At 39.2% G+C, this 219,939-nt stretch overlaps 7 protein-coding genes across 11 annotated transcripts; 3 read left to right on the forward strand and 4 right to left on the reverse strand.

Moving 5' to 3' along the window:
• Nucleotides 1-667: 667 nt before the first annotated feature.
• On the reverse strand, nucleotides 668-13,227 carry LOC140751255 (V-type proton ATPase subunit e 2). The gene is made up of 4 exons (XM_073085143.1): nucleotides 13,037-13,227; nucleotides 12,905-12,952; nucleotides 9,725-9,812; nucleotides 668-791 (listed from the first exon to the last, which is right to left on the reverse strand). Exons 1-4 carry the CDS (start codon nucleotides 13,132-13,134, stop codon nucleotides 774-776), a joined length of 252 nt encoding a protein of 83 aa, XP_072941244.1. The 5' UTR covers nucleotides 13,135-13,227; the 3' UTR covers nucleotides 668-773.
• Nucleotides 13,228-17,324: 4,097 nt separating this feature from the next.
• LOC140751252 (uncharacterized) lies at nucleotides 17,325-127,593 on the forward strand. Of its 5 annotated transcripts, XR_012103288.1 has the most exons (9): nucleotides 17,325-17,519; nucleotides 20,802-20,939; nucleotides 22,295-22,616; nucleotides 23,158-27,938; nucleotides 28,407-28,579; nucleotides 28,965-29,182; nucleotides 30,982-31,187; nucleotides 31,942-32,764; nucleotides 127,546-127,593. XR_012103288.1 is itself a non-coding variant. In XM_073085136.1 (8 exons), exons 1-8 carry the CDS (start codon nucleotides 17,410-17,412, stop codon nucleotides 32,003-32,005), a joined length of 6,012 nt encoding a protein of 2,003 aa, XP_072941237.1. In that variant the 5' UTR covers nucleotides 17,325-17,409; the 3' UTR covers nucleotides 32,006-33,463. The 5 variants fall into 5 exon arrangements, 4 of the variants coding, with proteins under 4 accessions (XP_072941237.1, XP_072941238.1, XP_072941240.1 ...); XM_073085136.1 differs by lacking the exon at nucleotides 127,546-127,593 and having other exon boundaries at nucleotides 31,942-33,463; XM_073085137.1 differs by lacking the exon at nucleotides 127,546-127,593 and having other exon boundaries at nucleotides 28,410-28,579; nucleotides 31,942-33,463.
• On the reverse strand, nucleotides 33,712-42,113 carry Kpc2 (Kip1 ubiquitination-promoting complex subunit 2). The gene is made up of 9 exons (XM_073085145.1): nucleotides 41,891-42,113; nucleotides 41,038-41,187; nucleotides 40,427-40,552; nucleotides 39,414-39,577; nucleotides 38,698-38,853; nucleotides 36,427-37,197; nucleotides 35,516-35,631; nucleotides 34,945-35,051; nucleotides 33,712-34,374 (listed from the first exon to the last, which is right to left on the reverse strand). The coding sequence occupies exons 1-9, from the start codon at nucleotides 42,014-42,016 to the stop codon at nucleotides 34,198-34,200; spliced, it is 1,893 nt and encodes a 630-aa protein (XP_072941246.1). The 5' UTR covers nucleotides 42,017-42,113; the 3' UTR covers nucleotides 33,712-34,197.
• On the reverse strand, nucleotides 45,962-72,433 carry Klp64D (kinesin-like protein 64D). Its single transcript, XM_073085248.1, has 13 exons — nucleotides 72,273-72,433; nucleotides 71,648-71,860; nucleotides 52,812-53,017; nucleotides 52,133-52,263; nucleotides 51,500-51,699; nucleotides 50,825-51,022; nucleotides 50,028-50,158; nucleotides 49,892-49,944; nucleotides 49,445-49,578; nucleotides 49,027-49,103; nucleotides 48,478-48,658; nucleotides 47,506-47,742; nucleotides 45,962-47,059 (listed from the first exon to the last, which is right to left on the reverse strand). Exons 1-13 carry the CDS (start codon nucleotides 72,276-72,278, stop codon nucleotides 46,907-46,909), a joined length of 1,920 nt encoding a protein of 639 aa, XP_072941349.1. The 5' UTR covers nucleotides 72,279-72,433; the 3' UTR covers nucleotides 45,962-46,906.
• Golgin104 (coiled-coil domain-containing protein 186) lies at nucleotides 72,845-92,293 on the forward strand. Its single transcript, XM_073085220.1, has 14 exons — nucleotides 72,845-74,657; nucleotides 75,203-75,415; nucleotides 75,681-75,800; nucleotides 76,437-76,545; nucleotides 77,097-77,251; nucleotides 78,016-78,125; nucleotides 78,553-78,712; nucleotides 80,361-80,498; nucleotides 81,102-81,203; nucleotides 81,674-81,770; nucleotides 83,328-83,413; nucleotides 88,400-88,612; nucleotides 90,000-90,146; nucleotides 91,206-92,293. The coding sequence occupies exons 1-14, from the start codon at nucleotides 72,999-73,001 to the stop codon at nucleotides 91,278-91,280; spliced, it is 3,384 nt and encodes a 1,127-aa protein (XP_072941321.1). The 5' UTR covers nucleotides 72,845-72,998; the 3' UTR covers nucleotides 91,281-92,293.
• mahj (LisH and WD40 domain-containing protein mahjong) lies at nucleotides 97,003-139,214 on the forward strand. The gene is made up of 34 exons (XM_073085144.1): nucleotides 97,003-97,488; nucleotides 100,096-100,246; nucleotides 101,234-101,371; nucleotides 102,162-102,286; nucleotides 102,946-103,021; nucleotides 103,865-103,979; nucleotides 104,824-104,925; nucleotides 105,507-105,626; nucleotides 106,609-106,694; nucleotides 108,489-108,656; nucleotides 109,476-109,609; nucleotides 110,377-110,488; nucleotides 111,156-111,292; nucleotides 111,896-111,980; nucleotides 112,673-112,833; nucleotides 113,500-113,630; nucleotides 114,464-114,555; nucleotides 115,661-115,783; nucleotides 116,875-117,028; nucleotides 117,809-117,954; nucleotides 118,313-118,507; nucleotides 119,456-119,571; nucleotides 120,030-120,239; nucleotides 120,664-120,865; nucleotides 125,231-125,350; nucleotides 126,879-126,970; nucleotides 127,745-127,941; nucleotides 128,540-128,637; nucleotides 128,914-128,991; nucleotides 131,072-131,192; nucleotides 134,532-134,689; nucleotides 135,898-135,979; nucleotides 137,821-137,945; nucleotides 139,095-139,214. The coding sequence occupies exons 1-34, from the start codon at nucleotides 97,391-97,393 to the stop codon at nucleotides 139,185-139,187; spliced, it is 4,341 nt and encodes a 1,446-aa protein (XP_072941245.1). The 5' UTR covers nucleotides 97,003-97,390; the 3' UTR covers nucleotides 139,188-139,214.
• Nucleotides 139,215-146,508: 7,294 nt separating this feature from the next.
• On the reverse strand, nucleotides 146,509-209,577 carry sim (bHLH transcription factor single-minded). The gene is made up of 9 exons (XM_073085140.1): nucleotides 209,071-209,577; nucleotides 161,120-161,344; nucleotides 159,952-160,127; nucleotides 159,353-159,465; nucleotides 158,501-158,621; nucleotides 157,239-157,417; nucleotides 149,593-149,699; nucleotides 148,985-149,132; nucleotides 146,509-147,521 (listed from the first exon to the last, which is right to left on the reverse strand). Exons 2-9 carry the CDS (start codon nucleotides 161,292-161,294, stop codon nucleotides 146,915-146,917), a joined length of 1,626 nt encoding a protein of 541 aa, XP_072941241.1. The 5' UTR covers nucleotides 161,295-161,344; nucleotides 209,071-209,577; the 3' UTR covers nucleotides 146,509-146,914.
• Between the last annotated feature and the right edge of the window lie 10,362 nt (nucleotides 209,578-219,939).

Below are 219,939 nucleotides of genomic sequence, written 5' to 3' on the forward strand. Positions count from 1 at the left end.
TTCATACATTTGACATCGCCCAAAATGGAATGATATTTGCGCACAGATAATAAAACTTGATTCGAATTTCGAACTGTCAGAAAAAAAATCAATTTAAAATAATCTCCTTTAACAATCACCTTCCATTTTCAAAAACAGTTTTAATTATTTTATCTCGTTTTAAATAAACAAAAAGTTTAGAAAATCCAAAAGTACACGACTCATAATGCTCATTTAATTATGAAATATAAAAAAAAAAACTTAAGTCGTTCAAAATTAATTGCCGAAAAAACAGCAAAAAAAATTAACTCAAATGATGGTTTTTTCCACAAGTTACAGTGTTTTCAGGTTTCACACATGACGGACAGGAAAGTTTTTTGACCTATTTTGGTGTTTTTTTCCAATTCTATTGCAGTAAATCAATTTTTAAAAAGTATGGAATTAATCTCCATTAAATTATCTCGACAATAGTATGCAAAATATCTTGATTCCGTGAACTATCAAGGCTATAATAATAAAAATAGCCGCCAAAATGAAGCGAAAAAAATTTTTCGATCGTAAAGCACTCTGATGCTTCGCATCATGAGTCGTGCAAATTCTTTTTTTGTTTCAACATTATATTACATTTTATTTATAACAGATTTTATTATAATACAGTAAATTAATATTTTATAGGAGAAATATTAGCTATTTTTTGCATTCGTAAATAAAACAATTTTATTGTTTTTATATCTTAAAAGCAGAAGAAATTACATTTGTTTTTATATTACAATCAGCGACTTCTCAGCTATTATTTATGTCATCTTGTTGCCCTGGAACAAAGAAAAAATATTATTATCTATACAAAGAAATATTTAAGTATCTGTGAAAAAAAACCCGCCAAATCATAATGTCATATATGTTTAATCTGTAAAAAAAATCCCGCCAAATCATAATGTCATATATGTTTAATCTGTAAAAAAATACCAACAAATCATAATGTCATATATTTTTAAGTATCTGTGAAAAAATCCCGCCAAAGCATTATGTCCTAACCTCCTAACTTTTTATAGCATAGAAATAGTGAACGAGCATGTAGTTTGACTAATGGTAATTATATTTTGTCATCTTCCTTACCACACCCTTCAAATACAGCGGTGTTTTACACTGTTGTTAATTTGTTATACAAGACGTCCCCATTTAGTCTTCTGAAGTCATTCTGTAGTATAGTCCGCGTAAAACTGCTAGTCCGCCCTGAATATAGAAATGAATCGCGTCGCCATAGCAAATTGTATGACTACACCTGCTCGCAACAACTTCAGAGCGGACTAGTAGTTTGGCGCGGACTATAACATCAGATGGACTGCATGCTTGTGTGCTACTTCATACATTATAAACAATTGGACATAAATAAAATATACGCCATTTTTATCAATTGTTATCTTAATTAATTGTAATCGGTCCTTGATTCCCGTACTGTTCAAAAATATAATAAATATGACCGTTCTAAGACGGTAAAAAGAGTTCGTTTCCGTTACATATCCAGATACATACATACATACCTACAGGTGAAGCCATATATTAGTAAAGATTACTCACTCCTAACAAGAAAATGTGACCAGTTTTGATAATTGAAATTGTCACTGTCATTTTCGTGTTTGAAAAATATAAAAAAAAATGTAGTTTTTAGATCATTTACAAATGAAACGATATGTCTCCGCACTTTTTCTTCGATTTCGTGTCTTAACTGCGCATGTCGGCATTGTTCTGCGTAAATTACACCATGACAGCCATTAAATGGCTGATAAAACTGTCAGCCGTTTAAGCCATTTAATGGCTTCCTTCAATTACAAGGCGGTGAGATATCTACACTTATCTATGAGTACTGCAAAGTAGGTAAAAATCGAGTTCAAAGATTCTGTAACATACATACATACATGTGGGAGAATGCTTCATTTCATATATATAAATATTCCGTTTTTAAAATCACATGATATTAATTTCGAACTACCGCTCCGTATTAACAATTGGCTACCTGTATCATGGTATAAAAAAGGGGCGCGCAACTGTCAACAGATCAGAAGTTGTCCAATAGTGGGCACGGCACGGTGGTGCTCTGAACTGTTTGGTGTTTTGCTTGGGTGTTATTGTTACTATGGTGGCATTAACGCTTATTCATTTGATTATTTTAACTATATTTTTTATAAATATTGGTTAAATTAGTTGAATCGAAATACCATTGTAGATCTACCTACCGGCGCGCCCACATACATACATACATACATACATACATACATACATACATACAGGTGAAGCTAATACACAACTTATACTATTAACTTATAAAACGCACAATAAATTAAACAAATTTCATTGAGTAGTGTTCAAATGGTTATTTTAAACTCCCGCCGGCACACGCCGAGGCGTACAGCGTATTCGCTTCTCTATAAATAGACCGCTTATGTAAAACGGTGGATAGGATCAAGGTGACTGTGCCAAGGACTCGACAAACGTAACCCACTGTGGTACGACTCCGGCGGTACCACCGCCACACCTCTGCCTAATAACAGCAGTGTTGAGCGCTGCTGTGTTCTGATTTAATGGGTGTGGTAAGGGAACACTTTTCTAAGATGTTCCTGCTTGGTCCTCAAGGTTGCGTCTGTGGCTGATTTTAGGTTGGGATCTTATCTTATTTGACGTTGATTAAATATTTCTATGGAAAGCAGCATAGATTAGTAAAGATACTTCGCCGCCTTGAAATTGAATGAAGCCGTAAATGGCTTATTATAATAAGTTCTTTTTTTGAATTCTTGACAAAAAAAAACATTTTTAGAGAAAATTTACGAATAAATAACTAATACTGCGTAATTTACATGATAATTAAATAATTTATAATAATAATTTCAAATATTTTAGGGACATTTTAGCACGGAGACGTGGCAAAACTTTTTACGCAACTATTTCAATTCTCAAAACTGGGTACATTTTCTTGTTAGGAGTGAGTAATCTTTACTAATCTATGGACAGCAGAGATAAAATTCCATCAAGTGGAGTTGGTTTCTTTTCTTATAATATAGGAGTAGCAGACGAGCATGCAGTCCACCTGATGGTAAGTAGCTACTGCTGCCCATGGACATCTGTGATTAACCCCAGATAGGATGAAATGATTCCTACCTGAGGTAAATATTACTACTCCAATCTTATAAAATAAATCAGGCAACTGATACACCAACTATTTCTGCCTTATAACAGCAGTGTAGTTCTGCTATCTTCTGCTTTTTTATATTGTACTGAACTAGCAAACGAATTATGCAGTCCACCTGATGATAAGTGGCTACTGTCGTCCATGGGTATCTGTTTATAAATTTATAAATAATTTATTTCGATTCAATATTGAAACAAAACTTTCCTGAACTATGATGATTTTTAAAAGATGGTGGTAGGCCCCAAGGACATACTTTTCCGAGGCGTTCCAGCTTACTCCTCACGACCTCAAGTAGAAATATCTTATCCTATCTGGGGTTGATTACAGTTGTCCATGGGCGGCAGTAGCCACTTACCATCAGGTGGACTGCATGCTCGTCTGCTACTCCTATTATATAAAAAAAGGAACACAGGAATGCGTAACATAAAAATAAACACTATATAGGGCGACAAACTTTTGTTATGAACTCTTCCTTATATATAAATATAATTAATTATCATTTTGCACATGTCTTATATTGAAATGATCGCCTTAATTACTCTCATATGGGTGAACCACTGAGATAAACTCATAACGTGATATGTGACACATATTTGTTATTTATATGCACGTTACAAACAAAACAATGATAAATATATACAGATAATATTATAAATATTACTAATAATAGTAATTAATAAAATTAATAATTAAAAAAGACAACTGCTTGAAAATAATAAATTGTAAGAGGGAGGAAATGCACTAGAGCAGGGCTTCCCAATCTTTTGTAACCCGCGGCGCAGTTACAAGTTTAATATTCTTTTACGGCGCCCTGTCCTAGCTAACTATTTGAAGAAGACAGTCGAAAGAAATAGGTAACTACAATAATAGTAGTTACCTTAGGTTGATCGAAACGAAATTTAAAACACCACAATATGAAATTGTACAATACGTTATTATAAAATAATTTAAACGGAAAACAAGAAGAAAGACTTGAGGATAACAAAAATAAAATACGATATGTATTCAGTCAAATCAATGTGAAGGGTGAGCTAAGTGATCTCCGCGCAGTTTTTCCAAGCGGGGAATATCACTTGGCACTGCTATTCTCATTTCTTGCTCCACATTGATCCTTAGCGATATTTGTTCTTTATCACAGCTACATCTGAAAAACCCAGCTTCACATAGATATGATGTTGCAAATGGAATGAAATTTTTTAAAGCTTTGTATGTTAAATTTGGATATTCATTTTGAATCGATAACCAAAACGCCAATATTTGTGGTGTCCAATGATTAGAGGATCGACTCACGGCGCCCCTCTTTACTTTCTACGGCGCACCAGGGCGCCGCGGCGCACACTTTGGGAACCCCTGCACTAGAGGGAGACTATTGCACTCCCACAATTTAGACGAATCCAACGACACCTCATATGTTAAAATCCGCAGAGTTATTGCGTAAGACATACGAGTACTACACGAGTACTACACTAGGTACATATATACATACAGTCGAAAAACATTACGAGCGTAAAACTGCGGAGGCGCAGTCGGGTATAAATTAGCAAAAAAAAATTATTGATTGGTATACATCACATTGTATTATTAGGTATTTATATCGTTGTCCCTGTAGTTCCGGGACTAGAATAGGGCTACGGTAACTCCTGCCTGTCGTAAGAGGCGACTAAAAGGGGGCTTCCGGGGTTGCGGGCGGCAAGAGTGGGAGCTCTAGCCGTCCAGTAAGCGATCCCGGGAAGGACGGCGGTATGTGTGGTCGCATAGCCTCGTGTACACCAAATGGTGCGGGAGGGAGCGAAAACTGCTGCTCCAGGGCAGAGCCCGATCGGGGCATCGCGTTTGGAGGACTCCGGTTGCGTTCCGTCGGAGATCCCGGAGTTCTCCAACAAGCGTTGAGGACGGCCACCGGGGGGGTTTTAGTGCGGTAAGAATTCCACATAACCCGGCGTCGCTCCCACGTCGTCGGGTACCTTTTGAAGGTTTCCCCTTGTTAAGAAAAAAAAAAAATATATCGTAAAATGTCTCTCAATCCGTAAAACTATAATATGATAGTTAGCGTTAGGGTTGTTGCGAATATCAGCATCAGCATCAGCATCCGCTGATTATCAGCTTTCTTTTAAATATCAGCATCAGCATCCGCATCCGCAACAAAAGATGCTGATATTTAATGCTGATATTGAAATTGTAACGTGTTCGTTGAAGGCGGGACCGAGCTTAAATCACGTGGAGTTTAAGCCAATCACAGAAGTTTATAAACACAAGTTGTCATCAAACAATCATTCGATTGTATTGACAACGTAATTTGGTCAGACATGAATAACTTTCGATCATAGTTCAATCAATCAATAACAGAATTATGTACTCAATTCATAATGCCACATCCAGTGAAAAGTGCAATATGACCAAATATTTCGTTATTGAACAAAGATAGACACAGTGTAGTATTTGTAAATAAAATAACAAATAAATGCCGACTTCTGTGTCACTGCAGAGTGGAGGGTAGCTGAAGTGGGTGTTGGTTTGGTACATGGTTCTGAAGTTGGTGCTAAATATATTTCGTTGGATAACGGCGTAAACAGCGTGTTCAATATGAGCGCCGGCTTCGGAGATATGTGCTGAGCCAAAATTTTGTTTCAGTTGATTTTTGCTTTGTAGTGACATGGAAGTCGATTGTATTTTTTAATTAATTTTTTTTCACCTTTTTTAGTGATGACATACTAAAAATCTTACAAATGCACTAGTCGCCCTTACGATTTTTGAAAGTTCCCCTCGATTTCTCTGGTCTGCCATCATCAGCCATCATCTGCCATCATCATCATTTTCTTATATTGGAACTACTTTGGAAATATCTTTTTCTCCAACAAAATAAAAATCATCCAGTTCGGTTCATAAACGACGAAGTTATCCGCGAACAAACATAAAAAAGACATATGGTAGAATTGAGAAACCTCCTCATTTTGTGAAGATGGTTAAAAAAGACTATTCTCGTAAGGGACGTACAAATACCTCAGTATAAAATATATTTATTATTTAGTATTTTTAAATATCAGCATCAGCATCAGCATCAGCTGATATTAATCTGAAAAAATCAGCATCAGCATCAGCATCAGCTGATCTAGTAAAAACCTGCATCAGCAACAACCCTGGTTAGCGTAACGTAAATCGCAACCATTTCCGTTACATTATCGTTTCACCAATCACCAAATCTCACGGCGCTTCTAAAGAAGTAAAATGACAATAAAATACGTACTATAAAATAGTATTTACCGCATCACGAGTAATAAGTATTTCGTTCCGTCGACGAGAGAGACCGATTTACTCATTTTGTAGTTGGCGTCATTAGCACGTGACGACACTATGTGTATGTAGGTATGTTTATGTGTGCATAAGACATGGATGTCATACTTGAAATTTTGTTGATAAAATTTAAAAGGGAGTTAAAAAAGCGTTCAACGGGAAAGGTAAACACCTTTTTTGTTTTTTTCGTGGGGAAAGCCTGCATGGGTTCCTCTCAGGTGGTCCGTGGTCCCGACAAAGGGTGTCAGAGGAACACCGTGGGGTTTTAGCTCGTAGGAGTCCGGCGTATCCTCTCCGCTGCCCCCGGGGCTAAGAACCCATACTAGGTTTCTCCGCGAAGAAAGGGGGTAATACCACTAATACCGCTACAATCACTTCTAGCGTAAAGCAGTGTAAGTTTCGAAGGAACAGTGTGGGTGCCGGCTTACTTACATATGATACGACTATCTCAGGAGTGGAAGCGCACTGTGTACGGTTTCAGGTAAAACCCCTCTTCTATCATAGATTAGTAAAGATTACTCACTCCTAACAAGAAAATGTACCCAGTTTTGAGAATTGAAATAGATGCGTAAAAAAGATTTACCACGTCGCCGTGCTAAAATGCCCCTAAAATATTTGAAAGAATTATTTATTTATTATGTTAATTACGCAGTATTAGTTATTTATTCGTAAATTTTCTCTAAAAATGTTTTTATTTGTCAAGCATTCAAAAAAAGAACTTACTAATAAGCCGTTTGTGGCTTCATTCAATTTCAAGGCGGCGAAGTATCTTTACTAATCTATGTCTTCTATATAGAGTTGCTTACAGTTGTCTATGGGTGGTAGCAGCAACTTACATCAGGTGCACTGCATTCTCATTTGCTACTTGTAAACTTTACAAAAAATATGACAAGACCAGACGTTATTCGTTAAAAGGATCATGACTTTTTCGAAAGCAATATTCAAAATTTCAAATCGACAACCCTAAAGCACGTGCTCAGTCAAATTATACACAGTAGGTACACGTGTTAAAAATAATGCGTTGTATACTACAAATTAACTACACTACAATGTAAACTATATTTTCAAATCTTCATTGATCTATATTAAAATAAACTACCGAAACCCGACAATACTGATTGCGTCTTTGTCCGAATTAGAGAGTTGTATGAGCCCTCTCCCAATTTCTTTGGGAATTTCGCAATAAAACAATGTAGGTACATATAAAAATATTATAGTTTAAAAAACTAAAAACCACGCTAATATCGCACAAGGGAAATTGTTAATCCTCACGATCCTGATGAAGAGAATGGGATAAAATTATTAAAATCGTGTATTGTCATTGGTTCTTGATAATTGTTGAAAATTTCAAGTTAATCTGACTGTTCAAGTGGGTAAAAGTGGGTTCAAGATTCCGCTTCATAATTTTTTTATAATAGGAGTAGCAGACGAGCCGTCCACCTGATGGTAAGTGGTTATTGCCGCATAGGGATATCTGTAATCAACCCCAGATAGGATTAGATTCCTACCTGAGGTCGGCCCTGAGGACTAAGTTGGAACGCCTCGGAAAAGTATGTCTCCTTACCACACCCTTCAAACCGGAACACAGTAGCGCTAACACTGCTGTTATTAGGCAGAAGGAGGTGTGTCGGTGTTGCCGCCGGAGTCGAACCACAGAGGGTTCTACCACCTCCAAAATTACGTAATAACTCCACAAGAACGCAGTTATTCTATAACACTAACAAACTATAACTATTTTAAATCTTTGAAAAGATAATATTATTATACAACAGTTATATAAACCAACACGTAGCGACATCTGGTATGAAAATCGAGAACTCAAACAAGTTGTATTGAGATGATGACTTCTAGCGCCCTCTATGATTTATATGGAAACTAAAATCAACTGAAACATCGTTCATCGTAGTTCATAAACATTCTTATAGATGGCGTTAGAATCGGTTGCTATAAGTATTTCATGTTATTGGTATTTAAACAACTTCAAAAAAATATATTCGGTATTTGAAATGAAATGAAATAAAATGAAATATATTTATTTTGTATAGGCCAACGACGGCACTTACAAATTGTCAGTTACAATATTTTTCCTAAACTACTACCGGATCGGAATGCGACCTCTACTGAGAAGATCCGGTAAGAAACTCAGTGGGTTTGTCTTTTTTTTAATAATAATAATTATTCTCTTTTTTTTTAATGCCATCATTTTTACATATAATTAATAAAACATTATTTGACCGCTACGTCTGTATGTATATTCGTATGTCCACTTATTTCTCTAAAAAACTCGTATGGGACTCAAATACTAGGACCACTAGTATGGGACAGTCATTACGGTCCTGTACTAGTTTTTCAGCTAAACTATAAGCCATTGTGCAACTGCTATCTTAGTTTCTGCCAAAACTTTTTACCACGCTTTTATTAGCTTGGGTTGTATGTATGTATGTAACGGAATCTTTGAACTAGATTTTTACCCACTTTGAACGGTCTGATTAATTTAAAATTTTGAACAATTATCAAGAATTGATGACAATACACGATTTTAATAATTTTATCCCATTCCCCTCATCAGGATCGTCAGGAATCAGGATTAACGCTGTTCCTTGTGCGATTTTAGTGTGGTTTCTAGTTTTTAAACTATAATTTATTTATACTCATAAAAAGATAAATAAAGAGCTGGAATAGATTAAAAAACTTATTGGCGCAGTCTGATAAGTTACACTTAATTTTTTTACATTTATTTTATTCAATACATGAAATGAAAATACTTAATAAAAGAAGTGTAAAATCTGACGCAGTCAAAGGAGCTCATAAGAATATTAATGGTCAAGTTTATCAGATATGTTTCAGTTGGACAAAAATGTGCCACCAATTTTTGGCTAAAATTGAAACTTGAAAAGTTTGGGTTGAAATTGAAAATAAAAAATTAGGTCAAAACTCAATCAGTGGTCAGTCACATCTATTATGGCCCTGTAGTTCCAGGGCCAGAATAGGGTAACAGTATCAGGCCTTGTAAGAGACGACTAAAAGGGGGCTTCCGGAGTTGCAGGTGGCAAGAGTGGAAGCTCTAACTACCCGGCCAGTGACGCCAGGCAAGCAACGCCAAGGATAGCCACGAGGGGGTATCAGTGCGGTAAAAGTCCCACATAACCCGGCATTACTCCCACAGCATCAGGTACCTTTAGATTTCCCCCTCATCAAAAAGACTTTTTAATTATTAAGTATTTCCCCCTCTTAAAAAAATTATTATAGGCTATAGATTTTTATTCTTACCCAAGTGCGAGAGATCCAGATGAGGGTCTCATTGCTAAGTCTGGGCCCGATGAGGGGGTTCATTTGCGCCATGTACGCACACAGCCAGCTGGAAAATAGATACATATGTATATTAATTGATGGTGCATTAGTATTGTATTATATAAAACTGCAGTGATAGCCTAGTGGTTAAGAAACGCGGCCTCTCAATCGAGGGGTCCGAGGTTCAAATCCCAGGCACGCACCTCTGATTTTCAAATTTATGTGCGTATTAGAAATTAATTATCACTTGCTTAAAAAACGGTGAAGGAAAACATCGTGAGGAAACCTGCATACCTGAGAGATTTATAAAAAAATCTTAAAGGTATGTGAAGACTATGGCCTAATCCTTCTCATTCTGAGAGGAGACCCGTGCCCAGCAGTGGGACAGTAATGGGTTGATGATGATGATGATGATGATATAAAACTAGCTGACCCGGCAAACTTTGTACCGCCTCAAAATCTATTTATCAAATATATTTCATATAAAAAATAGCCTATGTTACTCGTGGATAATGTCTCATACATTGATCTATAACTAAAGATCCGCCACAAGCGGGCAAAACTTGAAACATACAAAATACGGCAAGTGGTGTAAAACGACTCCAGCCAAGTCCAGTCGCTCTCGCGCGGCGTAGTAATACACACGAATGTCACTGAACACGTTAAACGTCATTATTTTGAATTTAAAGCCTCAAAATGCCTTCTTGTGCAATGCATAAATGCAAAAATTATGTTCGAAAAAGAAACAAACTTCATGGAATCACCTATCACACGTAAATGAAGAGAAATTATTAAATTTTGTTTATTTTTCGTGTTCGATCCGCCATGATTACGTGAGTAACCAGAAAGAGACAAAGTATGTTTTTGTCAATGAAAGTGATAAAGACGCAAAATGCATGGTCATAGATCAACAGAACAGAAGTGACATTTTATTAAATCTGACGATGTTCATATGTCGTATGTTATAGTTTAAGATCCCACTGCTTAATTTTTATATTAGTGTGTTTTTAGTCAAAATATAACATTTTATGGTTTATTTTAATAAAATAAAATCGATATATGGGAAATTCTGTATCCTAATCTTTAAATTTCCTTCGATACCTGTGGTAAATAATAAAAAATATTACCATAAAATTTATATAGGATAGTATACGGTATTTTAAAATTTCTTTAATTTAATAAATATTTCAATCATTAAGGTCGTATTTCTTCCTTAACCTAAACATAATTTAATAAACAATCTTTGTATAGCCAGAAATTAATCCTCAAAAAAACCACGGTAAAATTAGAATCTTATATATAAAATTCTCATGTCACAATGTTAGTTACTGTACCTACTCCTGCGAAACGGCTTTACTGATTTTCACCAAAATTTATATGCATATTCAGTAAGTCTGAGAATTGGCTACTATCTATTTTTCATATCTCTTAAGTGATAAGGGTTGTTCACCCTTAACATTTTTTTTATTTATATGGCAACACAATGTTTGCTGGGTCAGCTAGTACATTTATAAAATTTACACAACTTTGCAATTATTGGTCGTGTGTAAAATAAAACTGATAATAATAAACATAGATTAGTAAAGATACTTCGCCGCCTTGAAATTGAAATAAGCCAGAAACGGCTTAATAGTAAGTTCTTTTTTGAATTCTTGTCAAATAAAAACATTTTTAGAGAAAATTTACGAATAAATAACTAATACTGCGTAATTTACATAATAAATAAATAATTATTTCAAATATTTTAGAGACATTTTAGCACGGAGACGTGGCAAAACTTTTTTACGCAACTATTTCAATTCTCAAAACTGGGTACATTTTCTTGTTAGGAGTGAGTAATATTTACTAATCTATGATAATAAATATAAACAATTTTTAAATCGTATATTTGAAACCAGTCGATACATCTGTATAGATACATTCTTTCAAATTATATTTTTATATAATAATAATTTATTTAGTTAAACTGTACTATAACATTTCTACGTAAACGACATACTAAAACTATTATCGACAGTTTTGGACATTTTTTACCTTCTGTTCCATTATTTCTTTGTCTTTGACAAGCATGCGGATCAATGGGAAAGCCACCATACGTCCCGTTTTTACGGGACAGTCCCTTTTTTCGATGCTTCGTGCCGTTGTCTCCGAAATGAACCGTTGCCATTGTCAATTAAGTAACAGTAAATAGTATAATTGTGAAAAAAAAACATGGGGTGCTCCATTTATCAGTTTTCATAAAGCGCCCCACATTTTTTGCACAATTATACTATTTACTGTTCCTTAAATGATACTTATATTGAAAATTATTTTCTACTTTTTAGTTAATTTGATCATAAAAGCGTGTTTTTTATTATTTTTAACTATATTTTTTCAAGTAAAAAGTATTTGACATAAAAAAAAACGATGTCCCGTTTTGACTGAAGTAATCATTGGTCACTATATTCCATGGTCAATATTTACGTTTGCGTACACTTGAAACGCAAGGTCAAACACTAGTTGTCTTTTTTTATCACATTGTTCTAATAGCTCTGTCCCTTATAGAACATTTGTCTATGTAGTTAAAGGTAAGTAAATTAAAAAACGTGCATGTGTGCTATCAAAGCAGTTTCGCTCAAGTTTTCTCTTAAGTTAGTGGGCGTATAACGTGTCTAGTATAAAATGTCATTGGTCTCATATAAGCATCTCCCAGTACCAAATCTTGGTAATATGAACATAGGAAAGTTTCACACTGCTGTTATAGGGCAGAAATAGGTGTGGCAGAGGTGTTTTTTGGGGAAGAACTTGGAAATGTTTTGCAACCTTCAACTTCAACCAACTTCATATTATTTGCTATTATTATTATTCTCATAATAATCATGACATTCAGCGTGCTATCTTACTAAATTAAGCATTAAGTTCTTCTTAAACACAGTTTTATTATGTTTATTCAACAAATTTTATGCCTTAGTATGGCCATTTTTACCATATTTGGAAGTACAGACTTGTAGTGTACATATGACGCCTAGTACTACAAGCTAGGTTAAGTTAAGTCAGTTAAGTAGTAATTATAATAAAGTATTAGTTGAGACACCTCTTGCAATATACAAGACCCTGAGGCCTTACACAAGGCTACTTCTATTACTTCTACTAGGAAAACAACATTGAAAATATACTTACAACAACCAGCACGTCGCAGCTGTTAGCATCAACACCACTTGGATGATTCTAGAATTAGAAAAGAAGATAACATTTAACAAAAATATACGGGAACTCTAAAAAGGTTGAAGTTGAATCATCCACAATACTTACCCTCTGTTGGGTCCCTTAGGGGCGAAGAAGGGGCATACGATACCAATAATGCCCCAGAAGACGGTGAAAACGGTGATAGGCACGAAAGAGGCACCCATTTTGGGCTAAAATTCGATTTATTTCACGAATTTATTTTCTCAAACAAATATCAGCTGCCCCAAAATGGTGGACTATGCTGAAAAGTTGGTAGCATTGACCGTCTAAAGTCATATGACAATTATGATCGGATACTCGTATTAATTTCTGTACCTATAAAATTCAAGGACCTACTCAAAATATTGTTGAAAAACGGGGATTTTATGTCTTTTACTACTATTTCAATTTTCGGATGTCTAAATAAATATTTTTTTATTATGCAGGTACAATAAATTTCATCTAAGTATTGGAATAACATAAAATAAATATAAGGCTGGATAACATCTAACAGGGATGATAAAAATATAGAAATAATGGTTATGTTTTATACGAGGTTTATTTTATAAAGTTATGTAGTTTTGCAGAGTTGGTTTATTTTTATTTTATAAAGATCTTAGGGTTATTATTATTTATTCTACAATTATTATTGTCAAATTCTAGGTGTCATCAAATGCCAATTGATTAAAATATAAATTCAGGATGTTTTAATAAATAACAATTTATATTGAAATACTTCATAGGAAATGTTCAATTTAATGTAACTATAGGAATTATTCGTAATTTTAGTAACTTGTTCTATTTTATAATATAAAAAATGTCAAACTGTTCGCGCAGTAGAAAATATAAGTCGCGCTTAAGAGATAACTGTACTAATACAAAATTAAATATTCTAAATGAGATATTTAATTTACAAGTGAGTAGATTGTATATATGATGATTATAGTCAGAATAACTTAGATTTATTAAAACTTATTAGAAAAATATTATTAATATAAGCTATTGTTTGGCTTTATATTTTTCTAACGACAATTTCTTCGCCTATATGCAATCAGTAAAGGTGGAAACACATTTACAACTCTCCTGCATTATTCCGTTTGACAACAATTTACATACATCTATACTAATATTATAAAGAGGAAAACTTTGTTTGTTTGTTTGATTGTAATGAATAGGCTCAAAAACTGCTGGACCGATTTCAAAAATTCTTTCACCATTCGAAAGCTACATTATCCACGAATAACATAGTCTATATTTTATATGAAATATTTTTGATAAATAGATTTTGAGGCGGTACAAAGTTTGCCGGGTCAGCTAGTAATTAAAATAAACCTTTCTATTCAAGTTAAGTTTATCGTAGCATTAATATAATTGATAATATCATTTGTAAATAATAAATGAATCCTTACTAGAAATCCAGACTTATGAAAAGTAGAGGTACATGGAGGATAGTTCCCAAGGATTCCATCGAAGTACACAAAGATAGACAACGCGAGGAAGACTCCGAACGGAAGAGGAAAGAAAGAAATAATGAAGATAGTAAGAGTAGAAATCGAAGAAATCGCAATTCCAAAAATAATAATTCGAGAAATAGAAAAGTAACTGGAAGGCACAGAAAGTATAATCTAAGGTATTTTATATTACTAAACCATTAAGTAATTTGGTTCCGCCTGCGTCATACCTATGTTTGCTTTAGGGCTCCTATACACAAGGGTTATTACAGCTTATACAGAATGCCCCGTAAGTACCACGACAAACTTGGGGAGAACATAGATTAGAGCAGTGTTCCGCAAAGTGTGTACCGCGGTACACTGGTGTACCATTATCATGAGTTGGTGTGCCGCGGAAAAATAAGGTTATCTTATAAAATTATTTTAATAAGTAAGTAAGAGCTCGTACACAAAACTGCGATGCGACGTCGCATCGCGGTCGCGTCGATTGAGGAGCGCCCTATGGGAAACTAAATATAAAATAAATGATATATGATAAATGGATGAACCCAAAATTTTCTTTGTTACTCTTTCCTGTATCTCTTAAGCAATAACAAAAGTGCACACTTCTTTTTACGATCCATGTCACTATCTAATTTTCAAAATACGTTCCGTACGGTTGACGGTTGTCGAAAGAATGGTCACCCTGGGAGACGCTATGCCGCACGATATCGCATCGCAGCAATTCGTGTCGCAATTTTCTGCGTTGCGAATTCGCATCGCGTCGCATCGCAGTTTTGTGTACGAGCCCTAAGGGTAAGTAAAATACCTATACAAATTACACGAGCGCACGAGCGAGGCGTTTTGTTTCGTTTATCTAATTCTTTGGTTTCAATAAATGTTGATTAATATTACTTAAAAAATAATTTTTAATTTGTGGTATTGCTCCAAAAATTTTAGTTTATCTAAATGTACCTTGAAAACAAAAAGTTTGCGGAACACTGGGTTAGAGTCTGACCTCTCAGAGGAAAAAAAAACCTAAATAAAAGTGTCACCGGTTTTGCACTATCGATTGTTTTAAATATTTTTTTTAAATTTAGCTCTGTTTATCTTATTTCGTTAACTGCGTGTACAAATTTGATGATACAGTTTTTGTTTTTACTGTTAAATACTATCAAATTATAGGTCTATCAATCTTCAGCGACTAAGGGTAAAAACTGGTAGGAGATGTACCATCCATCTCCTGCTCCGAGAATCCGTCATAAAATTGGGTACTTGACAGTTATAACAATAAAATATGAAATATGTTGGATATGATAGCTTATAAGTAAACATAAATTATGCAGTATTTCGTTTATTTTTTAATATGTTCTAAGTATTTTAATTTTTAAAAAGAAATTTTCGATTTTTTATCTGTGGATTTTAAATCCCAAAACGGCGACAGTGCTGCCTCAAATGTCATGTGACGTCACTACATCGAAACCTGTCGATCACATCGAAACCTGAAGTATGTGTAACGTCGAAGTTTATTTCTATATTTTCAATGTGTTGACGTCACGCTACGAAATGACACTTGACCGCCTGTTTTGGCGTAACGTTCCGTTTACCGTAATAAAAATATGTTTTTTATTAATAAATAGCCCTTTTTCGAAAAAATGATCAATGAAAGGCATATATAATACGTATATGAATTCATTAAAACAGTTTCCCAAAAAGTGTCAAGTAGCCAATTACCTATTAAGAGCCCTTAGGGTTAGTGTAAGGGCGTATTTGGGATTATTAACAAAGGCCCATTGCCTACTGGTATATATTGGCCAAATACTATTGAACTATTAGTCAGTTTGTTAAAAACCTAGATATGATTAAAAAATGAAAGTATAATATTTATACAGTTATTTATTCCCAGGAAATCTGACGCGGAGTCCTCCTTATCTTCATTTACATCTGTCACGAGTGCTACAACAATATCTTCAACGATTTCGAGTTGCAGCTGCGTGGATTGTTTTTGATTTTTTTTTATATTTACATAAATAAAGTGCTTTTCTTGTGTTAAATCTATTTATGTATTAACTATCCTATATGAAAGTTTTTTTTACCTTTTAGGAATGTTATACTTTTCATTGGGTCATTACTCATTACTAATCATATTTTCTTCACTATTATAAACAAGTGATAATTTAACTTTAATATGTACATAACTTCGAAAATTAAGAGGTGCTTGGGATTAGGGACATACAACTTCAATTCAAACGTATGTGATTTAAACAGTAATACATAAGTTAAGAGCTCGTACACAAAACTGCGATGCGACGCGATGCGAATTCGCAACGCAGAAAATTGCGACACGAATTGCTGCGATGCGATATCGTGCGGCATAGCGTCTCCCAGGGTGACCATTCTTTCGACAACAGTGAACCGCACGGAACGTATTTTGAAAATTAGGTCGTAAAAAGAAGTGTGCACTTTTGTTATTGCTTAAGAGATACAAGAAAGAGTAACAAAGAAAATTTTGGGTTCATCTATTTATCATACATCATTTATTTTATATTTAGTTTCCCAAAGAACAGGGCGCTCCTCAATCAGTAATATAAAAAAGTCAAAGACGTACTTTGTCTTTTTTTTACATTAAAGTATACATCTTCCCACCCAATAAAAACAGGTCTGTACGTCTTCCCCACACGCTGTCTCAGAACGAACTAAAAATGGCGTCAACAAGTGTGACGAAACATCGCAGGAAGGTGCGAAGTGAATTAATTCGCAAGTTCTTGCGATGCGTCGAGGGAGCTCACAGATTTTTACGATGCGACGTCGCATCGCAGTTTTGTGTACGAGCCCTAAATTTGTCGCTTATATACGTCCATGAAAACTTCTTTAATGTCACAAAAATCAGGCCACACAACATCTACCAGAAAAAGAAAAGCCGTGTAGTTGTAGATGTCATTTGGGTACGCCAAAATGACTACATGGTCACAAAATTAAATGTAAAAAATCAAAATTCTCGTGATAAAATATGTGCAATGTGGTCATCCGATGTCTGAGCTGGGTATAGAAGACTATGCCGCTGTTCTCATCTGGTTAGGGATTGTGTCGTTATATACTACTCTCCTGACTGTTACTGCTCTTGGGGTTGTTTTTGTTCTGTAAGTATTCATTAGATCCAATTTTACTATATAATGTTCTTTAAATATATTCCGTTTTCCTAGACGTCTCAAGAATTGGCTTCTAGTTCGCAATGAATTGGTTATTATAAGAGGTAATTCATACACACTTCCCACTTTCCTCTTTTATCCTTCTTATCTTTTCCATGCATAAGTTGTCTGAAAGAGATCGCTGCTTAGCGATAAGATCGCCTATTGCATACAATTAACCTATTTAATTGTGTATTATTGTCATGATCTACTGAAGTGTGCAATAAAGAATTTTGTATCTATCTATCTAATGCTAATGCATTTTGTGAATAGCCATTTATTTACCAACTTGGAGATAAAACTTTGTATAAGAAACGACGATATTCTTAAGTTAGTTTCATAACTATTGATTTAAATCCATGATGTAAGTACTGTAAGTAGGTACCGAATGTACTTGTGGTCACCTTCATTCAAATGCAATTCTTATTTATTAAGAGTAGGTCAAATAGAACTCTTTTTAAACAACTTTAAGAATCTACCACTGCTTTAGCAGGCGCTACTTTATAACTGTTTGAAAGTAACATTTCTTTTCACACCATTAATACAATTTTACTTTTGGCATCACATGAAGATATGTAGACACAAGGTTTTAAGCCACCATACTGTGATATCGGTTTTTTATCGACGTCTGTTAGCAGCTTTATTTAAATACGAATGATATATGAAATCAAAGTCATCTTGAAGGTCTTGAAGTCATGTAATAATATAGTCACATAAACGGTACAGAGTAACGATATAACAATTATACGTAAGTAAGTTCACACTAGTGATTAGAAGTATTATAACTACACAAGTATCTCCGTTATTCGACTGCTCTTGCTGAAGTCTCCGACCAGAATGTCGCTCTCTGTTAATTCGAGCGCCGCCAAGGTGTCGTCCCCACTTCACCTACCCGCATCTGTTTTTAAACTGTAGTATCAAATGAGTCACTTATTACTATAATGTAACGTTATAAAAATGTGATATCGTTAATATCCAAGCTTCTTATTAACGACGATAACATATAGTAACATTAATAATACCATTGTCATTTCTGTGGCAAAAAAGTCGTAATCCAAGGCTCAGAAAAACTTGTCATATTTGTCTTTGGTTTATCAGATTGTCAAACTATTGTCAAATTTGAATTTTACCGTTTGCCTATGCTTGTTTTGTTTTCAAATATTAAACTTAAATATTACAGAAAATAGTGTAATTATTTTAAATAATAGAATTAGTGTTAAATGATGGTTTTATTGTGTTAATTTATGTTAATAGTGATTTGACTTTTTGTTATTTTTCAAAATGGATGAGACACAGAGTAGTAGAGTATCAGACGCTGCGGCGACGTAAGTTTTATTCGTAAATACTTTCGAACTATTATAAAAGTCATGTTTTCTAGAATAATAACACTATTATTGGAACACTCAGTAGGGATTTCAGGATACCAATATATTCTTCTATAATCAGCAACATTATTATTATTATTTTTTAGTATAGTTGTACCGCCTTTAATTTTTCTGTACATCCCTAAGGTTGACTGGGAGAAAATGCTATTTAGCATTAAGTCCGCCTTTTGCACCACATTGTTTTTAACATGGTCAATAAAGAGTAAATAAATAAAATAAATAAACACATTACAATAATACATCTTTATCCACTAATTTATCAGTTATGACACTTCCATTACGAAAGACTGCAAAAATCGGATGATAATTCATAACTCAAAGCAAGACTGAATATTCCAAAAATATAAAAATAGAAGTATTAAAATATCTATAAATGGAGTTTCTTGCGCTACTTTTTCTCCATAGCGAAATACCTTCCGAAACGGTGGTAGTTTGTTGACTTTCAAAAAGTATTCTATATGAATCAATTTTGAATAAATGAGATTTGAATTTGAATTTGAAGATGTGACGTAATTTATCAACAACCAGCAATTATGTGGTCGAACATGGAAATGCCGGCAGCGTTTTGGGAACCATGCCTTGCACAACAATTTTAGATGGTTTATTTTATTTATGATTTTATCTTTATTACTCTTGATCATATGTATTGTTAATTAGAAATAATTTGTATATATTTTACTAATTCGCACTTGGCCAGCGCGGTGGACTATGGCCTAATCCTTCTCATTACGAGAGGAGACCCGTGCCCAGCAGTGGGACAGTAATGGGTTGATGATGATGTATATATTTTAGCTTTAATAATTTCTTGTTATTTAGTTTTAAATATATTATCCTTGTTTCAATATTATAAAGTCTGCCAAGAACAGTGAAACAGTGATGTGACTGTAACACTATTTAATAACTCACATGGTAGAGTGGTAACCAGGTTGAAGGTGGTAGTATCGGTGTTTGATCCCCGGCCAGACATATATCCATATGAATTTAAGTTTCTGATCCGGGTCTGGGTGTTTGTGTATTCATCCTTGTGTGTGTAAGGCACCAAGGTCACAAAAATAATCCTAGTGTGATACTATGAGTGTCGGGAGCGTTATTATATTTTATTATATTGAAACAGTAAGGCAGACCAGATTTCGCTAGTAGCCAGTTTTTTAAAAGTGCTTTTCTTTTATAAAAGATTACTTGTAACTTAATATTTAGTTATCTTTGCTTAAAATAGATACTTTCTGTTACTCCAATACTTATGTGTATACTAACTAGTAATAATTCATTCTTATATTATTTCCCAAAAGCGCCAAAACAATTATAACTTGAAGGTGGTAGAATCCTCCTAGAGTGGTTGGACTCCGGCGGCACCACCGCCACACCTATTTCTGCCTCATAACAACAGTGTTAAGCACTGTTGTGTTCTGGTTTGAAGGGTGTGGTAAGGGACACAGACTTTTCAGAGGCATTCCAGCTTAGTCCTCAGGGGTAGCAGCGCATCTGTGGCCGACCTCAGGTAGGAATATCTAATCCTATCTGGGGTTGATTACAAATGTCCATGGGCGGCAGTAGCCACTTACCATCAGGTGGACTGCATGCTCGTCTGCTACTCTTATATTATAAAAAAAATATATATGAACAACAATTGTATATCGAACACACAGAAATAATTGTATATATATCAGTGTATATAATATAAACTAATTGTGTATGTGCATATATATGTGTGCTATACTCATAGCTCTATAACTATATCTGGTATATCTATATATACCATAAAAAATTACCATGTTGTTGATGCCAACTATGATATATGATTTTCTCCTATAAAAATTTCTCATTTCAAAAAATAATTATTTGTTTTCAGAAGGAAACGCCGTTCGTCGATACTGAAGAGCCAGCGGGCGCCGCGCACTCCGCTCTCGGAGCTGGAGTTCAACGTGGCGACGCCCACGGACACGGCCAAGAGCCGCCGCGTCAGCTTCTCCAAGCGGATGGGCGTTGCGTTAGTCACTTGTTTTATATTGATCCCCGTCCCTACTGTGTAACAAGAGCCGCCGCGTCAGCTTCTCCAAGCGGATGGGCGTTGCGTTAGTCACTTGTTCTATATTGATCCCTGTCCCTACTGTGTAACAAGAGCCGCCGCGTCAGCTTCTCCAAGCGGATGGGCGTTGCGTTAGTCACTTGTTTTATATTGATCCCCGTCCCTACTGTGTAACAAGAGCCGCCGCGTCAGCTTCTCCAAGCGGATGGGCGTTCGTTAGTCACTTGTTTTATATTGATCCCCGTCCCTACTGTGTAACACGAGCCGCCGCGTCAGCATCTCCAAGCGGATGGGCTTTGCGTTAGTCACTTGTTTTATATTGATCCCCGTCCCTACTGTGTAACAAGAACCGCCGCGTCAGCTTCTCCAAGCGGATGGGCGTTCGTTAGTCACTTGTTTTATATTGATCCCCATCCCTACTGTGTAACTCGAGCCGCCGCGTCAGTTTCTCCAAGCGGATGGGCGTTACGTTAGTCACTTTGTTTTATACTGGGCGAAACTTATTATGAGATCTTACTTTATTGTTTGGTTGCAAATATTTGTAGGGGGCATCCATTAATTACGTGAGATGTATAGAGGAGGAGGGGGTCGAGCCAAATCCCTTCTAATCTTACTTTGGGGAGACTATCAGGGAGAGAATATCAGAGAGCCAATGCGATCGAACACTACCACAAACACATACTCCGTAGCAACAGTAGCACACTAACGCAGCTATGTACACGTGGGCAAGAGTGGGTAGCGGACAGTAGCGGGGCGCCTCCCGCGTTGTCCCGCTAATATCTGCAATTTGCTGTTGCGACGCGGTTTGTTTCTATATTTGGAACAGACTAGAAGTTTGACGCGGACTCAACGCGGGCGCGTCTATGTTTTTTTTTTATCTTACTATAGGCTTGCGTTTGGCTGCAATGTTACCTGATGATAAGTGAGATGCAGCCTTGGATAAAACACGCTTGCTTAGAAGTAGCCTATTCACCCTTGACTTGAACAATCCCAGGTCGTATGTATCGGGAAACAACGAAGACGGGAGTGTGTTCCATTCTTTGGCGGTTCGCAGCAGGAATGAGTTGCTAAAATGCTTAGTCCGCAGAAGAGGAATATCAACCAAATATTGATGGTATCCCGCGGTTCGTCTAGATGTCCGATGATGAAAAGCGGCGGCAGGAATTAAGTTGTGAAGTTCAGGTTCACACTCTCCAAAATGTATTCGATAGAAAACAGCTGCTACGTTCACACTATTATTCAATACAAACACGCGAGCGTGGTACTGCGTCATCTTTAGTGGATGCTTTATAATAAACTTTATTTATATTTCACAGAGAGTTCGCAACGAACGAAGCGACGACAACATGGAAGAATTTCTACGAGGCGCACAACAAGTCACTGGAGTCCTCGAACAACGACGAAGCCCGACCGTCCATAAGTCACATCGGCAAGCGAATATTCGACCAGCAGTTTGAAGAGGTGGAAGCTATAGACTTTGGTGGTTCGGTAATGCAAGGGAACAGAGCCGATTTTAATATATCTATGAATAATGTTAACTTGACACAGCAGCTGGCAGCCCTAGAGTGCAGCGTAGATAAGCCAACAGCCCCACAACAGCACTTTGAATTAAGCGCCTTGACCGATCACCAAAGTAAGGTATGTAAATTATTCCTGAAAGACTATTTTATATAATAACGAGCTGACCCGGCAAACTTTGTACCGCCTCAAAATCTATTTATCAAATATATTTCATATAAAATATAGCCTATGTTACTCGTAGATAATGTAGCTTTCGAATGGTGAAAGAATTTTTAAAATCGGTCCAGTAGTTTTTGAGCCTATTCATTACAACCAAAGAAACAAAAAAGTTTTCCTCTTTATAATATTAGTGTAGATATAATAAACATAAAAATGTTTTATTGATTGAAGTACAATTGTAAATAAAACAAGACACAAGGCCCTGTACTGGGTTGGTAGCCCGTATTAATATTAATAAAAGTGAATCTTCTATATTAACAGCTCCATTCTTTATTTTCTCTGACAATCCATTCTATGACATCTTATTCTTTTAACAATAAAATATCCTTCTTTTTTTATATAGTTTCCCACTAAAATGCTACTTACCAGCAATTAAATGAACTCTTATTAAAATAAAATAATTTAAAAAAATTGTAATGAAAATATACCCTCCTCACAGGTATTCGTCGATGATCTCACAATACCAGCGATTAATGAAATGTCTAACCAAATAAACGTTAACTTCTCAATAGTGAATCCTATTGAGAATAATAAGTGTGATGATCTGGATGAAATAGAACGGGATTTGGAGAGGTCCCACAATGTTGTATGCTCGGGACCGTTCAGAGCGGAGATGTCTGAATACACAGAAGTGGATTTGAATATGATGAATATGACTCATGTGGCGGCTAGGAACGATGAGTCCGATATGTCTATAACAGACACGATACATATGCCAAAAGTGCAAGAGGTGTCTAAAAGTAATGTGTCGTTAAGTAAGCAAGGAAAGCCAGGGGATAAAGATTGGGTGGTGGATAAAGAGAATATAGCTGTTATTAATCCGTATGTAACGCCGCGAGAGTCGGATAATTTCGCAATTAATGAAGTACCCAATCAAGTACTCGTTTTTGATGGGAAAAGACTAACAATTCAATCAGAAAAGGCAGAGATACCGGTTAAAGCTACAGAGGGTTTGGATAAAGAGAATTACCGTCAATCCGAAGCGCCTGTAAAGAATACAAGGAAGAATATAGTGCTTAATGTTAATGATGATCTTCCTAACTTCGTGGATGAGCCGATGTTACCCCAACACTGTTTCGTAGGCGCCAGCGCGCAAGAGTTGAAACAAACTATGATATTCAATGAATATATATCAATCACTGATGGTGTAACGAAATTTAATGTTGTGAATGAATGTGAGAATACAGTAGGTAACATATCATTAACGCAAGCAGTTTCTTCTAATGTTATTTTGGAGCGAAAAGAGTCTGAGAGGAGACGAACGATTCTTTACGAAGTGGATAATGGAAATATGTCTGTTACTCAAGTGGTACCACCCAATATAATAATGGATGATAAGCCTGATATTCCAAGTAAGAGAAGAACTACTGTATATGATGGGAACATATCCTTCACTCAAGTCGTCCCTGCGAATTTAATTATCCCAGAAGACAACCAAAAGTCGAATAAAACAATTGTATACCAGGATAATATGGATATCACACAAGCATTACCAAATAATATACAATTAAAAAAGTCGGTAAGCAATAATAAAACAGTGGTATTTGATCAAAGTATTGCTAACATTTCAATGACTCAAGTTCTACCTTCGAATATAATTTCTGAAAAAGATGTAATTGTACCGAATAAGAGAAAAACTATTGTGTTTAATAACGACGATGGTAATATTTCGATGACTCAAGCAATACCTAAGAATTTGATCTTAACGGAGTCGAAAGAAGGCGTGAATAAAAGGAAGACAATTGTATTTGATAATGATAATGATGATGGTAATATTTCTATGACTCAAGCGCTTCCAGCTAATATCATACAAGAAGCCATTAAAGTAGATATTACTAATGAACCACATAAGCCTATTGGTGTAGAGCCAGAAAACCTAAAAGAAAGTGTAGTAACTGAAGTAGAAACAATGAATAAACGTGAAGTTTCCCCAAAGAAAAGACTGACGATTATGTACGATGATGATGCAGATATCTCCATGACTCAAGCTTTACCGGCAAATATTCTATCAACAAGTCAGTTATCAAAATTAAGTAAAAAGTTCGATGTTGAACATGAAAATATCTTCATAACACAAGCATTGCCAAGTAATATATTAATACAAGAAGACGTTAAGGAAAACGTAGTAGAAGATACACTGTCACCCCAAAATCTAGATACTTCAATGGCTGAAGTAATACCTCATAAGAGTATCCTCGAATTGAAAGACATTGATAATAATAGTAAAATTAATGAATTAGGTATTGAAGTGAAACAAAATCTTTCAGTTTCTTTTAAAAATATAGAAAGCAAAAAGGAAATTGGTAACCTGTCTATGATTAAACCAATACCGGACATGTTTGAAATTGAAAACGATATGTTAAAAGCTGATATGGATAAGTTTGCAAATCTAACGCAGTACGGAGAGAAGACGCTACTACAAGAAACAATACACGATGTGTCAAAACCCGATGTGTTAGTCTACCAAGCAGCTCACGATGTTAAAGTAGAAAAGTTAGATGATTTAAAAGAGGAAGAATCAAATAAGTCTATTAGCATACAAAAGATGGAGAGTTCTCCAGCCAAATCTACAAAAGGTAGCCTAAGTCCAGTCAGTGATGAAATCCAGATGGATGAGAATGATATAGAAGTACAGACGAATGCGCAAAATGAAAATATCACACCGAAAGAGTCGAATCTCATATGTCATGACACAGTTAATAAAATATCACAAGAAAGGAAGGATACCAAAAAATCTATACTTCATGAATTGCTAAATATGTCAAGTACTTCTATTAACGATGAAGATAAAATCACAGCCGCTGTAGTTGAAACCAATTTTGAAAATAAGCCGCAATCGGAGAATAATTCAAATGACGGAATTTTTGTTATTACTAAAGAAAGTAATGAAAATCTTCTGAATACTGAACCTACTGAATCAGTAGTAAAAATACTTCAAGACAAAGAGAATACAGTTGTTGTGGATAAAATGAATGAAATAGAAAACAAACCTCTTCCAGCAATCGAAATGAAGACTGATTTCGAAGATAACTTAGAAAGCAATTTAGTTGAGTTGCGCCGCAGTGCGATACATGAAAAGAAGAAATCTCCCCAGAACAGATATTACGAAAAGGTAGTAAGCTCTGATTTGCAAACAAGTTTAAAGGAAGACGTAATGGATAGGTCAAATGTGAAAGATTTCGCAAATTTGACTAAAACGAGAAAATCGTTCAAGGAAGCTGATGACACTAAGGAATTATTGGATATGCTGTCGGACTTTACTGATAGGAAATCTTGTGCTCCGATACAGGAAGAGGATGACAAACCAAAACTGAGGAGCAGTATGGCCTTGGAGCATAAGGATATACCAGAACCGAGACGTTTAAGCTTTGCCCCAAAGAGACAGTCAATAGTTCTGAGTAGGGAGGACTTACTCAACAATCTCTCAATGGCACAAGCTGCCTTACAGCAATCGAGATTCGAAATCGACGACAGCGGAAGCATAGAGGACACTGCGACAGAATCACCACCAGAACTGAACGAAAGCGTCGCCTCCCCGAAGAAGTCTGTTAGGATGAGCACTGAAGTTGTAAAGACGTTGCACTTCGAAGACGAGTCCTGTAGTGATGCGAGCCTAAAATCCGATGTTAAAGTCTCCCCGCTCAAGAAAACGGCGTTCGGTGAGACGTCGTACATGAAGGAGAATCGGGCGAACGTCATCCCGACGTATTTGAAAGACGTCTCGGATAATATAAAGGCGTTGATGACCGATTTAGTGAAACCCAGACCAGATCAATTGCCGTTCGAACTAATGACGAACAGAGCTAAGAAGGAACCGTCCACCTGCAGTACGCAAATACAAGCAAATTTGATTACGTCGAGCCAAATTGATTTAGAAGTTGAGCTGCATTCGAATATGAACTCAGTTTATGATCTTAATAAAGAATCTCTAATTGTAATGGATAAGTCTGGCGAGGCGTTGAGCCCCGTCTCCACATTTGATGTTTCAGAGTCCAACGCGACTGAATCTAATGAGAAACATTTGAAAAAATCTCCATTGAAGAAGATGATGAATCAAACGCCAGTACTAGTGTTTGATCACAGTAACCCCCTTAATAATGTGTTGCTAGCGCCACCAGATTGCGTGGACGTTCACAAGTATAATCCTGTGAGTTCTGAGTCTGAAGGCGTGGATAAACCCAAAGATGGTAAAGAACACGAGGTGGGAAGAGTAATAACACAGTACAATGTTGAGAGCCGTGTAGGCTTACCATCAGGCGATGCTTGTTCAGACAAGAAGGGAGATTCGCACAGTTTATACTCGGATCCTAGCAAGCCGCTATCCATTAACAGATCAACAGATGGCATCGCAATGGAAGTTAGAGACACTGAAGTGAATACCTTAATAGTTATGAAAGGCAACAAAGAACTGCTTGAAGCTAGTTCATCGTTGACGTTAGTGGACGACGCTTTGACACAAAGCGTGTTCGATATTAAAGTTAAAATGCAGGAAAAAGACGATGATTCGCCTGTGAAAGTTATTTATAAGCTTGATAATCAAGAAGCACCGTTAGATAACATCGATTCAGACTTAGTCTCGAACGACGATGAGCCAATGGAGTATACTAAAGCGAAGAAGCGTAGCTACAGCCCCACGCGGCATAAACCCTCGACGCTCTCTACTCCTGACGTCACACCGAAACCTCTAAGCAAAATGCAGAAAATATCAAACAGTCCAAACGTTTGTATGAATATAGTGCAAGTAAGACATTTGTCGCCGGAAAAATCGCAGACTGATAGTAATTCTGATGACAGGGAAGAGGTTAGACATAAGAAGCGATCGCCAAGGAAGTCCAAAGGCAGCCCGAAGCATAAGAAACCGGGTACGGATATAACAGTTCAACAGCTAATAACAGAGTATAAGATAACCCAAATGGAGCAGGATATGATCGAAGAGCAGATCATGGAAGCTATATACGACAGGATGTCCTCAAGTGGAGCTGTGCCTGAGACTGAGAACACAGCGGGTGACGCAACCCCTGATGTGGTTAGCTCTTGTACGAGCAATAATCAGAGCGGGATGCGAGATGGTGTAAAAGAGACAGTGTCGTATGTAGGTAGCCAGCCGTCTAGAGTGGATTGGCACCCCGATCTGAAGGGGTTGAGCTCGAAGAATGTGGTGACGGAGTGCGATTCAGGCGTGAATGTCGTCGCCAAGATTGATATGCTGCCGTTTATGGGGTGAGTTTCTTTGATTATTTATGTATTTCTTCTCCATGGCAAAATATTCCTTAAAAGTGGTGTTTGGGATATGTTGGTACTTTTGGAATCACGTTGGCGTAGTGCTTCACACACCAGGAAACTAGAAAATATTTTAATATTGACTGATTCATTTGATAGTAGGTAAATGGCAACCCATGGATTTATAATAATCAACCCCATATAGAATCCGAGTCTTAAAGTCGACTACAAAAGTGATGTTACCCTTGAGGGCTAAGTTTGAACGCCACGTTCATGTATACCTGCCTTACAGTACTCTTCAAGTCAGAAAATGGTAGCGCATAACACTGTTGTCGTTCAATAGAAATACATACAACGCAACGACAACGATATTCGATATTTCACAATAGCTGCAAATGTATGGCGGTTCATACATTTATCACGCTTTTTAATAAATTTCTGAAGCAACACCAACCGATTTGTACCCAGAAGCCGCGAGTGCGAATGGGAGACATCCGGCGGCGACACGTGGATGTTCCGCTTGCTGCGCTCGCGTCTCCGCCTGCGCGTCCGCCTCGCGCACAGACACCACAACGCGCTGCGCTCCCGCGTGCGCGCGGACACGCCCGTCACCGAGATGTGTGTGGACACCGTGCTCGCGGGTGAGTGTGGTGCGACGGGACACGTGTCCGCACGTGGGTGCTCTAATCGTCGACGTCTCGGGTCTAATTTTAACAGTCGGTTTCGTCTGTATATGGTTTAATACTACTAAAAATCTATACTGTCTTTAACATAAATGCGCGGCGGGTGGGACCAGGGATCCCATAAGGTCGGGGGCCATTCGTCTTAAAATAAAGTAAGTATGTAGGGTTGTAAGTTCTCGTGTGGTTAAGAGCTCTGACAATACAATAAGCTTTTTGTTACTTTATAGCTGTTTTGTTTTGTTTGAAGTTGTAGTGAAGGGTGCTCAAGTCCACTCTCTTCTTTCTTTTTTCCGATTATAGCTCTTACATATTATAACGTATTTCGTTTCCTTTCGTTCCACAGACGACAAGGACCCACTCGCGGAGCTGTGCATCCGTTTCGCGGCGGAGGCGATGCGCTACGAGTGCGGTCGCGGCTGCTCGCGCGCGGGCGACGTGCCGCTCGCGCTGCGGCGCTGCGCCGGCGTCGCGCGCGTGGCGCTGCGCTGGGCGCGGGCCATGCGCGACGCGCGCGCTCGCCTCGCGTACACGCTCGGGAAGGATCAAGTGCTGGCGCTCAAGGTGAGTGCTCAAGAGTTCGTCGAGTAAGTCGCCGAACAATGACGATTATAGAACAACAGACGCACAAACAACAGATCATACACGGAGAACACACCAGACTTAGTGACTTACATACTCGCCGAATAATTTGCCGAACAATGACGAATATAAAAAGAAACCCGTATACAAACAGACGAGCATTGTAACAAATATCAAACAAACTCAAATAAATTACTAACATACTCGCCGAATATTTTGCCGAACAATGACGAGCATATAAAGACCGCGGACGAATACTCGTACCCCGAAGTAAGATATTCATTCATTTACCCATTGTCGAATATAGGCGAATAATGGCGAATATAGTTTATTACACACTCGCGCTCTCACCTAATCGTCTGTATTGAATGACATTAAAATATTCGTCGAACAAACGCAAATATACACCAATCAGAGTGTGTAACCAAATTAGTCCCGTGTATTGAGTATATTTGGCCACGCCTAGCGCCGCCTAGCGTGTATATGACGTGATGCGCTACGAGTGCGGCCGCGGCTGCTCGCGCGCGGGCGACGTGCCGCTCGCGCTGCGGCGCTGCGCCGGCGTCGCGCGCGTGGCGCTGCGCTGGGCGCGCGCCATGCGCGACGCGCGCGCTCGCCTCGCGTACACGCTCGGGAAGGATCAAGTGTTGGCGCTCAAGGTGAGTACCGTGCTGTGTTTAGACACGAGTCAAGAGTTCGCCGAACAATGACGAGTATACAACAACAGACGTACAAACAACAGATGCTACACGGAGCGGAGAACACACCACAGTAAGTTACTTAAATATTCGCCGAACAATGACGAACATAAAAAGAGATCAGTACACGATCAGACGAGCATTGTGACAAAACTAGAACAGCGGAGAAATTTATATACTCGCCGAATAATTCGCCGAACAATGACGAGTATATAAATGTCACGAACTAATACAGACCAATAATCCTACGAATTGCGTTAAAAAGTCAAATTTGGGTCGAACATGGACGAACATCGTGTCAAATATCGAACACACCCGAGTAATTTATTTACATATTCGTACTAGTTCCATTTTTTCTGTTCTGCACGTCATTTACATATAGTCGTAAAAATTACTCGCGTGAAATCGGTATATTTGACGAGTAGCGCTACCTAGCATGCGCGTGAAGCGATGCGCTACGACACTCGCGGCAAGAGAATGGTGTGAAAATTACTTGCGTGTATTGGGTATATTTCGCGACTGATAGCGCCACCTAGCGTGCATATAACGCGATGCGCTACGAGTGCGGACGCGCGCGCCCGCCTCGCATACACGCTCGGCAAGGACCGGGTGTTGGCGCTTAAAGTGAGTGCCGTACTGTGTTTAGACACTAATCAAGACTCCGCCGAGTAAATCGTCAAACCGAAAAGTATATTACAAACGCCAAAGTGAAATACAGACGCAATAATAATCTATCACGTTTGGAGCACGGACGAGCAACGTGAGAAGTATAGAATGCGTCCAAGGTTTTTGCACACTCGCGAACAATTCGCCAAATACCACGCCAAAAACTGATAAGTATATGAACGCCCCCAGCGCATGTAGACTCATTATCTTTAGTAGTAGTACTAAAAAACCTTACTTAAGTAGAATATGGATGAGCATCGCAACAAGTGTCGAATAGAGTCGAGTATTTTATTTATACACTCACGAATAATCAACTGATTTCCGCTAAATAACCGAATTCGCGCAGAGATTACACGAGCATCGTGGTACCACGACTTACAATTATCGGTTATATTGACCTGTCATATTATGTCGCAGGTGGCGAACATCCCCCTCCGATCTGTCTGGGAGGTCACCATGCGGCTAGAGTTGGTTGTGGAGGACGCCCGCGAGGCTGCCTGGCCGCGCGCCACCGACGTGAGAGTGTCTACTGTGGTCGCTGACAGGAAGGTGGGCGCTGCGGAGGTGCAGAGGGCGTTGTCGTCGCTCTCGCATGACTGGGGACACGCGCCGAGGGCTATATGGTGAGTGGGGGGCGGGAGAAGCTCGATATATACGTATGTCGACTATGGTTGTCGCGGGTGCAGGGAAAGAATGGGGGTAGTAGTGACATGCGAGTCTGCTGTGGTTGCTGATAGGAAGGTGGGCGCTGCTGTGGTGCAGAGGGCGCTGTCTACACTCTCGCATGATTGGGGGCTCGCGTCGAGGACAATATGGTGAGTGGGGGGCGGTCGGTAGTGACGTATATGTGTCGCTGATAGGAAGGTGGGCGCTGCGGAGGTGCAGTGGGCTCTGTCGGTGCTCTCGCATCACTGGGGGCACGCACCGAGGGCTATATGGTGAGTGGGGGTCGGGGGAAGAGAGTGGGGAGGGTGGGTAGTGACGTATGTGCGTCTGCTGTGGTCGCTGATGGGAAAGTGGGCGCCGCGGAGGTGCAGAGGGCGCTGTCGGCGCTCTCGCATGACTGGGGGCACGCGCCAAGGAATATATGGTGAGTACACAGCAGCGCTTAACACTGCTGTTATAAGGCAGAAATAGGTGTGGCAGTGGTGCCGCCGAAGTCGAACCACAGAGGGTTTTACCACCTTCATTATCACTTTGGACTTCTCCCTTTTGATGGAGTCCCGGCCTTAAGCGCTGCTGTGTTCAGGTTTGAGTCAGATAGATAGAAATACAGCCGAATATAAAGGCAACAAATCACATAGTGGAAATGTTGGATTGACTGTTTTTATTTATATTTCTTTGCAAAAAAAGTTAATTATTTTTTTTTAATTGCAGGAAAATCTTCAGGTACCTGAAAAATAAGACGCAGGATGACGACTTCCTAGGACTGCCGATGTAGTTTAGTTCCAAAATAGATTTAAGATCTCAAAATGTCGAAAATACATTCAAATACACATATCATTAAGTAGTTTTTGAAAAATTTAAGAATCAATAATTGATCCAGTATTTGAAATAAATATTACCTCATTTATATAATAGTAAATTGAACTGAAGTTTTCAAACTGTTGTAAGCATTTATAATTCATTTATCTGTTATTTATAAATAATAATTCAATATTTTATCTACCAAAGATCGGAAAATAATCAGCAATACATCGATCGATTATGTGAGTACACGTCACATATTTAAATTATTAATCTGTGCCCATATTTTCAAAAATTTAATGATTTTTTTTTGTAAACTCGAATAACTGATTCAAACTTTGTATTAAATTTGAACGTGTTGTGTAACAATTTCTTTTGTTATATTTGACGGGTTACATATTAAAATTATATATTTTAATAAGCGGTGAAATTTTACTAAAATTCCATAACTTACAAACTTTGTATAACAACTGACCATTGTGTCGATTTCTCATGAGAATGTTATACAATAGTATATTTTCCATGTTAAAATTATTCCGCGATGTTATTATTATAAAGTTTAGTAACTGTTTCAAACTTTGTATAACATTCGAACGTGTTGTATAACACTGTATAATATAACATATCGCTGCTTTACATGGATAAATCAAATCAAGTCAATTTTTTTTTATTAAAAATAGGTTCTGTGCAGAGCACTTTTTGAATGTCAATACAACTACCATCACTTCACAAGGTGTTTCGCTATGGGGAAGAAGCGAAAGAAACTCCATAACACACATTTTTTAATAAAATATTAATTATTGTTTAGAATGGCAAACTTAACCTAATGGTACATGTGGAGCTGGAGTTACTTCAGACCACACCGTTTTATGAGTCAAATAAATAATAGCCGCATAATTCAAAATTCATTTTTCTATTAAGGTTACAATTCAATACCAAATACTTCCTATTTAAATGTGTTTAATTATAGTGTTGTTACGTATATAACTACTTATAACTGTATTTTTCATGATTGTCACTTCATTTATTTAGATATCTCGATTGTTCAATTTTCAATTAACAAAAAGATTGTTCAATTTTAAACCGACTCTCCTGGAAAATTAATTTTGTGTTGTGCGATTATTGCAAAGCAGCGAAATTGTATAACAAATAATAAATAAATGGGTTGTATAAGAGGCTTCCTTGTTAAATAATGATTTTCATACGTGGTATAACAATTATGTTTTTTGTATAATTCATTAGATTGTTGCCGGCAACACTTAGCAATACTTTGGCTTAAATTTTAAAAATTCCTAATTGAATTTTCGAAAATCCAAAATATAATGATATGAAGCTCATTTAGATGTTAATTTTGAATATAACTGTGTTATTGTTATGTTTAATATTTTTACAAAACACGAGATTTTTGATAAAATAAAATATATGGTGTGAATTTTGTTTTATTTATATTTTTCATTATAAGAAAATAGACTGAAGCAACATAAACACAATTACGCCTATCTAGAATGGACTCTATTTAAAACCAGAAGACTCATACAATGTCTATAAATAAAGAAACAGTGTGGTAAGGCTCAATTTACATTGCCGCGGAATGGAATGGAAGCGAATTTTTGCAAACAAATTCTGCATAGCATAATGAACTTTATGTCAATTGTGGAACGTACAAACTAAATACGTGCCAAAAAAAAGGTTGCGCGTCTTCCGGGGACTCCTCGCGCATTCTCAAGAATTCCCTAAACAACTGTCGGCGCCGTCTGTGGATTTTGTCACAATTGACATAAAGTTCATTTTGCTATGCAGAATTTGTTTGCAAAAATTCGCTTCCATTCCATTCCGCGGCAATGTAAATTGAGCCTAAGGGAGACATACTTTTCCGAGGCGTTCCAGCTTAGTGCTCAGGGGTAACGGCGCATCTGCGGCCGACCTCAAGTAGAAATCTAAGCCTATCTGGGGTTGATTACAGATGTCCATGGGCAACAACCACTTACGATCAGGTGGACTGCATGCTCGTCTGCTACTCTTTATTATAAAAGGAAAAAAACCGACAAGTGGAAATGGCGGGAAAAAATAGGCGGGAACATTGACAACAGTATCCGTAGCTCTATACATTTGATTCAAATTTTAATACCATGTTTATTTTGTTGTTCTTGCTTGTTGTAGACTGGTCTATAAGCAATTCGTAATAATTCTTCTATTTACATCGATAATTCTGGTGTTAGGAATGCCGTGTACCCAGTATCCGTTCTTGTTTCGTCGGGTCGCTGTTATCTCGATCACAGGATGTGTGCCGAGAGGCGTTCCGATTGAGGAGATGCTGTTGAATGTGGCACATGGACGTATTACCTGAAATATAGTTGGTATATAGTTTGTATTTAAAGAAAGATACAGTTTGACCGGGTATGTACACTTTCCACATGTATTTCTAGCTTGAAGAAATGATTGCGTTTCGGCGAAAGCATTCGCAAATCGGTTTCAGGTAGAACCGCTGCTCTATACAGACTTGGTTACAGGTGTCTCTGGCCAGCAGTAACCATATACCATCAAGTGAACTGCAGACTCGTTAGCGATTCGCTATTATTCTAAAAAAACTGGCTAACGATGTAGTACAGTAAAGATATAGTGACAAGCGTACGTATTACATAATGTTGAATAATAACATAGGCTTTTTTATTTATATCTAGGTAAATAGTATGATTCATGCAAGTGTTCACTATGATAAAATTTCGTTTTAATTGCTTTTGTAAAGTTAGAAATAAGCATGACATTGACTCCGGCGCAGTATCAGTAGGTTTTTCAACTTTTAAGCAGGAACGCTTTCTACACTATTCTAGGGTAGGGGAACTGGATATTTTTGTATTTGGAAAGACTATCCAAAATGATAGTCTTAATTTTTGTAAAATTGGAGAAACTTACTCTGCCAAATACTTCGTTCCTGAGGTCAAACTGTGGCAGCGGTTTGAAGGTGATATTGAATATACCACACATCTCGTCGTCTTTTGTTACTCGCATTGAAAGTAGACCTAGAATGTAGAACTAATATTGTTAATATTTTTGAAATATGTTAATGGTACTTCTGGTTATTTTTCGTTGTGAACCCATTATTGTTTTACTGCTGGGCACATGTCCCTTATAAGAATGAGAGGATGTAGGTAGGGTAGGGGAAATGGTAGAATTCACACATATTTGAGAACTTTCATTGAAAAGCCGCATGTGTACATTTCCTCACGATGTTTTCCTTTTCTATTATAACAAGCGTTTCATCCAACAAGCTGTTATTTAGTCAGTATGCAATAATAAAGAAATTCGGTTACGCTGAACAAAATAGGGCTGCAAGTCAAGTACCTGATCCATTATCCATATTTTCAACTACTTACAAACTGTCGTAAAACTAAATTAAAATCTGTTGAGTAACTATAATAATATAAAAACCATTTTAGAAATTTCGATTTGATTTATATATTTCACAGTTAATATAAATAATAACCTGGCATTGAATGTGAAAAATGATAGTTTTCAGCGCCAACAGGAAATGCCCGACCTCGCTGGGCGTAGCATCCGAAACCATTGTCGTAGATCACATCCCCACCGCTCCAGAACAAACCGGGGACTTTTCTAAAATATTGGAACAACATACTAATAAATAATCATTACTTATTGTAAACACGGCTCAAAATATTTTTTCGTAACGCTAATAAAAAGTAAACAGATAAATCATTAGATTTTCAAGTAGGTAAACGGCGAATTTTCTAAAAGATAAAAAAAACAAATATATAATTAACTACGTAATATGGAAACGAAAACGGCTTAACCAAATCACTAGGTTTTTTTCGTAACGCTCATTAAAAGTAACCAGATAAATCATTGGTTTTTCGTGTTAAAATTATTTTCTATGTCATAGAGGTAACAAGGATTTTTTTAGGATATTCTTGTAATAGTCAGTACCTATTCAACTTTGTATATTTGGTAAATTCCATTGTCATAGCCAGGTGGAGGATTTTGAAGTTCAAACCTTCCTCTCTTCACTAAATTTTAATCATAATCATAATCTTTTATTTAAGGAAATCGACCGTAATTATAATAGCCGCAGTCAGGAATGGAGGTTTTATGTGTGTTCAAACCCCTTTCAAGATCAGTTGATGTGCAGTGCCGTAAGTAGTAGGAATTATTGATTTCAATAGGGATTTGTTGGCAAAAACGTAATTTGTCAATAAGTCGGCAAAGTATGTAATTTGTTATTAAAAACAAAGATTGCTAGCTCAATTATTAATTAAAAAGTGGTAGGTATGTAATGCAGGTATATAATAAATATGCAGAGACAAACAAATAAATTGATTAAACAAACATGATGTAAATTTAATACAATCAACAATTGTTAAGCTAAATCTATCTTTCTAATTCCTCTGTCTGGATGTAGAAGGCGTAGACGAACTCTGATTTTCGTAGGAAAACTGGTTGACAGCAAGACAGTACTTCTCTGAGTGGTAAGTTCTGGATATTTGCGACAACAACGGACTGCCGTGAGGAGAATTAAGCCAGAGAGAAGCGCTGCCTGTTTGACCAACCATAGCTATGAAGGCTATTAGCATACGAGTGTTCAAAAGTCCGCGTTGAATCTGTGGTTGTTTCAGTAAAGTTTGCAGTATCAACCCATCTGGTAATCCGTTAACGAGCTCGAATACACTAGAGCCTCTTTCGCCGATAAGCCAGGACGCAGCCGCTGGTATGTTACAACCAGTACTCCGCAACGCTCTATCCGCGTCTTCGATAGAAAACCCTAAGTCTTTCAGAGCAGCGACAGCCTCCGGATTTGGCGCCTCCGCAATCTTGACTCGCCAAGCGCGGAACTTTTCCAAAAACCTTTGCAAGTGCGCCGCGCGCTTAAACAACTCATCACCGTCGGATGACGTCGCGTCTGTCACGATTTGGGGTTCGCGCTGGTTGAAACGAGCTGCGATTTCCTCTGGCGTTATCACTTGGACGACGATTTGCTGGGTGCGTTGGGGCTCGTCTAACGCAGCCGATAATTGAGCCAGCGTCATTTCGTAGTTGCGACCTGAAGCGGCTAACCGTGCTCCGGCTTCGATGAGCGAGATCAGAATCTTCCGCAGCTCGAAGGAAAGTTCATTCGTCGATAGTAACGATTGGAGGTTTGGTTGTCTGACTGTGTTCTGTGGGGTGGGTAAGGACGCAGTAGCAGCTGCTATAGCGGCAGCTTGTGGCGCGCGGACAGCGCCAAGATCCCATAGCGTACCAGCTTCGGGAGTACGGCGTTCGATCAACAGCAACTCATCTTGCATAGCAACTTGTTCTTGTCCTAGAGTGAGGAAGTCATGTAACGTGGCAGTATCGCAAACTCTCACGATCTTAAACCTACTGGAACCAGTCTCCCCATTCGGATAGAAGTAATCTATAGCCCGATTCTTCACTTCTTCTATCAACGTATCTTCGGGAAAGTATGCCGTGAATGTCTGCCCCTCAGGACTAACGACTTTCAGAAATATCTCGTTATTTCCATTTAAGCCTGAGTCCGAAACTAACATCTTCCCCGATCTTGTGTATATCAATAATTCCGAGGTACATCAAAAGGAGGAATAGGTACATACTAGTGAAAAAAGCAATAAGGAACAAAATGAGTTTGAGCATAGTCACGTCATTTTTGGCAGTTGACGGTTTTAATTTTCCTTTTTGATACGATTTCAATGCTAATATTTCAAAAGAGTTTGAATTTATTTTAATTACAACTATTGAAGCCGCCTCTGTCTCAAATAGAGTAGGGATCTTTTCAGGTCAACTTATGTTTGCAAAGGACGTAAAGATAAGGAAAGGTTTTGACGTACTAAGCTATAATAATAACGTACTCTAAAGGTGGTAGAACCGCCATAGTTCAACCAGTGAGTTATTATACCACCTTTACAATTGTTCTTGTTGTAAAGCAGTTCTGTGTTTCGCTGGAAAGTTGACTTATATATGGGGGGATTATCTTAGTCCTCAGAATTAGCAATGCAGCTGTCATTGGCTTAAACATGAACCCCTTTTACAAATTCTCTAATCTTGAAGGTGGTAGAACCCTTTTGATGGTTCGACTCCGGCGGCATCACCGCCACACCTATTTCTGCCTAATAACACCAGTGTTAAGCGCTGCTGTGTTCCGTTTTGAAAGGTGTGGTAAGGAAGACATACTTTTCCGAGGCGTTCCAGCTTAGTCCTCAGGGGTAGCGGCGCATCTGTGGCCGATCTCAGGTAGGAATATCTAACCCTATTTGGGGTTGATCACAGATGTCCATGGGCGGCAGTAGCCACTTACCATCAGGTGGACTGCATGCTCGTTTGTTACTCCTATATTATATAAAAAAAAAATCCTTGGGCCGCAGCGACTATGCACTTACCATCCATTGCAACCTTATCTATATTAACGTCCTGCTGCTACTGTCTGTCCAAAGATGTCTGTGATTAGTCACCTGTCTGTTAGTTAGTCAACTGAGAGGAACAACGTATTTTATATTCCTACGATAATCGTATCTTCGAGACGAGAAACTCTCTCCATCTAAATGGGGCTTTAGACGAACAAAATATTTTATATTCCTTCGATAGTCCTATCTTCGAGACAAGAAACTCTCTCCATCTGAATGGGCCATTAGTCACTGTATGTGGTTAGTTATCAGTTACCTAAAGAATTTAGTGCCAACATAGCCATAACCGAGTCCATCGCCGTCCACTAACTCCATGAAGAGTCGGCAGGTATCCGGGCACACGTCAGTGAACAGCTCCACCACCAGCTCTCCCATTACCGCACAACCGCGAACTCGAAGAGTTAAATGCACTCTGAGGGAATATTTGATTTAAAATTATTCTAGAAGACAAAAATATTACGAGATACTGTCGAAAAATACCGGTTTCTTGTTTTTTTATACAGGAGTAGCAGACGAGCATGCAGTCCACCTGATGGTTAGTGATTATTGCCGCCCATGGACATCCGTAATCAACTACAAAAAGGATTAGAGTTCTACCTGAAGACGGCCACAGATGCGCCGCTACCTCTAAGGACGAAGCTGGAACGCCTCGGAAAAGCATGTCTCCCTTACCACACCCTTCAAATCAGAACACAGCAGCGCTTAACACTGCTGTTATTAGATAGAAATAGGTGTTTGGAGACCCCTTTTTTAGAGTATTTATTCGTCATAGAAGCAATAGCAATAAGTACCTAGAACAAGTGTTTATAACGGTTTAAGCATAGAAAAGAAAAGCAAGGGTTTAAGAGATAGAACCCTGTGTTAGACAGACAGACAGACACCGGAAGCTTAGTAATTAGGTTACAGAGCCCTAAAAATATGTAATGGTAAACTTAGTAAAGGCTTTTGATTACGTGCAATTTTACATTGTACCTTGGCCGTTTAATTCCTGGTGGTGCTAAGAAGGCCAAGTCTTCCATATCTTCGGTGACGACGGGTGAAAACAAAACGAACTTGGCTTCCGCTTTACGGATCATCTCGTTTCGGTTGTACGACCAATCGCGACGTAAACATGCAGTTGGTACCACTCTTGGACCCTAGTTTTTATTTTGAAAATTAACCGACTTCAAAAATAGGAAGAGGTTTTCAATTCCCCTTTTTTTGTCAAATACAGAAAAACAATAGTGTTGACAAAGTGCACTTTTTTAAATATCGCATTTGAAGAAAACAAATAAAAATACGTGTAATCCGCGCCAAACTGCTAGTCCGCTCTGAAGTTGTTGCGAGCAAATGTAGTCATACAATTTGCTATGGCGACGCGATTCATTTCTATATTCAGAGCGGACTAGCAGTTTGGCGGGGACTATAAATACATACTTAGATTCTTATTTTTTTAGTCGCCATGTTATTCGGCGAATAATAAACTAAATAAACGTTAGTCGTAATAATTATAGATTTAGTGCATTACAGGTGGAATAGATAGTACAATGCTTCTTTTCTTTTGCAGTGTACATACCTCAATACATAGATTAGTAAAGATACTTCGCCGCCTTGAAATTGAATGAAGCCACAAACGGCTTATTATCGTAAGTTCTTTTTTTGAATTTTTGACAAATAAACACATTTTTAGAGACAATTTACGAATAAATAACTAATACTGCGTAATTTACATGAATTTACGTAATAAATAAATAATTATTTCACATATTTTAGGGATATTTTAGCACGGAGACGTGGCAAAACTTTTTTACGCAAGTATTTCAATTCTCAAAACTGGGTACATTTTCGTGTTAGGAGTGAGTAATCTTTGCTAATCTATGCCTAAATATGAGTAATTTTACATTTATTTCCACAAAAATAACCTTAAACTTTGTATTAGACGAAAGTAGTTTATTCAGTAAGTACTTATTTAGTTAACTAAGTACTAAAAATAATTGCAATCTTACGGTTGTAACAATACGCTTGTACATCTGTCGATTATCCACTTGCATTCTCTTGAGGAAGTTCGCTCGGTTCTCAAAATACTGTTTGTTGCTTGGCGGCAACTTGTTCCATCTGTCATCTACTTTTCCCTGCAAAAAAAAGTTTGGAATAAATAATATGTAGAATGCGCTTAAATAATCTTGAAACAATGTTAAAAAAGTTTGAAACACTTGACTACACCTAAATTATTGCCAAACCGTTTGTTTTGGATTTTGGTCTTAGTTTTTATGTGTGTCTGAGCCACATGAGATTCAGCTTAACGGAAGGGTTACAAGCTCTGGTATGGAGCTATTTACTCTAGTACCGACCTCAGTGCAAGGGATTCTAGCCATTTTGTGGGTCTACTAAATACTAAATAAATAGTTGGTGATGAGGCGATCTAGCTATGTGACCATTAGCAAATGTGGCTTAACTATAACTACAACCGATTACTACTTATACTTTTTGCCGTAGCAAACTCTAGTAATAGACTCTTTCGATAAATTAGACAATTTTAGAATGTCAAAAGAAATTTTAATTACTTACTTATAATTTTTCGCTACGCTATCTAAGGTCAAAAGTATAAAATACTAACCATGAAGTGTGCCTTCTTAATAGCGACCACCAAGCGCATGTTATCCGCATACAAATCATGCAAGCGGTTTCGGTGCATGAAGAGCATGCGATGCATCGCTGGCGTGTAGTGCGGGGCGCTCGCGTCCACTGATTTGTGGATGTGGGCGTACTTCGGAGATATTAAGTGGTAAGGAAAAAAGAAATATTATTTTATCGTATATATAAAATTCTCGTGTCACAATGTTAGTTACCATACTCCTATGTGATGTGTCAATACGGAGGAGTACTCTATATTGACACATCACATAGGACCTGTTCTATATAGAGTTTGTTACAGATGTCCATGGCTTGCAGTGACCACATATCAGTAAGTGGCCTTTGTTTTTAAGGGGGGCACCTTCGAAAGGTACCCGGTACCGTGGGAGCGACACAGAGATATGTGAGATTCTTACCGCACTAAACCCCCCCCCCTGTGGCCGTTCTCGGCGCTGCGTAAAGGACTCCGGGGTCTCCAGAGGAACGCAAGCGGAGTCCTCTTAGCGCGTTGCCCCGTCGGGCTCCGCCCAGGTGAGCTTGGCGCTCGCCACAACGTCTGGTAGGACTGACGGTATGCGACCACACATACCGCCGTCCATCCCGGGATTGCTGGCCGGGCGGTTCGAGCTCCCACTCTCGCCGCCCGCAATCCCGGAAGCCCCTTATAGTCGCCTCTTACGACAGGCAGGGGATACCGTAGTCCTATTCTGGTCCCGGAACTACAGAGACAATCAGTAAGTGGCCTATATGCTTGTTTGGTACTATAATCTTATAAAAAAGACTCATGCACAGCAGTAACACTACAATAGGTAATAAGCGATAATTTTATTTGTAACCTTATCAATTATTTTCTTTTTCTTTGGCGCGACAATTTCCTCAATTTCTGGTGGCGGCGATACATATTTACTGGAAACGGATTCTGTTGATCTCACTTTCTTCAAAATCGCCCCAATTAAAGTCATTATTATACTAAAAAAATGTGGATAGATAACTTGAAATTTATAAATTCACTAAATAATTTTATTTTAGTTACTTTGTAAAATCTACGTGGTTGTTGACCTTCACTAGATATTGACAGAGGTTCTGCTTTACAATTGATATCTTTTAAACATTGTGCAAGACAACATAATATGTGGTATCTCGTTAATACGAAGCTTGAATATTAACGGTATCGCATTTTATAATAGTACTTTAAAATAATAAGTCACTCATTTGATTACTACAATTCAAACACAGATGCAGCGGGGATGTCAAGTGGGGATGATATCATGGCGACGCTCAAGTTAACAGAAAGCGGCATTCTGAATCTGATCGGAGACTTCAGCAAGAACAGTTTAATAACGGGGACATAGTTATAATACCTCTAATCACTACTGTGTAATTGTAATTTCGTTACTCCGTACCGTATATGTGACTATATTTATACATGGCTGATCATATATGGCGTCATATAATTTATTTTGTGGCCACTTCCCGCTACTCATCAAGAGATAGCGCCACGAGTATTCTGAATCACGCTATCGAAGTTTTCTCAACGTCTCTTATATATGCAAACTCTGAACTGATCTGTCGGAGCACGGCCGTTTTCCGGGCGTGATCATCTAGCCCACAGGGAGATCTCCCTTCGCTAAAATTTCTATAAAATAAATTAGTTGATTCGGTAATTTAAAATTAACTGCGTCATTTTGGGTAATAAAGAATAATGAAATAACCTAAGTGGGTTAAATTATATCATATTTAAATACATCGTTGATAACTTAAATATTCACTCAAGTATTATGTAAGTAGAATTTTAGTAATGTTCAACCCCCTTATCCCATCCTAATGATTTCATCTAAATTTCTAAGGTAAAATCGTATACCATTTCTTTAGATGTTTTTAAAATAAACATAGATTAATGTATTTTATTAATCTATGAAAATGACATAAAACTTCAGTATAGTTACAAATATTTTTTATTTCAAACCACTACTAATTTATCACAATACAAAAATACTTCGTGTGCATAACGTATAACACAGATTATAAAAATAGGCAGATAGTATATGAAGTGCCATAAAACTTAATATTTTCTTTGTGTTTGAAAACACTAATGATAAAATGAAATAATTATTAAAGATTCTTAATCAATGAATATTTAATAATCATTACATAATATTTTGAAAGTGATAGAACCCTCTGTGGTTCCACTCCGGCGGCACCACCGCCACACCTATTTCTGTTATAACAGCAGTGTTAAGCTGCTGTGTTCTGGTTTGAAGGGTGTGGTAAGAGACATACTTATCCGCTTCTCAGCTCTATCTACGTATTTATAATAATCTGTGCAGAAGCTTAACCCTACAAGCATCTAGTGCATAGATTATATTCTATAGAAATACAGAGAATACAAATCTCAAGCTATAATGATGTGCAAAGACTATGTTTAAGGAATTATATTGAAGTACAAAATCTATTGTAAGATACATAATACATTTCTTTTTCACTGAAATACTACCCAAAATTAAATCGATAGGGAAGCCGACATGGTATCTAAAAATAGCGACATACGAGTAACGGCTATATAACGGCTTCTAATATTTTTTTATTCTAAGTTGTAGATACATTTTTTTCTTTAATATTTTTTTTTAATTTTTACCCGACTGTGGAGCTAGTAATTGCTCTAGTAAAGTAATATTAAATAATTTCTAATACTTTTTAAATACAAAAACCTTAAGAATAACATACATAAAAATACCCTTGAAAAAGCAATACCACATAATTTTAATACTATAATGGATTTAAAATAAATAAAAATAAAAATTTAAACTATTAATAATACTGAGTTATATAAAAGCTTTTGAAATAATCTTAAATATAAAAACAGTGTGAAGTTTGTTCTAAGCCCACGATTCGTTGCCCACTGCTAGGCGTTTTAGAGACTGAATCCCAGCAGTGGGTTACGAGTTGTTATAAAACAATAATCAAAAATGTATTTTGGTTTATAACAACATTTTTTTCAATCCATTGGAATGTGACTAGCTTAAATAGAAAACATAATTATTATTGTAAAGAAAACTAATTTTATTTTTAAACATTGAAAATTTAAATTTGTTTCAATTAGAAAAGCGAATATGATAGCGTCTTCAGTATATTGAAATGCCGTCATTATGATGTACAATATTTATTGAAACAAATTATAATTAATGTCTAATAATATTTAAATACTGATAAACAAAGCAATATTGTCTGTTTGTGGCGAAATTTTTTTTCAATATTAATTTTATTAAGAAAATTAGCTGTATGTACCTAATATGAACAAATCTAAGTATGTTTTTTATCAACGAATTCTATAATTTTTTTGAATATTTATATTCATTTGGTATAAATTAAAATCCAATTGAATGTTTATATATTTTTTCTATCGTATATTCAAATGACAGTAACATAAAACTCAGTCGATTTACAGAGATCATAATTACGTTGTATCAACTTTATATTAATATAAAAAAAAACACAAAGTAATATCTTCGTCAAACATCAATGCGTGATGAGTGATACATAATGTGTGATGAGTGATACATAATGTGTGATGAGTGTTACATTATGTGTGATGAGTGACATGAGGCCCGGGCGGAATGTTGAATGGAGGGCCCCAGTGTAAAAGTTCGCCTGTGATTCTGTGACTTTTTGTCGCTGGCGGATACCCATTTCATAGATTGTTCGGTTCTGACGTCCTCCCAAGATCGGAGGCCAGGGGCACCCCCCCCCCCCCTTAAGCGCGTGATGAATGCTGAATAGTGAGTAACTAATTGTGAATAAATTATGTTGAATATAGAGAGGCATGTGAAATGTGTATGACATGTGATGAGATATGAATGTCACGTGTTGAGTGTCTAGTGTCGTGTGTAGTGTGGAGTGTCGCATGTTATTTTGAGTGTCATATGTGAAGTGTTGAGTGCCTAGTATGAGTGTCGGATGTCTAGTGTTGAGTATCTAATTTGTAGATCGAGAGTTCAGTATGAATGTCAAGTGTCTAGTGTCGAAAGTATACTGTAGAGTGTCGTGAGTTTAAAGTGTCACGCATAAAGCATCGCGTGTCTAGTGCATGTTTAGTGTCGTGTGTGTAGCATGGAGTGTCGCGTGTAATATTGAGTGTTGTGTTTTGAGTGTCTCGAGTGTAATGTCTGTGTGTGTGTGTGTGTGTGTGTGTATGTGTGTGTGTGTCTGTGTGCGTGTATGTATGCCTAGTGTCTCGAGTGTAATGTCTATCTATGTATGTGTGTGTTTGTGTTTGTGTATGTGTCTAGTCTCGAGTGTCTAGTGTACAGTGTCATGTGTCAAGTATCTAGTGTCGAGTGTCTCGCGCATATTGAGTGTATTGGGTATTGGGTATCTAGAGACGCTAGCGTCTTGAGTGTAGTATGTGTGTTTCTGCGCGTGCATGTGTGTGTGTGTGTGTTCGTATGTGTGTGTCCAGTGTCCTACTGTCGCTGTCTGTGTGCGGCGGAGTGCGCGCGCGGCACGGCGGAGGGCGGGCGCGCGAGGCGGCTGGCGGCGCGACACCCGCCCGATGAGTATGAGAGATAGCGGTCGGACAGGTCGGGCGGCTCCATCTGTAACATACGTTATAGTCCGCGTAAAACCGCTAGTCCGCTCTGAATATAGAAATGAATCCCCGTGAATTGACTACCCGCATGGCGGAGTGGTCACCATGCCGGTTTGACGCGCAGAGTCCCGAGTTCGATCGCCAGCCAGAAAAAATTCTCAATGATAAATTTAGATTCCTGTTTCTGGGTCTATGTGTTTTTGTATCTGTCTCTGTGAGTCTCAGTCTCAAGGAATCCTAGTCTGGGGCTGTGAGTGTAGAAAGCGATTATAATCACGTCGCCATAGCAAATTGTATAACTACACGTATCACAGCGCACCTGCCACTCGCCCAGCGCCTGGTGGCCGGTCAGTCAGTCAGTGCCCGGTCAGTCAGTCAGTGCCCGGTCGGTACTCACGTGCGCGGGCTTGCTCCTCGCGGGCAGCGCGGGCGCGCTCATGTTGTTGCCGGTGTAGGCCACGCAGCGCACCTGCCACTCGCCCAGCGCCTGGTGCCCGGTCAGTCAGTCAGTGCCCGGTCAGTCAGTCAGTGCCCGGTCGGTACTCACGTGCGCGGGCTTGCTCCTCGCGGGCAGCGCGGGCGCGCTCATGTTGTTGCCGGTGTAGGCCACGCAGCGCACCTGCCACTCGCCCAGCGCCTGGTGCCCGGTCAGTCAGTCAGTGCCCGGTCAGTCAGTCAGTGCCCGGTCGGTACTCACGTGCGCGGGCTTGCTCCTCGCGGGCAGCGCGGGCGCGCTCATGTTGTTGCCGGTGTAGGCCACGCAGCGCACCTGCCACTCGCCCAGCGCCTGGTGCCCGGTCAGTCAGTCAGTGCCCGGTCAGTCAGTCAGTGCCCGGTCGGTACTCACGTGCGCGGGCTTGCTCCTCGCGGGCAGCGCGGGCGCGCTCATGTTGTTGCCGGTGTAGGCCACGCAGCGCACCTGCCACTCGCCCAGCGCCTGGTGCCCGGTCAGTCAGTCAGTGCCCGGTCAGTCAGTCAGTGCCCGGTCGGTACTCACGTGCGCGGGCTTGCTCCTCGCGGGCAGCGCGGGCGCGCTCATGTTGTTGCCGGTGTAGGCCACGCAGCGCACCTGCCACTCGCCCAGCGCCTGGTGCCCGGTCAGTCAGTCAGTGCCCGGTCAGTCAGTCAGTGCCCGGTCGGTACTCACGTGCGCGGGCTTGCTCCTCGCGGGCAGCGCGGGCGCGCTCATGTTGTTGCCGGTGTAGGCCACGCAGCGCACCTGCCACTCGCCCAGCGCCTGGTGCCCGGTCAGTCAGTCAGTGCCCGGTCAGTCAGTCAGTGCCCGGTCGGTACTCACGTGCGCGGGCTTGCTCCTCGCGGGCAGCGCGGGCGCGCTCATGTTGTTGCCGGTGTAGGCCACGCAGCGCACCTGCCACTCGCCCAGCGCCTCGTGCCAGTGTACGTATTGCTCGATCAACGCCTGGAACACACGGAACACATGTAACACATATTTATAACACTCGTAACACATGTTGATTATAGTGGTGTTGGGTAAAATGAATAAATGTTTATGAGTATAATAACCTGTAACACATATTTATGACACATGTAACATGTCATGTGTTAGTGTAAAATAAATAAATGTTTTTGTCAATAAAAACATGTAACACATATTAATAATAATGTTAAAAATCGACTGTAACACATATTCAAATTAATAATGATTATTACTAATATGTAACACATATTCATGACACATGTAACACATATTCGTAATTTATAATGTTTTGAAAGAAAAAAACAAAAAAACGAATTCCTAATCGTATCACTAACGTGTCTGTCCATCCAGTCAATTTACTACTAGACAAACAAGTTGATCCAGGGTGCCCACGGCGTCCAAGATGCCCTCCATCTCCTGCTGCTCACCTGGTACTCCTTGGGGATGTAGGCGTCCAGCACCAGGTCGGCCAGCTGCAACTCCCTGCGCAGTGCTCGCACGGCGTCCAGGATACCCTCCATCTCCCTCTGCTGCTCTCGTTGCTGGTCTGCCAGCTCGGCCTTGGCGCAGCTCAGCAGCTGGACAGCTCGCTTCAGCTTGCGGGTCTTCGCGGCGTTTTCTTCTTGCAGGCTGGAGTAGCGCTCTTCCAGGTCCAGACGCTCCGCCTGCGGACGATAAAGAAATTAAAATTAAATCTGGTTCAAGGACGAAGTAGAATATATCATTGTATATCTGACAGAGCACAAAATAGACTATAATTATATGTTACCTGACAGACATGGAATTTATTAAGTTTTGATACTTCTAAATAAAGTGGTCAAAGTTGTAGTAGATATTATAAAATTGTCTCATTTAAATCTCTCTATTAATTAATTTGTGTCATTCATTCTTCTATAAAGTCCAAGTAGAACAGGAAATCCGCCTGAAGAAGATCACAGATGCGGTGCCACTGTTGAGGACTAATAGTCATTAGTATCCATACCAGTTAGCCGGTATACCCTATCACGGAAACGCAGAACTGCTTCACGCTAGAAATGGGTGTGACGGTGGTACCACCAGGTCGATCTATACTCGTTCTACCACCTTTCATCAGGTCACTCCTTAGGTACAATCCAACCTGTATTTTCCAAGCTCCTACACTTGTCACCAGCATCCTGGCCCCGTTACCCACCACCTTCTTCTGCAGGTCCTCCTGCAGCCGCAGCTCGTTGAGGGTCCGCAGCTCCAGCTCCCTGGCCGCTACTCCAGCAGGGGCTCACCACCGGCACCCTGGTCAGACACTCACCTCCTTCTTCTGCAGGTCCTCCTGCAGCCGCAGCCCGTTGAGGGTCCGCAGCTCCAGCTCCCTGGCCGCCTGCTCCAGCAGGTGCTCACAAACAGCACCCTGGTCAGTCACCCACCTCCTTCTTCTGCAGGTCCTCCTGCAGCCGCAGCTCGTTGAGGGTCCGCAGCTCTAGCTCCTTAGCCGCCTGCTCCAGCAGCCGGCGCTGGGCGTCCGCCTTGTCCAGCAGGTTCTCTCCACCGACCAACACCTTGGACTCCAGGCGGGACAGCTTCTCCTTGAGTTCCTCTTGCTGTTTCCTGGATAAGTAAAAAAAGAACAAGTTGATTGAGGAACTTTTTGAAGGTACACTGTTTTAGGGGCGTTTGGGAAAAATGATGAGAGTGAATTTTATAAAACAACAAATAAAAATGACACCGTAAATGTGCACTGAACGTTAAATGCACCAGGGTAATATGGAGGATTCTTTCAAAGAGATCTCTAAAGTCCAACTGGAACATGGCCGTAGCATGGAATTCAAGGATTCGAGATCAGAAACTCATGGGAAGAAGTTGACGACGATTTCTAGACTATTTATTTTTATAAAACCACGCTATACTGGAAGTCTCAAAACGGTAAAGAGAAGGGGAGAGGGGATTTTGGTAATACCATAATATAATATTCTTACTTGGTTCTTTGCAATTCCGCCTTCTTTTCTTCCAAAACTTTGCGTGCCTGGTGAGCCTTCTCACGGTTCAACTTCTCCTGTGAAACAACATATAAAATATTTGTTTTATACACATAAGATTGGAGTAGCAACCGAGCTTACTGCTGCATGGACATCAGTAATCAACCCTAGATAGAGAGTAGATGTTCCTGTCTGAGGAAGGCCACAAAAGCGCTGCTGCCTCTGAGAACTAAGTTAGAATGCCTCGGAAGAGTGTCTCCTTTACCACACCCTTCAAATCAGCACACAGCAGCGCCTAACACTGCTGTTATAACAGAGATAGGTGTGGCGGTGGTGCCGCCGGAGTCGAACCACCTTTGACTAAAATCATGTGGCGCCATCTCTTGCCGAGCTGCGGGAAGTCACAATAACAACTTACCTTCTCTTCCCTTCTCATCTTGCGCCTGATCTTCTTTTCCTCGGGGTCCAGCGAGTCCAGCTCGGGGTCGGTCAGCGTGTCGTCTGTCAACTCTTCCTCTGTTGGATCTTCTTCGTCACCTTCTTCTTCCAGTTCTAGAATTTTTTTTTATAATATAGTAGCAGACGATTATGCAATCCACCTGATGATAAGTGGCTACGGCCGTATGGACATTTGTAATCAACTCCAGATAAAATTAGATATTACTATCTGAGGTCGGCCACAGATGCTACCCCTGAGGACAAAGCTAGAACGCCTCAGAAAAGTATGTCTCCCTTACTACATCCTATCAACCTTTCAAACCAGAACACAACATCGCGTAACACTGCTGTTATGAGGTAGAAATAGTTGTGGCGGTGGTGCCACCGGTGTCGTACCACAGAAGGTTTTATCACTTTCAAAACTTACCATTAGTTGATTCCTCCAGTTGCTTTTTAAGTTGATCGATCTCCTGTTGAAACCTGAAAAAATAATCAACATTTTATCCAAAACCATTGACTTTTATGTCGTTCATTACTCATTCAAGTTCATTATTGTATGATACCGGGTGAGCAGAGCGTCGCCGGGCTCGCTGTTGACGTGCGTCTTGTTCTCGATGTTCTTCGCGCGGTTCGCGTATCGGAGAGTGCTGATCGTTTCTACGTAGTTCGTGTCAGCTGGGCCGACTGTCGCTATCTGAAAATAATAAAGATTTTAAGGTCCTAAGATCAAAGTCACTTCGTTAAAACCATATAACAACCATATGACATACATGATAGGCAGAGAATGAACTGTAAGAGAGTGAGAACGGAGACCGAAACGCTGAAACCGAGAGAAACAGAACACGCCGACGTGAGAGGGGCGGAAAGGGGCACACGACAGGATGTACAGAACATAAAGAACACCTTAAGTGGAGTGGAGTAAGAGAGAAAGCTACATATAGAGAAAAAGTGTGTGAAGATCAAATGATGGGACGCGATTTTTTTTTCAAAAGTTCAAGCAGACCACTTACCTAGGTAGATGTAGTAGACTCGCTTGCCATGAGAAAAAGGGAAGGATGGATGGTGAAAGGGTGGTGAGAGAGTGAGAGAGAAATAGTGTGTATGCGAAGACGAGGAAGAAAGAGCAAAGACGTAGCGAGAGGTCCGAAACAGAGCAAATAAATTGGAAAATGAGCAAATGAAGCAAATGAATTCGATAAATAAACAGCTTGAGAGGAAGACGGCACATAGAGATATATTTGAGTGGGAAAGAGCACAACGACACAAGATAAAGTGTAAGGATGACTTTGTTCTTTGTGTATTTGGTAAGACATTTGTCAATGATGGTCTAAAGTGGAAGAATGTTGGTGACGTGACTCACCATGACGGTCTTGGAGTTGCCGCCGAGCGAGTCCTGCAGCAGGCGCGTGAGCTTGGAGTTCCTGTACGGGATGTGCGTGGACTTGCCGTCCACCAGCGCGGAGATCACGTTGCCCAGCACCGACAGAGACTGGTTGATCTTGGTCGCTTCCTTCAACCGGGTGCCGGTCGCTTGGGTCTTGCTTTGACGTTCTGAACCCTGGAGAAAAAACCATATTTTGTTATGTATTTGGAAGCTGCAAATTTTGCGAATAGATATGGTATCATATGATTTTAGACTAAATTTATCGCGGAATTGAGACGTTTTGCTATGTACAGGGTCCTCATGATATGCAGGTTTTTAATTTCTTTCATAGGAATGGTATTGCCAGATCGAAAATTGGTAGCTTTAATTATTGATATGATTATATTTTCAAAAATAAATATTTTGAGCGAACAATTTTTATTTAACATTGCATAGCATGAATTCGTCGCCCCTATAAAGAGTTAATCGGTGAAAAAGGTACAATTTGTTCATATCGTATGGTTTCTTCTGAAATTTGTCGGAGAGAAAAGGACTCCCATGTAAATCTTCTGCCTAAATATGCCACTCTGAAATTTCTCCCGTCTACTTTGCCATTTCCCTGTAATGAAAAATATCACGTAAGAGTATAAATTGCATTGCATTGAGCCTTACAGCCAAATCAACAAGGTGCAGCTTCCCCATCTTAACATGCATCTTCCCGTCCTCCCCGCGCTTGCTGCTCTCGACCGTGATCGAGAATATCGCGTGGGATCGAGAACTCTCGATGTTCATGGCTGTTGCTCCAATGTGCCTATTCTTGTTGCCTACTGCCATTATCTTCTCCAGCTCATCAGCGTTGTGGACTACGTAACCTGGAATAAGATGTTAGGATTAGGATGTTAGGATTAGGAGGTTGAAGGACTTGTTAGATATGTTTAGTAAATCAATATATGAAGAGGTAGCGATGCAAGAATAGTGGTAGTAATATTACTACTTCAATCATCGTCGAATTCTGAATTTGAAGGTTGTAGAATCCTCTCTGATTCTACCCCGGCGGTAGCACCGCCACACTTATTTCTGCGTAATAACTGCAACTGTGTTATGGTTTGAAGGTGTGGTAAGAGAGACATACTTGTTTGAGACATTCTAGTTTACCCTCAGGGGCAGCGGCGCATCTGTGGCCGACCTCAGGTCTATCCTAACCTAACCTATCTGGGGTTGATAACATATGTCCTTGGACAGTAGCCACTTACCATCAGGTGCACTGCATGCTCGTCTGCTACTCCTATATTATAAAGTCCTTACCAGTAAGGTCCTTGACAAAGACGCCGATGTCAGGCCTCTCCTTCACCTCCAGGCTCTGGTGCGGGTTGTTCCCAAGCAGGTCGCGGACTTCTTCGTTGTAAATCTCCAGGTACGTCACGCATACGAGGAATCTAGAAATACAAACCGCACTCTAAGCTTTTAAATTCAAATAACTAACACTGTATCTAACGTGTGTAACCTTTCGCTAATTCATCGACCATTTTATGAAACGTTTCAAAAATTCAATCAGCTTTAGAAACCAATCTAACTAAAACAACAGTGATAGATTTTATGTTGATTAGTTGACGTAAACAACGTAACGTAACAACGTAAACAACAGTGGTTTGAAATTTGGTCTCTCAGTCGAGGAGTCCGAGATTCGAATCAGATAATATCCCACCTATTTAGAGGCTGAATTTCATACCACTTTTTGAGTTTTACCTAGGAAGCTCATCAACAACTTTAGCAAAATGGCTCGAAAAATTAATCAACTTTAAATACCATCTCGATAGAGATCTCCCTGTGGGCTAAGTGATGCAGCCCAGACAGCGGCCGTGCTCCGACAGTCTTTGTTTAGAGCTTGTATATATGCAAGATGTTAGCAAAATGTCGATAGCGTGATTCAGAAACATATGGCGCCACCTCGCATTGCCATGAAGATTACTACACCAATACTAACTTTTCATCGTCCTTAGCCTTGGCGATATGACTGAAGATATGCGCGAAGGAGTTCGGTATGATGCCTCTCAGCTCCGGAGCGGAGTTGCTCCCCGCCATGGTGTAGGTCTTGCCGGTGCCGGTCTGCCCGTACGCGAAGATGGTACCATTGTAACCCTTGAGGACCTCCTCCACGATAGGGCTCGCCGTTTGCACGTAGATGTCCATCTGGGAACAATGGAATATTTTTTGATGTAGTTTTGGAAAATAGTTCAATAATGAGGCATTTTTTATTGATATAATGTTTTGAGAAATATTTCAATATTTATGGTCATTCTTTTTATATTTATTTTTTATCTTTTTCTAAAGTTTCGATTGAAACATTTTAATCGTTTTTACTTCACATAATATTAATGTAAGTAGTTTTTCAATGAAAAAAGGTTATTCGGCCATTTTGTGGTGACGGCCATCTTGGATTTACAATCATACCAAACACAATGAAGTGACAAAAGTGGTTAATGTAAAGATAACAGAAATAAAGTTTTTATTACTAGCTACATTTGTTTTGAACCACATAAAGTACAAATAACAAGCGAAATAAAACATTTTAAATGTGTTATATTAAAGACAGTAAATATATTGGTTTCCAGTTAAATGTGTAAAGACCTTAAGATTGTATAATAACTAAGTAAAAATAGAGTCTGTCTGTTTTATTTGTTGAAACAATAGTCTTTATTTCAAAAAACATAAACAAACCCAAAATATAAATACTGTCGATATACTGTGTATTGTAAAATGCGGCAACCCCTGTTTTTTTTTATAAAAAATACATTGCTAAAATTTACATTCAGTGAGTTTCAGTTATTTTTCTGTAGGGGCGAGTTGATTTCGAAAATTTTTGGGGTTTGCTTCACAACTGCGTCGTAGAATAGCGGAAAACGAAAAACATGAGGTGCATTCAACAAATAATTAACTTAATTTAGTACCTATTATTCTTAGTTCATCTAAAAATATAAAAAATATTTTACACTGTAAATGATATGACCTGATGTACGAGTCATCATTCTGAGTCTCTTTAATATTTTTTTCTATCTTAAACCTTAATCATTTCCTTAACAACATTATTTAAAAGCCTTATGATATTTACTTATATGTCTAGTATAAAAGCGAAGTTATTCATTTGTCAGTACATCTTATTTGAACCTTCCGGCCGCATTGCAGAAGTTGTAACCGCGCGGCCGCTAGAGGCCCCAGCCCTGCACCGCCCCGCTACCCCATATACTCGTAGGCCTGACCCAATTTATCAGGTCACTACAGCGCTGCGAATCAAAACTGAATTTACACAGCCTACGAGTTATACTGAACTATGTAGTAGGAAAAAATAACATGACATACATATAACTGATAAAAAATAATAATTAAAATCGGTCCACTAACGGCGGAGTAATTCGTGTAAAAAAAATACACTGGCCGAATTGAGAACCACCTCCTTTTTGAAGTCGGTTAATTTGTACTTTATTCGAATGACAGTGGCGCTATCTGTGGTAAATTTGTCGTACCAACTCAAAAACCTTTGTAGGCGCATGCACAACAACTTTGCTAAAGATCATCACATAATCAAATTCATAGTTTACGATTCTTTAAAGGACATACAGACAAACATTCATATTTATGTATATAGTTTAAGAGCGAAGATATTATTCAGTACATCTTATTTAAAGCTTCCGGTCGCATTGCAGAAGTTGTAACCGCGCGGCCGCTAGAGGCCCAACCCTGCACCGCCCTACCCCATATAGGCCTGACCCAATTTACCGGGTCACTACAGCGCTGCGAATCAAAACTGAATTTACACAGCCTACGAGTTATATTGATGTCGGTAGATTTTGATGGAATTATATTGAATGATACTAGGTTAATATTTTTATGGACTTTTTATTCTGTTATTTGTTCGCTCGTTGGTTATAAGTAACAAACCTGGTTAGGATTGACGAAAATATGTTGATTTTTGACTACCAAAGATCGAATTGTACAATTTTTGAGTAATAGAAATTGACATTTTGATCTTTATAGGGCCAGAATAGGGCTACGGTATCCCCTGCCTGTCGTAAGAGACGACTAAAACGGAGCTTCCCTTGTTGCGGACGGTACACCGTCGTGCACACCAGACGGTGTGGTGAGCGTCAACCTCACCTCGGCGAAGCCTGAGGGGGCAACGCGCTAAGAGGACTTCGATTGGGTTCCGTTGGGGATCGCGGAGACCTCAACGCAGCGCCGAGGACGGCCACCGGGGGGATGTTAGTGCGGTAAGAGTCCCATATAACCCTGTGTCGCTTACACGGCACCGGGTACCTTTTGAAGGTTCCCCCTCGTTAAAAAAATAATAATAAAGGAAAAATTAGATGATAGACACAATAATTTTCATGATGATCCTACTCGTATGTCTAGGTAGAAAAGCGATGTCGTGACAGACTTTTAAATATTATTCGAAACATTTTTTCACGTGCGAGCCAACTAGCCAACCGTCGAGAATTTTTTTATAAAAATGTTTCCTAGTAAGTTAATACGTACATACATGGAATGAATTATAGATAAACTAAACAGTAATCGCTTGCACATAGCACTGCATCGTAGTCCACGCCCCGCTCTGTAACCCATATAGCGTCCTACTTTACCGGGTCACTTCTCACCGCGACTTCTTACGACGGTACGAGTACAAAGAGGAGATTGATTGAATTTAAAAAAATGAAGTAGTAAACGGATTTTGCCACAGCCACCCATGGACATATGTAATCAATCCCAAGTAAGATTAAACTCCTGAGGTCGCCCACAGATGCGCCTCTACCCCTGAGGACAAAGCTGAAACGTCGGAAAAGTATGTCTCCCTTACCACACCCTTCAACCAATAACTGTATTCGCTTATACAAAGCACTGCATAGCCTACAGCCCGCCCAATAACCCACATAGAGCGCGACCCAGTTTACCGGGTCACTTCTCCCCTCGGCTTATTTATTTATTTATTTATTATACTTTATTGAACCAAAACATAATTATGGAACAAAAGTCGGGCTTAATGCTAAAAGCATTATCTCCCAGCCAACGTTTTGGCTGTGCAGAAAATAATAAAAGCGGTACAAACAAAAGAAAAGAAAAAAAAATACGTTATAAAATAATAGCATAAGAAACAATACGTAAGAGAAAGAAGAAATACTTATTGCGTCGAAACAAAGAGAAGATTGATTGAATTTAATATATTGAAGTAGAAAACCCTAAATACCCTTGAACCAAAACGCAAGAACTATGGTAATAGAAAAAGGCGATGAAGAAAAATAGGTAATAGAAAATTAGAAACGCTCATCTAGTGTTTGGACTTTTAGCATTACTCAGTAGTAAAGCTAAAAGTAATAATACAGCTTACGCTGTTTGTCCACCAACCACCGATACCGATATTTAATGACGGCGCCGAAGTAGAGCACATACATTTACTATAGCAGCTTGTCCACCGAACGTCCGTCACCCGAGCACCATCATCCCGGCCGCCGATATACCGAGTAGATCGGCACCGAGTTTTTGACAGGCCGATGTGCCGGCAATGTAAAACACATTGGAACTTGTCCATACACAGCCGTCACAAGAGTGACAGCTGGAACAAAATAAACCGCCGATATCGGTCGCAATGGACAAACTATCGCCGTCACGACATAATTAAAATCGCCCGAAATAATCTTGTTCTCGGTATCGGCTAGGTGACGGTGCAGTGGACAAACAGCCCTAGTAGCTGTCAGTGTTTTATAAAATTAGGTAGGTAGGTACATGAATTTAATAGTAAAAATAAGGGCGTCTGCACAGACTACTGCATCGTAGCACACGCCCCGCCCTGTAACCCACATAGAGCGTGACCCAGTTTACCGGGTCACTTCTCCCCGCGACTTATTGCGACGAATCAAAGAGAAGATTGATTGAATTTAAAAGATTCACATTTTTTAAATATAATATAGGAGTAGCAGACGAGCATTCAGTCCACCTGATGGTAGTGGCTAGTACCGCCCATGGATATATGTAATCAACCCAGATAGTATTAGATATTCCTATCGGAGGTCGACCACAGATGCGCCGCCACCCCTGAGGACTAAGCTGGAACGCAGCGGAAAAGTATGTTTACCTTACCTCACCCTTTAAACCAAAACACAGCAGCAATTAACACTGCTGTTATTAGGCAGAAATAATGTACCCGCATTGTAACCCACATAGAAGCGTGACCTACTTTACCGGGTCACGGGGAGCCGTAGCTTATTGCGACGAAACAAAGAGAAGATTGATTGAATTTAATAGATTGAAGTAGCAGACGGACCTTCAGTTTCCCTGATGGTAAGTGGCTACTGCCGCCTTTTCGTATCTGTGACCACCTCCATATAAAACAACATTATCCCTTGAAGTAGATCACAGCCTAAGTTTAATCTGCCTAAGTCGGTTTTGTAAGTGAGCTGCCATTTACACCCTTGAACCGAAAGGTAAGAACTGCGACAATAGAAATAAGCTTGTCGGTGGTGCATCTTCAAGTAGAATCATTCTAATTTTACTACTTTTGTTAAACACGCACGTCTCGGATCGACTTTTGGCAGTAGAGATAGAATTTCAAACAACTAAGCTATCATTGCTTCATTAAATATAAAAGAGGTATATGAAATTAAGGGAAAATACAAGGTAAGTACAACTAAAGCGGACGCTTGCACAGAACACTGCATCGTAGTCCACGCCCCGCAGTAACCCACATAGAGCGTGACAAAGTTTACCGGGTCACTTCTCCCCGTGACTTATTGTGACGAAACAAAGAGAAGATTGATTGAATTTAAAAGATTCACATTTTTTAAATATAATATAGGAGTAGCAGACGAGCATTCAGTCCACCTGATGGTAGTGGCTAGTACCGCCCATAGATATATGTAATCAACCCAGATAGTATTAGATATTCCTACCCGAGGTCGACTACAGATGCGCCGCCACCCCTGAGGACTAAGCTGGAACGCCTTGAAAATGTATGCCTCCCTTAAAACCAAAACACAGCAGCAATTAACACTGCTGTTATTAGGCAGAAAATGTGTACGCTTATACAGGGAACTTATACATGACCCAGTTTACCGGGTCACTTCACCCGCAACTTATTGTGACGAAACAAAGAGAAGATTGATTGAATTTACAAGATTGAAATAGCAAACGGGCTTGCAGTCGATCTTATATGCTGCCTAAGGATATCTGTAACAAACTCTATTTGAACAAAGGCAACATGAAATGTTTATTACGTCTAATCTGCCTACACCTCTGTAAGTCTACCGGCATTTACACCCTTTTTACTGAACTGTGATAATAGAAAAAGCTACTTTTGACGTGTAAGTGTTCATTTAATTATGATGCTACGGGTATTCAGCTATTTATGATCTTTTGAGTGTACAGGTAGTTTTAACCTGCTCATATACTTTTGAAGCTGGCTGTACATGAAATTAATAGGAAAACATAAGGGCGTTTGCATTGAGTACTGCATCGTAGTCCACGCCCCGCTGTAACCCACATAGAGCGTGACCCAGTTTACCGGGTCACTTCTCCCCGCGACTTAATGCGACGGTAGATAAAATCTCAACATAAAATAAAAAAAAACGGAGCAGCCTTTGGGGACTGCCGATAGAAGTGAACTAAGTATCTAACTTGTGAATTGTATCGTCGAGCTAATAGATTATTTTTGGTTTGTAAAGAAGTGTTTAATGACGAAAATGAATGCGTATTAGAAATTAATTATCATTTGCTCCACGGTGAAGAAAAACATCGTGAGGAAACCTGCATACCTGAGAGATTTATATCAAAAAAATCTCAAATGTATGTGAAGTCTTGGCAATACGCATTTGGCCAGCGCGGTGGACTATGGCCTGATCTTTCTCATTATGAGGGGAGACCCGTGCCCAGCGGGACAGTAATGGGTTGACGAATTGATGAATCTTCAAGTTGGGGGTCGCCATAAACGAAATCGCTATTTCTATTGAACGGTAATAGGTAGACAGTTTAAATTTTCACAATGCATTCAAGGGCGGCTATAATAACAAATAATAAATGAAACTTTAGTGGTGCAGAAGCATTATACTCTTCTATAGCTGTTATGATAACAAATTTGAAGGTGGTAGAACCCTTTGTGGTTCGACTCCGGCGGCACCACCGCCACACCTATTTCTACCTAATAACTGCAGTGTTAGGTGCTGCTGTGTTCCGGTTTGAAGGGTGTGGTAAGGGAGAAAGACTTTTCCGAGGCATTCCAGCTTAGTCCTCAGGGGTAGCGGCGCATCTGAGGCCGACCTCAGGTAGGAATATCTAATCCTATCTGGGGTTTATTACAGATGTCCATGGGCGGCAGTAGCCACTTACCATCAGGTGGACTGCATGCTCGTCTGCTACTCTTATATTATAAAAAAAAAATACTGAAAAAGAATCGGTAGTCTGTAAAGTCGGTTTACTGACGATAGTTGAACGTGATAACGTCATAAGAAAATACTGATGGAATGGTTGCATTTTTGAAAAGAAAATTTTAATTTTTTTTGTTTGATAGATATTGTATGGATATAGAAAAGGAGGTAAATACGCGGAGACCGATTGTGCCTCTTTGTCGCTCGTTCCGCTCTCGCTTGCACTTCAAGCCTTAAATGGAACGCCTCAGAGCGGGGTAACGTGCAGCCGGCTCCATCGAATTATAAGACGTTGTCACGTCAAAAAAAATGAATTTTCGGTGGTTGAGAAGCATCGTCGATCGCACTTGGCATTTTTTACAATTTCCACGTCATAAAAAGAACTAAGATCTCTTTGTCCCCGGACTGAAAATAAAGAAAAAACAGAGGTAGTGATGTAGTGGTGAGAGGGTGGAACTCACCCCATAACTCAAATCCACTTCATCACACCATATCCATGTCAAGGTAGAAAAGAACTGCAACCCCTGCACCCTTTCAAATGAAAACAAGAAAATTGAAATTGGTTAAGAAATACTATTCGAAAGAAATACTCGAGTTTTTAAGTTTATGATATCAGGATTTTCCGATTTTCCGGGGAAACTAGCGAAAATTTCCACGTAATGGGAGCCCCTGTGAAACTAGCCGCATACAATGGTGTTTGAATCAAGTCGATTGGTTGCGGCATCGTGAAAAAATCGCTGGATATACATAAAAAATATGTGTCGAAAACATAACCTCCCTTCTTTGGGATGTTAGTAAAAACAAATTAAATGTTGGTGGACCTTTAGTATGAGTTTTTACGTTTATATAAAAAGCAGCGCCCCTAGCGGTCTATATCAGAACTGAATAGAAATGTATGAGCAATACGTACAAATACAAAAACAGTCATTTTTGGTTCAACATAAAACCTCATACTACGGGTACAGAAGCATCGTCGACGCACTTGTCAATTTTAACAATATCCACGTCATAAACCAAACTAAGATCTCTTTGTCCCCGGTGGGTAGGTCCAAGTGGGTCAGTGGAGCAGGGACGGCGCGCGGCCTCGGCGCGTTGCAACTATTGATTGCGAGCCTATCTCGCGTTACGTAATAGGAACTTGGCTTTGAGTGATCGTAGTGTGATAATGAAAGGTGGAACGAATATGGTTCCACAAGGCTCAACTACCATACATACTATGATAGCTAAGATGGGATGTCTTACTCCCTGGGCGCACATATATTGGCATTGTCAACATAAGGGCGGTGGGCAGGAAAATCGGGTCTCGAGGATACCCTCTTTGCCCGGGCAGATTCTCAGGTGGTCGAATGCCCCCTGGATATATGGATTATAATAATTATTCATAATCTTATATATAAAATTTGCTTGACTTGTATGTATGTATGTAGCGGAATCATTGAACTCGATTTTTACCCACTTTGAACGGTCCGATGAATTAAAAATTTATCCCATTCTCCTGATCAGGATCGTCAGGAATCAGGATTGACGATTTTCCTTGTGCGATTTAGCGTGGTTTTTAGTTTTTAAACTATAATTATTTTTCTGGTTTCAAATGTCCAGAGCTTCCATTCCGTTTAATAGCAAACGAAAAGTATACCGGAAGCTCGTTTGTTACTTCCATATCATTTAAAAAATGTCTTGTTCTGATCTATTGTATACTGCAGTACATATTTACAGCACAGTAAATGTATTTGAAGAGAAGTAGATGAGTATGGAAGTAGGAATTTAAGGCACAAATAATGGCTTGGCTTAGATTTTCAAAAAATGAAATTGGAATATACAGTGAAAACGGGCATTAAATAAAAAATCATATTTGTTTACTTTCGAAAAAATATTAATAGAGCCAACTATAAATTGCACACAAAAGTAAAATAGACCAATCGCGGATCTAGCCAACCGTGAATTGGATTAAACGCAAATTGGACCCGGTTGGTCTAATTTGCGTGTATTGGACAAAAAACATATTGGAATAACCATGAATTGGTTCAAACATGAATTGAGAACACATAAAGAACTGCAGATTGAACCAACCTTGAATTAGTTTAAATGCAAATTGGACCAACCGTAAATTGGACAAAAATTGAATAGATATACATACCCACGAAATAGGCATACCATGAATTGAATTAAACGCATGTAGAACCAACTGCGAATTTAACCAACCCTGAATTGGTGTAAACGCAAATTGAAAATTCAAATAGAACCAACAACGAATCCCGATTCGATTACCCCGGTAAATACACATTTGACGAACCGCGAATTGGACCATATAGAAATTGGACCAACCGTGAATTGGTTTTAGCCTCAAATGGACTACACTATTTAGATCAATTGGAAAAACCCAGAATTGACTTAAACTACACGCAAATTGGAACAATCGCGATTTGGACCAAACGTGAATCAAACTGGACTCTACACAAATTGGACCAATCGCGACTTGGACCAAACCACAATGAAATTGGACTACACAAATTGGAACAATCGCGAATTAGGCCAATACCAACTGAATTGACATAAATATTTATAATTGACATAACATTGACATAATATTGTATTCCATTTTCTAACATGAATTATTTGTTAAATTAGTGTAACGTGTTTAAGGTAATGTAGATTAATACTTAGTATGTAAAACTTCAAATTAAAACTTAAAATTGCATACCTTACCCGGTGAAATATGTTTGAACTTTATAAATTGTACAACATCCTATGTAATACCATATTTATGCAATAAAGAATTATGATTATGATTATGAAAGGTTCCCAAGGGAAGGTAACAATAATTAATAGGTAATTTTCCGCCTCAGTAGTTTTCTATTCCACGAGGTGAATTTTCCGAACCAATGACAAATTAATTATAACACCTTAGAACATGAAATATATAGAATCCGCGGTAGTTGATTGTTATTTCACTAGACTGGAGGGATTCGTAACTTGATTGAAGGTTGCAGTTCAGAGTAGACGATGGTTATGTGAAAAGCCAAAAATAGCAAACGAGTATGCAGTCTACAGCCATCCGCCTCATATATAAGCTTTTTTATATAGTCCATTTTTACCCGACTGCCAAGGAAGGGTTATGTTTTTCGCGCGTATCTTGTATGTTTGTCTTTCTTTATTTGATCCGATCTAACAAACGGCTGGATGAATTTCAACAGTTAAGGTGTCATTATATTTGTCTCAATGACCCGAGTGTCCTTAGATAGGTGTTAGTAAAAAAAACAAAATGGCGGATTTTTGGCGCGAAATAGTAACACATGTAAAAAAAAAAGTTAACCGAACCTATCAAGTAGGGTATCAAATGGAAGGAAATTAAACGGAGATTATAAAAACATATTTGTATATATATAAAACAGATAGGTGACTGACTGACTGACTAACTAAATGACTTTTTATTTTTTCAGAAATTAACGTACGCCCTAAACTAAGGACCTTACAGTTCTGAAATTTTTCACATAGGTTCTCTATATAGCTTGTATAAGTACTAAGAAAGGCCTTTTGGAAATTCTACCCTTCAGAGGGTAAAATAGGGAAAAACAGTTTTTTTTAAATCCTTTAATTGTGAAGCAACTACTATAAAATTTTGTATTTGGCTTTCTGGATAGGAACAAGGACGCTCATATTTATCCCCATCCGAAAAATCAACCCCGTAGAGGGTAAAATAAGGGTTAAAAGTACATTGGAACAACCGTCAATTTTGAAGCAAACACTATAAAATTTTGTATCAGGCTTGTTGGATAAAAATAATGAAATTCTACCTCTAACGAGGTAAAATAATGACCGAAACTTTGAATTACTGGATTTATATATTTTATAGACCGGAAATGGTGAATCTTTTCACGGGATAGTAACACGTTTTAAAAAAAGTTCATCAAACCTATCGAGTACGATGTAAAAATAAAGGAAATTAAGAGAAGATTACACATACATTATATATTCAGCCTTTTTGGGGCAGTTGGGTTTTTTGATTTTTTAAATTAATTACTTGTTATAATATAGGAGTAGCAGACGAGCATGCAGTCCACCTGGTATTAAGTGGCTACTGTCGCCCATGGACACCTGTGATCAACCCCGGATAGATTAAATTTCTACCCGAGGTCAGCCACGGGGCTGTAATGCCATCTGTATGCGCAGCTACCCCTGAGGATTAAGCTGGAATATCCCAGAAAAGTTCGTCCCCCTTACCACGCCCTTCAAACCAGAACACAGCAGCGGTTAACACTGCTGTTATTAGGCAGAAATAGGTGTAGCGGTGGTGCCGCCGGAGTCGAACAGACCGACCACTTTTAAACCATGTAGTTTTACTTATCTGTAATTATGTCCCGCAAAGCTTGGTCTTTGGACTCTAGGTATACATACAATATGTATTATGTACTATATATACAATTATGATCTCACTGTCTACGTTAGTCATATTGCTTATAATATATACGAGTAATGACGTGGCCAATGCAGATGCATTTTGTTTCCTTAGATTTATTTATAGAACTGACTAGTTTTTGCAATAAAAACCGCGTCGGTGTAGCAGTTTGAGTTAAGTAAGCGTCAGTTAAATGGCCAGTAAATAGATTTCATAAATTTATATATTCTCCAATAACAGAACTTAGGTAGGTATGCTGTTTTATATTATCCCCTGCCTGTCGTAAGAGGCGACTAAAAGGGGCTTCCGGGGTTGCGGGCGGCAAGAGTGCGAGCTCAAACCGTCCAGCAAGCGACCCCGGGAAGGACAGCGGTTTGTGTGGTCGCATATCGCTGTAATCGCCAGGGGATGTGAGAGGAGTGTAAATTGCTCCCCCAGGGCAGAGCCCGATAGAAGGGCATCGCGTTAGGAGTTGAAGGTTTAGGTTGAAGGTTTCCCCCTCGTCAAACAAAAAAAAAGGTATGCTGTTTTTAAAATTATACGTAACGATAAGGTTACCTGATGGAAAGTAGTCACCATCGACTATGGACATTGGTAACACTGAAGTGGCGCATTACTGGTTTTGAAGAAGAGGTCATTTTGAATCTTTTTTTAAGAGTCAAAGATCCTAATGTTACTTTAATGCTACATAATTTCAGGCACGCATCGATACGCACTTCTGACGATATGATACGGATATATTTAGAAAAAAGTATCGACAATATTGATACCGATGCGCATAAAACAGGCTTTAGGGTACCTTTTTTTATTTTTTTTTTTTATTTTTATAATATACGCGTAGCAGACGAGCATGCAGTGCACCCGATGGTAAGTGGCTACTGCCGCCCATGGACATCTGTAATCAACCCCAGATAGGATTAGATCCTACGTGAGGTCGGCCACAGATGCGCCGCTACCCCTGAGGACTAAGCTGGAACGCCTCGGTAAAGTATGTCTCCCTTACCACACCCTTCAAAACGGAACACAGCAGCGCCTAACACTGCTGTTATTAGGCAGAAATATGTGTGGCGGTGGCGCCGCCGGAGTCGAACCACAAAGGGTTCTACCACCTACAAAAAGTAACCTCAAATTTCCCCCTGTCTTTCATACTTTATGATTTATCATTGTACTAAAGTACAGAAGTAGTTATTTTTTTGACAAATTCGCAAAATGAATAGGAACTGTTTTCAGCTGTATGTATTTTTTTAACTTGTTCTGAAATATTGTTAAAAATTATTAATTGATTAAATGTTGAAAAAGTGAAATATTTCGTTCGTATTATGCATATTCTGTTCTTTTTTAATTCTCAGTATAAATCGTCACTATAACGACTGAACTATGGTTCTTAGTCCCTTGTAAGCGAATGAATTACATTTTAAACCCGTGAAACTTTTTGGAATATTCACATTTTCATAGAAAAGTAACAAACTGGAGAGCACTTCTGATGGTCAATGGCTACAGCCGCCCATGAACATCTGTAATCAACTCCAGATAAAACCAGATTCACACCCGAACGTGGCCACAGATGCGTTCTACCACTGAGAACTAAGTCAGAACGCCTTGGAAAATTTTGTCTCCCTTATCACACCCTAACTGAAAAACAGAAGCGCTTAATACTATATTAGGCGCAAATAGGTGTGGCGGTGGTATCTCCGGATTTATCACAAAGGATTCAACCATCATTTATTCCAATTAATCTAAATAATACAACCGAAGAATGATAATCTTTCCTATCCAAAGTCACACAACGAAACAGCAAGCGAACGTACCTATTCTGTACATTTCATACAATCTAAGTCTACATTTAACCTATTTGCGTCGGGTACCTAATACTGGCGGGGAGAGGGGCGACGCTCAATCGATAGCGACGTCTAGAGGCAAAAAGACCTAACTACACATTGTATACACCCCTCAATCGCAGTGTATTCTGAACCTTATATCTTTACCACAACATTCAATTTAGTCCGCCGTGGCGAAGAACCTAACAGCACAAACGCGCTATGTCCCAGTCGCACAGTGTATTTTAAGCCTTATATCTCCAACATAACATCGATTTTACTCTCTATAATGTAGAATCGTAATACGTAGGGGAGATACGTTATGCGTGCGAAATACTACGCCATTTTGCGTCGAGTATTTTAAATTTAATATGCGATCTCCGTTTACGTATTTCTGATTATGCAGCGCTGTTGGTTAGGCATTTTATAGCCTCAAGTTCATGTTTATAAAGGTATGGCATAACTAAAATATAATCACAAAAGTACCATCTTTCTTTCAATTCTTTAGTCTTTTTCATAATGTTAATTTGGTGGCAAAAACCTTTCTTGTTCGACTTCGGTGTCCGCAGGCAACAACGCCACATCTATTTCTGTGAAATAACAGCAGTGCTGCTGTGTTCCGCTTTGAAGGGTGTCGTATCATCATCATCAACCCATTACTGTCCCACTGCTGGGCACGGGTCTCCTCTCAGATTAGGCCATAGTCCACCGCGCTGGCCAAGTGCATATACCAATACGCACTTCAAAAATCTCTCATGTAAGGTTTCCTCACGATGTTTTCCTTCACCGTTTAGCAAGTGATAATTAATTTCTAATATGCACATAACTTTGAAAAAGCAGAGGTGTTGAAGGGTGTGGTAAGGGATACGTATTAACCAGAGGCGTTCATAGTCGTCAGGGGGTAACATCCGTGGCCGACGTGAAGTAGGATTCTTGTCAGATCAATCAATGTTTGTTTTCTACCGACAAATTTCAGAACCTATTTATTTCGAAACCGAAATTTTCTATTTTAAAATGAATTACAATTTAAACGGGTAACTTCATAACATTTAATATTGGTAGAACTCTTATAGGAAACCGAAGGCATTCCCTATTTCTGACATATAACATTAGAGTCAAGCTGCTATGTTCTGGTTTGAAGGATGTACTTAAAAAAGTTGGTAATTAGTTTTAATCGTCCTCCGGAATAAAACTTTTGGTAGCAACCTTATTAAGACAGTAGTATCATTTTTAGACGTTTATTGAGTAACTAGCTGACCCGGCAAACTTTGTACCGCCTCAAAATCTATTTGTCAAATATATTTCATATAAAATATAGCCTATGTTACTCGTGGATAATGTAGCTTTCGAATGGTGAAGGAATTTTTAAAATCGGTCCCGTAGTTTTTGAGCATATTCATTACAATCAAACAAACAAACAAAGTTTTACTCTTTATAATATTATTAGATAGACACCAATGATTATTATGTCAATGAGTAATACAAAATTCAAAGACAATGCTCCTTGTTTTTACGTAATTAAAAGTGGTTAATGCCGCTATAATTTTATTTAATAACTCCTTTCAGAACAATGTGTTCTGTTTCGGTGGTAAGGGAGATATACTTTTCCTATGTATTCCAGCTTAGTCCTCTGGGGCAGTGGCGCTACTTCAGGAAGGAATATAATTTTATTTGCGGTTGATTACAGATGTCCATGTCTAGCAGTAGCCACTTACCAACAAGCGGACTGCATGTCTTTCATAGTCTGCTACTCCTATATTATAAAAAAATGTTGATCATAAATGCGTAGCTTTTCATAAGTTGTATAAGAACTTAGTATATTAAAGTAATTATACTTTGAAAGGTAGCATTTTGTCATTAGTAGACAAACTAAAGTAATCAATATAATGCCGTGTTCGCATGCTTCCCAAACCGTCTCAAATCCAAATGTGTGGATAGACCATTTAATGTTTTGTGTAAGTTTGCAAGCTTGTATGTAACATAACTTTTGATCAAGCTAAACTTTTGTTGCAGTTTGAAGTTTGGAGCAAACGCCACGTGCGGACTCAGCGTAAGGTTCTGAACTGTGACGAGAGCCCTTTATACTATCCGACACGACACCGACGCCGACATTTCAGTACTACATCCGCTCTATACATTCGGTACATATAATGAAGGATACGTGATGTAATTAAATTCCGATTTAATATATGCGTACAAGATGCGCGTAATTAAGAAACCTACATCTCTGATCGCACGCCTCCATGTCATTCTATGACGTCACTGCAAATTGATTCGTAATGAGAAATTCCTGTTCAATGAACAGATAAGCGATATCGGTATAGTACCGTGCGTAAAATTTTCAAGATAATGTTGGTGACGTATGTGTCGGCGACGACATATCGGTATCGTATCAGTTAGAGATGTGCCGAGTCAGGTGGACTCGAGTCAGTACTCGAGTACTTACATAAACTCGCATACTCGAGTACCAATAGTGATACTAGAGTTTACTGGTACTCGAGTATCACTATTGGTACTCGAATACTGACGATACTCGTACACTACAACTACTACTCGTACAAGTAAAAACTTGATTAATTTTGTGTAGTGAGTGGCGTTTTTCCGTGCTATTGGACTGTATGTTGTGTAAAGTACTCGAGTACTTTGTGAATACTTTGGACTCGAGTACTGACTCGATTCTTTTTTATATGAGTACTAAAGTACTCGAATACCAAAAATGGCCGACTCGGCACATCATTAGTATCACTCCATGAGAAATACTATAATTCAGAGGTGAGCAACGCATGGTCCGCGGACCGCACGTGTCCCATGGATCTAAGAAATCCTCATTGCGGCCCACGGCCCTATTTCGGGCAAATTGCAGTTGATGGTTACTTTTTGATGTTCATCATCAAAATTTCAGACTACTTTCACATGATGCTGTATTGATGTAAAAGGTTGCTGACCGTTGCTTTAATATGTGTAACATCTAACGAGGCGGTAAGTCCGGCGCCATTGCTCGAAAGTGACTTTATTGATTTAATAGCAGTACCTGCGGATTCGCCCGCTTTTTATATAATCATAATAAAATATAGGCCATAGAACTCCTGAATAGTGTAGCTTTTGTCATTGTCATTGACGTGAATGGGTCATTGACGACCCGCGTGGCGGAGCGGTCACCATACCGGTCTGATGCGCAAAGGGTCCCGGGTTCGATCCCCGGCCAGACAGATATCTAAATGATGAATTTAGATTTCTGTTTCTGGGTCTGGGTGTTTGTGTATTTGTCTATGTATGTGTCCATGGCAGACACGACACAGGGAATCCTAGTGTGGGGCTGTGAGTGTAGAAAGCGTTTATTATTTATTTTTTGTAAAAGAATTTTCATGATCGTTGAGTATTTCCGAAGACAAAACTTACAAACATACAAACAGACAACCAAAGTTACAAACTTTACCTTTTTATAATATTAGTATAGAAGTATAGCTATCGATAATATGACCAACCGCTACTTTCACAAGGTCGGATATAATAAACGACATAATTATACCGTGTCGTATCGTATAATTTCGTACCATTTTTATTATAAGATTTTGTTTCTAAAAGATTATTATTTTTAAAAACGGTAAATAAGTGAAACTACTTACGCGAGTACTTACGTACACAATAACGTATAAGGAGTCCCTAGAGGCCATGTGAAAATATTTATTTTGTTATCCTCGCGCGCTCAATAATCACAATGTAGACTTTGTAAATACAGTAAATGTTTCTTATATTACAGTACTTTTATATAATTGTATGTTTCTTACTAATTTCGTTTATTCTGTTTGTACAAATTATTTCATATTCGCAAGCAGATAGCAGAGCCAAACAGAAGGCATTATTAGTTCATCAATTTTTCTTACGTATCATACTATGTACAAATAACTGGAAAAAATGTGGATTGTGGAATATGTGTAATGTATATGTGACAAATAATTTTGCAACTACTTGCAATTTCAGTTTGCTTATATATGTCCAGGAAAAATAAATGACCCATTACTCTAATTCTTGTTGTGTCTAGCGATGCAAAGATAAAGGAATCGATTAAAATATCGATTTCGAACCGTTGCATATACTTGAAATATCGATGTCGATAAAACATTGAACCTTAACAAACCAGTACAAATTGAAACGTGTGGATGTTTGACTTGGTTCGTGTAGCTTTGCAAGCACTTGTAGCCGATTCGATGGAGTGTCGATTATTTATTTTTGGCACAAATCTTTTGAACCAAATTAAGACGCAAGCGCATGCGACGTACCCACACGTTTGTCTTTGTGCGTTTGTAGAGGTTTGCGGCAAGCGCCAAGTGTGGATGTAGCATAAAATATTCACTTCAATCCATAGACTACTTTACTTCTTTTAGGAACATGAGACAAAACTGGTGTTTTATACACATATAAAGTCCATATCTACACGTTTGCCTTTGTGCGTTTGGAGAGGTTTAGAGTTTGGGGCATACGCCAAGTGTGGTCACAGCATAAAAAAATCAAGTGAATTCAAAGACAACTTTTAGACTTAAAAACAAGAGATAAATTGTTCTTTCATACACATACAAAGTCGTAACGTCGAAAAATCCTCCAAAGGAACACATACAAATATAAATCTTCTGTTCTGTTCTCTGTTCTTCTCCAGACGATAATAAGCGTGACATTCTTCATGCACTGAGCACCTGAGTGTCTAGGCCTTGCACCGCGAGAGTCGCCTGTTGGCTACGTCCCGACGGGTGCAAGATGCATTTAGAATGTCATACTAGTGTTCTTCTGTTTTCTTCTCTTCTTTAATGGGGATGTAAGGGTGGAAAGACGAGGAAGCGTAGTAAAAATATGACGTCACAGTTTCGCAAAATTTGTGAGATGTGGCTGGAGGGGGAGAGGGCGTATGCTTTATTTATATGGCAATGACGTCACAACAACCTTAAATATTGACGGAATGACCATTGTTCTTTCTTAATTGTTACATTCGCCAATCACTTAATAGGGCGTGCATAATTATTTAATGTAATTTGTATATCAAACACTTTTCATATATGTTGTATAAAACATTTGATCAAATATTGGAAATTTGGACAAAATCAATTTGTATGAAATAATTTTCAAAATTCACTTTAAATTCATTGTGAAAGTCAAAAACTAAAATTAGGTTACCAAAATTATTTTATCATTTATTATCATAAAAAAATTAATTGGGCAATAGCAATTAGTGTGTATTTTTTTTAACACATTCCCACTTTGAATATTTTGTGTGATAATTCCATTCTAAAAAGAAATTTTATGGGATATTAAAAAACATTGAACATTTCAGTTGACATGCATTGATATATCTTTTTGTGGGCTAGTACTCATAATAATGCCCACTGCTGGGGGGCAGTTCTTCAATTTGAACTCCATACTTTAAGAATTGTTTTAAAATGGAATTTGATATTAAAATGTTCGCTCGATTCAGAATTCGATGAAGGACATTATTGACATACTCTTTTAATTACCAATGTTGATGGAACAAAGGAATGATGTGAGCGTAACTTTTCCTTCTTCAATCTTCTTTCTTCTGTGTTGGTTTCCATACAACTCACCCACCATTCGACAAGACTGAGGTGGCAAATCCACAGTCAAGAGGAATGACGGGAGAGGCATAGGGTTATCTTCTGTTTACTTCTTTCTTCTTCTAACTTCTTACAGACTCCGGTTGTGTGTTTAATCACAATTATGACCTTACCATACTTTACCATTATTTTTATAATACAAAGGGGTTAATGAACATGCATCCCACCTGGTAAGCGGCTACTGCCGAATATGGACAACTATAATCAAACCCAGATACAACCATGTTCTATCAGAGGTTGGTTACACATGTGCTGCTACCACTGAGGACTAAGTTGGAACGTTCCAGTGTTGCTTCAGATCTAATAAGTCATATTTGAAACAATAGAAAAATATACATAGTTTGGAAAGGTGTGGTTTCAAATTTTTTATTAGAATTAGAGGAAAATCTAACTTTTGTTACTTTATAATAGTTTCTATACTAATATTCTAAAGAAGAATTATGTAGTGAATAGATATAGGTATAGTAGAGAACAAAGGAAATCATCGCTAAAAGGCGCAAATTATTTCCAATAAGAATAAAATGAACCCACAAGAACAGAATGATTGCTATAAATGTTTTAGGAGGAAAAAGCTGTAATACCTGTGACGTATTGCTATCGAATACTGCATCGTAAGCGTAGACGCGCGGCGGCTCGGGCGGCGTCACGTTGCTCCTCGTCACCGCGATGGAGTTGTTAATAGAATCCACCGACACGCAGCTATATGCCCCGTCGAGCTTCTCCCGCTGGTCCATCGGACGTACTCGCACCACCACGCGAACATTCTCGACCGTCGCCGCGCCCAACTCCGCATCCTTTACCGCCAAAATTAAAATAATTAAAAAAAAAACTCATACAGCCAACTCATTCTGCCAACAGCACTAACTGAAGCAAATTAAAAAAAGAACGTCCGCCCAAAACACCGCGGAGTCGCCTACTAAATCAAATGCGTAGTTGCAGACCGCCGCACTGGATATGACCCTGACACGAATATTCCATGACTCATACTTATTAGAATTAACAGATCGAAATAGAACCAGTAACCATATTTCACGCTATTCACCAAAATGGACGGGCGCACCAGACGCAAAACGGTTTTAGCAACGTTGGCAAATTCGCAATAATTCTAATCGGAACGCAATGAACACCTACAGAAAGGAAATGATGAGTTATGAAATAGTACACGGTTTCCGGAAATCACATGATAAGAGAAGTGAATTCACTTACAGGCATTTTGCACGTTCTCCTCCGACGAGATCACGCAAACATATATTTTATTACCGCACAAAGCGGAGTTACGTCTTTGTTTGTCGAATATTGGGTAAAAATCAATACGGGCGACCTACTTTTCCCTGGGCCTCGAATTCCCTCTTCTTCGCACGAACGAAATGAAATGACAGATTGAGATTTGCAGTGTTGTCTACACGATACCAAGAAACCTACCATTGCGAATTCTTGAAATTTTCCATTATTTTTTAAATACCATTAATTTACCATGGTAGTTTAAGTATACAAGTTGTTTATTTAATTTCATATCATAAATAAATATAAAACATTTTTGTACAGCTGTAATAAGGAAAAATATTTTCTACCAAATATTCATTTTAAAGCTACCATGTAACTTTTATTGTATATATATTTTTTTATTACTCTTGTTATTAAAACTATCTCGAGATAGACATAAAATTGCAATGTTTATTAACAAATTATCAAAGTTATTGTTAATAGAATGTGTGAAAAATAAAATAATAATATATTATGACAAGGTCATTATAACATAAGTGTTGCCAGCTGTAATATGCAAAAATTGTAAGTGCATCAAACGTCAGAGTCAGACGTTAAATGTTTATTTTTGTTGCTAAAAATATTAAATTCTGTTTCCTGATGGCTTTTCCTTCCCCCGACGGGGAATCGGAATTTTTGAACCGTGAAAAACTGGTGTAGAAAGTTATAATGTCGCTGGACGCGGGCGTTACTAGCGTTCGTACGGAAGTTAACGTCGACATATCAATGAAAGAGAATGTGTTACACGGCGGTATATCACCTGATTCTGGGGCTGAGACGCTAGATACAGCCTCTGTGTCGTGTCCTACGCTCTCCGACTCCGAGGTATCCCCCACAAAACACTCGGAAAGCCCTATTTCGAACGACAGAGCGAGCTCCGTAGATCTTGGTTTGAATGATGATAGTCTATCAAAGTCCCTATCGGAGTCGCTTTCCTCTAAAAATTCCGGAAGTCCACTTCCTGCAGACAGTTCTCCGATTAAAAATGACATTATAGATAATATTGCCGATAAATATAAGGACAATTTACACAGTGAAGAATTATTAGGAAATAGTGAAACTGAATTAATAAGTATCAATGAGACAAATGAGGCTAATATTATACAAAGTATAGAAAACAACCAAATATTAGATACTGATAATGATTTAGTACCAGAAATTGAACTTCAGCCAGATAAATTGGAACATATAGAGAAATCTGAAACACCCGTGGAAAATTTAAATTTAAAACTTGATTCCCAACACAATGAAAACAACCAAATTTTATCGCCAAATAACGATTTAGCAACGGAAAATGTATCTCAATCAGGCATATTGGAAAATATTGAAGAATCAGAATCACCAGTTGAAAATTCAAATTTAGAACTTGATTTCCAAAAGATACAAACTCAAAATGAAAACATAATTCTAGTTACTAATAATAATCTAGCGCTAGAAAATGTACCACAACCACATAATCTGGAAAATGTAGAGAAATCAAAAACACCAGTTGAAAATTCAAATTTGGAACTTGGTTCTCAACGGACCGAGTCTCAAAATGTTCTAAATTTGAAAACAGAAAATTTAAGTACCAGTGATGATATTATTAGTAATGAGGGGCAAAATTTAAAAATGGAAGCTAAAAGTGCCCTTACAATGTCAACTATGAGCTTGACTGACCACATTCAAACTAATACTATAAATGAAACCAAATCTCCATATAGTCGTAGTGCCGAAAACATTTCTATTATGGATAAAAATGTTACTATACCATCCAGCTCTACTTCCAGTACAAAAGACTTGAATACCGAACAAATTCTATCCGAATTTACGAACCAGAAGAACAAAGTTAAAGCGACACAGAAGATCGTTAATGAGACACCACAATCATTAACCAATCCTGCGAATTACGCACGGATTCCTAAAGAACTTCTATCGCAAGACTTAGGGAGCATTGCGAAGAGTGTCCATGGTATATTCTCGTCAGTAAGTGGCAGCTTAAAGAATGCGTACAATAGCCAACGAGTTTCCGTTAAAATGCCCGTGAAAAGTATTAAACCGGTTAACGGAAAAGTTATGAACGATATCTTCGAAGACAATGTACCTGAACCCACACACACAGAGCCAAGTCCTGAGAATAAAACAAATACAGAAGACTCCGTTACCCAAAGTGTTACAGATGAAGAGACAGATAAGGACTTAACGAAGCTGCAAATAGAGTCATTGGAACGAGTGCTGGCGGAGCAACGGAAAGAGAATGCGGCTTTACGTGATCGTGTCAAACAGCAGATGGATGAGTTACAGGCCAAAGATCAGACCTTTAAGGAGTTGGAGGCTAAAGTTGATTTGGTAAATTTAATTCTATTTTTTTATCGCCTGTGGCGGGTAATGTTTTTTGAGCATATGTACATGTATGTCTCATTCTTTGGCACGCCCAGCAGCAGGGCTGAATGGATTTAAATACATTAAAATGACACAAACATGTTAATATGTAAAAAAACCCTTGCTACATTTTATTTGCTATTATTAGCTAAGTTTATGGTGTCGAATTTTATCTGTCAATTTTTGAAATAAATCAATGGATTATTTTTGCCAAAACACCAAAAAAATGTATTCATTTTATGTTGAAATAACACAATAATTGTATACAGTTTTTTATGAGTTGAATGTTATAGTATTGCTTTATCTGCTTTATTTAAACCCCTTGTAGATGCAACATGTTAGAACAATATTTCTGAATATACATTTATCTGACTGTGGATGGTGATGTTTGTTTCATTCGTTTTGTCAAGTTTTGAGAGTAACATAGGCTATATTTTCGAGCAGTCGCAGTGAGGGTGTAGAGTTTTTGTTTTTATTCCCCAGTTAATTAGACATTTTTTGTATGATTCCAGATGTGCAAACGCGCTGAACAAGCCCACAAAGAGAAGGACATAGCGGTGATGCGCTACGCGAGCGTGGAGTGTGCCGCTATCGAAGCGAAGCGGGTGGCGGAGGCGGCGGCCAAGGGTGAGCGGGCTGCGGTCGCGGAGCGGGAGCTGCTCAACGGCAAGCTGCGCTCCGCTAGAGACGAGCGCGAGAGGATCTGTCAGCTGTATGATGATAAGGTATTGATGTTAACATGTTACCTCAAACGTCAATTATCTATAGAAGTAGTCAAGGGTGAGTGGGAGGAGAAAGAGCGGCTATGGTCATCCCGGGACAAATGACGCCACTGTCATTCCAATGTATATACAAATTTTCAGTTATAAATATGTCATGTTACTTTTTTAAAACGTGGGCGAAGCCGCGAACACTACTAGTATCTTATAAAAAAGTATCACTGCCTTCTCCCTTAGGACTGTACTCACGGATATGGTTTATATGTTCCAGTGCCATGAGCTGAAGACCAGTGAGATGGAGACAGCGAAACTTCGCGAGGAGTTACGAGAACTGGACGGCCGGCTGAAGTGGACGCAGAGTAAGCTACGGGTTGAGATGGATGCTTATAAGGTGAGGATGGAGAGTTCACAGGTTTTTTACAGTATAGGAGTAGCAGACGAGTATGCTACTGATGGTAAGGCTACTGCCGCCCATGGACATCTGTAATCTACCGCGGATAGTATTTTATTTTTACCTGAGGTCGGGCACACGGGCGCCGCTACTCTTCCGGACTAAGCTGGAACGCCTCGGACAAGTATGTCTCCCTTACCACACCCTTCAAAGCAGAACACAGCAGCGCTTAACACTGCTGTTATGAGGCAGAAATAGGTGTGACGGTGGTGTTGGCAGAGTTAAACCTAAAAGTTCATTTATATAGTATCTAGTATTTAATAATAAATGAATAAATAAACGCTTTCTACACTCACAGCCCCACACTAGGATTCCCTGTGTCGTGGGTGCCATGGACACACATAGACAGATACACAAACACCCAGACCCAGAAACATAAATCTAAATTCATCATTTAGATATCTGTCTGGCCGGGGATCGAACAAGGGACCCTTTGCGCGTCAGACCGGCATGGTGACCGCTCCGCCACGCGGGTCGTCAATCTAGTATCTAAGCTAGTCTGAGCTTACAGCTGTTATAATGCCGAACTAAGTGTTACAGAAAAACCTGAAAGTGGTCTGTATTATATGTTTTCAGGAGAGTTCAGAACGTGCTGAGAAGTTATCCCAGCAGGTCGCGGAGTTAGAAGCAGCGCGGGAGACCGCTGCGGTCAACGCCACCGACTCTGCTAAGGCGAAACAATTCGGTAATAAAACTCTTAACACTGCTGTTATGCAGAAATAGAGGTGACGGTGGTGCCGCCGGAGTATAATTTGTATCGTGTGCCAACTCCATACATCTCCTCCATCATCATCATCATCAACCCATTACAGTCCCACTGCTGCACGGGTCTCCTCTCAGAATGAGAAGGATTAGGGCATAGTCCACCGCGCTGGCCAAGTGCGTATTGATCGACTTCACATACCTTTGTGATATTTTTTTATAAATCTCTCAGGTATGCAGGTTTCCTCAAAATGTTTTCTTTCACCGTTTAAACAAGTGATAATTAATTTCTAATCTCGTCCACACTCCAACATAAATATTTATTCTATGTACCACTTTTTTAAATGTATATAATGTAATGTATGTCTCTGTTTAAATAAATAAATAAATAAATAAAATATATAATATTTACTTTTTAAAAGATGTAAATATGCACACATATGGAGTTGGAGAACTGCACTAGGTTCTATCTTCAAATTTGGCACCATGACAAACTGACAATTCAATTTTTATTTATGTGTCTTTTATTTACAGAAGCGGAGTTGAAAGAGAGTCAAGCGGCATTGATCCTCTGTCGTCACGAGAAGGAAGAGCTAGAGAAACGCTGGAGTAGCAGCACTCAGCAGCTGGACACCTGCAGGAAAGAGCGGGACGACGCTAGGGAGGCTCTCGCTCGCACCTCCGCACAGGTATAGTCCGCGTTGTCCCTGTAGTCCCGGGACTAGAATAGAGCTACGGTATCCCCTGCCTGTCGTAAGAGGCGACTAATAGGGGGCTTCCGGGGTTGCGGGCGGCAAGAGTGGGAGCTCGCACCGCCCGGACAGCGACCTCGGGAAGGACGGCGGTATGTGTGGTCGCATAGCGTCGTAAACACTACAGGGTGTGGGAGGAGCGAAAACTGCTCCCCCAGGGTAGAGCCCGATCTGGGCATCGCGCTTGGAGGACTCCGGTTGTGTTCCGTTGGAGATCCCGGAGTTCTCCAACAAGCGCCGAGGACGGCCACCGGGGGGTTTTAGTGCGGTAAAAATCCCACATAACCCGGCGTCGCTCCCACGTCGTTGGGAACCTTTTAAGGTTTCCCCCTCGAGAAAAAAAAAAGTATAGTCCGCGTATAATTGTTAGTCCGCTCTGAATATAGAAATGAATCGCGTCGCCATAGCAAATTGTATGACTACACCTGCTCGCAACAACTTCAGAGTGGACTAGCAGTTTGGCACGGAGTATACTACCGGTAGAATCCACCGACTTTAGGCACAACCACCACACTGATTTTTGCCTCATAACAGCAGTGTAGCACAGCTGCTTTCTGGTTTGCGTGTGGAAAAAGAAAGACAAACGTTGTAGTTGTAATATAGTCCTCTAAGTTGCTATATAAAATATTATAGTCAAAAATGATGTTTTTGGTGACATTTCTATTTCTGATTTCTATACATTTTGTTTATTTTGATGTCAGGTGGAGGAGTTGAAGGAGAGTAACCTGAGGTTAGAGGAGGAGGCGGCTGAGCTGGCGGCGTTAAGAGCGCGGGCGGCACTTGCTGACACGCTCAGTACGCAGTTGCAGAGGTACTGCTGTTGTTATATTGATCTTAAAAAGAAGTATGGGGGTGGATTGAAAAGTTCGCGGCCTAGCCAAGAAAAACAAAAAAAAAAATCGCCCAAAAAAGTTTATATTTTTCGACGTAATTTCCATTAAGGTCTATGCAGTTCTTCCATCTGCTTCGATGCCTTCTTTCTTCGAGAGATTCTTCGAGTCCTACAAAATAGTGTTTTACTGCAGCTTCGACCTATACTTTATGTCCTTATTTTGTCCGCCTGTTTTTTGTCCACCTAGAATCCATTTGTTCTCTTTTTCGGGGATATACGAAAGTTTATAGAGATATTTGTGGCAAGTACCAAATACAATGGAGTATTTCATTTACATACATATATTCGCGCGTATTCGTCTTCACTCGTCGAATACCAAAACATTTCTACTCAATACGTTCCGCAGGGAGACGGAGCGCGCACGTGTGGCCGAGGAGGCGTTGGGCGGCGAACGAGCACGCGCGGAGACATGCGCGCGACGTGAGGCCGCCGCGCTCGAGCACGCCGCGCACCTCACCGCGCAGCACGTCGCGCAGCGCGCCGCCGCCGCGCACTGCGCCGCACAGGTACCGCAGCGACACTGCGCCGCACAGGTACCGCAGCGACACTGCGCCGCACAGGTACCGCAGCGACACTGCGCCGCACAGGTACCGCAGCGACACTGCGCCGCACAGGTACCGCAGCGACACTGCGCCGCACAGGTACCGCAGCGACACTGCGCCGCACAGGTACCGCAGCGACACTGCGCCGCACAGGTACCGCAGCGACACTGCGCCGCACAGGTACCGCAGCGACACTGCGCCGCACAGGTACCGCAGCGACACTGCGCCGCACAGGTACCGCAGCGACACTGCGCCGCACAGGTACCGCAGCGACACTGCGCCGCACAGGTACCGCAGCGACACTGCGCCGCACAGGTACCGCAGCGACACTGCGCCGCACAGGTACCGCAGCGACACTGCGCCGCACAGGTACCGCAGCGACACTGCGCCGCACAGGTACCGCAGCGACACTGCGCCGCACAGGTACCGCAGCGACACTGCGCCGCACAGGTACCGCAGCGACACTGCGCCGCACAGGTACCGCAGCGACACTGCGCCGCACAGGTACCGCAGCGACACTGCGCCGCACAGGTACCGCAGCGACACTGCGCCGCACAGGTACCGCAGCGACACTGCGCCGCACAGGTACCGCAGCGACACTGCGCCGCACAGGTACCGCAGCGACACTGCGCCGCACAGGTACCGCAGCGACACTGCGCCGCACAGGTACCGCAGCGACACTGCGCCGCACAGGTACCGCAGCGACACTGCGCCGCACAGGTACCGCAGCGACACTGCGCCGCACAGGTACCGCAGCGACACTGCGCCGCACAGGTACCGCAGCGACACTGCGCCGCACAGGTACCGCAGCGACACTGCGCCGCACAGGTACCGCAGCGACACTGCGCCGCACAGGTACCGCAGCGACACTGCGCCGCACAGGTACCGCAGCGACACTGCGCCGCACAGGTACCGCAGCGACACTGCGCCGCACAGGTACCGCAGCGACACTGCGCCGCACAGGTACCGCAGCGACACTGCGCCGCACAGGTACCGCAGCGACACTGCGCCGCACAGGTACCGCAGCGACACTGCGCCGCACAGGTACCGCAGCGACACTGCGCCGCACAGGTACCGCAGCGACACTGCGCCGCACAGGTACCGCAGCGACACTGCGCCGCACAGGTACCGCAGCGACACTGCGCCGCACAGGTACCGCAGCGACACTGCGCCGCACAGGTACCGCAGCGACACTGCGCCGCACAGGTACCGCAGCGACACTGCGCCGCACAGGTACCGCAGCGACACTGCGCCGCACAGGTACCGCAGCGACACTGCGCCGCACAGGTACCGCAGCGACACTGCGCCGCACAGGTACCGCAGCGACACTGCGCCGCACAGGTACCGCAGCGACACTGCGCCGCACAGGTACCGCAGCGACACTGCGCCGCACAGGTACCGCAGCGACACTGTGCCGCACAGGTACCGCAGCGACACTGCGCCGCACAGGTACTCGCGAACCGTCGAGAAATATATAAATACATAGATATTCATAATAAAGCTCACTATATAGAGTGTCACTGTATAGTGTCAGAAGGTGTATGTGTGTCAACACACTTCCTATACCACACAATACACATACACATGCACATAAACTTCATTGTATTTTCAGGCACAAGCGCTAGCAGCAGACAACGCGTCCCTCCGGGAACAAGTGACGTCATTAGAGGCTGAGTGTACTAAGCTGAGGACCGCTTGCGAGGAGGAGGCGGAGAGACGGAACAGGGAGAGCAGAGTGCTCGCTAGGAAGGTACGGGTTTCATTGATGTAAACGCTTCTTTATGTATTACAGCCCAACAAATAGTTTTAAGCAACATTTTTGTCAATGCATAATGCCGTGAAAACATCAGGTTGCAATAACATAACTGCAACACGTGTTCAATTGTCATTATTCATTTGCTCACGTACGAAGTCGTGCGCAATGCGTAAATTATAAAATGAAATAATAATACAATATTCACCGAACCACATTTCAGTCCGTTAGGAGTTGATTTTGGTATTGACTTAATAATGAATAATATATTTTCTATTAAAAAAACTATTGTAAATTTTCATACTTTTCGCTTCAACATTGACTGATTTTCAACCCCTAATTTACTCTCTTAGGAGTTGATGTTCCAATGACGACAAAATAGATGTTGCATAATTTCTGTTTAAAAAATCAAATACAAAATATCATAGCATTGGCTTCATAGATTTTAAAACAAATTTTCAATACCTAATTGAGCCCCTTAGGGGTGGATTTTCCAAAAAAGGCGCACTAATAATTATTATTATTTATCATATGTTATAAATAATCAATCAATTAATAAATTGTAATGAAATTATTATATTATAATCAATTCATTTGCAGGTCGCAGAGCTAACAGAAGAAGCTGCGGACTTGAGCAAGAAGTTGGAGTGGGAGAAAGGGGAGAATAGCGTTTTGAAGAAGAAACACGCTAGTGCCATAAAGGTATGATACTTCTTTTATAGTATAGAAGTTGTTGATCGTAAGTGGGTATTGCCGCCCATGGACATCAATAATCAACTCCAGATTAGATTAAGAGTCGTACCAGTGGTCAACCATAGGTGCGTTGCCTAAAACTAATGCAGATAATATTAGAATTCTACCTCAGGTCAGCCACAGATGTGCCGCTACCCTGAGGACTAAGGAACGCCTCGGAAAAGTATGTCTCCCTTACCACACCCTTCAAACCAGAACACAGCAGCGCTTAACGCTGCTGTTATGGTGTAGAAATAGGTGTGACAGTGGTGCCAGCGGAATCGAACCAAAAACGGTTCTACCACTTTCAAAAAGTTTCGTTTCGAAAAGAGAAAATTATATATTCGGAATATTATGTTTATTTTTGTAAATTTTATTTGTATTATAGTGTTGATGTAAGTAAACATATTTTCCTTCATTCCATAGTAATAAATTTGCAGGAATTGAACCGTGAACTCCAGCGCGCAATGAAGCGCGTGGAGCAGCTCGAGGCGAAGGTACCGCGACCCAACAACGATGCTCCCTCCACTAGGACGGGTAAGCTCCCCTACACCCTACACTAGACATGTGTATCTATAGTCTGATTCATAATTAGGTGTCCAAAATGTAAACAAACAAATGTCACTGTCAAAATTAACAAGAAGAAAATGAATAACATCAGCTACAAAACTTAAAAATGACTGCACAAGAAATGTCTTGGGTTCCGATTGTGTTACCATTATCACATTTTAATTTTCTACCATAAACCTTGTTTTTTATTATTATTACTGTATGTAACGAAATTGAGGTAATATAAATATTAGAAAATTTGAATTGATCTTAATTTATTTAGATTATTATTTTATTATTGTTGTATTAATTTAATATTGTCAAAAATAAGAAACTACCATTTGAAACGTATTTTCTTGATAGGACAACACCTTTGTTTACATTTTGGACACCTAATTATGAATCAGACTATAGGTGATGCGCGTAATATTACTCGGGTGATATTACTCACACACATCACACACACATCGTGACACGTGTCTATATTACGGCAGTGCAACACACTAACAAGTAATGGTACAGTCGAAGTACAAACGTTATCAAATCTTTTGAAGTAAATTATTTTTAATTAATAATTAATTTATTTTAATTTAATTATGAGTAATTTATTTTTGAGTTTCGAGTAATGCGTAATGTTATCGAGTATTTTTTTTTATTTATTTAATTTAACAGATTTCATTGATCCATGTGTGTTAGTAAGAACTTAAATCTAGTATTAGTACGTATTATAATCATTACAATTCAATTTAATTCAATCTAATTGATAATAATAATATACTAATAGAGCTATGTGTGGAGGGCTACCAATGAACTATCTCCTATCTGATAACCCTTCTCACAAAGCTCCGCCACATAGGCGAGGCTTAATTTTGCACCTCCATGAAAATGGTGTTGTGAGTGGCCTTTACAGCTCTCATCAATGCCGCGGTTTTCTTGCGCATTATAGCGTCAAAGCCATCTGTATAGTTCTGCGCGAACACAATAATATCACCTGACTGAAAAAGTAATGTTGACATCACATTACTTTATAGTGTGATGTTTTGCGCATGTCTACCCTACATCCTTGTAGGGGTTTTGTTAAGGGGCGGGGGTTGGTACAAAATAGGAATAGTATCGAAATACGTCAACGTAAAAAGGGTCATGTTTGAATATTTTTCAAGTCAGTTCAAGATCAGCTTAGGGGTAGGGGTTAGGAGGGTAAGGTTTCAAATCTCTAAACTTAATGATATAAAATTTGATGATGTAGTTTCTGTCAAAAACGGCCTCATAACTATTTTCAGCATTTTTCGCTATTCCTTATAGTTTTGGATTTGGCCTATTTGAAAAATTCACCCTGTATGCATGTCCGCATGCGTCCATGTGGTTCATACGAGTATACGTTTTCGAATTTATTGTTAGTAGAAGTCTTGTATTAATGAATCTTTATAATAAATATTGTATTGAATACATTTAATTAAAAAAAAAACATCGTAGGTCTTTTTTATAGAAGTAAATGTTGTTAAAATAAACAATAAATTATTTTTGACACGTTTTCTTTGATTTCAGGTTCAATAACATCGTTGAGTAGTGGGGAGAGCGCGCAAGATGATCGGCTTCAGAACGGACACGCGGAGCCCTTGCCCGACGTGCAGGTGAGCATATGCATGCATTGTAAATCATACGCATATAAAGATCACACGTACATCTTTATATGCATACGCAATTACTAAAGATGTACGCGTGCATACATAGATATACGTATGCATATATAGATGTACGTATGCATACATAGATTTACGTATGCATACATAGATATATGTATGCATACATAGATATACGTGTGCATACATAGATTTACGTATGCATACATAGATTTATATATGCATACGTAAATATGTACGTGCAATGGTATAAAAATGCAAATTTAAAATGAAAGAGATAAAATAACTTTCAGTTTATCATTCTTAAAAGTATCTGAAGGTAGTAGAACACTATGTGGCTCGACTCTGGCGACACCATCGCCACACGTAATTTTGGTTAATAACAGCAATGTTAAGTGCTGCTGTGTTCTGGTATGAAGGGTGTGGTAAGGCATCCGAGGTGTTCTAATTTATTTATTTTTTATTATATTTGATGACATGAAGGTCAGGGAGGTGTGTAAATAAGTTTTTTTTTGAGATTTTTTGTAATATTTTGGAGGTATTAATCTCAATGTTTAGGAAATAAGGAAGGAGTGAGATATTTATTTAATTTCGCTAGACGAGGTGGAGGGAAGGGGGTTAACAATTACTAAAACACTTCTTACGTGATAACTGAATAATCCCTTACTTAATTTATACAATTTTCATGCAACGATTAGGAAGAGAATACATCGGTAAGGATCTAAATGTAATTTTTGAATTTCACAGATAAAATATTCAAGTTTTTTCGACGTTGTGTTTGGAAAGGTTTGATATTATGTTCATAATCATAAAAAATATAGATCTAGCATAGTAGATATTACTTCTAGACCTAGATTGTGTAGGTACCTAATATATAGATTAATAGGTTGTAGTAAATGATGTATGTGTTTATTTTTCGTTAAACTAGACATTTTCAATCCAAAATCTCACCATATATCAGGGGGAGGCAGTAATCCCAAATCTCACCATATATCAGGGGGAGGCAGTAATCCCAAATCTCACCATATATCAGGGGGAGGCAGTAATCCCAAATCTTACCATATATCAGGAGGAGGCAGTAATGTAAAATCTCACCATATATCAGGAGGAGGCAGTAATGTAAAATCTCACCATATATCAGGAGGAGGCAGTAATGTAAAATCTCACCATATATCAGGAGGAGGCAGTAATGTAAAATCTCACCATATATCAGGAGGAGGCAGTAATGTAAAATCTCACCATATATCAGGGGGAGGCAGTAATCCCAAATCTCACCATATATCAGGGGGAGGCAGTAATCCCAAATCTCACTATATATCAGGGGGAGGCAGTAATCTAAAATCTCACCATATAGCAGGGGGAGGCAGTAATCCCAAATCTCACCATATAGCAGGGGGAGGCAGTAATCCCAAATCTCACCATATATCAGGGGGAGGCAGTAATCCCAAATCTTACCATATATCAGGAGGAGGCAGTAATGTAAAATCTCACCATATATCAGGAGGAGGCAGTAATGTAAAATCTCACCATATATCAGGGGGAGGCAGTAATCCCAAATCTCACCATATATCAGGGGGAGGCAGTAATCCCAAATCTCACCATATATCAGGGGGAGGCAGTAATCCCAAATCTCACCATATATCAGGGGGAGGCAGTAATCCCAAATCTCACCATATATCAGGGGGAGGCAGTAATCCCAAATCTCACCATATATCAAAGGGGGGGAAGTAATCCCAAATCTCACCATATATCAGGGGGAGGCAGTAATCCCAAATCTCACCATATATCAGGGGGAGGCAGTAATCCCAAATCTCACCATATATCAGGGGGAGGCAGTAATCCCAAATCTCACCATATATCAGGGGGAGGCAGTAATCCCAAATCTCACCATATATCAAAGGGGGGGAAGTAATCCCAAATCTCACCATATATCAGGGGGAGGCAGTAATCCCAAATCTCACCATATATCAGGGGGAGGCAGTAATCCCAAATCTCACCATATATCAGGGGGAGGCAGTAATCCCAAATCTCACCATATATCAGGGGGAGGCAGTAATCCCAAATCTCACCATATATCAGGAGGAGGCAGTAATCCCAAATCTCACCATATATCAAAGGGGGGGAAGTAATCCCAAATCTCACCATATATCAGGGGGAGGCAGTAATCCCAAATCTCACCATATATCAGGGGGAGGCAGTAATCCCAAATCTCACCATATATCAGGGGGAGGCAGTAATCCCAAATCTCATCATATATCAGGGGGAGGCAGTAATCCCAAATCTCACCATATATCAGCAGGAGGCAGTAATCCCAAATCTCACCATATATCAAAGGGGGGGAAGTAATCCCAAATCTCACCATATATCAGGGGGAGGCAGTAATGTAAAATCTCACCATATATCAGGGGGAGGCAGTAATCCCAAATCTCACCATATATCAGGGGGAGGCAGTAATCCCAAATCTCACCATATATCAGGGGGAGGCAGTAATCCCAAATCTCACCATATATCAGGGGGAGGCAGTAATCCCAAATCTCACCATATATCAAAGGGGGGGAAGTAATCCCAAATCTCACCATATATCAGGGGGAGGCAGTAATGTAAAATCTCACCATATATCAGGGGGAGGCAGTAATCCCAAATCTCACCATATATCAGGAGGAGGCAGTAATCCCAAATCTCACCATATATCAAAGGGGGGGAAGTAATCCCAAATCTCACCATATATCAGGGGGAGGCAGTAATCCCAAATCTCACCATATATCAGGGGGAGGCAGTAATCTAAAATCTCACCATATAGCAGGGGGAGGCAGTAATCCCAAATCTCACCATATAGCAGGGGGAGGCAGTAATCCCAAATCTCACCATATATCAGGGGGAGGCAGTAATCCCAAATCTTACCATATATCAGGAGGAGGCAGTAATGTAAAATCTCACCATATATCAGGAGGAGGCAGTAATGTAAAATCTCACCATATATCAGGGGGAGGCAGTAATCCCAAATCTCACCATATATCAGGGGGAGGCAGTAATCCCAAATCTCACCATATATCAGGGGGAGGCAGTAATCCCAAATCTCACCATATATCAGGGGGAGGCAGTAATCCCAAATCTCACCATATATCAAAGGGGGGGAAGTAATCCCAAATCTCACCATATATCAGGGGGAGGCAGTAATCCCAAATCTCACCATATATCAGGGGGAGGCAGTAATCCCAAATCTCACCATATATCAGGGGGAGGCAGTAATCCCAAATCTCACCATATATCAGGGGGAGGCAGTAATCCCAAATCTCACCATATATCAAAGGGGGGGAAGTAATCCCAAATCTCACCATATATCAGGGGGAGGCAGTAATCCCAAATCTCACCATATATCAGGGGGAGGCAGTAATCCCAAATCTCACCATATATCAGGGGGAGGCAGTAATCCCAAATCTCACCATATATCAGGGGGAGGCAGTAATCCCAAATCTCACCATATATCAGGAGGAGGCAGTAATCCCAAATCTCACCATATATCAAAGGGGGGGAAGTAATCCCAAATCTCACCATATATCAGGGGGAGGCAGTAATCCCAAATCTCACCATATATCAGGGGGAGGCAGTAATCCCAAATCTCACCATATATCAGGGGGAGGCAGTAATCCCAAATCTCACCATATATCAGGGGGAGGCAGTAATCCCAAATCTCACCATATATCAGCAGGAGGCAGTAATCCCAAATCTCACCATATATCAAAGGGGGGGAAGTAATCCCAAATCTCACCATATATCAGGGGGAGGCAGTAATGTAAAATCTCACCATATATCAGGGGGAGGCAGTAATCCCAAATCTCACCATATATCAGGGGGAGGCAGTAATCCCAAATCTCACCATATATCAAAGGGGGGGAAGTAATCCCAAATCTCACCATATATCAGGGGGAGGCAGTAATCCCAAATCTCACCATATATCAGGGGGAGGCAGTAATCCCAAATCTCACCATATATCAGGGGGAGGCAGTAATCCCAAATCTCACCATATATCAGGGGGAGGCAGTAATCCCAAATCTCACCATATATCAGGAGGAGGCAGTAATCCCAAATCTCACCATATATCAAAGGGGGGGAAGTAATCCCAAATCTCACCATATATCAGGGGGAGGCAGTAATCCCAAATCTCACCATATATCAGGGGGAGGCAGTAATCCCAAATCTCACCATATATCAGGGGGAGGCAGTAATCCCAAATCTCACCATATATCAGGGGGAGGCAGTAATCCCAAATCTCACCATATATCAGCAGGAGGCAGTAATCCCAAATCTCACCATATATCAAAGGGGGGGAAGTAATCCCAAATCTCACCATATATCAGGGGGAGGCAGTAATGTAAAATCTCACCATATATCAGGGGGAGGCAGTAATCCCAAATCTCACCATATATCAGGGGGAGGCAGTAATCCCAAATCTCACCATATATCAGGGGGAGGCAGTAATCCCAAATCTCACCATATATCAAAGGGGGGGAAGTAATCCCAAATCTCACCATATATCAGGGGGAGGCAGTAATGTAAAATCTCACCATATATCAGGGGGAGGCAGTAATGTAAAATCTGACCATATCAGGGGGAGGGGTAGTCTGAAATCTCATCAAATCAGGTAGAGAGGGTAGTCTGAAATCTCATCAAATCAGGCGGTGGGGGTAGTTTGAAATCTCACCTTATTAGGGGTAGTGGGTAGTCTGAAATCTCATCAAATCAGGTGGTGGAGGTAGTTTGAAATGTCACCATATATTAGGGGTAGGGTAGTCTAAAATTTTACCATATATTAGGCAAAGGGGCTAGTCTAAACTTGATAGTTGATTGATGATGATCCATATACCACGAGGGGAAGGTTCTAAAATCTCACCACGTATCACCTCCAGACTGAGAAGGTGGTAGATGTTAAATAACTACACAAAAATCACGTGATTGAAGCGTACTTTTATTCGTCAGCCGTCAGGTCCCCTCCCCGAGCGTCAAGCGCTGATCGAGCGTATAGTCTCTCTGCAACGCGCTGCAGCGAGGCGAGCGGAGCGTTGCGAGTTCCTCGAGGAGCACGCGCGGCAGCTGACGTCGGAGCTGCGCGGCAAGGCGCGCCTGCTGCGGCACGTGCTGCCCGCGCTGCCCGCCGGCGCGCTCGCCTCGCACCGCAGCGACGCGCACAAGGTGACGTGACGCTCCGTGTCTCTCTAGCTGGAGGAGCGCGGGGTGACGTCACGTGCGGCACGCGCTGCCCGCGCTGCCCGCCGGCGCGCTCGCCTCGCACCGCAGCGACGCGCACAAGGTGACGTGACGCTCCGTGTCTCGCTAGCTGGAGGAGCGCGGGGTGACGTCACGTGCGGCACGCGCTGCCCACGCTGCTGTATGTTGTGTTGCCGCAGCTCGTCGATAGATGACGCTACGTGCACTCTGCATCGTGCTATTGAAGTTTTATAAACATCTTATTGTTTTATAAACTGCAAGTTGAATCTATTTGTTCACGATTATTACCAGATTCTAGAATGACTACTTCGTAGGGAACAGATGACCAGGGACACATGACGAGAGATATTTCCGAATGGGTCATAAATTTACCTTTCATCCTTCTCTCATTCCTCTCCCTTACTCTCCCACAACACGAAATAAACTCTTCTTAAGTACATTCGCCTTATTACCTTCTACATTCTTACACTATCCCCTACTCTGACTCTCTCTCTCTATCTTTCTCACAACTTTTTCCCCCACTCCCCCTCTTCTCTGCTTCTCTTACTCTTTTTCTGTTACACCAACCACACAAGGAGGTCCCAATTTATTACCATATTCCTCATCCTCATACATACAACACATCATCCTTCTACTTTACTTTAGTTCAGTGGCTCTCACTCTCCTCCCTCTATCCTACCTTTCTTTCTCTCACACTCCCTTTTTATTCTCTCTTCTACTCTTTTACCCCTTTCGTAAGTATGAGTCAATTATAGGGTACTATGCTAAAACTAAGGCGATACTATTTTACAGACAAATTACATAACAAATTCTTATATTTAATAAATATTTATTACCGATGTATTTACCTCAATGACTAATGAATTTAATTGTTTATGCTGACTTTAGCCGGCAAGGAAGTTGACGAAGGTAAGTTCTTTTATCTATCAAAAAAATAATAGTTACTATAACTTCATTTTGTTTTGTCTCTGGTGTCTTAGTCACAACAGTTCTTTAGCCACTTTTTGAAGATATATTTCTTTAGGCGTGAAAAGGAAAAAAGTATAGGTTGCTTTGTGAAAAATATAAAAAAAATGTCTACCATCCATCTATTTTTAAGCAATTTGAAGTCTATTCTGTTCTGTTTTGAATCGTTATGTATGTAAGTTTGTACGTCCGCCATTTTCTCTATAATATCGTATGGTAATATAAATACTAAATGTTACGATATATTACTTGGAATCTGTACACTACATTATACATACACTTGACAGACAGACTGCTCAATTCAAAGAGTGACACATAGATATATTTAAAAGTAAATTAATTTACATTGAGTTTATATATGTATCTTTAACATTATAATATACAGAAGGAGATAGCTCGGCTAGGCGGCGGTGCGATGGCGGCGCTGTGGGGCGGGGACGCGGACGGCCTGACGCCGGAGCTGGCGCTGGAGGTGGCCAAGCGCATGCAGGCCGTGCTCGAGGACGCGCTGCTGAAGAACATCACGCTGAAGGTACACCGCTGTTGGACTTGTGTATTTTTATAGTTAAGCCTTTTTTTTTTTTGTTGACGAGGGGGAAACCTTCAAAAGGTACCCGACGCCGTGGGAGCAACGACGGATTATGTGGGACTCTTACCGCACTAAAACCCCCCCGGTGACCGTCCTCAGCGCTGCGTAGAGGACTCCGGGATCTCCAAAGGAACGCAACCGGAGTTTTATAGTTAAGCCTAACGATAAAGCAGACGTGCTATTATCCGCGGCAAACTTGTAGTCCGCTTTGAAGGTATTGCGCGCAGTGAGCGCTCACTGACTACGCTACGCTATACCTGCTGAAGAACATTACTCTAAAGGCGATACGCCATTATTTCTGATTTACAGTATTGCGGGTACTAACTTTTAATAGTAGTAGAAGTTTGGTACTTTATTACGGTTTTTTTTATATAATATAAGAGTAGCAGACGAGCATGCAGTCCACCTGATAGCAAGCGGCTACTGCCGCCCATGAATATCAGTAATCAACCCTAAACAGGATTAGTTTCCTACTTAAGGGTAGCCAAAGATGTGCCACTACCATTGAGGAGTTGAGAACTATACTGGAACGCTTCGAAAAAGTATGTCTCCCGATTACATCCTCCTCGGAATTGCATTACAGATGTCCTTAGGGGGCAGTAATCATAGGTGGTAGAACCCTTTGTGGTTCGACTCCGGCGGCATCACCGCCACACCTATTTCTGTTATAACAGCAGTGTTAAGCTGCTGTGTTCTGGTTTGAAGGGAGTAAGGGAGCCATACTTTTCCGAGGCGTTCCAGCTTAGTCCTCAGGGGTAGGGACGCATCTGTGGTCGACCTCAGGTAGGAATATCTAATCCTATCTGGGGTTAATTACAGACGTACATGACCGTATTATTGGAATCATTAAAAATTGTCATAGTAACGTGCTGTGATTTTAAATTGTATTCTTTAATTATTCGCATTAATACGAAATTGAGACGTATGTCTACGCACTGAAACATTTTGATTTTGTTTATTTGATTATTTAATACATAATTCAAATGTATGTATGTGTTGCAGGAGAACATGGACACACTAGGCGAAGAGATCGCGAGGCTACGGCAACAAGTGAACGCCACGAACGAAACTAAATAGTGCATGAAAATTGTATAGTAACAGCTCGGGGGTGCAAGAAAGATATAACTAATATTATAATGCGAATGTGAATTTGTTTGTTGCACTTTCATCCCCTGATTCCCTGTATCGTGGGTGCCATGGACACACACACAGACAAATACACAAACACCCTGTCCCCGAAACATAAATCTAAATCCATCATTTAGATATCTGTCTGGCCGGGGATCGAACCCGGGACCCTTTGCGCGTCAGACCGGTATGGTGACCGCTCCGCCACGCGGGTCGTCATGGCGTCATGGCGATAACCGATTGTCATAGAATCGTTATACATATTTTGTGAAAATTTCAAGTGTCTACCAAGTGTCTATTACGGTTCCGGAGATAGAACTCTATGACAGACGGACAGATCGCGCAGGCTTAGTAATAGGGTTCCATCTTCAGCCTTTGGGTATATTTCATTATTCCATTTTTAGGTGCTTACAACAGAATTAATATTCATTAAAGTAAATCTTTTGGTGCGTTTAAGAAAACAGATCAAAGTACATTTTATTTTTGGACGAAGTTGCGCGCTGATGTAACACATATTTTTTGCATTGTATTGTAATCAGCGCCATCTAGCTTAAAAAAATGATGATTACATGCGGCGTTTACTATAAAATATTTACTTAATTGTTTTGTCATTTTAATTTACTCTTCAAGTTTGGGCTATTTTGCTAGAAAAGGACAAAAAATCCATAGCTAAAATATACGTATACAGTGAATACGAGATTTTATTTTTACCATATCTTTCTTGCGCCCTTAAAACAGAGTTTTCAAAATGTAAATTCCATATAAGACTAAAAAAAGAAATTATATCATAAATTAATGAAAATAATATTAAAATTATTGAAAAGAGTTAAATTAAAACATTGTATTCGAAATTATTTATTGAAATTGTGAAATTATATTGAGATCTGTTTTTTTTTTGTTAAAATGACAAAGATAATTTAGGACTATCAGCCAAGTTAAAAATAATTGCTTTTTTATTTCATATTTATTTTATTTGTCAAAAAAGATATACGTAATTCGATTTTATTTTAATTATTTCTTAATTATTATTTAAATTAATATGAAATTAAACAATTCTATATAAATATGAATATTCCAAAAAATGAATAGGGGAAAATTATTTTTTAATGTACAGTTAAAGAAGAAATTTAATAGCTATTCTAAATCGGGTTTAAAAATGTAGTTACAGGGATGATTTATATGTAATTTTCAGTTGTATATTTTATGTAAGGTTGTAATTATATTTAGTTTTAAAATATTATTTTAAAGATGTTTCTTGAACGTAAATATGGTTGCACAACCAATTTCATCTTGGTTGTGTCCCGTAATATCATCTGATAAGCCCCGTAAAGTCATCTGACAAGTTTCGGAAACATTTTTTAATCTTTCTGTTACGATTGTATCTTTTTTGTCGGAAAATATTTTCTAGATAAAAATAATGTTTATCAGTTTGATTTTTTTAATCCTGTGAAAACATATATCGCCGCTGTATATTTTATTTCAGACATTTTAATATGTAACGGGTACTCTCATAATACGCGGTTTTTATTTCTAATTACTGATATTTGGTGCATTTGTATTGATTGTGGTCTCGGAAATGACATGTAAAATCTATAGATACGTTACGTGCTCACTAAACAACACAAAAAAGTGAGCGAAACGCGAGCGCATTGACACACGTTTTTCATTTTACTTATTATTATGTGATTTCACGAAGCTTGTTTATTTTTTTCGCATAATTTATACATTTACGCATTGAGGCATTTTGAGGCTGTGAAGACTAAAATAATGACGTTTAACGTGTACAGTGACATACGTGTCAATTACTACGCCGCGAGAAAGCGACTGGAGTCGACAAACTACAATTAGTTTTTTGTACGTTTCAATTTTTCCTAGGTAGTAACGTATCTTTAGTTATTACATCATAGGTCACCGCGAAGCCGCGGAAATTAAAACCGCTTATCGTAAGTACCCGTTATGCAATTCCGTTATAATATTAGTCTTCAATCATATATTTTATTTGAACACTGGTAGATTCCGCGCCAATATTATAGTCCGCTCTGAATATAGAAACAAGTCGCATCGCAATAGCAAATTAACTGGGTAGATATTAACTGGACTATGACTGCGTGGCCTCCTTGAACCTTCGCTGTCCGCTCTCGCCCGCGAGAACATACGAGTAGCTGCGTTATAGTCCGGCCATTACGAACGTGCGAATTGCATCATAAATCGTTTTTTTGATGTGAAACATCTATAGCCGCACGTAAAACCGATTTCTGGCGTGGCGACGCATGCCGTGGCGACGCTATACGATGGTATATATATACAGTCTATATGCAGTAGTGTGTCGCCATGTGTGTGTGTGTGTGTAGTGTGGCGACGCGTCGCCATGCGCAATCGAATTCAATAAATAGTCATCGTTATCTGGAAAAAAATCGTAATATTTTATTTTATCATTATGACATATTTAGTTCCTATCACAATATGTTCTTTTTTGCATATTACTTTTACAAAATAATGTCGATGTTTCACATCTGCGAGGCGTCCCGTGACGGCTCACATTTTTTATCAGATCTCTCGTGGGCATATCGGAACTCTCGCTCGCACTGCTAGTGTTGTGCGTAACAACAAACGGATTTGTCGACAGTCAATAGCAGGTAATCAAGGAAAGGTTAAGGAAATAATGCAAAATATTTTAAGGATGTATTTTAAAACGTTCTTTAATGACATCCATATTTATATTTTTGTATAATTACATTAGTTGTCAAAGAAAGCATCCTTTAATTATAGCTACCTGCGTCCGAGCGGCATCTTTAGCGATATCGAGTTGTGACGTCAAAGGAATGTGACGTCATCTTTTATGACTCGGCTCGCACGTTCGTAATGGCCCGGCTATAGTGTGCCCTTACGTTGCTACGAAGTATATGCTTGTAGTTGTGTTCGACCGCATTGGTTCTGACTACACCTGCGCGCAACAACTTCAGAGCGGACTAGAAGTTTGGCGCGGATTTTATCAATATAATTTGTAAAGCAATCCCATAGTGCCATTGTTATGAAGGTACTGTCCGAGTCTTCACGTTCCTCGATCAAACTATTGTACATTAGCAGAGTGTAAGGTATTAGATATATCATATAGTATTATTGTATGTATCGATGTATTTTTGTTAAGGGAAAATTGCAAATGAAGCAGTAAGCAGTGGTTTAAAATTTGGTATGAGAATTTTGAGCGTACAGTCCACCTTTTTATAATATGGGAGTAGCAGACGAGCTTGCAGTCCACCTGATGGTAAGTGGCTCCTGCCGCCCATGGACATCTGTAATCAACTCGAGATAGGATTAGATATTCCTACCTGAAGTCAGCCACAGATGCGCTGCTACCCCTCCTATTTCTGCCTCATAACAGCAGTGTTACGCGCTGCTGTGTTCTGGTTTGAAGGGTGTGGTAAGGGAGACATACTTTTCCGAGGCGTTCCAGCTTAGTCCTCAGGGGGCGGCGCATCTGTGGCCGACCTCAGGTTGGAATCTAATCTTATTTGGGGTTGATTACAGATGTCCATACCGAAGTAGCAACTTACCATCAGGTAGACTGCGTGCTCGTCTGCTACTCCTATATATAAAAAACTTAACAGAAAGTTAGTTATTTTGAATATAATTTACGAGTGGACCCGCAGAGTGCAGCTAGTAAACGTATAAAAATATGTCGATACTACAATAATAGTTAAGAAATGTTGAAGTATTACCAATATTGTTGTGAAGTGGGAATTCTAATGGAATGTAATCGTTATGTTGTGCGAAATATATTTTGAGCATTCATTTGAGTTTTATTTTAAACGACCACTGACTTTTTTAACTTATGTGCGTATTATAAATGACTACTCTTTGCCCGCGGCTTCGCCCGCGTTTAAAAGAAAATAATATGACATACTAACATACATAAAACTGAAAATTCGTACCTTAACTTTGCTAAAGATTATCACTTGATCAAATGCATAGTTTACGATTCAATCCTTACTAATATCGATTAAAATAATCGATGTTTTGGGTCCAAAAGATCAATTCTCCGATTAATCGATCTTAGATCGCCATCCCCTTTTCCCGTGGGCTTTCCGGGATAAAAACTATCCTATGTCCTTTCCCGGGTCTCAGATATCATTGTAAAAAATTTCATTAAAATCGGTTCAGTGGTTTAGGCGTGAAGAAGAGACAACCAGACAGACAGAGTTACTTTCGGATTTATAATATTAGTAAGGATTACTTGATTTAACTGTGAAGGAAAACTTGGTGAGGAAACCTGAGAAATCTAAAAAGTTATGTGAAGTCTACCAATCGCACTTGGCCAGCACGGTGGACTATGACCTAATCCTTTTCAAATGGGTTGATGATTTAACGAACCAGCGTGGTGGAGTTGATACGATTCTGACATGGTATTCTGGGTTCAATCCCGGTTGAGCAGACATATAAATCAGGGATGGATAAAGCTCCGTGACCGAAACTATCGGATATCTTATTAAATAAAAAATCCGGTATAAAAGATTCGGACAAAGCGGAGTCTAAATGACACACTACCTATTATAAAAAGATTTAGTTCGAATAAACTGGTGTTATTCAGTTATTTTATAAATAAAATCAAATTATTATCTATTTTCTTTGCTTTCGACTCCTTAAAAATATAGAATGCGTAACCGAAATTATCCGAATCTTTTGGATAATCCGAAATAATTCCATATTCGCAACCGTATTCGAAACCGATATATGTTTTTAAAAGAAAGATAAAAGATAAATGGATTTTATTCAATGTTTGAGTCAGGACTTACTTCTCGTCCAGTCGCGCGTATGTAAATTACGCGTTCTGCTTGGCCGAGCCATAACAAATTAAATAGTCTCAATCACACGTGTATTCTGCTACTCTAATGATGGGACTAGACATGACGTTCTGTAATGGTAGAATTATCGCAATGTTTGACCATATATTAAGCTTAGAAATGTACAAATTCATTATTTGTATAAAAACGAATACAAGAAATAACCCTAAAATTGTTTTTTTTTTTTGCAATTGCTTTATTTTGTATAACTCGATCCTTTTGCTACTAATAAGTGTAAATAGAGAAAAAAGGACTTCATATTATAAACGAACAATTTAAATCTGACATTTTTTTCCAGGGAAGATGATTTTTTTTTGTTTTTTTTTTTTCATGGATCAGTACGGCCTATCATTGGCAATCATTGTTATTTTTGTTTGAACCTGATAACCCTCTTAGTTTAAAAGTTATAGCGATTTATTTACTTCAGGTGCACAATTCCCAAAAAAAAATTCAAAAGGTCGTAAAACCCAAAAATTTTTTTTATTTTTTTATATTTTTTTTTGTCGACAAAATGCGGTTTAATTTTACCTGTTTCAATATGTGCACTTTATGGAGATTCACCCTGTATAGATATTTCTTACATCGATTGTCTTTTCATAATCTTGACATTTAAAATCTTAGATGTGGCCCAATATACAACCAAAGAATATAGTAACTTGTTAGATAATTCAATCAACTTGGTTTAATAAGTAACCTATACAGGAATATTCATTTTATAACTAAACGTCAACAAGTTAGCGAAAAGCTTCATTATAAGTATAGGTATTCTGTGGTGAAGAGTCAAGAGTCGCTGTCGCACGCATGGCTTGACAAATATTATATACGCCAAGTCTGGTGTCGCAATAATAGTTATGTTCTATAAAAATAATAAACTACTGTACAAAACTCATAATATTTCAATTGTTTTCTTCACTTTCCTATTTTTATTGTGTTCTATTAAGAATTTTTATATTTGGCATCCCTAAAGCCCAATTGAATTGACAAATTCACGATGAAACGGATGGAGCGCGGCATAAGCATAAGACAATATGTTGCGATAAGGTCGAATTTAATTGTAATATAATAAATAACGCATCGTGACAATAAGTAATTGGTTATTAGCGGTAACGCCTAAACAGTGTGTGATCAGTGATAGTCGTACAAGTGACATTATTACAGTGAGGTTATATCGGTTCTTGGAGAGATTTTGTGCGTAATTTTGTATTGGATTACCTCGGGATGGATTCCGCGCCGGCTCAGGAAGTGACTGAGCTGCTGAAACAATGGGAGGAGCAGCATACTACAGCGAATTACGACCCCATACCCACATTGACCAGGTGAGACTTTCAAACTACCAGATTTGCACGAAAAATATGGTTGTAGACACCGGCTGTATTTGTAATGTTACGAAAAATACATATTTTGTTTTATAATATACAAGTCGCAAGCGAGGATGTGGGCCATCTGATGGTATGTGGTCCCTGTTATATGGCCATTTTAAATCAGCACCGGCTAGGTTGGAGTTCCATCTGGATCATACCACAGTACCCTTGAAGACTAAGTTGAAATGCTTTAAAAGTATGTCCCTTACCACACTTCAAACCAGATCACAGCAGCGCTTAACACTGCTGTTATGAACCAGCAATAGGTATAGCGGTGATGCCTCCGGAGTGAAACTAGTAAGAGTTGTATGACTTTCATAATTGTTGTTTATTCTGTTCTAGAAAATTCTACACAAATGTAGGTTAGCAACTAGTTGTAATTGTTGCAATTATTTACTAATATGAAGTGATAGCTCCTCGTATCGCAGAAAACATAATCTTGATGGTGTAGGAATGCAAGTTTGTGAACATATTGAAATAAATGTCAATATTTAGAGCAGGTGCAATCGTGCAGGTGCAGGTGCCTAGCATCAGATTTTGGGTTTGATTTTGGATTGGATAGTTTGGATTTTGGGTCACAGGCGAATTTGGTTAAATTTGAGTGCGAGTCTAACTCGATGGTTTTGGGGAGATCATGACCCCTTTATCACATATTTTATATTTTTATCAATATTTTAATTAGTTGGTTTCTATCCATATGCCCTTAAATATTAGGTCTATTTACAGTCCCACCTGAATGAGGTCACCGCCCTCTGAATTATATGAACTAGTTTTTGGTTTGATATTGTAAGAATTTGGATACATGATGGTATCCCTCACTGTGAACATAGAGAGTAGATGGAATTGATGTTGAATCAAATTCATGTAGCCCTTCCATAAAGCATGCTAGGCATAGGACCCTATGTAGTTCGACTCAGGCGACACACCTATTTCTACCTAATAACAGCAGGGTTAAGTGCTGCTGTGTTGTGATTTGAAGGGTGTGGTAAGGGAGATATACTTTTCCGAGGTGTTTCAGTTTAGTCCTAAGGGGTAGCGTAGCATCAATAGCCGACATTAGGTAGGAATCTAATCCTATCTGGGGTTGATCACAGATGTCCATGGGCGGCAGTAGCCACTTATCATCAGATGGACTGTATGCTCGTCTGGTACTCCTATATTATAAAAGAAATGTAAAGTTATGTTTGGCATAGAGCACTACTCTAAGCCTTTCCCATTATGAGGTGTGCAATTAATTACTTTTGCGTCAAACCTAGAAATTGAAACTCGACCTCTCTAATGAGGATTCTGAGGTTTGAATACCAGGCATGTACCTCTGATTTTTCAAAATTATGCACATATTAGATATTACTTTTTATTTGCTTAAATACTGAAGACGACATAGTGAGGAAACCTGCATAACTGAGAGATCTTTAAAAAAAAGTTCTCAAAGGTATGTGAAGTCTACCAATACGCACTTGGCCAGTGCGGTGGACTATGGCCTAATCCTTCTCATTCTGAGAGGAGACCCGTGCCCAGCAGTGGGACAGTAATAGGTTGATGGCAAATTAATTCAAATTGATTGTAATAGACACAATTTCATCCTTAAGCCTAAATTCAAATGTAATTATAATTGTAATTTATTAATTAATTTCATCCTTATTTTTGACTGTAATTACTATAAATAACTATATCTCAGACCACATGTAGTGTATTTCATATAGCATGAGTCATGTTCGGACATGTGGTAATTAGGACATGTTCACACATGTTCAGATTATATAATATTGTGCAATTTCTACCATTATCTGATATAAATAGGGTTGGCACTAAAATAAACTTTAAATAAAGTTTATCTGTTATCTGTATAATGAAGAAATATAAAAAATATATTTAACAAAAATGTGTTAAATAATATTTGTTTTTTATTTATAAGATTTAAGTAGTTAAAACATACATACTCCACCTGATGATATGTGATTCTTATGGAGTTGATTACTCCATAAGGATTAGGTTTTATTTGAAGCCCATCACAGATGCATTGCCATTCCTGGGGACTAAAGTGTTGGCTTCATATGAAAGTCAGCTGACAACCACATTCCACACCATTCTGCCAAAATGCAGAACTATTTCATGATAGAAATAGGTGTGGGACCCCCCAGTCGATCCATATGAACTCTACCATCTTTGAAACCTATATATACTTTTGCTAAACATCATTCGAAGGATTGCAATAGTACCTAATTTAGGAAAAAAATTGCCAATGCCTCACAGAATCAACCTGGTATGTTATAAATAACTAGCTGACTCGGCAAATGTTGTGTTGCAATTAATAAAAACATGTTAAGGGTGAACAACCCTTATCACTTAGGGGAATGAAAAATAGATAGTAGCCGATTCTCAGACCTATTGAATATGTATATAAAATTTGGTGAAAATTGGTAAAGCCGTTTCGGAGCAGTACGGTAACTAACATTGTGACATAAGAATTTTATATATAAGATTACAACTATACTTATTTTGGTTCCCTAACGCCTAACTTATATATAATATCAACTCAAGAATATTCTTCCAATATTCCAGGATAGCGGAAATAATAGAAGGTGAGACGGAGAACTTCATGAAGAAGGACCCGGACCCCTTCGACGAGCGGCACCCTTCCCGCACGGACCCGGAGTGCGCGCTGGGGCACGCGCTCAAGGTCATGTTCAAGAAGGACAACTTCATGACCAAGGTGAGCATGAGCATGGTGTGTGTATCGTCTGAACATCTCTCGACGAGCGGCACCCTTCCCGCACGGACCCGGAGTGCGCGCTGGGGCACGCGCTCAAGGTCATGTTCAAGAAGGACAACTTCATGACCAAGGTGAGCATGAGCATGGTGTGTGTATCGTATGAACATCTCTCGACGAGCGGCACCCTTCCCGCACGGACCCGGAGTGCGCGCTGGGGCACGCGCTCAAGGTCATGTTCAAGAAGGACAACTTCATGACCAAGGTGAGCATGAGCATGGTGTGTGTATCGTCTGAACATCTCTCGACGAGCGGCACCCTTCCCGCACGGACCCGGAGTGCGCGCTGGGGCACGCGCTCAAGGTCATGTTCAAGAAGGACAACTTCATGACCAAGGTGAGCATGAGCATGAATATGACGTTCATAACATAGAAGTAACAAACCAGCATGCGTTCCATCTGATGGTAATGGTACGTCCATCTGTCATCAATCTTAGTTAGGATCCTACCTGGGATCGACTTCACGTCAAGCAACGATCAACACAGCTGTTACGAGACAGGAATAGATGTTATGGTGGTTCCCCAGTAGTCAATCCACAAATGGTTCTTTGGCAAAGGGAGATCTCCCGCCAGGCTAGGCGATCATCTCCGGACAGCGGCCGTTCTCCGACATTCTTAGTTCGGAGCTTGTATATGTACTAGATGTTGAGAAAATTTCGATAGCGTGATTCAGAATATTCGTAGCTAAATCTTTTGACAAGTAGCGGGAAGTCGCCGCAGTTCTACCATCTATTTGTACTTCCATTAAGGCATTAAAATTTGTTTTTATTTATAAAATTGCATAAACTTGTATTTTATACTATTATTTTGTTTTCTTTTTTATTCAATTTCAATTTCATCAATTTCTTACCATGTTTAAACGTATTGCATTATGTTTTAATGTATTTTACCGTGTTACATCGTATTCTAACATGTTGAAACATATTTCCAGCTGGTGAACGACTACGTACGGGACACGTACTACTCCCGGCAGAACATCACCGGGCGCGACGTGTTCAAGCTGAACGTGGCCGCGTGCAGGCTGACGCTCGACCTGATGCCGGGGCTCGAGATGAGCGTCGTCTTCCAGGTCAGTTGGGGCTGATGTAGGTGTAGGAGAGCATGCTGTCCACCTGATATCTGTAATCAGATAAGATTACGTTGAATGACTCCCGGGGGAGAGGGGAGAGGAAGGTCATCCCCTTGAGAATCTGCCTGGGCAATATGGGCACCCAGATAATCCCTACCCACCCCTATATTGAAACCTTACCCACCCCTATCTCGAGATGAGCGTTGTCTTCCAGGTCAGTTGGGGCTGCTGTGAGTATTGACACTAGTGTGTGTAACATGTAGTAGATGTAGGTGTGAAGGTGGTGGAATCTTTTGCAGTTAGCTGTCAGATGTACCCATTTTTACGATATAGAAGTAGCAGACGTTCATGCAGTCCACCTGATGTTAATTGATTACTGCCGTATGTACATCTGTAATCAACGCCAGATCCGTTCGGGGTCATATTCAGCCCCTTGACAAGCTGTCTGGGCTAAGAGGGAGAACCAAATAAAGGGACTATTTGGTTCTCCCTCTTAGCCCTCACCCCACCACACCCTCATATTGCAAACACAGCGGTGGCATATGACATACCAGTTTCCTACCTGAGGTCGGCCACATGCGCTGCTACCACTGAGAACTAATGTCTCTTTCTATGTCTCTATGTTTCTTACCACATTTTACAAACCGGAAGATAGCAGAGCTGCTGTTATTAGGTAAAAAGGTGTGGCGGTGGTGCCGCCGGAGTCCACAAAGGTTTCTAACACCTTCTAAATATATTATAAGTACATTGAATACCAAGAGCACAAAACTAAATTCATATGTTTCCCCAGGATAACGAGCCACTCATTCATCGGCTGGTGAACTGGGCGACCAGCTCGCCGGAGCCGCTGCAGTGCTACGCGACCGGGTTGCTAGCGGCCGCTATGGAGGTGCAGGAGATCGCCACTAACTTCAGGTGGATAGTGTTAAAACTAGTAAACATTACAATGTGCATTAACCCCCCAACCCGCCACTTTCTTACGTCTTAGCTCCTCGCTTCAGGATATTTTATTTTAGGTTTCTACATAAATATAGGTCAGCATCTAAATGTATTATCTTTAGATCGTTTATATCTGCGGAAAATGCCCCACAAGGACATAACCAGACCAGAATTTTTTAATGATTTTGTTTCATCTTGATTGGTCACATGTAGCTAATTAAATCAGAGGTAAATGGAAGGTGGTATAAGCCTCTGTGATTCGACTCCGGCGGCACCACTGGTACATCTATTTCTGCCTAATAACAGCAGTGTTAAGCGCTGCTGTGTTCTGATTTGAACAGTGTGCTGAGGGAGACATACTTAACCGACTTAGTTCTTGCGGGTAGGGGCGCATCTGTGGCCGACCACAGGTAGAAATATTTAATCCTATCTGAGATTGATTACAGATGTCCATGGGCGGCAGTAACCACTCAGATATAATAAAAAAGGTAATAGATCTCTATGCACGGCAATGACCACTCGTAAAGTGTGCAAAGTCCACATATTCGCTGTGGAATAAATCCCTTTCACTACGAGATGAGACAAGAGGGTTGATGACGACGATATGTCTAATAAACAACTGTATTTTGTTTCAGGGACTTAAATGCAATATTAGTGCCACTTATGTTGAAGAGGTTGCACGAACTAAGAAATAAGACGCAAGACGAGAAAGTGAGTGTTTTTTTATTATTATTACGCTTTTATCAGCTGGACGAGTATGTATATATATGTATGTACACAGTTATGTACCCGTATGTATGTATGTATGTAGAAGCAGTTATAGGGTAGTGGTTAAGAAAACATGTGAACTATATCCTAATCCTTTTAATTAACATGCTTTTATTAGCTTGGGTTGTATATATGTAACGGAATCTTTGAACTCGATTTTTACTCACTTTGAACGGTCTGATTAATTTAAAATTTTGAACAATTATCAAGGACGATGACAACACATGATTTTTATAATTTTATCCCATTTTCATCATCAATCAGGATTAACGATTTTCCATGTGCGATTTTAGCGTGGTTTTTAGTTTTTAAACTATAATTATTTTGAGAGACGACCCTTGCCCAGTAGTGGGACAATAATGGGTTGGTGATGATGCATGTATGTAACGGAATGCTTCTAGCATTAAGTCCGCCTTTTGTACCGATTTTTATGGTATAATAAAGTATAAATAAATAAATCTTTGAACTCCATTTTTACCTACATTCAATTTTGTCCCATTGTCCTTATCAGGATCATCTGGATTAACGATTTTCGAAGCGGTGTTCCATCGCCTTAGACAGTTGGCAGACTTATTGCATCAAGATAGATTGCAATAATTATTATTAGTTAATCGATTTAAAAAATTAAAAAAAATGTTATTTGTTTTTTAAACTATAATTTACCAAATCAATTGTATGTATCAGTGTTAAATTTATTAGCGCGAATTATCAATAAATAAATAAAATAATGAATTAAAAAACATTCTAAAATGGCTTGAAACTAAACTTTGTGTTTTTGGTTCACAGCAAACAAATCAGAATTCGGTGACACCGCCCGGTTTGGTCACCAGACACTTCGCCAGGTTCGACAAGAGAAGAAACAATGACGTCAAGTGCAACGGCCCGGGGACTGAGAAGATGGGTAAATATAGTCTTTTACTACTATTCTTACTACGCTTTTATTAGCTTGGGTTGTATCTATATATGTATGTATGTATGTAACAGACTCTTTGAACTCGATTTTAACCCACTTTGAACGGTCCGATTAATTTGAAATTTTGAACAATCATCAAGAACCGATGACAATACACGATTTAAATAATTTTATCCTATTCACCATTCATCAGGATCGTCAGGAATCAGGATTAACGATTTTCCTTGTGCGATTTTAGCGTGGTTTTTAGTTTTTAAACTACAATTATTTTTATAATATAGGACTAGCAGACGAGCACGCAGTCCACCTGATGGTAAGGCTACTGCCGTAAAGACATCTGTAATCAACCCCAGATAGGATTAGATATTCCCACCTGAGCTCTGCCCCAGATGCACCGCAACCCCTGAGGACGAAGCTGGAACGCCTCAGAAAAGTATGTCTCCCTTCAAACCAGAACACAGCAGCGCTTAACACTGCAGTTATAACAGAAATAGGTGTGGCGGTGGTGCTGCCGGAGTCGAACCGCAAAGGGTTCTACCACCTTCAAATTTATAATTACATATTGTTATATTTTTTTCTGTAAGGGTTAAATTACTTTTGTTGTCAATAAGTAAATATTACAATCTTCATTTAAGTAAAAAATATTAGTAATCTACGATGATCGGAAAAGTATTGTCATAGGTTACTAAACTCTTTGGTAATGTTTTCTTGATGTTCTTCTTGTCGAATATTTAAAGAAATAAAGATGTGTCTGAGCTAAGAAAATAAGATTTTATTATTTAAAATAATTTCACGATTCTATATTTTAACAATTTTTATTGATTAATTTCAGAGCAAGAGGAGGGCGGAGGGGCTGCGCACATGATAGTGGACGAGACGCCGCCCTTGCCGCCGCCCGGCACCGACCCGGAGACGCCGGTGAAGAATTATAACTGTAAGTAATCATATGGATATTTAAATAATCGTTGGCGGCTTGTTTTTGTCTTTGTCTGAACCTGAAAATAAATGTTATCAATCATAATACAAAATTGCGCCAACCCCCATTGCTACCTCAAACTTGTCCAGTCCCTTAGGGGTTGATTTTACAAAAACGGCAAAGGCAAGGTGTTTAGTTACAAATTTCATAGCGTTTGCTGAAAAATTCAATGATTTTCAATCTAATTTTCACCCGCTATTAAATCCTCCTTGGGGTTAATTTTCCAAAAACACTGATTACTTATTTTCGTTCTATTCAAATAGACAATTTTCATAGTATATGCATTAAATTTAAAAGTTTTTCAAACAAACTTCCAACCCCTATTTTAGTGCCTTAGGGGTGGAATTTCCAAAATTCCTTCCTTAATGCTCACTAACGCTTTATAAAAAGCTTATGTGCAAAATTTCAGGATTTTAGGTTCAACGGTTTCCGCTGTGTATTTATCTCTGGCACAATGAGTAACTTTGCGATTTTATATGCATGTGTAAATTATCATGTCTGTCCCGACACGTGTCTGATCCGCTCATTGCCTGTTCCAGCTCACACGGTGCCACCGGACAGCGGACTGATGTCCCCGCCAGCTAGACCGGCTAGAGCGCCCCCTATACACGAAACATCTTCAAACTCTAGCTGGGCGGAAATGGAGACATATGTTATAGGTAAATATTATTATTATCAATTATTATAATAACACTTTGTAACGCAGTACAGAATACTGCCTATCCAGAAAAGTCCTTCGGCTGCATATCGCGCGAATAAACGGGAACGAAAGGTCGCCAAGCTACGCCTAAACCTTTGTAACCTGTTATCTAAAATCATAGTCGTGTCCCAGGTATCATTGAGTGTGGTATTCATTCGACTTCGACAGAGTTCCTAGGTATCAGGTATCATCAACTTTATATTAGAGAGAAATACATGTGGCATTAATAGAGCTGGAGTCTAACCACAAGGGTTCAACCATCATCAAAAGACTATATTTTTAATAAATATTTTTTTTTATATAATATTAAAGTACCAGACGAGCACATGGTAAGTTGCTACTGCCGTCCACGAACATCTGTAATCAACACCAGATAAGATTCGATTTCATCCTGAGGTTAGCCACAGATGCGTTGCTACCCCTGAGGGTTAAGTATGTCTCCCTTACCACACCCTTCAAACCCGAACACAGCAGCGCTTAACACTGCTGTTATGACAGAAATAGGTGTGGCGGTGGTGCCGCCAGAGTCGAACCACAAAGAGTTCTATCACCTTATTACCTATACCTTACAGACTGTAATATATTTGACCGTTCATAGCGATGCCAGTGTGTGTGTGTGAATGACCTATTGTTAATATACTTGAGATTCGGTTATTAACAACGGATATTGAAATTAAAGTAAGAATTCTGATATCGTATAAGATGCACTTTTATTGTTCATATACTTGGAAGTGACAGAGTACAGTATATCCACAGAGTATATCAAAAATGCAGAACACAGATAATAAAGGCAACATAAGCTCCTCTAGCGGCAAGAAACAGAATATTTTGACATAATACAATTTATAACTTAACAAATATATTACGTGTGTGTGTGTGCGTGTGTGTGTGTGTGTGTGTATGACCTATTATTAATATATTATGTGTGTGTGTGTTTTCAGGTAATATTCAGATCCACCCGCCGACGGACGCCACCAAGCAGATGCTGATACTCCGGTACCTGACGCCCATGGGTGAATATCAGGAGGTAGATGAGTGTGTTTTATGATGATTTTTTTGTTGTAGATGATGATGATTATGACGTTGTGGTCCGCGCCAAAGTTCTAGTCCGCTGTGAAGTTGTTGCGCGCAGGCTTAGTTAGCATATACTGGCGGGCACACTAACGCAGTTATGTACATATCTACAATTTGCTATTGCGACGCGACTCGTTTCTATATTCAGAGCGGACTAGCAGTTTGGCGTGGACTATACCTAGATGTTGTGGATAGAACGTAGGTTAGGTCCTTTGTTAGAAAAATATATAGCTTCATTGGTGGCGCCACTGTCTACTTAATATTTGATTAGATTTTTTTTTTGATATAGTTTTTTAGTATATATATTTTTTTAATTTGCATTATAGGTCTTATTTAAAGATTCTTTATTGTTAATTTTGGAAGTGAAAACATCTTTAGCAGTGTTGTACACTCTTTGTGAGGGGTAAAAAATGTTAAACTCGCAACACGTGGCCTGATCGAAAATTCGTAAGACAGCAAAGGAAACTGCAAAAGTTGTGATATCATTCGGTGTTAGCATAGAAAAAATATGTTAATGGGTGTCAGTTTCATTTTTTATTTATAATATTATTTGGTACTAGTTTTTGCCCGCGGCTTCGCCCGCGTTAATAAATATAACATACTAACATACATAAAACTGAAAATACGTACCTCCAACTTTGCTAAAGATAATCACTTGATCAAATGCATGGTTTACGATTTAATCCTTACTAATATCGATTAAAATAATCGATGTTTTGGGTCCAAAAGATCGATTCTCCGATTAATCGATCTTAGATCGAAATCCCTAGTTCCCGTGGGATTTCCGGGATAAAAACTATCCTATGTCCTTTCTCGGGTCTCAGACTATCTTTGTACAAAATTTCATTAAAATCGGTTCAGTGGTTTGGTCGTGAAGAAGAGACAACCAGACAGACAGACAGACAGAGTTACTTTCGGATTTATAATATTAGTAAGGATTAGTAAGGATAAGGATTGTATTATTATTTGGTATTCAGATTAGGTTCCGAAAATTTTCACTCCTGCCGGCACTCCCGGTGTGCAATCCGTTGTTTTTTTCATTTAATCTAAAAAAGTTGAGCAAAATAAGAAATATCCTTTTCAAATCAAATCTTGCTTTGTAATAAATCTCACTTGCTTTGTAAAAAATCTCACTTGCTTTTTAAAAAATCTCACTAGCTTTGTAAAAAAATCTCATTTGCTTTGTAAAAAATCTCATTTGCTTTGTAAAAAAATCTCATTAATATCTAATTATGTAGTATATTTTTAAACATAAAAATAGACACTATTTGAAAAAGATTAGTAATTTATTTTTGTAAGAACCACTAATAAGAACCAGTAAATCGTGGAAAATGGTGCAGGTAGCAAAGTTAAATTAAATGTTAGATGTAATCATATTTCTGTAATATTCTATTTTGTTACTGTTTGTTTTCGCTAATAAATTAAAACAAAAATCAAATCAAATCAAATAGTTTATTTGTTAACTAGCTGACCCGGCAAACCTTGTACCGCCTCAAAATCTATTTATCAAATATATTTCATATAAAATATAGCCTATGTTACTCGTGGATAATGTAGCTTTCGAATGGTGAAAGAATTTTTAAAATCGGTCCAGTAGTTTTTGAGCCTATTCATTACAATCAAACAAACAAAGTTTTCCTCTATATAATATTAGTGTAGATAGATATAGGTACAACAAGGTTGTACTAATATTACTGACATTTCCATTATATCTATGTTTGTTCTAAATAAGCTATTCTATTCCCAGTTCCTGTCTCACGTGTTCGAGAAGAACGCCCTGGGCCTTATCTTGGGCTATTTGAACGTACGGGAGTCGAGAGATTCCCGTCTCGCCTTCGAAGCCCTGAAGTACCTCGCCGCGCTGCTCTGCCACAAGAAGTTCTCTATCGACTTCATTAATATGGGCGGTTTGCAGGTACGTGTGTGGTGAGATAGTGTGGGTAGTGTATGATAAGACGGTAAGTGGCTACTGACGCCCATGGACTACTGGAATGAACACCAGATGAGTTTTTTTTTTTTTGTTATAATATAAGAGTAGCAGACGAGCATGCAGTCCACCTGATGGTAAGTGGCTACTGCCGCCCATGGACATCTGTAATTAGATACATACATGGATAGGATTAGATATTCCTGAGGTCAGCACAGATGCGCCGCTACCCCTGAGGACTAAGCTGGAACGCCTCGGAAAAGTCTGTCTCCCTTACCACGCCCTTCAAACCGGAACACAGCAGCGCTTAACACTGCTGTTATTAGGTAGAAATAGGTGTGGCGGTGGTGCCGCCAGGTGAGATTAGATATTCCTACCTGAGATAGGCCACAAATGCATCGCTACCTCTTAATACTTGATACTAAAGCTGGAACGCCTCGGAAAGCGCCTAACACTGTTGTTATGAGCAGAAATAAGTGTGGCGGTGATGCCGCTGGAGTCGAATCTTTATAGTATGGTTCGACCGGTGAGGTACCTTTTACAATTAATTAATTTAAAGTAGTCAGGTATTTTTGTTTCATTTCTTTAAAGATGTGAGGATATTTTTTTTATGTTTTAAAGAAGTCATATATATTTTTTTTTTTTTTTTAAGCAGAAGTATATTTTACAGATATTTTTTTTTATTAATTTTTATTAAGGTTGACTGGTAGAGAATGCTCATAGAATTAAGTCCGCCTTAGTACCATTAGGTATATGAACAATAAAAAAAAAAATTAATTAACATAACATTTTTTGCGTGATTTACAGAAATTCCTGGAGGTCCCCCGGCCATCGGTGGCGGCTACCGGGGTCTCCATCTGCTTATACTACTTAGCGTACTGCGAGGACGCTATGGAGCGCGTGTGTCTGTTACCACGAGCGACACTCGCACATCTCGTCAAGTGAGTTGTTTGTTATATAGCTGCAGCATGCAGACCACCTGATGGTGACTATCTGATAACCGCAGATAGGATTAGACTCCTACCTGTGATCGGCCTCATATGCACCGCTACCCTTGAGGATTATTCTGGAATACTTCGGAGGACAACTGTAATCAACCCCAGATCGGATTAGAGTCCTACTTACAGTCTGCCACTGATGCGCCGCTACCCCTGAGGATTTGTCTGGAATGCCTAAGATAAGTATGTCTCTTACCATACCCCTTAAACCAGAACGCAGCAGCGCTCAAACCTGCTGTTATTAGACAGATATAGGTGTCTGTGTCTCTATCTGTCTATACTATAGTTTAGTGTGGAGCTAAGCCCTAGTATAAGATAGGTTTTACGGCAGTATTAAGATAGTTATAATAATGCCTTCCAGTCGAATCATCACTGATATTATTGCAATGGAGGAAGGGGGATTATGGTAGGAAGATGATAAGATTGATTCGCAATATTATGGTTGTGACGCAACCATAACAGTGTTATAAAATCATCGATTTCGTTTTGTTGATTAGCATTTAAGATCTCTTTAATAAATAACAAGTTGTCGCCAGCAAACAAAACTTTGATTGCGGTGTTCCTCATACACATTATCCTCGTATTATATAAGTATCCATATTCAGATGTAATATTAATTTGAAAATTAAATAAAATCAATACACCTAACGTGAATTTATTTAGTACTCTCTAAGTTACTAAAGTAAATAAAAAATAACATTTTTTTACAGATACGCTCTATGGCTGTTAGAATGTTCACACGACTCTGGTCGGTGCCACGCCACTATGTTCTTCGGGCTGTCCTTCCAATTCAGAGTCATACTAGAGGAGTTTGACAATCAGGTCAGTATTGAGATTAAAATGACACGGATTTGTGATAAATTTTGTTTTTTTATAACCGCGTGTGGAGAATAGTGTGTGCGAGTGTACGTGACGAGTGTGTGCAAGTGTACGTATCTGCTTGTGTAGAGTTCGCGCCAAACTGCTAGTCCGCTCTGAAAATAGAAAGGAGTCGTGTCGCAATAGCAAATTGTAGATATTAGCTGGACGAAGACAGTGCAGGATCTCCCTGGTATTCTCCGCTGTCCGCTCTCGCTCGTGGGTACATAGCTGCATCCGCATTGGCTCTCTGACTGACACCTGCGCGCAACATCTTCAAAGTGGATTTGAAGTTTGGCGTGGACTATATTTTTAGTTAGATTCATAAATAGATGTCTAAAATGTAAACAAAGGTTAGGACCTTTGTTTATTGATAGGTTAGGTAGGCCTAACCTATCAATAAAATACGTTTCAAATGGTAGATTCTTATTTTTGACGATATTAAAGTAATAATAAAATAATCATTTTAATTAAATTAATTACATTTTCTAATGTTTATATCACCTCAATTTCGTTCCATACATGGTATATAGCTTGTATACCTACGTGCGTATCTTTGTGTGTGTGTGTGTGTGTGTGTGTGCGTGTCGAGTACACATATATCTCAATGTTACACGGTTATTTTTCCTAGGACGGTCTCCGCAAGCTGTACAACGTGATCTCGACGCTGCCGATCCTGGGCTCGGACGAGGAGGAGGCGCGCGTGTCCGACGACGAGACGTGCGCGGCGCGACAGATCGTGCGGCACGTGTGCGTCGCGCTCAGGAGGTAACATACTGTTTATTAACTTGACCTGTATGTATGTATGTAACTTACCCACTGCAGGGGTATGGGTAGAGTCCGCGGCAAATTGCTAGTCCGCTCTGAATATAGAAACGAGTCGTCACGCAACGACAAATTGTAGATATTAGCGTACCCGCACGTTGCTACGGAGGATATGATTGTATTTGTGTTCGACCGGAATGGCTCTCTGACTGCACAACTACTCCAGAGCGGACTAAAAGTTTGGCGCGAACTATACCCTCCCACAAGAAGTAGCATTTCACAGGGACTTATGTTTGGTTTGTTTTAATAAATTATGAGCATGTTGGCGTCATTCGAAATTCAATATAGCAGAAGCTCCAAGATGGCGGACCAATTATTTTATTCACCCCACGATGTGGGTATCAAATGAAAGGGCAGAGTCTGATTTTTTTTAACAATTTGATTTCTTTCTTATTTTTTATATGCAACGGCCTAATGCCGTTTCTAATATTATTTTATACGTTTCTAATATTTGGTATACATAAATAAATAAAATAAAGAGTATTTGTTGTTGTTGTTATTTTTGTTGTTGTTGTTGTTGTATTTTAAGCATAACCCTTGTTCCAGGTACCTAGAGGCTCATCTGAGGCTCCGCGCCGCTCAAGTGGCGCGGCAATTAGGCGACAATGTACCCGAATTACCGCCTTATAAGGTTGGTGGTTTAAAATTGCCTTAAAACTACATAAACGTACACTTAAAATACAAATAAAAAAATTAGGAACCAAATATGTTTTCATGTGAGTGAATTTCTTGTAATTATTAATGAAAATAAAGTTTCATAAATCATACATTTCCTATAAAACTTGCATTATTTAGTAGCCAATCTGTAGTATCTGTCAGTTTAGGTTAAAAACTATTTTTTGTCCCAAACGCTAAGGATGAAAAAAAAATCTCTCATTTCCCGCTTCTAACCATATTTCGTCAGTTAAAAGCTTATTTCGTCATCGCTGCCACATTTTGTCAATTATGCCTGTAACTCATTTCGTCGTTCCTGGATCTATTTCGTGAATTAAACACTAATTTCGTCATCTCTACCATATTTCCTCAATTAAACGCTCATTTCGTCGTCCTTCCCCAAGCATATTTTGTGAATTAAACTATTTCGTCGTCCACGGTCATATTTCGTGAACTCTCTTTTAGTCGCCCCATATTTCGTGACATAAAATACTTATTATCGCCGACAAGCATATTCTTGAATTAAACGCTCATTTCGTCGCCCGCAACCATATTTCGTCAATTAAACGTTTACTTCGTCGTCCTCCACGCATATTTCGTAAATCAAACGTTAATTTTGTCGTCTCCAAGCATATTTTGTCCCTTAACCGCTCACTTCGTCGTCCACAGGCATCAAAGTCCTCAGCGGAGGAGATCCAGGAGAACATCGAGATAGTCCAGAACGCGCCGTGGTCCCGCTGGGCGGCGGTGGACGAGCTGCTGGACCTGGGCGGCGTCACGCTGCTGCTCAGCGTCGTCGGCTACGCGTACGACTGGAACTTCAACGGCAGGTGCGACACACACACACACAGAGAGAGAGAGGCAAACACACAGAGACGTATAAACAAAGAGAGAGAGAAAGCGAGCGAGCCCGCACAGACAGACACGCACATACGCGCGCGCACACACACATGCACGCACACACATGCACATGCACACACACACACACACGCACGCACACACACGCACACACACACATACGCAGACACACATGCACGCACACACACACGCAGCCACACATGTACCCACACACACATGCACACGCTGACACAAACACACGCGCGTACGCACACACTGTTATCCAATTACAGAATAGGTGGTAGACACCTCTTTGGTTTGACTCTGGCGACATCATCAGCACACCTATTTCTGCGTCATAACAGCAGTGTTAAGCGCTGCTATGTTCTGGTTAGAAGGGTGTGGTACGGGAGACATTTCCCGAGGTGTTTCAACTTAGCCCCCAAGGGCAACGTCGCGTCTGTTGTCGACCTCAGATAGGGATCTAATCCTATCTGGAGTTTATTACAGATGTCAATGGGCGACAGTAGCCACTTACCATCAGGTGGACTGCATGCTCGTCTGCTACTACTATATTATAAAAAAAATCAGGCTATCACTCCTATTTTTCCTCGCCTGCTAGTCCTATATTATATGAATACGATGTGTGTCTGTTACAGGGCGGAGACGGTCCGTTCAGCGCTCGACGTGATCTCAGTGTGTTGCGTGTCGCCGCGCGGGCAGCTGCTGCTCACGGAGAAGATTGACATGCGAGACGCGGACATCACCACCGGGGTTAACATCGTGCTAGGTGAGACAGGCATGGACCGTGTCAGGCACGGGGTGGGTCAGACACGCGCCGTGTCAGGCACGCGCTTTGTTAAATACGTTATGTGACAGGCATGGACCGTGTCAGGCACGCGCTGTGACAGGCATGGACTGCGTCAGGCACGGAACGTGTCAGGCACGCGCTGTGACAGGCATGGACCGTGTCAGGCACGGAGCGTGTCAGGCACGCGCTGTGACAGGCATGGACCGTGTCAGGCACGGGGTGGGTCAGGCACGCGCTGTGACAGACATGGGCCGTGTCAGGCACGGGGCGGGTCAGGCACGCGCTGTGACAGGCATGGACCGTGTCAGGCACGGGGCGGGTCAGGCACGCGCTGTGACAGGCATGGACCGTGTCAGGCACGGGGCGGGTCAGGCACGCGCTGTGACAGGCATGGACCGTGTCAGGCACGGGGCGGGTCAGGCACGCGCTGTGACAGACATGGACCGTGTCAGGCACGGGGCGGGTCAGGCACGCGCTGTGACAGACATGGACCGTGTCAGGCACGGGGCGGGTCAGGCACGCGCTGTGACAGTCATGGACTGCGTCAAGCACGGGTCGTGTCAGACACGCGCCGTGAACGACAGTGAAGACAGAACTCAAAGAGAGTTTCGAGAGAGAGCGGCGCGTGCCAGACAGTCCGCGAGAGACACGGACTATGCTAGACTTAGAACTTGAAGAGAGGTTGACTTATAGAATCATTAAGCACTACATTCGAAGGCCCGGACGAAATCCGAATGGCCCAAAAGATCGATTCTCGATTGATCTATATCAGAAAGTACATAAGAAAGCAAGAAATAAAAATATATTTCCAGGTGCGGCCGATGGTGAGATCCTACCGGAGCCGGAGGTGCAGAAGGCGGCGTTGAACGTGCTCGTCAACTGTGTGTGCGCACCTGTACATAGGGTAATGTATTTTTTTATAATATAGGAGTAGCAGACGAGCATGCAGTCCACCTGATGGTAAGTGGCTACTGCCGCCCATGGACATCCGTAATCAACCCCAGATAGGATCAGATATTCCTACCTGAGGTCGGTCACAGATGCCCCGCTACCCCTGAGGACTAAGCTGGAACGCCTCGGAAAAGTCTGTCTCCCTTACCACACCCTTCATACTGGAACACAGCAGCGCCTAACACTGCTGTTATTAGGTAGAAATAGGTGTGGCGGTGTCCGGAGTCGAACTACAAAGGGTTCTACCACCTTCATATTGTATTGTATTGTATCTTGTTTATTGAAAATTAAACAAAAATAACGCGTTTGTTAAAAGAAGTTATTGCGTATAAGTGCTTTTATTAGTAAATTTGATTCCATTTCCTTTTTCAATTTATTAATTTGTAAGATGCATTTTTTAATAATAATAATTTACAAGATAATTGTAAATAAAACAAGCCATCTAAAATTGCCATGTGAGGCATGGTTCCCAAAATGCTGGCAGCGTTTCCTTTTTGAAAATATGACTGTAGCTTGATTCATAATTAGGTGTCTAAAATGTAAACAAAGGTGTTGACCTATCAAGAAAAAATGTTTCAAATGCTAGTTTCAAATTAAATTAAATTAAAAAATTAGTTTCTTATTTTTGACGATATTAAAGTACCTAATACAACAATAATAAAATAATAATCTAAATAAATTAAGATTAATTAACATTTTCTAATATTTATATTCCTTCAATTTCGTTCAATACAGTAATAATAATAAAAAACAAGATTTATGGTAGAAAATTAAAATTTAATAATGGTAACACAATCGGAATTCAAAACATTTCTTGTTCCGTCATTTTTAAGTTCCTTAGCTAATATTATTCATAGTCGTATTCGTTTTCATAGCGTGTTTGTTAAATTGTGTATAATTGTTAGTTTTCGTTTTTTGTTGAGTTTGTTAAAGTTTTTATTTGTTGTTAATTTTGACAGTGACATTTCTTTGTTTACATTTTGGACACCTAATTATGAATCAGACTGTAGTTATTTTATATATGTTTCAATCTTATCTATTTTCTATGTATCTCACAGGCGGGTACGTCATCAACGCGTCTCTCAGTGACTGGCTCCACTAAGAAGAAGAGCACGGTGAAGTCGTACGAGGACGTGATACAGAAGGTGTGGGAGAGTGTTCGTACGAACAACGGCATTATGGTGAGTTGTTACCTATTTGTAGGTGTTTTAAAGATGGTAGAAATGTATCTTATATATAAAACGAGCTTTTGTTCGCGGCTTCGCTCGCGTTACGAAGTAATATTTTCATCCCCTATTTTATTCCCTTGGAGGTAGAATTGATCAAAATCCTTTCTTAGCGGATGCCTACGTCATAACATCTACCTGCATGACAAATTTCAGCCCGATCCGTCCAGTGGTTTGGGCTGTGCGTTGATAGATCACTATGTCAGTCAGTCACCTTTTGAGTTATATATATTTAGATTCTTGTGTCACAATGTTAGTTACCGTACTCCTCCGAAACGGTTTTCACCAAATGTTATATGCATATTCAGTAGGTCTGAGAATCGGCTACTATCTATTTTTCATACCCCTAAGTGATAAGGGTTGTTCACCCTTAACATTTTTTTTTATATGGCAACACAACGTTTGCCGGGTCAGCTAGTATACGTATAATTAATTATTTATTAGGGTTTCATATTATTTTTCCTTTTTGACATAATTTAGGTGTAATGTGGTGTAAACGTATGGTGATGCTTACGTGTGGAAGCGTACACACATATAGTCCGCGTAAAACTGCTAGTCTGCTCTGAATATAGAAATGAATCGCGTCGCCATAGCAAATTGTATGACTACACCTGCTCGCAACAACTTCAGAGCGGACTAGCTGTTTGGCGCGGACTATACCTATTTAAATAAACACTGATGTGTGAAATGCAACATTTTGATATTCGTTAATAATTCGCTGAATAACTTGCCGAGTATGTAAAAGTCGCACACGAATATAGACGCATAATCCTTTATTTCTCAACTAATTCAATACCGTTGAAATTGGTCGAATATTTTTCAGAAGTATCGAATACAGTCGATAGAGTTATTTGCATCGGTCGATTAATTCAAAATCGAATATTAGGCAAAAATATTCGATTATTTTAAAATCGCTTTTTTTTACCGAATACAGTCAGGAGTATTGATCGATTAATTAAAAATCGATTATTACGCAAAAAAAAGATCATTAGAATGGTTTTTATTTTCCCATCACTATCTCTAACGCCTTATCTATCTGTGTGCAGGTGCTCCTCTCGCTGATGCTAGTGAAGTCCCCGATAACGGACGCGGACCGGCTGCGCGGCCTCGCGTGCCGCGCGCTGGCCGGCCTCGCGCGCTGCCCCACCGTCCGCCAGATCATCTCCAAGCTGCCGCTGTTCACCACCAGCCAGATCCAGGGTGAGTGTGTGTGTGCCGCCCCACCGTCCGGCAGATCATCTCCAAGCTGCCGCTGTTCACCACCAGCCAGATCCAGGGTGAGTGTGTGTGTGCCGCCCCACCGTCCGGCAGATCATCTCCAAGCTGCCGCTGTTCACCACCAGCCAGATCCAGGGTGAGTGTGTGTGTGCCGCCCCACCGTCCGGCAGATCATCTCCAAGCTGCCGCTGTTCACCACCAGCCAGATCCAGGGTGAGTGTGTGTGTGCCGCCCCACCGTCCGGCAGATCATCTCCAAGCTGCCGCTGTTCACCACCAGCCAGATCCAGGGTGAGTGTGTGTGTGCCGCCCCACCGTCCGGCAGATCATCTCCAAGCTGCCGCTGTTCACCACCAGCCAGATCCAGGGTGAGTGTGTGTGCCGCCCCACCGTCCGGCAGATCATCTCCAAGCTGCCGCTGTTCACCACCAGCCAGATCCAGGGTGAGTGTGTGTGTGCCGCCCCACCGTCCGGCAGATCATCTCCAAGCTGCCGCTGTTCACCACCAGCCAGATCCAGGGTGAGTGTGTGTGCCGCCCCACCGTCCGGCAGATCATCTCCAAGCTGCCGCTGTTCACCACCAGCCAGATCCAGGGTGAGTGTGTGTGCCGCCCTATCAAATCTTACATTTCATTGATTACAGATGTAAATGGGCGGCAGTAGCCACATACCATCAGGTGGACAGCATGCTCGTCTGCTACTCCTATATTATAAAATAGATAAATAAATAAACCCTCATTATTCTGATCATCTTCCTCCACAGTGTTGATGCGGGACCCGATCCTGCAGGAGAAGCGGCAGGAGCACGTGATGTTCCAGAAGTACGCGCTGGACCTCCTCGAGCGGGTGTCCGGGAAGAGTAAACACATGGGAGCAGAGTTTGAGACCTCGCTCGCTAATATACATAAGGTATGTCTTAATACTATGCAACTATTGTACGATGTGGTATGAGTTTGAAGTTTATTCGACAAACGCCACACCTATTTCTTATAACCTCGGTGTTAAACGCCGCTATGTTTCGCTTTGAAAGATGTTAAAGTAAATATATTAATCCAAGCGATTCTGGGTTATATGATTTTTACCAGCTAAATGTGCGCGTCGTAAAAACACTTATCTTTTAGTGAGACACAATTTGTTAAGGGACACAAACTTGCTCGAGTAGAACATCATTTTTAGCGTGTTGTTTGTATTTAAACAAACTTTTATTAATTACACCACGGAAATATAACTTTTATTTGCCTATTTAACACATGCTTCTCGTCTCCAGGCGAACGTGGTAGCGCAAACCCGCATCAACTATAACGAGCGTCAGCTGCTGCAGTTGGTCGCGTCGCACCTGCTGTCCCGTGGGTTACCTCACAGCGCGGCCACTCTGCAGCGCGAAGCGGGACTGCCGCCCCCCGCGCAGCACGCCCCCGCGCCCCCACCCCCGCCAGTGTACACACCCTCCACGCCCGCGAGGGTAAATGACGTCATCAGTTTTGTATATGCCCGCCATGCATGTTAGGTTGCGTGACGTCACAACGCGCAGCACGCGCACTCCAAGCCTGCCCGGCGAGTGACGTCATCACGTGCAGCTCGCGCAGTCCACACCGGCACGGATGTGTGACGTCATCACGTGTAGCGTGCGCCCTCCACGCCGGCCCGGTGAGTGACGTAATCAAGTGCAGCGCGCGTAATCTACGTCAGCCCGGACGTGTGACGTCACCACGTGCAACGCGCGCATTCCACGCCGGCTCGGTCGTGTGACGTCATCACGTGCAGCTCGTTTACGAGCGTCAGTTGCTGCAGTTGGTCGCGTCTCACCTGCTGTCCCTGGACTGCCGCACAGCGCAGCGCCGCTGCAGCGCAAAGCGGGACTGCCGCCGCCCGCCCAGCACGCCCCCGCGCCATCCCCGCCGCCCGTGTACACGCTCTTCACGCCTGCAAGGGTGAGTGACGTCATCATGCTCTATATACGCGCAGTCCATGCTGGCCCAGACGTGACGTGTGACGTCATCGTATGCAGGCGACCTCCACGCGTCCGGTGAGTGACGTCATCACATGCAGAACGCGCCGCCGTCCCAATAGGAGTGAGTGACGTCATCACGTACAGCGCGCGCAGTCACGCCGGCCCGCAGAGTGACGTCATTACGTACAGTACGTGCCCGCCATACATCTGGTGAGTGACGTCATCACATGCGGCACGCGCCCGCCGTCGCCGTCCGAGTGAGTGACGTCATCACATGCGGCACGCGCCCGCTGTCGCCGTCCGAGTGAGTGACGTCATCACATGCAGCACGCATCCGCCACGCCCGCCACGGAGTGTGGCGTCATTGTATTCGTATATTTGTACTCTTCCTATCAGCTTGAAAAGTTAAATCATTTGCTACATCTATAATACGACAAAAAATGTATTTTTCCTCCCCAGCCCCGTCTCTCGGTGTCCCGACAAAGCAGCAGCTCATCACTACACCGCGACAGTATCGAACCCCAGCACAATCATACGGAGGAGGCTAGCCCCATACCGGCCGTTATTAAACTCAGGTGAGATGCTTGTACTCGGGTCAGTTGTAATGGTAGATTAATTATTGACCTCGAGTTTAAAGCAATTGCAAGTTATTGAAGTACCCACATACATTAAACTCGGATGAGCTACAACAGTTGATTATAAAGTCGAGTGGGTTGCAATACATGGTTATTTAATTTGCGCATATTTTTGTGTTCAGTTATTACTCTGAAATTTTATTTTAATATTTTAATACTATGGTAAAAGGCGAAAATGTTTTAGAACTTGTATGATTGGTTAAGATTGGTTTGGTTGAGGACGCCTCTGCCAGGCTCATTTCTATTTTGTGTTTCGGTTGGAGGGTGTGCCACCTGACTTAATTCTCAGGAGTGGCTTTAGGTCAGGTCAGAAATCTTATCATATATGGACTAGTAATTTTCCCGTCAGGTGGACTTCATTTCCGTCTGCTCCTACATTATAAACAAAATGTCCCCAGGAAGGTGCAGAACCCGACCCACGGCTGCGTGACGTCATCCCCTACGGGCGCGGAACGCCGCTCCCTCCAGAAGCAGACAGTGGAGAGGGGGGAGAGGGCGGCCTCCCCTCCCCGCGTCACGTTGCACTCCATCATCACGGAGTACCTGTACAACCAGCACGCGCTCTGCAAGAACCCCGTCGTCACCTGCCCCCAGTTCAACCTGTTCGAGTGAGTGTGTGTTACGTGTGTTACAGCACACGTGGTAAGGTAGTTCGGTGGGAGATGTCCCTATGCCAAAAGATCTCCGGTCATTTGTTTGTCATTAAATTTTGTACATACGTTGTCAGGTGTCCAGAAAAGGGAAAAAAGGCACTGTTCTCGAGGAATGGAATGATATCAACTTTTAAGATTTCAATCAATGTCACTGACCTCTGATTGCGAGTGAAGTCGCGGGTAAAACCTAGTCTATTACATATGCTTAATTTCATGGTGACGTCACAACTCATTCTTTCATATTTACGATTGTAGTGTCTATTCATGATGATGTCACAACTCATTCTTCCACATTTACGATTGTAATGTCTATTCATGATGACGTCACAACTCAGTTTTTCACATGAACGATTGTAATGTCTATAATCGTCGTCCGCAGGCCGCACAAGTGCCCCGAGCCGGCGATGCGCGGCGCGCTGTGCGGCCGCTCGCGCAACGTGTGCGCTCACGTCGCGCGCCGCGAGCTCGGCGCGCCCACCGCGCGGCGGCACCTCGCGCGCCCGCTGCACGCGCACTTCGCGCCCGCGCGCACGCTGCGCCCGCAGGACGACGACGCGTACTTCACGCACACCGTGTTCCACGTGCGTACACACACACACACACACACACACACACACCTCGCGCGCCCGCTGCACGCGCACTTCGCGCCCGCGCGCACGCTGCGCCCGCAGGACGACGACGCGTACTTCACGCACACCGTGTTCCACGTGCGTACACACACACACACACACACACACACACACACCTCGCGCGCCCGCTGCACGCGCACTTCGCGCCCGCGCGCACGCTGCGCCCGCAGGACGACGACGCGTACTTCACGCACACCGTGTTCCACGTGCGTACACACACACACACACACACACACACACACACCTCGCGCGCCCGCTGCACGCGCACTTCGCGCCCGCGCGCACGCTGCGCCCGCAGGACGACGACGCGTACTTCACGCACACCGTGTTCCACGTGCGTACACACACACACACACACACACACACACACACCTCGCGCGCCCGCTGCACGCGCACTTCGCGCCCGCGCGCACGCTGCGCCCGCAGGACGACGACGCGTACTTCACGCACACCGTGTTCCACGTGCGTACACACACACACACACACACACACACACACACCTCGCGCGCCCGCTGCACGCGCACTTCGCGCCCGCGCGCACGCTGCGCCCGCAGGACGACGACGCGTACTTCACGCACACCGTGTTCCACGTGCGTACACACACACACACACACACACACACACACACCTCGCGCGCCCGCTGCACGCGCACTTCGCGCCCGCGCGCACGCTGCGCCCGCAGGACGACGACGCGTACTTCACGCACACCGTGTTCCACGTGCGTACACACACACACACACACACACACACACACACCTCGCGCGCCCGCTGCACGCGCACTTCGCGCCCGCGCGCACGCTGCGCCCGCAGGACGACGACGCGTACTTCACGCACACCGTGTTCCACGTGCGTACACACACACACACACACACACACACACACACCTCGCGCGCCCGCTGCACGCGCACTTCGCGCCCGCGCGCACGCTGCGCCCGCAGGACGACGACGCGTACTTCACGCACACCGTGTTCCACGTGCGTACACACACACACACACACACACACACACACACCTCGCGCGCCCGCTGCACGCGCACTTCGCGCCCGCGCGCACGCTGCGCCCGCAGGACGACGACGCGTACTTCACGCACACCGTGTTCCACGTGCGTACACACACACACACACACACACACACACACACCTCGCGCGCCCGCTGCACGCGCACTTCGCGCCCGCGCGCACGCTGCGCCCGCAGGACGACGACGCGTACTTCACGCACACCGTGTTCCACGTGCGTACACACACACACACACACACACACACACACACCTCGCGCGCCCGCTGCACGCGCACTTCGCGCCCGCGCGCACGCTGCGCCCGCAGGACGACGACGCGTACTTCACGCACACCGTGTTCCACGTGCGTACACACACACACACACACACACACACACACACCTCGCGCGCCCGCTGCACGCGCACTTCGCGCCCGCGCGCACGCTGCGCCCGCAGGACGACGACGCGTACTTCACGCACACCGTGTTCCACGTGCGTACACACACACACACACACACACACACACACACCTCGCGCGCCCGCTGCACGCGCACTTCGCGCCCGCGCGCACGCTGCGCCCGCAGGACGACGACGCGTACTTCACGCACACCGTGTTCCACGTGCGTACACACACACACACACACACACACACACACACCTCGCGCGCCCGCTGCACGCGCACTTCGCGCCCGCGCGCACGCTGCGCCCGCAGGACGACGACGCGTACTTCACGCACACCGTGTTCCACGTGCGTACACACACACACACACACACACACACACACACCTCGCGCGCCCGCTGCACGCGCACTTCGCGCCCGCGCGCACGCTGCGCCCGCAGGACGACGACGCGTACTTCACGCACACCGTGTTCCACGTGCGTACACACACACACACACACACACACACACACACCTCGCGCGCCCGCTGCACGCGCACTTCGCGCCCGCGCGCACGCTGCGCCCGCAGGACGACGACGCGTACTTCACGCACACCGTGTTCCACGTGCGTACACACACACACACACACACACACACACACACCTCGCGCGCCCGCTGCACGCGCACTTCGCGCCCGCGCGCACGCTGCGCCCGCAGGACGACGACGCGTACTTCACGCACACCGTGTTCCACGTGCGTACACACACACACACACACACACACACACACACCTCGCGCGCCCGCTGCACGCGCACTTCGCGCCCGCGCGCACGCTGCGCCCGCAGGACGACGACGCGTACTTCACGCACACCGTGTTCCACGTGCGTACACACACACACACACACACACACACACACACCTCGCGCGCCCGCTGCACGCGCACTTCGCGCCCGCGCGCACGCTGCGCCCGCAGGACGACGACGCGTACTTCACGCACACCGTGTTCCACGTGCGTACACACACACACACACACACACACACACACACCTCGCGCGCCCGCTGCACGCGCACTTCGCGCCCGCGCGCACGCTGCGCCCGCAGGACGACGACGCGTACTTCACGCACACCGTGTTCCACGTGCGTACACACACACACACGCACACACACACCTCGCGCGCCCGCTGCACGCGCACTTCGCGCCCGCGCGCACGCTGCGCCCGCAGGACGACGACGCGTACTTCACGCACACCGTGTTCCACGTGCGTACACACACACACACACACACACACACACCTCGCGCGCCCGCTGCACGCGCACTTCGCGCCCGCGCGCACGCTGCGCCCGCAGGACGACGACGCGTACTTCACGCACACCGTGTTCCACGTGCGTACACACACACACACACACACACACACACACACCTCGCGCGCCCGCTGCACGCGCACTTCGCGCCCGCGCGCACGCTGCGCCCGCAGGACGACGACGCGTACTTCACGCACACCGTGTTCCACGTGCGTACACACACACACACACACACACACACACACACACCTCGCGCGCCCGCTGCACGCGCACTTCGCGCCCGCGCGCACGCTGCGCCCGCAGGACGACGACGCGTACTTCACGCACACCGTGTTCCACGTGCGTACACACACACACACACACACACACACACACACACCTCGCGCGCCCGCTGCACGCGCACTTCGCGCCCGCGCGCACGCTGCGCCCGCAGGACGACGACGCGTACTTCACGCACACCGTGTTCCACGTGCGTACACACACACACACACACACACACACACACACACCTCGCGCGCCCGCTGCACGCGCACTTCGCGCCCGCGCGCACGCTGCGCCCGCAGGACGACGACGCGTACTTCACGCACACCGTGTTCCACGTGCGTACACACACACACACACACACACACACACACACACCTCGCGCGCCCGCTGCACGCGCACTTCGCGCCCGCGCGCACGCTGCGCCCGCAGGACGACGACGCGTACTTCACGCACACCGTGTTCCACGTGCGTACACACACACACACACACACACACACACACACACCTCGCGCGCCCGCTGCACGCGCACTTCGCGCCCGCGCGCACGCTGCGCCCGCAGGACGACGACGCGTACTTCACGCACACCGTGTTCCACGTGCGTACACACACACACACACACACACACACACACACACACCTCGCGCGCCCGCTGCACGCGCACTTCGCGCCCGCGCGCACGCTGCGCCCGCAGGACGACGACGCGTACTTCACGCACACCGTGTTCCACGTGCGTACACACACACACACACACACACACACACACACACCTCGCGCGCCCGCTGCACGCGCACTTCGCGCCCGCGCGCACGCTGCGCCCGCAGGACGACGACGCGTACTTCACGCACACCGTGTTCCACGTGCGTACACACACACACACACACACACACACACACACCTCGCGCGCCCGCTGCACGCGCACTTCGCGCCCGCGCGCACGCTGCGCCCGCAGGACGACGACGCGTACTTCACGCACACCGTGTTCCACGTGCGTACACACACACACACGCACACACACACACACCGCGCGGCCGCCGCGCGCTGGCCGTGACCCCTGCACGCATGCACACACACGCATATATTGCACGTGCACTTCACCAGCGTACACACCGCACACATACACGCTGCACATGCACGTTGCGTTCGTACACCTCACACACACCCGCCACCAATATGAATACTCTTCGGCCCACTAACACACCGACACGTTCGTTTGAGCCGATAGTCAATCACCGACTGATAACATAAAGCCTGCGCCCTCTTTGTGATAGTAATGACATATGCAATCTATTCAGTTAAAAATTGTATTTTGTTAACATTTGAAAATAGAAAATCTCTTACACATTTTTTTTTAAATAATAATAATTTTCATATTTTACAGCCAACGCAACACCAGTTGTTAGCGGCGACGTCAAACGGCGACATCCGCGTGTTCAACCTGTTCTCGGGCACCGAAGAGAATTCCTATCAAGTTCACGAGTCATATATATATCATATGCAGGTATGGTAACCGATTTATTTATACTTTTTTCACTTTAAATGTGTTTTATTATTGTAAGTGGTCTGGGATAGTCGAGTAGTTGAAAAACGGTTGAAAGTCGGTCGGGTTTGAGGTTCAATTTCTAGGCAAGCGACGTTTAACTTTTAAAGGCTAAGCTTGTATTAAAAAATAATTATAATGTGTTAGAGCGACGAAGAAAAATATCGTAAGGAAATCTACACGCTTGACAGTTTCTTCAATCTCGAAGGTGTGTGAAATCCACCAAAACGCAATTAGCCAGCGAAGTGGATTATGCCCTAAACTTATATATCCCATCTCTCACTTTGCGAGGAGATCCATGTCCCGTAGGAGAGTAATAGGTTGACTACAGGTGGTCTATGTCAATAACTTATTTAATGAAACCTGGAATTATAGTATTACTAGTTTTCGCCCGCGGCTTCGCCCGCGTTTAAAAGAAAATAATATGACATACTAACATCCATAAAACTGAAAATTCGTACCTTCATTGGAACGACAGTGGCACCATCTCAGACTATCTTTGTACAACTTTTCATTAAAATCGGTTCAGTGGTTTAGGCGTGAAGAGGAGACAACCAGACAGACAGACAGACAGACGGAGTACTTTCGGATTTATATTATTAGTAAGGATCTGAGTAACACGTCAGGCTGAGGATTAAGTTAACACACATCAGATTAACATTTCTTCCTTATATTATTAAAATTAGGGATCGTTTAGAAAACTTTGATGGCGTGATTGAGGGTACAAGTAGCGCCATCTATCACCAACATAAAACATAATTATTGATAATTCTAAGTTTCGATTATTTGAAAGTTAATCGATTATGGTTTCTTCCGAATGGTTTGCTTCCGCAAGCTGTAGCCGTAAATTGTCGTAAACTGCAAAATTTCTTGACTGATATAACATTGCAACGAAGCCCTATGATACTTTTTGATGTAGGATAAATTGGTTTCTGGACACAGTTTAATTGAAATAAAATGTGTAATACAATAATTATAAATTTTATTAATTATTCTTGTTAATAAATTATTTCGTAATTGTATGTCTAGAAGTATTTGACTTTCCAATTACGTGTTATACGTTCATACAAAGTTAGTTCAAAAATTTTATGACATTAGGATTTTGAAGGTGGTAGAACCCTTTGTGGTTCGACTCCGGCGGCACCACCGCCACACCTATTTCTACCTAATAACAGCAGTGTTAAACGCTGCTGTGTTCCGGTTTGTAGGGTGTGGTAAGGGAGACAGACTTTTCCGAGGCGTTCCAGCTTAGTCCTCAGGGGTAGCGGCGCATCTGTGGCCGACCTCAGGTAGGAATATCTAATCCTATCTGGGGTTGATTACAGATGTCCATGGGCGGCAGTAGCCACTTACCATCAGGTGGACTGCATGCTCGTCTGCTACTCTTATATTATAAAAAAAAAAAAATGGCATGTGTCAAAATGGGCCTATTAAATTGTGACGACTATAGCAGAAGTATCTGTTCTATACTATGTTAATGTATTCGCAGGCGAGCAGAGACGGGCTACTACTACTGGCGTCCTCCACCACCACGTGGCGGACGCTCTCAGCACTATGGAATATGAAGGAGTTTGAGCAGCTGTGAGTTTTACATTAATATATGTAGATATATTACGTGTTGTGTACTCTTCGGTATGTATGTATGACTGTATAGATTCTATACTCCTATGAGTATAAAAAGAGTAAGTGCTATCTACACACTAGGACTTTTCACACACACGAATATACAATCACCCAGACCAAGAAATAAATCTGAATTTATTATTTCGATATTTGGCTAATAGGGAAACTAACCTGGAACCGAATTAGTGTCACTTTTATTTGTAACAAAATGGCGTGTTTAATATATTTTTTGTTTTATATATAAGAGTAGCAAACTAGCAAGCACACGCAGGCAGGCACGGCCGGTCATGGACATCTGTGATCAACCCCAGATAGGATTAGAGTCATACCTGAGGTCGGCAACAGATGTGTTGATACTCTAATCCTCAGAGGTCCAGTTGGAACTGTAGGTGTATATATGTACCGGTTTTATAAAAATAAATCAATAATCTCATTCTTACCAAAAAAAGTAAAAAAATATATACATATATCCAAAATAGATTATTTACAGAGCACATTTGAATTCAATACAACTGTGAAGTGGTGTTCACAAGGTGTTTCGTTATGGAGAAGAAGCGGCGAAAGAAACTCTTCTTCTGTGAGATTCAAAATGTGTTTGGGTATTTTATTGTATTAGCGAATACAGTTACCCATGAAAGATCTAGGCACCTTACATAATCTATGTTTAGGAACTGCTAATTTATTTCTATGTGTATAGTAAAGTGTAACTTCAAAAACAAAATTCCATTCCAGTTTCCAACTAGACAGCGAGGAGTACGTGGAATTCTCGAAAATGACCGACGAGAGGATAATAGGCACCAAGGGGGAGACCGCTACTATATACGACACGCGCACCGGCCGCGAGCTGCTCACACTCACGCCGGCCATCAGCAACCAGTACGCGAAGAACCGCGCCACATTCAACCCCACCGACGAGCTGGTGCTGTCAGGTAGGTCAAGTTATACTGGTTTACGTAGGCCAGAATAACCAGTATGTAAAGAGCCGCGCTGTAAAGCAGCTGGTACTGTCAGGTAGGTCTACTTATGTTGGTTGTAGTACCCAGTATAAGAAGACCCACGCCACCAATGGGCTGGTTCTGTCAGGTAGGTCACTTTATATTGGTCGCGGTATGCCGGCTATATCAACCAGTATGCAAAAAGCCGCGCTGCCAACCAGCTGATACTATCAGGTGGGTCTACTTATGTTGGTTATAATAGCCAGTGTATGAGGAATCACGCCGCCAATGAAATAGCGCGTGCACGTAGGTCACCTTATACTGGTTGTTCTTATGCCGCCTATAGGACCCAGTATGCAAAGAACCGCGTTATCAAACAGCTGGTACTATCAGGTGGGTCAGCTGATACTGGTCAGTACATGAGCTTTCCAGTATAAGAAGAGCCGCGCCAATGAAGAATTTGTTCTGTCGGTGTCAAAAAAAATAATATAAGCCATTTGAAATTGCCATGTGAGCCATGATTCTCAAAAATATTTTATTTAATATTTTTCCTATTGGGTATTAAAGAATATTTTTTATTTTATATTTACAGACGGTGTCCTATGGGACGTGAACACGGGCAAGGAGATACACAAATTCGACAAGCTGAACCAAACGCACAGCGGGGTCTTCCATCCGAACGGGTTAGAGGTGAGTTTAATATACAGGGTGAATTTTTCAAACGGGCCTTCAGGGCTAAATCCCAAACTATAAGGATTAACGAAAAATGCAGTTTGTCATTTATCTTATATTTTTTTCAAAATTAACTTGTTCGATTCCCGGCTAGTGTAAAGATATTTTAAAAAAGTAATGATGCAGTTTTTGTTTTTATTAAAATCGGCCTCGTACCTCCTTTCAGCATTTTCCGCTAGTCCTTATGCTTACTTATGGTTTTAATACTATTGAGTTGCTAATTTCATGTTATAGGTAATATCAAATACGGAAGTATGGGACCTAAGAACATTTCACCTACTACGGACAGTGCCTGCGTTAGACAAATCTGAGGTTAGTATTTGAAACTATACATTCATTGTAGTGTTAAATCAACTTTAAAAAAAAATGTGAGCCGTCACGGGACGCCTGGCAGATGTGAAACATCGACATTATTTTGTAAAAGTAATATGCAGAAAAGAACATATTGTGATGGGAACTAAATATGTCATAATGATAAAATAAAATATTACAATTTTTTTCCAGATAACGATGACTATTTATTGAATTCGATTGCGCGTGGCGACGCGTCGCCACACCGTACACACTACTGCATATAGACTGTATATATATACCATCGTATAGCGTGGCCACGGCATGCGTCGCCACGCCAGAAATCGGTTTTACGTGCGGCTATAGATGTTTCACATCAAAAATTCAGCGGTTGTCTTTATTAATTTTAATAAATATACAAAGAAAAATAAAATAAAAATAGTAATCCTGTTTAAAATCGATCACAGTAATGTTACACTATTCTTATATTATTTAATATCTAATGTTCAAACTCAGAAAAAAAGGAAAAATCAGTGGTAGCCTCGTCGTTAAGAAACTCGGCCTCTTGATAAATGGGTCCGAGGTTCAAACCACAGGAACGTACCTCTGAATTTTTAGATTTATGTGCGTATTAGAAAATAATTATCACTTGCTTAAACGGTGAAGGAAAACATCGTGAGGAAACCTGCATGCTTTAGAAATCTTAAAAAAACTTTTCAAAGGTATGTGAAGTCTACCAATTCGCACTTGGCCAGCGCGGCGGACTATGGCCTAATCCTTCTCATTCTGAGAGGAGACCCGTGCCCAGCAGTGGGACAGTAATGGGTTGACGATGATATAATTAAATAGATACATGTTTGGCTACAAAGGCAATTTGCTAAAAGCGAAACGTTTTACTATTAGACGTATTGATAGTAAGAGTTTTAAACGTCAGTGGATTAAGTAACTGTTCAGTAGCTTAAGCGACAAGATGGTAGCTTACGCAACTATCGCTGGTGCGATAGTATGTACTTTTTTTTTTTGTTGAAGAGGGGGAAACCTTCAAAAGGTACCCGACGCCATGGGAGTGACGCCGGGTTATGTGGGACTTTTACCGCACTAAAACCCCCCCGGTGGCCGTCCTCAGCGTTTGGTGGAGAACTCCGGGATCTCCAACGGAACACAACCGGAGTCCTCCTAACGCGATGCCCTTCTATCGGGCTCTCTCTCACATCCCCTGGTAATTACAGCGGTATGCGACCACACAAAACCGCTGTCCTTCCCGGGGTCGCTTGCTAGACGGTTTGAGCTCCCACTCTTGCCACCCGCAACCCCAGAAGCCCCTTTTAGTCGCCTCTTACGTCAGGCAAAGGATACCGTAGCCCTATTCTGGTCCCGGTACTACAGGGACAATGTATTCCAACAACCTACCTGACTTACGCCGTTTGTCCATCGCCACCGTCACCGAGCCGATACCGATAATTAATGACGGCGCCGAAGTAGCGTACATACATTTACTATAGCAGCTTGTCCACCGCACGTCCGTCACCCGAGCACCGTCATTCCGGCCGCCGATATTCCGAGTATATCGGCGTGACCGCTAGATCGGCGCCGAGATTTTGACGGGCCGATGTGCTGGCAATATAAAACACATAGGAACTTGTCAATACACTGCCGTTACACGCGTGACAGCTGTGAACAAAATAAACTGATATCGGTCGCGGTGGACAAACTATTGCCGTCACGGCGTATTAAAATTGGCCCGAAATAATGTCGTTCTCGTTTTCGGCTCGGTGACGGTGCGGTGGACAAACGACCTTACTGTTTAAATATAAAAATAAAAAACAAAATATTGAACATTTTTATTTAATACTAGCTGACCCGGCAAACGTTGTTTTGCTATATAAATAAAAAAAATGTTAAGTGTGAACAACACTTATCACTTAGGGGTATGAAAAATAGATAGTAGCCGATTCTCAGACGTACTGAATATGCATATAAAATTTGGTGAAAATCGGTAAAGCCGTTTCGGAGGAGTACGGTAACTAACAGTGCGACACGAGAATTTTATATAAGAATATTTTTGAGAATCAATTTAATTTAGATTTTTTGAATGTTTCAGGTGATATTCAATCCGACGTGTACGGCGCTGTACGCGGTGTGCTCGGACCAGGACTCGGAGGACCGCAGCCAGTTCGACACCAGCTTCAAGACCCTGGACCCCTACGACTACTCCAGCATAGGTGACTCATGTTACTGTATATTATAATACTAGCAGACCCGGCAAACTTTGTACCGCCTCAAAATCTATTTATCAAATATGTTTGATATAAAATATAGCCTATGTTACTCGTGGATAATGTAGCTTTCGAATGCTGAAAGAATTTTTAAAATCGGTCCAGTAGTTTTTGAGCCTATTCATTACAATCAAACAAACAAACAAAGTTTTCTTCTTTATAATATTAGTATAGATATGCAGGTGATATTGTGAAGGTGGTAGAACTCTCTGTGGTTCATTAAATTGTGGTACTTACTGAAGGGAATGATTTTTCTTCAATAAAAGTGAGATTGTTAGGTATTTTATTATTTTTGTGTGTTTGTGAGTGAGTGAATGATGAAAACAGTAAACGTGTGAGTGAATGTTTTTCTTACTTTATTTATAATCGAACTTAGTAAGACCTCAGGTAGGAAGATCTCATCTTATCTGGGGTTGATTACATATCCATGGGCAGCAGTACCCACTTATCATCAGACGGACCACACGCTCGTTACCATGTTTAAGTTGTTGATTTGTATGCCTGTGTGAGCGCACGTGTTTACGTGCGAATTACGAATAGCAGCCCTAAGAGGATCGCTGATAGTACAGGATCCCTAGTATAGTTTTCATCATTTATTAATAACAAGCTGATTTTTCGTGAGTAGCTTCGTTTCGACAAGACGCCCAACATTTTTCCTTACAGCAATGTTGGTAAATGGTAGCTTGATGGGGCAGCAAGGATAAAATATGTTGACCGGACGAATTCTAAAAATTTATTAGTAACCAAATTTTTCTTTGTTAATTATCAAGATAATTATTTAAATAACGTGAAAAAATATTTGTCCTACAAAATATAAGGTTTTTATTAAGGCGTCCCCCCACTCCAACATGTATCATAAACAAGGTCATGAAAAATAATTACTAACCAGCTGATTTTTTTTTTATTGGCTGTCTACCATTTACATAGTCTACCATGCACATTGTCCTACAAATTACATGGTATGTCATCTCGGACCTACGCTGAAAAGATGTTAATTCCGCAGGATTATTTTTTTTATTAGTAACTGTAGGACAAAGGTATCACGTGATAGGATAATATAATTTTTATCTAAATAAAACAATGTCCTACAAAAAAAAGGGTAACTTTTATTAATCCTACAAGATTTGTAATTTAACTATAATATAATATAAATAAACTATAAAACTGGCGGACTGGAATAACGTACTTCGCAATTTGTAGGACAATGTGGGTAGTAAGCTGTGTAAATGTTAGACAGCTAATAAAAAAAAAATCAGCTGGTTAGTAATTATTTTTCATGACCTTGTTTATGATACATGTTGGAGACGGGGGACGCCTTAAAAAAAACCTTATATTTTGTAGGACAAATATTTTTTCACGTTATTTAGATAATTGTCTCGATAATTAATAAAAAAAAATCGGTTAGTAATATTTTTTTTTGATTCGTCAAATCAACATATTTCATCCCTATTATTTTAGTTATAAACCACAATCGAGAACTTTCGTACGAGAATTTGTTGGGCGTCTCATTGAAACGAAGCTATTCTGGAATACTCAGCTTGATACTAATTATTTTTACATTAAGTATTAGTACTACAACTTTTAAGTGTAGGTCCGAGATGACATACCATGTAATTTGTAGGACAATGTGCATGGTAGACTATGTAAATGGTAGACAGCCAATAAAAAAAAAATCAGCTGGTTAGTAATTATTTTTCATGACCTTGTTTATGATACATGTTGGAGAGGGGGGACGCCTTAATAAAAACCTTATATTTTGTAGGACAAATATTTTTTCACGTTATTTAAATAATTATCTTGATAATTAACAAAGAAAAATTTGGTTACTAATAAATTTTTAGAATTCGTCCGGTCAACATATTTTATCCTTGCTGCCCCATCAAGCTACCATTTACCAACATTGCTGTAAGGAAAAATGTTGGGCGTCTTGTCGAAACGAAGCTACTCACGAAAAATCAGCTTGTTATTAATAAATGATGAAAACTATACTAGGGATCCTGTACCATGACGCCACCAACACGTGTATTGGCGAGTCACCGACTTAGACCTAGATTTATTGCAGACTAGTTTTTGCCCGCGGCTTCGCCCGCGTTTAAAAGAAAATAATATGACATACTAACATACCTATATAAAACTGAATATTCGTACCTTCATTGGAATTCCAGTGGCGCCATCTGGCGAAAATTGGTCGTACCAACTCTAAAACCTTCGTGGGCTCATGGACAACAACTTTGCTAAAGATCATCACTTGATCAAATGCAAAGTTTACGAATCAATCCTTACTAATATCGATTAAAATAATCGATTTTTTTGGTCCAAAAGATCGATTCTCCGATTAATCAATCTTAGATCGCCATCCCTAGTTCCCGTGGGATTTCCGGGATAAAAACTATCCTATGTCCTTTCTTGGGCCTCAGACTATCTTTGTACAAAATTTCATTAAAATCGGTTCAATGGTTTAGGCGTGAAGAAAAGACAACCAGACAGACAGACAGACAGAGTTACTTTCGGATTTATAATATTAGTAAGGATTAGCAATTTCGCAATTACCAATCAATACTTTCCTTAATTATTGTAACATTAAAATGTGTATTCTTAATCCAACTTAGATAGGAATCACTAGCCTTAAATATAAGAGTTTTTAATGTAATTTTAATATAATTAAATTAGTTTTAAAGTAAATCTGGCTTTTTTTTGGAGCCTCCGAGAGCAGCAAACGTAATTTGCGTATGTGTGTGCGCGTACGCATCCGTGCGCATGGGTGGGTGTATATCGCGGTGTATGAGTCAGATGAACGTATCTACATTTTGTCAATTTTACAGGAGAGCAAAAATAGTGTGACAATTCGCCATTTCAAACTTTGCCAGCTGATTAATAGAGATTATATACGGTTATGATATTGTGATGATACAGTGATAATATTGTGGACATACAATAATCTATGATTAAAAATATATTTGTTGCAAATACGTTCTTATAGGTCTAACAGTTAACATGATAATTAAAACTAATTTAACGGTACTCATAATACGTTATTCTGGTTCAGTCGAAAGTTATTTCTTTTTTTGTAACTTGTGACATATTGAATATAGCGTAACGTCGTTTTGCTATTTCATAAAGGACTACATTGTGAACTGTTTTGTGAAAAGAACGTTATTTTGATTTTTTGTAGATACGTTTATCTGACTCTTAGACTGCGATATGTATTCGTGCATGCTTGCCTATATGTATGCGTTTGTTTCTGTGTGTGAGACATGTACTAACAAACCACTCGTCTGTCCACAGCGACGATCGACGTGAAACGCAACATATACTCGCTGAGCGTGTCCCGGTGGGGCACCCAGATCTCCGTCGTGGAGAACCTCGGCGACTTCGAGCAGGTGCAGGAGTCCTGCGTCAAGATATACGACGTCGGCCGGCGGCGCGACCACGACGACGACGCGGTGAGTGGCTCGCTGAACAGTCGCGCGGCTTATATAGAGACAGCTCGGTGGCTTATAGTCTGTAACGTGAGATATACGACGTCGGCCGGCGGCGCGACCACGACGACGACGCGGTGAGTGGCTCGCTGAACAGTCGCGCGGCTTATATAGAGACAGCTCGGTGGCTTATAGTCTGTAGCGTGAGATATACGACGTGGGCCGGCGGCGCGACCACGACGACGACGCGGTGAGTGGCTCGCTGAACAGTCGCGCGGCTTATATAGAGACAGCTTGGTGGCTTATAGTCTGTAACGTGAGATATACGACGTGGGCCGGCGGCGCGACCACGACGACGACGCGGTGAGTGGCTCGCTGAACAGTCGCGCGGCTTATATAGAGACAGCTCGGTGGCTTATAGTCTGTAGCGTGAGATATACGACGTGGGCCGGCGGCGCGACCACGACGACGACGCGGTGAGTGGCTCGCTGAACAGTCGCGCGGCTTATATAGAGACAGCTCGGTGGCTTATAGTCTGTAACGTGAGATATACGACGTGGGCCGGCGGCGCGACCACGACGACGACGCGGTGAGTGGCTCGCTGAACAGTCGCGCGGCTTATATGGAGACAGCTCGGTGGCTTATAGTCTGTAACGTGAGATATACGACGTGGGCCGGCGGCGCGACCACGACGACGACGCGGTGAGTGGCTCGCTGAACAGTCGCGCGGCTTATATAGAGACAGCTCGGTGGCTTATAGTCTGTAGCGTGAGATATACGACGTGGGCCGGCGGCGCGACCACGACGACGACGCGGTGAGTGGCTCGCTGAACAGTCGCGCGGCTTATATAGAGACAGCTCGGTGGCTTATAGTCTGTAGCGTGAGATATACGACGTGGGCCGGCGGCGCGACCACGACGACGACGCGGCGAGTGGCTCGCTGAACAGTCGCGCGGCTTATATAGAGACAGCTCGGTGGCTTATTTTTTTGCCGTATATTTTATTTTCTGAGATATATTTTGATAGTTTCATGAATTATTGGGGGTCATTCGAGTATTGCAAGCTCACCTATTTGTGATTACAAGACATAAAAGAAATTTAGTAATATTCGTCCATTAATAATTTGTGATTTGATCCATTATGCCTTTAACGTCAATAAGATACCTAAGTTTATTCTATTTAAGCCATTTTATATATGAATACTTATTTATTTTCATTCTGTGTGTGTGCAGGAGGAAGAGGAGGAGGAGGAGCTCCCGGGAGGCTCCGAAAACGACGACGGTTCAGATTCCGGCTCCGAGAACGAGGACGCTTGTGAGTCATTCAAATTAATACTTATTACACATGCATATTATATAATGTTATTTACTCCTTTGAGTCGAACAGTGAAAATAAAGACTTTGTATTTCTCTATAAGCAAGGGCAAATATATACATATACAGGGTGAATTTTTAAAACGGGCCTTCAAGGCCAAATCCGAAACTATAAGGATTAGCGAAAAATGCTGAAAGGAGTTACGAGGCCGATTTTGATAAAAACTATAAATGCATCATTACTTTTTTAAAATAACTTTTTCCCTAACCGGGAATCGAACGAGTTCATTTTGAAAAAAAATACACCCTCTATATTATTCCACTATCTGATAGTGTTGCTTATAAGGATCAAAATCTGGGAAGTAATGATAAATGACAAACCAAAGGAAAAGCCTCAATTTTAAGAAAATACATATTTTTTCATACTAATTTGGCAGTTAAGTTCCCGCCATTCATCAATTTAAACAATTCGTGTATTAACATTTTTTTTGGCTCAATGTTTCAAATCATTCGAAAGCGGACGTTTTGTTCTCCAAGAATTTATATTTTTATGTCCGACTTAGTTGAGGTTATTTTAAGGACCATTATTATAGATTTAACTTGCTATGGGCGGAGTTTCGTTTAATACAGACGTAAAGTTGACTATTTGCAAAAATGACTTTTTCGAGTCAAATCTGAGTGATTACTAATCAAAGAGATAAAGAAAATCATATTTAACGTTTAAACGAAGTTGTAAACAACACACAATAAAAAATTACTATTTAATCAGTTATCTATTTCTATTAAAAAATTAATCCTAAAAACGGCGGTAACTTATTTGCCAAACTATTACTTTCTCATACTAAGCCGTAAGTCATGGTCATAACATCGAATAATTAGTTGATTAACCAGCAAATTATTCAATGGTATGACTTATGTATGTTTCTAAAGAATTATACATAAATCATTTGTTATGTATAATCCTTAAGGATTAGTATGTCAATGTATGAAAAAATAAGTATTTTCTTCAAAATTTTCCTTTTCCTTTAATTTGTCACATAATATTACTTCCCAGAATTTGATCTTTATAAGCAACACTATCAGATAGTGAAATAATATAGAGGGTGTATTCTTTTTCAAAATGAACTCGTTCGATTCCCGGCTAAGGAAAAAAATATTAAAAAAAACTAATGATGCAGTTTTAGTTTTTATCAAAATCGGCCTCGTAACTCCTTTCAGCATTTTTCGCTAATCTTTATACTTTCCGATTTGGCCCTGAAGGCCCGTTTTAAAAATTCACCCTGTATATAATATTCGATGTATTTTTTACAAATACTGGTTTTAAGTGACTACTAGAATATATAATGTAAAATGAATTTGTTAATAAAAGAAAAATGGCATTAAAAATTTAATTTTAGGTATTTAAATAAACTTATTAGGGGACGTACCCATACTACGTGACCTATTTTTTTAATATTTTTCGACCCCTCCCCCCCTTCTGTAACCACCCATAGTATATGCTAGACCCCCCCCCCCCCTCAAATTGTTACGTAGTATTAGAGATGGTTGTACTACGTAAATTTGGGACTAGGTATGGCGCGACGAGCAAAAAAAAAAAAACGGGAACTGTGCCGGCGCGACGAGCAAATTTTTGTGAAGCTTTATACAGGCGATCGACATTATTATATACGCCTAGCACGGATTCTTACTACGCGACAAAAATCTAAGCCAGTCCTGTGACTTAGCGTAACATTTTAAAGACCATCCTCCCCCCCCCCCTAAATGGGTCACGTAGTATGGGTACGTTCCCTTAGTGCGTATTGTATGAGTCCTATTTACATAATTATAAATGTGTGTGTACAGTGGCTCGGTCGTTGCTTCGTAACGCAGTGATGGGTCTAGCGGAGGACGGATCCGGCTCGAACAGTTCCCCGGACTCGGACCGCGGACCCCGCCCGCCGAGACGCCGCAGACGACGCCGCGCTAGGGTATGTACATGTGACTCTTTTTATAATATAGGAGTAGCAGACGAGCATGCAGTCCACCTGATGGTAAGTGGCTACTGCCGCCCATGGACATCTGTAATCAACCCCAGATAGGATTAGATATTCCTACCTGAGGTCGGCCGCTGATGCGCCGCTACCTCTGAGAACTAAGCTGGAATGTCTCGGAAAAGTATGTCTCCCTTACCACACTTCAAACCAGAACACAACAGCGTATAACACTGCTGTTATAACAGAAATAGGTGTGGCGGTGGTGCAGCTGGAACCAGAGGAGTCTACCAACTTTAAAATCTAATCTATTTGGGCTCGAACACAAAACTGCGATGCGACGCGATGCGAATTCGCAACGCAGAAAATTGCGATGCGAATTGCTGCGATGCGATATCGTGCGGCGTAGCGTCTCTCAGGGTGACCAACAACAACAACCACTGTGCGATGCGAATCAATTCGCAAGTTCTTGCGATGCGTCGAGGGAGCTCGCAGATTTTTGCGATGCGACGTCGCATCGCAGTTTTGTGTACGAACCCTTTAATCTATTTATAATACCTATCTAATGGTACAGATGTCCATGGAAGGTAGTGACCACTTTCCATCAAATGGACTTTATGTTCGTTTGCTACTATAATTTAAAAAAAAAATATTTTTTAAAGATACTTAAAAGTTAATTGGTTAGTAAGAATTAATTTTAAGTTATATATTATTTAAGTTATACTTGACGTAGCGTAAAATCATTGACGCATTTTCCATCAGATATGTACTGGTTGACCCTATGACTATGACCCTATGACCCTATGACTGGTTCTTGGACTGGACTTTTGATGTGAAACATCTATAGCCGCACGTAAAACCGATTTCTGGCGTGGCGACGCATGCCATGGCGTCGCCACGCTATACGATGGTATATATATACAGTCTATATGCAGTAGTGTGTACGGTGTGGCGACGCGTCGCCATGCGCAAAAATCGTAATATTTTATTTTATCATTATGACATATTTAGTTCCTATCACAATATGTTCTTTTCTGCATATTACTTTTACAAAATAATGTCGATGTTTCACATCTGCCAGGCGTCCCGTGACGGCTCACATTTTTTTTTTAGTTCAAAATGTAACAATGTGCAATGTATTACCAGGCTCAGCCCGCGGCGGCGGCGGCGGACGGCATCAGCAGCGACAGCGACGTGGAGGTGGACCTCGGCGACATCATCGAGTTCGAGCTCGACTAGACTAAATAAATAAATTTATTATAATGCCGTAAAGACTATTATTTTATACTGTCGCCAGTTTTTTTTATATAATATAGGAGTAGCAAACGAGCGTGCAGTCCACCTGATGGTAAGTGGCTACTGCCGCCCATTGACATCTGTAATCAACCCCAGTTAGGATTAGATATACCTACCTGAGATCGGCCACAGATGCGCCGCTACCCCTGAGGACTAAGCTGGAACGCCTCGGATAAGTATGTCTCCCTTACCACACCCTTCAAACCAGAACACAGCACCCTAACACTGCTGTCATAACAGCAATAAGTGTGGCGGTGGTGCCGCCGAAGTCGAACCACAAAGGTTTCTACCACCTTCAAGTTGTAGATCTTTTGGGATGCCTATTTGTATAATGCGTTTGAGAGAAGACAGTAATGGGTTTACGAGTAGATTTAAGTGACAATACGTGACGTTTGGTGTCGTACATTGCCAATCATTTCATTTCAATTTGCTTCTATAAGAAGAGTTTATGATACACAATAGAACATAATTATTTAACGAAGGTTAATTAATTAACTTCTTTCTTTGTATAAGATCTACGCAACCCTTTTTTTTTGTTATCGAGGGAGAAACCTTCAAAAGGGACAATGTGGGAACGACGCCGGGTTATGTGGGATTTTTACCGCACTAAAACCCCCCCGGTGGCCGTCCTCTGCGCTGCGTGCTCCGGGATCACCAAAGCAACGCAACCGGAGTCCTCTTAGTGCGTTGCTCCGTCGAGCTCCGCCCAGGTGAGTTTGTATCGCCACGCCATCTGGTGTGTACAACGGTATGCGACCACACATACAGCTGTCCTTCCCGGGGTCGCTGACGGGCGGTTCAAGCTCCCACTCTAGCCACCCGCAACCCCGAAAGCCCTTTTTAGTCGCTTCTTACGACAGGCAGGAGATATCGTAGCCCTTTTCTGGTCCCGGAACTACAGGGACCAAGATCTGCGCAACCCTAGCTGTAGAATATGAAGATAGTTTCCCTAATAAATAAATAGATGGCGCTCTGTACATTTATGGACCCAGTAATAGTGTTCTATTTAAACTTTTAATAGAATTACTGTTGTAACTATCGATGTAGATTAACGTCATATTAATATTTCTATTCCATTTAAAATATCAAATCACTAAATGGTGCACATCATAGAAGAAAAATGTTCCCTGTTCCATGATGCACATTATTTAGCTAGCGCCATCTATCAAGAGGTAAATATACTTCATAGTTAAGTAGTAAGCAATCAAGTTTGATTAATATTTGTTGAAAACAGCGCCATCTAGTTCATAAACAAGTATTTTTTGTAACCAGCGCCATCTATTGGTGAGTAGTTTACTGCGATATTTCTATTGAACGACAGATGGCAGTAGTGAGAGCCTATACAAATTACCTCGCTTGATTGCTTTACAATTTTAACACAGTATAAGGATTAGGGAATGCAATCCCGATCTCGCGAGATCGTCTTTTACCCGAAACAAATTGTAGCTAGTTAGCTACACTGAAGACGGTACGGCGTTATTATTTTATCATTAGGACAGAATTTATTACATTTTTCAACATTTAGGGCGTGTAACTTGATAGCGCATGCGTCATGTAATATCCAAGTATTCGCAGTGGACAACCCACGTTTTTGTTATCTTATGACTATAAATAAATAGAGAAGTAGAATCCTTTAACGGAGGTCCACGAGAGATTATCTTTTTCAAGAATGAGATTGGATTAATTATAAATTTGTCAAATTATCGAATTGGATATTGAACTATTTAACTTCTATTAATGGTAGTTATGACACTTATGACGCATGTTAGTAATAATAAATTAAAACTTTTGGTAGAACCCTTTGTGGTTCGACTCCGGCGGCACCACCGCCACACCTATTTCTACCTAATAACAGCAGTGTGAGGCGCTGCTGTGTTCCGGTTTGAAGGGTGTGGTAAGGGAGACATACTTTTCCGAGGCGTTCCAGCTTAGTCTTCAGGAGTAGCGGTGCAACTGTGGCCGACCTCAGGCGGGAATATCTAATCCTATCTGGGGTTGATTACAGATGTTCATGGGTGGCAGCAGCCACTTACCATCAGGTGGACTGCATGCTCGTCTGCTACTCCTAAATTATAAAAAAAAACAATATTTTTTGTGTACCAAAATTTATAATTTGACCTTTTTAGGAAGGTTTTGCTTATATAATAAGTTAAGGTTGATTCATTACTAAGCGACGTATAAGAAATGTAGATTATAAAGGCATTATGGCCGTAGATATCGTCTTGTTAAGGGGGGATGCGGTGAAGAAGTATATAGTCGAGGTCAGCAAAAAAGTTCTCCTGTTTAAAGAAATTTTCTGGGTTGGAGATAACCTTTAACCTCTCTTATACACACCCATGGACGACACCTATCGTTTAAAAATACTTGTATATTACAGAAAGGTATTACATTGAAGCAATATTAAGTAGTTCAAATAAAACACATTAGTCATATTTCATTTTAATCCATTTTATTCTTTCGTATCATAAATAATATGTTTGGGATATCACAATTTGTTTGTTTAATACTCGCCAAAAATCTATATACTGTTTCTATGCACTTCCATAAAATAAATCGCATTAATACTACGGTTATGCGTACAATACAAATTAAATTACACATATAAAATTATTACGTAAAAAAATCTTTGAATTCCATAGTTTTATTAATATCTTTACACACGTTTTGGTTATATTTGTAACAATTATACTTCTGTGTGAAAAAATGCGTTGTCACCCTATTACTGTCCCACTGCTGGGCACGGGTCTCCTCTCAGAATGAGGGATAAGGCCATAGTCCACCGCGCTGGCCAAGTGCCTTGCGAAAATTGGCATTTCGAAAAGGTTTAGTATCAAATTCAAAGTATCGTGAAGATCTCAAATTTTACCTTTGGGCAGTTATGGTCAATGGTCCAAAATCATTTTATTCTATTAAATAAGTGCCCACAAGTGGGACTGGACGAACATTTAGGTAAGTGTTTTACCAAGTGTTAAAGATATTTCACATCGATACAATATTAGGTACAAATATAACCAAACTTATTAACTAAGTCAATTAACATAAAGTAACTAAAGATAAATGAAACTACAAAAATAAATGGAGATCTAATTCAAGTAAACACACCACCCATTCCATTGTAAGGAACTTACATAGTTATATTGACGCGAAATAATAGCCATTAGAAAAGTTCTGTTTTACGAAGTAGAGTTTCTCAAACTGTGCGTTGGGTCGTCTTGGGGAATCATAATAGCCCTTTTCTTTAAAATGAACCTTTCCCTTTAGTTTGTCATTAATCATTACTTTCCAGAATTTTGGCCTTATAAACGACACTATCCAATGGTGGAATGATACAGGTGTTTTTTTTTTTCAAAATGATCTCGTTCGATTTTCGGACACGATGTTTTTTTAATGATGTTTTACGGCTTTGGCTCTTTGCCTTTCAGCATAACTTTATTGTACTTTCATATCGGACACGATAAGATGTACCCATAGATTAGTAGATGTACCTATCTATATTTATCTGTTTCAACAAGTATTCCTATTGATATCGCTATTTTATATTTTTATTTTTCCCAAGCTTATTTCCTTTAACGGCAAACAAGCTGTTACGCCTATTAGTTTGAACTGTATTCAAAAATATAGTCCTTAACTTTAGAATGGATGGTGTTTTAAAAATTGGTTAAATAAGTCCTAAAAATAATAATTATTAAGGTAATTAAGGGAAATTACTGGCTATTTACTAAAAAAATCCAAATACAATATAAATGACACACTTAATGTAATTCAAACATTTTAACATATAGATAGATACTTTATTTTACTATTACTATGTACATTAAGACTAGTAGGCTCCATACCTCATAGCACTAACAAAATCTTTTGAAGTGGAAATTAAAAATAAAGTTATAAGGAAAGCCATTCACGAAATAAGGAATTTGAGTTTACCAGACAATGACTACTTACGAAATGTTGTTAAAAAAATATGAAAATATGAAGTATGTTGCATTTTATGTGGTATTAGGTGATCATTTAAATATTACATACGCAGAATTTAGTCAAATTTAGAGTACGATAGAAGCGCAGTTTCGGTAATCTTTGGCCAAAAACCGTCGTCAAAACTTTCGGCTTAGGTCGAAATAGGCTGCATTTTTTCTTCCGCTTCGGCCGAAGATAGTGATGATAGCCGATTACTTCCTCTCCTATCCGATTTGGTGCTTACATAGTACTTAAATGATCCCTTTTTGTTCAGACATTTTAACAGTACCTACAGGTCAATGCTAATATTTATTTGGCACACGAAATCTGTCTACTTTGCATTTTAAAAATAAACGAAGGGACAGGGACAACACTAAAATTATAATCAAGTTAAAGTGAATTAATTATATTGCTTAATATCAAAATTAAATGCAATTACACTAGCTAGCGACATATTTACAAACAGACCACAGAGCAGACAGTAAGAAGAAATTCCTTACAGTAAGCTTTGTAAGTTTCCTAATCGGTTGATGTCTGACCCCTGAGGGGTTCTAAAAAAAACAACAATATCTGAATAAGGAGGAAGTTGCAATAATGGAAAGAATATTTAATAAGTTACTCATATTATCGTATTTGACTCTAAAATTAATGACAAAACACGTTGTATTAAGTTTGTTATTTCGAGGACGAGTAAAAAGTTACCCCGTTGATAAAACGAAACGTATAGTTTTAATAAAATCGTTCTTATTATTGCCATTGCAATGGCTGTGTTCTGAAATCAATAAATTATATTGTAAAATTATCCAAAATAATATAACAGTTATATTTTATTATAACGATAACTGCTGTTGTAACTACCATTATAACATTTATTAAAGGTTGTCTAAATAGCAGTTGCTATTTCCTTATATTATTTTTTCTCATTGTCTGCTCTGCGGTAACTATACAATTTAAAACATACACTATTATTGTCTATAACATGATATTCCAGCCTTCCGGCCAAGCATCCAGCATCTATAAATTCGTTATAATACGCTTTTATATAAATAAATTACACAAATTATTACGTTACGTTATTATTATATTACGTTTGTATTATATTAAGTCAAACCTTTATTTTTATAGTGTACAAAAATGGTTTCTCCATTAAAATTCATTAACTTTCATTGTTTATTTATATATTTATTGTTATTATTTTGAATTATATTTCTTATACAGTCAAACTATCCAATGTTAAATTGTCTCGTGTAATTACCGTAAATAGGTGTAAGTAGTTTCAATTTCTAATTGGAGGAAAAGTAAGTAGTACATTTAATTAAATATTTCAAAAACATTATACTTATTTGCATTTATGTCATCGAAACACCCAGCGTGCTATGTCAGTAACAGATTTTACTTCGAACTGACCTGGGGACCTACCACCATCTTTTAAACCACCATAGTTCAGGAAAGTTTTATTTCAATATTGCATCCACATTATTGTGTTTCGTACCACGATCTCCTTAAAACGATTTTATTTTATTCCTGTCGAGCCATGTAAACCTAAACCCTTAATCATTTTTCGATTATTTATTGTATAAAACCAACTGAAATTGTCATATTTTGCTTAAACAATAAATTTCTTGCAAAGAAAGAATGAATAATTTCGACCGACATCATATAAAACTACTTATTGTAATATTATAAAAACAATCCTACTTTAACGAGGTCGTGGTATGAAATTTCAATGTATGATTAAACTAATATTGTTTAAGAGATGGTAGTAGGCCCCCTGTGTTATAGGTTCATAGAATTTAGCAATGTCTATGCATTTTATTTGTAATTGCTTATTTCTACCTAATAACTGCAGTGTTAGGTGCTGCTGTGTTCCGGTTTGAAGGGTGTGGTAAGGGAGAAAGACTTTTCCGAGGCGTTCTAGCTTAGTCCTCAGGGGTAGCGGCGCATCTGTGGCCGACCTCAGGTAGGAATATCTAATCCTATCTGGGGTTTATTACATTACAGATGTCCAAGGGCGGCAGTAGCCACTTACCATCAGGTGGACTGCATGCTCGTCTGCTACTCTTATATTATAAAAAAAAAAATGAATGTGCTAAACACAGGCCGTGCTTTTCGAACAATAACCATACGAATTGCGACATAATCAACCATTTAAATTCAAATTGCCTATAAATTATGCGTTTTGTTAATTGCGTAATAAAATATGTGTTTTAACAGTAAAATATTTCCAGCAATTATTTAGCAACATTGAGTAAACTATGAAAAGTCACGTATATATTTTCTATTATTTTGTATAAACTTATGCCAATTATTGCGTTATAGGTATATTGTAAAATTTTAATTATAAAAATGTTCATGGAAACAATTTAATATTAGCAATTTGTGTTTTGTTATAAATATTTTATAAATATTTTTATATTGTTATATGTGATTTTTTTCATAATGATTGGTGTAGAAATATTTTTATAAATTAACCAATTTTCATTCTTTATTAAAACAGCATGTTTCTGCGAGTTTTTATTTAATTGTGAAAGCGGCAATGTACACAGTCATTTGTAATTTTACTAAAATGTTCCATTACTTATGAAACAGTGTGGATGACATAATGCGATAAGTGGCGCTGAAATTACTATATTTTCCACTTATTGACAAATTTTTGACAATGTAATCAACGCCAATTTGTAATAATTAATGTTACCTAATTTTTGGTTACCAGAGGTCGAAATTTGACTATTTTTGGAGGCACTAAAGACAAATTTCGAGCTGTATTACACAAAAATTGGTTAACATTGATTATTACGAATTGGCGTTGATTACATTGTCAAAAATCTGTCTAAAATGGAAAATATAGTAATGCTCAAGCATATCAGAACTTGAAATGAAGGCATTACTTTATCAAGATTGTGTTAGTTAGCTTCCATCCTCCACATTTTATTCAAACGCGTCTTTATTTTACTTGTACTTATAATGAGAAACTCATTCGTCTATTGAGAATGACGTAGAAACATCGAGGTTATACGTAAAATTGAGAAATGTGGTCTCAGGTTTTATTTTACCTATATTTTTTACAAGTTTCCATGAGAAAATCAAATTCAGCCACACATTCAAAACATGATAATGTTTTGATGACATAATGATGTTTGATGACATAATGATAACATGATAATGTTTTGAATGTGTGGCTGAATGAGGTACGTCTCTGAGCTAAAAAATGAGGTACGTCTTTGAAAATCTTTGGCATCCCAAAGATTACCTCATTTTTTAAAATAGAATACACTAACTTCTAAAGATATATTTAAATGAATTAATTTCCTTTCATTATTTAAGATATATCAACAAATGAACACAATTTTAAATATAAAGAATAAAGATTTTACGTATCATACATTTATTGATATTTATATTTTACAACGCTAAAGATTATACTATAAAATTATAATCTACTTTAAAACAGTATTAACATAAATATTAGCATAACTACAGTATTTACAAGTTATTTACATGAAAAAACTGTTATTAAAATAACGAAATAACGCTATTTTAGGGGAACAAAAGTACAGAAAAATAGCTATTCTCAATCATAATTTCAAATAAAAAACTTTGGCCATCACTATCTTAGAAAAATAACGTTATTCCATTCGTTATTTATAACCGGTTATAACGTATCCGTTATAAGTTTCACGTCAAAAATAACAGGTTGTTCCCTGTTTTATTATTTATCAATGTACATATTCGTTAACACCTCCGCCATGATGGTGAAACTGTTGTGTGTTGTCGACTATAACGCTGGTGTACGCCGCTTCTTGTACTGACGGACTAGGCGTCATTTTGCCGAAATTAGTCCCGAAATTCCCTTCAACCGGTCGGCCATTTTGTTGGCTATTGTGACCGTAAAACGAGATTAAGTTCGTGTAATTATACTGTTGATTTATTTCAGAACTTTCGATGGAGCTACATGAGGAGGAGCTCGCAGAGAACGGGCGTTGGTTTTGTGGGTAATTCACATAATTATTCGGTATCACTTCGGGTTCGGTGTAGTTTTCGTTGTAAAATAACTCCGGGTAGGTTCCGTTATGGTGGTAGTCTTCTTGCGTTTCGTAGGACGGGATGACTGGTAGGGTATACTCTGGGTAGTTGTACCCCCCAGAAGAGTCGGTGCTGAAGTCGCTCTCGTTTAAGTGTATGTGGTTTATTTTGTCCGTGTGTCGGATGTGGGGGATTTGGGGGGAGGTGGTGGTTGTGGGGACGTGTGGGGGAACGTCCACGTGGTTCAGTTTCGGCGGGCCTTGGTCGATGTTCAGTATCAGATGTTTTTCCTCGATGTCGCTGTAACAAAATATTTTTTTGATTCATCAGCAACCCATTAACGTCCCACTGCTGGGCACGGGTCTCCTCTCAGAATGAGAAGGATTAGGCCATAGTCCACCGCGCTGGACAAGTGCGTATTGGTAGACTTTACATACCTTTGAGATTTGTTTTTTATAAATCTCTCAGGTATGTAGGTTTCCTCACGATGTTTGCCTTCACCGTTTAGCAAGTGATAATATATATTTTGATAAGTACTCATTTATTTGTAAGTTACGTGACAATTCCATCAATAATGTAGAGGAAGATGAGATAAAAGGAAACTGTATTTAATAGTGTTTATTCTTTAGTCAACTGGTTGTTTTTTAGTTATGATCAGTAGCATTACCATGAGTTGGCATAGAAACGCCACTATAGAAATGGTAAATAGAAAACTATTGTCATTTTGCTAGTGAATAACATAACTACTATCGTTACGGTATTTCTTGACAACGTCTGTCAAATTAATGACTCATGGGACCGAATTTGTATGGCAATAGATCATAATGACATTCGCTAGCGATTTGATTTCGATAGGTTTTTTACGTATCGAGTTACGTCACTACGGATTTTAGTTCTACGAGTAACCACCAGAGGCGCTGTACAATTTTTCATACATTTATTTTACGCAGTCGCTAGCGAGTAATACTTTTGTAAACTCATGGTAGTCCTACAGGGCTAATAAGACATGATGACTGCATAATTTACTATAGTCAATAGTACACAGCGTAGAGTAGTAATATGCATTGTATTTCATTGCTCATCATATTATAATCACTTAGTGAGTAAGTGAGTCACATTTTTTGCTTTAAAATACTTTTTATCCGTAAGATATAGGTATGTTACGTAGTCGTTATGTATGTATTATTCGTTATATCGTACTATATAAATAACCTTACTTAGTCAAAACGCAAAAGTCAATATTATTTAATATTAATTTCGTTACATTAACAATGAATTATTGAGAATGAAATAAATACCTAATCTGTGAACAAATAATTATATTCATGTTTTATATCTAAGTAGTTCTCAGTAACATTATGTTACTTGTATTCGAAGGTGGTAGAACCCTTTGTGGTTCGACTCCGGCGGCACCACCGCCACACCTATTTCTACCTAATAACAGCAGCGTTAGGCGCTGCTGTGTTCCGGTTTGAAGGGTGTGGTAAGGGAGACAGACTTTTCTGAGGCGTTCCAGCTTAGTCCTCAGGGGTAGCGACGCATCTGTGGCCGACCTCAGGTAGGAATATCTAATCCTATCTGGGGTTGATTACAGATGTCCATGGGCGGCAGTAGCCACTTACCATCAGGTGGACTGCATGCTCGTCTGCTACTCTTATATTATAAAAAAAAAACTTGTTATCATATTTTATTAATTATTTAGTGAAGTAAGTTGTAGTAGGTACCTACTAATAGCAGTAGTAGTTTAGTAAAGTGTAAATTACCTGAGTACATAGTTGACGGAGACGATACAATGCGGTCGTGAGGAACGGGAGTTGTGGACGATGGTAGCGTAGCTCTGCATCCACACCCAGCCGCCCGACTTGGTTAAGAAGCGGTAGTAGCGTGACGTCACTTGCCCTTTCGTTAGCACTAGAGGTACAAGAGTTAGTACATTAAAAGATGTATTTACTATGCTTATATACTTATAACATAGCGGCGGATTTTGCTTCAGGTCTGTGGGGAAAGTGGTAGACGAGTGTTTGATAAGAGACACACATATTTCTGCCTAATAACAGCAGTATTAAACGCTACTGTGTTCTGGTTTGAAGGGTGTTGTAAGGGTGACATACTTATTCGAGCCAATACAGCACAGTTCTCAGAGGTAGCGGCGCATCTGCGTGTGGTCGAACGCGTGTAAGAGTCTAATCTTATCTGGGGTTGATTACAGATGTCCATGGGCAGCAGTAGACTTACCAGCTGGACTGCATGCTCGTCTGCTACTCCTATATTATATAAAAACACAGGTACCTACTTGCACATTTACTTTATTGCTAAGAAGACATACTATCGTCCACATAACTTATTTTAAACTAACTTAAAACATACTTACGTGTACAATGTGAGTATCGCATGTGTAGCACATCAGTTCCGTGGATGTAGTGGTACAGGGTCTTCTCTATCAGGTCCTGGGGTTCGTAGCCGGTGAGAGTGGCCACTCTGTTGACAAAGTACTTACGTTACTTATTATACGGATTGACTAACTTACAGTTTACGACAAGAAACATGTATTTCTGAATAAATAATAACAGCAGTGTTAAGCTGCTGTGTTCCGGTTTGAAGGGTGTGGTACGGGAGACATAGTTTTTGAGGCGTTCCAGCCTAGTCCTTAGGGGTCACGCATCTGTAGCAAACGTCAGGTAGGGATATAATCCTATCTGGTGAGGATTATATGTAGTTATCCACGAGCGGCAGTAGACACATAATCATCCGATGGATTGCATGCTCGTCTGCTACACCTATATTATACAAAAGACATCATTTTTTTCTTTTTAAGAGGCTCAAGTAGGGAAAACATGCTGTCCGTCGTGGTCGTCAAACCATTACTGTCCCACTATTGAGGACGAGTCTTCTTCTAGAATAAGAAGGACATAAGTAATAACTGCCAAGGAATATCTGCAATAACCACAGATAGGTTTGAAGTCATATCTAAGCAATAGCATTACTATTCTTAAGGACTAAGTTGGTATTCTTCGTAATTGTCCTGGCTTTATCATACCCTTTTAATGCAACACAGCAGCGCTATACTGATGTTCGCGATAGGTGTGATAGTGGTACCGTCTCAAAATAGATCGCCGGAGTCGGAGGTGGTTCTACCACCTTCAAATTTTATTTTTTCAAATTCCTCCAATTCAATGCTTCAAATTTATCCAATGTTTTGCCTACAAAAGCTTTAACAAGTTCTGCATTTTTCGTTATAACCAAAATAAATAACGTATATTCGTTATAACGTTATAAAAATAAATAATATATTCATTATAACGAAAAAAACGCAACAACCCTCATAATATTAAGCAAATGTTTTTTGTAGATACAAGTCCTCTTATAATATAGTATTCTCTATAAACTAAAAGTAGCTGATTACAGCGTAACAAGAACAAAGAATTAAAACAAGGTTTCAATTTTATTAAATCGATGACTCGGCGGCCATTTTTGCTGATGCGCGCGGAAGTGCCCGCCGCACTTCAGCACGTAGGCTCACAGATTAGATAGTGCCACAGAGTAATAATATTTTTAGAATAATGTAGATTATTTTACGGTTTATTATGGCGATGAAATTATTTTGTTTACGTAAAAATAAGTAACTGAAAGGGACGTAATGTACCTAGTAAGTATATTACCTATTTCTACAAAATTGTAGAGATATCGTTTGATTTTTCTAAATAGAAGAATCAAACGATATCTCATATGTTAACGCCACTTTGTATATTAAAAGCCTTTAAAAGAGAGAAGAAGAAGTAGAAGAAGAAGAAGTACATACATACACTCGTCAAACATTACCCTCCTCAAAACAATGCGGAGAGAAATGTTGTACCTGAGTCGAAAATACGCTTATTAAAAAAGATTATTTTAGCTAATTAGCTATAACTCAATTTTCGTCGGTCATAATAATGAACAAAAAAATATATAGGGTCGAATTGAGAAACTTTCCCCTTTTTTGAAGGCGGTTAAAAATCAAATAAATAAAAATGCACTTAAAAAATAACTAACTATTTTTTCATTAGTTCCAATCTATGCACTTTATAAAAAAAACTCTGTTGTCAAATTTAAAAAAAACAAACGGTACCTTTTACTTTTTTATTAACTGTCTAATTTACAAAAAAAAGCGAACGGTAAAATTTCCTTTTTTATCCACTGTCAAATTTACAAAAAATGTCTATTAACCGTTTGTAGCAATGTTTTTTCTTTCCCTAACAAACATTGTCGAACCCGACACCGCCACGAGTGGGTAACTCCCCTCAGACAGCCAGCAAATGAGACAAACTCAAAAACTTTTGAGAAACGTTTGTTTTTGAGATCTAAGTGACGCTTTCTAGCTAAAAGGAGCTTTTTAAAGTAGCCCTTTGTACGACTGTGGCACCGCTGTATCTATTTTTACTATAAAAGCTGTTTTAAGTTGTAAAAAACCGTTTAAAAAGGGTGTGGTAAACGAAGCATTCCAATTTAGTTGATTTAATTTTACAAAATTACAAATTACCCAAAGACTGCATGCTCATATGTTACTCCAATCTCATAATTATTGGCCAACTAAAGGCCACTAAATTTTCATTGACTTTTTTTTTAATATTTCTTAATTTTAGTCTAAACTGCTCCTATCGCCATTCAATAGGTACAAAATGCCGAAAAATATCAGTATTTTATACGGATATCAACTTTTATTTTTATATAATTGTTAATTAAAGCGGCCATAGGAAACCAACTCTGTGAAAACTTGTGTCTATCTTTTACGGTCCAAGAGATAGAGCTCTGTGACAGACGGACAAACAGCGGGGGCTTAGTAACACGGTTCTGTTTTCACTTTGGGAACGGAACTTTAAAAAGTATGCAACGCTATAATAAATTAAAACAACGATATACAGGGTGAATTTTTAAAACGGGCCTTCAGGGCCAAATCCGAAACTATAAGGATTAGCGAAAAATGCTGAAAGGAGATACGAGGCCGATTTTGATAAAAACTAAAACTGCATCATTAGTTTTTTAAAATATTTTTTTCCTTAGCCGGGAATCGAACGAGTTCATTTTGAAAAAAATGACACCTCTATATTATTTCACTCCTTTCCTCCTTTCAGCATTTTTCGCTAATCCTTATAGTTTCGGATTTGGCCCTGAAGGCCCGTTTTAAAAATTCACCCTGTATTAACTGACAGAAGACCCTGCTCTGCATTGTTCTTTCTAAAAATGAAACCTAGCTAGATCGATCTATCGCCAACGAATCTCCCTGCATACTAAATTTAATGAAAATTGTGCCATTTCCAAGATATTATAATACAGGGTGAATTTTTCAAATGGGCCTTCAGGGCCACATCCGAAATTATGAGGATTAGGGAAACATGCTACAAGGCCGATTTTGATAAAAACTAAAACTGCATAATTAGATTTTTTTTAAATCGATTTCTCTAACCGGGACAAGAATTGCTCGTTTAAAGGTTATCTGAAATAAAAACATATCCGAAACCATAATCAAATCCGATATAAAAGTTTCGAATAATTTCGGAAAAGGACAGAGTCTAATTGACACACTATTATGATTTTTTTGTTTTAAACGGACGAAGCCGCGGGTCACAGCGAGTATATTCGCCAAACAAATCGCGGTGTCGTATTCAAGCCATCTGGTCCTCAGGTGTTCGTCTCACGGCCTTGTGTTACTGTTATGAAACTTTATATCAAAACAGATAGAATATGGGCATGGTGACATCAGCTAAATCAGCCTAGGAATGCTAGGATCTATGTACTTGCCTAGGTATACCTAAGAAGGCGCGCGGTGGGAGAAAAATATTTTTAGGGTTCCGTACCTAAAGGGTAAAAACGGAACCCTATTACTAAGACTTCGCTGTCTGTCCGTCTGTCACAGGGCTCTATCTCAGAAACCGTAATAGATATACACATGATTTTTTTACAGATGATGCATAATGGTGGCCGCTATAACAACAAATACTAAAAATAAATTAAAGTTGAAAATAAATGGGGGTCGCCATACAAGAAACCGCTATTATTCGACGTTTTTCGCTTTATCTATTGAAACGTAATGGAAACAGTGAAATGGAAACAGTAAGGGAAACAGTTATGTTGGAGCGTTACGTTAAAATAATTAAACACTGCATGAAAATAAAAAAAACGTGTTGTAACATTTATTGTTTTTTTATTTACGGTTTGATTCCGGATGCACTAAGGCCATAGTTATTTCGCCTAATAAGAGCAGTGTTAAGCGCTGCTGTGTTCTGGTTTGAAGTGTGGTAAGGGAGAAATACTTTTCCGTGGCGTTCCAATTTAGTCCTTAGAGGTAGCGGCGCATCTGTGGCCGACCGCAGGTAGGAATCTAATCTTATCTGGAGTTGATTACAGATGTTCATGGGTGGCAGCTATTCACTATGCTCTTCTGCTTCCCTTAGATATATTATAAAAAGAGCTCTGTAAAACATTCTCAAAAAAGTCTATCAAAGCGCACTAAAGCTAAATCGTTCCAGTCTGAGACCAATGTCCATCAGTGATACTGCAAAAATTTGCGAATAAAAATCGAAGATTTTTAAAAATACGACTACTGTAATAAAAAATGATAAATTAGCGAAAAAAGCACTCGATAAACTTTACACGTATAAAATTACTTTACCAAAGTGCCCTTTCACCCCCTCGAAACAAAGCTACCCTATAGTGTATGGTGCGCGGTAATTGGCGGAAGTGATCGAGTTCTTTGTGTCAACAGTTTTTTCGGATGAGAACACAGAGTGTTTGATCCCCTACAAATTGTCTATGGGTCGCTTGTCGATGGATTTTAAGTGAATTTACCAGAAGGATGTTCATTAACTGTAGTAATTATCTGTTTTTAGGGTTCTGTACCCAACGGGTAAAAACAGAACCCTCTTACTAAGCCTCCGCTGTCCGTCCGTCTGTCACAGGGACATCATGGACAGGGTCTGTCATAGATCTTTTAAATTTCTTTTTTGAAGGTGGTAGAACCCTTTGTGGGTCGACTCCGGCGGCACCACCGCCACACCTTTTTTCTACCTAATAACAGCAGTGTTAGGCGCTGCTGTAATCCGTTTTGAAGGGTGTGGTTAGAAAGACAGACTTTTCCGAGGCGTTCCAGCTTAGTCCTCAGGGGTAGCGGCGCATCTGTGACCGACCTCAGGTAGGAATATCTAATCCTATCTGGGGTTGATACAGATGTGTATTCAGCAGTAGCCACTTACCATCAGGTGGACTGTATGCTCGTCTAGTACTCGTATATTATAAAAAAACTAAAAAAATTGCCCAGAAGTGGTACAGTAATGTGACGACAGGTATGCAGTCGTATATATACATATAAAGAATGTTCTGTACGTTAGTATTTCTACGAACAGGCGACTTGATTGGCGTGAACTAATAAACCATGAACTTGTGTTGTTGTTTCCATAACTGTCGACACGGGAAGTTTTAAGCTATTGCATGGCTTTGAGCGCGACGACCGAATCAAGAAATTCCGTAACGAAAATCGATATTTTTTTTATTATTTATTTATTTAGGTACTAGCTGACCCGGCAAACGTTGTGTTGCCATTTATTTATTTATTTATTTATTTTATTGATCTAATTAGAACGGCCGAGGCCACTTACACTAACTAGACAGATCTAACATACAGACAACTCACAGAACTCCAAGCATACAGATATGATCATGTAAATAAATAATTTAGGGTGAACAACCCTTATCACTTAGGGGTATGAAAAATAGTTAGTAGCCGATTCTCAGACCTACTGAATATGCATATAAAATTTGGTGAAAATCGGTAAAGCTGTTTCGGAGGAGTACGGTAACTAACATTGTGACACGAGAATTGTATATAAGACTAGTGGTGCCCGCGGCTTCGCCCGCATTTTAAAGAAATAATATGACATACATAAAACGGAAAATTTGTACCTGCATTGGAATGACAGTGGTGCCATCTGTCGAAAATTGGTCTTACCAACTCCCAAACCCTCGTGGGCTCTTGGACAACAACTTTGCTAAAGATCATCACTTAATCAAATGTATAGTTTTCAATTCTATAACTATTTACGAATTAAAAATTAATTAAAAAAACCTTTTCCCATGGACTAAATTGTGAATCTAAACCATTCTCAAGTCCCCTTGAACACACACACCAAATTTCATCAAAATCAGTCCAGTCGTTTAGGAGGAGTTCAGTGACATACACACGCACATAAGAAATATATATATATATAAAGATAGGTTATATGATTAAGTTAGTCATATTAAAGACATCATTCTATCAAGACGCCTTTAAATACAGAGCCTACTCTACGCTACATTTCCGACACAGAGCGAGCCATTGGAAAACGCGCTAGAATCCGTATTGTTCGTTAGCGGTTCCCGGAATGCTAAATAAATGAATGGAAGGGAATTACCATCGGCGATAGGGAGGAGAAAGCTGGGAAATATTTTAGTTAGATCTAGTTTCTTAAGTTTTTTTTTAAAATAATATACAGGTAATAGATAACTTCGAAAACTATGCATTTTCTATATAATACCTATAGATACGTAGCAGACGAGCATGCAGTCCACCTGATGGTAAGTGGCTACTGCCGCCCATTGCTATTTTTAATCAATCCCAGATGAGATTAGTTTTCTACCTCAGGTAGCTTAGTCCTCAGGGGTAGCGTAGCGACGCATCTGTGGTTGACCCTGTGGTCGGCCAGGCTGAAATACCTCGGAAAAGTATATCTCCCTTACAACACGAATACATTTCATACTCGAAATGTTATATTTATTATTACTTTTTAATTTTTTTTTACGATTCTATGTCTGTATGTATAATGTGCAAATTTTATAATTTGATATTATTTTGAATCGATCATTTTTTATTGAATTCTTTTTATTTTTTTTCCAAAATCTGTACCCGAATCTCATTATCTCTGTGTGCTCAAAGATAAAAATATTTTTTTTTAAATAAGTACATAATTATTTTTGTATTGCTAAAAATAAGCTTACATTTTTTAATATATTCTTCACAATCTTATGAGTGGAAAATGTGGAATACTTCAATATAAAGATTATATCGGTTTCAAGGTAAATTTTCCGATATCGATACATCGGCATCGATTAGGTTATATCGATATCGATAAGAATATATCGAGTGTGGAGTATTTCACCGTGAAATCGCTTCACACCGCCGCGTTCCGCTGCAAGGCGGCGCTGATTTTATTAACGCGGCGTTTTTATTTATTTCTGATCATTATTTTTTATTTATGTTAGAATATTATCGACAGGGCATGGCGATATGCTTACCAAGGTATTAGGTTCGATTCCCGACTGGCTAGATGACGAAATGATACATTTTAAAGAAGTTTAAAGCTTGCTGATCTTACTGCAGTTTACTGAAGTTTTTGTTTATATTTTTAAAGTTTCATCATAAGCTATTGTATGTAAAAGTTCACTAATAAATTCCTTATGAAGTAAAACTACACAAAAGTACCTACCTTAAAAAAAATAAGAAACATCGGTACTTACCGTCAAAAAAACATATCTACCATAAAAAGCACACACCTAACGTATTTTATTTTCTGGTTACACCTACCGTCAAAAAAAAACAAATTACCACCGCGACCAGGCCGAGAGAGGCTGCTCCCTCCTTCAGCCTAACTTAACCCAACCTATCCTACCAACCGATACCGATACCGCTATCGTCCAAAAAAACATAGCTACCGTAAAAATCCAAAAACATGCCTACACTAAAAAAACATAACTACCGTCAAAAATAAAATAAATACCTTCCTACATACCTACCATAAAAAAACCTTGAGTACCGTAAAAAAAATAACATGCCTACCATAATAAAATACATACCTACCGTCAAAACAAAGAAATACTTCCCTACATACCTACCATAAAAAAAATATGAGTACCGTAAAAAAATAACATACCAACCATAAAAAATACATACCTACCGTCAAAAAAAGACTTTTTTGTATAAACCTACCGTCAAAAAGCATCAAATTATCTTACCTAGCATCCAAAAATATGAGTCTCATGTCGAGAGATGCTCGGAACATGAACATATTGGAGTGCAGCTTCAGCTCTGTCACCGCTGAGGGCGGGAGGGAGTGTCCAACAGCCACCAGGCCGAGGGAGGCTGCTCCCTCTCCGAACCTCCTGGCTCGGAGGTAGCCGGAGCAGTGGATTACCTGGAGATGAAGATCGTTGTTAGCTTGGCAAGGGACGCAGTGTATCATTATCATCATCAACCCATTACTGTCTCAGAGCTGGGCACGGGTCTCCTCTCAGAATGAGGATTAGTCCACCGCGCTGGCCAAGTGCGTATTGGTAGACTTCACATACCTTTGAGATTCTTTTTTTTTTAATAAATATCTCAGGTATGCAGGTTTCCTCACGATGTTTTCCTTCACCGTTTTAGCAAGTGATAATTGATTTCTAATACGCACATAATTTCGAAAAATCTGAGGTGCGTGCCTTGGATTTGAACCTCGGACCCCTCGATCGAGAGGCCGAGTTTCTTAACCACTAGGCTATCAGTGTAAGCTAGTAGTGTGGTATAGTCCGTGCCAAACTTCTAGTCCGCTCTGAAGTTAATGCGCGCAGGTGTAGTCAGAGAGCCAATGCGGTCGATCACAACCACAAGCATATCCGTGACAGACGGACAGACAGCGAGGGCTTAGTAATGTGGTTCCGGTTTTACCATTGGTACGGAACCCGAAATCATATTCTTAACAGTGGATCACGTATTCAGTATTACGGAGTATAGTCCGCGTAAAACTGCTAGTCCGCTCTGAATATAGAAATCAATCGCGTCGCCATAGCAAATTGTATGACTACACCTGCTCGCACCAACTTCAGAGCGGACTAGCAGTTTGGTGCGAACTATATATATGTTAGTTATAGTAGCCTAAGTTAGCGTGGTGCCTGTAAGCTTTGCCTGTAAAAAGTTCGCTAGATTTAGAGTACGAAAAACATCGGAAAAGGATTTTTACATGTTTTGTGAAATTGGTTAATTTCCCAAAAAAATATAGAAAACTTATTTTATAATGTTACAGTTAGTGTGGTGGTAGAGTCCGCGTAAAACTGCTAGTCCGCTCTGAATATAGAAATGAATCGCGTCGCCATAGCAAATTGTATGACTACACCTCCTAACAACTTCAGGGCGGACTAGCAGTTTGGCACTATAACATTGCCTGCAAATATCTAAAGGGAAGAAATTATGATACCATGATTGATGAAGAAATTATGAGGCTACCTTCAACATTATTTACCTTATAACCAGCGGTGGTGAGCCCAGCGTTTCTCTTAGCTAACACACACTTCATCCTGATGAAGAAAGCTCGTTCACACTCAATGTCCACTGACGGGCCCCACGTCCCACCCACTGGATAACTGAGAAATAAATAAAATTAATAATGATTCGAAATTTGACTTTAGGGTGGGGAAACTTTTATAATATAGGACTAACAGACAAGCGTGCAGTCCACCTGATAATAAGTGGCTATTGCTGCCCAAGGATATCTGTTATCAACCCCAGATAAGGTTAGAGGTGAACCTGACGTCGGCCACAGGTGCGCCGCTATCCCTGCGGACTAAGCTGAAATACCTCGGCAAAGTATGTCTTTCTTACCACACCTTTCAAACCAGAACACAGCTGCGCTAAACACTGCTGTTATAACAGAAATAGATGTGGCGGTGGTGTAATACTTAACACCTTCAAATTACGATCTGTTAGAACATGGATATTAGACAGAAATAGGTGTGGCGGTGGTAACTCCCTGGTCAGACAATGTTGATTCCACCACGTAGCAGACGAGCATGCGGTCCACCTGATGGTAAGTCGCTACAGCCGCCTATGGACATCTGTAATCAACCCCAGATAGGATTCGATATTCCTGAGGACCAGAGGTTGTCCCCAGATGTACCTCTACCACTGAGGACTGAGCTGGATCGCCTCGGAAAACTATGTCTCCCTTACGACTTCCTTAAAAACCGGAACACAGCAGCGCCTAACACTGCTGTTATTAGGTAGAAATAGGTGTGGTGATGGTACCTCCCTGGTCAATCCATGTTCATTCTACCACCTGTAAAAAAATGTGGGTTATTTAATCATAAGTACTCACCCTAAGCACTGCATGTGCTGGCCAATCGGGGTCTGCAAACTGAGGACCGCGCTCATCTCCTCATGGTCATCTTGGTGGATGTACTCGTAGATCGAGTTGCCAGTCAGCTCCACCTGGACAACTCCATTATTAAACTCTTTTCCTACACTTCTCTACTTTTGGAGACGGTTCTTTTTCCAAGATGAAGAATAGTTTAGGGCTGATGTCGGTAAGTTGAAACATGGGCCACGTAATAAATGTTATTTTCAAGTGGGCTTTCATGATTAAATCCGAAACTAAGAAAAGCGAATATGCTGAAAGGAGTTAAGAGGCCAATTTTGATAAAACTTAAACTGATCATTAGTTTTTTTAAATCTGTTTTCATAGCCGGGAATCGAACGAATTCATTTTGGAAAAAAACCCACACACCTGTATTTTTTCTCAATCGGATAGTATCGCTTATAAGGATTAAATTCTGGGAATTAATTATAAATGACTAACTAAAGGAAAAGGCTCATTTCGAAAAAAATACTAATTTTTTTCATATAACGTTAACAGCTAAGCTTAGATTAAAATTCTGGTTTTCATCTCGATTCTGATTCTGCCTTTCATTGCCTTACCTGACTGAGCCCAAGATGGACGGAGGCGGTTTCGCTTATATACATGATCTTGCCGTCTGGTGCTACGACGAAGATGAATCCATCCAGGGTTTGCAGCAAATGGGACCCTAGTTCCCTGATGGAGAGTTCCCGGGGCTGCGGCGGCGGGGGCGCAGCACCCCAGGCGTCTCCAAGACCTGTTGAAGGAGGTCTGTTTCAAAATAGATGATGACAAAAAATAAAATGATGGAAGATTTTTACGGGATAGATGCGTCATGATACCTCATGTTTTTAAATTGTTTCATGACTTTAAATTGTTATTATTTTGAAAAACGTGATTTGAAAACTTAACGCCATGATTTGACTAACTTAAAACCTTTGATAACTATTTCGAGAGAATTTATTGGTAACACATGGTCGTTTTTCTAGCTGTGTGGTAGCCCTAACAACTGTATAGAGAATCAGCTGTGATCTAATTACCGAGGGTAAGGGCAGCAGCATCGCCAACTCTAGGAACTCTGCGTTCTCCTTCTCTCTCCCTCTTCTACTAACACTTACCATCTGGGAACACCTGGTGCATTTTAAGATAGCTCATCGTCAGTCAGATAATAGAAGCCTTGTCTAGCTGTGACGTTATCGCTGAGGACAGAAACTTCTCCAGCTCTAGAAACTCTGCGTTCTCCTTCTCTCTCCTTCTACTAATACTTACCATCTGGGAACACTTGTCGCATCTTTAGATAGCTGGTCGTCAGCCGGATAACAGAAGCCTAGTCCAGCTGTGAGGTAATCGCTGAAGGCAAGGGCAGCAGCTTTGCCAGCTCTAAGAACTCTGTGTTCTCCTTCTCTCTCCCTCTTCTACTATTACTTACTATCGGGAAACACCTGACGCATTTTATGATAGCTTGTCGTCAGTCGGATAACAGAGGATTTGTTCAGCTGTGACGTAATCACCGAGGGCAAAGACAGCAGCATCGCCAGCTCTAAAAACTCTGCGTTCTCCTTCTCTCTCCCTCTTGTACTAACACTTACTGTCTGAGAAAGCCTGACGCATCTTAAGATAGCTCGTCGTCAGTTGGATAACAGAGGCTTTGTCCAACTGTGACGTAATCATCGAGCACTAAAGCTACAGTTTAAGCAGCTCCAGGGACTCTGCGTTCTACTTCTGTCTCCATCTTCTACTAACACTTACCGTCCGGGAACACCTGTCGCATCTTAAGATAGCTCGTCGTCAGTCGTATAACAGAAGCCTTGTCCAGCTGTGACGTAATCGCTGACGGCAAGGGCAGTAGCTTCGCCAGCTCCAAGAACTCTGCGTTCTCCTTCTCTCTCCGCGATCGCGCCGCGTTTTTGCTCTTCTCCTTCATGATGGCGGCCGCGTCGAGGGAGTACGGCGCCGCGCGCTCTTTCCGGCACGCTGGAAAGATGTTCAGATTTAGTATTGATGTGGTAAGGAATTAATGATAATTGACCAAGTGCAACCACCAAAATTTTCGTTTTTCTTTTAATTTCTAGTATTTTTTTATTATAGCAGCCATTGAAGTACAAACATTGTGAAACTTTAATTCGGTTTAACAGTTAGTTCGAAAAATATCAAGTGTTTATCTGTCACTGTGACAGACGGACAGACAGCGGAGTCTTAGTCCACCAGATGGTAAGTGGCTAATGCCTTCCATGGACATCTATAATCAACCCCGGATAAGATTCGATCCGTCTCACCAGAACATAGCAGCGCTACAGTGCTGTTATGAGGCAGAAATAGGTGTAGCGGTGGTGCCGCCGGGGTCGAACCACAGACGGTTCTACCACCTTCGAATATGAACTTTAAAATAGGTTTTATGTTTTATTGTAAATATTAAAATTATTTTACAAGTGTAACTTCAGTCATAAACATAAAACTTAGTGCCTCTAATTTATTTCAAATATTTTAAAAATTTAATAAATTTCTAGGAATTTATTTTCATACTTTTACGTAAGTAATTTTAAACGTTTGATTCGATTTCAAATAATGTTAATGCCTAATACGTGTTGCCGGCTAAGTGGCCGTATTCGCACCTATTCGTCGGTACTCGACAAGTATCTATACTGTTAACGTTTGCGTACACCATAGATTAGTAAAGATACTTCGCCGCCTTGAAATTGAATGAAGCCACAAACAGCTTATTATAGTAAGTTCTTTTTTGAATTCTTGACAAATAAAAACATTTTTTTGACAAAATTTACGAATAATAACTAATACTGCGTAATTTACATAATAAATAAATAATTATTTCAAATATTTTAGGGACATTTTAGCACGTGGCAAAACTTTTTTACGCAACTATTTCAATTCTCAAAACTGGGTACATTTTCTTGTTAGGAGTGAGTAATCTTTACTAATCTATGGCGTACACTAAGAAATTGCATTGCTCACAAATAAAACTATTTCGAAAATCGATCGTAAATTCCATTCCCGCCAATTACAAATAGCGGCCATATGTTCTATTTATTGTCACACTTTTAGCCGCTGAGGGGAATTTATTTCTGTAAGCCCGCAAGGTCATTTGTAAGTATTAGAGTGAATTATTCATGGCGTTGTTGTTTTCCCGCCAAAGCCGTAGACGTTTTTTCTTTCGCATGCAAAGGTAAGAGTTTGATAAATATGCATGACGTCATTATTTTTTTGAATGTGTAATTTTTGTAGGGTTTTGGTGGAAGGTCGGTATATGGTATTTAATGTGGCCAGTTATTTGTTTCATATCAGGAAATTGTGGAAAGTTTTATAAGAAATATTTTTGTATTATTAACCTCTGACGCAAAAAGAGGTGTAATAAGTTTATATAAACGAATATAAATGTCGTTAACCCACTACTGGGCACGGCACCTCTCAGAATGAGGATTAGACTATAGGTAATCTACCGCGCTACCTAAGATACTTTTGATTTTTTTAAAGTGCTTTTTAAAGAGTTTTCTCACTATATTTTGTGAGGTGTTTTAAAAAGTCAGGTGTGTCACGGAACATAACGTCACGATGTTTTCATTCTACAACAAAATACTGTAATATTTAATATTTTCCCGCCGTCCAAAAAAAAATGTGGCAGAAGGGGCAGTTCCCAAACCTCAGTACGCTCTACCTATATTATATCTACCTTTGTGGTTCGACTCCGGTGGCACCACCGCCTATTTCTACCTAATAACAGCAGTGTTAGGCGCTGCTGTGTTCCGGTTTGAAGGCCACACCCTTAAGGGAGACAGACTTTTCGGAGGCGTTCCAGCTTAGTCCTCAGGGGTAGCGGCGCATCTGTGACCGACCTCAGGTATGAATATCTAATCCTATCTGGGGTTGATTACAGATGTCCATGGACGGCAGTAGCCACTTACCATCAGGTGGACTGCATGCTCGTCTGCTACTCCTATATTATGAAAAAAGTGAGACTCTTCGTCCAAAGAGGACATATGGTCACATTACGTGTTAGGACTCCTTTGTAGGTATATCTTCTGAGTGTAAATTAGTCATAGAAATTCACAACGAGAATGATTTGTAAGTTAAATTCGAGATGATAAAGGGTTGGTTGCAGTTCGCATAATGAACTTATTCTGTTACTGACTTGAAAGAAGTGCGACTTCGTAAATAAATTTATGCGTGCAAAAATGTTTGCACGCAAATATTTTTTGAATTTTATTTTTTTTTTAATATTAAGTAGGTACTATATTATTTTTATCACATTACTAGCTGACCCAGCGAATGTTATGTTGCCATATAAATAAAAAATGTTAAGGGTGAACAACCCTTATCACTAAGGTATGAAAAATAGATAGTAGCCGATTCTCAGACCTAGTGAATATGCATATAAAATTTGGAGAAAATCGGTAAAGCCGTTCCGGAGGAGTACGGTAACTAACATTGTGACACGAGAATTTTATATATAAGATTAAAACTGTATTTTTATCGATTGTAATAGAAAACGAGCATGCATTCTACTTATTGGTAAGTTGTCACTGCCGTACGGACATCTCCAACCAACAACAACAACAACAACCAACTCCATATAGAACAGGGGGGTTACTACCATCTCTTAAAACAATATTATTTTAATCATACTTTTACTTCTTTTGCAGGAAATTTAACTTTTTAAGCAAAATATGTCAATTTCAGTTGGTTTTATACAATGGATAAGCGAAAAATTAATAAGGGTTTAAGTTTGTTCAACTGTGTATGAAGGAATATTTTACTGTTTTAAGGAGGAAATAAAGCTTTCCTGAACTATGATGGTTTTTGAAAGATGGTGGTAGGCCGCCTGGTTCTACCTCAAGCCGATCATAGATGAGTTCCTATACCTAAGAATTAAAACGATCGTCGTACCTAAATAGTTCTTTGTGACTTATCAATACAACAAAAGGCGGGCGGCGCCCTACTTTTGTAAGCTTTCGAGGCATATTACCAGAGTATATTGCCTACTCTATTTTATTAAAAAGCTCACTTTAAGAAATATTTAATAAATTCATGAAAAAAGACAGACTTTGAAAATATTAAAGTGTTTTATTAGTGCTTATTTGTGTTGTATTGTCTGAAGGTGTATTTACATAAATACACACATACAAATACACACACAAATACATTTGTACAGATACAAATCACAAAGATTGCGTGCGTTCAAAAAATCTTAGCAAACAAAATAAGATAGATTCTATTTTTTATTTTATCATTTTAAAATTGACTAGCTGACTCTGCAAACTTTGTACCACCTCAAAATGTACTTATCAAATATATATCATATAAAATATAGCCTATGTTACTCGTAGATAAAGTAGCTTTCGAATGGTGAAAGAATTTATAAAATCGGTCCAGTAGTTTTTGAGCCTATTCATTACAACCAAACAAACAAAGTTTTCCTCTTTATGATATAAGTGTAGATTTTAGTTGTACTTACATATTTCCATTTCAAGCTCAGCTGAATATTTACTAAAGGTTTTTCGGCACGGATATTTCATTATATATATTTTTTAATTTTAATATACTTTTACAATATTTAGAAAAATATTTGGCTGAATATACCAATTACTTAACACGATTTACTTTGTTCATTAATTTAAAAAAATGTTCCGTGAAAATAAAAGGCTGTCTGCACAAGTACAATATTACGCAATATAGGAAATACACCTTACACTAACAGGTTCAAATCGGTACTGGCTGCAACACCTTCGTTTCCTATGTCCGTTTCCGAAAAAAAAACAGGTAGTGACAATAGCAATGGTTGACAATACAATTTGCGTCACATCACTGACGACGAATGGCGAAGCGAGACAAATAAAAATAATTTTTAGGTGTCAATCGTAATATTAACGTATTCGTGTAATGTAGTTTGAGATTTGACAGTGCGTAGTAAGTTTTCAAAGCAATAAAATATTTTTTAACATAAAGTACAATCAAAGATTATGTTATCGTTAAGACAGATACCTAATAAATTTGTTATTTTACGCATAGACCTATATATTTGTTTATGTATAGCACTCACAATACAGTCACATAATGTGACATGATCATAAAATTAAAATTAATTCTTACGTTAAGTTATATTCTTGCTATTGTTCATAATACGCTTAGAAAATTACTAACCACTATTATTTTTTCTGATTTAAAATTTGTACAGTCACTTTGAAATCTTATTTTTATAGCTTTAAACACCGATTAGATTTTTTAATTTTTTCAAAATAAAATTCCTATTTTCGAAAAATGCTTATTTATATTGTGCTCTGTACTTGAGATAATATAGCATCGCTTGTAATAAGACACGTACCTAAGCCCGTATAAATTTGACAGATTCGACGGGTCGATTGAATGTTATTGTTGTATTGATAATGTCGTCATTTTGTTTGTAATAACTGTCCTTTTGTGAACGTGTTAAGTTGAAGATGTTGGTTTAAGGGTTTACGCGAGGGATTAAGAAGATACTTATATCAATTATATTGTATAGTCCGCGTAAAACTGCGAGTCCGCTTTGAATATAGAAATGAATCGCGTCGCCATAGCAAATTGTATGACTACACCTGCTCGCAACAACTTTAGAGCGGACTAGCTATTTGGCGCGGACTATACTTTTATAATCAACTTAGACGTAAGGTATGCAAAATTACAGTAACTAAAAGAAATAACCAAGTTTATATTGCTAAGGCTTAGAATTCACGAACCAGTTTGAGCCCAATGGAGGATTCCGTATCACCAAATGTTTATTTTATCATCATTATCATCATCAACCTATTACTGTCCCACAGCTGGGCACGGGTCTCCCCTCATAATGAGAAGGATTAGGCCATAGTCCACCGCGTTGGCCAAGTGCGTATTGGTAGACTTCACATACATTTGAGACATTTTTTTTATAAATCTCTCAGGTATGCAAGTTTCCTCACTATGTTTTCTGCACCGTTTAGCAAGTGATAATTAATTTCTAATACGCACATAACTTTGAAAAATCAGAGGTGCGTGCCTGGGATTTGAACCTCGGACGCCTCGATCGAGAGGCCAAGTTTCTTAACCTCTGTCACTCCTAAAGATTTATTTATTTCACTATTTTTAGTGTAATCATAGCAGCCTTAGTAACCAATGCATTCTGAAAATTTGAACCGTAACAGGTACGGTTTAATAGATAAAGCGAAAAATGCTGAAAAATAGCGGTTTTATGAATGGCGACCCCCATTCATTTTTTATAGTTATATATAGTATTTTCTATCTATTGTCTACCTAGATTTGGTCCTATCCGTTTCTTGGGATAGATCCCTTTGACAGACGGTCATACAGCAGAGGCTTAGATAATATAGGGTTCCGTTTTTACCCATCCTTACGGAACCCCAGAAAAAGTCAATTTTTGAACCTTGATAAGAAATAATTAGTAGAGACAGATTATAATTATTGTGTCGATATTTATTATCAATAATATTACAGGTGTGTTGGCATCCTATGAAAGCTCAAGTGTCAAATGTCGATTGTCATTTCGCGCGTCAAATTGCAAGGACCAAGGACTCCATTCTATTATGCCGAGATAGTAGATATGCAAATTTTATTCACTGAGTTTTATTGATTTTTGTTTTGCTTTTGAAATATAATACGACACGTGGGTACGCATAATTTGAGATACGAATTAATAGAATGAATGGAAGTTGATTCATAAAAGGTTATATTTTTATGACTGAAAGACTTGCTTATTAGATTTGATCTTGTTGCACATATCGTTGAATATAAAATTGATTCTTAAATAATGGCTAAACTGTGTGTAAATATTAAATTAATGTGAATGCAATTTTAAATCAAAGGATAAGGTAATCTTAAGGTAACAATTAGGAATAAATATCTATCATTTTAAGGGTAAAAATAATGAATTACATATCTTTTAATTTTTAAACGTTTTAATTGTTTTTCAAATATAGAATTAAGATTGAAAATTACTAAATTGATACAAAAATTACACTTTATACACTCTAATATGATGTACTGTGTCGTAGATCCGTACATAATTACTTATTTATTGAATCCGGAAACCTCCATTAGGTTGGTGTGGTTATATCAGTAAAATTGGTTTGAAGGGTGTGGTAAGGAAACGTACTTTTCCGAGCCATTCCAGTATAGTCCTCAGCGGTAGCGACGCACCTGTGTCCGACCTCAGGTAGGAAACTACAAACTAATTTTATCTGGAATTACAAATGATCATGGACGGTAGTAGCCCCTTACCATCAGATGAACTGCATGGTCGGCTGCTACTCCTATATTATAAAAAAAAACTATAATCTGTCTACAAGGATCAATTTATTACAGTTTATGCTAATCATAATAGTTATTTTTATTAATGACAAAAAAATAGACTACTGTAATGGCATTACAAATTCATTTTTCACTTTTAAATCATAATTTTAAAGAATGATTAGGTTATTCATTCACTAAATCATTCTCACGACAAAAACAATAAGCCCTCGTGAGCCGGAGCCGGGACCACCGCCACACCCGGATCCTTTGGATTAGACGCACGTGTGCAGTGTATGGGAAGACGTCTAGTTTGGTAACAATAACATGGATTTTACAAGTTGTCTTATTTTATTTTAATTGTTTTATTGATCATCAACGTAACTCACGAATGAAAATGAAAGAAATAACGCAAAATGAGTACATACATTTTTAGGTAATGTTTTTTTTTGTATTTTTAATTTATTAAACTAAAATGTGAGATTTTTGATGGTGTGGTAAATTAGGTATAGTCCGCGTCAAACTGCTAGTCCGCTTATGTTTTGTCTCTTTTTTGCAAACATGTGAGGTAGACAAAAAGGACTTGAGCACTTACTTATTGTTACGTTTACTCAGTCTACTAAGCAAACGGATCAGAAAAATGGATTGAGTAAACGTAAAGTAAAATTGTGGGATGTTTTGAAACCTCGTGGTGGTGGGCCGGATCGAGCCCAGAACCCTTTGCGCTTCAGGCTGGTATGGTGACCTCTCCACCACGCGGGTCGTCACGCAACTTTTCGTGATCGTTTCGAAATACGCAAAATACGATCAACTAAATCTCTGTTAACTATCACAGAAGATTCCTTTTTTTTATAATATAAGAGTAGCAGACGAGCATGCTGTCCACCTGATGGTAAGTGGCTACTGCCGCTCATGGACATCTGTAATCAACTCCAGATAGGATTAGATATTTCTACCTGAGGTTAGCCACAGATGCGCCGCTACCCCTGAGGACTAAGCTGGAACGCCTCGGAAAAGTCTGTCTCCCTTACCACACCCTTCAAACCCGAACACAGCAGCGCCTAAAACTGCTGTTATTAGGTAGAAATATCCTTTATTAAGAATCAGTAAATCTGATTTCGCAAGACAATAAAACAAAAAAGACTAATCTTATTTAAGTAAACGCAGATGTTTACCATTACCCAACTTTCGTAACCGGATGATGTACTGTTAAAGGATTATAAAATTATGTTACATTGTCATAATCTTTGGTCATAAGTATAATATTATCTGGAGAATGTCATCTTTGTTCTGTATCTACTAGGTGTGGTAATTATAGCCTTTTTTTGTTGATGAGGGGGAAACCTTCAAAAGGTACCCGACGCCATGGCAGTGACGCCGGGTTATGTGGGATTTTTAACGCACTAAAACCCCCCGGTGGCCGTCGTCAGCGTTTGGTGGAGAACTCCGGGATCTCCAACGGAACATAACCGGAGTCCTCCTAATGCGATGCCCTTGTATCGGGCTCTGCCCTGGGGGGAGCAATTTACGCTCCTCTCATATCCCCTGGTGATTACAGCGCTATGCGACCACACAAACCGCTTTCCTTCCCGGGGTCGCTTGCTGGACGGTCTTGCTGCCGCGACCCCGGAAGCCCCTTTTAGTCGCCTCTTACGACAGGCAGAGGATACCGTAGCCCTATTCTGGTCCCGGTACTACAGGGACAGTGGTAATTATAGCCTAGTGGTGGTGTTCAGCAGTGGGACAGTAATGGGTTGTTTTTTTTTATTTTATAATTATACCTAAACGATGAGGCAGGCGGGCTACCTGATGGAAAGTAGTCACCGTCGCCTATGGACATTTGCAACACCAGAGGAAGAGGAGGAGGTTGATGGTGAATGTTAGTCGTTTTTGTCTTGGATGTGTGGACTGCGGTCTCATCGTTTTAAAATAGTTTTATAACACGAAAAGCAAGTTTGAAGGTGTTATAAGTTACAGCCCTTTGTGGTTCGACTCCGGCGACACCACTGCCGCACCTATTTGTCTAATAACAGCAGTGTTAAGCGCTGCTGTGTTCCGGTTTGAAGGGTGTGGTAAGGGAGACAGACTTTTCCGAGGTATTCCAGCTTAGTCCTTAGAGGTAGCGGCGCATCTGAGGCCGACCTCAGGTAGGAATCTAATCTTATCTGGGGTTGATAACTGATGTACATGGGCGGCAGTAGCAAGGTTTCTGACACCTTCAAAGGGTTAAGGTATAGATAGGTAGCTAAGATTCCTTAATAAAGAGATACAAAAAAGTACAATACAACTTTCTTTTCTCTTATTCCAAAGTATATTTTCCAAAAATGCATACCTATTGTTATCGAGCCCTATAGTCTCAAAAATCAAAATTTTGTGACATCATAAACCAACCTGTAAATTTTAATTATCTGTTAAAACTTAAACAAATTAGTAAATTGCTACACAAAAAAAAAGTGTGGGAACGTCAGCGCAGATAATAAAGTTTTCGCGCCTAAAAAAAGTCTACGGTCTTTGTTTTTTTTTTGCGGAGGTGTGATAGCCATTGTTTCTGGCCACAGCGGACGCACGTGTCTATGGCAGGTTGTGCTGTTTACTACTCTATAGTATTTTTTTGTGACGTAGACACCTGCAGAGTCATTCATGATTTTATGCGTAAAAGTCTTTCGCATGTTTCTGTGGGAACTGAATTTGGGATGACTAAATTTTGCAGTTTGGTGTTGAGTGACTAGCTTTAAAATTAAATAGTGTGATAGGTATCTTATGTTTAGAAATTGAGGGATTTGATTGTTAAAATAAATATTCTTATACCTACTTACTATAAAGAAATTGTAAGGATTATTAGGAAAATATGTACCTATATTAAACATAGATTAGTAAAGATACTTCGCCGCCTTGCAATTGAATGAAGCCACAAACGTCTTATTTCAGTAAGTTATTTTTTTGAATTCTTGACAAATAAAAACATTTTAGAGAAAATTTACGAATAAATAACTAATACTGCGTAATTTACGTAATAAATAAATAATTATTTCAAATATTTTAGGGACATTTTAGCACGGAGACGTGGCAAAACTTTTTTACGCAACTATTTCAATTCTAAAAAACTGGGTACATTTTCTTGTTAGGAGTGAGTGATCTTTACTAATCTATGATATTAAATAGGTTATTATTATTGGAAAAATATAGGTATTATAAAATATTACTATAATATTTCTAGAGTCTACCATTTTACAAGCTTTTATTTAACTTGCATTTTAACCGCAAAAGACACAAAAAGGAATTTAGATTAAATTACGTAATTTGCGCGCTGCAAGCTTTTCTATACATATTTATTATTAATTGCATAACGTTATTATTTACGTTTTAGTGAAAATAAAAGCATTTTAAAACGTTTTTTATATAAATTCATTTTAAGTTTTCAGTAAATGAAATATAGGTACCTATACTGGTTTAATCGCATAAGTACCGAATCATCCACTCAACAGCGGGATGATATATTTTTTTATATTTTTTCTTTATTTTATAATGTTTTTAATAACAGTATACTATTATGAATAAATATCAAAAATCCGGGGGGTATTTACCACCTGAGAATCTGCCCGGGCAAAGAGGGGATCCGCGAGACCCGAAAATCCCACCGCCCTTATGTTAGCACTGCCTTAGCAATATACGAGAGTCCCGGCGGGTATGACGTCCCACTTGATGATGACTGGTTTAATAACGTCATTATACCTACGTAGTATGTGTATGCCCTAATAATGTCGATAATATCGGCCTATAAATCTACTTACTTAAATTTATAATGTAACCTACTTATATATTAAGTAATCATTCTTAGATTTTATAGACATACTTATTTTTACATCATTTTAAACGGAATTGGTTTACGTTTATATGACAGGTATAAAATTGATAGTTAATAAATTATGTACACAAAGCTTACAGGTAAAAAACAATCATGGTGACTTCATCTAAAGATATAAAAAAAACTTTAGCTTTCATATGTTGGTGAGCACAAAATAGGAAAAGTATTGGAAGGATTGAGTTATGTAGTATAGTAGATAGTATATAGGTAGATGCTATGTAACAATGTTTATATAAACTATTAATCCCGAAGTTCTTACGCGAACGGGAAGGTGGAAATTATTCACCTATTGTACTAAATGCTTTACACAATAAAAAAAATAAATAAATAAGAGATTTTTGGAGTTTACTCCTTAAGAAACGATTTGAGTTATAAGGCCCGGTACGGAAATTTTATGAGGAGTAAAATCAAGTGTAACACGAAAAGTTGAGGCGTAACGGTAACCAAAATATGAATCAAGAGTGCTTTTATTAATTGAAAATACAGTAAGTTCAAATCCCATATGAAAGTAATTATTACAATAAAAATAATTAGCAATATATAAAACATTAAAACGTCATTAACTAATTTGTTTACATTTTTGCATAAATTAAGTTATAGGTTTGATCATTTATAAACACTGTGAAAAATATGAACATTGGCGCCATAATATGATTAACAATCTTTTATGAACGTTTTTAAAGAAGAGTAACATATAAAATCAGTAAGCAATTGAATAAGATATAATATTAGCAAAATAAGTTTTTAACATAAAGAGGCTTTTGTAAGTTACTGATATATTAATTTAACTTATAAAAATGGATGCATTATTGATCAGCACCATCTATCAACGATAAACGGGCAAAATCAAAACAGTATTATTTAATATTTATTACAGAATTATTGCTAATGAATTATGTTCAAAATAAGTTATATAAAATTAGCAATACGTTTTAAATGAATTCTAGAATTATAAAACATTCAGAAACAATCCAAATTACATATAATAACATGTTTATTGAGTCTCATATAAATTTCATCCGTAAATTGCAACAAGAATATTTTATATATGGCAAAGAAATTATAATTATTAAGTTTTAAGTTATAAAACGTTTAACATTGTTTTAAATATAAATAATTATATTATATTAAAATTTACTTTAATATAAACAATTATATTAAGTTACCATTATAATATTTGGAACCAAAATACATAGATTGATAAACTTGCAAACTTACAATTTATAAAACTTGCCACTAGATGGCGCTATTTTATATTATTTTGTAACATACTTTATGTAATACGCATTATTGAAGTAATATAAATAATCCGAATAATTACAGATATATGTTTGTTTCTCTTATCATTTTAGCAGATGCGTTCATTTACCTACCCTTTTTTCTATTCGATATATATCATAATTATCATTCGTAAGGAGTAAACTCCAATCGTGCGTCGTAGCTGACACACACACACTTTTTTTTATTATTTTTTGTAATTATAATCAGCTGGTCAAACAAATAGGTAGATTAGGGCGGATTAGTTAGGTTAGGTTACATTTAAAACTTTAGATTAGATAGATTTAGATAGAATTTTAATTGACAATAAGAGTTAATACTTAATATTTATTATCCTGCATAAATAAAAGCAAGAAATACATCAATATACGTTTCGTACGTATTCATTCATAATTCGGTAATTTGTTTATTATTTGTCATTTCGTCGCAATGTTTCCCACGCGTATCATAAAATATTTAAATAAAGGCAAAACTTTAGCACCTCAATAAAATAAAATAACAATTTAAATATATTCTATTCAAATCTCAACCCTAAAGAGCTGTATTTAGCTAAACATTTTAAATAAAACTATTTGGGATGTATGCGTAAGTCAGCCATTGTTTTTTTCGGAACGCTTGTCAGCTCCAAATTGGCGCGAAGAGCTTTGTTCGGCGCGCGAACCGCCATTATTAAAACCTGTATTGTTTTAGAAAATAATAGTTTGGATAATAAATCAAAGTTGTGACAAGCTTTAGTTAATTAGTTTAAAACCAGGTGTCCATTAAACTTTCTATTTTATAGTGGTGCATATTTTTTTAAACCGTAAGCTTTTTAAGGTAAAGATAATTTATATTACGTAAACTGGAAGTATGAATGTTTCTTTAATTGGTAGAAAGCATAGATTAGTAAAGATACTTCGCCGCCTTGAAATTGAATGAAGCCACAAACGGCTTATTTTAGTAAGTTCTTTTTTTGAATTCTTGACAAATAAAAACATTTTTAGAGAAAATTTACGAATAAATAACTAATACTGCGTAATTTACATGAATTTACACAAAATATATAATTATTTCAAATATTTTAGGTATATTTTAGCACGGAGACGTGGCAAAAATTTTTTATGCAAGTATTTCAATTGTCAAAACTGGGCACATTTTCTTTTTTTTTTTTTTTTTTTGTTTTTGCGATGGCTTCTCGGTCTTATGACCATTTTGCCAATGTCAAGTTGATGTACGTTTAAAAACGGGGAAATTCAAAATATAAAAAAGTAAAGATCGATTAATTTGGAAAAGGACAAGGATCAGGGAAGTTTAGGAAAATATAGATAAATAGGAAAGGAATATAAGTATTAAGTAATTATCAAAGGTTAATATTGTTTGTAGATAAATAAGATGCTAAGATTGAATATATTTGTGGATTATCAAATATTAATAGGGTAGTAATACAAAGAGGAAAAGGAACACGGAGAGAAATAAGGCTTTGCAACAAGGAAGAGCGGTCATAAAGTGGACAAGCAAAAAATATATGATTTAAATCCCCCTCATCAACACCACAAGGACACATTGCGTTATTAACAATACTAATTCTAGCTAGATGTTTGGGAGAACAGACATGACCCAGTCGTGAACGTATCAAAATAGATGTAACTTTTTTACCAAGTTTAACCCTAGAGAACCACGGTTTAGCTGGAATGTTAGGTTGAATAAGTGCATAAAATCTACCTTTAAATTTACAAGTTTGAAACCAAATTTCATTCCATGATTCTCGAAGGTAAACCTTAGGCAAGGTGAGTAAATCATAAGTATAATTGATGTATGGACAAATATCACCACATTCTATAGCATCAGTCGCAATCTCGTCAGCCCTAACATTTCCTTTGATGCCGCAATGACTAGGTATCCATGCAAATGATACCTCTGTATGATTAATGGAACAATTTAAAAGTAATTTTCTAATTTCCATAATTGGAGGACAATTTTTAGCTTTAAGTGGAAATTTAGCTAAAGCTTGTAAAGAACTTAAAGAATCAGTAAATATGACGGCTCTCCTTAATTTCATGAGTAATACATACTCCAAAGCCTTCAATAAACCGAAACACTCGCCTGTAAAAACAGAAGATTCTGGTGGTAATTTAACTTTCTGTACAATCTCATACTGCTGATGATACACACCCACACCCACGCATCCAGCGTTTGACTTTTTTGATGCATCCGTATAAATAGAATGCCAGCCATTCCAATTAGTTGCCAGAACGTTATTAATTTGTTCATCTATTTCTTTACTGTATTTATTTACACCAATATTGGAACATATATTTGGAGATATGGTTATACACTTATAGTCGTATTTATAAACAGGTAAAGTAACTGACCGGAATGTTGGAGATGATAAAGATTTAAATTTTTGATAACTATTAACAATACAGGTTTTATGTTTCCAAAAAGTTGATTTATGAACATTTTGTGACAAAATTTGTAATATAGGAAATAAGGGATGTTCAGAAAACTGTAAAGATCTAAATATGAAACGATCTGATAAGTACTGGCGTCTTAAACGCAGAGGAGGATCATTACATTCAACTTGTAAGGCGTTTATTGGACTCGACTTCATACAACCTGTTATTAATCTCAGACATTTTGATTGAATATTGTCTAATTTTTTCCAACCGTGTAAACATCCAGGCTCTAATAGAAATGTACCATAGTCAAGGACGCTTCTAATTAATGCATTATATAATAGCTTTAATGAATAAGGGTGAGCGCCCCACCAAACTCCCGTGAGACACCTTAAAATATTAATATTACGTTCACACTTAGAAGCAATATATTCACAGTGTGGAAGACCAGTAAGCTTCGAATCTAAAACTAAACCAAGAAATTTGGTTTCTGACTTTATCGGGATTTCATCGTTGTCAAAAAGAATTTTTACCGCAGGGATGCTTCGTTTTCTAGAAAAAATGACTGTAGTACTTTTGGGGGCAGATATATCTAAACCATTTAAAATTAACCAAGACTTTAATGAATCCAGTGAATGTGAAAGTAAATCACAAGCAATGGGAATTGAAGCATTATTGGTGTATAAAAGAAGATCATCTGCATACTGTAACATTTTTACGGGACTTATGATGGAGTGTACTATGTCATATGTATAAATATTGTACAAAAGTGGACTGAGAACAGACCCCTGTGGGAGTCCTTTCCACACAAGTCTCTCAATACAGGTGCCGTCATTAACAAACAATTTAATTTTCCTCTCAGTGAGGAGGTTTGAAACAAAGTTTGTGAGCATCTCCGGAAGACCTAAATTATTCATCTTTTGGCGTAACACTGAAAGAAGGACACTATCGTATGCAGATTGAATGTCTAAAAATACAGCTACGAGTGACTCACTATTTGTGAATGCAAGTCGAATATCGGTACAAAATATAGCAATGCTATCTAATGTACTTTTACCTTTTCTGAAACCAAATTGAGTGCTTGAAATGAAGTTATTATGTTCAATGAACCATTCTAAACGATTTTTTATTAAATGTTCAGCTATTTTTGCTAAAACGGATGATAAGGCTATAGGTCTATATGATGTAGGTTGTTCAGGGGGTTTGCCCGGTTTCAATATAGGAATAATTATCTGTGACTTCCATAAAGGAGGAATTGTGCCTGATAACATTACAGAATTAACTATATCTAAATAATAACTACGCATAGATTCATTAAGATTTACAATAAACGAATAGGGTATAAGATCTTCACCCGGGGCAGAATCCTTAAGATTTGATAAAACATTATTTAATTCAGACATTGTAAATGGGGAATTAAGACCGATTTGTCCATCGATTGAACTATTAAGATGTTGAAAACATTCCGCTTTTTCAGGGGCATAAGGTGGAGCTAACTTGTCCATAAAATTAAAAGCAAGTGTTGTCGAAAGATAAGTGAAATTGGATTCTTTGTAGACTGAACGGAATCGTTTAATATTTTTCCAAACAACTGAAGATCGGGTGTCGGGTGAAACTAATGAGCAGAATGTTCTCCAACCGTTAGACTTTTTCTTTTTCAAAAATTTATGTGTATTATTAATAGTTTCAGATAATATTTTGAAGTTCTCAGGTGTCATTTCACAGCTATATTGCTTTTCAGCCTCTTTTCGCTTTTTAACGGCCTCCGTACATTCTTCATCCCACCATGGTGGAGATGAAATTTGGCAATTTTTTGTAATGTCATTTCGTTCGGGAAATATTTTATTAGCTGCCCCTTGCAACGTGCTTACAAAAGCATCATTGCAAAGAGGTTCGTTATTATAACATACTTTAGGAAGTAACGTGAATTTAGAATCTGTATAATTTTGATAATCTGCCAAATTTGTTTTATTTAATCTATATCTGGGCCGAATCATATGTTTTTGTGACAAGTTATGGCTAAAAGGTGAAGGCATGTTTATTAAAATTGGATAATGATCACTGCCGTATGTAAGAGGAAGTGTATCCCAGGATAATACCGAGGCAAGGTTAGGTGAACATATGGACAAATCAACAGCACTTATATTCTCAACGGGACTAGTACGGCGTGTAGGCTTACCTGTATTTAAAATACACAGATTATTACTGTCTATTATTTCTAACATTTGTTCGCCGTAATAGTTATTTATGGCGCTGCCCCATGTTTGGTGATGACAGTTAAAATCTCCTAAAATTAAAATTGGTTGCGGCAGGGTTGGTAATATTTCTTTAATTGTATCAAATACTAGTAGGGAAGGATGAGCAATGTAAACTGTCACATAACATACATTATCTATAGATATTGCGAGAATTGGAATATCATCATTAACAGGGAGAGAGACAGAAGAGAAATTTACAGAATTTTTGACAAGGGTGGCTATGCCACCATAACCATCTGATCTATCCTTTCGGAGACATGTGTATCCAGGTATTTTAAAGAAACTACCCGGAGACAACCATGTCTCCGAAAGGGATATAAGTAGTGGGTCATATTTATTAATTAAATAAGCAAGATCAGTTTTCTTGCTTATTATGCTTCTGCAGTTCCACTGCAGGATTTTGGATTTGTGATCCATTATCAATTGTGATTTGTTTCATTATTTCAACCAGAGCAGCAGCGTTGTTCGGTGAACATATATTATTTTGTAACAAAAGATTTATTAAAGATACTATTATTTCATTTACATTTGTTTGTTTATTTACATCTACATTTGTGTTAATTAAACTGCCATTACTGGGCAATGGAATATCATATTCTCTAATCATAGATTGATGTGTAACTTGATCATATCCTTTCTGTTGTTTAGGAGGGGAGCGAGGTTTTAAAAATACTGTTTTCTTATATGAAGATCTATTTTGTTGGACAGTTGAATGATTGGCATGACTTAACTTATTTGAATCCTGGATAACATATTGTTGCTGAGGTGTTTTTAAAGCATCTGAGTAAGACTTTGGGATAGGAGGATGCAATTTTGATGCTTCTGCATATGATATGCAACTTTGAGCCATAGTTAATTTTATTTGTTTTTGTCTAACAAATTCGGGACAAGACTTGTCAGTTGCAAAATGAGCACCAGTACATGAACAACATAGCGCACAATCATCCTCAATATCACACGAATCACCAGTGTGGCCTTCACCGCACTTAAAGCAGCGTGGCTTGGAGCGACACTGGGTCTTTGTATGACCATACCTACAACACTGATAACACTGGATGGTAGGGTAGGTGTACAGTTCAACAGCAAGGGCATTATAACATATATAAATATGTTTTGGTAAAATTTGACCATCAAAAGTTAACACAACAGTTTGTGAAGGTTTCCACACAGGAGAGCCATCAAACATTACCTTATAATTAAGACGTCTAATTCTTATTATTTCTCCACAACCAAATGGTACTGTTATAGATTCTTTAATATCTTCAGGCGACCATTCTACTGGCACACCTCTAATCAAACCCATTCTAGTAATACAAAATGTTGGAATAAAAGCTTTTAAATTATTTGAATTTAAACTGGAGTGTTGTAGGAATGTATTAGCATCAACATGGTTTGAGAATGCTAGGGAGATCTTGTTCCTGCCAATCTTTTTAATGCTGCCATTGATAATATTTCTAAAGGAGAATTTTTGAAGGAACCTTCCAAATGAAACGGGATGAAAAGTAGTTGGATCATTAGGGGACAGAAGATTACGTTGCACATGAACTATATATGGTGAAATATCTGAATTTAAAAATACTTCCCGATATATTGTTGTGGGCTGTATAGGATTTGGATTTACAGATATTTCTATTGTACCAGATTCAAGTTCAACTGTTTTGTTACGATGTGATGAATTTTCATCACTATCACAGTTACAATCGTTCTTTGTATGTGATTGTGAATGACTGCTTTTCCTTTTTTTATTACAATTTTTACAAATTTTCTTATGTTTCGGACGCTTGCGATAGCTTACATTTATGGAGGCATCTGTATCTACACTAGAATCGTTGTTGGAAATTGTAATATTACATGCAACCGGAGGAACTGAACCCCCGGGGTCCGGGGGTTCGTCCATAGTAAATAAAAATATGAAGAAACTAAATAATGTAAAAACTTACCAAGAAATATAATGAAATAAAAGAAACTAATAGGCTAATAGAAGTAGTTAAGAAAGATAATTTTACAAACTCCACTGATCAATGTTTAAAATTTAAAATTTCTGCTAGAAAATGCTCCCGCCGTCTTCAAGATTTCCCGCGCTTTTCCACATTTTCTTGTTAGGAGTGAGTAATCTTTACTAATCTATGGGTAGAAAGGTATCTGCGCCAAACTGCTAGTCTGCTCTGAAGTTGTTGCGAGCAGGTTTTTTCATACAATTTGCTATGGCGACGCGATTCATTTTTTTTTTTTTTTTTTTTTTATTATATAAGAGTAGCAGACGAGCATGCAGTCCACCTGATGGTAAGTGGCTACTGCCGCCCATGGACATCTGTAATCAACCCCAGATAGGATTAGATATTCCTACCTGAGGTCGCCAACAGATGCGCCGCTACCCCTGAGGACTAAGCTGGAACGCCTCGGAAAAGTCTGTCTCCCTTACCACACCCTTCAAACCGGAACACAGCAGCGCTTAACACTGCTGTTATTAGGTAGAAATAGGTGTGGCGGTGGTGCCGCCGGAGTCGAACCACAAAGGGTTCTACCATCTTTAAAATTTCTATATTCAGAGCGGACTAGCAGTTTTACGCGGACTATACCTCAGATAGTAGTAATAACTAATTGTTCGTAGTTCATTAAGCGACAATTATTAATTTTGAAAATAATAGGATTCATGCATAACATTTGCGGGTCCAAGGTTTTTGTTTGTGGAATGAGGGTTTCAGCAGTGGGTAAGCTTTCAAATTTAATATAATTGACCAGCATAGGAAAAGGGTAGCCCCCTGAAAGAGCTTTTTCTACAAGTAGAAATATAAGGTAGCAGTGTTTAAAATTAGTCGAAATTCGTTGATAAAACTCCCTATTTCACTAAAGATATACGTAAAAAATATAAGTATAAATATACCTATATAAAATGAAAAAAGTAAACAAAAAGATGGCGCTGAACATATAGGTATGCTTTCGACCAACAATTACTTTAAGGAAACTGGCACTCCATTTTGCCGAGGAAGTTTAACATTCTTTATTTAAACTATGTTAACACTTAACAGCAACACTGTTTTGAGTATAATATTTCAGCGCGTAGTTTAGTTTCCTGGCAACATTATAGCGAGCTAAGGTTTAGGCATGTGCCGATAACTATACCGTTATTAAAAACCGCATTTGTATATCGATACACAAGATATTGTTAACGATATAACGTATAACAGCAAAACCAAGTAAATAAATGTAAATTTTCTTATGAAATAAATTCGCTCTAAATCTTATGCCTTTCTTATGCTTGCCAAATCTCTAAAAACCGTCAGAAAATCAACTATGTGGACAGAGCATCTTACAGCAGCTAGTATCGATACAACGGTGCTAATATCGATATAACAATCAAATTAGCCACAACCGTTTACAAATAACTGAAAACTAGATTTAAAAACCGTATAACAGCTAATATCGAAACCTACAACTGTTCTAATATCGATATAGCAACGAAATTAGCCACCACCTTTTACAAATAACTAAAAACTATTAAACACCTTACAAAGTAGATGGTGACGATACCTACAAAGATTCTAATATCCCAAATTAGCGTCAAACCCGTTTAAAAATAACAAAAAACTAGATGTAAACACTTTAAAAAGTAGTTGATATCGCTGTACTATTGTATATAATATTTTATACAGTAGCTAATATCGATATAGCAACCAAATTAGCCCCAACCGTTTACAAATAACTGAAACTATTAAACACCTTACAAAGTGGCTAAGCGGCTGTACGTGCCCGCGGGCGTTCTGCCGCCGTATTTACGGTCGCGGCACGTTCATACATAGTTGCATGAAATAAATAACTGAAAACTACATTTATACACCTTACAAAGAAGTTGATATCACTACAGTTACAATTCTAATAACGATATAAAAACCAAAGAGATAATAATATAAATATGTGTACAGTAGCTAATATCGATATAACAACGAAATTAGCCATAACTGTTTACAAATAACTGAAAACTAGATTTTAACACCGTATAACAGCTAATATCGATACCTACTACTGATCTAATATCGATATAGCAACCAAATTAGCCACAACCGTTTACAAATAACTGAAAACTACATTTAAACACCTTACAAAGTAGTAGACATCAGTAACTAACTAAACATATGATATCGATATAGCAACCGAATTAGCCACAACCGTTTACAAATAACTGAAAACTAGATTTAAACACCTTACTAAGTAGTAGACATCAGTAACTAACTATACAGCAGCTGATATCGATATAACAGCCAAATTAGCCACAACCGTTTACAAATAACTAACCGTTCACAAATAACTGAAACTATTAAACACCTTACAAAGTGGCTAAGCGGCTGTACGTGCCCGCGGGCGTTCTGCCGCCGTATTTACGGTCGCGGCACGTTCATACATAGTTGTATGATGACACACGAGTACTTTGTTATAGGTTAGGTTATTTCGTGTAAGATCGTATGTATCGCGTGTTTTTGGTTTTATTTATATATATTTAGAAAATATGCCTAGTCAAAATAAAGGTCCGAGAAGCCTAAATCGACGTTCAGGCGTTTTATTGCCAACATCAATGTCTTTTTCTTGACATGAGATTTTTTTATGTTATATAGGGATAGACTCCTACCTGAGGTCGGCCACAGATGCGCCGCTAATCTTGAGAACTAAGCTGGAGCACCTACCTCCAAAAAGTATATCTCTCTTACCCCACCCTTCAAAGGGGAACGTTGTGTGAAAGCAGTCCGTTGTCGTGGAAGTTACACAAGTCTTCCAAATTTACGATTAGAATTGTTTAAATGAAACTAAGTAAATACCTACCTAATAATCTAGTTTGTGTTTCAGTCATTTTATTCTCTAAAATTATTTTCGTTGTTTTTTCTTATGTGTAGGTCACACAATTTCTATCTAATCTAGTAGGTGAGTACTAAAAACCCAATAAAAACCCTAGAGAATCGAAAATTTTATATTATTCTCTGTAGCATCAAATGGAGATTATTTGATGATTTTTTTTAATAAAAAACTAGATTTATGTACAATGACAATTATAGAGTAACAATTTAATCTTTTTGTCTATATATAAAAATCATAGACAATCAAGAGCAATTAATAGCTACAAGCGATCACAAACGGCCAGATGTTAGAACCGTTGCGTTCAAGGATTACCATCGCCCCCAACACACATAATTCTTATTCCGTTGCTACATGCTAAGCGCCGTAATCCGGTAATTCCACCGGAGTGCTACAAAAACGTATGAACGACGTTCCTGATTTAATGTTTGCACACCTTGGTGGTTTCGACAGTTAAGTGGAACATGCTTTTATATTTAATCTGTGGTTATTGTTGAATGACGTTTCCTAGATCAAAAAGGTTAAAGGAAAGCAAATTTTAAAATAAAAAGGAATTGTTGCATAAATTAGGTAACTACCAATATTTTTTTTATTGAATCGTCTAAAATGCACTGAATTGCACTAAATATTAAATAAACTCAAGAAGGTATAAGTCTACGTGCCAGGACAATTATAGGCGATGACAACATGCAAATTAACAAATGTCTTTTTAAAAGCTATTAATTAACAATACAAATATTATTAAGTTACATTACAAACAGAATATCGTGAAAAAATAAAAAAAATGTTAAGGAATAACTTGTCATGTCAAAAATAATCTCAGAATTTTATAAATAAACTAGCTGACCCGGCAAACGTTGTGTTGCCTTGAAAATAAAAAAAAATGTTAAGGGTGAACAACCCTTATCACTTAGGGGTATGAAAAATAGATAGTAGCCGATTCTCAGACCTACTGAATATGTACATAAAATTTGGTGAAAATCGGTAAAGCCGTTTCGGAGTAGTACGGTAACTAACACTGTGACACGAGAATTTTATATATAAGATAAATATAAATATTAGATAACGGTTTCTATATTCATAGCCCCATATTATTTTCGTTGTCAAAGCGCAATTAATTGAGTTAAGACTGTTTTCATTCAGTTTCACTATCAAATTCACTGTACCCCATTTTAAACCGATATTTCAAATTAAAATCCCAATTTCCAAAATTCCGACCAACCAAATAACCCTTAACCGGATACTCAAAAACTGCAAATAGATCAATGATTTGTCTACAACCAAAAAAAAAAAGAATTTTGAAAAAACGCTACCAACATCACGCACGAAAACGATCTATAAAGATTTAGCTTCGAAACGTGCGCGCGTCCAAAATGGCGGCGTGCTTTACATTTTTTCCTATTTGTTGTATTAGTTTATATTTGTTTTTATTGCACCGGAATGCATTCTGGTAGTCACGGATACGACATTAGGAGGTAGGTTTATGGTCTTATTTATATACAAAAACTAATGGTTTTAACTTTTAACAGAAGAAAATGTTTGATCGAACAGTTGGCGGTAATTTTAATATGCTCGTAATTAATAATGTTGCAGTCGGTTGAAGGTGGTAGAACCCTTTGTGGTTCGACTCCGGCGGCACCACCGCCACAGCAATTTCTGCCTCATAACAGCAGTGTTAAACGCTGCTGTGTTCTGGTTTGAAGGGTGTGGACAGTGGGTGTGGGAGTTACACACTTTTCCGAGGCGTTCCAGCTTAGTCTTCAGGGTAGCGGCGCATCTGCGGCCGAGCTCAGGTAGGAATATATAACCCTGGGGCTGATTACAGATGTCCATGGGCGGCAGTACTCACTTACCATCAGGTGGACAGCATGCTCGTCTGCTATATTATTAAATCCTATATTATAAAAAAGTCACATCACACTGATTCATGTATAAACCATATAATTGCTAGTTGTTGATAATCTACGTCACTATTAAATACTTATTCTATTTGTATATTTTTGGAATATTCTGTCTTGCTAGCGCCTAACACTGCTGCTATTAGGTAGAAATAGGTGTGGCGGTGGTGCCGCCGGAGTCGAATCACAAAGGGTTCTACCAACTTCAGAACTGTTCTAAATGGAGTTGGTCACAGCTACCATCAGGTGGACTGCAATCTTTTTTATCTTAATCTAATAAATGTTTTCATTATTGTCACGTTTATTATATGTCAAAGCAGTCCGATATTTAAAAACCAAATAAGACAAGATAAAAAAACGCTATATTCAAGATCATTGCGTAGAAAAAGCAAAAAAAAAAATTGTTCCTGGAAAGGTCGACCGGTCGGCCATTTTACATAGAGTTTGTTTATGGGCAATATGGCTACCGTCCCGCGCATTCTTGTTTGATAAGTCAATATTATGTCTCATTTTATTTATTCGGCATAAGAAAATCTGTTTCGGGTTCTGTAGCTTGGAATAAATGGGAATTTATTATTATACTTGTCATGGAATTGTAACTGAACATGGAGAATAATCTTGTATATAAAATCCTTGTATCACAATGTTAGTTACCGTACTCCTCCGAAACGGCTTACCGATTTTCACCAAATCTTTTATGCATATTCAGTAAGTCTGAGAATCGGCTACTAGCTATTTTTCATACCCCTAAGTGATAATCGTTGTTCACCCTTAACATTTTTTTTATTTATATGGTAACACAACATTTGGTAGTAGATATTTTTGAAGTTTTTTAGTTTTTTAGAAGTATCAGACGAGCATGCAGTCCACCTGATGGTAAGTGGCTACTGCCGTATGGACATCTGTAATCAACCCCAGATAAGATGAGAGTCCTACCAGTCGGCCATAGATTGGATTGTGTTGCTGCTTACGAAGACTAAGCTGGAACGCCTCGCATAAGTGTTTCTCCCTTACCACACCCTTCAAACCGGAACACAGCAGCGCCTAACACTGCTGTTATTAGGTAGAAATATTTTTTTAATTCAAATTTTAAGTAATTTTTAAATGATATACGTGTTTGTATGTCTTTCTATACATTGTATGTATGTCCCTCACCTTATAGTCAACTAGGGAATGTAAAACAGGAAATTTTATTAATTTAATGCCGCCATTTTTACTTGCTCGTAATTTTTTTAACAAAACAATGTTATTTTAAACCAGTCTCAAACTACATATTTTGGAGGCAATAAGCTTATCTCCTCCTCTTAAACTCATTCATTTTTGCACAAATTTCAATTAAAAATTAATAAGGTGTTTATAAGATTCTTGAAAAAATCTATAAATGAAGAAATGTACATTCTATTATAACATCGTACATAATATAATCAATGTAGAGCTTAAAATATATTCATTATTCGTTATTCGTTATTTAAAACAATATTTAAATTCACAGACAATAAATTTATTTATAAAAAACCTATATTTAAATTATGAAAAAAAAAATGTATTTCTCGTAAATTGGACACAGAATATTAATTACGAAAAGTTATTATCAAGTTTCAAAATGGCGGCAACAAGTTTTCACAATAGGAAATATAAGTTATCAGTACTCGTAAATTCTATCATGTATAAATGTCGCAAACAGTGACAAAATGGCTGTTGTTTGTGTTACAAAATAATTAATCAGATATTTTTATAACTTTGAAGTACCAAACGGGTGTGAAGGTGGTAGAACCCTTTGTGGTTCGACTCCGGCGGCACCACCGCCACACCTATTTCTGTTATAACAGCAATGTTAGGCGCTGCTGTGTTCCGTTTTGAAGGGTCTGGTAAGAGAGACATACTTTTCCGAGGCGTTCCAGCTTAGTCCTTAGGGGTAGCGGCGCATCTGTGGCCGACCTCAGGTAGGAATATCTAATCCTATCTGGTGTTGATTACAGATGTCCATGGGCGGCAGTAGCCACTTACCATCAGGTGGACTGCATGCTCGTCTGCTACTTTATTATAAAAAAAGTCCACTTGATGGTAAACTGCTAGTCCGCTCCGAATATAGACACGAGTCGCGTCACAACTCACAATAGCAAATTGCAGATATTAGCGGGACGAAGACAGCGCGGAACCCAAGAAGCGCCGCTACCCCTGAGGGCTATCTGATCGCCTCGGAAAAGTATGTCTCCCTTAGCACACCCTTTACAGTAGCTGCTTAACATCAGGTGGGCTGTATGCAGCCTCCTACTTCTATATTAGTGTAGTTCCGGGACTAGAATAGGGCTACGGTATCCCCCGCCTGTCGTAAGAGGCGACTAAAAGGGGGCTTCCGGGGATGCGGGCGGCAAGAATGGCCTCAAACCGTCCAGTAAGCGACCCCGGGAAGGACGGCGGTATGTGTGGTCGCATACCGTCGTTAACACCAGATGGTGTGGGGGGAGCGAAAACTGCTTTCCCAGGGCAGAACCCGATCGGGGCATCACGCTTGGAGGAGTCCGGTTGCGTTCCGTTGGAGATCCCGGAGTTCTCCACCAAGCGCTGAGGACGGCCACCGGGGGGGTTTTATTGCGGTAAAAATCCCACATAACCCGGCGTCGCTCCCACGTCGTTGGGTACCTTTTGAAGGTTTCCCCCTCGTTACGAAAAAAAAATGGTATATGTATAAAAAAAGGTGACTGCACTACTTTTCTTGAAATACTCATAACATTGCGTTTTATCACAAATGGTGTCAAATACGATCGCACTCTCATATTCTCTTAAACTTGACCTGGTAATACTTTGGTATTACTTAAAACACCTTAGTCGTAAAATGATCGTATGACTAACGCTTAGAAATGACATCAATTTATGTGGGTCAGGGTGAAATCTTACGATAGATACCTATTGTAAGCAGAAATCTGAACGAGTATTTTCAAGTTATATATAGCTTGTTTAAGAATTGGCTAAGTGTGAGTCGAACTCACATAGACAGTTCCGTACCACCAAAATTTTCATATATTATTTATGTTTATATGTTACGAGCTTTTGCCCGCGGCGCCACTCGCGTTGCGAAGTAATATTATTAACTAAGAAGATTTATACAAACTTTCATCCCCTATTTTATCTTGGGGGTAGAATTGATCAAAATCCTTTCTTAGCCTGCCTACGTCATAACATCTACCTGCATGCCAAATTTCAGCCCGATCCGTCCAGTGGTTTGGGCTGTGCGTTGATAGATCACTATTTCAGTCAGTTACCTTTGAGTTATATATATTTAGATTTTAATAACAATACTTTTTAATTATTTAATGTTAATAAGAGTCTATTATATTGCTGGTGCGTGCAATCTAGCGCGAAACTATATAAAAGAAAGAAGGGCATTATATTGTTTCGAGAATAAGATGTCATAGAATGGATTGTCAGCAAAAATAAAGAAAGGAGTTGTTATTGAATCTTTTATTATATAAATCTAGCTGACCCGGCAAACGTTGTGTTGCCATTAAAAAAAATGTTAAGGGTGAACAACCCTTTTCACTTAGGGGTATGAAAAAGAGATTCTCAGACCTACTGAATATGCATATAAAATTTGGTGAAAATTAGTAAAGCCGTTTCGGAGGAGTACGGTAACTAACATTGTGTCACGAGATTTTTTTTATATAAGATAGTCTTTCAGGACAAATGAGTTTACCTACACTAGGTTTTTTGGTTACTTACGGGACCCTAAACCCTTTCCAATGTTATTATTCTGATCGTCATGCTAATGGTTAGTAAATATGAAGGTGTTACTATTTAAATAAGACTACCTTTATTAATTAAAACACAAAATGGCGTAACTTTGGAATATAAACATGATGAAATTTCCGAGAATATAAGGAGAGGATAAATTTAGAAATAATAAGTGTTTTTATTTATGTTTTTAGACTTTATTACTTAATTCTACATTGTGAGAAAGGTGGTAGAACCCTCTGTGGTTCGACTCCGGCGGCCACCGCCACACCTATTTCTGCCTAATAACAGCAGTGTTAAGCGCTGCTGTATTCTGGTTTGAAGGGTGTAGGAAGAGACATACTTAACCGAGGCGTTCCAGCTTAGTCCTGCATCGGCGCATTTGAGGGCATCAGATAGGACTCTAATCTTATCTAGGGTTAATTACAGATTTCCATGGGCGGCAGTAGCCACTTACCGTCAGGGCTACATGCTAAATAGATATCAAGGTAAAGGTCTAGGCGAACATCAATCATCATCATCATCATCAACCCATTACTGTCCCACAGACTCCCACTGCTGGGCACGGGTCTCCTCTCAGAATGAGAAGGGACATGTCCCGTAAAACCACTCTATCTCCTGTTTATCGTAAGAGACTAAAAGGGAGTTTCTGGAGTTGCAGGGTTTTAGTGCGGAAAAATCTCATAGATATAACCCTATGTTGCTCCCAAGGCATAGGGGTACCTTTTCCACTTCGTCAAAAAAGGTAAATTAATAATTTTTCAATATATTTATGCAGTTTTCGTTTTTATTAAAATCGGGTCCCAAAGTCCTTCGGACATTTATCGATGTTCCTTATAAGTTCGGTTTTGATCATCCAACTTGAAAAATCATCTTTTATCTATGTAGGACATACCTATTTATCAGCATCCCGTAAGAAGATGGTTGCATCAAGACCAACTTCTGAACAAGGTCGGCCACATATGCAATAGTTGGGTATAATCCACGTAAAACTGTAAGTCCGCTCTGAATATAGAAATGAATCGCGTCGCCATAGCAAATTGTATGACTACACCTGCTCGCAACAACTTCAGAGCGGACTAGCAGTTTGGCGAGGACTATACAATTTTAAGTACCTATTTAGTTAAGGCAAGTTCTGACTGCGTTTCATATTTTTTGGCAAACCACACTGATATCTTATAGCTCATAGACATTTCCCTTAGTTTTTTAATCTGTTAATTATAAGTAACTAGTTTTTGACCGATAATCGATTTTTTTGGACCAAAAGATCGATTCTCCGATTAATCTTATATCGCCATCCCTATTCCCGTGGGATTTCCGGGATAAAAACTATCCTATGCCCTTTCTCGGGTCTCAGACTATTTTTGTTCAAAATTTCATTAAAATCGGTTCAGTGGCTTAAGCGTGAAGAAGAGACAACCAGACAGACAGACAGACAGACAGAGTTATTTTCGGATTTATAATATTGGAAGAATATGGATTAAAAAATGAAGGTAAAAAATATATCCTTTCAAGTGAAAAAAAGAAATTTGAAGAAAAACCCAGGAATACCCCAGGTATTCCAGATTACAAGAAATCATGTTTTTCCGATTTTCCGGGAAAACAAGCGAAATTTTTTCAAGTTATATGAAATGGGACCAACTGTGATATTAGTCCCATACAATGTTGGAATATTGGCGATCGGTCGCGCCATTAACAAATATTCGCCGAACATCCCTATATAAAAAAAGTAAAAAAAATATATATGCGCGACGAATAAATATAAATATCTTTAAATACTAGACTTAAAGTAAAATAGGGTGCGAAACTTAACTATTAACATACTGACTTGTTTTAACCTTCATCTTCATTATCTGTATATCTTGCATAGATTGAAAACCACTGTGATCACAACACAAAAATCACCGTAACAATTCATAAAAAACCATTGTCAATTTATTATGTAAAATTGAACGCACTTTTAACAAAAAAAAAAACTTTGACACGACACCAAAAAAAAAAGCAAAATTAAAAAGAAAAAGTTTGACACGCGAAAGCGCGCGAACGTCCGCGACAGATAACACAGCCCTTTTAAATTGAGAACAATTAAATTGTTCGAAATCGACACATTTTCCGTGCCGACTTCCGCGTTTACAATGTCAAAGTTTTGCTTAGCTAGTTGTATTGTGAAACTGTCGTTCAAACGGAGTCGTTGTATGCACTGGCCTCAATAACTGATAGTATCTACTTATGTAAAGATGTTTCTTTTACAATAATTAACTTGCAACAAACCTGCGATACGCTAACAATGTATGGCTGTTGCAACGCATACAAGTTTGATTGCTAGGTTTAGTAAATTTTGAATGTCACTATACTGTTATTTTTGCCTTGTACGAGTATCAGTAAAGTTATATATCAGTGGTTAAAAGACTCGGCCTCTCGATCGACGGGTCCGAGGTTCAAATCCCAGGCACGCACCTCTGATTTTTCGAAATTATGTGCGTATGAGAAATTAATTATCACTTGCTAAAACGGTGAAGTAAAACATCGTGTGGAAACGCCCATACCTGAGAGATTTATCAAAAAAAAATCTCTCTCACTTCCCTCATCACCTCTGATTTTTCGAAATTATGTGCGTATGAGAAATTAATTATCACTTGCTAAAACGGTGAAGGAAAGCATCGTGAGGAAACCCGCATACCTGACAGATTTATAAAAAAAGAAATCTCAAAGGTATGTGAAGTCTACCAATACGCACTTGGCCAGCATGGGTAACCTATGGCCTTCCTTCTCATTCTGAGAGGAGACCCGTGCCCAGCAGTGGCACAATAATGGGTTGTTGATGATGATGATGATAATGACGAGTATCAGCAGTGTAGCACTTTTTTAGCAAACGAGCATGCAGTCCACCTAATGGTAAGTGGCTACTGCCCATGGACATCTGTAATCAACCCTAGATAAGAAGTCCGATAGGGCAGATGGGCTACTTGATAGAGTAGTCATAGCCGCCTGTCAATATTTGAAACACCAGTGGAATCGCCAGTGGAGTTGGCTTTGGCGGAGAGCTAAGCACCTTTTTTGAAGAGTCACATGTTGTAACGTCTCCGGAATACCTCAGTAAGAGTATGAATGAACAGACTGTTATTAAAATTATACATGTAGGCATCGGAAAATAGATCTCTATGATAGGTAAAGTAGCAAGGCTTTTCTATATAAAAAGTTTAGTCATAAGAATAATACTGATTACATGAATGGCGTCTACCTATACATGAGTTGTATGACTAATTCTTCGTAAAGATAAAAATACATAACGGTGATATTCGTTCAACAACAGGATAGTAATTACAGTATACCTACACTTTTACCTCTTTTAAAGGTAGAAACTTTGTGGTTCGACCTCCGCACCTATTTCTGCCTAATAAATAAAAAAAACCTATGTTTGCGTTGTGGAATGTAGTCATTATAGAGCTTCTTTATTATACGCTGTAGCTGAAGCTAGGGAAAAGGGTTTAGGGTATTCAAAGGTAAAGTCTTACCTCTGTCCAGAATTCAAATCTATAACATAGATTCTAGGGTCGCTAGCGCAAATAACATAAGGTAGGTACTATGAAAAAAAAAATTGACATTAACTTTTTATTATCTTTCAGTTATTATTACCACGTTTTTATTAGCTTGACCTGTATGTACGTATGTAACGGAATCTTTGAACTCGATTTTTACCCATTTTGAACGGTCCGATTAATTTAAAATTTTTAACAATTATCAAGAACCGATGACAATACACGATTTAAAGGATTTTATCCTATTCACCGCATCAGGATCGCCAGGAATCAGGATTAACGATTTTCCTTGTGCAAATTTAGCATGGTTTTTAGTTTTAAAACTATAATTATTATTATGTTGGTTCGTTTATATTTTAACGGACTTCGCAAAAGACGAGGTTCTGAGTTCTGTGTTTTTTATCTTTATCATCATCATCATCATCATAATCATCATCACGAAAAAGACGAGGTTCCGAGGTCTGTATGTATTTTTTATCTTTATCATTATCATTATATCATTATTATCATCATCATCATTATAATTATCATTATCATATTCTTTTTTATCATGGCGTATTTTGGCTCCAACAATTTTATGTTTGATAAGCAATTTTTTTTATGTCTCCAAGAGTAAAACTATCTTGATACACAGCCCGTATGCTTCTCAATAATCTCAAGTGTCATAATTTGACATGTTGTTATCGTCGATCGGTGATAGACAAAGGCGGCTAGTTATTCAGCCGCACGTTCGAACGCTGTAGGGTAATGCCTTTTGTTCTTTTGTCATTTTATAGTCTTTTAACGACCGTCGCGTAAGTAAACTGTTATTTTATTAAAACTTACACGCTGTTTAGTTTTATACGAAGATGAAACCTTGGTTTAAGTACGCGATAAATTTAATTAAGTGTCTGTGTTCAAATGACATTTGGGAAACTCATGTTCTTATTATTCGAAATATAAAAGTGTTGTCTCATTTGTTTGTGTGTATGTACGGGGTAATTCAAAATCATTATTACTTTTGTAAGTAGGTAAATTATTTCTTATTTTTTGGTTACGTCATATTATCTGCCTTATTACACCATCGAAATTTGGTGAAAGGCTTCAAATATGCACTAAAAGACAGGAAAAGTTATATTTTTATTAAATACAAAGGGCTAATTGTTGAATCTCTCTGTCTGCATTTTTCTACTTAGTTAAAAAACTGGATTATAAAAACACATAGAGACAAATATTCCTCATAACATCTTAACTGATATGCATAGATAAGTATAGATATCTCACCGCCTTGTAATTGAAGGAAGTCATTATGACTTAAACGGCTGACAATTGCAATAATGCCGACATGCGCAGTTAAGACACGAAATCGAAGAAAAGTGCGAAGAAATATCGTTTCATTCGTAAATGATATTAAAACAACATTTTTTATTTTTTCAAACACAAAAATAATTGACAGTGACAATTGTCAAAAGGTTACATTTTCTTCTTAATAGCGAGTAATCTACTAATCTATGCTGATATGTCATTTTCTTTTTATTTTCAGCCAAATCATGTTTTTTTTTATAAGCTGTTGCAGAACGTGATCTCTTATATAGTAGGCCATCTTATATCGAGATCACGTGGGCGTTACAGCCATTACAACGTATTATAAGTAGGTATTAAACGCATTACAGCCCCCACATTGTCATTCTTCAATAAATTATACAATTCAATGAACCAATGACATGTATTCAAATGACAAAATAAATCAGGTTTACAAAAAGGTCGTAGTACACGAGTGGGACGTGCCGGGGAAAGCGTTTGCCGAATTATGTCGAGATTCGACGATAGTACTCAATGACAGATTTGTTTTGGCGGGAAGTTATCGCTGCGTTCACGTTTATTGATTTCGATACAGATGTTTTTTTCGATAGTGTGGTATGCGCATAGAAAAGAAAAGCAAGGGTATGCCTTTATATTTGTCCAAGTATTAAATATGTTATTTCAAAGTTTTTACTAAAATACTTAAAAGAAAACAATTAAAGAGTAATTTAAATTATGTTAAGAGTAAAAAACGTGTTTTTACCTAATGATGTTCTTAATCTACTTTTAAGTATTTAAATATACACAAGTAAACAGTTAAAATTTAAAAATCAGGTAAGTATTAGGTAAGTACCTAAATAGAATAAAACAAAAGATTATACAAAACAAAATTTGTATCATTTTCCTTTTTTTGTCTACACTAATATTATAAAGAGGAAACCTTTGTTTGTTTGGGTGTAATGAATAGGCTCAAAAACTACTGGACCGATTTTAAAAATTCTTTCACCATTCGAAAGCTACATTATCCACGAGTAACATAGGCTATATTTTATATGAAATATATTTGATAAATAGATTGAGGCGGTACAAAGTTTGCCGGGTCAGCTAGTGTGAAATATGTTTAAAAGTATACCTACTGAGTAGCACTTTTTTCTAATTTCCATAAAGGCACTGTCAAAGAAAGATGGCGTATTTTCTCACGCAGCAGTAGGTCTTTAACAATTGTAGTTCCTCTTTTTGTTGGTTGGCGGGTGGGCGGCAAAATGTAATGAATACAGACATGCTAAAATGTGGGAATCTTTTGGTTAATTTAGCTAGCTTTCGTTTGTAACATCATTTAACGTGGTAATGATAATGCTATGAACAACTTATTTATCGGTATCAAAACAAAAAAAATGTCAAAAAAAATATTACTGACTAATAAGTATCTAGTGTTAAGCGCTACTGTGTTCTGGTTAGGAGGGAGGCATACTTTTCTGAGGCGTTGCGCCTTAATCCTGATGGGTAGCGGATCTGTGGCCAATCTCAGAGAGGAATCTAATCTTATCTTTGGTTGATCATACAAGTCTATTGGCGGCGGTAGCCACTTGTAGTCCGCGCCAAACTGCTAGTCCGCTCTGAAGTGTTGTGAGCAGGTGTAGTCATACAATTTACTATGGCGACGCGATTCATTTCAAGCAAAATGGTCGTCCTATGCCGCGGCGTGACTTCGCCGCGTGGCGCAGGGTTTTCGGGCCTCGAGGGATCCCTCCTTACCCGGGCAATCTCCTCAGTGGGTACACTGCCCACCGGTGTTGTGAACTGCCGCGAGGCAGCTATGCAGCGTTCGGTCCTCTATGTGACCTGTGCCAGGCTGCGTGTGCAGATTTTCAGTCCTCCAGATTACGATTAATTTCTATATTCAGAGCGGACTAGCAGTTTTACGCGGACTGTACCTTCAAGTAGACTGCTACTACTGTACTTCAATCTGATAAAATAATATTCCATAACCCCATTTATAATTACTACGTGCTTAGATTACGGCGTAAAGTATCATTTTTATACATTCCAAAATTGGCGTTACGTGTTTGTGGAGACGTTTTCTTATCAAAACAGTAGATATTATTTCCCATGAACTGAACGATTTTTATTTTAAATTACTTAAATATAACTACATATTACATATTCGGAAGGTGGTAGACCTCTGTGGTTCGACTCTGGCGGCACCACCGTCACACCTATTTCTGCCTCATAACAGCAGTGTTAAACGCTGCTGTGTGTTTGAAGATTGTGGTAAGGAAGACATACTTTCTCCGAGGCGTTCCAGCTTAGTCCTCAGGGGTAGCGGCGCATCTGTGGCCGACCTCAGGTAAAAGTCTAATCCTGTCTGGGATTATACAGATGTCCATACGTCAGTAGCTTACTCTCAAATAAACTGTATAGGTAGATACTGATTTACTTTTATATTAGTTACAAGGTAGGTAATCATTGACCAAATCTATATACACACTGACTAAATCAGACGAAGCAAGCAAAATCTAATAAAAAACTAGCTTTTGCCCGCGGCTTCGCCCGCGTTTAAAAGAAAATAATATAACATACTAACATACATAAAACGTACCTTCAACTTTGCTAAAGATCATCACTTGATCAAATGCATAGTTTACGATTCAATCCTTACTAATATCGATTAAAATAATCGATGTTTTGGGTCCAAAAGATAGATTCTCCGATTAATCGATCTTAGATCGCCATCCCTAGTTCCCGTGGAATTTCCGGGATAAAAACTATCCTATGTCCTTTCTCGGGTCTCAGACTATCTTTGTACAAAATTTCATTAAAATCGGTTCAGTGGTTTGGGCGTGAAGAAGAGACAACCAGACAGACAGACAGACAGAGTTACTTTCGGATTTATAATATTAGTAAGGATCTACAGGTTGCACTCCGGGAGTGTCGGCAGAAGTGAAAACTTTCGAAACCTATTCTAAATAATGAAATATAATAAATAAAAATGACTCTGACACCGGATGACACCTTCACTTTTGCATTATGCTTTGCCGTTTTACGAATTTTCGATCAGGCCACGTGACCTGACGCGAGTTTAATATTTTTTACCCATCAGAAGAAATTAATGATCACTTGCTAAACGGTGAAGGAAGACATCGTGAGGAAACCTGCATACCTGAGAGATTTATAAAAAAAATCTCAAAGGTATGTGAAGTTTACCAATCCAACTTGGCCAGCGCGGTGGACTATGGCCTAATCCTTCTCATTCTGAGAGGAGACCCGTGCCCAGCAGTGGGACAGTAATGGGTTGCACAACGCCGCTAAGTAGTTTTCATCCAATAACGATCCGTTTATACAGTTACAGATAAGCGATGTCTGTAGTAAGTATATCTATAACAGGTGAGGCGGGGTTTGCGAAGGGCGGACCACGCCCATCACGTAGATAACGAATTGTAGAGATAATATAGAGCACAGACGCTTCCTGTACCCTTACCATGAGTTTTTACGTTTCGACAAATATGACTGTTTTGGTATTTGTTTACGTATTTGCCCATACAATTTCCAATCAGCGCCCCTGGCGGATTTTATCAGAAGTATAGTGTCAATAACGTAACATTAAATGTCTAATTGACAAAATTTCGCTTTATGTTTTGTCTCTCTTTTTTGCGAACATGTAGGCAGACAAAAATACTTGAGCACTTACTTATTGTTACGTGTACTCAGTCTACTAAGCAAACGGAACAGAATAATGGATTGAGTAAACGTTACGTAAAATTGTGGAATGTTTTGAAAACTCATGGTAAGGGTACTTAACTGGTTTGTATGTAGGAGTACCGGGTTCAAATCTTTAGAAATTTTCAGAAATCAATACCTTAATTGGCAAATCAGCCAACTCCACTTTATGACAAAATGTTTTTTTTATTTATTTTGATTTCGTTCAACGCCATTTACTATCAAATAAATAAATTCATATGTTGTTCATATGTTTATGTATGTGTGCATGTAGCCAACTTCCGCGAACAAATTATTTTATTATTATTATTATTATTATAAAAATGACACATATTCTCGCGTAATTAAACGTTTTAATCAAATCGAAATATGTTATTTAAAGAATATTCTTTACAGAACTCATTCTAATAGATACGTTTATACTGAGAACGTAATTTCACGTCCACATTATAATTATGACATAGATTCACGTAATATCACGTTTACATCTAACCAACGACACAAATACAACAAACCAGCAACGGATTTCAATCCATAAGCGATTTAAATCCAACCAAATGCGTTTATTTGTTCACAGCACGCGTGGGTACTCTAACGATAATTTGCGAGCAAACATCTCTCGTCCACCACTTATGTGATTTGCAAAGGGAATGGGCTGCAAATTGCCTACAGATATGTTTTTGCCAGTTTTTTATTTCTAAATAGCGGAGGGTAATGTTTTTCTAGGGTATGTATGTTCCATTCTTTCGTAGCTTAAAGGGCTTGATAGATTTTAATATATGAGGTGTCGTTGGATTCGTCTGAATTTTGGGAGCAACATGCGCTATATTACAAACAGTTGGATTTTGTTTTTATTATTTTTCTTTACTTAAGTAGATATTTTTGTATATATGAACCAAATATTATATATGAGGCGACGATGTAAGTCCTTCGGGATGGCAAGCTTCAGGTAGAACCTGTTCTATGTGGTGTTGATTACAGATGTCCAAGGGCGGAAGTGACCACTTAATGTGACGTAGATTACATTTTCATTTCATTAATGTAAAACGAAAAAAAAACATTAAATGACGGATATTGTGACGCCGTTTAAAGATTTTAGTCGTGACCGTAATTTCACTTTCAGTTTTACATTTTTTTCTTTGCTTTATTTATTATGGCACATTGTCGTAATATCACGTATGCATTAAATATACAATTTTGGATTTAAAACGCTTATGGATTTGTTTTTGGAAATACGTTTATTTGTTCACAGCACGCGTGGATACTCTAACAATAATTTGCGTGCAAACATCTCTCGTCCACCACTTATGTGATTTGCAAAGGGAATGGGCTGCAAATTGCCTACTTTTTAGGGTCCTATTACTAAACCTCCGCTGTTTCTCCGTCTGTCCGTCCGTCACAGGACTATCTCTGGAACTATAGATAGACACTTGAAATTTTCACAGAATGTGTATTATAGTTGTCGCTATAACAAGTAATACTAAAAATAAAAACATCTTCAAAAAAAAAAGGGGGTCGTCATAGAACCGCTATTTTTCGGCGTTTTTTGGTTTATCTATTGAACCATAATAGATAAATAGTTTAAATTTTCACAGTGTATTTCGTTCTACGGCTGCTTTGGTAATAAATAGAAAAAATAACAAAGAAATGAAATTTTGGTGGTACGGAACCCTCCATGTGCAAGTGCGACTCGCACTTGGCCAATTGTTATAATATTGTATCAAACGAGCAAATCACCTGATGGTAAGTAGCTACTGCCGCTTATGGACATCTGTAATAAACCCCAGATAGGATTAGAGTCTGAGTTCGGTCACAGATGTGCCGCTACCCCTAAGGACTAAGCTGGAACGCCTCGGATAAGTATATCTCCCTTAACCCTCACCCTTCAAACCAGAACACAGCAGCGCTTAACAATGCTGTTATGAGGCAGAAATAGGTGTAGCGGTATTACTTCCCAACCAAACCAAAATGGTTCTACGGTATTTATAATTCTATATTTACGAATTTTTGTACACAAAATATGTAAATATAGATAAATTATAAATACTAAGCTTATTTAAGTTTAGTCTACGATGTCTTGCGTTTATTTGTATGTAAATAATCCTCACCCACTTGCCCTTGAATTGCACATAAAGTGTTACGAATACATATATTTCAGTTTCTAAGTTTTTCTTATATTATTGAAATAGTAAACAAGCAAACAGTGTCTTCTACTACCTGCAGACATCTGTAATCAACCTCAGATAAGATCCGATTTCTACCCCTGAGGACTAAGCGCTACTGAGTTCTCCTTTGAATGGTGTGGTAAGGGAGACATACTTATCGGAGGCTTTTCAACTTAGTTGGCAATGGCAGCAACGCATCTGTGGCCGACCTTATAGGACCTTATACGACCTTATCTGAGGTTGATTAAAGATGTCCATAGGCAGTATCCACTTACTGTCAGTTGGACTGCAAGCTTATTTGGTACTTCTATATTAGGCACTAGCTGACCCGGCAAATTTTGTACCGCCTCAAAATATATTTATCAAATATACTTATTTCATATAGAATATAGCCTATGTTACTCGTGGATAATTTAGCTTTCAAATGGTGAAAGAATTTGTAAAATCTGTCCAGTAGTTTTTGAGCCTATTCATTACAATCAAACAAACAAACAAAGTTTTCCTCAAACAAACAAAAAATAATAACATAGTCTTGATAAGTCAGACGTGCGTGCCTGGGATTTGAACCTCAGACCCCCAATTTAGGGGCTGAATTTTAAACTTAGTAAATAGATAATAATTTTAACTGAGTGTTTGCGATAATTTGTAAGCAAAGAGTTCTCGCCCACTTACACTTAAAATGCAGAGAAAATTAGTAAAATATAGTGGGTCTGGGTGCTAAGTATTGAAGTTGCAATGCACACAGACTTATGTTAAGTGGCTTATTTTTATGCCAATGGCTTATTTGCAAAAATAAGTCAACATTTACGTCTACGCCAACAGTATTATAACTAAACGAGCTTTTGCCCGCGGCTTCGCTCGCGTTACGAAGTAATATTTTCATCCCCTATTTTATCCCCTTGGGGGTAGAATTGATCAAAATCCTTTTTTAGCGGATGCCTACGTCATAACATCTACCTGCGTGCCAAATTTCAGCCCGATCCGTCCAGTGGTTTGGGCTGTGCGTTGATAGATCACTATGTCAGTCAGTCACCTTTGAGTTATATATATTTAGAAGGTGGGCACCGGCTGGCAATAAGTATCTATTTTGCCACGCTTTCATTAGCTTGACCTGTATGTATGTAACGGAATCTTTGAACTCGAATTTTACCCACTTTAAACGGTCCGATTAATTGAAAATTTTGAATAACTAACAAGAACCGATGACAATACACGATTTTAATAATTTTATCCCATTCTCTTCATCGGGATCGTCAGGAATCAGGATTAACGATTTTCTTTATGCGATTTTAGCGTGGTTTTTAGTTTTTAAACTATAATTATTTAAGATAGAATCATTAAGGGTTTCTATGTTATTAAGGTAGGACAATGAAGGGTCTTACCGTACTATTTATTTTTTAAGAACCTCAAACTGCCTACCATTAAATAATTGACCAAGTGCAAGTTGAACTTTTCCGAGGCGTTCCAGCTTAGTCCTCAGGGGTAGCGGCGTATCTGTGGCCGACCTCAGGTAGGAATATCTAATCCTATCAGGGGTTGATTACAGATGTCCATGGGCGGCAGTAGCCACTTACGAGCAGGTGGACTGCATGCTCGTCTGCTACTCTTATATTCTAAAAATAAGAACAATCTACTGGAGTACCGTACCACCAAATTTTCATTTATTTTTTATGTTTTATTTATTGTATACTAGCTGACCCGGCAAACGTTATGTTGCCATATTAATAAAAAAAATCTAAGGGTGAACAGCCCTTATCACTTAGGGGTATGATAAATAGATAGCCGATTCTCAGACCTACTGAATATGCATATAAAATTCGGTGAAAATCGGTAAAGCCGTTTCGGAGGACTACGGTAACTAACGCTGTGACACGAGAATTTTATATAGAAGATGTTTTGTTCATATTTAAAAATGCTCGTTAAAACTTATTTCACACTAGGTTTTGCCCGTGACTACGCTCGCAGACAGTTTTCAACCCTCGAGAACAGTACTTTTTTCGGGATAAAAGCTACCCTATGTCCTTTTTTGAACCTTTGAACAATCGGTTATGTAGTTAAGGCGCGAAAGTGTAGGAAAGAAACTTTCTCATCATCATCAACCCATTACTTTCCCGCTGGGCACGGGTCTCCTCTCAGAATGAGAAGGATTAGGCCATAGGCCACCGCACTGGACAAGTGCGTATTGGTAGACTCCACATACCTTTGAAAACTTATTTTAAGATTTCTCACGTAAGCAGGTTTCCTTCACCGTTTCAAGCAAGTGATAATTTCTTAGACGCACATAACTTCGAAAAATCAGAGGTGCCTGGGATTTGAACCTCGGACCCTGGCGGGAGGCCGTTTCTTAACCACTAGGCTATCACTGCTATTAACAAACTTTAATATCTTACAATATTAGATACGATAATCTAAATATATATAACTCAAAGGTGACTGACATAGTGATCTATCAACGCACAGCCCAAACCACTGGACGGGTCGGGCTGAAATTTGGCATGCAGGTAGATGTTATGACGTAGGCAGGCTAAGAAAGGATTTTGATTAACTTTACCCCCAAGAGGATAAAATAGGGGATAAAAATATTATTTCGTAACGCGAGCGAAGCCAGACAAAAGCTCGTTTCACATATTTTCAAAGCATTCCAACATTCATTTTAGTTGCCAAACAAAATGTTTTCCCTGTATCCATGCCTACTTCGTAACCCTGGTTTGTTTGTGGAGTGCACGCGTCCAAATGGGATTTACGATAATTTTATCGCAAACATATGGAGCCACTTATCTACGATTTGCAGGGAGTGGGATGTGAAGGGGGCAAACAATTCTATAATGTTTGTTTTTACGAGTAAAATATAGGAGTAGCAGACGAGAATGTTGTCTACCTGATAGTAAGTGGCTATTGCCGTGCATGGACCACAGTAGCGGTTAGATCATTGATTCCCAAAGTGGTCCAGGTGGACCCCCAGGGGTCCACGGGAGACTCACTGGGGGACTACGTAGGCGTGAACAAAAAATGGGGGTCCACAAAATATTAGTGGAGGTCGACGAAAATTGATCTGCTTTTGATACTAAAGAGCAAAAATGTAATCATAGTTTTTACCTATTACCTAATGTATGCCGTAGGGATATAGGAACGCTATCTGGGAATATAGGAACAGAACTCAGCAGCGATACAATTTTTATTTTTAATTTTTCGGCGACTTTAAGAATGTGGTACAAATGTAGCAGGACGGGGTCCACCGAAACCAGTAAAATTTTGAAAGTGGTCCACGAGAAAAAAAAGTTTGGGAACTACTGGGTTAGATGGAAAAGCATTGTCCCTGTATTCCGGGACCAGAATAGGGTTACCGTATCCACTGCCTGTCGTAAGAGCTGCTGCTATTTGCTGACACAGAGTCAGGGTTCCATGCAGCGCTGTTTTTCAGCCACATCCTTGTAAATACGAGGCATCTTTTAAAAGGTGGCAGAGCCTTGTTCGATCATGAAGAATTGTGCCATAAGTTCCACCGAAACGCAAATTGCTAAACTCTAGAAATAAGTGGTACCTCTTCGGTAGAACCATACTGATCTTTTAAAAGTTAAATTAATCATCTAATCTTATACTTATATATAAAATTCTCGTGTCACAATTTTCGTTGCCATACTCCTCCGAAACGGCTTGACCGATTTTGATGAAATTTTTTGTGCTTATCCGGTATCTATGAGAATCGGCCAACATCTATTTTTCATCCCCCTAAGTGATAAGGGTTGTTCACCCTTAACATTTTTTTATTTATATGGCAATACAACGTTTGCCGGGTCAGCTAGTACTTATATAAAATTCACGTCTCACGATGTTAGTTACTGTACTCCTCGGAAACGGCTTTACCGATTTTCACCAAATTTTATATGCATATTCAGTAGGTCTGGGGATCAGCTACTATCTATTTTTATACCCCTAAATGATAAGGGTTGTTCAACCTTAACATTTAAAAACGGGTCAGCTAGTTTTTATACAGAATAACTTTAAATTTGACGTCAAAACTCAAATAGCCCATTGGCCAATTTATTTAAAAAGTCCTTCAACTCATTTTACCTATTGTACCTTCAGCGTATTCAATCTGGATGTCCTTTTCGTACCTTTAGCGCTCGCAGCTGATTGGTGGAAAATGGGGCGGCGGGAGAGTTTCAGCCAATCAGGGCGCGTCCCGCGAACGTGCCGTATCTGAGCTTCGCACCCCAGGGTGTGGGGTTGTTTGCGCTGCATTCTCGTTGTTTGTCGATTTAATTGATGCCGCTTTTTTAAGGGTATCGGCTTTTTCGGTTGAATAAGGGTGTGTTAGGTTTTTTGGATTGATTTTGAATGATTTTTTCGTATAATTTTTTTTGGGGTTGGACCGTCACACCTATTTCTTACCTATATCTTTTTGACATATTCCTTTTTGATTTTCTTCGGAGGCACCACCGGCATCAACTTTTTATGAAAAATTGTAATACAAAAGTAGTGGATGAGTATGCAGTCCGCCTGATGGTAAGTGGCTACTGCCGCCCATGGACATCTGTAATCCACCCCAGATAAGATTAGAATTCTATCTGTATTCGGCCACAAGTGCCGCTACCCCTGAAGACTAAGCTGGAACAATGATACATATCGATGCCTTAATTCGCAAATCAGCCAACTCCACTTTTATGTCAAAATGTTTTTTTTTTTTTTTATTTATTTTGATAGTAAATAGCGTTGAACGAAATCAAAATAAATAAAAAAACCTTTTGACAAAAATTGAAGTTGGCTGATTTCCGAATTAAGGTATCGATATATAAAAACTGGAACGCCTCAGAAAAGTATTTCTGCTTTACCGCCGATTTTTTTTAAATAAACTACAGTTTGTAACTAAATCTAGTACCTAAATAAATTTAATAAATAAATGCTAAATTTATGTTGAAGTATTAAGCCTTTGAACACTTCGTATTGTAAAGTTAGTCAGTTATAGTGTGGTATAGGCATAAGTCATGTTTTTATTGCCTCGGCCAGGGTTCGGCAACCTTTGGCTTTCAACGCACTAAATATTTTTTATCGACCTTCCAAAGGAAATATTTTTTTTATAATATAGAAATATCAGACGAGCATGCAGTCCACCTGATGGTAAGTACTGCCGCATCAACATCTGTAATCAATCCCAGATAAGATTACATATTCCTACCAGAGGTCGGCCACAGATACGCCGCTACCCCTTAGGACTCAGTTAGAACGTCTCGGTAAAGTAATATCTCCCTTACCTCACTCTTCAAACCAGAACACAGCAGCGCTTGAAACTAACGTTATTAGGCAGAAATAGGCGTGGCGGTGGTGCCGCCGAAGTTGAAATAGTAAGAGTTCTGAGCACCACCTTTTAAAGATCATGTCTTTGGAATTAGCAATTATTTTAAAAAATTGTACACAAAATGCCTATTGTACCTAACCCTCCACCTCTGTTTCGCTGTGACCACGATCCATGCAACTGCTTCGAAATATCGGCAATAAAAAACGCATATCGTGAGTACCCGTTACATAAAAAAAATGTACCTAAGTTATTATTAAATAAAAAAAACAAAAGACCCGAAAAGTTTTTTTTTATTATACTTGCTAAAAATATTTAAAAAAATGTTGCGATCCCCTCATCAACGGTACGGGGCCATTGCTCAGTATTAACGGTCGCACATAACAAAGAACAAAAGCGATATATCAAATTGGAAATCACTGTTTTAGGGCTGACCTTACGGCGACACCACTTAAAAAATTACACCTTTGCTGGGTACGTAATAAAAAAAACATTTGAAGGTGGTAGAACCCTCTGTGGTTCGACTCCGGCGGCACCACCACCACACCCATTTCTGTTATAACAGCAGTGTTAAGTGCTGCTGTGCTCTGGTTTGAAGGGTATGATAGGAGACATATTTTTCCGAGGCGTTCCAGATTAGTCCTCAAAGGTAGCGGCGCAACTATGGTCAACCGAATCTAACCTTATCTGAGGTTGATTATAGGTGTCCACGGGCGGCAGTCACTAATCATATTGAACTGCATGCTCGTCTGCTACTTCTATATTATAAAAATACTTTCTACATAGTGCATAGATTAGTAAAGATACTTCGCCGCCTTGAAATTGAATGAAGCTACAAACGGCTTGTTTTAGTAAGTTATTTTTTTTTAATTCTTGACAAATAAAAACATTTTTAGAGAAAATTTACGAATAAATAACTAATACTGCGTAATTTTTATTACGTAAATTATTACATAAATAATTATTTCAAATATTTTAGGGACATTTTAGCACGGAGACGTGGCAAAACTTTTTTACGCAACTATTTCAATTCTCAAAACTGGGTACATTTTCTTGTTAGGAGTGAGTAATCTTTACTAATCTATGACATAGTGGTAGAACGTTTAAACAATATGATTAAATGTTTATTTGTGGTAGAGTTTAAAGACAAAGTGGTGAAACCTTCAAACAAAGTTTTTTTTAAAATAGGAGTAGCAGACGAGTAAGTGGCTACTGCCGCCCATGAATATCTGTAACCAACCCCAGATAGGATTAGATATTCCTACCTGACGTCGGCCACAGATGCGCCGCTACCCCTGAGGACTAAGCTGGACCGCCTCGGAAAATGTATGTCTCCCTTACCACACCCTTCAAACCGGAACACAGCAGCGCCTAACACTGCTGTTATGTCAGAAATAGGTGTGGCGGTGGTGCCGCCGGAGTCGAACCACAAAGGGTTCTACCACCTTCAAAAGTATTTTACAAACGCCATTTTTTCTGATAAAGTAGAATCTCTTGGGTAAGTATAAAAAGGATTGTTTCTTCCTTCCTATCCCTTAAACACGGTTTAAAACTAAACTAATTACCTATAAACATGGAAATGGAATGTTTAAACATTTTTTACCACGCTTTTATTATCAGCTTGGGTTGTATGTATGTAACGGAATCTTTGAACTTTTTACCCACTTCGAACGTCCGATTAATTTAAAATTTTAACAATTATCAAGAACCGATGACAATACACGATTTTAATAATTTTATCCCGTTCTCCTCATCAGAATCGGCAGGAATCAGGATTAAAGATTTTCCTTGTGCGATTTTAGCGTGGTTTTTAGTTTTTAAACTATAATTATTTTTGTATATATAAAATACCAAGAAAGTAGTGAGGTACTTTATATTAATTACAATCTAGCCTAATTAAAGACTAATGAGTAATTCAACGCTAACTTAAACTGCTAAATAATCATATAATGAAGGCGTCCTCTGACACTGCACTTCTTTGTCTTATCAAATAAAGGAGTAGACACATTGTTCTTGTGTTCTATAATGTTTACTTATCACTATTTCACTAACACTACACTGTGTCATGTCACTATGGAAGAACATGGAAGAACCATTAGTGTTCTGTTCTCCCATTTCTTTTTCAGTATATGTTATCATAGTAGTCATGGAAGTAAATATATTGTAAAAATATGAACTCTGTTTCTACCTTCTTATTATAATTCAATAGATAAAGCGTTTCTTGTATAGCGATTTCCCTTTTTACCACGCTTTTATTAGCTTGGGTTGTATGTATGTATATAACAGAATCTTTGAACTCGATTTTTACCCACTTCGAACGTCCGATTAATTTAAAAATTTTAACAATTATCAAGAACCGATGACAATACACGATTTTAATAATTTTATCCCATTCTCCTTATCAGGATCGTCAGAAATCAGGATTAACGATTTTCCGTGTGCGATTTTAGTGTGGTTTTTAGTTTTTAAACTATAATTTATTTTTAGTAGTTTTTGTTCGTATAGCAGCCACCATTACACTTACTCTGTAAAAATTGCAAGTGCCTACCTATTACGGGTCAAGAGATAGATCCCTGCCACAGACAGCGAAGGTTTAATAATAGGGTACCGTTTTTATCCTTTGAGTACAAAACCGTAACATTATTGCCCTATGAAATAAACAACCATTTGTAAAAGCTCGCAGCCCTATACCGAAGCTGAAACAAAGCTTTATGAAAGCTGACACTGTTATGACGCTACAGCGAACAATACTGGCCCAAATAAATTATGTTGAGTAGTTTTAAAGGTTTAGTTGACTGTAGTTTGACTCCAACACCATCGCCACACCTATTTCTGTTATAACAGCAGTGTTAAGCGCTGTTGTGTTCTGGTTTGAAGTGTGGTAAGAGACATACTTATCCGAGGCATTAATAAATAGTCCTCAGGGACAGCTTCAGGTATGAATCTTATCTTATCTGGGGTTGATTACAGGCGTGAAGGTGGTAGAACCTTTGTGGATCGACTCCGGCGACACAACCGCCACACCTATTTCTGTTATAATAGCAGTGTTAAGCGCTTTGTTCTGATTTGAAGGGTGTGGTAAGGGAGACATATTTTTCCGAGACATTCCAGCTTAGATCTCAGGGTAGGCGTATATATAGCCGACCTCAAGTAGGAATCTAATCTAATCTGGGGTTGATTACAGACGTCCATACGGCAGTGGCCACTTACTATCAGGTGGAGCATTCTTATCTGCTACTTCATTTGTATTAAAAAACAATGATGTAATTTAACTCTACAATTTAAAAGCTCTATACTAAAAACTAAACAAAGCTATGTTTATTCGAAACCTGACACTATACGATAACAGTCCCTACTGTTTGATTAAGTAGTTATACTTAATATTCATCATTAACCCATTACAGTCCCACTGCTGGGCACGGTTCTCCTCTCATAATGAGAAGGATTAGGCCATAGTCCACCGCGCTGACCTTTTGGTAGACTTCACATACCTTTGAGATTTCTTATAAATATCTCAGGTGTGCAGGTTTCCTTACGATGTTTTCCACCATTTTGTCTTATTAGATTAGACATTAATTATCACTTGATAATTAATATCTAATACGCACATAATTTCGAAAAATCAGAGGTGCGCCTTGGGATTTGAACCTCGGACACCTCGATCGAGAGGCCGAGTTTCTTAATCACTAGGCTATCACGGCTACTTAATATTAACAACTTAATATTATAAATGCGAAAGTGTGTTTCTTTCTTTGTTACACTTTCAAACCTTAACTATAAAACCGATTGTCATGAAATGTACACGCGTTATCAGGAGTCTAGAAAAGAACGTAGAACATTTATCTCGCAAAAAATACTTACTGTTTCAAAGATAAGTAGATAAACTTATGTCATCGACCTAACGGGGAGCAGAGCCACGGGTAAAAGCTAATTAATTATAACTAATTACTTATAACTAATTACTAGTTTTGTCCTATAGTTTTACGCGCATCCACTACCGCCCATGGACATCTGTAATCAAACCCAGATAAGATTCGATAAAAGTCCTACCCCTAAAATGCGCTACCCCTGAGGACTAGGCTGGAATGCCACGAAAAAATAAGTCTCCCTTACCACACCCTTCAAACCAGAAAACAGGAGCGTTTGAAACTGCTTTACTGGGCAGGTACCTATAGGTGTGGCGGTGGTGCCGTCGGAGTCGAACCATTGAGCGCTCTATCATCTTTAAAACTACCCGATTACTATAACCCTTGAAACCAAAGGGTTTTCACCGTTGTTATGAGGCAGACATAGGTGTGGTAGCGATGCCGTCGGCAAGCACTAAAGGGTTCTTCCACCTTTTACCACTATTCAACCGTAAAAAAACGCTGTGAGGGAAATGCATATGTAATTTTTAAATGTCTGATATATTTATAAATATCTTAGCAGTAGCGGAAAATAACGTACAAGAAATAACATCAATGACTTAATTTTAATAATTATTGTTCTTAAGAAAATTATGAAAAGGCGTCGATTAACACTTAACAATTACATACTATCGAATAATCATACATTTTTTAATATATTTTTATTTTTAGTACTAATGTTCGCCCACTCATTGAAATTCGAACATAGTCCTAGATTTAACATTTTTCTATTGAACACTCTTTAGTGTTTAGTAGCTACAAAACAAAAAAACGGTTAATAAATAAAATAGAAAAAGGCCAACCTATATAGGTATTAATTATATAATTAGAGTAAGTTTTAATTTAAAGTTTTAAACTGTACAGAGTATTGTTCCGACGGCGGCCATTATGTCGACAGTATACAAAATATTATATCGTTAAAAATATTAAAAAATAGAAAATGAAACTATTTTAATAAAGATTTAAGAGAAATAAAGTAATTTATTAAGCATTTGTATTTTATTTTCGCTTTATGTGGTTCGTTGAAGTCTTTTTTATGTAACGCTTTATGTAATATGTAGAGTCAGTTTTAAAATTAGAATAAGCACACCGTTTATTTTTTAATTTATAATTTGTTATATGCCTGTATGAAAAATATTTGGTATATAAATTTTAACGTTAAATTGTCTTCATTTATTTGATAATACGTAATAAATTAAATAATACTTTTAGTAACCCTTCAGAATCGTGGTAGAGCTTTTTAAAATTTTACTTATTTAGGATTATTGTTACAAAACTTACCTGATACGATTCCAATAGAAGTCCAAGATCAACAATAAACAACATTGCTATTCATTTTCACAATTAACAAAACGTTATTAATTATTTTTTTATATTTTATAATCACGGCACTTAGTTTTGAACGCATTCACAATAATAAAAGAAAAAAACATTCTTAATTCAAGCACATCACTGGTCTAATAAGAACACATTCGAATTTCAAAATTTAACATAGCTTTACTACTCCAATTCATAAAAATCATATTTCGAATCACACACTATAACTTAAATATTACGGCATTACACAACACATAATCTTTATCCGAATTAAACTCGAAAAAATTAAAAATAAAACAATTTATTTATAATCTGTCTTAGCACACTTTACTACGCAGTATATTGCGCAATTTTAACCGAACTACGGTAAAATAAAAAAAATAATGTTTATTTTTTTTATAATCTGTCTCAAGCTTTCACCTTTATGATTTTTAATCTGTGAACTTTCAACTTGGCGCGCAACCTCGTTTAGTGTCGTGGGTTGACTGACGGGCGCTCGTCTTGCATCCCGTTCCCTCCCGTCCAGAGGGATGAGAGGGGGATAGGGAGTGACGCGTCATAGTGTATATCAATGTCTCGTAAGCGAAATGACTGCAATATAAAATAATTACGTAATTCTGCATGTCTGTTTGTTTGTTTTACGAAAAAATGACGCAATTTATTTAAACAATTCTTTACTCCGATGTATTAGTAAGAAAAATCGAGGTTTTCTGTATTACGAAATGAAGAAAATACATTATATTTGGAGAAAATTGATATAAACCACGTTGTATTTAGAAAAAAATGTATTTTTAATCAAAAAATGTATTTGTAAAAACAACATTGTTTCAAAGGTTGTAAAAACACACCTATTGCATTAAGAATAATATGCGATGTTAAAAAAGGTTTGATAATATGGTGACACGGGGCATTCCAATTTAGTTCACAGGAGTCCATGTAAACTTATATTTAGTTGAAAATGCCCAACTTATTTATTTATTTATTTATTTATTTATTTATTTATTCTTAAAACACCATTACATCTATCCTTACAGGCTAAACACCCAATACGATAGAGAGGCCTTATTTTAAATACTTAACTAAATTCTTACCTACATTCCTACTTCATTAAACATATTATATGAAGCACAACTATTGCGAATTCACTCAAGTTGCATGAAAATACGTCAAGATGTTCATGCGCCTGGTTGAGTGTACAGAGTGCTCGAGTAAGAGGTGACTTAGCCAATAGCTCGGTCCTGGCTGTCGGCACGGCCAGCAGGGGCGGGCGCCGGCGTCTACACACATAGTCCTCTGGAGCACAGAGCTCCAGGCGACACAGTACCTCCGGATTATGAGCTACACCGCGCAACAATTTTACTAAATACGCGATTAGTGCGAACTCTCGGCGTACTCTGAGTTGATTGTAACCCACCATTCCTAACACGAACAATGTGGGGTACATTAACGGGTAGTATGGATATACACCGTATAATTTATTGTACAGATGCCTCGCAAATTTATTTTGAACTCGCTCCAACATTGTTACATATTTTGCTTCATAAGGGGCCCATATGACTGCACTGTGTTCCAGATGACTCCTGATCAGTGAATCATATAACACCTTGATTGCGGTAACGTTAGTCATGCCTCGCGACTGCCTCAAAACAAATCCTAGGTTTCGGTACGCCTTCTTACAAACATTAATAATGTGTTCGCGAAACCTAACTTCACGGGTAATGGTAACGCCAAGATCACGTATCTGTGTTACTCTCTGTAGCGGCTCGGAGCCCATACGATACTCGTAAGGCAGGCCGGCGCGTGCGCGAGTAAAGGATATCACCGAGCATTTGGAGATATTAAAATAGAGCTTGTTTTCACGGCTCCACTCTGTTATCCGATTTATGTCGTCTTGTAGTCGTTCACAGTCCCTTCTTTCTTTAACCTCGAGCAGCAATTCTTATCTCTTCTATGCATAGATTAGTAAAGATACTTCGCCGCCTTGAAATTGAATGAAGCCACAAACGGCTTATTAGTAAGTTCTTTTTTTGAATTCTTGACAAATAAAAACATTTTTAGAGAAAATAACTAACGAATAAATAACTTATACGGCGTAATTTACATAATAAATAAATAATTATTTCAAATATTTTAGGGACTTTTTAGCACGGAGACGTGGCAAAACTTTTTTACGCAACTATTTCAATTCTCAACACTGGTTACATTTTCTTGTTAGGAGTGACTGAGTGAGTAATCTTTACTAATCTATGCTTCTATATCGCCACATTCTCTAGGATGAAACCTACTATGCCCTTAAAATCCTTTTCCTACCGTGAAAGATTAATCAAAATTGGGACAACTGTTTGCGAGTTTGGGAGATAATTTGACTATTTAAGAAATTATACAAAAATATACCAGCGCTATGATGCCGGTGATTTCAATTAACTTGCTTCCAAAACATCTTATATTTTAATTAGTAACTCTTCCTCATATTTTCATACTGATTTTTTTGTATCGTTAGTGCAATGGACACACAAAGACAAATACACAAAAACCTAGACACAAAATAATTTAAATTCAGGGAAATGTCTGGCCCAGGACCGAACCCGGTTTCCACTGTGTCCTTTTTTTTATTTCGTTGGGGAAACCTTCAAAAGGTACGCGACGACGTGCGAGCGACGCCGGGTTATGTGGGATTTTTACCGCACTAAAACCCCCCCGGTGGCCGTCCTCAGCGCTTGGTGGAGAACTCCGGGATCTCCGACGGAACACAACCGGAGTCCCACTGTGTCCTGACGAGCAAGCAGTCCACCTGATATTAAGTCACTGCCGTATGCACATCTGTACAACTCCATATAGAATCTACCTGAAGCTGATCACATGCCACTCATGACGAAGGTCGCCTCACATGTAAGTTTTGAAGGTAGAACCCCTTGTGGTTCGACTCCGGCGGCACCACCGCCACAACTATTTCTGCCATAACAGCAGTGTTAAGCGCTGCTGTGTTCTGGTTTGAAGTGTGGTAAGGGAGACATACTTATCCGAGGCGTTCCAGCTTAGTCCTCAGGGGTAGCGGCGCATCTGTGGCCGATCTCAGGTAGGAAAATCTAATCTTATCTGGGGTTGATCACAGATGTCCATGTGCGGCAGTAGCTTACCATCAGGTGGACTGTATGCTCGTCTGCTACTGTTATATTATAAAAAAAGACAGCCGGTATCAACACCTTTCCATTATAATGCAGAACTACTTCCCACTAGAAAACTATTCAAATTACTTCTACAACTTTTTCTCTACATTTCTACCTCATTGCCCCACACTAGGATCCCCTGTGTCGTAGATACTATAGACACATACATAGACAAAATACGTAAACACCCAGGCCCAGAAATAGAAATATATTTTCAACTTTTAAAAGTTTGTCTGGCCGAGGATCGAACCCGGGACCCTCTGCGCATCAGACCGCTCAACCACGAGCATCGCGAAAACATCGTGAAGCAACCTATACCCCTAAAAGTTCTCTAATATCTTCTCGAAGCGTGGGCTATGCTCTCCTTATAAGAAAAAGCTTAATAGACAATATACTTTAACTTTAAAAAGCGTACCTATGCATCGAACAGGTATAGGAGACTTTTTGAGATTGGTAAAACGCTAAAAACATGATTTAATTAAATAAATATCAATAAGTAATGTCACCTTAAACGGTTAATTACTTCGATAAGAAAAGGTTATGTTATTTGCCCTCAAAAGTATTACGTGGAATGGTCTATTACTTAGGAACTTAATATTTTGAACTGAAATCATGTAACACGAAGCGTTTAAACCTCGAAATAAACTAAAAATATTCCTTCATTCAGTTTAAACTTTAAAACCTACAGACGGCCTGCGCGCTCACGATAAAATAACCATTTCGAAGCCAAACAAAACAAGAGCTCAAGCGTTGGAAGTGTTGGAGCCGAACCGGTTTAAAAAAACAAATGTCATTTGCATCTGACGTTTGCCTCTTCCCGCCTCCGCGGAATGCCGCGCGCTGATTGGTCGACGCACAGCCAATGGATCATGAGGCTATTGAATTTTATAATTCGAACGCCGAACATTGCCTACCATAGATCGAGGAATGTTTTTTAATAGCAACAGCGCGCGGCTTTGTTCGGCGGACGGCTATAATTTATTTAAAATGGGCTTTTTCGCGTTGTAATCTTTTGGTATCTAAATTAGTTTGTTTGGTACTGCGTCTACATATTTTCTTTATGATTTGATTGTGTAATGGCACTTTATGCAAGATATTGTTAATCCGTATGTTCAAGACACGATTTTTTTTATAAAATTTTATACATAGGCTCTACATCGATTTACTTGTATGAATCTGACATAAATATGCGAATGAAAGGTCAACATAATGAAGCCTTATTATATCTATTTCACGCTATTTTATATGACGTGAGTGTTTGGTGAATGCATCTTTAAAAATTAGATATTTTTATTTTTTATGAAGTACCTAAGTAAGTACAAGTAATTATTAATCGGAACAAGTCTACATTTTTGTGATACTATGAAATTCGTTTATTGTACAGTTCTTAAACAAACACACAGCCCGTTTGATATTTTATATTACTCTGTTATATTTGGATTGTTTCAATATCTATTCTATTGGGTATATATTTAGGTGTATAGTATTTAGGTAGGCATTTAATTTCCAAAGATTTGTTGATTTTATTTGTGCGTTTTATTATTTTATAAAATAACTAAACAATATAACAATTAGATTTTTAGTTTATTTCGTGGCTTACGTCATATATAAGTGCTAATCTATGGCTTACGTATTTAAATTAATTTGAAATAATAATATAGAGATTGCGATTTTATAAATTCACTATTAACTTAGACATACGTGCCTGGGATTCGAACCTCGGACTCCTAGCTTGTGTGTTGGCCAGAGTTTAGTTTATTTTACCATCTTTGCGATGTTTTATTACCTATAATTAATTACGATTTCTATGTAGTTACTAACTAACAAGTATGTAGTACTTTGAAGGTGGTAGAACCCTTTGTGGTTCGACTCCGGCACCATCGCCACACATATTTCTGCCTCATAACAGTAGTGTTAGGCGCTGCTGTGTTCTAGTTTGAAGGGTGTGGTAAGGGAAACTTACTTTTCCGAAGCGTTCCAGCTTAGTCCTCAGGGGTAGCGGCGCACCTGTGGCCGACCTCAGGTAGGAATATCTAATAATACGAGTATCTGGGGTTGCTTACAGATGCCAATGGGCGGCAATAGGCACTGAACATCAGGTGGACTGCATGCTCGTCTGCTAGCAAGTGATAATTAATTCCTAATACGCACATAACTTTGAAAATTCAGAGGTGCCTGGGATTTGAACCTCGGACCCCTCGATCGAGAGGCCGAGTTTCTTAACCACTGGGCTATCACTGCTTTGATAAATACTATGAATATGAAAACAGTGAACAGAGGCGACGATAGAGTCAACTTAGGCGACTAATAGAGTTTCTATTTCTATTTTGTTGGTAGCTTTTGTTTCGAGACTGCAACCGCTGCAACTACATACTGTAACTTTCGTGTGACGAATCTTAAAATTTCACTCTCATCATTTTTTCATAACGCGCCTAAAGAAGTATAACTTCAATAGTTTGAATAATTATTTTAATAATTTAAATAGTACCGTCATAAAAGCAAACAATTTCTAAATCCCAAATGCAGGTATAAAAACACCGCCATTCGTTAAAATATACAAAATAATTCACAGTCAAATGACTACACGGCGCTTCTGTTCAGAAGTTATGAAATATTAATGATAAACAGAGGCGATTCAACTGGATGGAACGAGTAATTACCGCGCGTTCGCACCTCGCCGCCATTTTGTGACAAATTGAACTAATTCGCGCCTCCCGCCTTCTTTTAGGGATGGCGATGATTTTCTGTTTATTTTACGAAAATTAACTAGAAAATGAGTGAATGAATCGACCTGATGGCAGAGTCTCTGTTGTATTGACATTTGTAATTATTAAAGGTGGTAGAATCCTGTGGTTCGATTGTAGAGGCACTACCAACACAACTATTTCTGCCTAATAACAGTAGCGGTAAGGCTGATGTGTTTTGGTTTGAAGGGTGTGGTAAGGGAGACATAGGTAGGTAATATCCGAAGCGTTCCAACATAGAAGAGCAATCTGTGGCCGATCTCAAGAAGGACTCTAATCTTATCTATGATTGATTACCTATTGATGTCCATGAGTAGCAGTGTCTGCTTAATTTCTTTCAGGTGAACTGCATGCTGGTTTTCAACTTCAAATTTGAATTTTAAAAATGTGGTAGAAATGTCATGGTTGGACTCCGGAGGCACCACCGTTAAATCTATTTCTGTCTTAGACACCTATATATAACAACACTAGCGTTACTGAGTTCTGGTTTGAAAGGGGTGGTTAAGGAGAGACACTTATAAGAAGTGTTCCAACTTACGCCTATTATTAACAAGATACATAGGTATTTACTTTTTGCTCGCCATAAATTGAAATTTTGTCAATTTCTTCAAGAATTATAAATAATATCAAATATTAAGCTAAGTAATTTAGACAAAACGTTAGATGGTTTTATTATTAGTGCTTAGGGTAGCAACGCATCTGTGGCCGACCTCAGGTAGGAATCTAATAATATATGGGTTTTATTATCTACAGACTAGCTGACCCGGCAAACTTTGTACCGCCTCAAAATCTATTTATCAAATATATTTCATATAAAATATAGCATATGTTACTCGTGGATAATGTAGCCTTCGAATGGTGAAAGAATTTTTAAAATCGGTCCAGTAGTTTTTGAGCCTATTCATTACAACCAAACAAACAAACAAATTTTTCCTCTTTATAATATTAGTGTAGATGTCCATACGGTAGTAGCCCCTTACCATCAGGTGCATACTCGACTGCTAATTCTGTACAATTAAAAAATAATAATGTACTTATTCGTACGTACTCATTTAGAAGGGCCTGACACATTGTGTCTTTCATTACGAAGTTTACAAGCGTGCAAATATATCTATAACTTATCTATAACGTTGTCTGTATGTGGCCATAATTATACTTATGAAACAGATCTATAAATACTATATTTCTATTTCTAATTTATCTGTTTGAAAATATGTGAGTGTGTTCTCATTAGTAGAATCTTTAGTTGGCAGAACCCTGTCGTTCGACTCCGGCGGCTCCACCGCCACACCTATTTCTGTTATAACATCAGTGTTAGGCGCTGCTGTGTTCTGGTTTGAAATGTGTGGTAAAGGAGACGTAGGTATAAGACTTACGTCCCTGTAGGCCCGGGAGTAGAATAGGACTACGGTATCTCCTGCCTGTCGCAAGAGGCGACTAAAAGGGGGCTTTCGGGGTTGCGGGCGGCAAGAGTGGAAGCTCGAACCGCCCGACCAGCGGCCCCGGGAAGGACGACGGTATGTGTAGTCGCATACCGTCGTACGCACCAGACGATGTGGCGAGCGTGATGCTCACCTGGTTGGAGCCCGACGGGGCAACGAACTAAGAGGACTCCGGTTGCGTTCCTTTGGAGATCCCGGAGTCCTCTACGCAGCGCCGAGGACAGCCACCGGGAGGGTTTTAGCACGGTAAGAATCCCACATAACCCCGTATCGCTCCCACGACTTTGGGTTTCTTTTGAAGGTTTCCCCCTCGTTAACAAAAAAAAAGGTATAAGACTTAACCGAGGCGTTGCAACTTAGTTCTCAGGGGTAGCAACGCATCTGTCTCCAGGTTCCTACCTGTACACTCCTACAGGTACCTACCTATATAATCTTATCTGGGGTTGATTACAGATGTTGGCGGCAGTAGCCACTTACCATCAGGTGGACTGCATGCTCGTTTGCCACTTCAATACTATAAAAAAACGGTCCAACTGTTTCACAAATTAGCCACAACAACCAGACTCTACAATTTTAATTATTTGTAGTTAGGTATATGTAGGTAAATGAACTTACATTATGTAAATCGCATTATTTAACGTACTTAAATATCTATGCAGAATTTTTTTTTGTTATTTCATCTTTTACGTAACGAATCAATGCGTATTTATTAAGCTTTTAAACGAAAACAGAAAGTTTATTCAATTCGACAATACTTAAAACACGACACGCGGTCTCTCCAAACAAGATTTAAAACGGAGTCTTTCATATCCTCTAAAAACAACGAATCGCTAATGCGCTAAATATTAAAATAATATTGGGAAATAGTGCAATCGTCACGGCGCGCCGACACGCTCGCCACGTGCCGCTAACGAGCGTGTGAGAGCGGCTTAATTGGTTTTGTTTTTTCAAACGCGCCATGACGTATGTTCCGTAATTGGTCGGAAGGAATTGGAAGTCAATGGTTTTTTTTAAACTATTCTTGTTGACTTTGATGTTTCTAGAATGCCTAATTGCTCGAAACAGGTTGAGTATTTTGTGGAATTATGACGGTTTTTGTTACCATTTTTGGAATATTTAGTTTTTTGGTTGATTTAAAGTATAAGAAATGTTTCAGGTTCCACTTTCCAATTAATGCATATCTTGTAGGGGCAATTCTAATTTGGTTTCTACACTCTAATCATAGACAAGTATAGATATCGCACCGCCTTGTAATTGAAGGAAGACATGAAATGGCTTAAACGGCTGACAATTGTGTCAGCCATTTAATGGCTGTCATGGTGTAATTTAGGCGGAACAATGCCGACATGTGCAGTTAAGTGGTACAAAAACAGGAAGTTGAAGAAAAAAGGCGAAGATATCGTTTCATTTGTAAATGATGTAAAAACTACATTTTTTTAATATTTTTGAAACACGAAAATAGATGACAGTGAGAATTGTCAAAAGGTTACATTTTCTTGTTAGGAGCGAGTAATTTTTATTAATCTATGCGCCTAGCATAACTTTTTTTTTAAATATTATGGGAGTAGCAGACGAGCACGCAGTCCACTTATTAGTAAATGTCTACTGAAGCTTATATTTGTAATCAACCCCAGATAAGATTGCAATCTGATGTCGGCCACAGATGCGCTGCAATGCAAAACCTTACATTAGTATAGTCCGCGTAAAACTGCTGGTCCGCTCTGAATATAGAAATGAATCGCGTCGCCGTAGCAAATTGTATGACTACACCTGCTGGGAACAACTTCAGAGCCGAAGCAGTTTGGCGAGACTCTACGTCAGTACTAATAGTAAGATTTTGGTCACAAAAATATCATGAGACCTAAGATTTTAACCCCAAATTAGCGTTTTATTTAAATAAAAAGCGGCACACGACTACAACGGGGTGTAATATAATTGGGGCGTTACCATATTGTTCGGATTGTTGTATCATACCTACCGCTGTGACGTCACCGAGCGTGAAATACGGATTGTTTACATTTCGCCCAAGGCTACAGCTAGTGAGTAAAATGACGTTTCGCAGAAATTATATTTAAATAACGGTACTAACTTATGTTAAAGCTAAAGTGCTTACTATACTATATATGAATGTTGCAGAAATATGTACTGTGCATTTCTATTTTTTACACGCTTTATATTAGCTTCACTTGTATGTTTGTCAGTGAGTAACTCCGTTTTTCAGTAGAAAGAGATCAACATACATCCTTATCTTACCCTGCATTTATGAAAGAATGAAATAGAATACTTTTATACTTTTTAGTTTATTGTATCGTAAAAGTGTGTTTTTTAAGTTTTTTGAATTATATTTATTTCGGTCTTATAACATCGACAATAAACAAAGAGAATATAAATACTATCCATATAGCAGCAAAAATGATCACCGTATGCAGAAAGGAATCGTTGGAAGATCTATTTGGAATATCTATTTGGAAGATCTATTTGGGTGTGCATACGACACACCCAAATAGGTCAAATTTTTGTTTTCTGTAACATCTGCTCGATAAATATTAATGTCTAGTTTAATTATGAGTAAAACTATTAATTAAACATTCCTATACTATGAGATTACGACAATTTATTGATACGTAGAACTTATTGAGTCATAAATATAAAACACATTCCATTCGCGCGTGTATTATGATAAAATAAAATTAAATTTATTAAACTCGAATCGTAACTTTTACTGACAAGACGTTACTTGTGGTGCCATCTAGTGTAAAGTATAGTAAACTAGTTTATGCTACTACCCACAAGATGGCGTCGTGTTCCTACTCAACAACAGATGGCGTTTATTACAGTATGTGTATTTACTATATTACGCAATAGATGGCGTTATTATCCGCATTATTTGTAACTAAGCGGTCAATAGATGGCGCTGTTTCCAAGAAAGTGATTATATAATATAACGGTTTTAACAATAAAACCGATATTATATGCAGAGAGGGAACACATACAGCATTGCTATGAAGAAGCTGTGTGTACTTTGTATAATCTGTGGCTAGAATATTTATCTATACCCTGGTAGGTATAGGTAAGCATTTTTAGTTCTAACTTTTGACACCAGAGGTCGCCAGCAAGTCTACGCGGGAACCGCCGCCATTTTAAATTGTCATAGTCTTCACCAGGAAGAACTTCCTGCAATGCAAATAAAAAGGCACAGACGGCATGTGTGAGTCAGCCGTCCAAGCAGCCCAGACGCAGGGGGCAAGCTGAAAATCAGAGCCATGACGCAGTATACCTGCATGTGGCACATGCTGAGATTGTCCCTTATCGTGGTCGTTGCAACACATATTATTGTAATAACTGATTGTACATTTTATTGTCCTTTTGTTGTTGTTCTATTTATTATTTTTTTCTTTTGTTTTAGGTTATTTTTATTTTTTTTGTCTCTCTCTATTATAGTATCTCATTTGTCTTGCAATTATCCGAATAAATGTTTCT

This window comes from Epargyreus clarus, unplaced genomic scaffold (assembly GCF_041222505.1).
Source record: "Epargyreus clarus isolate Ecla_fem2 unplaced genomic scaffold, WU_Ecla_fem_2.2 ptg000022l, whole genome shotgun sequence".
Taxonomy (NCBI): Eukaryota; Metazoa; Arthropoda; class Insecta; order Lepidoptera; family Hesperiidae; genus Epargyreus; species Epargyreus clarus.

What these genes read in the sequence shown, in the direction of transcription:
- sim (XM_073085140.1), bottom strand. Translation starts at nt 161,294, where the DNA reads ATGAAGGAGAAGAGCAAAAACGCGGCGCGATCGCGGAGAGAGAAGGAG. An exon ending in CAGCACATGCAGTGCTTAGG is followed by an intron (nt 158,622 to 159,352) that starts GTGAGTACTTAT and finishes TTTATTTCTCAG; the next exon opens with TTATCCAGTGGGTGGGACGT. An exon ending in TCACCACCGCTGGTTATAAG is followed by an intron (nt 157,418 to 158,500) that starts GTAAATAATGTT and finishes CTTCATCTCCAG; the next exon opens with GTAATCCACTGCTCCGGCTA.
- Klp64D (XM_073085248.1), bottom strand. An exon ending in AGATGAGAAGGGAAGAGAAG is followed by an intron (nt 49,104 to 49,444) that starts GTAAGTTGTTAT and finishes GTTGTTTCACAG; the next exon opens with GAGAAGTTGAACCGTGAGAA. An exon ending in ACATCCCCAAGGAGTACCAG is followed by an intron (nt 47,060 to 47,505) that starts GTGAGCAGCAGG and finishes CGTGTGTTCCAG; the next exon opens with GCGTTGATCGAGCAATACGT.
- Kpc2 (XM_073085145.1), bottom strand. Translation starts at nt 42,016, where the DNA reads ATGACTTTAATTGGGGCGATTTTGAAGAAAGTGAGATCAACAGAATCC. An exon ending in CCAGGAATTAAACGGCCAAG is followed by an intron (nt 38,854 to 39,413) that starts GTACAATGTAAA and finishes ATATTCCCTCAG; the next exon opens with AGTGCATTTAACTCTTCGAG. An exon ending in TCTACATCCAGACAGAGGAA is followed by an intron (nt 35,632 to 36,426) that starts TTAGAAAGATAG and finishes AAAAGTCCCCGG; the next exon opens with TTTGTTCTGGAGCGGTGGGG.
- LOC140751255 (XM_073085143.1), bottom strand. Translation starts at nt 13,134, where the DNA reads ATGGGTGCCTCTTTCGTGCCTATCACCGTTTTCACCGTCTTCTGGGGC. An exon ending in CCTAAGGGACCCAACAGAGG is followed by an intron (nt 12,953 to 13,036) that starts GTAAGTATTGTG and finishes TTCTAATTCTAG; the next exon opens with AATCATCCAAGTGGTGTTGA. An exon ending in GCTGCGACGTGCTGGTTGTT is followed by an intron (nt 9,813 to 12,904) that starts GTAAGTATATTT and finishes TCTATTTTCCAG; the next exon opens with CTGGCTGTGTGCGTACATGG.
- LOC140751252 (XM_073085136.1), top strand. Translation starts at nt 17,410, where the DNA reads ATGTCTGAGCTGGGTATAGAAGACTATGCCGCTGTTCTCATCTGGTTA. An exon ending in GATATGCTGCCGTTTATGGG is followed by an intron (nt 27,939 to 28,406) that starts GTGAGTTTCTTT and finishes ATTTGTACCCAG; the next exon opens with AAGCCGCGAGTGCGAATGGG. An exon ending in CACGCGCCGAGGGCTATATG is followed by an intron (nt 31,188 to 31,941) that starts GTGAGTGGGGGG and finishes TTTTAATTGCAG; the next exon opens with GAAAATCTTCAGGTACCTGA.
- Golgin104 (XM_073085220.1), top strand. Translation starts at nt 72,999, where the DNA reads ATGTCGCTGGACGCGGGCGTTACTAGCGTTCGTACGGAAGTTAACGTC. An exon ending in TTGAGATGGATGCTTATAAG is followed by an intron (nt 75,801 to 76,436) that starts GTGAGGATGGAG and finishes ATATGTTTTCAG; the next exon opens with GAGAGTTCAGAACGTGCTGA. An exon ending in CTCAGTACGCAGTTGCAGAG is followed by an intron (nt 78,126 to 78,552) that starts GTACTGCTGTTG and finishes TACGTTCCGCAG; the next exon opens with GGAGACGGAGCGCGCACGTG.
- mahj (XM_073085144.1), top strand. Translation starts at nt 97,391, where the DNA reads ATGGATTCCGCGCCGGCTCAGGAAGTGACTGAGCTGCTGAAACAATGG. An exon ending in TCACGCACACCGTGTTCCAC is followed by an intron (nt 120,866 to 125,230) that starts GTGCGTACACAC and finishes CATATTTTACAG; the next exon opens with CCAACGCAACACCAGTTGTT. An exon ending in ATGAAGGAGTTTGAGCAGCT is followed by an intron (nt 126,971 to 127,744) that starts GTGAGTTTTACA and finishes ATTCCATTCCAG; the next exon opens with TTTCCAACTAGACAGCGAGG.